At 52.1% G+C, this 281855-nt stretch overlaps 2 protein-coding genes, 3 long non-coding RNA genes, 24 other non-coding genes and 6 pseudogenes across 55 annotated transcripts; 34 read left to right on the plus strand and 1 right to left on the minus strand.

Moving 5' to 3' along the window:
• Window positions 1-3245: 3245 nt before the first annotated feature.
• LOC107497568 (nascent polypeptide-associated complex subunit alpha, muscle-specific form) lies at window positions 3246-45206 on the plus strand. The gene is made up of 9 exons (XM_036239555.1): window positions 3246-3566; window positions 14376-14500; window positions 15360-15472; window positions 18995-19088; window positions 20929-21037; window positions 24744-24929; window positions 25023-25179; window positions 33532-33606; window positions 44710-45206. Exons 1-9 carry the CDS (start codon window positions 3246-3248, stop codon window positions 45189-45191), a joined length of 1662 nt encoding a protein of 553 aa, XP_036095448.1. The 3' UTR covers window positions 45192-45206.
• Window positions 45207-45891: 685 nt separating this feature from the next.
• LOC118600403 lies at window positions 45892-61353 on the plus strand. The gene is made up of 2 exons (XR_004950051.1): window positions 45892-57138; window positions 58988-61353. It is a non-coding gene; the product is annotated as an uncharacterized LOC118600403 (long non-coding RNA).
• Window positions 61354-65881: 4528 nt separating this feature from the next.
• RTL1 (retrotransposon Gag like 1) lies at window positions 65882-70353 on the minus strand. The gene has a single exon (XM_016119516.2). The coding sequence runs from the start codon at window positions 70330-70332 to the stop codon at window positions 66406-66408; it is 3927 nt and encodes a 1308-aa protein (XP_015975002.2). The 5' UTR covers window positions 70333-70353; the 3' UTR covers window positions 65882-66405.
• Window positions 70354-70408: 55 nt separating this feature from the next.
• Window positions 70409-158979, plus strand: LOC107497560. 2 transcript variants are annotated; one of them, XR_004950049.1, is made up of 25 exons: window positions 70409-75099; window positions 78894-79196; window positions 82170-82283; window positions 89003-89069; window positions 89822-89893; window positions 91838-94151; window positions 98648-98731; window positions 112433-112510; window positions 114401-114491; window positions 118983-119081; window positions 119970-120029; window positions 122189-122230; window positions 123923-123997; window positions 124851-124931; window positions 125852-125927; window positions 127741-127827; window positions 129266-129348; window positions 130257-134547; window positions 136041-136106; window positions 137601-142429; window positions 143207-144293; window positions 145173-150664; window positions 153531-154666; window positions 155547-155636; window positions 157794-158979. It is a non-coding gene; the product is annotated as an uncharacterized LOC107497560 (long non-coding RNA). The 2 variants fall into 2 exon arrangements; XR_004950050.1 differs by lacking the exon at window positions 70409-75099 and having other exon boundaries at window positions 75883-78967; window positions 79066-79196.
• On the plus strand, window positions 104278-104349 carry LOC118601135. Its single transcript, XR_004950224.1, has one exon. It is a non-coding gene; the product is annotated as a small nucleolar RNA SNORD113/SNORD114 family (small nucleolar RNA).
• On the plus strand, window positions 113145-113219 carry LOC118601128. Its single transcript, XR_004950219.1, has one exon. It is a non-coding gene; the product is annotated as a small nucleolar RNA SNORD113/SNORD114 family (small nucleolar RNA).
• On the plus strand, window positions 116521-116595 carry LOC118601127. The gene has a single exon (XR_004950218.1). It is a non-coding gene; the product is annotated as a small nucleolar RNA SNORD113/SNORD114 family (small nucleolar RNA).
• LOC118601120 lies at window positions 119665-119738 on the plus strand. The gene has a single exon (XR_004950213.1). It is a non-coding gene; the product is annotated as a small nucleolar RNA SNORD113/SNORD114 family (small nucleolar RNA).
• Window positions 120810-120882, plus strand: LOC118601124. The gene has a single exon (XR_004950215.1). It is a non-coding gene; the product is annotated as a small nucleolar RNA SNORD113/SNORD114 family (small nucleolar RNA).
• LOC118601112 lies at window positions 122810-122884 on the plus strand. The gene has a single exon (XR_004950206.1). It is a non-coding gene; the product is annotated as a small nucleolar RNA SNORD113/SNORD114 family (small nucleolar RNA).
• LOC118601116 lies at window positions 123546-123620 on the plus strand. The gene has a single exon (XR_004950210.1). It is a non-coding gene; the product is annotated as a small nucleolar RNA SNORD113/SNORD114 family (small nucleolar RNA).
• Window positions 124310-124380, plus strand: LOC118601122 (annotated as a pseudogene).
• On the plus strand, window positions 125346-125420 carry LOC118601115. The gene has a single exon (XR_004950209.1). It is a non-coding gene; the product is annotated as a small nucleolar RNA SNORD113/SNORD114 family (small nucleolar RNA).
• Window positions 126628-126702, plus strand: LOC118601125. The gene has a single exon (XR_004950216.1). It is a non-coding gene; the product is annotated as a small nucleolar RNA SNORD113/SNORD114 family (small nucleolar RNA).
• On the plus strand, window positions 129680-129754 carry LOC118601114. Its single transcript, XR_004950208.1, has one exon. It is a non-coding gene; the product is annotated as a small nucleolar RNA SNORD113/SNORD114 family (small nucleolar RNA).
• LOC118601113 lies at window positions 130646-130720 on the plus strand. The gene has a single exon (XR_004950207.1). It is a non-coding gene; the product is annotated as a small nucleolar RNA SNORD113/SNORD114 family (small nucleolar RNA).
• Window positions 131591-131667, plus strand: LOC118601129. The gene has a single exon (XR_004950220.1). It is a non-coding gene; the product is annotated as a small nucleolar RNA SNORD113/SNORD114 family (small nucleolar RNA).
• LOC118601126 lies at window positions 132516-132589 on the plus strand. The gene has a single exon (XR_004950217.1). It is a non-coding gene; the product is annotated as a small nucleolar RNA SNORD113/SNORD114 family (small nucleolar RNA).
• Window positions 133927-133998, plus strand: LOC118601123. Its single transcript, XR_004950214.1, has one exon. It is a non-coding gene; the product is annotated as a small nucleolar RNA SNORD113/SNORD114 family (small nucleolar RNA).
• On the plus strand, window positions 140362-140429 carry LOC118601133 (annotated as a pseudogene).
• On the plus strand, window positions 140901-140975 carry LOC118601119. The gene has a single exon (XR_004950212.1). It is a non-coding gene; the product is annotated as a small nucleolar RNA SNORD113/SNORD114 family (small nucleolar RNA).
• LOC118601137 lies at window positions 141824-141897 on the plus strand. Its single transcript, XR_004950226.1, has one exon. It is a non-coding gene; the product is annotated as a small nucleolar RNA SNORD113/SNORD114 family (small nucleolar RNA).
• On the plus strand, window positions 142743-142814 carry LOC118601118. Its single transcript, XR_004950211.1, has one exon. It is a non-coding gene; the product is annotated as a small nucleolar RNA SNORD113/SNORD114 family (small nucleolar RNA).
• LOC118601134 lies at window positions 143641-143715 on the plus strand. Its single transcript, XR_004950223.1, has one exon. It is a non-coding gene; the product is annotated as a small nucleolar RNA SNORD113/SNORD114 family (small nucleolar RNA).
• Window positions 144616-144685, plus strand: LOC118601117 (annotated as a pseudogene).
• Window positions 145596-145673, plus strand: LOC118601139. The gene has a single exon (XR_004950228.1). It is a non-coding gene; the product is annotated as a small nucleolar RNA SNORD113/SNORD114 family (small nucleolar RNA).
• LOC118601140 lies at window positions 146499-146562 on the plus strand (annotated as a pseudogene).
• Window positions 148451-148527, plus strand: LOC118601131. Its single transcript, XR_004950222.1, has one exon. It is a non-coding gene; the product is annotated as a small nucleolar RNA SNORD113/SNORD114 family (small nucleolar RNA).
• On the plus strand, window positions 149268-149341 carry LOC118601136. Its single transcript, XR_004950225.1, has one exon. It is a non-coding gene; the product is annotated as a small nucleolar RNA SNORD113/SNORD114 family (small nucleolar RNA).
• LOC118601130 lies at window positions 150208-150281 on the plus strand. Its single transcript, XR_004950221.1, has one exon. It is a non-coding gene; the product is annotated as a small nucleolar RNA SNORD113/SNORD114 family (small nucleolar RNA).
• On the plus strand, window positions 151765-151880 carry LOC118600888 (annotated as a pseudogene).
• LOC118601138 lies at window positions 152252-152324 on the plus strand. The gene has a single exon (XR_004950227.1). It is a non-coding gene; the product is annotated as a small nucleolar RNA SNORD113/SNORD114 family (small nucleolar RNA).
• On the plus strand, window positions 155040-155113 carry LOC118601141. Its single transcript, XR_004950229.1, has one exon. It is a non-coding gene; the product is annotated as a small nucleolar RNA SNORD113/SNORD114 family (small nucleolar RNA).
• A 12937-nt stretch (window positions 158980-171916) lies between the features above and the next one.
• On the plus strand, window positions 171917-189047 carry LOC107497561 (annotated as a pseudogene). Its single transcript, XR_004950048.1, has 5 exons — window positions 171917-174135; window positions 176941-177014; window positions 177731-177806; window positions 178324-186906; window positions 187077-189047. The product of XR_004950048.1 is annotated as an uncharacterized LOC107497561 (transcript).
• A 520-nt stretch (window positions 189048-189567) lies between these two features.
• Window positions 189568-216992, plus strand: LOC107497557. Of its 25 annotated transcripts, none has more exons than XR_004956389.1 (7): window positions 193313-197232; window positions 197445-200830; window positions 200930-201332; window positions 201409-210134; window positions 211802-214019; window positions 214112-214151; window positions 215492-216992. It is a non-coding gene; the product is annotated as an uncharacterized LOC107497557 (long non-coding RNA). The 25 variants fall into 25 exon arrangements; XR_004956390.1 differs by having other exon boundaries at window positions 201409-201846; window positions 202444-202529; window positions 205327-210134; window positions 211802-216992; XR_004956388.1 differs by having other exon boundaries at window positions 201409-201725; window positions 201800-201846; window positions 202444-210134; window positions 211802-216992.
• Window positions 216993-281855: the final 64863 nt, after the last annotated feature.

Below are 281855 nucleotides of genomic sequence, written 5' to 3' on the forward strand. Positions count from 1 at the left end.
CTTTGGTAAATTGTACCACTGAGGCAGCCTCTTCAGGGCTGCTGGGGATTCCCTGTTCCTTTAAGAGGAAACTCAAGCCTCTGAGGAAGCGCCGCGCTCCCCTTACTGTTTTGCAAATGACTCTCTGTGCCCGAGGCGGTTCCTCCCTGGGAGTGACACCTTTGAGTCTCGGGGTCCAAGGAATTGACTTTGGGATCTCTGTGGAGTTTTGGTACCTGTAGTTTTCCCCAAGACCTTAAGATATTCCTTTGGCTGCGGGGCTGGGGTTTGCCCATTGCCTGTGGTTCGCCAGTGGCCCGCGGTCAGCGGTACCGTCATCCTGTGGTGTCGTGATTGCGACACCGGGTCTGCCCGAGCCCTGGCTCCCCAACCCTTCTATGCTTGGAGGCACTTCTCTGCCCGCCAGCTCACTGAGACTCACCATCGTGCGCCCTCCTGTGTGACTTCACGGGTCTCCGCGATTCTCAGATCCGTGGGTTCTCACGGCAAGGTACCTGAGCGGTCCTGCTAACCACAGTGGGTCTCGGGCAATTTTGTCACCTCTTGAGGATTCGCTGGAATTCTGCAGAAGAAATGGCTTCAGACCCTTGTCCCAATTTAGGAGATTTGTCTGAGGGGGTGGAGGGTCCCTAAGATCCAGTTCTGTTGAGAGTCCACCTGTAACCCTGATTCTTCCCCCTTATGGTTCGCGATCCTGGCACCCGGGCGCCGAGAGCAGCCATTTTGGGATTCTCCCAAAGTGGAGGACAGAAGACCCATTTCCTAGCATTGTTATGTTGAGTAAGTGAAACAAATGCCATGGGGTAGTTCCTGAAAACACCACGAACTGTAAGAATGTCCCAGAACTAGCCCTCAGGACCCACGAAATCCTCGATCTATAGGCGGGGTGTGGTGATCGCATTGGCTCCTACCCGCATCTGCGGAGGACAGTGTAACCAGAAGGTTTGTACCGGGGCTGCTCCGAAACGTCCTGCGCCTGCTCTGCAGCCCTCCTGTGCAGGGCGAAGGATAGGACAAGATGGACAGCAGCTGGCCTCCTGCTAAGATGCACTCTGTGCATTCCACCCTCAGAGCTGCTCCTCACAGCTGGCCTGGGGAGGACCTGTTCCTTTAAGAGCAAACTGGATAGAGTTGAAAAGACCAGCTCATCTCCCGAACTCTGGGAGGTGGGGGTGGAGGGTGGGGGGTGAGAAGCCCCCCTCCCCACTGCCCCCTAGCCTTACTGTTTTGCAAATGGTTCTCCCGCGGGGGGGCTGGTCTGATCTGTTGTTCTGAAACTGAGGGTCTTTATGACTTTGATTCAATTTAGCTTTAAATCGTAGCTCTAGAAATCCTATCTCTCTCTCTCTCTCACTCTGTCTCTGTCCTCTTCTCTCTCTCTCTCTCTCTCTGTCTTTCTCTGTCTGTACCTCAGAGGCCCAGCCTCTGCCCTGGATAATCAGCAACCCCCGGGGGCCCCAAGGACAGTCGCCTGGACCTGACTGATGGTCACGCGGTCTGGACCTGAAGATAACATCTTGGCTTAAGTTATGTTTCAGCTCCTGAGCCCTAAGGTGGAACGACCCCCTGGCCACTTTCCCATGAGACCAGACAGAGGGACGCCGGAGCAGACCTCAGAACTGTCCTCGAGACCTGCAGGCATGATTTATCATTCTCATCTCACCTCCCACCAGCCAGCTCCCTGCACAACCACGAACCCCTACCCATGGTGACTTCTGATTTTACCCTGTAAAATCTGTTACCTAAATACCCGGGTTATTGGGCTTTTCAGCATCAGCTTCCCATTTTCCTGGGTGGCGCCATTCATAATAAAATAACCCACATTTTTCCATTGCAATTCTCAGTGTTCATTGTTTGGCTCTGCTGGTGCTAGGCGGATGAACTCTTTCTGTTCGACAACCGTTCTAAGAATGAACTGTGCTTTTAGGCCTGGGGTCTGAGCTGTTGAGTTTTGGGGTCTACTGAAATTTGGCACCTGTAGCTCCATCCTTTGAGCAGTGCATAGCCCTGCTGTGCCAAGGGTAGACTGCCAGGCAGCTTGGGAGTGAGGACAATATATTCACGCCCCACACTCAAATCAGGGATGGCCAGGAATGTGCGGGTCTTGGGGAGCAGACTGCAATTGCCAGGCTGGGGTTTGCCAGTTGCCTGCTTACATCGGTTGCCTGCGCGGTCCGCCGGTTGCCCGCGGTCCTCTAGTTGCCCATGGTCGGCTGCGCCGTAATTCTGCAGCCCTGTAGTTGGCCACACTAATCTGCCCTAACCCCCTGGATTCCTGGATGCGTTTCTCTGCGGCACAGTTTACTGCGATTCACCACAATTCGCCATGGTTCATGATTTCACGGGTCTCCATGATTCTCAGTTTCGAGGGTTATCTACGGATCTATGGTCCTCTGGCAACTTTGTGCAAAACTCAAGTATTTGCTGAAAGGCTGCAGCAAAATTGCTCCAGGCCCTTGTCTGGCACCTCCCCCACCTGAATCTCTGCATTTCAGGAGGAATTGATACTTGACTCTTAGTCGACCCTCCCCCAAGGCTCAGGGTTAGCAGTGAATCACCAGCCCGCGGTGGGGGATGGTAGAGTCAGAGGGTGGCTCAGCCTCATCTCCCACTCCCAGGCCGACTTCAGCCTTCCGGGCTGCCTGAGCGGAGGGGGTGGGGTTGTGGGGGTCCTGGCGGTGTCTGGATGTGATGCCAAGCTGGGTGTATTACCCCTGCAAACACGAGCCCGACCCATGTCGTGTGCCACAGCCAGCCTCACTCTCACCCCCACCCACAGGAGCAGACACACGTGTGTGCACAAACACAGACAGGCATGCACACACTCACACGCGTGCACATGCGCGCGTGCGCACACACACACACATTTCTGTTTGGCCCAGCTCCAGCCCCAGGAGCTGGACCTTGACTGTTTCCTGGCCCCAAAGCTGCAGGGACTCAATCCCTGTTCTATTTTTCCCCCCGAGGCCAACCAGAGCCTCACTGGGTCCTGCTTTTCTGGAAGGGAAGGCAGCAAGGTTGCCAGGAGACAGGAGAGCTGGCAAGAGGCAAGGCCAGGGTTCGCCGGGGAGAGGTTCTGTACTCCTCAAAATGCCTGTCTCACTGGGAGGGGGCTCTCACGACAATCTCACGACTTCGGTGCAAAAATCACACCTCGAAGAATTCTCCGTCCCTGACACGCCCATTCACCAGGGCTGGCTGCCACCTCAGTCATGACCCAGCTCAACAAAGCTCTTGTTCCAAGCATGGCGCAAGCACAGGAAGTGCCCCAGTCGGCCCTGAGCGGTGCTGTCTCCTCTGGAAATTCGAGCACTGACATTGACCTATGCTGCCAGGAGAGACCGTTCTGCAGGACCCAGTGCGGTGGGCCCTGGCCCGCCCACGCAGTTCCCAGGCCCCAGCTGCTGGGCTTCTTGTCCCCCCGCATCTCAAGCCAGCAACTTCCCTGGGACAAAGAGGAGAAAGGCCTGGCCGTCCGCAGTCTGGCCCTCATCTCAGTGCTGCCAAGTCGGCGCTGGGAATTGGGGCAAGTCTCTGGGCTCCTGGGAACCCCAGCTGAGGATTCTGTAAGAGTGAAGAATGGGCAGAATTTGGGAGTAAAAACAAGTACACGACACCCTACCGTGATCCCCAAAGTTACGGTAAATTCTAAGAGGAGCCCTGAACCGATTCCTTGGGAACCCCCAAAGAGCCCTCCGCACAGTGGTGTTGATGGGGTGCCAGCCTCTTCCCAGGTGCCAAGAGGCAGCATGGAACCTGCGGGGTCCATGGAATCCGTGGTCTCCCCTCTCGGCCTGCAGCAAGGGCCGGTGGGACTCAGCCCAGGAAGTAAACAGAATGAACTCCCCTGGGGGAGGGGTCTTCGGCCCAGGCTGCTTCCAGCTGGGCTTTCTCTGTTTCTTTAAGAAGGGGAAGAACTCTCCAGCCTGGAGTTTTCAGGTCCCGGCCTGGTCTTGCTAGTTTGTAAATGACTGTGTCTGAGCTGGGGGAGGGGTGAGGATCAAGGCTGCCCATCCCCCTCTCCTGCTCGGCCCTGAGCACGGAGGACTGGGCTTCAGGGTCTGTGAGTCTCAGAGGAGGCGTGGCACCCGCAGGGTTCACCCCGAGACCATCCAAAGCCTCTTGGGTGCTTCTGGTGGCCCATGCTTATCCTTCGAACAAACAGAAAAGGGACTTTGGGGACGTGCAGATAGATGTGTGCCCGGGTTGCTTGGCAGCTTTGAAAATGGGAGAGTTGGAATGGTCTGGGCTCCAAAGAGCACTTTTGAACGATGAGTGGGCCTGTGAGATCCGGGTCCTTGTCTGGGCAGCGCGGCTGGCTGCACTGTGGCTCGGCGGGGCTTGCCGTCACGGCCGCGGCCCACGGTCGGCGGTGCACGGCCACCTCCTGCACTCGGCCTGGGGCTTTGTGTCCGCCGTGGTGACTGCCGCCCAGCTGCAGGGTGGGGGACTGCCCGGATCACAGGGTGGGGGCTCTCTGTGCTTCACGGCGACGCCCTGCGGTGTGACACCCACCTCGTGGCAGTGCGGGCATGTGCCTCCCGTGGGAACTGCCACAGGCCTTTCTCTCAAGTTAGGGAGACGGAGGGCACTCCCTGGAAGGCCGGCTCCAACTGACGTTTGTGTGGGGCTCCCCACCCCACTGTGCCGGCCAGGCATAACCACGTCCCCTCCTGTGTGCCAAATAAGGGGGCCATGTTGGCTTATCGCAGTGCGTGGAGTGGGGGGGGGGGCACAGATCACTCCTCAGCCTCCTCGGGGTTCTCTGTCACCGTGTGGCCAAGAACTCAGTTCAGTACTCCTGAGCCTGCGCACGGTCCCCGCCGTCGCGGTGGGCACGGGGCACAGGTGACTCGTGACTGCAATGCAACAGGGAGAAAGAAAAAAGCCCCGGACCCCGCTTCTCACGCTCTGTAGATTCGTGCCTTAGTTTCCTCAACTGTGAGCGGGCGTGACAAGGCACACGCCGGGGCGAAGGCTCAACGCTCTGGGGACGCGGAGCGCGAAGCCCCCAGCATCCCCGCGTGGCTCGCCCCGTGGCTCGCCGCGCACTCGCGGTCCGCTGTCGCAGTCTGCCGACCGGCGGCCGCCCCGCGCCCTCCCGCCGCACGGCCACCGCTGCAGGAGCCATGTCTGGAGGAAATGGCGGGGCCGGGACTCGTGTGCGTGCAGATGTTGGCTCTGTGCTGCCAGGACGCCCTCCCCAAGCCGCGGCCGCTCGGTCGGCAGTCGCGGCGTAAAGTTGGGACGGCCGGCCCGTGTGTGGTTTGGGGAGGGGGGTGGCGTTTTTATGGTAAGTCTTCCGATAGTTTAGTCAAAGAATGCAGATCTTAAAAGCAAACAAACATCCTGCAGGGAGATTTTGACAGGGTCCAAAGGGAGCATTACTTTTTAAGTTCTGCAGAAAGCTCTGTGTTGGGGGTGGGGAGGGGGGTGCCGGCCCCTGGGACCCAGAGTCCCACTGTCCACTGGCTGCAGGGTGGGGTGCCGGATAGTCATGACACTGAACCCGGCTGAGTGAGGGTCTGAAGCAAAAATAGCCTGAGCACAGTCTTGCTGGGGGCAAGCGAATCTCGGCTTGGAGCAGGACTGTAAGGCCGGGTGGGGGGGGTCGGGGGGGATGGGAGGGCGGGAGGCTGTGGTGGAGGGGTCAGGGGGGGTTCACTTTATTTGGAGAGAATACGGGTTCAAGTGTGAAATACTAATCTAGGGGAACACAGCTCTGCATCTGTGCTCTGCTCAGCAAGGGCTTCCACTTGGGGGGGGGGCACGTGGCCTGACCCCAGGTTCCCGGTTCAGGGACCCTCTGGACTTGACTCGAGGGGCTTCTGGAGCTGATGCCAAAGTCCTCCACCTCTTGCTTCTGCCCCATGTTGCCCGCGCCGGGTTTTGAGATGCAGGCATGGCGTTGCCTTTAACATATGGGAACGTGGCAGTGACTTCTGTGGAGCGCCCAGCCCCCCTCCTCCAGACCCGCCACGAGGCTGGGGCCCGGGCCGGGGCGGCCCCCGAGCGTCCCTGAAAGGCTGCTGTGTGAGTTGCTTCCTGTCTTCTGCTGGAACACAGAGCCTCACAGACTTCTCGAGTGGGAGGGGCGCAGCCTTTTGGGCTGTCTCGCTGGACCCCAAAGCAGGCACTTAATTCACAACAGCCTCATAGAGACGGATAACAGAATGCTGGTTACCAGAGGGGATGGGGGACGAGGGGAGGGCAAATGGAGAAAAGGGGTCACACATGCGGTGGCAGGAAGAGACGAGACTTGAAGCGGTGAGCGCGCAATGGAGTGTGCGCGGAGAGGCCGGATCATAATGTTGTGCGGCTGACATTATTCACCAATGTTCCCTCCAATAAATTAAATAAATAAAATACAAAAAAGAGTGTGCGAGGAGCCCAGGGAGCCCGGCCGTGTCGCCCGCCGAGTGGGCCGTAGCACACGGGGGTCGTGTGTCCCCCAGCGTCCCTGGGCACCTGTCCTTTCTTGTGCTTTGTTCATCTGAAGATTTTTTTTTTTTTTTGAGCCTTTGTGCTCCACCGAGCACTACTTTATGTCCCAAATGAACCCGAGAATGCCATGTTTTGCTGAGGCTGCGGAGACCGGGCCCCCCGTGACGGGAGGAGCTTCTCTCGGGAGTCCGGCTCCGGTGCCTGGCCCCCTTCTTGCGCCCCATGTCTTCATCCGTGGGCCTTCCCAAGGGGCACCGGTCAGCATGTCCTTCGGCCACGGCCCTGACGGGCTGTGGGCGCCTCTCTGTGCCGCGTGGCGCTCTTCCCCGTGCGAGGCCCCCAGAGGGGGCTGGGGGCGAGCTGGCCAGCCCCTCGGCCCCCGTGCCCCCCTCGCTGTGTGTTCCTCTCTCCACCTCCTGCCCCCACCCTCGCCGCTTCCTTTCCAGCCCGGTGGGAGGGGCAGCTTCCATACAGCCCCCGGCCACTTCCTGACCCTCCTCGGCCCAGGTCCACTCAGGTTTCTTCAAATTAGGGTGCTGATTTGGGCTGCGGAAACCATCCGTGGGTCCCAGCCCAGGTCCGCCCCGGCTGCTCGGGGCGTGTGCGAGGGCCCCAGCGAGCCCCCCAGGCGGGGGGCCGGGGTATACACTGAAACCTTTCAGGGGCGGCTCGGGCTGGGCAGCCAGACAGTTTTGCTTGGATCTCTGGGGCTGCCACGTGGCCATACATTCAAACGCTCTGAGAGTTCTGTGTCTTGAGCCAGCCAGAAAGTGACTTACAGCCCAGAGCAGGATCCGCAGGACGTCGGCTGTGGGAGGCCCCCCAGAGTAAACACTGAGATTTCTGGGAAATGTACCTGAGGCCAGACTGCCGGGAAGAGATGGGGCCCAGAATTCCTGATACTCAGAGCTGGGGCGGCGAGAGGCGCCAGCTTCCCAGCCCCCGCGGGGGGCTCTTCTCGTTCAGTGACAGTCCAGGCTTGTCCCTTCCTCCCACAGGCAGGATGGGGGGCATTCCCGTGTTCTCGGGGCCTGAGCCTGAGGTAGGAGCGGAGGCAGCTGGAGACAGCCCCGCGCGCAGTGGGTGTGCAGCTCAGGCCTCTGAAGTGAGACCGGCAGGGTGCTGGTCTGGCCAATGGTCACTTACCCCAGCACCTGAAACAATGCCAGCCCTAGGTGCCCAGTAAGCGTCCCCTGAACTGAATGGACAAATGCATAAGTGAAACTATCAGGAATTCACCGTTTACAGTCGATGGAACTCAGGCAAAGGGTTCAGAACCTCATCTGGTTCTGAGCGTGCCTGGCTCGAGTGTGCTGCAGCCAGGGGACTGGCTCGGACGGTCTCCAGCTCCAGCTGAGCCTGGTGATCCTCAGGGTCCTTCAGAAGAATGTAGGAGGCTGTCTGTTTTTAATAGTCTGTCTGTCTGTCTTCTTCTGTGTTCAGAGCAAATCTGTGGTGTGTGGATCACTTTCACATTTTCGCAGAGGGGGAATGGGGGGCTCTGTGGGGTGAGGAGGGCAGGACCGTCCTCAAAGGGCAGGGAGCCCCAGAGGCCCTCCGAGGCCCTCCGTCCGCCACAGCTCACGAAGGCAGAGGTGTCTAGGTTGCGAGCCAGTGGGAGCAGGCAGGCTTCTGTTTGCTTTTCTTTATCATCAGATGTGCAAGGGCAGCTTCGTTTACCTAAGGGCAGGCGCCTTTAAGCTCATCCCTTCTGCAAACACCTAAAGGGTATGTTGAACATTCGGGCCCGTGTGTCTCGGAGGGCGAAGCTTTGCAGAGCATAAGCCCGAGCGAGTTGGTGGCCGGGGGCGAAGGCCCAAGGCCGACGGTAACCAAGCCTTGCAGTGACCTGTGGCATTCAGAAATGACCCATGGTGACCTCCAGTCACCCCCAGCGACCCAGCTGGTGAAGTTACCCAGAACAGGGGCCAACGAAGCTTTCTGGTGGGCCCAGGATGCAAGAAGGGTCTGTACCCCGGCCCTAGAGAGGGCACGCAGCGAGGGCCACCCTGGAGGCGTGGCTGCCGCCTCGTGGGCCCGAAAACGCGCCGCTCTCCTCTGCCGGGCCCGCAGCAGTTCGTCCTGAGTCAGGGGGCTGTGGCGAGGGCCTCACGCTCTGCGTTCCCGTTAGATCTGCTCTCCCTGGGGACAGCACGGCTGTCTGCTCGGGGCAGAAGGATGATGCCACCTCTGTGACTGGGCATCTCCTGGGTAACCAGGCTCTGCTGTGAGGGCTTCACACGCATTGCTTCATTTAACCTCCTCGACGACTTGGGAGGTGGGGACTATTATTTTCTCTGTTTTACAGAGGAGGAAACGGAGGCACAGAGAGGCCTAAGGGACTTGCCCGAAGTCAAGCCGCTAGCAGGCGGTGGTATCAGAATCTGACCCAGGGCCTGACGTGGCAGCCTGTGCCGTTCCTGCCTCGCCGGCTGCCCCCTCCCCGGGCTGCGGAGCGTTCATGTCCCGCCAGCGACAGGAGGGCCGGAAGGGAGAAGGGAAGAGGCGGGCCTAGTGTTCCCGGACCGTTCTCATCTGGAAGATCTGTTTCCCCACCAAGCTTGCAAACTGCATCTCAGACCCCAGACTCTGAGACGGGAGGTCCTAGCAAGGAGGAGAGAGGTGGCCCTCATCGGCAGCGGGTACGGAGCGTACCAGGGCAGGTAGCTGAGCTGGGGGCATCCCGGTCCCCAGAGCGCCCATGAGGCTCAGCCAGGAGGCTGCACATGGGAGGACTTCTTCTGTTTTCTCTCTGACTGACTGTGGGGAGTGGCAGAGCCTGTCCCCCAAACTGTGGGGTTCAGCAGCCAAACTCTCAGGCATTTTGGAGAGAGCAGTGCTCTCCTCACCCACCCTCCATGTCACGTAGCTGGGGACACATGATTTGTCTCCCTATTTCATCTTCTCACCTGATGAGGCTGTTTACCCCTGTTCTAAAGACCATGACAATAAGGTTCAGAGAGGTTAACCAAATAACCCAAAGCCACACGGGAGCAGATGGCCTTGCTCCTGAGGTCTGACCTCGGGGCCAAAACCCTCAACCGCCAGGCAAAATGGTCACTTCCCCCAAGAGACCGCCAGGAAAGAAAGCCAGCAGTCGCGCTGGACATCGTCACAGGTGTTACCAGCTCAGGGCAGCCAGGCCTCTGCCCAGAGCGGCACCCGCCCGCATGCCGCGCTCCGCGCTCCGCCCTCCGCCGGCTTCTCATCTCCCTTCGTCTCTAAGATGGCACTGGACGAACGGCCCATCTCTCGGAGAAGACGCCCCGCGTCCCCCCAAGCCTCTCGTTTGCAGATAGATGAGCTTCTGGGCTGTCTCTGGGGCAGGAGTCACGTCGGCGTGCTCCCTTCTGGCCTCTCGGTGGGAACCGAGGGGCTGGGGTGCCTACGCGTGCGGGCGTCCTCCCTCCCCCGGGCACCGCCTGTGCCGGGGACTGCGACGACCCAGAGTCAGCGAGGGAGGGGGGCCGATGCGCCTTCCGGAGCCCACCCACAGCCTCTCCCCACACCGGGCCTGCCCCTGCCGGTGTCCCTTAGTGCTCCTGACCCTCTGCTAGCGAGCGGGTGGCTTCTTGGTGAGCACTGCGACACAGCTATCACGAGGCCTGGCCCAGGGCGGCTGAGGGGGGCTCTGGAAGGATCCAGACCTCGAAGGTTTGAACCGAAAGCGCGCTTGGCATTGGCCCCCTGCCCTTTGCCGTTAAGCAGACAGGTGCCTACGGTCATCCTCCCTGAAATCTAGCACAAACGTCTTCTCTTGGAGCCTCTTGGGTGGGGTGGCAGTTTTTCAACTGTCAGCAATCTTTTAGTTAAAAAAAAAAAAAAGCAAACTTTCCAGTCCTGTTCTACCTGGAATACATTTTCTGCTCTGGGGCCCCTCCCCAGGCCTCCGGTTCTCTGTCAACACCGTAAAGCCAGCCCCCTCCCTAGCCGCAGGCGGTTGAATGAAGCAGTTCTTTGCTCCACCGAAGGAAATATTTCCATGGAGTTGGGCCAAGAAAACCCCTTGCTTGAATCTGGGACTGGCCCGCACCCAAAGCCAGAGGGGCCCGATGGGGGCAGGGCGGGGCGATGTGGCCACGTTTCCTAGTATCAGGATATGACTTCTTCTAAAGCCCAACCCATGACCGAGGCCTGCTTCGCCAAGACCCCGTTCTTGGCCTGCCACGTCTCTAGAAAATGGATTTCTCTAAGCCCCTCCTGCAGGAATGAAACCAGCGAAGCTCATTTTCTCGTTGTTGTTTCCAACTAGGAATGTGCTCCCTTCGATGGTAGGTTCAAGAGACCCCTTCCAGGAACCAGCTGCCCCCCCCCCCCGTCCCCGTCATTCCCACCCTGTGCTTGACGCCTCTGAGCTCAAGAGGGGTGGCCTGAGTCTCTTGATTTTTATTTACTTATTAGAAAAATATTTCGTGTTTGAGGTCCCTAAGGAAGAGGCTCAAATAATCAGTCTTCTTGGATTGTTGCATTTTAAAAATATGCACATTATAAAAGCAATATGTGCCAGAAGAGAAATCCATAAAAGTAGAAAGAAGAAAAATTGCCCAGAATCTATTTGCCTAGAACAACAAATGGCTTTTTGGGATTTTGGGGGGGTAATTTGGGGGTTTTACCTTCCAGATCTTTTTCACTAGCTGTAGTTATGACACAGATCCCCAAAGAGCCATGCTCACCCCCTCTCCCACCTCCCAGAGACCCCAGGATCGAACACGTAGGTACGCAAGCTGCCTGGAAGCCCAGCAGCCCCCCGGGGGGCGAGCTTTATCCTTGGCCTTTTGCAAAAGGCTGGATTTTATTTGTCTTTTAATATCTACAAGTTGGCAAACTCCTCTGTATGCAAAGGTTGGGGCTGCATCCAAAAGTCAGGTTTCAGAGGAGCAGAGTGCTACTGACATTGGGGTCCTGGGGAGGAAAACCCCTGAAGTCCACGGGCAGCCACGGCACTCCTTACTGCCCAACGCCAGGGTCACGACACGGCAGGGACCCTCAGACATCCGACCCGAAAAAAGTGTGGATATGAATCATGTTTGGATCAATGACCAGAAATAAAAGGTGAGCCCCTCACACAAGTCCTTAAACACCACACTAAAGAGGTTGGACTTTGTTTCAAAGGCAAAATCAACTTCTCGAAGGGCTGTTAACATGGGACGACAGCTTGGTGTGAATTCTGGAAGAGCCACTGGCCATGCCAGGACCCCAGAAGATGGGACTGTTCTTCGTCTCCCACTCCCCGAAATTTTTGACCGCTTGACGTCCAGCCCCTCACTTTGTAAGGGGCATAGAGGTCATACCCGACGAGGCCAAGCTCTCCCAGCCCCAAATGGCATCATGGGAAGACTCTGTACTCCCTGCTGCTTCTCTGACTTGGGCTGAGGTCTATGGGGGGGGGGGGGCGGGGTGCTCAGGGAGGTGTGATTTTGGGGAATCTGAATTGGTAGAAGGGGGTTGCAATTAGAGATTGGGAAGGCAGAAGCATCGACCTTCATTTTAGCCATTCGCAGGAGGTATAGAAGGGGTCCTGGAGAGATCTCTGGGGAATGCGACCATTTGGGGGAACCTGGAAGATTGGGGAGGCCTGCCTAGAGGGGCAGACACCTAGGGGTGCTGTCTTGTAAAAGCTTGCAGTATGGTTTTGAGAAGAGAGTGCTTTTACCCTCGCCTGGAAGATGGATAGAGGAGGGCCTTGTCCTCATTTCCTGGCTGAATCTTAGGACCCTTGTCCACTTGCCCACAAGTATGTACATGTGGATGGGAGACTGCTCACACGGCTTTTGAGGGTTCCCAAGTAGGAATTAAAAAAAGAAGAAAAATGTGTGCTTTGAATTAGATCTACGCGGAAAAAAAAAAAAAAAAAAAAAAAAAAAACCCAGGCAGCGGACTAAGCCATGTGTCTGGGACACTGGCTGTCCTCCAGGGCTCTTCAGGAGGGTTGGGTTTCAGCATGCACAGAAGAGAACGCGGCCATTTCTCAACCTGGATTTCCTTGTCTGTTTTGCCCTATAGATATGGATCTGAACCCTCCAATGTCCCTTCCGAGCAGGGAAAGTGTGCGGGACACCGCCGAGTCGGAGGAGCAGTTGGGATCCAAACAGTACCAGGGATTGGCTCTTTCAAGTTCTTTTTTCCATCGCTTTGGACCAATAAATATTTAAAAAGTTAAGTTCTGAGCTCCAGAAAAAGCCAATGAAAACATTTAAACATATGGATTTTTTTTTGAATATTGTGGTTAAACCATACTCGGTCGGATTAGTTTACAGCAGTCTTTTCTTTCCTCTCTCCTCTGCCTTTTCTTTTTCTATCGTTTTCTTTCTTCCTTCCTTTTTTTTTTTTTTTTTTTTTTTGTAGGAAGCCAGAAGGATAAACATGTTGCCATGGAGTTCTGTTTAAAATAAAATACAATGGAAAGAAAAGCAGCATGATGAAGTAACCACATGGACTGCAGGATACACCTGATACTAATTACTGTCATGCAGAATGTTCTGGAAGACATTGACTCGCCTGATGTATACATTCAAACCAAGCAAAGCAGGACTGGGCGGCTCCTTGGGGACCATCTTGTCCAACTCTTTCCTCTTTCCAGATGAGGAAATAGGGGCCCAGGGAGAAGGGCTTGGACTTCAGCCTCCCAGCTAGGAGGGGGCAGAGCTGGGATTCAAACCCTCCGCACTTTTGTGAAAAACACATTTCCAAGGTCCTTTCCTTCGGCCTGTCAGTTAGGCCCTGAAAAAGAGGAGTGGGGTTTACTGTTAACCTTTGAGCTGCAGGCTTAAGAGCCAGGAAACCCAGAAAAAAAAACAAGCAGAAAAGCTGACTTGGCGCTGGGAGGCCCAACTTCCCGCGCGGGGCCAGGCCTTGAGGAGAGAGACGCGCAGTGCATGTCTGGAGTCCCTCCTTCCCCGGGCCTCTCAGGGGCACCCCAACCCAAGCCCGGGCTCCTCCCAGAGCCTCAACGCATGTTCTCTGGGGCCTCAGAGCTGATGCCAGCAGGCACTGTCTCTAAGACAGCCTCCAGGGACCCCGAGTGCGTGACTACTGACGCTCTCTGCTGGCTGCCTCGGCTCCCTCGTAGGCCTCCCACGCACGGGGGGCGAGCTGGAGCCCCCGTGACAATGCGCGCCCCTCGCCTCTGCCCCGGGGAGGCTAGCAACCAAGCCTGCCGGTGTCTGATTGGCCGCGCGGGCCTGACGACTGGAGTTCCTGGCCGCTGATTGGTCTCGGCCCTGTTTGGCTGTTTCCTAGCTATTAATACCGTGGCTAATAAACGTTGTCCTGTTGACTGGGATGCTCGGAGCCATGATTTTTTGAAGCTTTCTTGACGTCTACAGTTGGCGCGGGCCTTCTGGCCTTGGGAGTCCTGCTGGGGGACTTTAGTTTCTGGGGCTCTTTGCATGTTCCCCAAGCTGTAAGCGGGGTGTTCTCGTTCTCCCTCACATTACCTGCCCCCCAAAGCCCACTTTATCCTCATCCCCCCAAATGCCCCTGTGTATCCATACACGAGACGCCGGCCGTGGCTCGGGATCTCTCGTGACCCAGTGGTCCATTTTCACCTCCCTGTCACTTGGCGTAGGCTTTACGAATAGCCTTTCCCCTTCATTTCAGCCCTGAAATCGCCCGTCTGTGTCACAACCACCTCGAGGGACTACTGGGCCGGGGCGGGGGGAGGCCCTCTCTCTGAAGCTATTTCCAACAGCCCCTCCCCAAGAAGCATGGGGGAGCTGTTCTAACTTGATACTCCTGTGGGGCCCCTCTGCCTTACCCCTTTGGGACCCATCCCTCATTCTCACCCCTTTTCTGTCACCAGGCGCTTCATCTTTGCCCTCCCGGCTGCCACCCACCTGTCACCCTAAGATAGATCCTTAGTCCCTTTCAACAGCATTGTGACCTTTGCGGGAGGACATTTGATTGACGGCCCTGCCCGCTTTGCCACTCAGTGCCGGGCAGAGCTGCCGAAGGCACCACCTGTTAAGGACCGAATCTCTCGTGCCAAGTCCCCGCGCAAGAGGCCGTGGAGCTACGCTCTGTCGCAACATGTGTCGCTGCCTGTTTCCCCGGGGTGGTGCGCGGGGGGGGGGGGGGGGGGGGAGATTTTCAAAGTGCACGAGTGGGAAAATCACCTTGATTTTGGGGTGTACCCATGCATCTCCAGATGGGACATAGTCCTCCTCGGAAAGTATTTTCCCTAGAGGGATAGGGCTCACGCATAGGTTCCTATTTAGCAAGCTGGGTTAGGGGATACTCCCCTTGTTAACGTGGAGGACACGGACCCCCTGGCAGAGGAAGGGGAACTGCAGGGTTCTGATACACAGGTTGTTAAGGAGAGCCGGGACTCAAAACCCGATTTTTCTGACTCGGAGATGCTATGCCGAGTCCTCCGTGTCAAAGGTAACCAATCAGAAATGGGTGGGTGGGCTAAAAGGGGGCGACAGCCGCCGACTTACACTTGGGTACCGCTTATCTTGCCCGGGGCATTTTATTTTCCCGGACAATGAGCGGGACGGACGCATCATTTTCTTTCCCTAAGGACGCGTCCTTTAACCGAGGTTCCGAAATTGCCAGGTGTGTGATCGGCTGCCCCCTGCACCCCGATTCTGCCCTTGGCCCGCCCGAGAAAAACCACCCCGGGTCCCGTTCCCTCAGAAAATTGTGCACACGGATTGCCCTGCCTGGCGAGCGGAATACGTGGAGGGAAAAGGCCCCCGCGAGCAGAGGGTGTTGGTCATGGCGGCGAGGGCCACTGCGGCAGAATTTTTTCCTCCCTTCTTTGCTGCAATCTGGGTGCGGCTAGAGCAATTTGTCATAGAATCTGGGGGGCTCATTTTTCTGGCCAATCACTTTTGGAGAAATGAGCGCATTGCAGCAGAATGCGCTGACGTCAGAGACCACCCCTTCTGCGCCTCCATATAAACCCCACCCAGCCAGCCCCTAGTGCAGACGGCGGAGAGCTGGGATGGAGCGCGCCTTGGCCCGCCGGCCTCGGCTGCAGCTCCTCCCGAGAACCGGGGCGCCCACGCGAGAATCTCCTCGCCTGGTGAGTGGTTCGCCATCCTTCCCTGAAAGGATGTGCAAAAGGAAGGCAACACCCCCTTTCGGATGGGGCTCTGTCCCGAACACACCGCAGGACAGACGCCGGAGACCTTCTCCTGAAGGTGGCCACCTCGCCTGTTCCCCGAGCGTCGGCAATGAAACGCTGTCAGGAAGGAAAGTCTCGAGGCACATTTTCCCGGGGGGAGTCAGGGCCCCTTTCCCGTTCAGTTCTGGAGAGTAGGCTGGGCGGCGGGGGCATAAAGTGAGAGGAGAGTGGGAGGGATCACGCCAAACCGTGTCGGAATCCAGTAGCTCGCAGTCACCGGGGTCCAAAACCCAGATTTTCTGTGCTCGAAGCCACCTTCAGAATCACGAATGGTGGGAGATATGGCGGCGGATGCCTTCTGCATGCCCCACTAATTAGGGGGGAAAGCGTCCGAAGAGAAGGGTCTCCTGGGCATACCCCCCCCTTCAGGTCCTGGCCAGCTTCTTGGTGGCCCGTAGGCGTGAGGAGTGTAGAGGTTCCTATTCGCGAGGGATTCCCAGGGCGAGCACACGGGTTTAGTAGAGAGCCGCCTCCAGTCAAAAATTAAGAGTAAAATTTCTAACCGATAGCATCTGGTTTCACCCTGACCAACCGCCGTAACTGTGGAGAGAGATGGCGCCCAAGTGCGAACCTGCCAGAAGCCCCTCGTATCGGTTCTGTAGAGGAGGGCGGCTGGGGGGAGGGTCAAGCAATTGGGAGGCACAAGCTGGGGGGTGGGTCGGCGTAGAGAAAGCCGTGTTCTTGGGTCCGGGAAGCGAGCGGGAAGAGAAATACAGAAAAGGGGGTGTGTTTCGGGGGGGTCTGGGCACACTGGGAGCTGGAATCGGGGGTTGGGGGATCTTTTTGGCATTGCGTGATTGTCGCTGGAAGATTCTGACATGTTGCGGGCTCTTGACTTTTGGTAAAGTTGCCTTTTGCCGTTTCCTTTGTCCATGTCAAGCCTCTCCCCCCCCAAGCTGCCCCCTCCCCACTCGGGGCTGGCGGGCTTGGGAAGGGGGGGGCGCGAGCGAGTTGCTACGTGGCAGGTTTCTGGAAGGTTTTCCTGCTGGCCGCTAGAGGGCGCTGGTGGCACTGCGGAATTTTGGGGGGCGGGGTGGGGAGGGGAGGTGGCCTTTGTTCTTCTGCTGGAGGGGGTCAGGCTCGAGATTTACTGGAAAATTCTGGATTCGTTTACCTAAGGGGGAAATGTTTTAAGATCCCGTGGATCACTGCGGAGCGGCTTCAGGGTTCGCGCTGGGCGGACGTGCCGTGATCCCGCACTGGTTGTGTGACTTAGCGGGTCGTGGAAGAACGTGGATGCAGATTAGTTTATTTCAGTTGGTTTTGATTTCGGGGGGCCTTAGGAAAGTATGGCTTGTTTGAGCAGGATAAAGAGACCGTAAAAAATGGTTAATTAGGCGCCGTCATGCGGGGTCTTGAAATTCTTGGTGTGGCGAAGAAGGAAGGCGGCGGGATGGGCGGGGGCGGGCGGGCGACGGTGGTCTGGAGGATTTTAGGTGGTTTTGGCCGCCTTTAAATTTTCTAGCGATACCATATTTTGTACGATGTGTCCACAGACCACAGAAATGAGCGAAAATGTATCGAGAACTGGGTTTTGAAATTGTTAATTAATTTGTTTAATTGGATTTCCTGAAGGTTGAGACCAAGATTTCTGTTTTTACTTATTAAAAGTGGAATCCTGTTCTGGAAAGACCCTTACGGCGAGTGTCTCCCTGATACTCTCATGTCTCTCTGGTGGAGAGTGACTCGCACAGTTTCGGGGTGCAGAAGGCCCCCCTGGGCGTGTATGTGGGGGTGCACTGCTAGATTTCCACAGGTGGATTCTGGCCAGTGATGGCGGGTGTGCGTTTTAGGGGACGTAGCAGCCTTGTGCGAAGAGCTGGCGTGGGCTCTGCCCACCCTCCTAGTCTGAGACCTGTTGGGCACCCCTCCCAGCCCATCCTTTGCCAGCTGTGCCTCTTGCAGCTGCGGGCCAGGCGAGGGCGGGAGTGCTCCTGCTGCGCGCGCGTGTGTGCGCGCGCGCGCGCCGCAGGTGGCTGTGCTCTTGGACTCTGGGTGCTGATCGCGCGCCCCCTAGCGGTGTGTGCCTGCAAATGGCTCTCGGCCTGCCAAACTGGGCTTGAGGTTGCGCATGCGCACACAGCTAACACTTGTGCCCTGTCAATCAACTCCTCCTTACCCCCTCCCACTTCTCTCCCTCCACCCCCTCCCATTCTCCTCCCTCCTCCCCTCCCATTTCTCCTCCCCCCTCCCCCTCCCATTTCTCCTCTTACCCCTCCCACTTTCCTCATCCCTCCTTCCCCCCTCCTCTCTCCCATCCCTCCTCCCTCCCTCCTCCCTCCCCCCTCTCCCCTCCTTCATATCCCTCCCTCCATACCCCTCCCACTTCCCCCCAACCCCTCCCTCCTCCTTCCTCTTCCCACTCCCCCCTCCTTTCCCTGTGACTGCCCAGTCCCTCTGCTGTTCCTGTGCTGGCCGTTAGAGGTCATCATGACGGTTTCTAACCTGGCCCCTCCCATACCATAGGGTCTCTTCAGAGATGACATCACCGATTCACCTCCTCGTCTGCAAGGATCACCTCTCGATGCCCGACTGCAGCCAAGGTACTTGCCTTTCATATCCACCTGGTGGTACTCCACCCCTCCTGTGGCAGCGTTTACGCGGCATGGTGGTGGGTCGGGGGCCCCATCCCTGCCTGCCTCCCTCCCTGCACCACCCCCGGACCCGTTAGCAATTAAAAGACAACTTTAAATTTTAATTAATTAGTTCTAGTTGTTATTAATTCATTTAAATTTTAATTATTACCTAGACTTGGACTTTCCGTTGGATCTTCTAACCTTTGATCAATTGCAGAGGGCAGTAGGAGCTCCGATCCCTGGACCCCACCAGCATACGAAGCAGCCGCTGGTGGAGACCCCCCGGCGCCAGGACCGCGGAGGACGAAGAGGACCAGAACTGCCCAGCCAGCTGTTCCTCTTTATGGCTTAAACCAATGCCCTAGTGAGGGGGCATTGGCCGTTAACCCCTGACCTTCGCTATGCTCGCGCCTGTTGCTATGACTACTTTCCTTTAAGTCTCTGCTTGTGTTAACGTGCCAGCGACCTGGAGTGTTTCCCTTCCCACGAAGGTGTCAGTCTTTCTCGCTGACCCTGTTGTTGCCCGTACGATGTCTTGAATGGAAAGATCCCTTTGGGAACTTCTCAGGAGGGGGACCTGGGCCAAGGGCTCCACCAGCATCTCACTGGCAATTCCAAGGCCCAGGTGGGCTTCTGGAACGAGCATGAGCTCCGACGCCATGCTGCTGAACTGCCAAGGGCACCCTCACCCTTTAGATCTCCCCTACTCTCTGAGCAGTGGGGAGTTAGAGCAACCTCCTAGGGCTGTTGTGAGTATTAAATGAGATAAAGCAGCCTCGGGCAGGGCCGGGCATAGAGGAGGAGGTCCGCAAATGTTTGTTGAAACAAAAGTTTGGTAGGTGAGTCTGTTGCCACCGTATCACTTTTTCTCACGCCTCTCATTTGTTCTCCCACAGCACTCGGAACAGCCCCTGTCCACGGGGCTCTCCTTGCACCAGGTAGGGACCTTACCAAGACGGGTGACTGACGGGCTGACTTGAGTAGGAACATGAATTATGCATGTGGTCATTTCCAGAGCACTTTCTGTGTCCCTTGAATGTTATTTCTGTGCAGACAGACGGCTATGTGAATGAAGCAGCCTCACTTACAGATGAGAATGAGTCCAGCATTGATTTGAGTAATTCAAAAAAAAAGAAAGAAAGAAAGAAAAAAGAAAAAAACACTGGGCGGGAGCTGAGTGCCCCTCCCACAGGGAAGGGTTTATTCACATTTATACCCAGGGCACTGAGGCTGGAGGAATGTAAGTGTTTTGTCACATTGCTGGCAAGGGAAGGGGTCAGAGTTGGACCCCGGGTGCCATTGTAGCTGCCCCTTACCCCCCCACCCCGCCCCAGCCGGCCCAGCCTTAGACTAAGAGGCTTTTGATTTCCAATCAAGCTCTTGACAATGGGATAGCCTGTTTGAGATCCCAGCTGCCCGGGGTGGTCTTGGGGGGTCTGGGTGGCCCCAATGCTGGTACCATGTGCTGGCTCCACCTCTCATGATGGTGTGACCTTAAACAAGTCGTGTGACCTTAAACAAGTCGCTTAACTTCTCCAGGTCTCAGGTCCTTTCATGGTCTAAGTGGGGATTAACACACAGCACACATGCACACAGCACACACACACACAACATACACACAACATACAACATACACACAACATACACACACACTCGCCTTTCTCTGCCCCATGGGGCGCATTTGAAGACTAAATGAGGTAACTTGCCAGCAAAGTGCTTTTTGTAAATTGCTATGGAAAGTGCGAGGTCCTTAACACACGAGGTCGTCTCATTGTTCTCACGCCCAGCCCCAATTTCCTGCAGTAATCACAGGGCTGGCACCCAGTAGGTGCTGTGCGTGTGTGCGTGTGTGCGTGTGTGTGCGTGTGTGTGAGCGTGCGCGCGCGTGCGCGCTCGACAAATTCCAAAGCGAATTAAAGAATAAATTCAACAAACATTTTCTGGAACACCGACAATATGCCCAGCGCACCAGGCCTGGTATGTGCTACACAGATGATGGCTACAGTCTCTCGGAAGCTAATTGGGTTTCCTCATTGGACCAGCACTTTCTTTGGTCTCCTTTTAAGCCAACCAGTTTTGTCCGGACAAGACAAAAACAACTCAGGCCTCTTTAGAGAAGCCCAGCTTGGTGCAGACAATAGCTCCGGGCATCTGAAAGGGCCTGATTGGATTATGTGGCAAATGAAGGTGGAAGGATGACTTGGAAGGTGACAAATGAAGTGGGCGGAGACCCGCTTGGAGTTAATCCAGGCTATTAGGAGGGAACCTTTTGTCTTCCAGAGGCTGGCGGGAGCTTTTACCACTGGTTTTTACATCCTTCATGTAAGGACGCATAATTTATGGTCAGTGCGAATCCAGGCCCCGTGCGATTTGAGTGGGCTGTAAAATTGCGCGTCCCACTACCAGTGAGTAATTACAGTGAAAGCTTCTGTCCCCCCTTTGCGGTTTGGCAAAGGCCTTTTTGCAACTGTCAATTCATTTGAACCTCACAACTCCCTGCCCCTTACTCGGGGGCTGGCCTGTCACCTCCCAGGGGAACAGAGGCTGTCAAGCGGCTCTGCAGATTGGGTCCAGTGACACATTCGCACCCCTCCCGTTGCCTCTTGTGTCGTCAAAGAAAGAGGTGTCCTCTGCCCTGGTCCCTCCTTTCTCAGACCCTGGCCCTCCCTCCTGCCGCCTGGCACACCCTCCGATTTCCTAACTGCCCTCTCGGCAGCCTGAGCCTCCAGGTGCCACCTGTCTCCTCCGGCCGCCACAGTCTCTGTCTTTCCTTCGCAGCTGCGCTTCTCGACAGGCCTGTCCACACTTGCTGTCTTCCTTCCTCACCTCCAATTTCCTCTCCAGCCCCCTGCTGACTCCTCTCCTCCGTCGAACGGCTGTCACTAAGGTAATGGCTTCTGTTTCTGGCTCACGGACACGTGGACACTCGGACACGTGGACGTGCTTCCCGTCTTCCTCACGTGGCTTTTGGCCCTGGTTCACACCTGGTGACACACACTCCTGTAGACTTTGCAGGGGACACCCGGAACCCCTAGACCTGGCACGTGCACGTCTCCCAGCTTCTGGAACTTCATGTCCTCCCGTCTGCGCCTGGCGCGGAGGGCCTGGGGCAGGTCCATCTCTCCAAGCCCCCTTTTTTTCCTCAGTTGTAAAATAGCATTCATAATCTTCACCTGGCAGGTCAGGTGGGCTACCTTGCCAGGAAGAACCAGGCAGTATTTCGGGGTCTTGAAATAAGATCGATCAAGTACTCGTGAGAAAATATAATTAGAGTCACCCTCAGATTTCCTTACAGGTTACGTTCCCACGGGGAAGACCACAAAGAAGAGGGGAGGGGGGAGTGGGAGAGCAGAAAAGAATTAAAGCACTAAGGAAAAAAAGTAGGGAGGGGAGACTTAGAAAATATTAATCTACCAAAAACACCCAGAGAAAGGTTTCCTCTTGTGTCGGGGTTGGGCTAAAATAAACAGGAAAAAGGTTTTAAATTGATTATCCCGGGGACAAATCCCAGGAAGCTTTCAAATCAAATTGCCCCGTTTTGGGGCTTTAAGTCCTTCCAAGTTTAACCTCTTTACCTCCTTCATCCTGGTTAAACCCTCCCCGGCCCCTTTGCTGGTGATTAAATCCCGAAGGTACACGGAGTCTTTCAATGAGTGAATGGCCGCAGAAAGCCCCCTCCCCCCAGCTGCGGTTTTCAGTTTTATTCTACTTTCCGCCCTTTTCCCCTAATGAACACGGGGCTAATCTCGGGCCTTGTCAAGGAAGAGGCTGTTAATGAGGTAGCTGGCTTCCAGGGGTTGTCTCATGAGCCTCCTTTGTCTGCAGAGAAAAAGCGCCCTGATTGTCATGATGAGGTGAACTGGCGTCTGCAGGGCAGGGGCGACGCGGTCTCCAGGCCACGCTAATTTTGGGGCCGGAGCCGGGGTTTCCTTTGCTCTCATTTAAGTTTGGGTCTGGTCCGTTGAGCGGGGTGGGAGGTGGAAGGCCGCTTTGGGGACAGGGCTGCTTTGCAGGAAGTGTCTTTGTTGGCCCCGACACACAGCTGCCTTGGCCAGGCCCGGTCCTCTGGGGCGCAGGGCCCCGGGCACGCGCCTGACGAGTTTCTAAAGCCAGCGGCCATTAAGAAAAGCACTTTTAGGCACCAAAAATGGTAGGCAAAGCACCGAGTCGTAGGCATAGACCCTGTAGGAGTAGCACAGTCTTCATGGGCTCCCCAACCAGGCCAAAAAAGTGGACATTGCAGCCCAGAGTCCCCTCCCCAGTCCGCCCCCTCCACCATGGGAGGCCGTGCTTAGGGCTCACATTCGGGTCCCATGCAGAGGTTCAGAGCGCAGTGAGTCGAATGCAGAGGGGACATTGCGAACTTGGACTCAGGACCAGAGCCTGTGGCACTGCTGCCCTCCCTGGTCCCCCTCCCACGTGGCCTGCGCCTCCTGCCCCCCGAACCTCCTGTCTGGGTCCTCGAATGCCCCTAGCTGGTCATGGTGGCAGGTGTGTCCCTGAGCCTGAAACTTGCTGCTGTGTGTCCTGAGTTTTGGACATTCCTTGACCTGAGGTAGATCCATCAGGTCACTTAGGCTGAACTTCAGGCTCTGGCCAGACCTGCGGCCAAATGGGAAAACCTCGGGCCAGCGAGGTGGTTGAGCAAACAGCTGGGTTAGTGGGAAACCCAGTGGGCCCCCCTTGTCTGCAGGCAGAGGGGTCTTTGTGGGAGACCTTCTGCCCGAGTCAGCAAACCCCCAAATTAAAAGCGTCAGAGGGTGCCCCACCTCTTGGTGGAGGTGGCAGGTTTTTTGAAAATGGGGCTCCCACAAAAACTCCCCCCTCCATCCAGCTCCTGGAGGGAAGTGATAGAGCAGCTCCTGGTGTTTTTTGAGCAAGAGGACACGTTTTAAGTAGGAAAAAGTAATCCGCGGGACCCTTCTTACCTCAAACACGTACCAATTAAGGTGCGAGCTCAGAGGAGTCAGTGTTCTAGCGTGCCAGGGTGGCAGGCGTTAGGATCTTGGGGGTGTCGTGCTCCTCCCTGTAGAGCCCATTGGTCTCGGCATCTGTCGTTACGTGAATCCCGGAGGCTGGGTGACGGGGACGATGTGGTTTCACCTGAACTAGGGGGGGCCAGGAGATGTCACTCCGTCAGTCTTCTGAGTTTCTTTCTGGTTTTCTGCTCGCACCTCCACTGTCCACCCTCCCCTCCCCCCCCAATCTCCCTGCAACCCTCCACCCTGTCTCCTAACCTGGTCCTCTGGGGTGCTCTAGGCCAGCCCACAACTCCCTTGGGTGTCCCAGGACCCGCCTGGCAACACGTGGGGCTCAGTAAGAGTATGTGGGATGTATGTTTGGACAGGTGAGTCAATGAAGGAACTTGACTACCACACTGAGCTGATAGGTGGGACTTGCCGGGGACGCCAAGAGCTGTAGGTCAAAGGGTGGAGGGCGGGTTCCGAGTCGCCTCCAGCCCCATTGGGGGGCCGATCAGTCTCACGCCTTCATTCACTCACGCGCTCACTCCTTCATTCAACAGTTGATCCTTACTGAGCAAGCCCATAGCCCGGCCCTGGACTGGGCTCCCGCCACGCTAGCCTGTCCCTTGATGGCCTCAGCCCCTCGGGACGGTTGGCCGGGGGGTTGCACTCGCTGTGGGCGGCCTCACGGCTGACCCTGCGTTGGATGGTGGATCCGTCCTCTAGAAGTTAGGAAAGTGGGCAGTGTGCGGGGCGGGCGTGGTCGCTTCGGCCGGTCGGCCGTTGACCTTAACAGGCCCCCCAGGAGGCTCGAACATGCCCATCGCCGGGGCGCGGAGCCTCTGGGGGCCAGCCGCCCCGCCGTCTCTGCTCCACTCCCCTCCCTCCCCCCCCTGTAGCTGAGTGCTGAAGGCTGTCCGCTCCTCGCCGTCATGGAGCACATGGACAGCTGTGGCGTGTCTGCTCAGGCACTGGCCGTAGAGGTCTCCCTCTTGAGTTGGGGTCGGCGATCTGGACCCCTCCCTCCATGGTACCTACCTCCCCCCCGCTGGGGCTAAATCCAGCTCTGCTGCCGCCCCCCGTTGTCGGCTGGGGCCTGCGCCGTGCACAGGACACGGCTGGGAACCTCCAGGGAGCTCCGTAGGCTCCGCCTCTGCCTGGCTGCCTACCTGCTCTGTTCTACCTGGCGGCTCCTCCCCCTGGCTCTCCGCTAGCCAGGTTGGTTGCCCACCTGGAGCCTTGCTTGCCACAGTCTCTCGCTCGGCTTGACCGACTGCCCCCTCTCTGTGCCTGAGTCGCCGGTCCATGACCGTCTGGGCCTCAGCCGCCCAGCCCTCTGCCTCACAGGTCGGTTTTCCTGGCTGAGCCCACACCTGTGTGACCCGGCCTTGCCTGCTGCCTAACCCCCCTTCCACCTGTTTACTCTGGCCCTGCCGCTGGGTCCACGTATTCCTCCCCCAGCGCTAGAAGCCACCCCTCAGCGCTGCCCAGGTTGCCCGGCAGGTCCGCAGTGCCCGCAGGGGACAAGCCCCCGCTGGCATGCCACCTCTGACCGCGCTCAGACGCCGCCTCCTGGGGGCTCGGCTCCCCGGGGCTCGAGTGACACGTGTCCCGCTCCTTTCCCCCTAGACCCGTTCTCGTCGCGCCCAGGCGGGTGTCCCCACGGCCCGCTCTGGCCCCGCACGTCCGGGCTCCGTCCCAGGACCTGGGCCGGTTTGGGGGCTGCCGCCCAGGCCTGCGGCTCCGCTTCTCGCACCTTTTCCCGCCTTTGCTCATACCCACGAGCCACCTCCCTCCACCGAAAACCAACTCCAGGTGAGACTGGGCTCAGTGCCTTCTCTTGATGCATGTGAGGCTTTTCTGGGTTGCTCACCTTCCGGTGATTCTGACTTTCTGCCCCTCCCCAAGGACAGCGGCTGCGACCCGGCTGCGTTGGCCGAAGACCCGGACGGAAGAAGCAGGAGCGCCCCCCCCCCCACCCCCCACCCGCCGGAGGACCACCACCTCGGACCCCGCCTTCTCCCTGATGGTCACCTGACGCCTCATGCCTCCTTCCTGGTTTGGGGTGAGTTTCTGTCTTTCTCGGGACACTAAGATTTCATTAGGGCCAGCTCACCTCACTCAGCTCAAGAATGTACACATTTACTCTGGGGGAGGGCCACTGCTTCCAGCTTAACTCGGGGGGCCTGGGGGCCCGGAAGCTGCCTCGCCTCCCCAGCCAGCGTGTGTGGGGGCCACCTGGGTCGCCGGCGTGCTGTGATCCCGTACGGTAGGTAAACTCTGCTCTGGGACCCTGACATCCAGCTCTGGCCAGGCACATAGTAGGTCCACAACCAAGCGTCGCTCAGCACGGTGACGCCATGAACACAGTATATTTGTTCTCCTACGCACTGCGCCCCTCCTCCCGCTGCGTCCCCGTTTGGAGACGTGGAGATATGAATGCTCGTCTACTCTGTAGCTACAGAAACATTTCTCTCCCAAGCCATGGTAACGTCCGCTGCTTAGAGAATGCTGGCTCCTCACACGTGAGGCTTTGACAATGTCCTTTAATCAAATAGTGGTCTTTGAGTGAGTTCTTCTCTTGGCCTCTTTTCCTCACCCCTGAAATCTCAACGAGATGGGAACGTTTTGTTTGTCTAAATAAAATCAGTAATGGAAGGGGAGGAGGAGAAAGCCGAGGATTCCAGCCGCAGACCCACTCCGGGACTCATCGGCCGTTCATCCGTGGGCCACTTGTTCAAGATGCACTAATGGGACCTCGTGGGGTACCTGAGGCCGTTGGAGGGTTAAGGAGGGTCAAGTTGGGGATCTTGGGAGGTCCTACGTGGCAGCTAAGCACGAGGCAGACGGGAGGAGAGGAGGCTTAACCGAGGGTCCCAGTGGGTGAGCCCGTGGGAGGGGCGCAGGTGTTTCCAGAGCCAGCAGCCCACGGGGCTGTGCTGGTGCGGGGCGGGCTCCGTTCCTGGCAGCCTCAGGTCTGCCGTGCCCGGGGCAGCCGCCCGGACAGGTGGGTGAGCGTAGACTGCCCGGTGGTCTGGGTGGGAGAGGCCGGGGGTGAGGTGGGCTCAGTTCTGCAGAAGCCAGCGCGCCCCCAGGACGCTTGCGCACGGGGTCTCTGCAAGGGGCAGAATGGGAGCCAGCTCCGGACCTGAGCCGGCCGCCAGCCCTGCCATGCCTTGCCGTGTGTGCAGCCCGCTGCCCAGCGGGCAGAGCAGCCCGGTGGGCCCCCCGCGGGCCCTTCCCTCAAACAGAGACCTCGGAGACCCTCCCCTGCAGGCCTGCCTCCTCCTCTGAAGTGGAAATGGGGTGCAGACATTGTTTTTAAATAAAATGTGTCGGCGTAGGCAGAGAGGGGCAGAGGGGTCCGGCCTGGGGGCTGTCGATTTGTCTTTCTGTTCCTGGGGGAGCCTGTCAGGCTGGGGAGTGTGTGCCCAGGGCCCAGCTCAGGCAGGGGGCCCCCGGGAGACACCGCCCTGTGATATTTACTCCACAAATGGCATTTGCTAAGCCACCTGCAAACATGGTGACATGGAGGAGAGCTGGGGGCAGGCGCGACTCCTGGGGGCGGTGGGTTGGGGTTCAGACCCCAATTTACCAGAAAGTTCAATGGAGCTAGTCCTAGCCAAACGCTCAGGGCCTCCAGACCCCTCCTTAGGAGCATCTCAGCCTCCCTCTGGGTGGGCTGCGCTGCGGGGCAAGGTCAAGGTCTGCCCCCACCTCCACCTGCTCAGCGGTGTGGGGTGGGCTGTCCTTGGGCCGACCTGTATTTCAGGCGCACTCGTGAATATTCAGTTTCAGGCAAACACATATTTTGTGTTTTGTGTGTCACAAAGACATATTTTCTGTTTTGTGTGTCACCAGCACAAAGTAGATTAAGAAAATAGATCGAGTTCTCAATTAAAGACGTCGAAACATAACGTCATCAATCAGCCTCGTGGCCAGTCACCTCCAATGGTAGCAAGAGCATTAGTAAGTGTCGAAAGATATTTATTTTCAGTAGGATTCTGTCTCTGGCGGGTTGGCCCATCCCCAAGCAATAGGGGTTAGAAATGAGACCCCGACCGGCCACAGAGGCGGAGGACCTTTCCCTGCGGGGGGAGGGGGCCATTTTGTTCATTGTATGAAGCTGTTCCCTGGCGCCCGCCTCTAGCTGGACGCTTCCAGGTGGGCACAGGTGTCGGGGACGCGAGGGCGGCCTCCTGTGGAGGCTGGCCCTGCCGTGCCCCTCCCCCTCCCCCGGGGCGGATGGGAGCTGAGGGGCACCCGGCCTCCCTGCTCCCCAGAGGGGAAAAGTGCCCTGTGCCGTCCGTCACCCCCACCATCTCCCGCCCGCAGGTTGCTCGTGGGGCGGGTTGCCGCTTCCGGGGTCCCTCACCCCGTGCCTCCTGACTGCGGCTCAAACCCCAGGTGTATTTTCCAGTGGATTTCTCCCAGGAATGTCGGAGCCTGGCAAGATGAGGGCGTTTCTTATTCGTTCGCTTACAAGAAGCAACTCAAACATGATTTTTTTTACGAGCAGTGCGACTTCCAGAAAGAACAAAAGCCCTGCCCATCTTTAACGAGCTTGCTAACGAATTCTTCCTTGAAAAGAGGAAGGCGGCTGTGCACAGGAGGGGGTTTTGAGGTCCCACAGGGTTAGAGAGCAGTGGACAGTGGCAACCAGCATCGCGGGCGGCCTTGGGGTGCCGCGGTGGCTTCTTTTTAGCAGACCGGAATTTATAACGAGTGGTAGATGAATCCCAGGGACTAGGCCCCTGCCCCCCCGCGGCTTTCGGCCCCGCCCCCCTCCTCACCGAGGAGTAAGGGTGCAGGGCTCGGTCTCGCACCCCTGGCTTGAGCAGGTGGAACATTCTGGAAAAGAGTTTGTATCTCTCCGAGTGAGGTCTAGCGTAGGGTTCCCACCTGGGAGGAGGGAGACCAGTCTGGGTCCGGCGGGAGCGAAGGCCATCGCTACGGTCCTCCTCTTTGGGGGCCGCGCCGACCCCGTGGGAAGCCGAGGACGGGGGGCTGCAGAGGCGGGTGCGCCTCGGGGCGGAATGAGTCAATGTTTCAGAGCCAGGACAAGTGCGAAGAGGGGGCACCCCAGGGGCTTCACCAGGGGGAGGCCTGTCCCCAACGGTGTCCCCTCCTCGGGAAGGACAGGACAGAGCAGGGAGAGGGAGGGGTGGGAGTCTGGCTGGGTGCCGCAGAGCTGCCCAGCGCCCCAGAGGGATGTCTCCGGGGCGTGCGCCCTGCGCCTTCCAGTGCTTTCTTCGCTGGGAAACTGGTCACTCTCGCCATCTTTCGGGAATTGAGTGTGCTTAGGTCTCCAGAATTATCTGTGATTGTCTCCTCAGCTTCCACCCCCTCCCCCGCCGGAGGCCTTGGTGGTCGGGGGACCAGTGGGCTGAGCAGGTGCTGGGTGGCGGAGACGGGGCGGCCCCCACCTGGGGGATGTGTGTGTGAGAGAGGAGTTAATTAAGGGAGAGGAGGGTGGCAGGGTGTAGTCATGACTCTTAATTGCTCTCCGATTTCTTTGGGCTTAAAAAAAAAAACCCAGATGGAAGCGTCTTAAGTCGCCCACCCCGGGGCCCGGGGGGTGGGGGGGCTGGGGGTCTGCCCACCACCTTCGCAGCTCCTCTCTGTGCGGTGAATAGGAGTTTTGGCAGGGGCTTAAGGAGGAGCCTCTCAGCTGAGGGCCGTGCCTGCGGAGACAAAGGCCGGGCAGGAAGGAATGTGGGCGCCCCGTGGAGCACAGCCACCTGGGGGTAATTGGGAGGGCTGAGTGCACATGAGTTTTCCCAGGTCCCTGAATACATTCTTTCAATAGAAGGTGCCTTTTCTTCAGACGGAAAGAAGAAAACCTCAATTACCTTCTCCCGAGGCCGAGGGTGTGGGAGCGTGTGTGTCCCCACGGGGGAGGGGAGGCGGGGGACGCCCGCCGGGGCCCCCTTGCCCTTGTGTGTGTCTTCAGAGACGCGGACAGGAGGCCGCACAATGGCAGGCCAGCCCCCGCCCCCCACCCTGGCCGCGTGACCCCGGCCACACTCATGCCCCTCGTTCAGGGGCTTTCTTTTCTGCGAGTTTCTCAGGGAGACTCGGAGGGTCTCTGCCTGTAAACAAGCATTTGATGTAACTGGGTCTGGGGCCCGAGGGGCAGCCAGGGGGACAGAATGAGGCTGAGGGACCGAGCTCCGGGATGGGAAGTTGGGGAAGGAGGACAGTCGAGGGTCCGGAGGCTGACCGCTCATCTGCGCCTGTGTCCAGCGGCAGCTCTGCCGCTCCTGTGCCTCTGTGGCCCTTTCTGGGGGTCACCCTGGGGGTTTGTCAGGCTAGGAGCTCGGGGCGGGGGGCCTCGGGTCCCCGGGACTGCAGTGGCGGTCAGGGAGGATGCGGGGAGGGTCAGCACGGCTGGCCGGGCAGGGTCCGGCCTGAGCGAGGGGGCCTCGCGCGGCAGGGAGGACAGTTTGTGTCACCATTGCTCTAAACGGCCGGAGGGGGGCGCTCAGGCCCCCCTGCTGGAACCAGGGCAAGTCTCTGCCTGGAGCGGAAGGACCCCCGGGTCTTGGTCTCGACCGGTGTCTCCATTGCCACCGGCTTTGAGGCCTCAGTTTCCCACGAGACGTCAGTGTCGGGGAGGCAGGCGCCCCGTTTCCCTGGAGGGCGGGGAGGCCCCACGTGTCCAGATCGGGCCCCCACTGGCCCCCTGGCTGGGCACAGGGGTCGAGGCACGCGCCCTGCTATTGGGACCGGTCAGGTGGCCAGAGGACAGATGCTCGGGATGCAGGGTCAGACAGTAGCCCCGAGAGGCCTTCAGGAGACCTGGTTTCAGCCCTGGGGCAGCCCTAACTATGGCTGTGACCTTGGCCCCTGTCTCCGGCCCTCTGCGCCTCAGTTTTCCCATCTGTAAAACGGGGCAGTGTAGAGTCCCCGCCCCCTGAGGGCCCTTGGAACCCTGGGCTCCTTCTGGCGGCCTCGGCGATGATGTCATCTGTGGCCTGCTTAGTCGTGGGTCTTTAGGGTTGAGGGCTGAGATCACTAGTCCACGCCTTCCAACCCCGTCTCCTCTGCGGACGAGGAAGCCATGGCCTGAGGTGGCGGGCCCTGGATGTGAAGCCCACTGCTGGCGGCCAGCGCCCGCCTGACCGGCCAGGCGGTGGGGTTGTGGTCACGAGCGGCCCTCAGGGCCAGCGTCTCGCAGACACGTTCTGCGAGTGCTCAGGCCCCGCGCTAGCTCCGAGGGGCCGCTTGGGGCAGGGCCCGCGTTTCGTGGCGCGTCCTTCCAAACGGGCCGGCCGCCGGCCGGGCCTGGGACCCCGCGCTGGGCTGCGCACGCGTCGCCGTGTGTCGAGACTGGCGCGGGGGCTGCGGGCCCGGGAGGGTGTGGCCGGCGGCACCTTCGCCTGTCCCTTTGGGTCACGAGACCCTCGCCCACACCCGCGCTCGCACCCCAGCCCGCTCGGCCGAGAACTTCCTGAAAAGGCCACGGGGGTGGCAACTTCTGGAAAGGCGCCGGTGCCCGGGCCGGCGCGGGCTCCCGTGTGGGCCCCGGCTCCGCGCGCCTCCCCAGCTAGCCGTCCCCCCGTGCTGCCACACGGGGTGGCACACAGCTCGCAGGGCCAGCCCCGCACGCGGTTATTATCCTCGCGGGCTGCAGCCTTTGTTTCGTGACCTTGGTCGCTACAATACCTGCGAGCTGAAATGAGGGACCGAGAAATTGCCAGCTTCAATTAGACCCGCAGACCGCCTTCGCCGAGGCCGCCTCCGCCCCGTGTCCATTAACGGTACGCGGACGCCAAATAGGCCTAATTCTCTCTAATTGCCCACTCCTGAAGCAAAGAGTAAAATTCCAGGAAGAGGATATGTAAACATCCTTCACAGACCAGCCAACTGGAATTAGAGGCTGTGGGGGCCGGCAAGAGAGGAGACAGGATTTCAAAAGATGTCCCAATTACCTCTCGCATTTTCATAAATGGGCCCCGGTGACGTCCAGGGCCCCAGCCTTGACAAAGGTACAGGAAATTAGCTCTACAAAGGAGAGCGTCGGGGGAGGGTGGTCTTAACAGGTAGGAAGCATGAGCTTTGAGGCGAGGCTGATAATGTGTATAAACTATAGGCTCTATTTCTGGAAACGATCATTTTATTAAAAAATAATCTCTTCATGTCCTCGCCGCTCCAGACATCCACAGTTATTTGTGCCAGACAAGCCAGATTCGTTAGGTCCTGTTTGCCTACAGAGATGAGTGACTTTAAAAACTCAGGATGCAGGGCTAGAGTTTTCTAACCCCGCCGAGCCAGGGGGCGTCGTCACGGGCCCCCCAGCGTGTCCTGCGAGGGTCCCGTGCGGGCAGTTACAAGGCCTCCAGTCCCGTGTTTGTGGCGGTGGTCCCTCTGGCCCCTGCGAGGGGGCCTCGGGTTTTCTTTTGCTTCCAGAAAGTGACTCATCTTTGCACAGACCCCAGTTACTCACGCGGTGGGGCAGGCCCAGGGCCGCGTCTTCACGAAGCAGCCCAGGGTCTGTACAGAAGTCAGCTGGGGATGGTCGGGAGCGCTGAGGGTTCATGGGGCCCCTGGAGCAGAAGCGGGAACAGCCCCACGTACCCCGAGCTGCTTCTGGCTTCCCCAGGCCTCTTAGAACAGCAGAGACCCAAGCCGAACAGGCCCCCCAAGCCCCCTCCCGGCTCTCACGCCTGTAAAAAGTGGCAGAGCCCGTGGTCCTGCTGCGTGTTCAGGTTCCGGGTCCCTCTGTCACCTCAGGACTGGGGTGGTGGTGAGGGCGCCATCCCCGGTGCTCACGGGCTCCTAGGGAGGACCGGGAACATCTGGGCTGGTGTCCGGCACATGACGGAGGTCCCAGAGCCTGAGGTGACCAGTCTGCCATTGTTACCCGCAAGCTGGCAACTGGTTAATCACCTATTTTTAAAAGACTTTTCGCTTTTTTTGGGGTATAAAATCACCTAATTAGGGGAAAACGGTGTTTGGGAAGCTGGGAATGCAGGCGTGCAGGCAGCAGGGGGCGCCCCAAACGGCTCCAGTCAGGGAAAGGGGGTGCTGAGGGGGACTCTCTTCCTCGGGGTTCCCTGGAGGCCTGGGGACCACCTGTGTCCTCTCATTGTCACCCCAGTGTCTGGCTCTGCCCTGAGCCACCTTCCCGTCCCACCGGCCGTCACAGGCCACCTCTCGGCCACACCTCACCGTCACTGGATTCCAATGAACAGGTGTTCAGAATCAGCCAGAATCAGCACCCTTAAATTTTTCTTTTTTTTTTTTTTTAATGCTTAGCTATTTTTTCTCAGCAGTCTTAGCTTTACAGAAAAAGCGAGTCGCGAGTTCAGGGAACCCCCACGTCCCCCCTCACTCATTTCCTCACCCGTGGCATCTCGCGTTAATTAGTGTGGCCCGTTTGTTCCGGGTGACGTGCCCGTGTTCGGTTGGCCCTCTGTGTCCCCGTGACTGCGGCGAAAACAAACGTGGGTTGGAAAATATCTGAAAAAAAAAAGAAATCTCGATTGTTGCCGACACGTCCTGTGTCGTTAGGCCTGCGATGGTTTGGCGTGCGCTGAACACGGACAGATTTTTGTCGTCAGTTCCTAAACCACGCAGCGTCCGAACGATTCCCATAGCGGTCACACCATGCCAGGTACGACGGATAGTCCAGAGTCGGTTTCGGCGTACGGGAGCATGCGTGTAGGTTACGCGCCAGCCCTGTGCCACTCGTGTGCGGGGCTTGGGGCTTGAGCACCCGTGGGTTTAGGTATCCGAGAGGTTCTGGACACCAGTCCCCCATGGACACTGAGGGATGACAGTAGCGATGTGTATTTGTCACTACTCAACTCACTTTTTTAAACTCACAATTTAAGGCAAATGCTTAAAGTCAAAGGCTTGATGAACATGGTCACGGCTTTTCATGGTGCCGATCAAAATTTGTGCCTAATGATGAAAGGGAAGGTGTATGTCCAGGCACCATGACCTTTCGCTCCATGATGCGTGTGCCAGGTCTTAGGGACCCTGCCTGTTAAAGACGACACTTTGTGTGGCCCACAGCCCGCCTCTCTGTCTCGCCCACGGCGCCCTGGGCATATCCCAACTGACGTGTGCCCTTCGAGGCGGAGTGCCCTCTGGGTGACATCTTGTCCACCCTTTGGGTGTCCAGCTCAGCTCCCAGCGCGCCACGGCCCTGTACCTTTGGGTTTCCCACAGCAGCGCGTGGCCCCACAGGCAGCCAGGTCCCGTGCCTGGCCCGCCCCACCCTTCCCGCCTGTGGCCGGAGCTCAGCGAGGCGCCCGGTCAGCGAGGCGCCCGGTGGGTCCGTGAGTGCGTGACCCCGTGTGTTTAAGAGAGATGCTTGGTTTCACCAGTTCCGTGCTTGCTCGAAGTTGGGGAGCCCCAGCTTCGGTTGGGCGAGGTTCTCCAGTGACCCAGTGCTTTCTCGTTCCAGCCGAAGCCATCGTCCGGAATTCTGCGTGGGACAGGACAGCCGACGTGGGACCCCAGCACGCACACCTGCGGAACCGTAAGTTGCTGGACTGTGGGGCACACATCTGTGGCTTTGTCACTGGCTGCCACTCTACACACTGCCAAGCGAGGGAGGGACAGGGAGCACTGGCAGGGGGTCCGCTCACGGGGAAGTGTGTGCCAGCAAGCGGAGGCACGTGCAGACCTGGGGGCCCCTGTTCAGAGGCAGGTCCTCCGGCCGCCTTGTGCCGTCTCTGCGGCGGAGAATTCTATAGGCGGCTTCGAACGCTGGACCCCAAAAGAATTTCTTCTCTTTCACTCCCCGGAATGAATGGTCCTTTCATTACTGAGTGTCCCTTTGGCTCTTGTGCCGCAGGGCAGACTAGGATGGAAGGGCCCTTGTGAGCCGGGGGCCCTTCAAAGGGCCAAGGGAAAAGCTCAGGCCAAGGGACCTGCCTCTCAAATGGGCTCCCAGCTCCAGTGACCTCTGCTCACCCCCTTGAAATGTCTGGAAAACAGAATGGGCAGATTTTCTGTCTTCAAAGTTTCCGGCTAAGCCTCTTCAAGTTCTCTATTGTTTAGGACTGAGACACTCAGCGATGGTAACGGGGAGTTTCTTTTGTATTTGCCTTGAAAGGCCAAAATATTTTTATATTGCTGCAGACAAAGCTGTCTATTTAAAAATGAACTCTGAGTCCGTCTTTTCCCACCGGGAGACCGTGTACAGAGGGCGTTGTCTCTCTGTACTCCGGGGTCTGTCCGCAGCTTTCTCATGGGGATGCTATTTGCAGGGGCCCGGGGTGGGGGGGAGCGCCCGCCCTGCCGGGGGGCCCAGGGCGTCTAGGGCATCTGGCCCTAATTGCTGGTCTGCCCCCGGCTTGTCTCGGATGTGAGCCCCGGGAGCGCCCGGCCGCACCAACCTTTACTGTGCCCGCGCCCGTGCCTGGCACACGCGTGTGTTAGGCGCCGTGGGTTGCACACACTGTGGTGGGTAACTCGGTGGGAGGAAATAGGAAGGTCCAAGAGACCGTGATTGTTCGGTCTCTTTTGCTGGGAGGTCATGTCGCTCTATGACACGGTCCATATAAGTGAATGGGTGAACGAAGGAAGGAAAGTGTGAAGGGGAAAAGAAACGAATACGTGGGTAGAGGAGTGCGCGAGCCGGGACGAGCGCGGACACAGCGGGTCATTACATAAGTCAACAAAATGCTGAATCGATGTGTAAATAGGGCCTCACGCACCGATATCAGGGCGCCGTGGACCAACGACCGTGTGTAATTTGAATATACAGCACCCAAAGGTTGTTCAAAGAATAAAGCCTAAATAAAAGAAAACAATGACTCAGAAGAGGAAACACCTTAACCAATGGTGACGATACCGTATGGTGCGTGCAGACATCTGCTAAGGGAGAGGCCTTCACGGTAATTGTTCTTATCCTAAACGAGGATCGTAATAGACGAGAGGGTGGGAGGAAGCTTCTGGTGGTGATGGATAGGTTCGTGACACAGATCGTGGTGACGGTGTCACGTGTCTGCTTATCTCCGAACGCATGAAGGATGCGCACCTTAATCAGGTGCAGCTTGTCACGTGTCAAAAAAAAAAAAAAGTTCTGAAAATGAAGAGAAAGTAACTGACAAAACCCAACGAGGAGGATGCGGTGAGGAGGCTCGTCAAAGCGGAAAGATGCGGGAGAGGAGGACTAGGCGAGCGGAAGGGAGAGAGCAGACGGCAAGGAACGAGGGTAAATCAAAGGGAGAAAGGGAAGTTTTTAAAGTTAGGAGATGATTACACGTGTGAGGGGGGTTATATCCGGTCATTAGGAGGTGAGCATTGGGATCAGTACACACATGTGCTCCTGGCATAAAAAAATAAGTAAACAGCAGAGAAAGAGTTCAAAGAATACTTAAAAACAAAAGAGGACCCGGGAGACTAAAGACGAGAGTTAACTTTAGCTCTAAATTTTCTAACACTGGGTACGCGTAAGTAAATACACACCAAAATAAACAAAAGCAAAAAAAAAAACAAACAAAAAAACAAACAAAAAAAACCTGAGTACCTGGACCCAGATAGGGTTTTTTTTGGGGACAAGGGGCTTTGAGTCCTCAGTCCTGGGAACTGAGGTCTGGTACATGAAGGGATCAGAGGACGAGAGAACAAGGTAAAACGTCTAAATAAAAAATCAAGAAATGTGGAAGGTAAAGTAGCAGGTGTTACGTACAGAGGTTCACGAATGGTGGGTGTATTAATGACAAGAAGGCGGTGCCGGCCCTCGCGGTAGAAGACTGACGTGGGTCAGAGGTTATGGGAAGTCCGGATCTAGAACCGCCTGTCAATCAGATAAGAAGCATCTAAATAAACGGGCTCAGGAGACTCAGGAGGCGTGGGGGGGGCGGGGGGAGGCGTGGCCCGCGGGCGCTCCGGGGAGGGCCGTAATCAGTGCTCTCTGGGCATCGAAGCTCCCCGAGAATGAAAGCAGGTAAGTGCGGGAAGAGTGAGGACGGGGATACGGAAAGCTGTGATGAAAGGGACAGGTCGGTGAAACGCGACAATGACTACTGAGTGGACAGATGGGGGATCCACAGGAGAGGGGTCCGTGAGCACTGAGGACGAGAGGCCGCCGTGAACCGTGGGCTGTAACCGATCAAACTCCGAGCACGCGGGTTTATCAACAGGGGAGCAATCACCTAATAAAAGAAGGAAACCCAGGAAGGAAGAATGTTTGAATGAATGAATGAATGAGTGAAAGAATTAGCGAATGACTAACATGGAGCTTCAGGAGCCAGGGATGGGTATTTGCAGGTGGCATTAGGGTTCCTCGGTTCGTGGCAGCTGAACTCCAAGGAATGAAAGAATGCAAGAAAGAAAGAGTGAAAGGGAAACGGTGAGAATTGGAAAGAAATGTAAAAATTACCAAAAAGACAAAGTGAAGTAGTAAATATATTAACAAAAAGATAAACGCATGGAAGGGAGAGCCGTTCTAGGAGTAGGGTGAGAGGGAGCGTGAGGTAAGCCCGCTGTGTCTGTGCTCGTGAGATGGGCACCTGCCCACCTGCCCACCTGCCCACCTGCCCACCTGGCCACCCAGGGAACCGCCCAGTGCTGGAGCGCGTGAGGGAGGAGCCAGGGAGGGAGGACCCTCGCACGACAGACGGTCACGTATCCAGTTAGGCGCACCAGCCCTCGAGAAGCGTAGAAGTAATTGTTTAAATAGAAAGGATGGATGGATGGATGCGTGAATGCACAAACGAAGGAAAGAATGAGAAAAAAGATTCGCACCACAGATGTTGCAGAGGGCAATAAGGTTCAGCTAATCTCTAGTTCTTGGTCTTGAGAAGAATGAAAGGCTGGTAGGAAAAAACAATTAAGATGGGGGAAAAAAATCAACACAGATAAAAAGAGGAGAAAAGGTAGTAAGTAAGTAGATCAAGCGATTAAGTGCACGAGAAGGGACAGGCTTAGCGCCAATTATCCACGTTAATTCAAATCTGTGTCCCCAAAATTTATGATTAATAAAAATAATACCACAAAAAAGATCGAGAGAATAAATGCGTATGTCCTGTGAGAAAGCAAGAAAAGGAGTTTGAAAAATTGAAGGGAAGATTGTGAGAAAGATGTAGAAAATGAAATAAAAATAGACATATGGAAGAAAAGGCACTTACTGGATAAGTACTTAAATATAATGAACAGACGTTATTTTTTAAATATAATAAATAGTAAAAAAAAAAAGAGGTTCATCTGTGAAAAACAACCACATGCCTCAAATGAGAGAAAGCATAGAAGGATGGCTGTGTGAACGAATGAATAAGAAGTGATGATTTCAATTAATTTACTTCTGCACCTGAGGCTCAGAAGGATAAAAGAATAGAAAAAAAAGAGAAAGCAAGGAGAGGGGGGAGGCTCGTGAAATTGTGACAAGATGGATGTAAGCAATAAAAACGTAACGAATAAATATACATATACGTAAACATATGCTAGGACGAAAAATGAGAGGGCGTCAAGCCAAAAACGATGACTTATTCAGAGCTGGGCTCTCGAGATAGTTAAATCCTAAAGCAAATCAGCAGTACAAGGAATTAACAAGCAGAAGGGAGCCCAGCGGACTGGGGCCGAGGAGGCTCCGAGAACCACAGGTTGCTATTAATCCAGTTCTGTGCACCTGAGGTCCATAAATAAGAGAATGAACATTGAAATAAAAGAGTGGCAGAAAGAATGACCAGACGCCACGTGAGTGACTGAATGAGACACAGCAATGCGTACCCCAGCCAGGGCAGCGCTGCCCATGGGATCGTCACGCACCTCACGCCAGGCACCTGAGTCTCCAAACGTGAATGCGCGCGAGAAGAAAGCATTGGGGAGTCAAAGAAAGATGAGGGAAGGCAGAATGAAACTCCAATGCAAGAGAAGGGGAAAAAAAAAATACCCCAACCGCCCCATAGAAAGGTTACCAGTGCGGGGGTGTGTCTGCAAGAGAAGGCTCTGTTAGGGTTAGTAATGAGGTGGTTATTAATTGCAAAGATTGATGAGATCATCCAGTCTGTGTTTCTAGGGCGAGGGAAATGGCGAGAATAAACAAAGAGGCAAAAAAGGAGAAAGGAGAGATAATAAACAACCGGAGTGATAAACGGGTAGTTAAGAGAGCGTGTCTGAGCAGGACTGTAATTGCTTTGCGTACATACTTCTCAGAAAGATAAATACATTACACCTTTCAAAGAGTCAATGGAAAGCAGAGGAAGTACGTGGCCCACAGACGCGCCTGCGTCTCCCGGCTCGGTAATGAAGTATATGCAGCCGAAGTCCATAAATAAAAGAATAAATACGAACCGCGAAAGGTGACTAAATGCGGGGAAGAAAGATTGCACATGCATGTGAATGCGTGGGCTAACGATGTTCATTTTGCACATGGGGTTTTGACTAATGTGATTATCTCGCAGGAGACTAATAGGTAGAAGAACATCCAAAATAAGAAAGAAAGGGAAGACAAACGGGTGCCTGAGTGAGTGAAAGAATGGGCGAATGAGCGGATGAGCGAATGAGTGATGAATGGACCAGGGATGAGTACAGCACGCGTAGGGCCCCCGTGCGTCCTCTGTGCACCAGGATTGGTCAGAGTGTGTAACGAAGAGCGAGTGAAATGGAGAAAGATGGAATTCGGGGAAGAAACAAAAAAGAAAGGAATAACGGATAAAGATAATATGTGAATGAATAATTAGGACTCGCGAAGGGCTGTGGTTAACTTAGACCTGTGCTACTGAAATCCAGAAGCAAAAACTCGAGTCCGAGTGAGTGACCTGGACGAGTGTCGGGAAGAAGGGGCGGGAGGGAGGGAGGCGCTTCCTTCCTGTTCCGGGGACCCTGGGAGCCAGCCCGCTGGGTGGAGCGGGTGTCAGGGCGGCTGTCTCTTGGCGAGTTCCGTGCTTGTTGCATGCACTTTACCTGCTGGGGGTCTGGCTTAGGGAGCTTCGGGGAGATGGCCAGTGAGCTGGCTGCGTGGGCCACGGCCCTTTGTCCTCGGTTTCCTTATCTGTAAGCTTGGCGTGGCGTCAGCTCCCCGCGTGGTTCGATCGTGGGGGTGGACGCTCGCCTCCACGTTGGCAGCGCCCTATCTGTGGCCTGGATGGGTGGGAGGGCTCAGCCTTGGGCCCCCGCAGAAGGTTGCGTGAACAAGGGGTGTTGGGCCAGGTGGGTGTCCTGGCCCCTCCCTGGGCGTGGGTCACCTGTGAGGCTGTTCCCGCCAGGGGGCAGCAGAGGGTTAGAGCAGGAGACCCTGACTGACTGGTGAGGGGCCCCTCCTGCCCACTGGCCTGGGTGTGGCACGTCCCACACCTAGGGGCTATGTAAGAGGAAGGCAGGCAGGCAGGTGACCCAGGGGCCCTGAGGTCACCCACCCGCAACCTCGTTCCGGCAGCTCTCGGCTCTGCACCCCGGCGCCGTCCAGCCCAGGCTTCTGCGGGCTGTCAGCTCAGGTGGTCCTGGGGCAGGTGCACCTCAGCCTGGGTTTCCAGAAGTGGCCCTGGGACCCTGGTCTCCTTGACACATGGCATCCTCAGGGTCCAAATGTGGAGGGCAGAAGGGTCACTGGATCTAAGGAATTCCAAGGGTCTCCAGTTCTGTGGTTCTGAGAGGCAGAACAGGGCTCCTGACAGCTGCAGAAGGCAGGGGCAGAACCCCCCCCCCCTCCGGTGGGTGCCCACCCGGTTCCCACCGTGCCCGCCCGCGAGGCCCAGGCGGGTATCAGTGCCCACTCTGACCACGGCCCTTCAGTGTGTGCTGCTTGCTTTTGACTTTTTAAAACAAGGCCAAATTTTGTCTCTTAACTTGACCTTTGCATGTGCAACCCCCGCCCCCTCCAACACATCTCTCCCCCGGTGGATTCCCCTGAGACCACCAGCTCCCTCCTCAGGGCTGGCCTTCCCGAGGGTGAAGGATGGAGGCGGGGCCCCCCAGGGCGGGCCACCAAGGCACGTGACCTGCAGCAGGAAGTCACCATCACCCTGGCATGTCACTCACCTTCAAATTCTTGTCTCTGGGCACAGTTTTTTTCTTAAATCCATTCTTTTGAAACCTAATTGCCATTCTTCACCATGTAAACTTTTCTTTTTTAACATTCTGCTTTTTCTGTTTAACATTCAGTCATCCGCATTTCTCGTTGCTTCATAACCTTCGTCACCTCGCGACACCTGCTTGCTATAGTTACGCACGGCAACTTCTTTAACGTTGTAAATTACGCCACAGCCAAGGGTTAGCACGCCCACTTTGTTTCATTCTTAGGAGTTATTTTCTTACACCCAGAAACGGTCGTGGTTTCATGGCTTGTCATTCTCTCCTGCTAGACTGTGGGCGTCATAAGGGCAAGGAGATCATCGAATTGGTACCTCTAGTGCCCAACGTGCTGTAGGTGCTGAATAGACGCTTGTTAGATGAGGGGATGGGAGGGTGGATGAAGATGGGGGCGTGGCCAGTGGCCGGCGGATGGATGCGGATGTAGAAGGGTACAGGGAAACAAATGGATTGGTGAACGAAGGAATGCATTTCCTAGGGCTGAGCTTCTTGAATGAAAGGCCAGGAAAAAAAAAAAAAAAGGCCAGGGATTCTTGTGTGAATACTGAGGAATTTCGGAGAGCTTTCGGCATTTTATAACGTACGACAGTGTATTAGCATTTTGTTTGTATATTGCTAATTTATCGCTGTTAAAAGGTTTCCTGTCCTTTTAGCTTTCGTTGCTGTGATTACTAATGAAGGTTGAACATTTTCACATATGTTTGTTAACAGATTGGTTTTCATTTTCTGCGCACTGTTTTTCCATGTCCACTGGGTCTTGGCTTTCTGATGAGACTGGCCAGGGATGGAATGGGTGTCCACGGGACATAGTGAGCCCTCCGTCATTGGAGGCATTCAAGAGGCAGGTGAGGCGGACACCTGATGAGCGTGGCTCTCAGGAGATTCACATTGTGGGGTTGGGGTTGGCCCGGATGGCCTTCGGGTCTCTGACTTGTGTGAGGTAGGGACGTCCTTGTCCACTTGGTGCATCCTCTGGGCGGGCTCATGCATTTAAGATTTACAAACTCACTCTCTGCAACTCCTGTGGGACAGAAATATCTCTTTGACCCTCCCAGGTCCAGACGACCATGCCCGGTAGCCACACCTAGTATAGTTAGCTTGGGGACTTCCCGCCAGCTCCGGCACCCGCCCTTGCCTCACCTGGAGGGAGCCAGGCCCCTGGAGCACCATTTTTCACCTCCTAGGGTCACCGGGAGGCGGTGCCAGGTCCTGTGACGGGTGGCCAAATGCGAGGCCTCAGTGGTGGTCTTTGGGATTCCACCGATTAATGGGGACATGTTGGGTCAGGACCAATGGAGAATTCTCCCATTTTTCTCGACTGGAACACTGGATTCTGTGATGCAGGGAGCAGAGTAGACGCCTCGTGTTCGTGGGGCTTCCCTTCATGCTCCACCCCCAAAGGTAGCCAGGGCTCGACGGTCACGGCCGTCCGGGGAGGGCCCGTTGCCCCAGCAGGGCTTGCCCTGTGTTCTAGAGCACCCTCGGCTCCCGGCAGAGGGCCTGTTGCTCCCGCCGGGCCCTCAGCTGTGGCGTGGGGCGCCGTCTGCCTGCATCGGGATTCCTCACCCACCAGTTTGCCCCAGCATCGAGGCGTGGGAGGCGGGCGATGGCTTCCAGCCAAATCTGAGCCGTCCGCCCCTCCATCCGTGCGTTCAGCTGGCACTACTTGGCCCAGGGCTTCGGCCCCTCCCTTTCCCGAATGCTGGCCATGGTTGTGAAGCCGATGTCCTTTTTGTAGCTTTCTCCTCCAGGGTCACTGCTGTGAGCATGTCCCTGTCCCTCATGGGCCACTGTCACCCACACGGCTTCCTCCCCTGTGCGGTTCTCCCATGCTCACACACCACGAAGCGTCCAGGTAGGGGGGCCAAGCACGGCCTCCCCCCGTGAGTGGAGGTGTCCTCCCCGGGCCACCTTGCCTGGCGGCGCATGGTCCCGGCCACGAGCTCGGCCGCCACCTTCCTCCGCCCGACGCAGGGATGTTAACTCGCCCCTTCGCGCCTTCATTCCTCCGCCCACAGTCAACGCACATTTTTAAAAACCAGGGGCTAGAGCTGGCTCGCAAAGACCCGTGAAATCTTTGAAAGGACAGTCAAGGGGCCGCGTGGGTCCATAGCCAGAGGTGAGACCACGGTGCAGCCTGCGCTCACGTCTAAGTTCTGTTGCAAGTTGGATTGCCGTCTCCAACTTCGTTCCTTACAAAACTAGCCTGATTAGTAATCAGTAAACTGTGTCCCCTGGGTGCTCAGAAATCACAGCCCATTCCTCAAGAGGCCTGAGTGAGAGCCGGGGGTCCGCGATGCACGGCTAATGCCTCGGAGAGCAGGCTTTCAAGTCATTAGACGCCGTGGTCTGGCTGGGAGCATGTCGTGGGGCCGTTCCTGCCCCATTCGAGATTAGCTAATGCTCCGCTCTATTTAGAGAAAATTGGGGGAGATGATTGTCAGTGCGGATGGCAAGGATCACGCCCCGTGGGGAGTCCATCCGGAGCAACTCATCAGCAGAGCAGGGCACCTGAGGCACAGGGCACTTCGTAAACCCTGGACGCAGCCCCCAGCAGCCGCGTGGCTTCCAGCCTCGGCGGGACCCCCGTTAGCCCACTGCCGCCTTCGCGGGACGAGGCGTGGGTCGCGGCGCCTCTGCCGAGAATTTGGCATTTTATTTGTCGCATGGGAGAGTGGGCAGAGCCGGGACCATAGAGCCAGACACACGTGTCGTTCAAACATATGGCGGCAGCTTGGGTCTGTCTTGGGGGGTTATGGCACCCACCTCGCAGGGCTGTCGTGAGGAGGATCCGGGGAGACAGGAACTGTGATTGGCAGGGGCGGCGTGTGTGCCCCGGGGGTGTGCTGGGCGCCAGGATAAAGGGCCAGGGCAGGTTAGTGGGAAGTGCTTTTGCCAAACACGCAGGGGGTATTGTGGGATAGAGTGCCTCATTCCTGTGACATTCTAAGATTAGGTAGTAATTTTCGCAGGCACTTTTGTACTGGGGGATGGGAGCCTCTTTGAGCAATGCTCTGAACGCCCCTGGGGTATGCATTTAGGCTCATCCTCTGTAAAAGGATGAGCCCGAAAAAAAAAAAGAAGCGTGAGCCCCCCGTGTCTCGTCCACCGCTGTGTCTGGCCTGTGGGCAGCATTTATGCACACCCCCGAGAGACTTGCCCAGCAGAGTCCTCCCCCCGAAACATCAGGCACCAGCCGCCAAAGACATTGCATGTCCCCTGCTCAGTGCCCCTCTCCCAGATGGCAGCGTTTGGGATCCAACGCCAGCAGCCTGGGTGCCTAACACAGAGCCAGGCCGGGGGTCGGGGTCGGGGGTCGGGGTCGCCTTCCGTTTCTGTTGGATGGACGGGTGGGTGAGTGGTCAAGCGACAACACTGTAACCACACGCGAAGCGGTGGGTGTTTGTGACCCGCACCCAGTGCGCACGTTGCCCCTAACCGACCCGCCGGCAGCCGCGGTGTGGCATCTCGGTGGACTTCTGTGTGACGTGTGTTGGTCGGACACCGGGAGTCGTGTATCCGGTGTCCTGCGATGGAACAGTAGTGTCCGATTTGTGTTTTGTGTTAGAAATTAGACTCCTGCCGACCCGGGACCACCTAGGTCACTGTGTGGTGTGCTGGGCGAGCCACTTGCTCTCCCTGACCCTCGGTCTCCTTTTCTCTAAGTAGGAGGTCACCTGAAAGCTGACCTCACAGGGTCCCTGTGAGGGCAGGGGCTGGGTCAGCTGGAACAGGGGTGGGCTCCGGAGGTCCCGTGTGTGTGTGTGTGGCGGGGGGGCAGGCAAGCTTGCTCACCTGTAACCTGGAAATAATCACACACTACCTGGCACAGTTATTGTGGGCTTCAGAGAGATTGTTTATGTGAAAACAAATGCTTTGTCACCTGGCACACAGGTACCCTTGTCCCTTGCTCTCCTGGGGATCTCTGGGGCTAGCCACACACCCTGCAGTCTGTGGGTGCTGGTCACAGAGCCCAGTGCTCCCTGGGACTCTGTGGCCCAGGGCACCCTTGGGTGGAGTGGAGAGCGCGGGGGCAACACCTGGCGGGTTGTGGGAGGCAGAGGGGGAGGGAAAGGCCTGCTTTTAAATACAGAGAGGAAACGGGTTTGGAGGGAGGGGGTAGAGGCCAAAATGGGAGGGTCAGGGAGAATTTCTAGAAACCCACAGAGGAGGATGAGGCTGATACTTTCGGAAACCCCAAGTTTAATTGGTAATGGGTTGCACAGGAGGCCCGGGGCAGGTTTTAGAAAGGCCAAGAGTTCTGGTTCCCGGTTAGTGAGGCGAGAGGCATCAGAGGCGGAGGATGCAGGAGGGGTCCGGACTGGAAGTCTGTGTAGGTGGAGGACAAGGTGACGTGGGGGACCCCGGAGGTTGAGCGGTGCTGGGTGGACAGGCCGGAGCCGGCGGCTGGGTGCTCCCCCCGCCCCCCAAGGTCGCTGGGAGCCGGGGGCTCTTCCCCTGCGGGCCAGGCTCCCGGGCGCCTCCCCCAGGCAGAGCAGGCCGCCTCTCCCGTCCTCGCTGCTGGCCCGCCTGTCCGCACGACTCGCGTCAGCCGGGGGGACCGGGGGCAGGTGGCCTTCATCTGCGCCTGTGTCTCTCTCAGCCTCCACAGCCACGGCGACGCCCTGCGCACATTCCCACGGGACAGGCTGGACCCACAGACCCCGGACCGCCCCGGGAGGAGGGGCGTGCCCTCCGGTAGCCACTCACCCTCTGACCGATGGACGCCACGGATCCGACGGCCCGACACGCGGGCGCCTGAGACTCGGGGGGGTGGGCGAGCTGGGGACTTTGCATCGGGGGCGGGCTCTGAAACCTACCTCACAGGGTTGTTGTGAGGACCTGTGCTGCGGTTTGAAGATGCCCGACGGGGGCTTGGCACACCCTGTCGCGCTCTCAATAAATGTGTTTTTTGTTTGCGTTAACAAACGTGGTGATGGGTGTGCTGCCGACGAGGGCCGAGCGTCGGTCCCGCCTCGCTGGGGCTTCCCCTCGCTTTCGGCGGTGCGATGGGCGGGGCGGGGCAGGGGCGCCAGCTGCAGGCACGGAGCCCCCTGTGCCCTGCCCATCAGCACCCAGGGGTGAGGGGAGGCCCCTGGCCAGAGCTGGGCCGGTGGGGGCCGGCGGCTGATGGATGAATTATCCCGACTGGCCGCCTGTCTCCTGGGGGTCGTGGGGTGCCGGCTTTCTTTCCAGAAGGGAATGCGCAGAAGCAGGGGAGGAGGCCCTGGCTAGCACTGTCCTATCACTAGGGCCTTGGAGGGGTGCCCTCAGGGCTGGGGCTCCCCCCGCCCGTCCCGCCCACCGCCCATATCCCCAGGGTCACGGCAGGGGCATGGCTGAGCAGTTGTCATTCTTCTACTGACGGTGAGTACACGCCAAGCAGGTCCAGCCTGGCCGTGACCCTGGGCCATCAGCCATCGACAGAGTGGCCACTGAGCATGGCCACCGAGCACACCCCCGCCCAGCCCAGGGGTGTCCGGCCGTCGGCCCGCAGCGTGTGGCCGGGGCTGGGTGAGGGCGGAGGGAGCGAGGGCAAGAGGGATGTGGAGCCGAGTCCACGCGGCGTCCCAGGCTGCACGCCTGGCTCTGCTGGAGCAGACGAGCTGGACTCGTGTTCCACGGGAAGGGACAGGCTGCCGCCACCGCCGCCACCGTCACCGTCACGCCAAAGCCGCCGCCACCACCGTCACCGTCACCGTCACGCCAAAGCCGCCGCCGCCGCCACTGCCACCACCGTCACGGTCACGCCAAAGCCGCCACCGCCACCGTCACGGTCACGCCAAAGCCGCCGCCACCGTCACGGTCACGCCAAAGCCGCCACCACCGTCACCGTCACGCCAAAGCCGCCGCCACCATTGTCACCATCACGCCAAAGCCGCCGCCACTGCCACCAACGCCGCTATCTCCTCTTCCTGCTTCCTCCTCCTCCTCCCCGGTGCCGTCCTTCCCTCCCCACATGGAGGCGCCTCAGGGGACCTGCAGGCCAGTCTAGCCATGAGTGCGGAGTTTCACAGAGAGAAGGAACCACTTGGAGACCATGGCCACGTCCAGCCGAGGAGACCTGAGCCTCGTCCGAGAGGGAGACGCGGGTGGTGCTGAGTGATGGCCCCGCGGTGAGACGAGGGGGAGACGGCCCCACCCAGCTGCGTTCCTGCCCAGCCAAGGGGGCGGCCAGTCCAGGAGAGTCCGGCGTGTGGTGCGTAGAGCCACACTCGCAGTGAGCTCAGGTATCCAGAATGAGGGACCCCTAGTTGTCCTAGGACGAGATCCCAGCTCCAGCCTCCAGTGAACCTTGATGGCCATGATGAGCTGCCATCTCAGTGTACCAGAACTGAGTCCCTAACTCCAGACTCTAATGAATCTCTGATGTCCACATTGGGGTCCTGTCAATGGCCTAGTACTGAGACCTCAGCTCCAGCCTTTGATGAACCTCAGATGTCCACAGTGGGGTCCCCTCGATGGCCCAGAACTGAGACCCCAGCTCCAGCCTCTGATGAAGCTCAGATGTCCACATTGGGGTCCCCTCGATGGCCCAGAACTGAGACTCCAGCTCCAGCCTCCGATGAAGCTCAGATGTCCACATTGGGGTCTCCTTGATGTCTGAGAACTAAGATCGCAGTTCCAACCTCCGATGAACCTCAGATGTCCACACTGGGGTCCCCTTGATGGCCCAGAACTGAGACCCCAGCTCCAGCCTCCGATGAAGCTCAGATGTCCACATTGGGGTCCCTTTGATGGCTCAGAACTGAGACCCAAGTTCCAGCCTCCAATGACACTCAGATGTCCACATTGAGGTTCATTGATGACCCAGAACTGAGACCCAAGCTCCAGCCACTGATGAAGCTCAGATGTCCACATTGGGGTCCCTTTGATGGCTCAGAACTGAGACCCAAGTTCCAGCCTCCAATGACACTCAGATGTCCATGTCGAGGGGTCCCCTTGAAGTCTAAGAAATGAGACTCCAGCTCTAGCCTCCAGTGACACGCAGATGTCCACATTGAGGTCCATTTATGGTCCAGAACTGAGAGCCCAGCTCTAGCCTTCGATGAAGCTCAGATAGCCACATTGGGGTCCCCCTGATGTCTGAGAACTGAGACCCCAGCTCCAGCCTTCGATGAAGCTCAGATGTCCATATTGAGGTCCCTTGATGGCCCGGAACTAAGACCCCAATGCCAGACTCTGATGAAGCTCAGATATCCACATTGGGGTCCCCTCGATGGCCCAGAAGTGAGATTCTACCTCTGACCTCCGATGAAGCTCAGATGTCCACATTGGGGTCCCCTCGATGGCCCAGAACTGAAACCCCAGCTCCAGCCTCTGATGAAGCTCAGATGTCCACATTGGGGTCCCCTTGATGGCCCAGAACTGAAACCCCAGCTCCAGCCTTCGATGAAGTTCAGATGTCCACATTGGGGTCCCCTTGATGGCCCAGAACTGAGACCCTAGCTCCAGCCTCTGATGAAGCTCAGACGTCCACACTGGGGTCCCCTTGATGGCCCAGAACTGAGACCCAAGTTCCAGCCTCCAATGACACTCAGATGTCCACATTGAGGTTCGTTGATGACCCAGAACTGAGACCCAAGCTCCAGCCTCTGATGAAGCTCAGATGTCCACATTGGGGTCCCCTCGATGGCCCAGAACTGAGACCCCAGATCCAGCCTTCGATGAAGCTCAGATGTCCATATTGAGGTCCCTTGATGGCCCAGAACTAAGACCCCAACACCAGACTCTGATGAAGCTCAGATGTCCACAGTGGGGTCCCCTTACTGGCCCAGAATTTGAGACCCCAGCTCCAGCCTCTGATGATGCTTGGATGTCCATATCGGGGTCCCTTGATGACCCAGAACTGAGACCCCAACACCAGACTCTGATGAAGCTCAGATGTCCATGACAAGGGGACCCCTTGATGTTCTAGAGCTGGGATCCTAGCTTCAGCCTCTAATGAAGCTTAGATGTGCAGAGCCTCAAGGTCATGGACTTGCTGGACAGGACTCAATGTGGTTGAGTTTTGACTCGAAACTGTGAATGGCAGAGGGGACCCCGTTCTCCGCCCATGGCCGCACTGCCCGTCAGCAGCGTTGGAGGCAGCATTTGGACTCTGCGGGAAGCTGGGCTCCAGGTGCATGATGAAGGAGGCGGAGCTGGGGGCCCCTGGCAGGAAGAAGGTGTTGGGCAGAGCATGGCGCCAGCGAGCATGGCTCGTGGGTTGGCGCTGCCCACACATCCTGCCCGCGAGTGTGTGTCTCTGCAGCAAACGCTGTCTCATGCCTGTTAGAGGAGCTGGACTCGCGGCTGGCCTCGCACCAGCCTTGACCTGCGGGGCTGCCAAGTTGGCTGGACCCTGGAATGTAACCCAAGCTCGTCTCTGCGGCTTAGCTCCTCTCCCAGGGGAAGGTGCCAGCCCGGCACGCAGCCGCGGCCTCGGGGCTGCCCAGATCTGGTTGCCGCTTTCCAGCAACGGAAGTCCAATCAGGTCGGCACTGGGACACGGCCGGACCATCGTGAGGGGCGTGGACATGGAGTGGACATCTAGGGAGGTCCCCCAAATGCGTGGGCATGAGACGGCAGCTTTCCAGAGGGGGCCACACGTTAGGCCGGGACCCCGCCCCGCAGACCCTGACCACGCCATGGTCCTTCAGACACGTGGTTGACAACGGACCGTCCATGAAGCTGGAGAGAGAGATGGCAGTTAAAAGAATGGGGCCCCACACGCTGACTTGCTCGGAAACCATAAGGACGTCCTGAGTAGACAGAGGTGAGGAGGTGAGGAGCGGCGACTTCGGGAGGAGCGCTGGGTCTTGGTCCGGACACGATGACCCCGAGGCCTCTGGACTTGGCGGTTCTGGGAGTCCAGTATCGTCGGGTCCGCCCTTCAGACGCAGCTACGGCAGCACATCCCGAATCGGACCTCCTCACGCAGGGGCGTCTGCAGGCGGAGGGGGCGGCTGGCGAAGGTTCTTGAGAAAACACATCTGAACGGTGCCAACTTCCTTTCGGTGACATTTCCTGGAAATCCATTAGCATTTGGAACTATGCACATGAACCCTTTTTTTTTCCATGGGTAATTAGAACTCAAGGCCGTGGATGGAACGAAGGAGGAACGTCTCAGAGGACCGCCTCCCCACGCGCTTCTTTCGACCACGGTACCGTGAGGCTGTGAGGCGAGTTCCGACCACGGGCATTCGTTAGACTCGCTCGTTCCCGACGTCTTAGATGTCCCCGCAGCACACTCCGGAGCCGAACGCGACACGGACGCGCCGGACTCGTGACGTCTGCGGAGGACGCGGGGCGTCTGTCGTCAGCTTCAGGGAGTGGAATGGTGGCGGCGGTCACGATGGAACCTCTCGGTCACCAAGCAGAGCCCCTTAAGCACATTAGGTCAGACGTCACCAACGGCCCCCCAGGAAGGTCGCTGTGCTCGGCCGTCGCCGGAGTGGGCTTGGCATTGTGCTGAGACTCCGGGGCGGGGGAGTTGAACTGGATCCCCCTCCAAGTTGGGGAGACCGGATTTCAGGGGGTGCTGCCGTCGCCTCAGCGTGAGGCACTTCGCGGCCCCCCAGTCACCAGACGCGTTTTACGAATGAGGACACTGAGGCTGAGTGAGAGCTTGGTTCCCAGTGGCCGTCAGGACCAGACCTCTCTCTGGAGGCCACGGGACCAGCCCGGCTGCCTCCGACTTTGCCGAGACCCAGGAAGAGCCCGAGAGCTGCGCGGATCGCCTGCCGTCGCCGGCCCCGAGAGCAGAAGCAGGAAGGCCTGGCGCCCGGACACCCGTCTCCCGGGGCAGACTGACCGCGGTGGCGCCCGTTTCCAGCAGCCGGCACCGGAGGCACGAGGACGCCCGGACGGGCGCGGGTGACGCAGCGCGGGGGCAGCCCTCCTGGGAGTCTGGGGAGCCAGGCCGCGCCACACGTTGGCCCCGATACCCTCCCCCCAGTGCCTCGGTTTCCCCGCCACGCACTCCGTCTTCCTCCCGCTTGTTGGAGGGATGTTTGCAGGTGGCAGTCGCCACTCACGCTTTGTGAGTAGCCGCCACCTGGCGAATTCGGTCAGTGGCAGGGCAGCAGGCGGCTACTGAGGCGGAGGAGATCGTGGCCACCGTCCTTCCCACCAAGCCAGGCCCAAACGTCCCTGACGCGCGTAGCTCAGCGCTTAGGAAGCGGGGAGGAGGGAGCCGTTTCCTCCCGGGTGACCGTGCTGCTCCCCGTAGCCCCACTGGTGGCTGCCGTTCCCGAGTTGGGGGCAGGGTGCGGTGCGGGCAGGCTCCCCTCGCACGGGGGCCGTCCTCACGAGCCCCCTGCGGAGACGGTGCACCTAACAGTGCCATCCCCATGCTCCTCGGGGGACGCTTCGGACCCCCCCCCCCCCCGAGCCCCGTGCCCAGCGAGAGCGGCAGAGGCCCTCTGTGGGGCCTGCGCCCACCTGCGGGCGGGGGGAGGTGGGCTGGCGGCACGGCGCGGTGCGGGGCGGCAGGGTAGCGGCCAGCTGGCACAGAGAGTCATGCCAAATTCAAGCGAGGTGTCTGGATCAGTCAGCTAAGGAGCGGGACCCCCACCGCAGGGAGCCGTTTATTCAGCCAGCGTGATGGCTGTGCGTTTCCCAGACAGTCCGCAGCCCCGTGGCTGCCTCCCTGCAGTGAGGGCCCCTGTGGGCAGAGCCCCCGGACCCCAAGTTGCCCTGGGTGGGCTGGGCGGGGGGCGGGTGTTGTGGAATGTTATCTATATACCTGCACTTTGCAAAGCACTTTATCTGTTTGCTTGGTGTGTGACTGACGGGAGAGAGTGGCGGTGTGGCTGTCTGTGCGCCGGGTGCTCGTCGGTCCCGGGCCAGGGACGGGACCCTGGGCGCGGGCAGAGGCGAGGCCGTTCTGGGGGTGCGCAGACATTCGTGGGGTCTTGGGTTTTCCCTTCTGGGGCTGGTGGGGCCTTTCCTGAAACAGCACGGCCGGACCTCAGTGCCCAGGGGTGAGATGGCCACATGGCTGAGGGCAGAGCCCCCTGGTGCACCCCAGACCTGGCCGTTGGGGTCGTTACCTGGGCCGGAACCTGCCTCCCTTTACTTAGAACTGGCCGTGACCCCGAGGCTGGCCAGCATGCTGCTTCCGGAGGGTCCCCACCATTTGGGGCCCCTAGTCCAGGCTGCACCCTGCCACCCCAGCACCAGGGAGGTGCCCATCCCGGTAACTGCCCCAGGTTGGGTTCAGGTGTCACCCCAGCTCAGGGGAGTCTCCGTGTGCAGGGGCCCTGGCCTGGGACCAGGTGAATGTATGCCTGTGTGTGCCTGTGTGTGTGTGCGTGTGCATGTGTGAGTGTGCACGCGTGTGCGTGCAGATCTGTGCTTGTGCGTGATGCGTGTGTGACGGACAGATGTGTGTGGCGTGAGACGGAGTGGCCCTCCCCCTCCCCCTCCCTCTTTCCCAGGCACCCCGAGTGAGTCCCACATCCCCTGCTCCGGGAGACCCGCTGCCCGCAGTCACCATGCCACACGCCCCTTAGCGTGGGCCGCGTGTCCGCTAGCCCATCTGCGTGTCTGGTCCCCTCACAGTGGGCAGCAGAGCGGCGGCCTTGGCCCCGACCCCCTACTCTTCCCCCGCCCCCTCGGCCCGCATTGCCAGAGATGCCGCAAGTGGGGGATCTCGCCCCCGTGAGCTGCCCCATTCTCCACCCCCCAGCTCTGCCCAGTCATTTTCTCTCCCTCCTGTGTCCTAGAGGGGGGTCTTCCTCTCCCACAGCCTCCCAGTTCCTACCCCCTTGGCTGGGGTTCTGACCAGCCCCGCCCCTTAGACCCCGGCTTTTAGGGCACCTCACGATAAGACCCTGAGCCACCTCGTGGGTGCGGCTGGGTCCCGTGCCCGGCTCTGCAGCCTCCCCGGTCTCCCCAGCCGCCACCTGTGGTGTGCGCCAGCCAGTGGCACTGGCCGGGGCCTCGGGACAAGATGGGCCTCCCAGACCCCGGCTGCACGCCGCGCTCAGCAGAACCCCGGACGGGAGGACGTCGGTGCACTCGGCCCAGAGGCTGCGGGATGCAGGTCAGTTCCCACCGTGCTCCACACCCTTCATCGCCCAGGGGCCGCATCGACCTGGGGTTCAGAATCCAGAGGGCGGTGTTCGTCCTCGCGATGCGCAGGCAGGCACCCACCAACGCGGGTGGAGAAGCGCCCACAAGGACATCAGACTTTTCCTGATGAAAGTCTGTTGTCTGATTGGTTTGCCAGTGTGTTTGAGAGTGTACAAATCGAATGAGCTGCATTTGCAGCTCTGAGGTTTTGACAAATATCTGTACAAGTCACGTAGGTACCTGTCACGTGGCATGCGGGAGGTTACATTGTTGCAGCTCTTTAAACTTGGCACAGAAACTTTGTTGCCAATTAAAAGCTGGGCTGTGGGCAGGGAGGTAGGTGGCTTTTCAAAATTCCTTCGTGGGGCAGGCAAGCAAAAATGTTTGCCTGCCCCGTCCTGGGGTGTCCACTGCTCCTCGCTGGCAAGCATCTTGTGGGGGTGGCGACTGTTTTCCAGACTTCGGTACCATGGGTGCTCTGAGAATGCAGGTGGGCGGGGCGGGGTGTGAGCACGTGCTGGGTTGGCCCGTGACTCTAAAGGCTCTTGATTTGAGTCCCACCTGGACCCTTAGGTTTCCTGGCCCAGCTCGTGGGTCCTGGCTTCCTCTCCCGCCCCCTCTAGTCTTTCAGTGGGTCTGCCCCACGCATGTCTGTCACCGTGGGCTCCATCCTCATGGCTCTCATCACCAGCACTGCTCATGGGCACTTGCAAGTGCTGGGTCCCAGGGCCTGGCCCTTCCCTCCCCTGTGGGCGGGTCATCCCAGGCTGCCCTCCCCTCCACCTGGTCTCTGCCATCCTGGGCACAGCATCTCATCTCCATCACTGTGGACCTGGCCATCACCCATCCATCATCTGCCTCACCTCCATCATCCTCGCTTCGGGCTCATCTGGCCTCCAGGGCCTTGTACATGGTAGGCTTTCATTCATTCGTTTGCACATTCGGTGAAGGTCTACTGTGTGCCAGGCCCTGTGCCAGGCATCGAGTAAACGGACGTTGCCCTTGAAAGTGCACGCCTCGGGGAGACGCACAGGAGCCGGCGGATGGCAGAGAGCCTGGGGACTTGGTGCAGAGAAAGGCAAATCTGACCTCGCGGGGCAGGGGGCAGGGGAGGGGAGCTCCGCTGAGGTCCCGTGAGCAGGGCCTGGAAGGAGGGGTTACACGTGCCCGCTGGTGGCTGACATCTCAGAAATGGCGCCAGGAGCCCAGGCCCTCCCAGCTTCCCCGCAGGGTCCCCCCTCCCAGGACCCTGGCGCGATTCCTGCTCCCCCGGGAGCCTTGGCACGCTCTGCACCTCGTCCTCCGGGCCAGCCTCCTCGCTGTCCGCTTTGCTGGCCACCATTCGATCCTACCCAGACCCCTTGGTGTCGGAGTCATCATTCCCTTGTGTAGACGGTGAAACCGACGCTCAGGCAGGCTTCCTGAATGTCGCGCGTCAGAACTCAGATGGAGGGTCGAGGGCCCAGTGCTGTGCTCTGTCCACCAGAGTTGAAATGGATGAATGAATGAGTGAATGAATGAGTGAGTGAATGGCGGGAAGTCGGGGGAGGAGGGCCTTCGCTTCCCATCGCTTGGCCTTGGCTGGTTCCAGGCGGAGTCGGGAGCAGCACGTGCGTTTCGGGAGGGGGAGGGACTTGGGGGTAGGTGAGGGGCGGGGCTTCTGGGGTAACATCGAAAATGGTGGCCAAGGCGGTGACTTCTTTGGAAAGCAAAATTTATTGTAAAATTCTGAGCTATGTCCTTGCTACTTCGGGCTGTTACAATGTATTTTTTGTTCCCAAAAATGATGACAGTCATGATGATGTTTTGTCTATTGATTTTAATGTCTTTGCTCCGCCAGGAGTTGGTCGTCAGGTAACCATTTTGGACATTTCTAGGTCTCGAAGAGCCGGGATCTGGGACCCTCTGGTGTCCATGAAGACTCCGCGGATGTCTGAGGGGAGGGGACGTGGGCTTGTGGGGTGTGGTGGTGGCTCAATGTCTTAGAGATCTCCTTACAGGACTGGGGTGGACCCGTTTTAGGGACCTTAGGGGTCTTCGGAAGTTTCAGGATCGCTAGTTTGGAATTCCGCCTCTGGTGGAGAACCCCTGTGCCTTTTAGGACTGTCGTTGGCGGTTACCATGTGATTCTGAATCAGAATTAGTGTGGTGTGTGCAGATGGCCCAGGGGTCTGTGGGGATGAGGGGGTCCCTGGGTGTCCCACCTTGCCCCAGCTTGCCCAGCACGCCCTGGGGGCGGGGCTGCCCCTCTGGCATGCTCGCACGGGTAAAAAGCACCCCGAGGGGCCTGTCAGTTAAGCTCCTCCCCCACGCAGGTCACACTGAACCTTCCAGCCAAGTGTCCCACCTGCCCCGCCACCCTTGTCTCACTTGAGTCCATGCCACCGTGTGTCACACAGTGCCCGGTCTCTGTGCGTAGCTCTGAGCCCCCCACCCACGCGTCACGTGAGAACCTCTTCACCCAGGTGTCACACTGGGCCCCCTCACTCAGACGTCACGCTCGTGTGCGTACCTTACCCACGGACCATGGGGAGCTGCTTTTCCACACATGTGGCACACTGAGCCCCTCCCACACTCACGTCACACTGAGCCCCTCCCACACACGTCACACTGAGCCCCTCCCACACACGTCACACTGAGCCCCTCCCACACACGTCACACTGAGCCCCTCCCACACTCACGTCACACTGAGCCCCTCCCACACACGTCACACTGAGCCCCTCCCACACTCACGTCACACCGCACTGCGTGTGTCACCGAACTGACCCTCTGCTCATGTCACCTGGAACTCCTTCCCATCGACCTTCACATCACTCTCTCCCAACCACACGTCACGCCGAGACCCTGAGACGCCTGCGTCACACTAGCCCCTCCCCCACCCACGTGTCTCCGAGCCCCTCCTCCACCCACGACCCACGCCAAGTCCGTTTCTCACTGCTGTGGTGCGTGGAGTTCCTTCTACACCCATGTATGTCACACCGAGTCCCCACCTCAGGGTCACACCGAGCTCCCCCATCCACATGTCATTCCGAGCTCCTCCAAATCTGTCTAATGCTGAGCCCCTCCCCCATTTCTTAGTCACGCTGTGCCCCTCCCCACGCAAGCATCCTGTGGAGTCCCTCGCCATGCCTGTCACACAGAGCCCCTTCCTGTTCACCGTGTCACGCTGAGCCCCTGTCACACTCACGTGTCACACTAGGCTCCTGTCACACCCATGTGTCACACTGAGCTCTTGTCACACCCATGTGTCACACTGAGCTCAGGTCACACCCATGTGTCACCCAGAGCCCCTTCCTGATCACTGTGTCACGCTGAGCCCCTGTCACACCCATGTGTCACACAGAGCTCTTATCACACCCACGTGTCACATAGAGCTCTTGTCACACCCATGTGTAACATTGAGCTCAGGTCACACCCACGTGTCACACTAGGCTCCTGTTACACCTATGTGTCACCCAGAGCCCCAGTCACACCCATGTGTCACACTAAGCTCCTGTCACACCCATGTGTCACACTGAGCTCCAGTCACACCCATGTGTCACCCAGAGCCCCTGTCACACCCATGTGTCACACTAGGCTCCTGTTACACCCATGTGTCACTCAGAGCCCCTTCCCGATCACTGTGTCGAACTGAGCCCCTGTCACACCCATGTGTCACTCTGAGCTCAGGTCACACCCATGTGTCACCCAGAGCCCCTGTCACACCCATGTGTCACACGGAGCTTGTCACACCCATGTGTCACACTAGGCTCCTGTCACACCCATGTGTCACCCAGAGCCCCTTCCTGGTCACTGTGTCACACTGAGCCCCTGTCACAACCATGTATCATACTGAGCTGCGGTTACACCCATGTGTCACACTAAGCTCCTGTCACACACATGTGTCACACAGAGCTCAGGTCACACCCATGTGTCACACTAAGCTCCTGTCACACCCATGTGTCACCCAGCGCCCTAGTAACACCCATGTGTCACACTGAGCTCCAGTCACACCCATGTGTCACACTAGGCTCCTGTTACACCCATGTGTCACTCAGAGCCCCTTCCTGATCACTGTGTCGAACTGAGCCCCTGTCACACCCATGTGTCACTCTGAGCTCAGGTCACACCCATGTGTCACCCAGAGCCCCTGTCACACCCATGTGTCACACTAGGCTCCTGTTACACCCATGTGTCACACTAGGCTCCAGTCACACCCATGTGTCACACTAAGCTCCTGTCACACCCATGTGTCACCCAGCGCCCTAGTAACACCCATGTGTCACACTGAGCTCCAGTCACACCCCTGTGTCACACTAGGCTCCTGTTACACCCATGTGTCACACTAAGCTCCTGTTACACCCATGTGTCACTCAGAGCCCCTTCCTGATCACTGTGTCACACTGAGCCCCTGTCATACGCATGTGTCACACGGAGCTTGTCACACCCATGTGTCACACTAGGCTCCTGTCACACCCATGTGTCACCCAGAGCCCCTTCCTGGTCACCGTGTAACACTGAGCTCCAGTCACACCCATGTGTCACACTAGGCTCCTGTTACACCCATGTGTCACCCAGAGCCCCTTCCTGGTCACTGTGTCTGTCACACTGAGCCACTGTCACACCCATGTGTCACACTGAGCTCAGGTCACACCCATGTGTCACCCAGAGCCCCTTCCTGATCACTGTGTAACACTGAGCTCCTGTCACACCCATGTGTCACACTAAGCTCCTGTCAGACCCATGTGTCCCCCAGTGCCCCCCATACTCACTCTTATGTCACACCGAACCCTTGTCCAACTAATGTGTCACACACAGTGAGCTCGTCACCGCCTGTGTCTCAATGATCCTCTGCAACATCCACGTATCACTCAGAGCCCCTCCCCTACACAGGTGTCACAGTGAGTTCCTGTCACACCCATGTGTCACGCCCCTGTGTCGCACCAAGCCCTTGCAACACTCACGTGGCACCCAGAGCCCCTCCCATACACAGGTGTCACGCTGAACCCCTGTAACACCCATGTGTCACTCAGAGCCCCTCCTCCACTCTTGTACCCTGTTGCGTCCCTTTCTCACTACGTCACACTGAGCTCCTGTCACCCATGTGTCACTCAGAGCCCCTGAAGCACCTGGCATCCCCCAGAGCCTCTCCAGCACTCACTCATGTCACACTGAGCCCCTGTCCAAAAGATGCATCACGCTGAGCTCCTGTCACACCCCTGTGTCACACTGAGCAGTCACACCCCTGTGTCACACTGAGCCTTCTTCTAAACAAGTGTCACACTTAGCCCCTGCCACACCCCTGTGTCACACCGAGCCCTCTTCTAAACAAGTGTCACACTGAGCCCCTGCCACACCCCTGTGTCACACCGAGCCCTCTTCTAAACAAGTGTCACACTGAGCCCCTGCCACACCCATGTGTCGCTCCGCCCCTCCACCACTCACTTGTTTCACACCAAGCCCCATCCAACTAATGTGTCACACTGAGCTGTCACACTCACGTGTCACCCAGAGCACCTGCACTGCTCATGTGTCATGCTGAGCTAGTGTCAAACTAATGTGTCACACTGAGCTCCTGTCGCACCCATGTGTCATGCTGAGCCCCTGTCACACCCATGTGCCACACTGAGCCCCTGTCACACCCATGTGTCACGCTGAGCCTCCCCACTCAGGTCACACGGAGTCCTCCCTCCCCTCGTGTGCACGTGGAGCACCTCCCTCGCCCATGGGTCACAGCGAGCCCCTTGTGTCACGCGTGCCCGCACCCTGCCACACCCTTTCTCCCTCCCCGCCCTGTGTCACGCGGAGCCCTTCCCCTGCTCCGGTCACACCGAGCCCCGCACTCATCTGTGTGTCCCCCCGGCTGGTCCCCCACATGGAGCGCCTTCTTCACCTCTTGTCGCGGAGTTCCTGTTCCCCCGCCCCCCCGTGAGTCACGGCGCACTCACCCCGCCCGTGTCACACACAGGCCCTTCCCATCTACCCGCCACGCCCCGCCCCCGTTCCCTGCGCCCCTCCTCCACTCTGCGCCCTGCCGAGTCCCTCACGGTGCCGCGCGGAGCCCCTGTCACACCCACGTGTCGCATTCAGCACTCTCCTCGCTCGTGTGGCTTGTCACGGTGAGTCCCTCGCCCGCGTGTCACACGGAGCCACACCCTCTCTCAGGTGCCACACGGGGCCCCTCCCCGACTTGTCACACGCTGCCCCCTCACCAGTGGGATGCATCGAGTCCCTCCCCCAGCCATGCGCCACATGGAGCACCTTCCTCATGCACGGGACACCCTGAGCCCCTCCTCCACTCTCGCACCCTGCCGAGTGCCTGTCTCACTATGTCACACTGACTCCTGTCACACCCATGTGTCACACTGAGCCCTCTTCTGCACACGTGTCACCCAGAGCCCCTCTCACACACAGGCGTCACACTGACTCCTGTCACACCCACTGAGAGCCCCTTCCCCACTCGCTCGTTTCGCACTGAGCCCATCCAACTAAGGTGTCACACTGAGCTGTCACACTCACGTGTCACCCCGAGCACCTGCACTGCTCACGTGTCAAGCTGAGCCAGTGTCTAACGTGTCACGCTGAGCTCCTGTCACACCCGTGTGTCACACTGAGCTGTCACACCCATGTGTCACACTGAGACCCTCGACCACTCACATGTTGTACTGAACTAGTGTCAAACTCGTGTCACTCAGACCCCCTGCAACACCCATGTGTCACCCAGAGCTCCTCCACTCGACATGTGTCACGTTGAGCCCCTGTCACACCCATGTGTCACGCCCCTGTGTCACACCAAGCCCTTGCAACACTCACGTGGCACCCAGAGCCCCTCCCATACACAGGTGTCACAGTGAACCCCCGTAACACCCATGTGTCACTCAGAGCCCCTGAAGCACCTGGCATCCCCCAGAGCCTCTCCAGCACTCACTCATGTCACACTGAGCCCCTGTGCAAAAGATGCATCACGCTGAGCTCCTGTCGCACCCATGTGTCACACTGAGCTCCTCCACTCTGCATGTGTCACGTTGAGCCCCTGTCACAACCATGTGTCACACTGAGCTGTCACACCCATGTGTCACACTGAGCCCCTTCCCGATCACTGTCACGCTGAGCTGTCACAGCCAAGTGTCACCTAGAGCTCCTCTACTCACTTGTGAGTCACGTGAGCCCCTGTCCAACTAACGTGTTCACTGAGCTGTCACACTCACATGTCACCCAGAGCCCCTCCGCCACTCACGTATCACACTGAGCCTGTGTCAAAGTAATGTGTCACGCTGAGCCCCTGTCACACCCATGTGTCACGCTGAGCCTCCCCCCTCAGGTCACACGGAGCCCTCCCTCCCCTCGTGTGCACGTGGAGCACCTCCCTTGCCCATGGGTCACAGTGAGCCCCTTGCTCGTGTCACACGTGTGCCTGCAGCCCGCCACACCCATTCTCTCTCCCACCCAGGAGTTACACTGAGCCCCTGCCACACCCGCCTGTCACCCAGAGCTTCTCTACTACACACGTGTCACACGGAGTCCGTGTCAAGCTAATGTCTCGTGGTGAGCTCCTGTCACACCCATGTGTCACGCTGAGCCTCCCCACCCCAGCCACGTAGGGCCCTTCCTCACCCATGTACCCCCCCAAGGCTCCCCCTTGTGAGTCACACCGAGTCCCCCACTCGCGTGCCACACAGTAAGCTCCCACGTGTCACACTGAGCCCCCCCCATGTGTCACGCAGAGCCCCTCGGCCCCTCGTGTGTCATACGGTGCCCCCCCACCCACGTGTCGCATGGAGCCCCTCGCTGTGCATGTCCCGCCGAGTCCCCCACTCATGCGGCGCGCCCCTCCCCCACCCGGTGTCAGTTGGGCCCCTTCCCCGCGTGCGCGCCCTCCCCCCTTCCACGCCCGGTTCTCCTCAGGGTGCTTGGTGTCTGCTGGCCACGGGCCGCAGGTGCTGCCGGCGGGTGAGCTGGGGCTGAGGCCAGCGGTGGCGGAGGAGGACGCGGCGGGCAGGCGCGGGTGCAGGCGCAAGCAAGCTCGTCCTAAACGACTGCGTACGACCCACCCAGGGGCGCGGGGCGCTGGCTTGTAGTGTGCGCACAGGTCTGCGTGATCCCCGACACGGCTGAGTTTCGTACATTCCATTCACCCCCAAAAGAAATCCCATGGCCCTTCGCTATCGCCCCGCGCGCCCCGTGCCCCTCCCCGCCGGCCCTAGGCAACCCCTCACCCACTTCTTTCCCGGGGAGACTGCTTGGGCCCCAGAGGTGCCCCCGGATCCCCGTTTCAGATGCACAGGGTGAGGCAGGGAACGTGCGGGGAGCAGAAAGCCGCGCCGGGGCGGGGCCCGACCCCAACGTCCCCTCGCAGCGCTGTGTGGGTGTCGGGCATGCTCCCCCCACCACCGGTGTCCCCCCCTCTGCGGCCTGGCCCCTCCCTCCCCACCGTTTTCCGGACACCTGTCCTGGAGCCCCGCTCAGGGAGCCCCGGGCCCGGGCCGGAGGCGGCGGCAGCAGCAGGGCAGGGCGGGCGGGGAAGGCGGGTCCCCGCAGTGGGCTGTGCTGCCTGGGCTGGCTGTCCCCTGCTGTCGCTGCTCTAACCACTAGCAGCAGGCGCCCCATCCGCCGGTGGGGCCCTTGCTCTGCGCTTCCCGGAGGAGGGTTTCGGCCGTAACAAGTAGGAGGGGGGTGAGAACGGCCTCATCCAGGAGTTGATGCCAGTTACCCAGCGCCTAGATGATGCCTTTCTTCACCCCCTTCAGCCAGCGCAGCCCCGGGCCCTCCTCTGCACCCCTGGCTGCTCGGGGCGCGTCGCCCTGTCCTGCCCGCCTGCCCCTCCCGGCATGCTCCTCCCTCTCTCTCCCGTGCAGCTCCCCGAGGTCCTGGAGGGGCGCCCTGGGGCCGGCCATCTCTGAGACCCCCTCCTCGGAGGGGGCAAGGCCGTGCCCCCAGTGGGACATGCCCCACGGCTGGGCCCAAGGCCACCCTCTGACTTGGTGGCCAGGGGCAGACAGGCCAGAGGTGGCTCATGGTGTGTCCTGGGGCTTCTCCCACCTGGCGGGGCTGTGCTGTGCTCCCATGGGGAGCCCCCTGAGGGGGCCCCGCTCCCAGGACAGCCAGGCAGACATTGCAGAGACTGTGCCCTTTGTCCTTAGGACGGGGGGCGGGGGGCCTGGACCGAGCAAGCTGACCGTGCCCGCCGCCGCCGGAGGGCGGTCTCCTTGAGGGGTCTTAGCCTCTACCCAGGCCTCTGTCGTGACCAGGAGGCTGAGGCCCTTCACAGGCGGCCGCTCCCCCTCTCCTTAAGCCCGATGCGGAGACGCCCCCGCTGCCCCCGGGCTCCTGACTCTGCGTCCTGCCTCCCTCAGCCAGAAGCCGTCGGCAGATGCCCCGATCTTCCCCTTGTTCAGCCCCGCCCAGCCCGATGCCCGAGGAGCTAGACCAGGGTCCCCCTAATGGGCCACGGCCTCTGTCTTCTGTGTCCCCCACTAACTTGGGTGCATGGTGGGAGGTGACCTGTGTCAAGCCCCTGTGCCCGTGGAATCCTTAACCCACTAACCAGCCATGCAGCCAGCCTAGGCGGGTGGGTGGCAGGGGCGGGGGGCCTTGCCCGCAGCGAGAAACGTCAGAGGACCTAAGCGTCCCGCGCCCCGCCCCGTCCCTGCCCGGCTGCCCGCCCTCCGCCCCCGCCCCCGCCTAGCCCGGCTCCCGGTGTCCACCTTCGCACCTCTGGCCCTCCGCGCGTTGGCGGGCAGGGTGCGAGGCGGGCGGGCGTGGCGAGGGCGGGCGGCTTCACGGAGACACGGAGTGTGTCATGTGTCGTGTGTGCACGGCTGTCGGGGGAACGGGCCGGAGCGGGGCGTGCGTGGCGGGGCTGGAGGTCCCGCCACGGAGGGCCTCGGTGCGGGCTGCGGGTGCCCCGCTCGGTGGCACCCCGTGGGCTAGAGGGAGCTCAGGAGCGGACGGCGTGTGACACTCGGGACGGTGGTTCTGCAGACCCCGGGGCTCCAGGGGTGCTTCACCCTGGCCTTCCGCGGAGGCCCGGGTGCGGCTGTCCGGGCGACCGTGTGAGATCTCAGGCGGAAGGCATTTCGGAAACGAATCCCTGTTTGCTCAGGAAGACCCCGTCAGGGGTCAGGGCAGGGGTCGCCGTCGGGGTCCCAGCCCCTTCCTGGCAATGCGCGTTGGTCAGCGGAGGGTCCTGGGCGTGGAGGGGACGTCCCTCTTCTGCAGCTCCCATCGCCCCCTGCACGGACGCTGCCTTAGGAGCCCTGACTGGACCTCTGGCCAGTCCGAGCTGAGCGGCGAGTAGCCGTCAGCTGCGTGCGCTGTCACACATTTCAGAGTCCGGCCCTGGCCTGGAGGCCGGAGCGCTCGAGGCATCTGTGCAGGGGCTGGGAGGCGGGGGTGGGGTTGAACTCAAGGGCCCCCTGGTCCCTTGGATGGTGACAGAGATCAGCGGATGCCAGTGACCTGGGGGGTGGGTCATGGGCACACTCAGGCGTGGCCCGGCGTGGCCTTGCGTGGCTGTGTGCTGGGGGGTGGATCACGGGCACACTCAGGTGTGGCCTGGCGTGGCCCGGCGTGGCCGTGTGCTGTGGGGTGGGACACGGGGACATTCAGGCGTGGCCCGGCGTGGCTGTGTGCTGGGGGGTGGATCACGGGCACACTCAGGCGTGGCCTGGCGTGGCCTTGCGTGGCCGTGTGCTGGGGGGTGGATCACGGGCACACTCAGGCGTGGCCCGGCGTGGCTGTGTGCTGGGGGGTGGATCACGGGCACACTCAGGCGTGGCCCGGCGTGGCCTTGCGTGGCTGTGTGCTGGGGGGTGGATCACGGGCACACTCAGGTGTGGCCTGGCGTCGCTGTGTGCTAGGGGGTGGATCACGGGCACACTCAGGCGTGGCCCGGCGTGGCTGTGTGCCTCTGTGCTGGGCACCTGTTGTTCAGAGTAAACATGCTTGTCTTGAAATTTTACCTTCCTTGTGGTGGCCATGATGTCATAACCCAGCATATCATTTAATACTAACTCATTTTTATCTTTCCAGGAGAAAAAAGGTTGGTGTTGTATTTTTAAACTCTTTTTATAGGAAGGCAGGGACCTCGTCACCCAATGTTTTTGCCTTGTCATTCGTTTTCCTTGGCCTGGGGGCTGCCTCTCTTCTCTGTAAATGGGGATTAAGTCCCCTCTGGCCGGGTGGGAGCAGGGGACCCAGTGAGGCCAGGACATCGCTGTCTGCCAGTGTAAGGAGCAGCGGCCACTGTCATGCTGTCAGCCCGCTGGTCATCCTGTGTGTGTGCGCATGTGTGTGTACATGTGCACGTGTGCACACATGTGTGCACATCACTGTGGAAGATGTCCGCACCCCGGTAGGTGATGGACCCCCCATCGTGGGGGGCTGCGTGCATGACAGTTTCTTTGTTTGGCCTTAGCCTGGAGGTGGCTCCCTTGCCCCTCCAGCTGAGCCGGTGGGGTCTGCAGGGACGTGAGGGGTCACCCGCCCATTCCCCCAGTCACCCAGAGGGGCTCCCACCAAGCAGGCACAGAAGTTTGCCCAGGGGGTGTCCAGCTTCTGGGACCCCAGGGTGGCCTTAGCGAAGGGCCAGTGCTGGGAGTGGCCCCCTCCATCATGACCTCAGGAAGTTCATTCCAGGGGACCAGGGGGCCCTGGAAGAGAGTGTCACCTGGTACCGGAAGGGACTTGGGGAACGAGGGGCCCTCGCAGGGCCCGTGGCCCCTAGAACTCCTGTCAGCTCTCGCCACATCTCCCCTTGATGATGGGGGACACGGGCCTGAGGACTGGACAGCGTTAGCCAGGGTCACCCGGCAAGTCGGCGTTGGGCCACTAAGGGGGGTGCTGGGGTTCTTGCACCTGAGCCCCTGACCTTGGCTCGTGGGACTTGCCCGTGGCCTCTTGGGGCTGCTCTCGGGGTTCAGCAGACAGATGTGGCCCCCAGGGCCACGGCACAACCAGCTGTTTTGAGGGGGTGCCGGGCTGTCCGGCCGTAGGTGCATGGGGTGGGCGTGGTGGGGTGGAGGGGCCGGGGTGAGAGGGCTCGGCCCGGCTGTGTTCCGGACCGCTTGGCCGCCCGCATGTCGGCCTCCCACTGGGCCGTGCGGTTCCCTGAGTTTATCCCGGATGCGGGCATCGAAAGTCCGTGCGTGGATGGCGGTGGAGGTCAGGGAGGCCGCGTGCTGGCCTTGCCCGGCATTCCCTTGGTGGCCCTTTGGGTGGTCACAGGAGCCCTGACAGGTCCCAGTGACAGATGAGAAAACCGAGGCTGGGAGAGGGGGGTGCAGCCAGCCAGCGGGGGTCTGGGTGGGGTGAGGGGAAGCCCGGAGCTGCGGCTGAGCCCATGGGCGGGGTGGGGGGAAGCCCGGAGCTGCGGCTGAGCCCCTGGATCTGAACTTGGGGTCCTGCCCATGGCCCCTCGGTGCTGTCGTCGGGGTTGGACGCCTCCAACCGGTGGCTGGGTGGGCACTGGCTGGTCACCCCTGGGGACCAGTGAAGGCTCAGGGGATGAGACCAGAGTAGGGCCGGGGAGGGCACAGAACTCGGGGTCCTCAGGATGGGGAGCTGTGGGGAGACGGGAAGTCAGGCCCCCATGGCACCCCTGACCGTCCGACCTGAGATCTGCGTGGTGGTCTCACGGTGCCGCTGTCGGGGGCAGATTCGGCAGTCGGGGGGCGCGCCTGGGGCCCGGGGCGCGGACCTGCCCGTCACCGGGCCCTCGTTTCCACCGAGGTTCCGGGTCGCGCTGCGGACGGCTGGCGTCCGTCCTCAGTGCTCAGCGCCCCAGTGCGCAGGGCCGGGGGCAGGGTGCTCTTCGAGATCGGAGGCTGCCACTGGGCGGCTGGGCCCAGGGCCGGGCGGGGCGCCCCGGTAGGTGAGAGCCGGCTGTGGTGTGAGTGAGCCCTGGGTCCCCGAGGGCCACCCTCCTTGCCGTCCTTGCTCCCTTGAGGCCCTCTCTGCCTTCTCAGGGAGTTCGCCTCGGGAGGGACATTCCGCCACCTGAGGACAGTGTGGCTCGGCCGTCCCTGCTGGTGGGGGGTGGCGGGAGAATCGTGGGGAGCCGGGTGGTTCTCACACCCCGAGTGGGCAGGTAGGACGTGGATTACTGGGGTCCTTACTTTGGATCCTCAGGAAGAGGCAGCTCCCAGTGTCTCCCCCATCCCCCGTGCCCCCTGGATGGTGTGTCGGGAGCCAGGTGGGGCCTGTTTTGGGGAGAGCCCAGCCCGCCCCCGACCTACCCATCCTCTCCCGCACCCACCACTTGCCCCCTCTTACTTCCTGCCTGCTCCCCACCCTCTACCTTCGGAACAAACCACGAAGTCAGATAATCATTTATTCTGCTTTATTTTGGGGGCGGGAAACGGTGAGAGGGGAGGCTGAGGAAGGGGCTCCTCCCCATGGCAGAGAGCAGGGGGGTCTGGCAGGGATGCTCAGGGACTCGGCACAGGCCGCCGGGGGCCTCGGACCCTCTCAGTCTCTCTGGGAGTCCGTCCCTCCTTCGTGGGCCTGCGGGCCCCTGCGCCATCAGTCCTGGGAGGGGCGTAGGGAGCCCCTCAGGGTCCCGTGCAGTCACAGGGACTCTCGAGGGTGCAGGTCCGGTAAGTACTGGTACGTGGGGACGTCCCGTGGAGCACGGCACCCAGGTAAGGGGCAGCGCCAGGGTCAGGCAGTCAGTGAGGCGGGGTCTGGGCCGGACGGTGGGGGTGGCTTGCTTTGCAGGGGGTGGCGGGGTGGGGGAGGCACCACGGCACACCACAAGACGCGGGGGTGGGGGCTCGGGGGAGCAGGAGCACCGGTGATGGAGGTAGAAGAAGTCAGTGGAGCACCCAAGGTCAGTGTCCCAGGGTTGCGCGAGGCGGCCGCGCGTCGCTCCGGGGGGCGGGCGCCTGACATCCGCTTGCTTGGCTGCATCCGCGGTGCCTGCTTCACCCAGCCTGGGGTCACGGGGTCCCTTCCCGCTCATCACTGCTCTCTCCTCTCATTGATGTCACTCCCCGGCGGTGCGCCTGGGCCCTGGAGACTTAAGACGGAATGTGTAGCCCTGAGCTGGCTCTGGGTCTCTGGTGACTAGGTAGTCTGTTGGCACTGATGATGTTGCTGGTTGATGAGTTGAAGAAGTCGTTGCCCTTCTCGAGTGGGTTGCCCTTGAGTCGGGAGGGGCACGGGGTCCGAACGAAGCAGGCTGAGGCACGGGGAGGCGGAGGCAGGTCGCACGGGGTGCTGGGGACGGAGGCGAGGAGGGCTGGCGGCGGGCGAGGCGTGTTCAGCGGCCGCCCATGTCGGCGTCCTCGTCGGGGAGCTCCTGCAGCTGGGCGCCCTCACTGGGCCGCCCTTCCCCGCTGGGGCCCGAGGCCTCTGCGCAGATCAGGGCCAGGAAGCGGGCCAGGGCCCTGGCCGCGCGCTCCTGGAGGGGCGGGGCGGGCCGCCCGAGGGCGCCCCGCAGGCGGGCGTGTAGGAGGCCGAGGGCCGCGGGGCCCGCCTGCACGTCGTCGCCCTGCGCGTCCTGCGAGGTGTCTTGCAGGCCGTCATGCAGGCCACTCTGTCGGTAACGTTGCAGGTCGTCTTGCAGGGCGTCTCGCAAGACGGCACCGCCGCCGACGACGTGCAGCTCCAGAGCGCGGCGCCCGCGCGTGGGGGGGCGGGCTCCCCCTCCCAGGGTGACCCTGACGCCCAGCCGCTCGCACAGCCTCATCCAGAGCTGGGGCGTGAGGCGCAGGACGCCCCGCCGCGCCCGCTCGCCGGAGGGGACGACGCGAGCCCCCAGGAGCCGGGGCACGTGGGGCAGCAGCCAGGCGAAGGCCGAGGCAACGCCGCGGCTCGCCAGGAGGGCCGGGTCCAGGACGAGGCGCAGGGAGCGCCCGGCCGGCGGCCGAGCCAGCTCCAGGGCGTGCGCGGGCGGCAGCGGGAGGCGCTGCCTGGCCTTCAGCATCACCAGCAGGGCTGCCACGGCCAGCGCGTTCTTCCAGAACAGCAGGCCGCGGAAGAAGTGCAGGATGACCGCCCTGATCTGGGCCACGCTGAGGTGGGCAAGGAGGCTGCTGAGGATCTGGTCGGCCGGGATGCGAGACAGGAACTCTTGCTGGAGGGTCTGCCCGCGGGGCTCCTCCTGCAGAGGCGCGTCCTCGTTTCCGTCTTCCTCCCCGGACTCCGGGGCCGCACCCCTGGCGGGTCCTCGGGCGGTGCGGAGCAGCAGGGGCCGGGCGGCGTCTCGGGGCCGGAAGGGCCCGCCGCTGGGGTTCCTCACGGGCGGCAGGGGCCGGCCACGGTCTTGCCCGGGCTGCTCCATGACGTCGAAGTGGAAGTGAGAGAAGAAATACACCCAGTGCCCGGGGAGAAGTGCGGTGAGCCTGTCATCATTCAGGGAGGCCAGGTCCTCCTCGTCCAGAAGGATCATGATGGGCTCCTCGGTGTTCTCCAGGTAGCGGCACCACACCATGAAGGCAGCCCGGATCGGAAGGATCTTCATCTCCAGCCGAGAGTACTCGACCTCGATCGGGGAGATGTTTCGCGAGTAGAAGGCGCAGGAGACCCTCTTGCCCGTTTGGTCATCGACTTGCACGAGGGTGGCGTGCAGGGCTGTCTTGGTGACGCCCGTTTCCAAGTAGAAGGGGTTCTGGGGCTTGGGGTGGTGGAGGAGGGGCGCCTTGCGGAAAGCCCGCTTCAGGCACTCGAAGGCCTCCTGCTCCTCATCCGCCCAGAAGAAGGGCTTGCTGGTCAGCAGCTGGCGCACCAGGGGCTCGGTGATGATGGTGAAGCGCTCGACAAAGTGGCGGTAGGGGAAGATGAACTCGATCAGGTGGCGCAGGGACTTCTTGGAGCCGGGGATGGGGTAGCCCGTCACGGTGGTCACGATGCTCTTGTTTAGCTTCACGCCTTTGGGGGTGATGACGAACCCCAGGAACTCGGCCGTGTGCCGGTGGAACTGGCTCCTGTCCAGGGAGCAGTAGACGCTGTGGTGCCGGAAGCGGACCAGGACCTGGCGCACGTGCTGGAGGTGCTCCTCCTGGCTCATGGAGTAGATGAGGACGTCCTGGCCGTAGGACAGCACGGAGTAGCCGAGCATGTCCTTCAGGATGAAGTGCAGCACGCTCTGGGGGATGGTGGGGTCCGCGGAGACGGGGAAGGGCTTGTAGCTTTCCATCTCCTGGAGCTCCAGACCGAACGCCGCCCGCCACACATCCTCTGCCTGGTTTATGTTCATGCTTTCCTCCACCACGGTCCCCCGTAGCTCCAGCTTCGTGAACCATGTCGCTCCGTGTAACTGGTCGAACAGTTCCGGAATCATCTGTATGTAGTCCTGTCTGTCGGTCAGCATGTCCTGCAGCTCCCAGTACTCATCGCGCAGCCTGGCTCCCTCTTGCGTCCCGGCACCCACAGGTTCCCAAGGCGCGGAGGAGGGACACTCATAGAAGGTCTCGCTGTGATCACTGTCTCCAGCCTGCTGAAGCTCAGAGGGCTCTGATTCAGAAAGATCATCGGATCCGTCTGAGCTTGGCTGGTCGGAAGTCTCATCATCTGCTTCCTTCGGGTTAAACACGTCGGCCAGGTCGGAATACTGGGGCGGCAGTCCGGGCAGCAGGCTGATGGCATGCTTCTCCAGCGCGAGGCATGGCGGGGGCGGGCGGAAGCAGTTCTTCAGGCAGTAGGGAGAGTGGAAGGTGCAGCGGCCTTTGACCCAGTCGACTTCGGGGGTGTGGACGCGGAGCCAGTTGATGCCCAGGATCACGGAGAAGTTGGGAGACGGGACGATGTCGAACTCGATGGGCTCCTGGTGGTTCTGGTGGATGCACACCAGGGGCTCGGTGTAGAGCCACACGGGCTCGTTGCCGATCAGCGAGCCGTCCATGGTCTGGATCGGCTGCGGGTAGGGCTTCTCGTACAGCTCGACGTAGTGCTCTTGGGCGAACCGCTCGTCCATGAAGTTGGCGCCCGCCCCTGAGTCCACCAGGGCCTGGACGGCCACGCTGTGGTAAGGGCTCACTCTCACCATGAGCAGCAGGAAGAGGTGGTCCCGGTCGATGGTGGGGTGCACCTCGCAGGGCAGCCAGCTGCTGACCATCCACCTCTCCGGAGCAGGTGAGTCGATCCAGGTCAGGTTGCGCGGGCGGGCCTCGGGGGGCAGCCTGAGCATCGCCCGTCTCTCCGCCAGCTTCTCTTCTATCTGCAGGACCAGCACGATCAGGCTGTCCAGCGAGTCCGGCTGTGGGACGCGGAACAGATAGTGCCTGATCTCCTCTTTGAGCCCCTGGCACAGGTGGGCCTGCAGGACCTCGTCCGGCCAGCCCAGGGTGGGTACCAGGCCCTGGAACTCATTGATGTAGTCAATGGCGGCGCGGTCCCCTTGCCTGATGTTGAACATGGCCTCCTCGGCCACGCGCAGCGCCTGCCGGTACTCGAACACGTCAGACATGGCCTCTAGGAAGGACGGGAAGTCCCCGATCAGGGGGCTGTCTTCCTCTATCAGAGCTCTGGCCCATTCCAAGGCCAGGCCTGTGAGGTGGCAGATGATGTAGCCCACGCGCAGGTGGTCGCTGTAGAACATTCTGGGGTAGCTCTGTAAGATCAGCTGGCAGAGCACGATGAACTCGTGGTATTCTCTGCGGTCCCCGGCGAAGGGTTTCGGGATGGGCAGGTGGCCCGCGCTGACCCCTCTCATCAAGATCTCCTCCGCCACCCTCTGTTGCTCTCTGAGGTCTTGCATGCGGAAGTACAGAGAGATGATGGACCTGACCATGGCCATGAACTCCACGGTGGAGGCGTCAGTCAGCTCTTCGGGACGCGGCCCCGGCCCCGCGGCCTCCAGGTCAGTGCTGTCGTCGTCTTCGTCCGGCCCCCCCCATGCAGAGCCTAACGCTTCTTCCGTTTCGCCAGGTGCCTCGCCGACCGGATCTCCCGTCTCCTGGCGGGAACCACCGTGTGACTCCTCCGGGTCTTGGAGTAGGTCATTGGGTGGATCCGTTATTTCCGTCAGTGGGCCACTGGATGGCCCCTCCATGTCTTGGAGGAGATCAATGGGCAGCGCCTCCGTTTCCCCGGCCGGTCCGCCGGCCGGCCCTGCCTCCGCCTGCGCCCCGCCGCCTGACGACTCCATGGCGGCGCCGGATGAGCCCTCGGAGGACTCCATTTGTTTTGATGATGGATTCTTACGCTCCATCATCGTCTCAAATGAGTCTTCAGAGGGTTCTATCATTTCGTCGGATGGGAGGAGTGTTCTCTGAAGACTGGTAAGGTGGTGACGCGTCTGGCCAGCGACTGCGGGCGCAGAGATCAGACCCTGGTGGGGGGCGGGGCGGGGAGTAAAGGCAGCCGTTTAGGGTCTCGAGAGGTCAGGGTCAGGTTTTCCAAGACAAACAAGAACAGAGAAACTGGGGGGAAACCTCCCTGCGTCCCACTTGGGGTGCCCCCAGGGAGAGGATCGGTCAGCCCCTGTCCATCTTGGCTACCCCGCCTGTTGGGCCGGCCTTCTCCCTCATGGCTATGAGAAAGTCACAGCCCGTAAATTTTCTGGGGTGATGGGCCTAGGGTGCCACTGTGGCCGGCTGGCGGGCACCTCAGGGTGTACTAGCCGCTCATTTCTCCCTGGCACACGTGCCTGGTTGACCCTCCTTCCCTCCTGTGGTCACCCATAAGTCACAGGGGTCACATCTTGTTAGCCCCGGCAGGCGAGGCACCCCGGAGGAAGCTTGGTGGGGAGGGGCTGTCCAGCAGAGACGCCCATGGTTTGACCAGTTCAGGGGAAGAGGGCAAAACGGGCACTTGGCCCCCGACCTGTCACGTTGGGCCAGCACCCCCGAATATCTTTTATTTCCTCCCCCAGATCCAAAGTAGAAACAGGGGAGGCCGGATATAGAGATCTGGATTCCAGGTTGCATTTTTCTCGTAAACGTTTACAGAACTTGCACGATGTGCCCGAGACGTGCGCATCTGTGGCGGGACCTGACCTGGAGTTTTGTGCTGATTTCTATTCCTTCCTCTTGGCGGCTTCCAATGCTGTGTTCTCCACAGCCCTGAGCTGCTAAGGAGACCAGGCCGTCATCTCCCTACCCCTCCTAACATCTACCCTCGCCCAGGATTGTTCTCTCTGTTTGCGGGGAAGGGGCGTTCAGGTTCTACTTCCAGCATTGGGACCTCGGTCCCACGTGTGCAGACATATTGACTGGCCCCAGGTGGGGCTGACCTTGACCCCTTTGCTCTGGTAGACGCCCCTGTCTCTGTTGCTGGTTGGTTTTCTCCCAGCAGAGGGGTGTATCCAGTCTGAGGGGTGGGGATGGGACAGAGCAAGAGGGACCCTTGACACCTGGCCATCCTCGAATGGCTTTCTGAATGTCTAGTTCTGGGTGGTGTAGTGCGCCAAGACCGAGTTTAAAGAGACGTTTTGGTTGGGTTATTTGCACTGTTCTCTGCATGTGGACTTCTGGTTATTCTATAAACGAACTCTATGGTTCCTGCTCTTTATACATTTATTTAACACCTTTCGTTACTTCTGAGTTTTCTGTTTAATCACTGGGCTGATCATTAAAAAAACAAACAAACAAACAAAACAAAAAAAGGAAAAACAAACACACACACGCGCCCTTCTATAAAACCCCTAATGGCCAAAATCCAAACTTTTCAACAAGATTCAGAATTCTGATCTGCTGTTTCTCAAAATTAAGTTCTCGTTAGCGTGACAGTTAAAATTGATCCCGCGGGCCCTCTGATTAAAACCTTTCGCTGTTTATTTACTGTCCACTCTACTAAATCCAAATCTTTTAGCATAAAAATTCCTGACACATAAACTCACCAACATCATTTTCTGGCTAAAATTCTGAGGCCTTAGAATAATAGAAAATTACTATCATGTCTATCCTCAAGGTCGAGAGTACATTTTTTTAGTATGATGTACGAATTATGTAAAGTCCTCCTGGTCATTGGTCACCATCTGTCTTCACAGCGACATAGACAGAGCATGTCACATAACTTAACTCACTTCCTCTTCATAAAAATCCTATAAGGTGTGTATTATTATCATGAAATGCCAAGTCTCTGACATAAAATTCTAACCGAAATGCAAAATTCGGCAACTTCATCGGCAGACTTATCTATTAGAAATAAAAATGTCAGTATGTCTTCTGAAACTCTGAAAACCCTATACTGACGAAAATTTAAAAATTTAAATTGGTTACAATTTAAAATGTAAAATCTCAGTATCTCTCTTAAAACCTTTAAAACCCTTTATTGGGTAATATTTAAAATTTAAAATTTGAACTGGCTAATATTTAAAAATTTAAATTTCAGTATGTCTCTTAAAACCCTTTATTGGCTAATATTTAAAATTAAAACATTTAAATTGGCTAAAATTTAAAATCTCAGTATGTCTCTTAGAGTCCTTAAGACTCTTTATTGGCTAAAATTTAAACTTCTTCGCAAAATTATTTAAAAAATAGATTATTCCCCTTCTTAATAGAAAGTCCACACTTATATGTAACTGATTAAATCCTTCGACGTCCTGTCTTGATACTAAAATGTAACATCCTTGACATGTTATAAACACCTGATCTTCATACTCCTTAACCTTAAAGTTCAAACTTTTAGCAAGATGCATAAAAGTTATCCCATGACTTCGCCATTTAAAGCTTAGAAAAGTTTCTTCTCACTGCTTATATATGAAAGTCCAATCACTTAGCATAAAATCAAAATTTTTACCATGCAATTTATTTGCACACTGATGGATATAGAACCCAAAATCTTACTGGGCTACTTCTTAAACTCTTTATTGGCTTAATTCCAAACCTGTAAGCATGATATAAAAATTCGAGCATGTCATTCCCTCAAAAGGTCACACTTCCTTGCAAGGTACATGAATTTGGTCCTGTAACTTCTGCTTAAAACCCTATAATGTCTCTTAATCACCTCTGAGACAAGCTCTAAACTCCCTGGCATAAAAAATACATCTCACTCTACGATTTCTCTGCACACCGTTCTTAACCAAACACAGCAATGTTGCCATGTCCCTCTCTTAAACTCACTTAATGGCTGAAATCCAAATTCCTTAGCAGGCGCAAAAACGTGATCCTGTCATCCCTCAAAACAGTATCCAAACTTCTCAGCATGCTATGTGCAATCCATTATATGACCTCTGCATAAGACCCGCCCCTCCGTCCCTCCCTCTAAGTGACCCAGTTCCCCTGCATATAGACGGAGTGCTTGTGCCAAGGGTTGCCTCCTTCGAGCTGTCCACACTCGCTCATTATCTGTTTCATCAAATCTAGACACCTTAGCATGAAACGTGTTTTACCAGCTAATTCCCCTGGAGACAAAACTCTCATCAGTCACTCCTTAAAACCTTATACTGGCTAAAGTCCAAATGCCTCCGCGCTGGGGCTCACAAATGAGATCATATCCCTCCCCAAAATGAAACGCCTGAATGCCTTCAACTCTCCCATAAAATTTCATCTCCTTGGCATGTTATAAAAATCTGATTATATTATCTTTACCATAAAAATCCACTTTTGTAGCTCTGCCGAAATGCATAAGTTTGATCATGTAACTCCTCAATTTAAAACTTTTCAAGGTTTCTTCATTGCCTATAACATAAAGTCCCAACTGCTTAACATAATTGCAACGTTTTACCATGTAATCTATCTTCAGACTGGTCTATAAAAAACCCTCAATCTCACCCCGTCATTCTTTTAAACCCCTTTTTGGCTTACCTCCAAACTTATTAGCATGATATAAAAATTTGATCTTGTCATCCCTTAAAATAAAATTCACACTTCCTAGCACAGTATATAAAATTTGATCCTGTAACTCTGTCTTCAAATCTTCCACTGTCTCTCAGTTGTGGAATTCTGGAATAAAAGTCCGAATTCTTAGGGTAAAATGTGAATTTTATTTTGCAGTTTCACTGCAAACTATTTATCAAATACACACACACACACACACAAATCTCACCACGTTCCTCTCTTAGAACTTTTTATTGGCCAAAATAAAATTCCGAGGCATGTGCAAAAATCTAATTGTGTCGGAGCCTGGAAATAAATTCCCAATATCTTCGCGTGTACCCAGCGTTGATCGTTTCGGTTTTGTGATTAAGCTCTCACAACTTTGGTGCCAACGTCAGTCCCATCTCCTCGGCATGCTCTCAGAGTCAGAGTTAGCGTCCCCTCAACCTGGAAAGTCTGAATGTTCTAGCACGATACCGGCATTTGTGCCCGTTCCTTTTCTACTCACAACTCTCACTGTTTCCTCATCGCCTGTAATATGAAGTCCAAAGCCTTCGGCGTTAAAATACACGCTATCATGTGTTTTTCGGCAGATTTAACCTCCCACGAGCAAAAATCTCACCAGCGCATTTCTTAAAACTCTATGGCAAGAACCCAAGTGCCTTACCACGATAGAAAACTTGGATCCTGTCTCTCCTTAAAATCAAGTTCAGATTTCTTTCCCAAAATGTCTACTCGTGAAACCGCCACTTAAAATCACTTAAAATCAGAGTCCTAGCATGGCACCCAAATTTACTCATGCGATTTTTAGTTTAAAACCTTCCGCATTTTATGCTCACGACGTCAGATCCAAAGGCCTGAGCACGGAACGAAAGTCACACCAAGTGTTCGTTAAACCGAAAAATCTTTCCGTCGCTCTTAAATAAAAAGGATAAAAAGCCGAAATTCCTTTGCACGAAACCAAACATTTTCACCATCTCCAATTTCTAGCTTCAGTTTCTCGTTCCTCCTCATACTTTACCGGGCTTCTGTCCCCAAACGCATCTCGATTTGATTGTCCCTGGGTCTTTCTGTTTTGCTTTGTTTTGAATGCTAGCACCTCTGTGGATAATTCATCAATTCATGTCCCGATTGTTTTTTTCCCAGGCCAGGTATGTGCAAAGAATGGTGCCGTCTCGCGTCGCAGAGCCACCACCCGTCGCCAGCAAGAAGGCGAGGACCGCGCCCACGCGCGACATGCCACAATGCCGGAGGTGAGTGGGGGTCCTGCGGGGCAAGGCCGGGTCTCCCCCTAACCCCGGGGAGGGTTCCTGGGCCCAGCTGGCTTCCCCTTGGCGAGGACTTGGCCGTCACCGGGGCCCCCGTTTCAGAAAGCGGAGGCGCCTCCGCCCTCCCACCTACCGCCTCGGACGGCCCGCACGCCCGCGGGCTGCCCTGCCCTTTTCCGGGCCCTCGTCCCTACAAACGCAGCGTGACACATGCCGAGGTCTCGCGCCTCCGGACGATTTCTTAAAGAAATCTGGTTTGGAAATTCTCAACTTATCCCCGCTTCCCCTGCCTAAAATATGTCAGGATTTAATGCGCCTGGTTGGGGTCCTTGAGTCAGACCCTCTCCCCGCCAGCACCCGCAGATAGACACCCCAGCCTCACCACCTGCAGTGACCAGAGCCTTCTCGTCAGTTCTGCTCCCGGCTGGCCTCTGAGCAAGTGGCCCATGGGGTCAGGGCTTGCCAACGTGCGTCTATGAAGGGTTGGGGGGGGGTGGGGGGCCGGGGGGGCCGGGGGGGGCCAATCCCTTGGCGAATACCTCTCCCCGTCAGCTCACTTGTACAGTAAAGGAAATCTGATTTTAAAAATAGAGCTTGGAAGAGGAGATGAGAGGAAGAGGATATTTAGGAGCAGAGTTGGGCCTGGGGCGGGAGGCGGGGGCGGGGGCGGGGGGCCGGAGGGATTAGGGGAGAGGTGAGGACAGGGGAGGAGGGCGGGAGGCCAGGTGGGAGTGGGCAGGCCTGAGGGTGGGGGGGCTAGGGAGGGGGAACGGGGTTCTCCGCCGCATGTCCCCTTCTCTGGCCTCTTTGACACCAGCTCTCATACCTGGAGCCCCTGGCCCTCCGGGCTACCAGGGAGGCCGTCAGGGCCAACATCAGGTACAGACCCCTGCCGGCCACCTGGGTGTGAGGGACATGGCCACCAGGTCTGAGGGACAATGTCACTTCCACTGCCCTGGTCCTGCTGCTGGCATGGACGGGCCTTGGGCATACGGGGACACGGGGTGGGCCCCAGGTTGTCGCAGGTTGTTTTGTTGAACTAACGTGCAGATTAAGGTGTGTCCTTGGCTAGCGAAGGCTGAGACCTTCCTGGTTCCCCTGGGGTGGTCGTTTCTCACTCAGCCTCCCCGTCGAGGTGGCCGAGGAAAGGGACAGGAGTCCTGAGTGGCCTCTGGGGCCCGTGAGGAGGGTCCAGTGAACCGGGGGAGCCGCGGGGGGCTGCTGGCCTGCCGCCTCCCTCCCAGGCCCCTGCCTCGTCCACTCAGCCCCTTGGCTTGCGGCTGGAGACCACTTGGGCCCTGCCCGTGAGAGAGCCTCCGACCTTGAGAGCAGCCAGTCTCACTCCCTCCTCTTCCCCGAGGACATTCAGGCCTCATTGGGGAAACTGAGTCTCTGGAAGGAGGTCACTGTGACTCAGGACAGATAGTGACTCATGGGGCTGTCCCCAGGGTTCCTCCTCTAACCCCAAACCGGCCTGGGCAGGGGGCCTCTCACGGAGGGTCCCCTCAGCCCCGCACCTCCCCAGGCCAGTGTCCCCAACCCAGCAGTGTTCCTGTGGCCGAGCCCCTCCCCACTGCCCTCCCTTGACTGGCAGCTGGGTCAGTCTGCTCAGAATAACCCTGGGAGGGGGAGACGGCCGCCCGGGGGAGGGGCTGGGGGAGGGGGTCACAGGCGACTGTCCTTTGAGCTGCCCAAAGTGGCCCGGCCAATCAGCTGCTCCCGAGGCTGCTCTTGCCTTTCAAGGCGAGCGAGGAGGGGAAGGAACTGCCAGCCACCAGCCGGCACCCACACTGACCTTCAGGGTGCCCTCCTCCTGGGCCCTCAGTTTCCCCGGATCTGCAGGGTGGGCTAGGGAGTGGTCTTCTCGCTTTCCTCCTGTCCCTGGGGGGTCCTGAGAGGTGCTCGGGGCGGGGGGTGACCCAGGGGAGCAGTGGTGAGGGGAGGGGTTTGGCTAAGCGAGTGGCGCTCAGGGACCCCCCACCCTGCCTCAGTTCCATCAACTGCTCTTAAAAATTGGGGGTCCTCCTATTTTATTTAGTTAGAGGTCCCCACTTGGAAGGCCCTATGGGGAGCACAGGCTGGGTGGTCTCTTCTAGCGTTTGCCCAAGATCGACCGCTGGGCTGGGCGGGGTCTCCGTGGAGCCTGTTTGTGTCTTCGGGGGCCCCCTCCGGGCCCAGGGGTCTGCGGCTGTGTGGACGAGCCAGGAGCAGCAGCCCCGGGAGAGTGGGGGCCGGAGTGGGTGGCGGGGGCTGGCCTCAGTATCCCCATTTGCAAGTGGAAGGAGCACGTCCCCCCAGGGCGGGTGGCCTGCCGGGCCCTTAGAAAACTGTGACGGGCTTTGACGGCACTGCGTGTAGAGCCTCTGCGGTAACCGCGGTGGCTGAGCGCGGCACTTTCCCGGCGGGACGTCGACCTTAACGATCTCGCTAACCCCTGAGGTGGCGTCGCCCGCCTCGGAAGAGAGTGAACGGAATTCAGGGGGCGACCTGGCTCGCCCCAGGGCCACGACTGGCGGTGGCGGTGGCACGCGCCTCGGGCCATCGAACCCCCCACGCCGAGCGGCTGAGGGCCGGTGGACGCCCCAGGCTCGTGTCCTCCGGGCGCGGCCCTTGGATTTTATTTACTAAAATGGATGTTGCCTGAGCGTCTGCTTGGTGTCAGGCGGGACCCTTGCCACTTGGCCCCTAATACTGACCGTGTGTCTTTCGGCGGGGTGCAAGGTGCTCCCCATTTCATGGCCATTAGATTTACAAGGTTAGAAGGCCCGGTTCAGGAAGAAAGAGGCAGGGGCAGCATTGAAAGCCAAGTTTTCCTCCCTCCATGGGTGGACATAGAGGTTAGTGGCCATTTGGGGACCATGAGGGATCCCCAGGGCCAGAGAGGCCTGAGGTCCACACAGGGTGCCTGTGGCCCCATGGGAGGCTGGACCAGAGGCCTTGGGGGCTTCAGTGTCTGCCTCCATCTCCCCGAAAAGCTCACATGGTCACTCCCAGCCCCTTTCGGCTAATTTGGTCGTCGACGAAGGGGCTGGACAGCTGGCCTGGGGCCTGCTAATTATAGCTGCTCGCATCCGTGAACGGCGGCGTCGGGTGCCCCCTGTCGCGGTCCTTGCCGGCAGAGCACCCCTTCAGCCTTTCTTCCCAAACGCCGGCCCACCCTGTTAATCACACAGGTCCCCCCGCCTGGGGGGTCAGCGTGAGCCCCCCAAGTCTTACCTTTGCTGCAAGTGTTCGGTGGGTCCGCTCTTGTCCTGGTCGCTGGAACCTCGCTTCTTTCTAAAAAGTTACCGGATAAATTTGTCTTTAATTATTCGAGTTCGGGCTGTGGGACGAGCATGCGTTTTCCGCAGTAGCCATCACAGGACACGTGCGGCCTTAACCCACGCCGCTCGTCACCCCGCTGAGGTCCACACTGGCGCTCGCATGCAGCCTCTACCTGGGACTCCCCAGCTCCCAGCGAGCCCCACCCCCGATCTCACTGGACCCCCACGCTGCTCTCCGGTAAATGTGAGTCAGGGCTGACGTGGGCCGGGGGCTCGGCCCCCCGTGCAACCCCCAGCAAGTCTTGGTTCCCTGAGCTCTGACTCCACAGGTGGCTACAAGTAGCATCTTCCTAGGCGGGCGGACCCTCCCTCATCTGGGACCCCCGCCCCATCTGGGTCCCCGGGTCTGCCCTGGCAGTGCCCTTGGCCTCAGCACACAGTAGGACTGCTGGCAGCAGGTGAGGCTGCGCCTTGGCCAGGGGACCGGGCGAGCACACTCTCTCTCTCCCCTCCCAGGTGGTGGAGAGGTGCTGTGGCAGCCGCTTTCTCCCCCGCAGGGAGCAGATGCCCGGCCCAGGATCGAATCTAAGGTCTGGAAAATGATCTTTTCTCCCCTGATTTATAATTTGGATAATTTGTGAATTTGTGCACCTTCAGAATGGGACTAATTTGAGTTCTTTTTTCACAGCTGAGGCTCGCTGCCCCGCGGTGGGCAGTGAGCTGGTGACCCCCGAGGCCAGGGTGTGGCTCGGCCTTGGCCCCCCAGGATGGCACGCCTGCCCAGAGGGGTGCGGGACCCTCCCAGGCTGAGCTCGCCAGGTATGTACCCTGCTCAGTTATACAGACGGCCTTTTGGGGGTGGTAGGGCCTCCAGGAGTGGGGGGTTGGATGGCCTTAGCTCGGTAAAATGACCGAAAGCTTGGAATGATGCTGTTCACTCTTGCCTGTTACGTGTAATCAGGGGAGGCGGTCACCTCTCTCGCCATCACACAAAGGGGTGCCAACAACTGGGACATGGCGACAAAGCTCAGGGTGCCCTGGGAAGAGGTGGGCGACATTGGCCCAGGGGTTAAGTCCCTCTTCTCTCCTGTAGGGTGGGGACGATTGTCTTCGAGCGTTGCCTTGATGTCGTAAATGAAATAAAATATGAAATGCTCGGCACGCAGTAGGTGCTCGGCGCGTGTATTTTGGGCGGCTCTGCCACCTCACTGTCCCTTGGCATTTTTGTAGAATCTCGAGGGGGAGATGCGGGGAGTAGGGGAGGGGGCCAGAGGGTCTTCCCTGCAGCCAGCTGAGTCGCATCGCCGGGGCCCACGGCCTCCCGGCCAACGCCCCCCGGCCCGCAGCCGGCACAGGCCACTGCGGCCTGGCCGTGCTGCGTTTCGTTTTTATTCATCGTAAATAACGTTTTGTATCTGAAAAACTTGGGGCTGGCTGACCTGCGCTCACGTTTCCCCCCCACAAAGTCTCGGTGGGCGGCGGGTCTTTGCCCAGCAGAGGGGAAGGAAGTTCTAGAAGGTCCCCGTCTGTGTTAGGTTAGTGAGAGGAGGGACTAACCAATCAACCAGTGAGCTGGCGTGTGCAGATGGACGGGGGTTCGGTCTGATTTGGGTTGAAAGTCAGGCTGGTTTTGTGTCCCAGTGGGCGGGGTGATGGTCTCCGTGGCACACTTGGCCCTGTGCTCACGCAGAGACTCTGACGGGGGCCGGGACGCAGGAGGCGGGGAGTTCTGGCCGGAAGCCGGGGTGCAGTGTGACACTAAGTGTGGGGGGGCAGGCAAAGACCTGCCGCCCGACAGCTCCGCGTCCCCCGTAGCCGCACTCCCCTCTGGTTAGAGGGGGAGGGAACGTGGCCGCGGGGGTTCCTCCCGGGAGTGGAGCCGCCGGCCCGGCGTGCCCGGCTCTTGGCCAGCGAGCCACACGGCCGTCGGCACATGTGAGCCAGGGGGCCGCTGCTCCCCGGAGGCTGGCGCGTCCCCTCTCCTGGGCCTGTCTTGTGTCACACTCTCGTTCCACTTAGCTAATCCCTGAGAACACAGGCGTTTGGGCCCCTTAAAGACCGAAAAGGAAAAAGTGCCCCCTCCCGCCAGACAGGCCGGTGCAGACGCCCAGGGGGCGGCTCTGGAGGGATCAGGGGCCGCCGGGCGCACACCTGCTGGGCTCATGTCACTGACATGCCACTCGGAGCCCTGGGGCGCCAGCTTTGGAACACATAAAATTAAAAAGGGAATGGTCTTGGGGATCAAATAACTCCCCGTGTCTGCAGAACTTCTTTGTGGGGGGGGGGGCGGGTGCCACTCACGACCTATAGGCCAAAATGTTCTTCCCTTTGTGTTTGTTAAAAAGAAAACAACCCACGTACCAAATGTGGATTTTAGTCCTGCCAGAAATGCATTGATAATTAGTACACTCATGATTAGAAACCAAACCTTGCTGATAACAGCAAAGGCCAGCTTCAGACTCCCCCCGCCCGCCCCCCATTAACTGCTGTGACAGGTTTCAGGGTTAAGGCTGCAGATGTTTTCTGTGCATTTGCATGTGTATAGAAGTCGATCTTGCTTATTTTTTACATAAAAACCGTGTTCTCGGGTACTATTCCTTTCCGTCAGGTTGTTTATCTTGACTCAGGAGTCAGGATCAATGCCGTTCCTTTATTGCAACACTGTAGCCCCTGTAGTCTGTACACACTAGAGTTTATCGAACCACCTCCCTGCCGCCACAGAGGCGCTCGGCCCTCGCCTCGTGGGGCCGGGTGTGGAGGCAGGTGTAAGTAATCGCTAAGGTCCGGAATTGGGGAGTGGGCTCCCGAGTGTTCACGGCATCGTTGCCGATGAACACGTGAATGCATAAATTAGCAAGTCCACACAGGGACACGCCTGGACCAGCCTCGAGGGAGTGTTGACGAATTTACGATGAGCCCCGTTCTGTGCTAAGTACCGGGGTCCTTGAGAAGGCAGGGCGTCTCAGCTCTCCCAATTTAAGAGCTGTGTAATAATCTGGGGGTGTCTGTGGACCACTGTGGGCCAGCACCCCCTCTCCTGTCAAAACTTCCCCACCCTGCGTGCGCTGGGGGTGGAGGAGGGGTTGCGGTCGGTGTCCCCGTGGTCAGGGTGGGTGACAGCTTTGTGGGTGCTTCTCGTACTATTTAAGAAAATAAACAAGAACGAATGCAGCACGGGAAAGTGCCGGCCCGGACGAGGCGGGCGCGCCACGAGCCAGGGTTTTCATTAGCACAATTCTGCTCAAGCGACACCCGCTGAAGATTTATTTAAGTTGGCCCCGGTTGTCTGCTGTGGCTAGTGACCCTGCGTGAGCGCTGCTGCATCTGAACCCACAAACTGCTCCTGGACCCCAAGTTCTCAGGAATGGCGTATTCCGGTGGCACGGCCGGCAAAGTCTGTTTTCATTGAGCGACCTTTCTAAAGTGCCATTTTGACCTTGTCGCTGTCTCGTACGTCCCCCATCTGACTTCCCGAGCTTCTGGGGTGTGGTCTGTGAGCCTCCGCGTGGCACGAAAGACCCTTCGGGGCCTGGCTGGGAGCTCCCCAGGCTCGTGCCCACCCCCCATTTCCCTCACCTGCTTCTCTCTGGGCCTCTCCCCTCCCTTGCCTTCGAGACCAAATGCGCGGACGCCTAGCCACCCCGACCCACCCAACTCCGCGTTCAAAAGTCCAGCAAGACACAGTCCCCAGATGTGCGATGCCTCGTCGACACCTCTTCCTAGTCTCGGACAACGTGTTGCATCTTTCTAGCATTCACGGGTTAATCGCCCCCCTCCTTTATCCCCTTCCAGCGTCCTCGGCTCCATCTTGCCTGGATCTGCTGTCCCCTGACTGAAAACCGACCGCCTCGTGATCTTCCCTGGCCGACGGGCAGTGTCAGGACTGGGCTGTGAGCTCTGTGACTGGTGAGTCCTCAGATTGCTGTCACACGGCACACACACGCCTGGGGGGGGGCACACTGTGCTGTCCTGCCAGGGGACCTGCGTGCCTGCTGGCAGCCACGTGTGCAGAGCCCCGAACCCAGAGTCGGGGGGCCCACAGGCCGGGGGTGATGGCATCTCAGGGCCCGAGTGCCCGTGGTGGGTTTTGGGGGATCATTACAGCCTGGAAATGGTTGATCGGGTCTCGTGCGGTCTGCTCCGCACCAGAGGGGAATGGGACTGGCTCCAGAACATGAGAAAGAGGAAAGTTCTAGCATGTGACAACAGGGCTACCAGCTGGGACGATGGTGGTGGCTCCGGGGAGCGGGCCAGTCTGAGTGGTGCTTGTGCCTCTGGGACAGTGGCATGTTCTAGAAAGAACGCAGGCAGGGGACGGTTCGGCTGCCGGCAGGAGGGATGAAAGTCACCAGTGTGTCAAGGGTTTGGTCCCTTTCCTTCCCTGGGGTCTGGGGTAAGTAGGAAGTGCCCCGAGAGGCCGGCCATCTTGAGCACAGACCCAGCTACGGACCAGACACAGAGCTGTGTGTCCTGGCAAGCGCCCAAGAATTTCTGTGCCTCAGTTTCCTGATATTAAAACAAGGAATCATCACCTCCCACAGGCGCAGGGAGAAAACACCAGAGATAAGTCAGCCGGCCCGGTAGCCGGCCCGCAGTCCCAGCGAACGCCACAGCCTCCCCAACCTCACCCCTCCCCAGATGCCGAGCCCCCCACCCTGTCCTGAGACGCAGGCAGCTCCTTCTCACACACAGTCCCATCGAGGAAGACAAAAGGGCCAAGCGAGAATGCGAGGCGGTGATAAAGGGCTCTGCTCCCCTCGCCTGTGTGGACCCCCCGCCCCCCCAAGGGGAACGCAGGCCCGTTCTCCACACCTGGGGGCCCCGGACGGGGCCGCCCTGCCCGCTTTCACTGGGTTCTCCTGAAAAGTTTGGCGATAGTTTATTTTATTTCTTTATAAATATATGTGAAACGTCAGACTGCTCTTCAGGCAGATTTTTTAGGCTCATATTTTATAGACTTTGGCAGGGGTGGCTCAGAAGGAACAGTGGTTACAGTCTCCAGAGGTTCATAATTCCTGGAAGAACTTCTGGCTAAACCTGACTTCTAAATTTCACAGAAAACGCTCCTGGGCCGGGCCCAGCCTAAATGAGGTTTTTGTGTCCCGCGCGCCGCCTCGCCTAGTTGGAAGTATGACTTGCATGTGGCCTTTTCACAAAAGTGAACTTCCTCGGCCACTGGGCACAAAGGCCCCTCTCTCTCCTGAGTTTTCGGTTTGTTTCCTCTGGAGCGTGGGCTCGGTCACGCACACGCCTCTCCCGGGCCCGTCGCTCCCGACTGTTTGTGGAGCTGCTTGTGCCTCAGCACACACTGCGCTTCTCGCCGACACCCCCCGCCCTGGCTGCGTCAGCACGGGCTTGGGGGCTGCGTGGTGTCTGGGGCAGAAGGCGCCGTGAGTCGGGGCGGGAGCACAGTGCCCCCTCCCCAGCCAGCCTGCCCGCTGGGGCTAAAAGTCTTGCTGCCCGTGGCCTCTGGCTGGTTAGGGAGAATGGGGAGGTGACTGTTCAAATCTGAGTGCTTTTCTGTGCCACCGAGCGCCCTAACCGGGAAGCCCTTTACTTAGGCGATTTCTGTGCGCGTGACTTGTGCCCCCTGCCCCCTGCAATGCCGCAGCGGCCGGAAACACACGTCGATACCACTTTACCCAACGTTTTCAAACTGACAGCCCCTCGGTAGATTAAAACAACAGCAGCAACGGAAAAGAACAACAGGAAAGACTCTGGGAAAACAAACGGGCTCGCCAGGAGCGCCCAGGCGGGTGCCCGCTGTCCGTCTGTCTGTCTGTCTGTCTGCGGGGAGCCAGTCTGCGCCTTCCACCTGCGACACTATGCTGCCCCCCCTCGGTGGGTCCCAGCAGCTGTCGGACCCCGCCGACAGACAGCACCCTGGCAGAGTGTGGGTCGTCAGGGGCCCGACCATTAGGCAGCAGTGACGAGGGTCTCTGGCCCTGGCCCCTGGCGCCTCTGCCTTCCCCGAATCGTCCTACCTCATGAGGTGCATCTCTGCCCTGAGGTGAGCCAGGGTGGCCTGGTCATTTCACAGACAAGTTGCCAGGGCTGGCTCCTTAGCCGGCCTGTCACACGCACACACACACGCACCCCCACACACGCACGCGGGCACGCTGAGCGCCTGCACCAGGAACAAAGACAAGAAAACTCCTTTAGAAACTGCAGAGCAGAGCCTCGTCTACCCAGGGGCGTCCACCCAGAGTTCCTGGGAACTGAGTCTCCATGAACGGGCCCCCGAAGCCAGCGCCCCACTCCGGCATGGGCCTCATTTGTCAGCCCGCAGGCCCCTGGGCCCTGTCCCAGGGCAGAGCATCCACGTCAGGGTGCAGCAGGCAGCAAGTTGGTGGCCATGGCCAAGCCTCCAGGCGAGGGCCCTGCTTTCCCATGGCCAGGCTGGCCCTCGACTCCCCAGAAGCCCCCTCCTCCCGCCCCCCGCCCCTCGGGAAGGCTGCCCCCGGCCCTCCACGCCAGCCTGTGGCCCCAGGAGGACCCAGGCCAGCCTTCCTGGGCCTGGGAGCCGCGGTGGGCACTTGGCCAGTCCAGGTGGCCGGGCCCTCGGGCTGGGGACTTGGCTGCAGGACAGCCCCCCACCGCCCCCCGCCGGCCGAGCACTCACCCCCACGCTCCGCGGCTCTCCCACGCCGCCTCGCTGTGACGGGCGCGCTCCGCCAGCCTGCTCCGTGCCTTCGCCATTCAGCACAGGGCCCGGCGCCTGGGAGAGTCCGCGCAGCCTTGGCCGGACCCCGGCCGGCGCCCCCGCAGCCCCGCGCGCCCCGGGACCCCGCTCCGGGGGCGCGGCTCAGAGGCCTAGACGTGCGGGCGGCCGGCCCGGGCGGGGTGCCGCGCCGCAGCCTCCCTGCCGCCGGCCTGGCGCTCCGCGCTCGGACGCCCCGCGCTCGGGGCGCCCCGCTCCGGAGCCCCCGCGCGGGGCCCGCGCGCCGAGCCGCCGTGCCCGGCCCGCCCCTGCGTCCTGCGGCTGCCGCCGCGCGAGCGCAGCCCCTCGCCCCTCTGTCCCCGGCGCGGGGCCCCCCCAGGCCCTCTCCTGCCCGAGCGGGAGCGCGAGCCTCCCGACTACCGTGGGGGCAGTTTTGGGGTGCCCGACCGCGGCCGTCGACACCTGTCCGGGGCGCTCTGCCCGGGCGGCTCGGGGCGCTGGGACGGAGCCCTTTGCCCTGCTGTTCTGCAGAGAGCCCAGGGGGGGGGCGCGGGTCTCCCCTCCCGGGGCCGCGGCTCCGGCTCCCTCCGCCGAGCGGCTTCGGAGCCCTCTCAGCCTGTTACGGCCCCTCTGCCAGTTGCCAGGGAGAACACTCTCTATGCGGCCCCCCCGCCTTTCCGCGGGAGCGGCCGGCGGCCCCGGTCAGCCCGCGGCGGCGCCAGCCCCAGCCGGCGGGGCCGGGGGCCCCCGAGCCGGGCGGCCCGGGCTCCGCTCCCGCTCTCTCGCGCTGTGAGGCCACGGCGACCCCCTTTCCTTTCCTGAGCCTCGGTTTTTCCCCCCGAAATGGAGACGAGAGGGGCTGGAAGTAGACTAGAGGAGGCGGGAGTCGCCGCGCACACACCGGACGCTCCACGGATGCGTGCGGGGCGGACGCGGGGACCGGGGAGGGAGGCCCGCGTGTAACAAGTGTCGCGAGCGAGAAACACGCTCTGGCCTTTTCGAGACCGCACTCTGAATACGGACGGGACCCCGGCCTGGCAGAGACCCCTCTGCCGGCTTCACGGCACCAGTGGAGTGAGCCAGAGGCGGCCCTGGGCCTGTGAGCTCGCAGTGGGGGCGCAGGGCGGCGCGGGCGCGCAGAGCCCACATCTGCACTTAATAGAGCAGGAATTTGCATTGTACACAGCAGCACGAGGGCCCCGGGCTCAGGCATAAAGAAACACCTTTCCTCGCTGCTGCTCAGGACGGCCCGCGTAGACAGGGGGGCGGCCGGGGAAGGGAAGCCCAGCAGGGTCCGGGCACCCCGCAGACTGCGGGGTCCGGGCACCCATCCATGCATGTGTTCTCCAAAGCCAGCACGGTGCACCTACCTTTCTGGGCCCAGACCCGAGTGGCAGGCTGGACACGGAGTGCCGGTCCTCTTTCCTGTCCGCGAAGACCAGTCTGGTGGGGGAAAGAGACGGAGTGAGTCACTGTAAATCAGTGATCGAGGGGGAGTGATGGCAGCTGAGATTTATGGAGCCCTATGCAGGGGCCAAGCCCTGAGCTGGGCTGTGTGCCTAGAACTCACCCCGGCAGAAACTCCAAGCGCTCGCCTCAGAGTCCCCATTTGATTGATGGAGAAACTGAGGCAGGGGACGGTGAAGTCCCATACTCACCGTCCGTCAGCTGGTGTGAGGCCGAGCCGGGATGGAACCCCAGTCTGTCCGAGGCTCCCCACCACACCCTGCTGCTGAAGGCTGCTCAGCGAGGCTGTGCCGAGTGCTGGGGGGTGTGGGTGGGCAGGGGATGGATTGATTAGTTATAAGCACCTCCCAGCGGTGCTTGAGATCCCAGCTCCTCTGTGGCCCAATCCGTTTGAAGGGCAGATTCAAAATTAGGTGGTAGCACCTATGGGCAGAGGCTTATGAAAATGGCATTATTAACCTGATGTGGAGAGGGCCTGCCCACCTCCGAGCAGATTGCAGATGGAGGTGGAGGGGGCTGGGGCTTGTTTATGTGGACAGTGAGTTAGAGAGGAAGGAACACGTGGGAGGGGGGACAGGCCCTGGTGGGGACTCGATGGCCGAGAGGCACCAACCAGTGTGCAGGGAGTTGCCCCACGCCGGAGCCCACTTTTGGGGGGAGGGTCCTCAGCCCCTTCTCTGACACAAGCGGGGACTCCGCGCTTCTGCACCTCAGTTTCCCTGTCTGTGAATGGAGGTCAACACCAAGCGTCACTGTAGGGGAGCCCCTGTCCCCACAGCCTTCTCTCCCACCCCCCACCCCCGCTGTCGTTGCTGGACACCTGTCTGCTTGTCAGAGCGAGATTCAACAGGAGAGTTCCAGTGTGGGAGCGGGGGTCGTGGAGAGGAAGCGGGCGGGGGGTGAGGGGACTGGCGCCCCGGACCCGGAGAGGCTGCCGGGCCGAGGTCTGCACTGGGGAGGCCTGGGCCACTCAACATTTGTGCCAACTCACGGTGCAGTGGAGGCAGACGGTCTCCACTCTGCAGACACCAGCCGAGAGTCTGTGGCGCCCCCAAGTGCCGCAAGGGGGCTGCCTGGGCCACCGTTCTGAGCCCAGAAAGTGAGGAGGGGGAGGCCAGCGGTGGGGACAGGCGTTTTTACTTTTGCGGTGGGGCTCCGGCTGGGCTGCGTCGGAGGCGCTGGGGGCCGGCCTGCCGGGCCTGGCGGCTGTGGGCTGTGCCCCTCCCTCGCTGGGGCGGCCCTGCAATGCAGCAGCCGGCTGGGAGGGCCCAGGGAGCTGTCTGGGGGCTAGTTTTCCAAAGTGGGAAAGGAAAGGGAGGGTATTTCCAGGCGGGGCGCAGGGTGGCGGGGCTCCCGGGAAACTGAGGGTGCAGAGAGCCTGGTGGCTGCCAAAGGCCCAGAAAGGGGGGCAGGAGGGGGCGTGGGGCTCTGGGGGTCTGTGGGGACTGCCTTGGACCCGGCGTCCAGTGTGAGTCAGTTTGCAGCCATAGGACTGATGGGAGAGGGGGGGCTGGGGCCTGCACGGGCAGTTTGGCACGACAGTCCAGGATACAAGCCCCAATTCTCGTCCTCCCAAAAAAGCAAAATAAAATAAAATAAAAACGCATTTGAAAGCTACACGGTCGAATCCTTCCCAGCCTGGCCGAACTTGTCCCAGGGAAGGGCTCTCGGGTGGCCTGCTCTGCCTTGGAGAAGGGGGGTACGCTCAGGCCCCCTTAGAGCCAGCAAGGAGACTGTAGCATTCAGAGAGGGGTGGGGGACCTTGAGGTGGGGGGGTTGCAAGGTCTGGGGAGCGTGCGGAAGGCCTGGGGGCCACCCTGGGCGGGAGAAAGATGTCCTGGGCTGGTGGAGGGGGATCTGAGGAGGGAAGGGGGTGCTGGGGCACTTGGTGGTGACTTGATTCGAAGCACCCCGAACCCCTGCAGTGTCTCCTCAATCCCAGCTCAGAGTAGTTGGCTCCCATGGGCCCGGCCTCCTCCCACTCTGTCCCGCAACGGGAGGCGTTTGTCCTAGGACTGAGAGCGAGTCCCTCACTCTGCCCGGTTTGGCTGCGTCCCGGGCCCCTGTCCTGGCACGTCTGCGAGGCTCCCCTTCTCCCCCTCTCTCATCTGTGTTCCCACTGGTTGATTTGCAAACTCTTCAATTACGAGGTAGTCCAGACAACACAAGAGTAGAGAAACAGTACGTGTTTTCATCACACGGTACACCCTTTTCAGCCGGCTGTCCCCCGCCCCCAGCTCGGCCCCGCCCGTCGCACCTAAACCACCTACTGTCCTTCCACCCCCTCTCCCCCCAGCCGGGCTGCTGAGGAGCAAATTCCAGACACCCTCGGAGAGTTGTTCAGCATGTATCTCTAAAACAGAACGCTTTTCTGTGTTAAAAACGTAACCGCGACGCCATCACCGTGGTTAAAACATTAGCCGTGTCTGCTTGGTGCCATCTGGCACTTAACTCAACTTTCAAGCATCTCTGATTGACGCCTGAACTTCTTTTTCAGTTGGCTTCTCTAAGTCAGTGTCCAGACTCTTCCCCACACTCTTAGGGGGCCACGGGGGTTACAGAAGGTAAGTGCAGCTACGAATTCAGGGGTTTGGCTCTCTACCCTAAGTTAGAGACCCGGCCTCAGCAAACAGGGTTTCTCACGGAGAATGGGGCCAGTTCTGGGTCCCTCCCAGCGTCCTTTAGTGAGGATCAGCAGCCATGCACGTGAAGCCCTGCTTGCTGCATCTCATCCATAGCAGACACTCGGCAAGCAGGAGCTGCTAGGATATTTTCCCTGGAAACCTCCAAAGGGGAGTTGGGTGGGGTAGGCGAAAGGGGGCCTGGCTGTGGGCCACAAAACAAAAGGCTCCAGCAGCCCAGCCCCCTTGCTGATCGAGGCCGTAGACGTGAACCACATCCCAACCAGAGCAGCCTGCAGGCTGGCGGCTGGGACCTCCCGGTTGGCTCACAACTCAGCTGCCTCATAGCAGACAGCAGTTGCTGTGTCCCGGGACCCACATGGGACCCCACTTGTTGCCAGTCCACTAGGTGGCACTCTCTGCTGTGAGTCCAGGAGGGACCACCACCCCAAACTGCTCTGGCCACTGCCCAACCCTGGGGTTCTTCAGAGGGTGCGCACTGCTAGAGCATGGCACGTCACTTCTAAAAAGTCTTTCTCAGTCTGCCGTGCAGCCTCTGTGTCCCGGCCGAAATCCCAGCCCGGTGGCGGAAGCCGAGGGAGTGAACATTTAATGCCCATTTGCTCCGGCCAGAGGCTGGGATGTCCACTCTTTAAACCCGGACCTAGTACATCTCACTGCCCTTTATTTTGCAGATGAGAGGACCTGGCATGGTTAGTGACCTGTGCAAGATTAGCCAGGAAGCGGGACCCAGGATTCCGATCCAGGTTCGTCTGATTTCCGTGCCAAATAGAAGCGGGGGAGGTGGGGGCGTAAGGTCCGTGGATGGAGGGACCCCTGAGTCAAGACGCATCAGTACACAGAGCGGTGGCCGGCTGGCCGATACATGCCGGTGAGGCGGGCGAGCGAATTAAAATGCGGAGGGTGGGTGGGTGGGTGGATGATGGATGGATGATGGGTGGAGGAGAGACAGTAGTCGATTTCTCACCGAGTTCAGTGGACGGAGGTCCTCTCTGAGCGCGCTCGCTGGTGCAGCTCCTGCCTTCTGCCTCCGAGCCTTCTGACTGGCTCTGGGACAACAGGTGAGCGGCCAGCAGCTCACAGGGACCAAGTCCCAGCTGTGGTGCGGGAGCCGCTCAGCGCCAGCTCTCAGCCCCAGCTGCCTTCACGGCGCCCCAAGAGACAGCAGGCAGCCCCCCTCCACCGGCGCTCCTGGGTGGATGAGTAAGCCCAGACCCAGCCACATGCTCGGGCCTTTTCTAGTCGCTTGGTGTAATTGCATCTCCTCTCAGTCGTCACGACCACCTTCGTGATGGCTGTTATCATCCTCCATTAACGTAACAGGTATAGAGATGGCGAATGACTCACCCCAAATCATATAGGAAACAAATATCAAACCGGGATTTGACTCATCCAAACCTATACCGGCCTCATTTCCTTTTTTAAAATGATTGTACGTAAATCAATCTGCACTCCTTGGAGTTCGCCCAAGTTAGACTCCCACTCTTGGTCCATCAGGGAGCTGGACTTCTTATCCCCTGGACCCTAAATGTATTTCTCAAGTAACACCTTCTTTAGTTTGTTCTGTCTGTAATGATCACACACGCCGGGGTCAGGCATATCACTGACACCCTGCAGTACGGTTAATCAGGTCTAATTCAAATTCTAGTAGCTCACGTTTTGACTGCAGAAGAGGCGAGAATGACTCTCGAGCCTGAAGGGGTGCCAGGCAGGCCCAGGGCTCACACCCAGGGCGGAGGGCGGAGCAGCAGGCCTCCCCGGAGACCTGGCTTCAGTTCCACAGACATGCCTCGGAAACTCTGCCTCTGCCGCTGGGCCAAGCCCCGCGACACGCATCCCGCCTCCGTCGCTCTGCGCCTTCCCCGCGGCGTGACCGCTCGTGGCGTCACGTCGCGTCCGGGAGGCTCGGTTTTCTCACGTGTAAAATGGGGCTGGTGACCTCTGTTCAGATGTCCCCTCCCAGCGAGCCCTCCTCCCCCTCGTTGTTTCCGTCACCCCCCTTCCCGCTTTATTTCCTTCCGTACACTTGACACTCGGACAACGCAAGGGTTAGAGGCGCCACCAACCCCCCTCCCTCGCGCGGTCGCAAATCTGAGTGTGACTTGACACTCCCTAAAATCTTCACTCCTATGAGCCTGCTGTCGACCGGAAGCCTTGGCGGTCGCGTGATCAGCCCATCGACCCGTGATTTTAGATGTGACGTGTATGGCGCGCTGCAGCCTTACAATAAACTAGAGAGGGGAACGTTATTAAGAAAGTCATAAGGATGAGAAAATACATTTACAGTATTTATTTTAAAAAAATCCGTGTGCGAGTGGACGGACCCGCACAGTTCAAAACTGTGTTTGCTCGTGAGTCCCCTGTAGTCCTCGCCACCTCGGAGCCCACGCACCACGCTCGGGCGTTTAGAATAGTGTCCGTTTGGGGGTCTGCCCCCGAGGATGCTAGTTAGCTCTCATCCTTGCTGTGCCCTTGGCGCCTACGCCAGTGCCTTGCACAAAATACTTGCTCAAAACTTTTTTGGGGGAGAAAAAAAAACCAAAAAAACAAAAGAGAGATGCTGCTAAATTGTACCTATCCCAGAGGACTTTTTTTTTTTCAGGTTTTGCAAAGCAGGCAGCATGGTGCCTGGTAGAGAGTATGCATTCTATAAACATCGGCTAATTATGATTATTATGTCTAATTCGCAGGACGGCTGTCGCGAGGCTCACGCGGGGTAATGTATGCTCGGGCACGCTGTGAGCGCTGCGTGCGGGTCCAGGAGGTGCAGCCTCCGCGGTCCTCTGTTGCTTAGAGGGAACTCGCACTTAAACTTGATGCTTTTCATTTTCATACCACCTGGGAGGGAGGGAAGGCTGGATTGTCGCCCGCCCCCCGAGGCTCCGAGAGGGCACGGCCCCCGCGGGGCCAGGAAGGCGGAGGCAGGGCCGGTCCTGGTTCCGTGCCTAGTGTTCTTCCCACAACTCCCTCAGGAAAGTCCCCAAGTGGATGTGTTTGTGAATATATTACCTGCTAAACGCATGCATAACGTGCACATGTTTTAAATGTGTTTGTTATTTCCAGGTCTCAGAGGTGCTCTGAGGCCAGCGTGTGGGACACCTCCCGGGCCGGCCCGGGAGAGGGGGAAGGAAGCTGGTGTGTATCATCAGGAGGGTCCCAGCAGAGCCCTCTCTGGTTTTGGGGCTCAACCTGGTGTAGACTCCCCTGGGCGCAGCCCCATTCACGCAGTGAACCCTTTCCTTGGGTTTCTACTTTCCAGGGCACTTGTTCAAACTTTGATGCCATGTCCAAAACAGAACAGATCCCATCCATTTCCTGCCTGAGGCCCATCCTTCCCGAAGCCCTTGGCTTGGCCTGAGTGTCATTCTTGGTCCAATTAGACGGGGGCCGTTTGACCGGCGCGGCGGGTGGCGCGGGCCGGGGCGGGGGCCGTGGCAGCTGTGCTACGTCAGTTCAGCCTCAGCTTGGATCCGCGAGGTGTTCCCGTCCTCGGTCGACAAATCGCACAAGTCGGGGCACAAGACAGAGAGGCCAGGTCACGTCTCTGCAGTTACACAGCTCACGAGTGCCTGCTGGGGTGGAACCTGGTCTGTCTGTCTGTCTAGCACCACCGCATGGGCGCTGCTGCAGAGGGGTCAGAGGCCGGGCGAGGTCTGGAGGGGAGGGTCATGTGTGGTTACTGTACTGGTGTTAACAAACGACAGGATAAGGTAGGCTCGCCAGGGAGAGTGAGTGAGAGTGGGTCGTGGACCAAGGATTGTGATTAATTCTCCACAACCGAGGGACGTGAAGAGATCAGAGCGGTTTGTGGTGGTTAATTTTATTCTTAAAAATAATGTAATAAAGGCCTCAAATAGAGCAATTGTGAGAATGTGTTCTGGACAAAAGATTATGATTAATCCAGGTCTGCTAACCTGACCTTAGCAAACGGAAAAGGTCTGGGCTATTTTCCTCCGCTTAATGGGGCTTTGTCTTCCTTAGAATAGACACACACGGTTTGTCCGCCAGAGAAAACCTTGGCCGCGAGAAAGAGACTATAGACAGTATATGGGCGTTGAATGGGTGTTCACCACATAGTTATAGATGAATGCATATGCATAAATAAAATTAAAGAGGTCCGGGGCATGGGCCAATGATGAGAATGTGTTTTTTAACACGATTATGAGTAATCTAGTTCACCCCTCACCAAACCCAGCAAGTTGGGACTGTGGGTAGGACACATAGCAACAGGTCTATGGCGCAGTCATTGGCTCTGGGTTGAAAGGTGGCTTCCAGGGTATTTGCCATGTAGTTAAAAATAAATTTGATGAGTAACAAAATAAACGACAAATTGAAAGAGGGCCAAGAATGACCACCAAAGATGTTTTATGAATTGTGGATTGAGATCAACCTACTTATGTATAATTGCGGACTATTTAAAGCAACAAGACAAACAAATTTCTTACCTCTGTGGATAAGAAGCCTTGGTACGCAAATACTGATATGAGTACTAATCAGTATTTTTCTTTTGGATTAGTACTGAACTCTAATGTGTGTTTGTTGTATTTAAAAAGTAAGTAAGAGCCATAAGAAGGACAAGTAGAAAACAATAGTGAGATTATATCTGGAATCAAAGATTATTATTACTGCAACTCTGCACATTTGAGTCTCTCGGGAGTGAGATCTGGGCTGGTTCTTGGTAAGAAGTGTAGAGACAGATACTTATAATTGTTGTTACTCTTGTTTTTGATTAGGGTGGCGAATTCGTGCGTGTTCACTGTGATAAAATCATTAGATGAAAACATATGTACAATGAGAGCTGCGCTTGGGCCAATGGTGAGACCGCGTCGTGAGCCAGAGATCGTGATGGGCCCTGTGTGGCTCACCCGACAGCCGTTAGGAAGCACCCAGGTTGTCTCTTCCTAAAATACCTGCCTTATGTTCCACAGGACGGACCTGGCGCGGGCCTGATGATAAAGACCTTGGCTGCTGCGTGTCTGGGAAGCGGGCCGCGGACCAGCCAATGTGAGTGATGGTCAGCGTCGTTTTACGGTCGGGTGGCTGGTTGATGGCAGTGTGCATTATTAAACACGGATGGCACCAAAACAATGGCCAAGCCTGGAGCCTTGGGTCTCCATGCCGATGAGACCGTGTCATGAACCAAGGGTGATGAATTTCATTAGCCGTAGCTGTCACCAAACTAAAAAATAATGTGACTGGGCTCTGCCCTGTACAGGGGATGAGTAAATAAAAAGGAACAATTTTACACATGGGTAATTATCTACGTTGTGTATATGTCTAACTGTATTATACATGTGTAATATGTATCTGTTGAGATACATATAATTGTTCCTTTTTCTTATTCTTGGGTTGAGTGGTGGGTTCACATATGTTTATTGATTTATAAAAAAATAAATGGCTATATACATAAATCAAAGAAGGTCAAGCACGAACTAACGAAGGCAATATATCGTGACTTAAGATTTATGATTACACAATTCTGCAATTGTGAGGGGCATTAAAACAAAAATATCTGTGTTATTTCATTTATTTTAATAACACCATACCGTTAATTTGTACACTATGATTTATATAAAGACTTCCCTATTGATGAAGTTTAGGTTATTAACTCAATGAGAGGTACACATAGAGACATAAGGTATTGGTAGTTTTCTGTTTGTTGGATAAGATTCTTAGGTATTCTTTTATGATATTTTTAAAGGGATAAATGAAATTAAAAAGGGCCAAGTGTAGGCCAATGAAGACAATAAACCAAGGTGATTAATTCAGTTCTGCAGAAGTAAGAGCCATTAAAAATGATACAGGGTATTCATTTTTAAAAATATTTTCATTTTTTAAACGTTGTTTTCTGTTGCACAAAAGATACACCATAGATTATTTAATCATGCAATATTAATAAGAATTTTGACCTTTATTCGGGTGAATAAGGTTTGTAAAGAAAATGTAAGTAATAGTCAATTTTCTTAAATGTTAGGCTGGACAGTTGTTTGAGGGCCTTCATAAGTAAGTAAATGAATGAACGAACAAATTAATGAATGAAACAAGAGAGGAGAAGCATGGGTCAATGAAGATAACATCTCGTTATCCCAGAATTAAGGTTATTCTAATTCTGTACAGCTAGGTCCATTTAAAAATTGGTGTTGGTTAAGGACTAAGTAGTCAATATTCTTGTTTTTGCATGGTGATATGTTGGATATTGATTTTTGTACTGAAAATAAATTAACAATTCCATGAATGTATAAAATACAAGAAAAGTCAAAACATAGACTGGTGATGGGAATGGCCCAAACATAAAAGGATTATAGTTAATTCGACTTACAGTACATTCGACTTCCAAAAACTAGCCCGTTCCATTCCTTTCACCGGCTGTTTTGCATGTCATTATGTATTCGTGCATAGTTTATTTAGACATTTCTCCAGGGATAAAGATCTAGGCTATTAACTCTTGGAGCAAGGAGCACAAAAGGACATGAAAGGTAACGTTTGTGTTCTACTTATGGGGTAAGAGGTTGGATTTGTGGTTATTCATTAAAACTCCTTTACAAATAATCAAATCAAACAAAAGTGAATCAGCATGAACGGATGATCAAGAGTAGTGATTGATCCAATTTAGCTTCATTAGAAAAAGTGCTAGACTATTACCAAAGAGTAAAGAGTAAATACTAATGCTGTCCAATAGAACATTCTGCGTCGATGGACGTGTTCTGTAATTTATTCAGTCCAATATGGTAGCCACTGTGAGTATTGAGCACTTGGAATGTGGCTAGTGTGCATGAGGAATTGAATTGTTAATTTTATTTCATTTTTACTAATTAAGTTTAAATAGTCATATGCAGTTGATGTCTACTCTGCCATTTGCATTGAGTGGTTGTTTAATGGGAATTTCTTGAATATTAAATATAAATAATTAAATACAGATATTAATAAAAGAAGGTTAATTACGGGTCAGATGAGAGAATACCATAAAAAAGATTATAATTAATCCAGTTTTGCATAATTGAGATTCACTGGCAAAAAATTTATTTTGGTTCATAAAAAATAGACTGATCTTCTACATTTATTCATCAACTATTTACTGTTATGTTGAAGACGCGCCTGTAGTTTATGTAAACATATCCCTAATGGTGAAGGTCTACGTACCTTGGTGGGAAAGGATCAGAAACTCATCGTCAGAGTTGTAGTTGGTGGGTTGAACAGTGGTTTTTTTGGGTATAGGTTATATTATTATTTTACTTACCTTAGAAAAATGAATAATAAGTATAGAGACTGTTTGCATGGCCCAAGGATGGTAGTGTGGCAAGGACCAAAGCTTGTGGTTAATACAAGTCACCACGACTGTTGTCCCTACATAAAAGCTCTCATATATTTATTGGCGAGGAACGTATAGACAGATATAACTAGTTGTCAATATACAAAAAGAGGACCAAACACGGACCAATGATGAAAGTGTTCCATCGACTACATATTTATATTAATAATTTCTGCACAACTAAAGTCTATTACATAAAGGTCTTTGTTTCTCCATTTATGGGTAAGAATTACGAAGACTATGTCTATCTAATCATATATCTGTAATTTAAATCCATTTATTATTAGTACCTATATTACTTATACTAACATAAATTGGGTTTGATGGTGTAGTCATGGTGATTTCATTGACTATATTATTTAAAAAATCAATAAAGGAATAAATGGCTAGAAGTGAAAGGAATGAAATGTATGAGTTAGTCATTGCTATGATTGTGCTGCGTAACAAAAGCCCCACAATTTCAGCAGCTTATAAAATAATAGCAATAACAATGATATTTTTTTCTTACATATGGTCTGTGGGGACTTGCGGTGGATTAGGTCACATCTTCCTCACTTGCCTTCTTAGTCTCGGTTCCTGGATATAGGAGTCGTGTTGTCTGGGACGTGCTCTTCTTATAGTGAAGACCATTTATTTGAGTCACTTCCACTGACACTCCCTTGGGCGAGGCCAGTCACATGGCCGCCATAACATCAATGGGAAGGATATTCTTCCCGTGGAGGACTAGGAAGGGAGAGGGAATATTTGTTGAAAAATGACATAACTTGCCACATTTCTCCCAGTTGGTGAGAAATATTTACTTCACATCCATACACGAAATAGTAGCATTTTTTCTTCAAAACATCCCAGAATCCATTAAGCCAGTGCTTTGGTTCAAAGTCCATTGTGATCCGCTTCCAATTTGGATGTGACTTCTCTTCATTCAGAGGCTTGTAAGCTAGACAAGCTGTTTGTCCCCACATGGTAGACATACTGTGTTGGGACCATCCCCATGTGCAAAGGGAGAGAAGGGGAGGCACAGAGCAGGCCACACCATTGCGACTCTGGAACCCCTCTGGGCAAGTGAGGCGAGATCTCCCTCCTTGAGACTGTCACCTGTGTGGGAGAGAGAATTAAGACAGATGTTGGTAATGGTCGTCATTTTCGTTCTGATTTTAGGTGAGCGATTCAGTGGAGCTCACTGAAATAATAATTGAGAATTATTAATTGATTAAGTCGCTAAAAAAGACGGGGTCAGTGGTGAAAAGGAGGGCCTCACACGGACCAGTGTGGAGGACAGTCCATTAACACGAGAACGGTTCTCTTTTAATTTATTGTCTTAAATTATTAATGTATATAATATCCTGACAGCTGCTGAATCTACACCCTAATAGAAGCCAAGGATTACGGTTAATCCAGTGTTTTCGCAACTAATATTCATTCAAAAAGTTTAGATCTAATATCGGTTCTTCTCAACCAGTATCATTTCTGAAAAACATATGCTTGTTTTTCTGTGGGTAGTTAGGGGCAGATGTCAGTATAATTTAGGGCTCTTGCCCGGGATATGTAGGTTCACCATGTCGTTAATATTATTATAAGTGAATGAAGAAAGAGATTATCTAAAAGAGGACAAATCATGAGGATACTATGTCAGTAAAAAAAGTTTATTAATCTCACTCTACTCTTCCAATATCCATGTAAATAGAAGGGTTTTGGGGGCTCTGTCCACTTTTGCGTAAAGAGCGTAGAGTCACTTACCTGTAATAGATCATTTTGCATTTGTTTTGGAAAATGAAAATATGTATGTTATTTTATGAATAAACAAATGAAAAGTAAACACAAATGAATACTTTATAGTGTTAAGCATGGATCAGCGGTGAGAATATGTCAAGGAATAAGAATGTAAATTTAATTATAATCGAGGAGGACCCATGGAAAAGATCATCCAGGCTCTTATCTATGTGGGTTCGACAGACAGAACTTGGAATTGCTATAGTTCCTAATTCTTCTACCAGGGTGTTGATTTAGCAGTTGTCAGTATATTATATACATTTATAATTTAAGAAAATAAATTAAAAGAACCATTCTCAGGTTAATGGACTGTGATGACAGCCCAGGTTTTTATGATAAAACAGGTACAATAGAACTAAGGTCTTAAAAAAAAATCTACCCTACTTCTTCAATTTTCTGAAATTTGCCTTTTCCTCCACAGATTCAATATACCCATCTAACATATTCATTATCTAGCGATGAAGGTCTTGAGTGTTAATTCTGTGAATAAGGAGCAAAGGGACTGGTAAGTAACCGAGTTCACGTTCTTGGTTTGGAGTGGGTTCACGTCAGCCATGAAATTGTTTCAGAGGAATGAGCAGCTACCGCAGATGTAAACAGGGCCGCGAATGCCCCGTGTGGACCACTACTGGGGTGTGTAATGAACCACCGAGTAAGATGAATCCATTTTAGTACAACTGAGGTACATTAAAAACAAACTTGGAAGGTTTCGCATTCATTTTCACAGTTGCTTAATATTCCATTTATTTTTGCACCACATTTTAAGAAAATTGCTCTATTGATGATGAGGCCAGTCACCAGATCATTGGGAGAAAGCTCCTGGGATGATAGAAAGTTTCAGTGTTCTAGTTATAGGGTGAGATGGTAAGTCTGTTCTACTAGTTTTTAAAATACGAATAAATTAAAGAAAAGATGAGCAAACAAAGAGTGGTAAAACACGTGGATGGGCACGAAGCAAGGTTTTGATTAATCCATATGTGCAACACTGAGGTCCAGTTAAAAAGAGATCTCATTTATTAGCTCCGTGGGAAAGAAACCTGTAAACAGCTCCCTGCAATATTCAAAGATATTGTTCTTGTTTTTTTGTGATTCGTGGGAATCAATTTTTATCAGTAAAGCCATGAATAAAATAATAAAATAATGTCGATTAAATCCAACACTCTGAGGTCTGTTAGAAAGAGACTTCGTTATTTCCTCTAAGGGATCTGAGCTGAGAGATGAAGTTCAAGTCCATTGGGGATTTGGCTCTTGGGTCTTACTTAGCTCTTCCTGGGTGAGAGTTGCATGGATGTGCATGAATTGGTGACCGCAAGCATGGGTAAATGTGTAAGTGGGTGAAGATGAAAAGGGTCACATGTGGATCATTTATGAGAATGTGTCATGAAACAAGTATTCCTAGTAATATTTTTGTTTACGGAGAGTTCCAATATAACACGTAGCTAAAAATTATTGCTCCCTTTGGAGCACGAAGGGACTCAAGACACATAGGCACATAGTCGGATGCAGCTAAGGGTCCATATTGGGAGGGTGCTGGTTGCTGGCTTTATTGAGAAGAAGGAAAAAATGTTTACGTAAACAAATGGTTGCCTAACTATCTAATTAGAAGGAAGCAAGCGTGGGCCAGTGTTGAGAATGTGTTATGTGACACCAGTTAGGATTCATCTAATTGTGTTCACTGAATTTATTAACAAAACAAAACAAATGAAAAGGGACACATATAGTCAGTTGTTTCTGTGGGTGAGGAGCCTGTGGGCAGTTGGTAGTATTTTTGGAGTTCAAGTATAGGGTCTGTAGATTCTCGAGTAATTATATATTGTTAAAAGTTATCGTGTGACTATGATTATATCTCAAATGATTACTTAAAATAGGGCGAACAGCAGACAGTATAGAGCATGTGATGTGAAATAAGGTTAAGTATTAATCCTGCTATACCATGCTGCTTTCCATTTGAAGAAAATGGGACTAGTCTCTTCGTACTTGGATTAGGTACGTGGAGACACATATATGTAATAGTGGTATTTCGATTCTGAGTTTCAGTTGAAGAGTTTACTATATTATATATAATTTTATTCTATTTTATATTTATATTATGTATTATCACCCATATTTATACATTTTCTATATTTAGTATACAATGTATTTTTAGAAAAATGAATAAATGATCATGTTATTTAATTCATAAATAAAAATAAGTGAAAGAATTGATAAAATCAGAAAGGTAGATAGAGCTGGGGTTATTGGTGAGAACGTGCCATGATGCTAGGTTTAAGTCAGTCCCGTTCTGCACACATAAAGTTCATGAACGTGATTCCTGGGCTAATAACTAAGAGTCAGGAGTCTGCCCATGCGCACATGTGATGGTTACAGTGAGCCTCAATCTAGAGTAGGATGTCGGATTCAGTGATGCTACTACATTGCTTAAAAATAAAAATAAAACAAGCCGATAAATAAAAAGAAGCGCAATTTTTGCGCCAGTAATGCACGTATGGTATGATCCAGTTAATGGTCCACCTGGCAGTGTAAAAGTCACATCCACTTAAAAACATGTAATGGTATTTCCGATTTTAGGGAGTTTATAGAAACACCAACCATTGACCAAGGATGGGAATATGAACCAGAGTTCGTGATTCATAATTTTCAGGGCCTCATAATAGTCCGTTTTAGTGCGGCACCAGAATCTGTTCAGACGTCCCTCTCTTAATCACAGTGGAGGCTGTTTACCTGTTGAGGGCGGTGAACGTAGGAACGTGGGAGAAAGTTGCACTGTTTTCATTGTGAGAAAAGGTGGTGGTTCCTCGTTATTCATTCTGCCATCTTTACAATATGGACACGTTAGAGAGACGAGCAAAAACCTGTCCTCGGTGTGGCACTGAGGCGAAGCACAGCTGTTGATCGGTCCTCGCGTGCAACCCGGAAGGACATTGCAGAAAGACATCATGTGGGACAAGTGTGAATAGACTTAACAGTCATTCATCTTGTTCTTGGCATTTGTGATTATGGGTATTGATTGTATTATAATTTATGCGTGTAAAAATGATTCAGAAAGGAAGATAGTAATGAAGACCAAAAGTGTCAAGTCTAGTTCCATGGTGAGCATCCCAGGTGTTTGAATTAAGGGTTTGGTTCAACTCTGTGGCTCTGAGGTCATCACAAGAAGAGGTCTAGTTACTTCCTCTGTGGTAAATTTCTGGTGGTGTGAGGAAGGAGTATTCAGGATCCTGTTCTCGGGCCCTGTGTTGCTTGGGTATGGGTGTTTAAAATTACAAGTCAAATAATTCATGAGTAAGGAAAGAGACGAAAGAATGAATGAAAACTAGGACAGATACACGTTGTTTAATTATGAACATAGATTTTTAAATTTGTCTGCTGCACTGTGGTCTGGGAAAGCAATAGATCAAGGTTTCACCCCTTTTGGCCGTGAGCAAATAGACAGGTATGCCCATGATTGAATGTGGTTGTTATGGATGGATGGTGGGTGGCTGATTGTTGATTTTATTAAGAAAAGAGCAAAATGTTTGCATAAATAAATAATTTTCTAATTTAAAAAATGATTGTGGACTAATGACGAGATTGTATCCTATGATAAGAGTTAAGATTAATTTAAGATGGTTTACTCTGAGCATATGATCATGTTAATACTATTCAAAGTTTTTGTCCAGAGTTATAATTACACTAATGACATAATTACATATTGTTATAAGCGAATGAATAGATTCATATTTTATTTAAAAGATGTAAAACATACACCAGTGATGCTCTTTATTATGAAATAAGGATAATGACTTTTATTTTATACAACCGATGTTTATATTACGACCACGGGTAATGATGGTTAATTCAACTCCACATGACCGACGACTCTTTCATAGAAAGGCGGACGATGTTTCATGCATTTTCAGAGATGTTTGCTACTCTCTTTTCTTCATGTGACAGTCAATTTCAACATTTTTCTCTCAATGAAGAAAGCCTGTGAGCTCCACTGAGGGCCACGGCAGACAGAGACCTAATGGATAAGTTTTATGGGAAATGAGCATACAGAGAGATCTTAGTGATAATTCAGGGGTCTTATTTTTGAGATTTTGTGATTTATATTCACTGATTAATTATTATTGGATCAGTGAATGGTCAATTAATGAATTGTTACTTTTGTTAACAGTTTGTCAGAAGAATGTAGGGCTTGGCCCAATGATGATTCCTGGAGTGGGGGTTGGGTCTGAATGCAAAACCGTGATTAACCCCTGTCTGGAAATCTGGGGACTGTTGTAAAAAAAGAGATAAGACGAACTCTTTGGGAAGAGACCGCATGAATGGATAAAGAAATGTGTAAATGAATGAAATAAGGAGGGCCACATTTGGACCAATTATGACATTACGAAATAAGACATCGATTATTTTCGGTGCATATTTGAAAGACTGGGCTTCACAGATGAACAGATCCTAGCTGCGGACCCTTCCGTGAGGGCAGTATGGCCAGATATACCGAAGAGGCTATGTTGCTGCTTTAATTGTTCGATGGGGTATTTTAATTAGAAAAAGGACAAAAAAAGTTTACATAAATAAACAATCGCTTAAATAATTGTCTCAATGAAAGAGGGAGCGTAATAGAACCAGAGTTATGATGAGTCTAACTCTGTTCACTGAGTGTTATAAAAACTCCGAGAGGCGTTAATCGGGTGTGTTCGTGGACCATGAGCATGGAGGCAGTGTAAACACTGCTGTGGTTGATACTGAGCTGTTTGTGTCAGGCAGCGAAGGAGTACATTTGCATATTGATTAATTATTCAGAAGGAGGCGGAGCAAGGGCCAGTGAGGAGCACGTGCTGCGAACCAAAGGTGATTGCTCTGGGTGTGCCCAGATGTTGTCCAGATGAAGAAAGAGAACTTTAGTTTCCCTTGGCTAAAGTCCACATAGACACTAGCATAGACAAATTCTCTAGAAAAAAGGGTAGAGAATTAATTTCCTTTATTCTTAATTACATACATGAATAAATGATGAATCACCAGACACATAAATCAGAAAAATTTGTGCACGATTGGTGAGAACATGCCACAAAGCAGATTTATATTGATTCGATCTTGCACGTGAGGGTCACTGACAGCAGTCACTGAGCTGTTAAATCTGTTAGCGGGGAGTACGGGGGTAGTTGTTTCTGACAGATAATGGCTCTTATTCTCATGTTGGGGTTCACTGTATTATTAAATAAGTCAATAAGTAAGGTGTACCATTCTTGGACAATGATGAGATTATGAAAATGACCCAAGTTTATAATTAATCTAATAGTGCAACACTAACTCCCATTAGAAAAAAATCTGAAGATAGGTTCTTTGTTTCCTTTGAGTGTCTGCATTTTTACCAAATGAACAACACACCACAGACGATTTCATCATTCTCTCATGCTAAAGATCTTGGCTTTTACACACTCTGGGTAAGGAGAGAGGAGATTGATGTAACGGTTAGAGTTTATGTTCTTGGATTGGGAGGTTGGTTTCTGGGTGTCAATTGAATTTTTCAAAGTTATAAATGGATATATTAATAAATAAAACCAAGTAAGACCAGCACAGGCCCAAATTGGGATCTATGATTAACCTGATTCTATACAACTAAAATCCCATGAAAAAGACAAAAGGCGTTTCATTCATTTTGGGGGCCGCTTCACGCTGTGCTTTATTTTTGCATTGCAGCTCATTTAAGTGCTTCTCCATTAATAAAGATTTAGCCTAATTTCTTGAGGGAGGAACACATAGCAAGATGGACAAAATTGTTGGTGTTCTAGTTGTGGAGTAAGATTAAGGATCCCTTGGTGACTCATTACATCATCTTTAAATGAGAAAGGGCCAAGCATGGACCAACCAATGGAACTGGTATGAAGCAAGGATGTTGATTAATTTAGATGCGCAAACACACACGCATGGCAAAGACTGTCATCTGTTAGCACTGTGGAAAATGGGCATTGGGACGCTTGTTCTTAGGCTTTTTTTGATTCGTGGGATTTGATTGATTTATTATTAGTAGTAGTAGTAGTAAATGAGGGAATTAAAAGGTGTCCAGTATAGACAAATGATGAGTACTCTGAGGTGTATGAGTCAAAGATTTTGATTAAACCCTCTAACTTTGAGGTCCATTTAGAGAAAAGGCATCTTGTTATTTCCTCGGAGGGGAGAGGAGATACAGCAAAATTAGGAGTCACTGAACGTCAGGTTCTTGACGCTCTTGAGCTCTAGCTCTTAATGTCTGTGAACTGTGAGTGGGGTGATGCGAGCATGAGTAAGGAGTGTGCCCATAACAGTGGCCAGGTGTGTGGCTCTGCAGCGGAGCAGGGATCATCATTAATTCTGGGATTTCCCGAAGCGCTGCGTTCAGCAACCGCAATAGGTCACTCTCTTCCATGAGGGATGTCACGTATCACATGCGAGTCCACATTGTTCTGGGTTGGTGGCGGGGAGCTGGCTGTCTGTTCCATTCAGAAAAGGAGCAAATCATTTACATTAAACGTATTTGTTTAGATAAGTGCCTGATTGAGTAAAGGCCGAGCACAGACCAGTCTTCAGAATATGATAAGTATAATCACACTAATTGTGTTCTGACTTTTGTTTACAAGAGCAGATAGGACGTAGCAGGTTATATCCGTGCACAGTGAGCGTAGGGCCAGATGCTAGAATCAGTCAGTATTCTTGCCCAGTGTCCTGGCTTGCATTCGTTTTGAATGTATTGCTAAAGTGCATGAATGAACAGATGAGTTTATATTTTGGTCAGTTATTCAAAAGAAGGCAGAGAGCATGAGTTAGTGAGAAGTGGGTGTCATAATACAAAGATAATGATTCAGTCATTTCAGATGAAGAAAAAAATCTAGACTCATCTCATTTTAGACAAAGTACATAATGCAGTTGCATGAAATGATCTTTCAATTCTGGGTTATGGTGGGTTTTACTCTTTTTCTCTAAAAAATTGAATAAATGATCAAATTAATCTTTTATGCCTAATTAAATGAAAGACACATCAGTGGGTCAATAGATGTATAAATTAGGGTAAATTTTGGACTGATGCTTCATGGCACGCTCTAAGCAATGCACAAATATGGTCTTTGAAAAAGATTATTGAGGCTGTGAGCTAGGTGGTTAGGGAGTGCATACAGGTGGATAGTGGCACCGGTTACGTTATGACTCTCGTGTCGGGTGCTGCGTCTAACAGTGTTTACTACACTAATGAAAAATTTAGCCCTAAGTAAGTCAATACATTAACACTAGAGTCATTCTCGAGTCGATATTGAGAATGTGATAGGAATCGAGGTTTATGATTAACCTAGTCCCTCGTGATTCCAGCCCACTGAAAAACGCTAGTCTCTGCCGTTCCATTCTGTATAAATGTGCGTTTTACTTTGCAGAACGAAAATGCAGTAGCTGATTTACCTGTTCAATAGTAATAAATATTTTAGCTTTTACCTCTGTGGGTACGGAGCCTAGAGACTGTGGTAGACAGTAGTCAGAGTTCACGGACTTGGTTTAGGTGGTTTGTTCCTTATGACATTGTCAAAGGAATAAATACTGAATGCATAAATAAAATCAAAGGATGCCATGCAGGGACCAGTAACGGAAATTAACCAGAGTTTATGATTAGTCCATTTCGGTGCAGCCGAGGTCCATTAAAAATAACGGAGGGCTTTTATTCATTTTTGGAGTTTTTAATGTAATATTTTATGCCATGGTCAATTTAAACATTGTTTTCAGTGATAAGATCTTGGCCATCGATTCTGCTAGAAGGGGACAGCTAGGAAGAGGGAAGACAGGGTCATCGTAAGACGTGACCATGGTTGGTTGGTCGTTGTATTGTATTGGTTATCTATTGATGCTTAAAACGACAGTGAACGTTTATTAGTCACAGTTTCTCTGGGGCGGGAGTCCAGGACAGTGGGCAGTTTTTCCTATCGTGGGTTTGCAGTCGAGATTTCAGGTGGAAGTGCAGTCATCTGAGGGCTCGACTGGGGCCGGGGACCTGCGTCCGTGGCTCACTCACATGGCCGGCACATCGGAGCGGGTTGGTGGGAGGCCACAGCCCTTCCCTCCTGGACCTCTTCTCAGAACTGCTTGAGTCTCCTCACCACATGACTTCCTCTGCAGCAGCCAGTCCAAGAGAGAGGAAGGCGGAAGCCCAAACGTACGTGTAGTGTAGACTCGGGTCATACACCATCACTTGGACACAGACGCCAGGCGTGCGTTAACGGAGGCGACACAGGGCCAGGACGGCCAGAGCTCAGGGGCAGTGGGAGCCATCTCGGAGGCTGGCTACCACACGTACCATCCTTAAGACGCGAAAAAAAATTGAAAGAAGGGCGAGCATGGACAAAGTGTACATATGAGATTGATGTAAAGCAAGGAAGTTGATAATCTGCATGTATAATGTTCAGATCCATTACAAAAAAGACGTCATCTTTTAGTTTTACGGGAAATAAGCCTGTAGATACAGCTCAGTCATATTCTAGGCTCTTATTTTTAGATTTTTTTTTTATTCACAAGTATTGACTTTGTCATTATTAGTGACTTAATGAGGGAGTCAATAAACAGAGACACGAGTGAATGAAGAGAAGGTGCCAAGTGTGGACCGCTCGTGAACATTCCGGGGTGTCTGAATCGTGATTTTAATTAAACCCTACACCTCTGAGGCCAGAGACCTCCTTCAGCCTACATGGTAAATAAGCTTAGAGCAGATGTTAGTAATATTTAGGGTTTTGTTCTCAGGCTATTAAGTTAATAGGTCAGTATAGTATTACTATAAGTAAATTAATAAACGATGAAATAAATATACAAAGACAAGGAGAGCCGTATGTGCCCTAATTATGAGTGTCTAGCATATTTATTAATATTAATACATTTCTGAGGCACTCAGTTCCAATGTAAATTGATGAAATCTGATATCTGTTTGGGTAAGGAGCACATAGAGATAGAAATTAACACTGTTTTTATTGTTTGGAAGGTACTGATGCTTATTGAAAACAAGAAAATGTGATCTCGTTAGTTCAATCTGAGAGTAATGAGCATATAAACAGCTGTTAGTGCCCTTCAGATTTCTAATCCACTTAGTATGTTCGTGGGTATTGATGATTTTATGAGTCACTAAGATGAGGACATTTCCATTACTTGCAGAGTTGATTACTATTCCATTTTATTTTTTCACCATAGTTAACTTAAATTTCTTCAAGCTACTGAGGTTTTTTGACTCTTTAAAAGAAGCACATAAGCATATGGTTGATATTGTCAATCATATTTTGGGGTAAAATAATGGGTTCATGGTCATTTTTTTGTACCATATTTAAAATATGGGCAAATTAAATAACAAGGAGCAAGCATGGGCCAGCACTAAGAAGCAAGGAGTTTAATTATATGTGTGTGATATTAAGATTCATCTGTTGATCTTAGCAGTTTCAGCATTCTTATTCTTGGGGTTTGGGGATTTTTATGTGTCCATTTTGTTACTGTTAGTCAATGAATGAATCGATAAACGAAGGTGCAAATGAAAAAAGAGAAAGAGTCCGAGCTTAGACCAATGGCGAGCGTCCTGGGATGTCTGAATCAAGAATGACGATTAAGCACTGTACCTCTGATAGCCATCTGAAAAAAGAAAATTAGGCAGTTATCTCTGTGGGAAATGATATAAAGCAGAAGTCTGAAAGTGTCAGACCTTGTTTTGGGTCTGGTGAAGTTCTCGAGTGTAGATTATACTTCTATGAGTAAATCAGTGCGTGAATAAAAGCCCGAAATAAGTAACTGAATGAAGACTAGGATGGTCTTAATTGGGCCTATTATGAGAGTCTGTAATGAAATAAGGAACAGGACTAATACAATTTGGAAGTGTTGAGTTCCAGTAAAATAAACAGATGGAGGCTCTTACAGTTTAGGGAAAGAAACATAAAAAGACAACCACATGTAAGAGTCGGTATTGCTGGTGATGAGCAGCAGACATTTTTTATTTCCGATGTCGCCTCTTTTTAAAAAAGACTTTATTTTTTACAGCAGTTTTAGGTTCACAGCAAAATCGAGCAGGTGGTAGGGATCTCCCATAACCCCTCTGTTCCCCCCCACACTGCCTTCCCCGTTATTAGCATCCCACACGAGTGGTTTGATATAATTTATGAACCTACATTGGCATGCTATCATTTAAAGTCTATAAATTCCAATAGGGTTCACTCTTGGTTGTAAATTCAGTGGCTTTAGACAAATGTATAATGATGCCTATCCACCACTATGGTATCACACAGAACGTTCTACTGCCTTGAAAATCGCTGAGCTCTGCCTCTTCATCACCCCCACCCCTCGAACCTCCGGCAACCTCTCATCCTTTGATCATCACTACGGTTTTGCCTTTTCCAGAATGTCCTATGTTCGGAACCATAGAGTATGCAGTGTTTCCGCATTGTCTTCTTTCACTTAGTAACGCACATTTAAGTGTCTTCCACGTCTTTTCATGGTTTCGGTAGCTCCTTTTATTTCAGCATTGAATAATCTTCTTCGTCTGGATGGCACGTAGTTCATTCTTTTACCTGCTCAAGGGTGTGTTGGTCGGTTCCAAGTTTTGGTAATTATAAATAAAACTGCTATAAACATCCATATTCGGGTTTTTGGGTAGACGTAAGTTTTCAGCTTCTTTGGGAAACGCCAAGGAGTACGATTGTTAGATCGTGTGGTGAGAACGTTTAGGTTTGTCAGAAACTGCAGCACCCGTTCTAATGGGCGCGCCGTGCTGTCTAGTTGTTTTCGTTCGCGTTTCCCCGATGACGTCTGACGTGGAGCATCTTCGCATCCGCTCATTTGTCAGCTGCGCATCTCGTGAGGTGTCTCTTCAGGTCTCAGGCTCATTTTTAATTAGCTCGTTTGTTTTCTTATCGTTGACTTTTAAGTGTTCTTCGTCTGTTTTGGGTAACAGTCAATTATCAGGTGTGTCTTTTGCAAATATTTTTTCTCAGTCTGTGGCTTATCTGATTGTTCTTTTGACAGTTTCTTCGCACAGAAGAAAATTTTCATTTTAATTAAGTTTAGTTTATTAATTATGGTTTTCATGTATCGTATCTTTGGCATTGCATTTAAAAAGTCATCGCCAAACCCAAGGTCGTCTACATTCCCTCCTACGTTACCCGCTAGGAGTTTTATTGTTTCGCCTTTTGCATTTCGGTCTGCAGTCCACTTGGTGAGATGGGTAAGGCCTGTGCTTAGATGCGTTTCTCTGCGTGCAGATACCCAGTCGCTGCAGCACCGTTTGTGGAAGCGGTTGTCTTGTTTCGTTGAGTTGCTCCTTTGTCAGAGATCAGTTGGCTCTCTTTATGTGGGCCTGTATTCTAGGCTCTCTGTTCCGTTCCGTAGATCTGTTTGTCTATTTTGCTGATACCACACTGACTTGATTGCTGTAGCCGTATATGAAGGCTTGCCAGTCCTCCCACTTCGTTCTTCTTCAATATCGTATTGGCTGTTCTGGGCGTATTGCCTGTTCACAAGAACTTTAAGACCATTTTATCTACATCCATTAAATAACTTGCCGGGATTTTGATTGGGACTGCGTTCAACCTATAAATCAGGTTGTAGAGAACTGACATCTTGACAATGAGTTTTCCTGTCCATGAACATGGAATATCTCTTCATTTATTTAGTTCTTTTTTGATTAGTTTCATTAGTTGCACATATTTTGTTAGATTTATACCTAAGTATTTCATTTTTTGGATTCTAATGTAAACAGTATTGTATTCTTAATTTCAAATTATACTTGCTAATTACTGGCATATAGGAAAGTGATTGACTTTTGTATGTATTTTCTACACAGATGAACATGTGTTCGTTAACAAAGGCAGTTTTATTTCTTTGTTCACGAATAGTATACTTTTTATTTCCTTTTCTTGCTTTATTGCATTAGCTCTAACCCCTAGCACAACGTTGAAATGAAGTGTTGAGAGGGAATATCCTGACATTGCTACTGATCTTAGTGGGAGAGCTTCTAATTTTTCATCACTAAATATGATGTTAGCGCTAGGTTCTTTGTCAAGTCGAAGAAATGTCTCTCTATTTGTAGTTAATGAGGGTTTTTATCATGAATGGGTGTTGGATTTTGTCACGTGCTTTTTGCGCATCTATTAATATGATGTGATTTTTCTTCCTTAACCTGTTGATGTGACAGATTTCATTAATTCACTTTTGAAAGTAGAAACAGCATTGCATGTTTTGGGTAAATTCCAGTTGGTCATCGTATATATCTTTTCATACTTTGCTGAGATTCAATTTGCTAATCTTTCGTTGAGGGTTTTTGCATCTTTGTTCATAAGAGATATTGTTCTGTAGTTTCTTTTTTGTTATAATGTCTCTCTTGTTTTGGCACTGCTGGCCTCACAGAACGTGTGAGGAAGTATTTCCTCTGCTTCCATCTGCTGAAAGAGAGTGTAGAGAATTGGGATAATTTCTTCCATAAATATTTGGTAGAATTCACCAGTGAACCCACCTGGGCCTGATGCTTTCTGTTTTGGAAGGTTATTAATTATTGAGTCAATTTCTTTAATGGATATAAGCCTATTCAAATTGTTTCTTCTTGAATGAATTTTAGCAAATTGTGTCTCTTGAGGAATAGGTCCATTTCATTGAATTGTTCGTGGTGTTCTTTGACAATTCTTTTAATATCCATGGGAATTGTGATGATTTCTCCTCTTTCATTTCTGTTATTAGTAATTTGCGTCCTCTCCATTCCCACCCCCCCCCCCCCCCCCCCGTAGTTAGCCTGGGTATAGAGGCTTATTGATTGATCTTTTCAAAGAATCAGATTTTGGCTTCATTGATTTTTCTCCATTAATTTTCTGTTTTAAATTTCTGATTTCATTTTTATCATTTCTCTTATTCTGGATACTTTGGACTTAATTTGTTCTTTTTCTAGTTTACTAAAGTAGAAATTTAGATTACTGATTTGAAATCTCTTCTTTAAATAAAAATTATATATATTTCATGTGTATAATATGATGTTTCAATTAATATACATAGTGAAATAATTACTACAGCCAAACTAATAACATACCTATTGACAAATATCTCCCTGTTTCTTTCCTCTCCCCACTCCTGGTGATTACCATTCTACTGTCTTTGTCTGAATTTTTTTAGATGTTGCACATAAGTGAGAAATGCATCTTATATCACTTAGCGTAGTGTCCTCCAGGGTCATCCATGTTGTTGCAAATGACAGAATCTCCTTTTTTTTTTTTTTTTAATAAGGCTGAATAATATTCTACCGTTTGTGTGTATACCACAATTTCTTTATCCATTCATCCGTCAGTAGACACTTTGTTCTTCTTTTCCGACGTAAGCATTCAATGCTATAAATTTCCCTGCAGGTGCTACTTTTGCTGCATTCATTTTTAAAAGCAACAGGAAACATTTACACAAATGGATATTTGATTGAGTCAATATCTTATAGAATGAAAAGCAATTATGGCCACATCTTGAAAATGTATCATATAGGAAACATTATGATTGATCAGATTGTGTTCACTAAATTTTTATTAACAACCCAAGAATGATTTACTCAGTTTTTTCTGTGACTAACAAGTAGGTAGATATTAGCATCATTTAGGATTTATTTCTAGTGTCTTTGCATTCCCAGATATTGGAGTATTGTTATAATTGAACAAATGGAATACATTCCTTTTTATTTAAAATAAGAGAAAATGCAGGTCAATGGGACAACGATAATTATTAATTTGGGTTTTCCTTAGTGATATTTATGGAAAGAAAAATTCCTAGAGTACTCCCATGTTTGATTAGGGACACGTAGATCATTACATTTAATTGCTATTTTTGTTCTGGATGACTGGCTAGTTTACCAATTTAACTTTTTAATATAATGAACATATGGCTAAATCATCCCATAAATAATTAAATAAATGAATAAGTGAATGAATGAATGAACATATAAAATAGAATAAGCATTGGGAATGGGAAATAAGGTTTTAAAAGATCCCAATTCTACAAAGGTAACATCCATTAAAATGATCTTTTATTCTGTTAAAATATAAAGATATTTTTGATAGTTATTATTCTTATGTGGGGGATTCAAAAGTGGTTATTACATTATTTAAAAGTAAAAGTCAAATACTAGACTAGTGAAAAAGGACCAGGCCTTAGCACTATCTAGTTCCGCATAATTAACATACATTAAAAATCTAGGTTAATTCTACTTTGTCCTCTACAGAATGGCTACAGGACAGTAGACTTATTCATCCCCTAAGAAACAAAATCTTGGCAGCCAGCTCTGCAGATAAAGAGCAGAGTAAGTAAGACCGGAAGTTCCCATTGTTGGTGGGGGCGCTTTGTTTACAAGTGTTCAATGGGTTTTCAAAAGAATCAATGCATATCAAAGAAACAGCCCCCACCTCAAGTATGGACCAGTGATGGGAATATGTTCAGAATCAAAAATCACATTCAATCTAATTTGGCACAACTGAGGTAATTTAAAAAAGATAGTAGTCACTTCATTCATTTTCTGAACTACCGAATATTAGATTTTTTTTTCTTCCACAAATGACTTAAACATTTCCATATTGGTGTGGTCCTGGCTGATGACTGTGCGTGTGTGGCAGTCCATAAGCAAATGGAAGACACCGTTTTTTGAGAAGGGATTAAAGATGGTGGTTTCACCACTTTTCATTGACCCATCTTTGAAACATGGGCTAATTGAATAAAAGAAAGCTGGAGAAGGACCAGTGGTGGATGTAGATTCTGTATGAAGCATGGATGATGATTGATCACACATGTTCCCTGAGGTCCGCTGTGAAAGGGGGTCTGGTCTAGACGTTCTATTGGAAAGCACCACCAAAAACAAGAACATTCCTGGGATTTTATGATTGTATTGTTATTCATTGATCGATGAATAAATAAATGAAGGTATAATGGAAAAGTATACCTGGACCAATGATGAGTACCATGGGGTATCTGAAACAGGAGTTTTGATTAAACCCGTATGCAACTCTGAGGTCCGCGTGGTTACATGTAGTTATTCCCACTGTGGGAGACGAGCCCATGTTATCTTGTGCTTGGGCTTTTGTGGTGCTTGGGCATGGGCTGTATTTTTATTATGTTATTGACCCACCAATAAATAAAATGTATCAATGAATGAAAAAAAAAAGGACAGGTTATACACCTGTTATTAAGGAATGTAATGAAATATGGATCATTATGAAAGTATGACTGAGACTCTTCCTGCCCTGGAAAGGAGTAGCCAGTCCTTTGTGCATTAACAGTCAGGGTTTATATTCTGTGTTGGTGGTGGGTTGCTGACTGATTGTTTCATTAAGGAAATGGAAACACGTTTACTCATAATAAATAGTTGTTTAAATAACCACATAACTGAGTGCCAGGCAAGAATGAGAATGTATTATATGACAACACTCATAATTAACTTGATCTTTTAAAAAAACTGATTGTTATTAAAACAATAAAAAGAAGCAAGTCTGTTATTCTTGACAGCAATGACTGTGGACGGCCGTGTTTCATTCTGTGTTTATGTTTTGGGAATAAGATCACAGATACTGATGTCTTTGTATAAGAGAAAGAAGATATATTTTTATATCTTAATCTCTTCTTAAACAGTCAGCAAACCATGGACCAATTAAGAACATGTTTTGATACTAGGATATTGATTTATCTTGTTTTCCAACAGTACACAGTCTAGGAAATAATCTAGGTTCTTTAATTTTTTGAAAGGTGCACCTAGACCTTTCCAAGTTGTAGTAGTTTGCTTCTGGATTGGAGTTGAACCGTTCCGAGTCTTCTTAAGAAAAATGAGGACATGATGTCGTTATTCCCTGAACAATAAAATAAATCAGTGAGTGAGTGAATCAAATACATGAGGAAGAGGATTGGGGAGACTGTATCATGAAACAAATTAAATATACCCAATTCTGTATAAATAAGTCCAACGGAAAGGTGATCTTAATTCTCCCTATGTAGGTAGAAAGTCAAGTCAGGTGTCTTGAATCGTTATAGTTCTTATTTTGTGCTGGACAATGAATTCAGTGGTGTTCATATTATTTAAAAGTAAAATTTAGGTGAGTAAATAAAAGATCGCCATTCTTGTGATGTAAAGTAGGCTTTATGATTAGTCTTCCTGACAAATTTCAATTTAAGAAGACTAACTCTATCTTCATTGTTTTAAAAACAGGCTATTTTTTCCCTTTGTGGGATGAACCATTACACTGCTCCCTGATTTACTTGTTCTCTACCTTCGGGGACTAAGGAGCATGAAGACCCGTGTAAGTAAGAGAACATCAACAGTGCTGTTCTGAGCTGAGATGGGCTAGTGTGTGGGAGCCCACAAAGTTATTTCAGCAAAATAAGTAGTTAAATAATACATGGAATCGAGGAATGTGAGTCACGAGCCCTGACTCAAATATGTCATGAACTAAAATTTATGATTCGTTCAACTCAACCCAACTAAGGACCATTGCTTTAGCGGTGGTGGGCATTTTATCTGTTTTCAGAGCATTTTAACGTCCCATTTAATGTTCACGTCACATTTATCTAACGCATTCCTCTGTTGATAAAGATCTCAATTGTTAACTCTTTGAGGCTGGAGTACCTTGGAAGATGGCAGATGGCAGTTCTGTCCACTGTGAGTTAAAATGATTGATAGGTCTATGGTTATCGATTACACCAACTTTAATATATAGACAAAGCCAGCGAGAGAGGAGCCAGAGGACACTAACCCTAAGAAAGGAATTGATATGAAAGAAAGGGGCTGAGTCCTCCCTGTGTGTGAAACGGAGGTTCATCACGAAAAGCAATCGAGTCCATTTGCTCTGTACGAACAAGGGCGATGAACAGATCTTGGCTGTGTTTAAGGCTTTTATTCTCAGTTTTGTGTCATTAAAGTTTATTGATTATGTAATTATTATTCGTGAACCCATGAATGAGTGAATCAATTCAAAAAGGCATAAATGAGCGAAGCGGTAGAGAGCCCCGTGTGGATCGATGATGAGTACTGGTTGAGGTACCTGCATCCACACCTCTGAGAAAGGCCTCCGTGTGACCGAGGTCCATTGTGAAAAGAGAACCAGTCAATAGTCCCTGTAGAAATTAGCCGAGAGTACAAGTTAGGAAAATTCAATAAACTTGTTTCTGGGCTTTTGTGGTTCTTGGATATGGATTGTATTATTTCAAGTGGATCGATGCATGAGTAAATAAAGAAATGTATATATGCGAAAGGCTAAGAGGCCTACTCATGGAATGACTAGGAGAGTACAATAAAATAAGCATAATATTAATACGATTCTGAAGTAAAATGAACAGGTTTAGCCCGTAGTTCTCTTTCACATGAAACACGTTAGTATCCGTAGTTCAGAGGCAATGTTTTGAGTTTCTGTAGTTTGCTGGGGTTTTTCTTAATATTAAGAAAAGGGAAAGACTTCGCATCAGTCAATAATCCATTAAATAACCTTCTGCTTAATAGATATCCACATAGATGGGTATTCGAAGTCCTTATAGATCTTATTCTTGGGCTGAGGGTGGACTTCATAGTGTTTATTATAATATTTAAAGCTAAGAATTCAATACTAGATTAATAAAAAATTGCTTTTTGGAGCCAACATTTATTGTTGTCTAGTCCTTCCTAACAGCCATTAAAAAATCTCAATCTAGTCTAATTCTGCTTTTTCCTCTGTAGAGTGAATGTAGGACAGTTGATTGAAAGAAAGGATCGATGTCAAGAGCAAAGAGTGTAAAGGCTAGTATAGTAAGCCCCTCAGTTCACAGTCTTTGTATGGCTAGCTCATTCATGGCTCACGTCTGAAGAATTTCAAAGCAACCTTTCTGTACAACATACATGAAATAAAGGAAAGTATAGGCGAATGATGGGAATGTGTTAGGAACCAAAAATTATGTTTCATCTAAATCAGCACAACTGAGGTCGGTTTAAAAGAAGATAGGAGTCATTTAATTTATTCTCATAGCAGGGTAATATTACTCTTTATTCTCTACGTGGTTGATTTAAGCATTCTCTTATGGGTACAGCTGCCTGGTAACCCTTTGGAAGTGGCTCAGAGGTGACCAAAGATGATAGTCTTTGACATCTGGTTGCCATTAAACAAAAGAGAGCCACACAGGAAGCAACGCTGAATATGCTACGGAGGGATTGTGCCCCCTCCACAGGTGCAGCCGTTACAAAGGAGGTGTGGCTTATTAACTTCACAGGTCGAGAGCCTAAAACGCAAGGATCTTGTTTGGGAATTTTGTGATTGTTTTATTATTTGTGAATCAGAAAGTTAATCAGTAGATTACCAAGCGTGGACCGGTGATGAATGTCATGGGGTTTCTGAAATAAGAATTTTGATTAAACCCATCTGTAACTCTGAGGTCCATTACTATGAGATGCCTCGCGGTCCCCTTTGTGGGAAATGAGCCTATAGCACCTTTTTCTTGGGCTTTTTGCAGTTAGGGATATGAATCACATTATTATAATAAAATTAGACCATGAATAAAGAAATATGTCAATGAATGAAACATGAGAGTTACGCGTGCACTACTTTTTTAAAGCATGCAATGGATAATTATTAAAACAATTTTAAGATTCTCAGTCCCAATAAATTGATAGTCAAGGCTTTCATCACTTTGGTAAGGAGCATATGGTCATTGTAAATAAGAGTGAATGTTTTTGTTCTATGTCGAGGCAGATGGCCAACTGATCATTTTATTAAGGAAAGGGAAATATATTTACAGAAAAAGTTAATTGAATAAACTACGTGAGACAGAGAGTGTGGAGCAGCGACGAGGCCGTTTTATACAGCCACATTAATGATTAATGCGATCTTTTAATGCAATTTTGTGTAAGCAAACATTAAAGAATCCAGTTTGCTATTCTTTAGAGAACTGACATAGAATATAGATAAATATTATTCGAGGCACTTATCCGGTGTGGGCGGGCTCACATATATTGAAGGATAATTATAAGTGAACAAATATAAATATTTCTAGCTCGGCGGGTTAACAGTACATCAATGGAAAGCATGCAACTGGGTATAAAGATCGTGATTCATCATAATTTTACATGAGGGATACCCATAGGAATGCCAAGGGTCCTATATGCTCCTTCAGGAGCATATAGATAGATGAGAACATCAGCGTTTTTTTTTTCTGGTCTGGTAGTGTGTTTCTAGTTGCACATCTCATTTTTAAAAAGGACAAAAAACTTACATAATTGCATAATAATATAACAAGTCATGATAAACACATTGGCATGTATTATATTAACAAATAATATCAATACAAATATAAATGATTAGTTATTGAAACAAGGAAGAAGTCTACACATTGAAAACATGACTATAGTAATTGCTGATCTTGTGTTCACTGGTTATTTAAAAAGAAAAACGTAGATGCATTTTGTGGATGATTTCCTTGGGTCATAAGCCAATGGATAGATTTCATCGTCGCTCAGTGTTACTGTGTAATGTCCTTAGGGTTCACTAGTACTGGTGCTATTATCGTAAGTGAGTGAAAGAAAAATTTTATACCTCAATCCATTATTTAAAATGCCATAAAGCATGGGCCAGTGAGAAGCAGATGTTCTATGAAAGAGCATGATAATTCCTGCTCTACCCTCTTGAAATCCACTTAAATAATAATAATAAAAAAAGAAATCCAGCCTCCTCCTTCTTTAAAGAAAGATCATATAGACCCAGTCTTTTAAATACACTTTGCTATTAACATTTCAATTCAAATGAATTAAAAATAAAAATTCAGTTACTCAGTAACACCAGCCTTATTTCGTCCAGATGTGGCCAGTGGCTACCATATTGGGCGATGCTCGTAGGGATCGCTGCAGACAGTGCTGAGATAGAAGTTGCATGTGATAGTATTTAGTTTTGGGTAGCACTGCGCTCTGCCATTTTGTGTTTTCTTAAAAAAAAAAAAAAAAAGCAGGTAATTAAATTATCCTTAGAGTTATCAAATAAATGGATACATAGGTTATTCAATAAATACATGAGTGAAAGTACAGTATGGCCCAGTGGTCAGACTGTTTCATGAAACAAAAATTTGGTTATTTATTATTTTTTTATTTGCTGTATCAAAATTTATTTTTTCTCTCCATTTTTAAATTAAATGTATTAGGGTAACATTGTTTAACAGGATTATTATATAGGTTTGACGTGTACAATTCAATAGTACGCCATACGTCTGTTGCATTGTGTGTTTACGACCCAAAGCTGAATTTCCTTCCGTCTCCATATATTCGCTTCTTTCATCCTCATCTACCTCCTCCCCTCCCCTCTTCCCTCTGGTCACCACTGCCGTCTGTGTACGTGAGTCTCTGTGTCTTTTAGTTTTATATCCCACGTATGAGCGAAATCATATGACTCTCAACTTTTTCTGTCTGACTTGTTTTGTTTAACACGATAATCTCTGGATCTATCTATGTTGTCACAAATGACAGTATTTCATCTTTTCTTAAATTTATCCCATTTTGCAAAAGATTTCCCCATAAAAATTATCTGTCCTTTTTGTTCTATGGTGTAGGGCTCTATAGATGGGTATTAGCAATGGCTTTAGTTCTTCTTGTGTTGGGCGGTGGATTAAACTATCTTCGTTACGTTATTTCACATTAAAAATGTGAGCCAATAGATGGAAAGGATAATGCTGTTGAATTGACAATGAAAATGTCACACAGGCCAATGTTCATGATTAATCAGTAGTGTAGAGCTGACTTCTATTTAAAAATATAACTTCACGCTCTTTATTCTTTTGAAAAGCTGCTTTCCCTCCTGAATGAACACTCCACTTTGGATTCAGTCATTGTCCGGCGATGACGACCCTGCCTGTGTGAACTTCTGTCCCCGGAAGGGAGCAACGTAAGTGATGGAGTTCCTGTCCTTGGCTTGCATGCTCGGTCGCGTGTGGTCCCTGACATGCTTCAATGGAGTGAAAGGCCATAGACACAAAAATAAAAGCTAAAGACACAGAGTGTGGGCCACGGGAATGTGCTTAGGGTCAAGGAGTGTCACACACCCATTTCAGTGCGACTGAAATGGTAGAAGTTGAATTTTCACAACCGTTTACCTTTCCGTATTTTTGCACCACGGTCGCTTTAAGCATTTCCACATTGGCAGAGATCTAGGTTATTAACTGGTTAGAGGAATCTCGTAGCAGGTGGAACACACCGCCCGTGTACCAGTTGTGGGGCGCCATTGTTGTTTTGGGTCGTGTATGACGCCATGTGTGAAACTGGCCCGATTAAGTGAGCATGGCGCAATCACAGGCCGCCGTTAGTGGCGGTTGATACTGTACGAAGCCGAGCTCTGAGCTCTGGCCTGAAAGCTCCGTAAGAAATCAGTCTCGAGACACATCCTGTTAATCTCCAGGACCTTGTTCTCGGGAGGCGGCGACTCCTGGGAAATGAAAGCGTGAATGAATAAAGAAAAAGAGTGCCAAGCTTGGACCGATGATGAGATTGGAGGGTGTCTGAATCAAAAATTTTGATTAAAGCCATCTGTAACTCTGAGGTCCATTAGTAAAAAGTGGCCTCCTTTCTCCTCTATGGAGAAGAGCGTAGGGCAGAAGTCGAGATCATTCAGGTGTCTTGATCACGGGCATACACACTTTATGGGTATAGATCGAGTTTATCAGTGATAAAGACTTGAATCAAATTCACGATCAGCCTAGCGTCACACAAGTAATGTTTCATAAATCAATGGAAATCTGGACTTTATTTTTTTAAATATTGGCATTTGATTTCACAGAATGAAGATCGTGGCTGATTTAATTAGTCTCTGCCGATGAAGATCTTGGCGGCTACCTTCGTAAGTAAAAAACATTATGACTGAAGTAAATGAGAGTCGAAAGATCTTATCAGTTGGGGTGAATTGTTTTTATTAGTGTTCATTGAATTAGTTAAAGTAAGCCATACATAGATCAATAAAATGAATGTGTTATGAAACAAAAGATTACAGTTAATCCAATTCAATGCAATTGTGGTTAAAAATAAGATGGAAGATATGTTACTAAGTTTCAAAGCTGACTAATAAGAACCCATGTGATTTTTGCACTGCATTTGGTTTAAACATTTATTCAGTAATAAAGTCAGGGCTGCACTGTCCAGTGGGGTCGCCCCTAGCCGAACGTGGCTACTTACATTTAATATGAGTTAAATGATATGAATGTTAAATTCAGTTCCTCAGTTGCATTAGCCACATTTTAAGTCCTTAGCTACATGCGGCCGATGGTGACCGTACCGGGGAGGGCAGTTACAGTACATCCATGTTCTCACGTGGAGTTCTGCGGGGCAGCTTCCCACTCAGGGATGAGTACTAGTACTTACGGGGTTGTGAGGTAGTCGGAACAGGGTGCGTGAGAGCAAAGATGTTATTGACCCGCACACATGTCACTGAGGGCCACTGCAAAAGATCTGGTCGGCTAAGAAAAAATCTAGTTTAGAGGGAAAAGCCTATAACAGATCTTGGTCATATTCGAGGATTTTGTTTTTGGCTTTTTAAAAAAATATGAACATTGATTTTATTACTGTTAGTGGATCAATGAAGGGATCAATAAACAGAAGTATAAAAGAAAAAGACCGCTCGACCTGGATCAATGATGAGTACCCTGGGGTGTCTGAAATCAAGGATTTTGATTAAACCCTGTAACTCTGAGGTCCGTTACCTAAAGATTCCTCTTCGTTTCCTTTATGAGAAATGAGCTTATGCCAGGAGTTAAAAATATGCAGGAGTTTGTTTTTGGGTTTCTGAGTATTGTATTTTCACTAAATCAATGAATGAATAAATTAAGAAACATAAACAAATAGAGACAGGATGAGTTATTCTTGGTTCAAATATGGGAGTATGTAATGTAATATATATAACATAAAAATCATTATTAATACATTTCTGAAACACTGAGTTCCAGTAAAATAAATTTCTTAAAGCAGAGCTTTTTGGGTAAATAGCATTTAGATAAATGGATATAAGAGCCCCTGTTATTTTTCTGGATTGGGTCGTTGATTCTTTGTTTTATTACGAGAATGGCAGAACATTTACTTAAATTGATTACTGATTAAATAACTGCAAAATTGAGAGAGGGCTACACATGGACCTATGTTGAGAATGTGTTCCATGACCAGTTATGATTAATTCAATGACCTTCACTATTTTTTTAATTTGAAAAGAACAAGAAAAGATTATCTGATTTTTTTCTGTGCCTAATGAACATATGGACGGGCATTAATGTTGGCTTGTTTCTATGGAGTCATAAATATTAATGATATTATTATATATAAAAGAATAAGTTAATATTTTAATCAAATATTTGAAAGAAGGCAAAGTACAGACCAATGAGGAGCATATTTTATGAAATAAGAGGGTGATTAATATAGTTCTACACAGTTGCCTTCCAAATAAGAAAGTCGACCTAGCCTCCTACACTTTTGGGATGGTGAATATATTTAGAAAAGATTTTTCATTCTGACTCGTTGGTACAATTTTTTTAAAAAAATGAAAGATAAATGACTCCATGTGTAACTGTACATACATACATACATATATACCGTTTGGACAAATGTAGACAATTGCCGAGAATGTGCTTGAATTTAGAATTCAGATGAACCTAATTTTTTGCAAGCAAGATTCATTTAGAAAGAATATATAGCCCTCATGTGGCTAGAGAGGGGGCATATAAACAGATATGTGTACTAATCATAGTTCTTATTCTTTTGTCTTGTGTTGGTTTCAAAGCTGTTCTTTATATCCCTTAAATTTAACATACGAATTATTTGATAAGCCATTCAGAGTTTTAATACATAATAAGCACTAAGGTTTATTCCTAATCAGTTGTCGTTGACTTGATCAATTTAAAAAAATCTGATTCTCATCTGATCTGTCTCTGTCTATTCATCCATCCATCCATCCATCCATCCATCCATTCGCCTACCTGATTTAATCTCTTTTTATGCTTGTGTTGTATTCTACAGAATGGACCCATAATGATTCAGTTAAGGACCATAGAACCTTATGTAAGTAACAGTCAAAGAAATTGCTTTTGGTTTGGTGGTTTGTCACAGGTGTTAACTCTATTATTGAAAGGAAATAAATAGCTACATATACAAATAAAATGAATGAAGGTCATGCGTGGGCCAGTTCAACACATCTGTGGTCAGTTAAGGAGAAAAAATAAGACCATTTTATTCATTTCACAGTTAATTATTCAATAATTAATGTGTGTGAAATATTATTCAATTTTAATTTTGAGTCATAGTTTACTTAAACCTCGCTCTGCAAAGACATAGTTTAGTCACATTCAAATAGTAAAAGGGAGTTAATATAAAGTATTATATTAATTTCTATAGGAAACATGGTCAATTAATGAAAGATAAATATATATTTCTCTATAGAATTACTTTCTACTGACAATATAGATAGATATATATAGGTTGACATAAATATCTATATCATTGGGGAATAGTAATTCTACAGAGAAATATTACAGATATTCAAGGATTTTGGACAAATTAATTTTATTAGTAGTATTAGTGAATGAATTAAGTAATCAATTAAAATATGTAGATGTGATTGAAGATAATGAAGGCCAATCTTGGACCAATGATGATAACTGGTGGAGTATGAGTCATGGATGATGGATACTATGTGTCTGGAACTCTGAGGTCCAACACAACAAGAAATCTGGTCCGTACCTTCTGTCAGAAGTAATGGTATGGGCAGATGTTGAGAATATTCAAGGAATTTGTTCTCGTGGAATTTGATTCTATTATTATAAATGGGTCAATGAAAAGATCAATAAACACGTATATAAATAAATAAAGAGGGTGAAGCATTGTCCAATTATGAAAATCATGAGACCAGGAATACTACTAATATATATTAAAAACCCTGAAATCCATTAAGACATAAATGTCTTAAGGTTGATACATACAGTGTAACTAAGAGTCCATGTCTTTGTTTGGTCAGTGCCTTGTTTTCTCGAGAAAAAAATATCACAAGTTAATACATACTTAAGTGACTAATAACATGAAAGGAGGAGTGCGGGATACCTGGAGGGAATATTTTACTGTTAAAAGAATCCAAGAAGGCTACCATGGCTGGGTGATAAATACGACATTATCATATTGTATTGATTTAGCAATACTTCCGAAGTTAAGAATAATTAATAAAAATGATGTAATCAAGATGGCGAATGATCTTATAGATAACTACTGAGGGTACTTAAATTCTTGTTCTTAAGTTTTTGTGATTCATGTTTATTTATTAGTAAAATGAGGGATTAATCAATAAAGAAACTTAGAAATTAATGGAGAAGGCGAGGGCTGACCCTGGACCAATGATGACGACTGGTGGCGTATGAGTCACGGATGATGAATACCACGTGTCGGGAACGCTGAGGTCCTACCCAATAAGAAATCTGGTCCATTGCTTCTGTCGGAAATGGCCGCAGTGACAGATGTCAGTAGCACGCAAGGTCATGTTTTTGGTTTTTGTGTTCATGGATATTGATTTTATTAGTATAAGCAGATGAGTGAAAAAATTAAACAAATATAAGTAGATAAATATGAATAAGTGAAGAATTAAAAATTATGAAGATTAACAAATATTTAAGTGACTGAGTAGATTAAATGCAGAAAGCAAAATTAGTGCAGATAAGGTCTCAACTTTTTTTAAAAAATTACCTTCTGTGTTTTTCTATTTCTCAGAGTGCATGTATTGGAGATGAGTTAAAGTCAGGAGATGTCTGGTTGTCTCTCTGTGTTTGGTGCATAGACACAAATGTGAGTTTTCTGGGTATACACTCTGTATTTGAAAAGTGTGCCATATAATCAAAGCAAGCCAACCATGGCCTACTGATAACATGTAGAATTGACACGTAACATTATATCGATTAATCTGAATGTGAAACTATGAGGGTGATTAATAAAAGAGATAGTACGGTGTAGTAGGTGAACCTGTAGACAGAGGTTCACCTGTAGGTCTATTCAAGACTCATGTTCTAGGGTTTGTTGTGTTTCGTAATTACTATCAGATCAGTTGATGAACTAACCAATCAACAGAGGTAGTTGAGAGTGGGAAAATGATGCCGAACCTGGACCAGTGATAACGACTGGGGGCATATGAGCCATGGATGATGGATACGTGTCTGGAACTCCGGGTCCCACACACAAAAAAATCTAGTTTATCACCTTGGTTGGAAATGATTCTATAGATAGATTTAAGATGTTATGAGGATCTTTTTTATAGATTTTGAATCTATGATGATAAATGAATCAATAAAGAATCCATTTAACAATGTAAATAAATAAAGATGAAAAGGGTGAAGCCTTGTCCAGTTATGAAAAAGGCCAGAGATCCTATTCATCAATATTGAAAGACTAAGTCAGTTAAGAAATAAACGGTTCGAGGGCGTTATGCATAGCCAACGATGTTACAGATGATGTAAATAATGGCCCATGTTCTTGTTCGGGGTTGGCAGAAAGTTCAATGTTGTTAGTTTTTCTTAAGAATAAGTAAAATATATACTGCCCCATATTAACATATAACTTGATAACTAAGTAATGAAATATGTCACAAAGATCGATAGAGGAAATATCTTAATCATGGTATCATTTACTCTGCTCTACTTTTTAGAATGGACACACCGAAACTGACCTAAGCTTGATGACCTGGTCAGCGACCTCTGCGTCCTCCTGGAGGAGCATGGGAACCAACGTGAGTGACAGGGTTCTCATCTAACTTCGGTTGGTTGGTTGAGGCTAGTCTCGGTAATATTTTTTAAGAAGTATTCAATATCAGAAGAGACCAATGATTAAATTAAAAGTATACATGTGACGTCTTATTGAATCGTACACTTGAAACCTATGTAATTTTATTAACCATTGTCACCCCAATAAATTAAATTAAAAAAAAATTGGAACTATATGAAACGTTATGGTGACTAATCTATCTTTGGAATAATGCAGATGGTTAATAAAATTCAATTAGGCAATGATTGTAAAAAATGATAAAGATATACTGAAAGCTCTTGTCCTTGAGCTTTCGTGATTCACAGATATAGTTAGTAGTAGTAGATGAGTTAAGGTATAAACAAATGTAGGTGAGAATAAAGAAAGAGAGGCCTGAATGCGGACCAGTGATGACAACTGATGGCGTATGAGTCACACGCGATGAATGCCATGTGTCTGGAAGTCTGAGGTCCAACACAAGACCAAACCTAGTCTCTTTCTTCTCCCGTAAATGATCCTATGGATAGATGTTAGGAATATGCAAGGATATTGTTCTTGTAATTTTGGATTCATGGATTTCTGTATTAGTAAAAACGAATCGATGATAGAACCAATAAACAAATAACTAACTATAAACAAGGACAAAGCCTTATCAGCTATGAATATATGTGGCGAGGCAAGAGCTACTGTTAACATAAACTGAAGAAACTGATACATGTTAAGAAATAAGTAAACCAAGGTTATTACCTCCTTTTTAAGGAAATATCATTACATGTATGCTTATATCTCTGTTTAAGTTATGACAAATAATAAATACCTTTATGGCTGAGTAAATGGAATTAGGAAAAAAACACCAATTTAAAGCAGGTCTCAGTTTTTTTATCATCTCTGTTCCGTACTCCTCAGAATGAACGCGGTCGCGCCGATGTCGGCATCCTCCACGCTCCATGGTCACCTCTGTGCGGAGAGCCTGGAGACCGAGGTTAGTCAGACCTCGAACAAAGTTCATGTCTCTGAGAGCTTTTTCCCTAGTATTCACTGTGTTGTTAAGGGCGTGAAATATGATCTGAGATGCCAACCATTGTGAATGATAAATATGGAGTTTGTCTGAAGCACTATATTTCTTAATCCATATATGAAACACTGATGATAATTAATAAAAGAGATAGATATATCAATGTGGCAAATGATCCTATGGGCGGATGTGTAGAACGTTCATCGCTCTTATCCTTGAGTTTTTGTGAATCATACAGTTTTAAAAATTAATATTAGTGAATCGGTGAATTAATCAATGAGCTTATGCAGATAAGAATGAAGAAAAAGATGAACATTTATTGAAAATATTGGTTCATTAAGTCGTCAATTTAGAATGGGTCATTTGTTGAAAGGTATTCATTAAGTTATTAAAATAATAAACATAATAAAAAAGTTAACTATGGCCCAATGATAAATACGATATGAATGGAACATTATGTTGATTAATCGATAATTTGCAACATTGAGGTCGATTAATGAAAGAGAATCAGTCCATGTGAGGAATGATTCTACAGACTAGTGTTAGAGATATTTAAGGACCTTGTTCTAGGATTTTGTGAATCCCGTGTTTATTTAATTATTATTAATGAATTAATGATTTATTTGACACAAATGTAGAAGTGAATAAAGAAAAAGAGTCCCAGACCTGAACCAGTGATGATGACTGGTGGCGTTTCTGTCATGGTTGGGGAAGGACATGTATCTGGAACTCTGAGGTCCAACACAGAACATAATTGGTCAGATCCATCTTTTAGGAATGATCCCTGTAGATAGATAGTAGAAATACACAGAGATCATTTCCTTACCCTGGATTTATTGATTTATATTTATCATTAATGGATCAATGAGAGAGCCATTAATAGAGTTCAACAGTCCTCCCTTACCCACGATTTCACTTTCTGTGGTTTTGGTACCCACGGTTAACGGCAACCCCCAAATTTAAAATTTCTCCAGCCATCGACATCGTCTGCTCCTGACATCCAACCATGGACATTATCATGGCTGGATGATTCAGAATCACCTGAAGCAGATGATCCACCTTCTGACTTCTTGTCAGAAGGTCAATAGTTGCCTAACCTGTGTCACAATACCTGCGTCATTCACACAGGTATTATATCGACTCACATCATCACTAGAAGGATTAGTATAGTTCAATAAGATGTTTTGAGAGAAAGAGAGACCACATTCACATAACCTTAATGACAGTATATCATTCTATTTGCTCTATTTTTAATTAATTATTATTGTTAATTTCTTATTGTTTTTAATTTTTAAGTGAAACTTTATCATAGTGTGTTTCTATAGGAAAAAAACAGTATATATAGGGTTTGGTACTATGCATGGTTTTGGGCATCCACTGGGGGTTGTGAAATGTATTCCTCTCAGATAAGGGAGGACTGTTGAATAAACAAACACATAAAGAAAAAGAGAGTAAAGCATTGTCTAGCTGTGGATATATATGGTGAGGCAAGAATTATTACTATAAATGGAAACTACTAAATTCAATTACTAAAATATTGGAAACACTGATACTTCTTAAGAAATAAGTGTATTAAGGGTGTCACCCCTCTGGCTAAGGGTCGAATAGACTCTAATAAGTACAAATCAGTTCAAATTTGAGGTTGTTTCTTTTGTTAAGAGACAAAAAAAATCTACATTATGAAATTAATAAAAACCTAAATGGCTTAAATGTAGAAAGGAAGGATCAGTTCAGTCTCCATTTTGTATTTTCCATCGTCAGCTCTGTTTTGGTTCCTCAGAATGGACATACTCAAGCTGACCGAAGGATTCTTCTCTGGTCGCCATCTGTGGGGATGCTGCTGTGTCTCAGGGGAATAGGGACCACCGTAAGTAATAAAGTTCATGTCTTCGTTTGACAGGTTTTTAAAAAAAGTACATGTACTGTATTATCAAAAGTACGAATATAATTCAAAAAGCCAGCAATGGCCAATGATAAATATGAGATTATTACCAGGCATTATATTCATAAATCCATTTATGATAAATTAAGGATAATTAATATAACAATGTGATAAGTGATTCTATAGATAAGATGTAGAATATTCAAGGTTCTTATTCTTTATTTTTTTTGTGTGGATCATATGGTTTTTAAAATTAATACTAGCGGTTTAAGGAGTTAATGAAATAACATGCAGGAGGATAAGGAACACGAGGCTGAAAGACGCGGTGATAACGGCTGGTGACGTGGAGTGGGTCGTAGATGATGAAGATTATGAGTCGGGAACTCTTAGGTCCAAAGCAGAAAAAAACACAGTGCACTGTCTCCGCTCAAAGTGATTCTACATCCTTGATTTTAGGAATATAGAGAAACTTGTTTTAAGATAGTCTTTATGGATTTTGATTATTTTATTATCGATGGACCAATTTAAGAATCATTGTATAAATATTAACAAGCAGAGTTGAAGAGCATGAAGCATATTCATTCTTAATTTATATTGTGAAGCAATACAATCCTTTCAAATTCCATTAAGAAAAATAAATGATTCCAGTACCTTACCTCTCAGAGAAATTCTTATTCTGGTTATGAGCAAGTATAATATTATCCTTTTATTTTATTTTAATTAGTTTCAAGTATATAGTACATTGGTTAGACAGTTGTATAGTTTATAATGTGATCTCCCTACTCGCTCTTTCTCTCCTCTGACTCTCCACCCAGCCATTACCTTCCTGCTGACCGCATCCCCTATGCCGCGCTCCCCACCCCTGTGACTATCAACTACTATTTCGTACTTCTTTAACCCTTCACTCCATTTTCCCAGCCCCCCAAACCCCCGCCCCTCTGGCCATCACCAGGGTGTCCTCTACATTTGTGGGTATGTTTTTGATTAATTTGTTCTTTTTGTTTCTTAGATTCCACATATAAGTGAAATCATATGGTATTTATCTTTCTCTGTCTGACTTATTTCACTCAGCATAGTAACCTCTAGGTCCATCATCCATGTCATTGTGAATGGGAGGATTTCATTTTTATGGCTGAGTAATATTCCATTGTACATATGAACCATAACTTCTTTATCTCGTCTTCTGTTGATGGGCGTTTAGTTCGCTCCATTGTGCTGCCATGAACATAGATCTTTACGAATTACTATTTTGGTTTTCTTTGGATAAATACCCAGAAGTGCAATTGCTGGGTCAAAAGATATATCCATTTTTAATTTTTTGAGAAACTTCCAGACTGTTTTCTTATATTAATATGTTGCTAAATGTTGGACTACGTGTAAGGTGGAGATAACGTCTCAATCTTGTTTTCCTCCATTTTCTCAGAACAAGAACATTTATGCGGAGTTAAGCATCTGTGGCGTTTCTGTGCACCACGCCGGCCTCCCGGGGGGGAACGTGAGGGCAGTGTAAGTCATCATCGAGTTCTTGTCCTGGTTTGGATGGTTCGTTTAGGGTACCGCTGTAATAATTTAAAAAGTAGTAAATAAAAGAAGAAAGACCAACCGAGGCCCAATGATGAAGTTGAGAATGTATGAAACATCGTGTTGATTTTTCTATCTTTGGAATAATGAGGATGATTAATGAGAGATTGATTAGGCATCGATGCTAAAGAATGGTGATAGGAATAGTGAAGGCTCATGTCCTGGAGATTTTGTGATTTGTAGATGCATTTAATTAGTAGTCGTAGATTGACGAATTAGTGTATAAACAAATGAGATGTGAAAAGAGGCCCGAATGTGGACCAGTGATGACGACTGATGGCGTATGAGTCACACACAATGAATGCTATGTGTCTGGAAGTCTGAGGTCCAACACGAGACAAAATCTAGTCTATTTACTGTCATGCAAATGATCCTGTAGATCGATGTTAAGAATATGCAAGGAAATTGTTATTATTATTTTAAATTCATGGACGTCTATATTAATATAAATAGATCAATGGTAGAACAAGTAAATATATAAATAAAAAAGAGAATGAAGGTTTATCAACTAAGAATATACGTGGTGAGGCAAGAAATACTATTAATATAAACTGATGAAACTAATGCTAAGAAACGAATGGACCAAGGACATGACCTTTTTCTAAGGATCATGGAGATACTGACACTGTTATGTAATATTCAGTTTTATGAGCCTGTGTCAGTCTCGAGTTGAGGATGTTAACCTTGTTATATATGTATTTATATTTTCAAGTATATACGTTCTGAAAAATTAACAAATACCTAAGTAGCTGGATAAACGAAGCGAGGAAGACAATGACTAAAGGAAAGAAGGTTTCAGTTATTGATGATCTGCTTTGTCCTGTGCTCCTCAGAATCGATTTGTTTTCCATGGTAACGAGACCTGTGGTTTCCCTGTGTGTTCGGCATGGAGATGAATGTGAGTAAAGGTTAAAGTTCTTGTATTTATTTAAGATAAAAATTTTAAAAGGTACTGTACTGTGAAAAGTGTGAAATAGAATCCAAACGCAAACCATGGAAAATGATAACTATGGGATGCTTTGATGTGTATGTGAAATATTGATAACAATTAATGAAAGTGTATAACGATGTGGCAAATGGTCCGATAGACAGATGTGGAATATTTATTGCTCATATTCTTGGGTTTTTGTGAATCATAGGGTCTCAGAAATTAACATTAGTAAATTAAGGAATTAACTAGCAAATTAACGTATTTAAGAATGAAGAAAAAGAGGCCTAGATGTGGACCAATGATGATAGTTGGTGGAGTATGAGTCATAGATGATGAATATTATGTGTCTGAAACTCTGAGGTCCATAAAAAGAGAAATATCACCTGTCGCCTCATTTTGAAGAGACCCTATAGAAAGATTGTTAGGAAAAGACACAGGACCGTTTTCTTGGTTCATTTTCATGAATTTTGATTCTACTGTAATAAATGGCTCAAAAAAAAAAAACAATGTAAAAGTAGAAATAAGATGAAAAGGGTGACTCATGTCTACTCTTTACATATGTGACGAGACAATAAAAATTAATGAGTCGTGAAAATACCGAAGTTCATCAAGAAACGTAAATGGTTCATGTGTCTTATCTCTTTGGCTAAGAATGATACAGACAATGACTAACAAAGGGTTTATTCTTGATCCTTGTCAAGTTTGACATTGTCTGATTTGTTATGAAAATTAATGAATACGACCTCCATGTCCTTTTAATCTGTACATCCGAGGGGTGTCTCTCAACCTGGTTATCATCTTCTCTGCTTTATGTGCCTCAAGCTGGACACACCTGAGCTGATTAAGCCTTTGGCCGTGATCAGGAGCTCCGTTGGTCATGTGGAGGTACATGCGAGTAACAGTCAAATTATTCTCTTGGTTTGGGTTGTTTGAGTATTCGCTGTAATATTAAAAGTAGTATTAAATATACTCAGAGAATACTAGCTATACTCTGAGCATAAATACAGAATTGACATGAAACTTCATATTGATGAATATAGTCCATCAACGAAGCTGATTACTGGAGGAGGTATATTCATTGAGACAAATGGTTCAATGGATGGATATTAGAGATATTAAAGATCATGTCCTTGAGTATTTATGACTTCACAGACATTTGTTTTATTATTATTAGTGACTATGTGAATTGATCAGTAAATAGAGATAGAGGAGAATGAAGAACAAGAGTCCCACGCCTGGACCAGTGATGCCGACTGGTGGGCATGTGTTCCATATGTGGTGAAGGCTAATGTGTCTAGAATTCTGAAGTCCAACACAAAGAGAGCTAGTCTCTCCCCTCCGTCTGAAACTGTTCCTGTAGACAGATGTCAGGAGTATACAAGGCTCTTGTTCGTGGCCCTCGTGTTCACAAATTTTATAAAATATTGTTAAAGAATAAATGACAATAAATTTTATAAAATATTGTTAAAGAATAAATGACAATAAATACAGATGAAGAGAGTGAAGTATAGTATATATAATGCATAGTAAAGAAAAATAATACTAATGTAGATTGAAATCAATATTAAATGGATCAAGTGTATTACATCTTCGACTAAGGATTATATATAAATCGATAAATAATAGTTACTGCTCTGAGTCAATTATGACTCCGATGTTTAATTTATGAAGAGAAAGACAAATATTACCATTCAATAAATGAGTACATTACATGAATGGTGGGAACGATGGATCAATAGAGAGACTGTCTTACTATTTTGATTTGTCTGTTCAGAACAGGTGGTCCACCGTGATCAAGGTTGTCATGCTTCCTTCGTGTCGGGAGAGAAGCCAGTGTGAGTTATAGACCACATTCTCATCTTGGTTTGGGTCTTTCCTTTAAAGGTATTCATGATATTAATAAAAGTGATAAATATAATTAAACAGTTAACTCTGTCCAAATATAATGTGAAATATTAATGTTGATTAATCAACATCGAAGTGGATCAATCAAAGCGATATGGCCTACATGGGAAATGGACCCTGTTAGATATAGTCAAATATATCGTACTTGCGTTTTGTGAGTCATGCATTCATTGTTTTATTATTTAGAAATCATCTATGAATAAATTATTTGTTCAGTATAAATGTGAAAATAAGTGAAGGAAAGGAGACCCAAACATGGACCCATACTGACCACTGGTGGCGTATGAGTTATGAACAGGAATACAGTGTGTCTGGAACTCTGACGTCTGACACAAAAATAATCAGATGAATTCCTCTGTTGGAAATGATACTATAAACAGAAGTCAGAAATATAAAAAATTAAGATCTTTTTCAGGTTCATAGATTTAGGTTTTATTACTAATGGATCAATGATAGAGCCATTAAACAAAAATAAAAAGAATGTTAACTATTATCTAACTATGAACATTTATGGTGAAGTAAGAGATATTACTAATAAAATTGAGGAAGACAGTGATGCTGCCTAAGAAATAAGCAAATCGAGGTGATCACTCTTTGGCTAAAGATCCTAATAGACTTTGAGAAACAAGAGTCAGTTTTATTTATTAGATCAATCTCAAGTTTGAGGTTATTTTCTCTGTTAAGAGAGAAAAAAAATCTACATTATGAAAATTTGTAAATACCTAAATTACTAAGTAAACGAAATGTTGAAAGCCGAGATCAGTAGAGATAAGGTCTCAATTTTCTATATCATCTACTGTGCTCTGTCCTCTTAGGAAAGGATGCCCCCAAGCCGACCTCAGCATCTCCCAGTTTCACATGAGTATTAAGGGCATGGAGACCAACAGGAATAATGATCAAAGTTCTTGTCTTAGTTCTAGCGTGTTTTTTTTTTTAAGTGTATTCACTGTATCACTAAAAAGTGTGAAATATAATCAAATAAGGCCAACTGTAGCCCAGTGACAAATATGAGGGTTATTATATTTATTAACCTGTATTGATGATGTTGAATAATGCATTAATGAAAAACAGGATCATTCAGAGATATATCGATGTGAGAATAAGTCTAGATACAGTGGGGATTGGGTCTCAGTCTTTTTTTTATCATCTGACCTGCTGTCCTCAGAATGGATGCACTTGAGCCAATTTGTGGGTCCTTCTACCAACCATCACGAGCCCCGGGGTTGCGTCTGGTTGTTCGAGTGTGGAGGCCCGTGTGAGTACACCAATGCTCTTATTTCAATTTAGTGGTTTAAGGGTGTTCACTATATTATTATAACATGTGAAATTCCATCAGTGGGTGGCAACCATGGCCCCCAAATGCAATTAATATGAAACATTATTTTTATTAATTCATATATGAAACATCGAGGTCGATTAATGAAGGGGCGGATTGCTGAGGGAAATAATTCTATAGAATGAAGCAAGTTGACCAATAGTATATTCAACACTGAGGTCGATTAAGAAGAGAAATTTAGAATAGTTGTTCTAAAGAAAATGATTCTATATACAGATGTTTACAGATACTAAAGCTACTTAAAAATTTATTGGTATATATTTATTATTAGTGAATTAATGATTATCTCTAAACAAAACTGTAATTGAATGAAGAACAAGAGGGCGAAGTCTGAATCCATGTTGAGGACTAGTGGCATGTGAGTCAAGGATGAGGGATGCTTATCTAGAACTCTGAGGTCCAACGCAAAACTAAATCTTGTCTGTTGCTTCTGACACAAATTAAAAAAAAAAACAGTTGTTAGGGATACCCAAGGATCTTATATTTGAGCTTTTGAGTTTTACACATATTGATTATTAAAAGTTAATACAATAATAACTACACAAATATATGAATAAATGAAAGAAAAATTTAGTGGAGGAACTATAGCACACATAAGGAAACAAACATCGTTACCAATCCATTTCTAAGGAAGTGGCGTCCATTAAAAATATATAGTGACTCCTATACCTTAGTGTAAGGGACACGTGGACGGATGGTTTATGCTCTGTGCTGTTTGGGTAGCGGGTGTTTTTTTTTAATTAATAAATAGAAAAAATATATAATTTAATCAACTGACCACATTAAAGAGGACTGAGCATGAACCAGTTTCAGTACAATGTTTTAAAAGTTTGAGGATTTTATATTCACTTTTACAGTTACTTATTCTACATGGGTTTGCACTGCAGGTTATAAACATCCTCTGTGGCAGTGATCTAAGCTGTTAATTCAATGAAGAAACCCATAAGAAGATGTAAGTTACCGACAGTGTTTAGATGGTGGGTGGATAGTGAGTTCGTAGTTGTTCTTTCTTTCATCTTTAAGGAATATAAAAGTTAAATGAAAAAGAGCCGAATATATGGTGCCGGAAGGAGATTTGACGTTGGGTGTCAAACACAGGGCAATATACAAATGATGTGTTATTTAATTGTACACTTGAAACCTATATGGTTTTAGTAACCATACATTTAATTTAAAAAATAAATTTAATTTAAAAAAAGGAAAAGGACGCTCGATGGAAGTGGGATGCATTCGGAATGTGTCTTGGAGTGACTTTGTTTTGCATTACTGAAGTCCATTTGAAAATTTGATATATTACACCTGTGGGAATAAGCCTAGAGCTAGTTTCAGTAATTTTCGAGAATCTAATTATGGGGTTTAAGTAGATTCTAGGGATTTATTGCATTATTCTAAGGGAGTAAATGAAAGAAAGTAGATGAATTAGATAGATAGATGGTAGATAGATAAAATAAATTTGGATTAATTAAGAAAAAATGTGAGACAGGAATTTTTGTTATGTGATTCTGGAATGCTATAGTGTATGTATTATAAAGTCGTACACTTGAAACTCATATAATGTTATTAACTGATGTTACAATAAGTTTAACTAAAAAAGAAGAAACTTATAGTTCAAGGGTGTCACCTCTCCAGGTTAGGGTGGTGTAAAGCAGTGGTCCTCAGACTGGAACGGGCATCAGAATCACCTGGAGGGGCTGGTCACACTGCACACCGTCGGCCCCGCCCCCAGCATTTCTGATTAGGCGGGATTGAGGTGGGCTCCAAGGATCTGCATTTCTAATAAGCTCATTAGTTCAGCTGGTACTGCCTAGTGGGAGACAGTGCTTTGAGAATCATTAATAAAGCAAGATATACGTAATAATAGTCAATGCCCTTGCTCTGGCTCAGTGATGAGTTCCAGACTTTATTTTATGAAGGGAAACAAGGTATCAAATGCATTAATTAATAAATAGCTAAAAGTGAAATGAAAGGGAAAAAGCATGGTTTGATGGAGAAAATGTCTAAATCTTTTAACATCATCTTTATACTCCACAAAATGGATGCACCTGAACTGATTTAAGCATTCGAACGGACTGAGATCTCTAGGCAGCCTCTCTGTTTAGAAACATATATTTCTTTTCTTTTCTTTCTTTTTTTTTTTTTAACTAAATTTATTGGGGTAACATTGGTTAATCAAATTATGTAGGTTTCGAGTGTGCAATTCAATAGTACATCATCTGTATATTGCATTGTGTGTTCACCACCCAAAGTCAAATCTCCTCCTATCACCATATATTTAAAATGAGGAAATGTTTGCATTCATGAATAAAATTAAACAAAGACAGGCCAGTACTAATGATAAGGAAGCAAAGTTTATGATTAATTTGATTTGGCATTGCTTACGATGATTTTAAAAACAAGTCACGTCTATGTTGTTCATTTTTATAGCTCTTGAAATTTCTATTTTAGGTTTTCCTAAACATTTTGTAATTGATGTACGCTATTTTCATTCGGAGGAAGGAGCATGTAGGAGATGTAAGTACGAGTCAGCATTTAGTTCTGAGGATGGATTCATTCTCTATACAGAAAAGATATGCAAATGATATGAAAAAGGCCAACCGTGGACCAGTGATGTGAGTGGAATGCATTCTGAACTGTATTTTATGATCAAAACACGTATGACCTACTGAGGTCCATTACAAGAAAGGAATTAGGTGTTTACATCTGTGGGAATGAGCCTTTGGATAGCTGTCGGTAATATTTAAGGAGCATATCTCAGCCTTTGGTGCTTCATGGATGTTGATTTTATCATAAGTGAATAAATGAGAGACTAAACAAGTGCGGCAGTATATAAAGATGAAGGGGCTGAGGCGTACGCAGTGGTCACGCGAGGTTATCAGTAATAAGCTTGGGACCACCGTGGCTCATTGAGCATCAGACGGACCGGGGGGGGGCGTTACATTTTGGGGTAAGAATGGTACAGACGGTGATACAGGGTAGTCTGTATTGTTGTTTTGAATCAGTCGTGAGCTCGAGTGGTTCATTTACTATAGAAAGAAAGAAATAGTCATGCTATAAAACAATAAATACCTAGATGACGAAGACAATAAGAAAACCATGCACTGACAGCAAGAATATCTCGGTATTTTATTATCTATATTGCTTATACTCAGAATGAATGCACGGGCTGATTTAGTCCTTCTGCCACGGCCAAGAGCTTTTGGGTGGTCTTCTTAATAAGGGTAGTCACTGTAGACAGATCTATGAAATGTAATCACCGAAGGCCAACTATAGCCTAATAATGGAACTGGTGTCTGTGTGAAGCATGATGTTGATTAGTCAATATTTTAAACATTGAGGCCACGTAGAGAAAGTGATCTAGTCTCTGTGGGAAGTAATTCTACTGACAGATGTTAGGGAGTTCCAAGAAATTTCTTGAGGGTTTTGATTTATGTGTGTTTATGTCGTTTGTGAATTATTGAATTAATAAAAATAAATGAAGACTAAGAGGGCAAAACCCAGACCAGTAATGACGTCTGGTGCACATGAGTCATGCGCAGTGAACGTGACCATGTATGAGTGAGGTCCAACCCAGGAATCTAGTACATTCGCCCTGTTGGACATGTTCGTATAGACATAGGTCTTTTTCTTGAACTTGTAGCCATGGATTTCAAAAAAAATATTATTCTAAAAGAATCAATGGCAGAAAAATGGACGGATATGTAAATGGATAAAGGTGAAGAGGGTAAAGCATTGTTTATTATTAAAATATATAATAGAAAATTAGAAGGAATAACAAATGGACTAAATACATTACATCTCTGACTAAGTATGATATAGACAGTGATAAGCAGCAGTCGGTTACTGTCAGGAATTTGACACTTGATTTATTAAGAAGAATATAAGTAAATATTACCGTTATTAATTTAAATAAATACCTAAGTGATCATGTATACGGATGGTGAAAACCTTGGATCAGTGGAGAGAATTCTCACTCTTTTTATCACTCCTCTGCTTGGTTTTCTTCAGAATGGATATTGTTGCTGATTTCAGCTTCCACCGTGATCAAGATTGTCACGTGGGCCCCGTGTGAACAAAGAACCTCACGTGAGTGATGGTTCGGATCGTTTGTTTAAGGGTATGCGTGGTATTTTCTTAAAAGGTGTTAAATTAATCAGAAAATTAACTTGTCCAGTAATAAATATGATACGAAATATTGATTAATCAATATTTATAACACTGAGACCAATTAACAGAAGAGATACGGTCGGTGTGGAAAGCGATCGCGTAGACAGATGGTAGGGATGTTCGAGGGTCTCACCCTTGTGTTTTTTGTGTATGAATCATGTATTTTGTCACTATCAGGAAATTTATGATTTAATCAATGCGAATATAGACATGAATTAAATAAAAAAGAAACCTAAACCTGGACCAGTGAGGAGGACAGGTAGCATGAGTCTATTTTTATGGATCATTTCCAAGTTTGAGGTGTTCCCCTTGTTAATCGATAAAAAATACACACACACACACACACACACACACACATAATGAGAAATTAATAAATACCTAAAAACCAGAGTAAGTAAAATGTGGAAAGGAAAGGATCAATTTATTTAGGTCCTAATTTTTTTTCGATCAACTACTTCACTCTGTGCTTCTCGGAATGTAGACATTAAAGGTGATTTCAGCATCTTCCGAGGTCATGAGCTGCTACACGAAGACCAGTGTACTAGCCAATGTTCCTCTTGGCTTAACTTTTTTTAAATTTTTCAAAACAGTTTTCACTGTATTCTTAGAAAGTATTAAATGTGATCAAGGAAGATAAGTCATGTCGGTGTTAAATATCAGATTAATATGAAGCATTACGTTGCTTAATCCATGCAGGAAACACTGAACTTGGTTAATGGAAGAAATTTGGCCTTAGTGGACATGACTGTAGAGGTAGACGTTAGAGATGTTCAAGAATCTTATTCTTGTTTTTTTGTGTGTGCGATTTATGTGTATTTCTTCATTAATGAATTGAACAATGAATAAATGTAGTCATTAATAGCGAATTAAGGCCAATACTGGGCCGACACCAATGACTGTCGCCAGGTGGGGCTTATATGATGTTTAAGTGTCTGGAACTCTGGGGTCCAACGCAAATGGGACCCAGTCCAGTCTCCGTTTATGGATGGATTTAGGCATTGACAAGGATCCTGTTCTTGGTCTCTGAGTTCATGAAGTTTTGAAATATTATTATAAAAGTTTCAGCGGCAGAATCCATGAACAGATGTATACATGAATAAAGAAGTTGAGAGCGAAGCTTTGTTCATTAATAAAATATGTAATAATGAAAACGAATGTCAATATTAATTGGAATGATTCAAAAGGACCAAATGTATTAATGTATTTGACTAAGAGTGACGCAGACAGGTAATAGTTATTGCTCTCAGGTATTAGTTTAACATTTATTTTATTTAAAAAAATGCTACTGTAAATTCATAAATGCCCAAATGACTAAATGAATAGTGGAAAAGACGGTACCGTGGAGAAATTGTCTCAGTCTTTTATTACATCGTCTGCTCATACTTTTCGCAGTGAACGCACTGAGCTGATTTTAGCATCTGCTGTGATTAAGATTGTTATGTTACCTTTGTGTTAGACAAGGGACCAAGGTGAATACTAGCCAAAGATCTTATCTTGGTTTGGTTGATTTTTTAAAAAACAGCATTCACAACATTATTAAGAAACAATAAATGTAATTTTAAAATTAACTATGGCACGGCGACACATGTGATATGAAATATGTTGATTAGCGGATAACGTGCAATGTTGAGGTCGGTTAATGAAAAAGGTATAATCTATGTGGCGCATGATCCTATAGACAAAAGCTAAGTTTATTCAAGGGTCTTTTTCTTGTGATTTTTTTGAATCATATTTTTTTAAATTATCAATGAAGCAATGCTTTAATCGTTACAAATGTAGAAACGAGTGAAGAAAAAAAGACCCAAAAACGCACCAGTGATCATGACTGGTGGCGTAGGAGTGACGTGCCGTGACTACTAAATGTCCGTGACTCTCGAGTCCGCGAAAAACAGATTCTAGTCTGTCTTTACAAAGATAGGACTTTACAAAGATCATATTCTTATTCTAGGTTCATAGGTTTAGATTTATTGTCATTAATGAATCAGTAATTGAAAAATTAAAACTGTAATAAACAGAGAGAAGAGTGAAGCTTCGTCCAACAAGAAGCATGTACGTGAGGCGAGAAACATTTTTAATAAAACTGAATTCATACTTATTGAGCAATAAATGCGACAAGCATTTTGCCTAAGAATCATTTAGACACTGAGAAAGTAAGACTCACTGTTTTCCTGGGTCAGTCTCGAGATGAAGGTTTTCTTTTGTTAAAAGAAAAATACTACATTATGGAAAATTAATACATGTCTAAATGAATACATGAAATGTGGGAAATGCGGGTCAGTGGAGGTGGGCGTGACATGTTTTATCATCTTTTCTGCTCCGCACTCTTTAGAATGGACGAGCTCGAGCTGATTTAAGGATTCTTCCATGTTCACGAGCTCTCTGGTGGCATTCATGTGTCGGGGGCATGGGGACCATGTGAGTAACAGTCCAGTGTCGCTCTTAGTTTTAATACCTTGTTTAAGGCTGTTCACTGTGTTGTTCAGGAATGTAAAATGTAATTAATGAAAGAAAGAGCCCACTCAGAAATACGGAATTACTATGAAGCAGTATTGAATTAGGCAATAAACAATTAGAAATTAATGAAGAAAATTAGGGGCAATATCGGATCGATAATGATTACTGGTAGCGTGTGAGTCACAGACAATGAATACGTGTCTGGAATGTGTCCAACACAATAGCTGTGTGGTCTTTCTCTCCATGCAAAGAGCGTCTCATGTTATATCATCTGCTCTGCTCTGTGCTCTTCAGAATGGATGCACTTGAGCTGATTTAAGCATCTTCCAAGGTCACGAGCTCTGGTTGCACCTGCGTTGTAGGAACATGACACCAATGTCAGTAACGGTTAACGTTGTCTTGGTTTGAGTGCTTTGTTGACGCTAATCGCCGTATTATCCAAAAGCATTAAATATAATCAAAGCCGGCGAAGGATGACAAATTTAATATCAGCTGGACATAAAGCATTATGTTGACTAATCCATAAATGCGACACTGGGGTCGGCTAATGAAAGAGATTTAGTCACTCTGTAATATTGTAGAGACAGATGTTGGCAATGTTGAACTCTTATTTTTTTATTTATATATATTTCTTTATGAACTAATTTATAAGTACACATTTGTGAGAAAATGAAAGAGGGACAGTCATGGACCAGTGATGACGACTGGTGGCTTATGAGACACATACAATGAATATCGTATTTCTGGAACTCTGAGGTGTGATAGAAGAGTCATCTGGTCTTACATGTAAAGGGATCTTAGGTACAGATGTTAGTAACATTTAAGGATTTTGTGTTCATGAATTTTAATAATGAATTTATAAAAGTATTAAAAAGTATTAATGGTAGAAAAATAAACAAATTTATAAGTGCATAAAGGTGAAGAGGTTGAAGTATTGTTCTTTGGTAGAATATAGTAAGGTAAAAGAATATCGTTAAATTTTAAAATGGATAAAGACCATGTGTATTTCACCTTTGACCAAGATTGACATAGACAATGGAATGTAGCAGTCAGTTTTTGCCTGATTCGGATGCATGTTTCAAGTTTATTTTTAAGATAAAAATAATAAAATATTTCTGTTAGTTAATAAATGCTAAATGGTGGCGGAGCATGAGTCCGTGGAGAGAAAGTCTCAACCTCTTTATCTCTTTCCTTGTTTCATACTCTGCAGAACAGATTGGTCTGATTTCATCTATTGTTATCAAGATGGTCACGTTCCCTTTCTCTTAGGAAAGAGATCTAAGTGAGGAGTAGTCAGAATCTTGTGGTTTGGGCCATCAGTTAAGCATATTTGCAATATTATTAAAAAGTGACAGATATAATTAAAGAGTTAACTATGGCCTAGTGATAAATATGACATGAACATTATATTGAGTAACATAATAGGTAACATGGAGATTGATTAAAGAAAGACATAGTCTACGTTGGCAAAGATTCTACAGAAGTTAAAGATATTCAAGCATCTTATTCTTCAGTGTTTTAGAGTCATATATTTATTGTATTATTTTCAACAAACTAATGATTTAACTGATACGAATGTAGAAATAAATGAAGAAAATGTGGGCCTCCAATGCACCCATGATGACGCTGGTGATGGAGAAGTCATGGACGATGAATAATGCATGTCTGGGTGTCTGAGGTCCATAGTAATAAATAGTCTATTCCGTCACTGACTTGGTCCTCTAGATGGGTATTAGAAACACACGAAGATTATATCCTTGTTTTTAGCTTATGAATATAGTTTGTTAGTATTAATAGATCAATAGTGGAATCAGTAAAAACATGTAAATAATAGGTAAAGGAAAAAGGATAAGGTATTATCCAATTATAAACATATGGCCAGGCAAGAAATACTAATAAAATTGAAAATACTGATAATCATTAAGAAATAAATGGAACCAAAGTATTAGATATACTTGGCTATGGATGAATCTTAGGGTCACTCTCAAATTTGAGGTTGCCACTTTGATTAAGAGAAAAATATATTTACATCATGAAAACTTTATAAATATCTAAATTAGTAAGGAAGTGAAATATGGAAAGCAAGGAGCAACGGAGACAAGGTCTTAACTTTTTTCTATCACCCGTGCTTTGTGCTTCTCAGAACAGACACACTCAGCTCCTGTGCGCATCTCAGTGGTGGCCCCGTGACCGCGTCTCTGTGTTGGGAGCACACTGTGAGTAACACTCCAAGTTCTTGTCTTGGTTGCAACAATATTTGTTTTAGGATATTCAATGTATTTTTAAAAAGTGCCATAAAGAGTCGAAATTTGCCAAATATAGCCCAGTAATAACTATTGAATTAAAGAGACATCGATATATTGATTACCATATGTGAAATTTAAGATAATTAATGAAAGAACTATATGGATGTGAGAGTGGTTAGGGATATCATGGCTCTTCTTGGCTTTTTGTGAATAATAATATTTTAAATCATTAGTGAACTAATGAATTAGTCAATAAACAATTAGAAATCAATGAAGAAAACAAGGGATTGATGATGACTACTGGTGGCGTATGAGGCCCATACAATGAATACGTCTCTGGAACTCTGAGGTCCAATATAAAAGAAATCCAGCCTATTTTTATAATTGGATAAACAAAATAATCAATAAACAAGCATAAAATAAACATAAAGGTGGCGAAATATTGTCTAATTATAAAAATATGTGTTTAGGCAAGGAATAATATTAATGTACATTTCGAACTGACATCTCTAAGGGATTACATGATGTGGATTGTTATTCTTTGACTAAGGATGTCATAGTTATTTATAAGTGGTAGTCAATATTTGTGTTACTGTCAGTGGTTAGATCAATATTATTTACTTATGAGAAATTAAAATATGTATTATCCCAATACATTGATGCTGTAAATGACTGACTAAATGAAAGACAGAATGCGGTGACCAATGGCATACTGTCTCAACCTTTTTTTGTCATTGTACTCCTTAGGATGGCCACATTCGGGTGACTTCAGTGTCTTCCACAGACAGGAGCGCCATGGTCGCACCTGTGCATTAAAAGCATGGAGACCAACGTGAGTGATGTCAAAAGTTGTTTTTTTGGTTTCGTGGTTTTTAAAAAAAGATTTCCCTGCATTATGAAAAGTGTCATATAAAATCAAACACGATAACCATGGCTAAGTAGTAAATTTGGGGTTAATATGAAGCATTATATTAATTAATTTATCCAGGATGACTTTGAAGTTAATTAATGAAAGATGTATAGTCAGTAGGAAATAATTCTGTAGAGAAATGTTAGAGATATTTAAAGATCTTGCTTTAATTTTTTGTGATCTCTAGGGATTTATTTTGTTGTTTTTAGTTAACCGATGAGTTAATTAATAAAAACGTAGGAACATTAGCGAATATAATGGATACTGAACCTGAAGCAATGATGACAATTGGTCTTGTCTGAGTCTTGGCTCCTGAACACTATCGATCTGAAAGTCCGAGGTCCAGCACAGAACATAGGTCAAATCCCTCTGCTGGAACTGTTTCAATAGAGAGATATCAAGAATATATGATGATCATATTCTTATACGAATTTCACAAACGTAGATTTGTTATTGTTAATGGTATAATGATGGAACCATTAATGAATATAAATAAGTATTTGAAGAATAAGAGAGGGAAGCATTGTCCAACTATTATAAATGTGTGGCGATGCCCCTTCAGACATTAGTAGCTAAGGCTCTCACTTCTTTAACTGAGGTCATATATACTCTGATAAGGAAGAGTCGATTCTATTCTTCTTGGTACTGAAGATTGCGTTTTTCCTTTTGTACGATAGACAAATAGATGGATAGATGGATGGATGGATGGATAAATAGATAGATATTAAGAAAACTAAATCGATACTGAATATATGAAAAGTGAAAGCAAGGATCAGCAGTGACTAGGTGTTTTTTTTTTTTTTTTTTTTCCAATCACTTGCTTTCCCTGTATTCCTGAGAATGGAAACACTTGAGCCGATGAGAGTGTCTTCCATGGTGACGAGCTCTGTGGTTCTTCTATATAAGGAGAAAGTGAAGGTTAATGTGAGTAATAGTAAAATTCATTTCTTGCTTTCATGGTTTTTTAAAAGATAATTCACTATATTGTTAAGATGTCTGAAATATGATTTAAGAAGACAACTATATCTTAGTGATAAATATGGGATATATGAAACACATTGATTAATTCAGTGGAAAACTGAGGATAATTAATGAAACAGATACAGTGATATGAAAGTATTCTACAGAATAGGATATAAAGGCTCTTTTAGGGATTTTCCTTATCATAGTGATTGGAAATTATTAGTAAATTAATGATTTAGTCAATAGACAACTAGAAATGACTAAAGAAAAAGAGGGACAATATTGGATCGATGATGACTACTGGTGGCGTATGAGTCATATGCGATGAATACGTGTCAAACTCTGAGGTCCAACGTACAATCTAGCCCATCCCCATTGTTTGAAGGGGTCCTGTAGACGCATGTCAGGAATACACAAGGATCTTGGTTTTGGCTTACCGTTCGTGCATTATCATTCTATTATTATAATTGGATATGTATGAAATTCTATAAATACGTAAACAAATAGGGATGAATGTAGCGAAGCGTTGTCCAATTATTACAATAAGTGGCGACGCAAAAATACTATTTCTATGTTATAAAAACCCTGAAGTTCAATTAGAAATAAGTGGCACATGACTGTCACCTGTATGGCTAAGGATGACACAGACAGTGTAAGTCACAGGCAGTATTCAGATTCTGGGTCAGTTTCCAAGATCAACCTTGCTCTTTACCTTAAGGGAAAAAATACGCCTAATTAGTGAGCGCCCTAACTACCGACTAAATGAAATGTGAAAAGCCAGGATCTGTGGAGAGAAGGTCTCAACTATTTTTATCGTCTGCTCTGCTTTACGCTCCTCAGGATGGACACATTGGAGCTGGTTTGAGGAATCTTCCTTGATGGCGAGGAGAGACTCCGGGCTCGCATCTCTGTTTGAGGAGCCACAAGACCAACGTGAGTAATGATCAAAGTTCTTTTCTTGGTTCTGGTGTTTTGTTTTAGGATAGTCACTGTATTAATACAAGGTGTGAAATATAATCAAAGAAAGTTGAACTGTATCCTAGTAACAATTATGAGACTAATAGGAAGCATTATTTTGGACAGAGCATGTGAAAAAACTGAGGATAATGACAGATATTAATGTGGGAATGGTTCTTGGTGCACATTGGAGATCTCGAGATCTTGTTGAGCTTTTGTGAGTCATATTTTTAAAATTATAATTAGTGTTTTGATGAATTAATCAATAAATAATGTGGAAATGAAGGAAGGGAAAGTGGGCTTTTCTGGATTAATGATGATAACTGCCGGTGTGTGAGTCACGGGTGATGAATAGTAATTTGTGCCTGGAACTGTGAAAGGAAATGTCATCTTTCTCTGTATGGATTTTTTATTCTTTATTATAATTGGATCAATGAAATATCAATGAAGAAATTCATATAAAATAAAGCTGAATTATAGAAGCCTTGCCCAACTTAAAAAATATGTGCGGTGGCAATATATTCTCTTAATACACTTTGAAAACAATGAAATCCAAAGAGAAATAAATGATACATAAGTGTAACCCCCGTGACCGAGGATCATCTAGACAGGGCAAATTATAGATGTTGTGTATGTTCTATGTCAGCGGGAAGTCCAACGTTTTCATGAAAGACAGGGAAGTCAACATGCTCCAGTAACTAAGGCCCAAATGCCCGAGGGAAAGGTGTAAAGCGAGGATCGATGGAAGAATGTCTCATTTTTCCATCTGCTCTGCTCTGTGCTCTTCAGAACAGACGCACCCGAGCTGATTTAAGCATCGCCAAGGTCATGAGCTTGGTTGTCGCATCTGTGTTGTAGGAGCATGAGACCAATGTGAGTAGCAGTCAAATTTCTTGTCTTAGTTTGAGTGGTTGTTGAAGGCTATTCACCGTATTCTTCAAAAGTATTAAATATGATCAAAGAAAGTAAAATATGGCCGTTTAAATAGGTTGACATGAAGCATTTTGTTGGCTGATCCAAAATGTAACACAAAGATCAGCTAATGAAAGAGATTTAGTTTCTGTAGAAATGATTCTATACGTGGATGCTTGGGATATTGAAAGATCTTATAGATCTTATTCTTGTTTTTTTTTTTTTTCTTAATTTATTTGTGAATGAATTACTCAATAAATAAATATTTATAAGGATGAAAAGAAAGAAGGACAGTCATGGATCGTGATGCTATCTTAGTCTTATGCAATGAATATTATGTGTTTGGAACCCTGAGGTCCAACACAAAAAGTGTCTAGTCCATTCCCCATGTGTCAAGGGGTCCTATATAGATAGATGTTAAGGATATACATAGATTTCTTTTTGGTATTTGTGTTCACGGTTTTAACAATATTTACAAAACATCAATGGCAGAATAGGTAATAAATGAATAAAGATGAAGGGAGTGAAGCATTATTCTTTGATAAATATCTAGTAAAGTAATAGAATATTAATATACATTACAATGGATAATAAATGGACCAAGTGTATTATGTCTCTGACTAAGGTTGATATAAACAATGAAATGTAATAGTCAGTTATTGCCTGAGTCAGTTGCAGGTTTGAAGTTGTTTTAAATTAAGGTAAAAAGAAATAAGTAAATACCATCATAAATTAATAAATGCATAAGCAAACACATGGTGAAAACTATGAATGAATGGAAAGCGTCTCAATGTTTTTATCAACTTCTCTGCTTGGTCCTCTTCAGAACAGATAACCAAGTTAATTTTGTCTACTGCTTCGATCAAGATTATTATGTTGCCTTCATGTTAAGAAAGACTGAAGTGAGTAAAAGTCAAAAGCCTTATTTTGATTTGAAGCATCAATTAAAGATATTCACGGTACTATTAAAAAGCAATAAACATAATAGAAATGTTACCTATTTCCCAATGATAAATGTAACATAAAACATAACACAATATCTAGCGTGTACTCTCTGTTACATTTGATCCAGTAGATAGGTGTTAGGAATATTTTGTTTCTGAGGTTCAACAGAAATGAGATCAGGTCCTTTTTTCCTGTAGGAAGTAATCATACTATAAACAGAAGTCAGGAATACACAAGAATCTTGTTTTTGGTTTTAATATTCATGCTTTTTTTTTCTGTTTTTATAATTAGATAAATTAAATAATTGATAAATATACAAATGAATAAATATGAAGGGAGTAAATTTTGTCCAATTATAAAAATATTGGGTTAGGGAAAAAAATTCTCATCTTTATAAACAAATTGTTTCCATCGAGAGCTTTTAGGATCAAAACAAATCAATACAAAGATTATATTTCATATCGATTTCACAGACATGGGTATGTTATAATTTAATGGAGTAATAATAGAAGTATTAAATAAATATTTAAAATTGAAAAATGGGTGAAGCAGTGTATAAAACTATGAAAATAAAGTGAGGCATTGTCCAATTATGAATGTATGTAGTGAAGCAAAATATAATATTAATAAAATTGCAAACATTCATTTCCATGAAGAAATTAATGGATCGAGAAGTCACTTTTGTGGCTAAGGATCATATAGATACTGATAAGGAAGAGTCAATTTTATTCCTTTGGGTCAATCTCAAGATTGAGTTTTTCCTTTCGTTAAGATAAAAAACACATTTTAAGAAAAACTAATAAATCCCTGAATACTGAGTTAAAGAAATGGGCAAAGCAAAGATCAATGACAGGTCTCAGTTTTCTGGTTTTTGTTTCAATCATCTGCTCTGCTCTGTAATCAGATGCTCTCGAGCTGAGTTAAGCATCTTCCATGGTCACAAGCTCTATGGTCGCCCGCAAATATTAGGAGCCCAGAGATTAAAATCAGGAACAGTTCAAGTTATTTTTTTGGTTTCCGTGTTGTTTTGAAAGGTAATTAGTTAAACAGTGTAAAATATATTTAAATAATGCAACTCTATTTCAGTGATAAATATGAGATACAGTTAACATATTTATTAAGTAAGGTATATGAGATAACCAGGGTAATTAATGAGAAATATGTTGTGAAAATAATTCTCTGGATAGAGACATAAAAGCTTTTCTTGAGTTTTTGTGAATTATAGCATCAAAAACTATTATTAGTGAAATAATTATTTAATCAATAAACTCATAGAAATGAATGAAGAAAAAGAAGGGCAAGATTGGATCAATGATAAACATATAACTGATGTCACATGTGTCATACGTGATGAATACATGCTGGGAACTCTGAAGTCCGAAATGGAAGAAATCTAGTTCAGTGCCTCTGTTTGAATTGACCCTTTCAACTGATCTCAAGAATGTATAAGGACAAATATTATTTTAATTTGGAATGGAAAATAAATAGACCATGTGTATTTTGTCAAGTGTATGTTGTCCTTGAAGAGAGGATAATAGAACATTGTAAGTAATAGTTATTGCTGTGAGTCAGTTTTCAGTTTGACATTTAACTTATTAAGAAAAAATATATTAATATAATCTAATAAATACCTGAATGATCATGTACATGAGTGGTGTAATTTGTGGTATAATCAATGGACAGAATGTCTCAAAATTTTTTTATCATCTTCTCTGCTCTCCACTCCTTTAATGGACACACTGGAGCTTATTTAAGGATTCTTCATGGTCATGATCTCTTTGTTTGCACCTATGAGGTAGGAGTCTGGAGACGTATGTAATAGTCAATGCTCTCATCTTCATTTGAGTGATTCAGAAAGGCCACCCATGCCAGTGTTTAATATCGGCTTGATACAAAGCATCACATTGATTAATCCCTAAAGAAACAAATACCACTAATATAACTATATATCAACTATATTCAAATAAAGAAAAGGATTTAGTCTCTTTGCAAATGATACTATTTATGAATGTTAGGGAGATTGAAGGATCTTATTTCATGTGTATAATTTATGTGTGTTTTTTATTAATGAATTAATCAATAAAAAATGTAGATGAGAATGGGCAGAAAGATGGCCAATTATGGACTAATGATGATAGCTGATTGTATATGAGTCATGGATGCCGATAACACGAGTGTGGAACTCTGCGGGCCAACCCAAAAGGACTCAAGTCTATTCCCCAGATTTTAAGTAATAACGTAAATAGATTTCAGGATTATGTAATGATATTTTTCTGGTCCTTAGTGTTCATGAATTTTTAAAATAATAAAAGAATCAATGACAATAAATTAGCAAAAGTATACGTGAATAAAGATGAAGAGGGTGAAACACTGTTCGTTACTACAATATGTAGTCAATAAAATGAGTATTAATATGCATTGGAATGGATAATAAATGGACCAAGTATCTTATGTCGTGGCAGAGGACAATGTAGACAGTGATAGGTAGTCTTTTATGGCCCTGAGATAGTTACAAGTTTGAAGTTTATGAAGAGAAAAAATAAATTTTACCATAAATTAATAAATTCCTAAATGATTATGTAAATGAAGTATGGAACTTATAGATTATGGAGACAATGTCTCAATCTTTTCCTCATCTTTTCTGCTTGATAATCTTCAGAAACAAAGCACCGAGTTGACTTAAGCCTTTTTCCATAAGCAAAGCCTCTGTTTTCAGAAAGACACCAAGGTATGTAATAGTCAAGTTTTTGTCTTCGTTTTGGTCATTTGCTTACGGTATCTCTAGTATTATTAAAAAGTATTAAGTATAAGTTCAAAAGTTATCTACTGCCAATTGATTAGTATGATACGAAATTCTGATTCATTGATAATGTGCACCATTGAAATTGCTTAATGAAAAAAATAGACCATACTGGGAAAGCCTTCTATTGATAGATGTTAGGGATATTCAAGGATTTTATCCTTGTGTTTTTGTAAATCATGTATGTTTTACTATTATCAGTGAATTAATGATTTAATTGATACAAATTTAGATACAAATCAAGGAACAGAGGGCCTCACAGAGACCAGTAATGATGGCTGGTGACATGTAAGTCACAATGATGAATAATACGTGTGTGGAACTCTGAGGTTCAACACAAAACATAATCAGTATATTCCCTCTGCTCGAGATGCTCCTGTAGACAGAAGTCAGAAACATACTAAGTAAGATCATGCTCTTCTTTTGGATTCATAGATTCGGATTTACTATTATTAACGAATCAATGATAGAAACATTAAAATATATAAATAGATAAATTGGAGGAGGGTAGAGCATTTTTCAATGGTGAATGTAATGAAGCAAAAAAATGTTACTAATAAAAATTGAAAACACTGATATTCATTAAGAAATAAGTGGATTAAGAATGTTACCTCTTCGATGTATCTTAAGGTGACACCATTCAGTAAGAGTCGTTTTTATTGTTTCATTGTTCACAGGCTCTATAGTTATATCTATGCGTCAAGAGCATAGAGGCAAGGTGAGTAATAGTCAAAGTTCTTGTTGGTTTCAGTGTTTTTTGTTTTTTGTTTTATTAAAAAGGTGGCCACCATATTATATGAAATGTTATCATTGAAGGTCAACCATGGCCCATTCATAAATATGGGCTTAATTTGAAGTGTCGTTTTAATTTGTAGATGCAACATGGAGATCAGGTAATGAAAGAGATGTATTGCCACGAATAATAATTCTATAACAGGCGTTAGAGATATTTAAGTATCTTACCCTCAAGTTTTGTGATTTAGGTATATATCTTATTATTAATGACTTGATTAATAAATAAAAAACATGTAGACATGAATTTAAAAAATTAGGGCCCAGTCTGGATCAGCGATGACCACTGGTGGCATGAGTCGTGGATGACGGCTGCTATGTGTCTGGAGATGTAGGTTGTTCCTCTATTGAAAGAAATCCCATAGGTGGATGTTAGAGATATTTAAAGATCTTGTGCTTCTAATTTATGGCTCATGGATTATGATTATATTAATATAAAAGAATCAACGAAAGAATTAACGAGAATATTTAAACGATTAAAGTAGAAGAGAGTGAGGCATAGTCCCATTATTAAAATGCATAGTAAGGAAACAAATACTGTTACTATAATTTGGAATGGATAAAAAGTGAACCCAAGGGAATTAGCCCTTTGGATAAGGATCACAAAGCCATCAATCAGTAATAATCAGTGTACTGTTTTGTATCAATTATCAGTTTGACGTTTGTCATATTAAGGGAAAGTAAGCAAATATTACCATAAATTAATAAATATCAAGTGACTGAGTAAATGAATGGTGGCATGCAAAGGACCAATGGATAGAACGTGTCGAATTGTATCCTCTGCTCTTTCTTGTGCTCCTCAGAATGGGCACTTCAGCACCCAAATTAACACCTGCCATGCCTCAGACTCAGTGGTTGTCTTAGGAGCACGAGGACCAGTGAGAGTCAAAGTCGAAGTTCTTGTCTTGGTTTTGATAGTTTGAGTTTGGTCAATTATTGGACGTGGTTCCATAGTGTAGCAGTGAGCACGTCTGCTTTACTGCTTTAAGGTCCTGGGTTCACTCTCCAGTGGAGCCACAGTCCATGGTCTGTGTCCACGCCACCCTGAACAAGCCTGATGTCTGATCTCGGAAGCTAAGCAGGGTCAGGCCTGGTGAGTACTTGGATGGGAGACCACCTAGGAAGACCAGGTGCTACAGGCATAAAGGCATAAATAAAAAAATAAAAATAAAAAAAAGATTGGTCAATGATTTTGTTAACCAATGTCACCAAAAAAATTGAAGATTAAAAAGTAAAAAGTAAAAAAAAAAAAAATTGGTCAATGCATTAAGAATAAAGAAATTTAAACAAAGAGGGCTAAACATGGAACCATGTCGAGGCATCTAAATATGAAACACTGAAGCTAATTCTAGAAACAGATCTAACATTTGTGGGAAATAATTTTATAGATGAGCATTAGGGATTTCAAGACTCTTATCCTGGAGTTTCTTATTCATGTATATGTCTTTGTTAGTAAGCAGTAAATTTGTGAATAAATCAGTAGATAATAAAAGAAAAAAAAGAGTCACGTCTTTGGACCATTGATCAAGACTGAGATTCTGAGTTAAGGGTGGTGAATAATACGTGTCTGGATATCTGAGGCCCAACGCAGAAAGAAGTCTAGTCCTTTGCTCCTTTGGACATGGTCCTGTAGGCGGTTGGTAGGGATATTCAGTTAGCCTGGTCTCGAGCTTTTGTGGTTCATGGATAAGGATTGTATTGTTACAAGTGAATTGATGTGTAAAGGGTTTAACAAATAAGAATACTTGAATTAAAACGTGGCCACACCTGAACCAGTTCTAGCATATGTAATGAACAACCGTCAATACCAGTCTGCTTTTGAGGAGCTGGGATTCATGTTTTTTTAATCTCTCAGAATTCAGCACATGTACACAGATGTACGAATTGTCAGTATTCACAGTCCAGGATGTCTTTGGTCGACTGGCTGTTTATTTTATTACTACATAGAAAAAAAAATCTTATAAAATTAAATAAAATATTAGGCACTATGTAAATGAAAGAGGGCCAGTAATAAGAGTTTGTCAAATCGCATGATGAAGTTCCAGTGTCTGTTTTCACTTTGGTAATGAGCAACTCCTGCTCGTGCGTTCCCGTTACTGGAATGTGCTGTCGTGAAGATGCTGACTTTATCTTTAAGTGAATAAGCAAATATGGCCATAACAGTAGCTCAAAGGGACAAAGCATGGGCCAGTTATGAACGCGCCTTGAAATAATGGTGATGATTTTAACCAGTTCCACTCAGGAGATAACCCTCTCAAGATGAAAATTTGGCTTTTGAAACTTTGGGCGATGAGAATGCAGATGCACACACGACAGTCGCGTTTCTTGTCTGCGTTTCTGAGAGTTTAAATATTGTTCCATTTCTTTCAAAAGAATGACTGGTTGTCCAAATTAATTATGAATGCACGACTGAATAAAGTAGAATTATGCACTGTTCACTGGTGTGAAATTGCTTTGAAATACACGTTTAGATGAATCTGATTCTGCACCAGTGAGGCGCGAGAATCTCGGTGCTTGTATGCGCCCATGGAAGCTTCGAGACCATATGTCTCACAGGCAGCTCTTGTTCTTGATTCAGGTGATGGATCCAAAAGCATCCATTTTTTAATGTAAAATTAATCATTCGATTAACCTGATTAAAAAAAAGGGTTTTTATTTTTTATGTTTTGCCAATTGTAGCAGATGCCCAAAGTTTAAGATTAACCAAAACCTGCTCGCCTTGCTTGTGTTAGGATATTAGAGTAAATATGAAATCTGGGATGTTTCATTCTTTTTTATTGTTTGCCTTGTAGTCCCCACAGCGGTCCCCGGGGATGGTGGCTTTGGCTGGTGAGTCTAGGGGGAAGAAGCCCACAGGCCTCTGTCAGCAGCACACAACGGTCCTGTCCTTGGTGCCTGGCTCGCTCATGCATTTGAAGACAAAATTTGAAAAGACCGGGCACGAGAATGTGTTGCACACCAAGAATTAGGTTGTGTCCAGCCAGTACAAGAGTTGAATTATATTATTTTTCATTTAATCCTGGAACACTGAGGTTTATTAATAAATAAACAAGTTATCTCTTTGGTAAAGGTTATTTATACGGAGAACAGTAAGAGTCGGTGTTCTTGGTCTGGGGCAGAGGTGAATTCTAATTTATTTATTTTATTAAGAAAATCGGAAATAAATAATTCCATTAATCAATATGTAAATAGCAAGTAAATCGAGGGGGAAACATGAGTCAATGGAGGAAGTTTCTTATCTCTTTCCCTTTTTTGCAAGAGATACCTTCACATATTTTATTTAAAAATTTTAAAGTTATAAAAGAATGCATATTCATTTTCCTTTTCCCCCCATCTGTTTTCTACTCAGAATGGGTGCACTCGAGCTGTAATATAATGTAGTGTCAATGTATGTAATAATTCAAGTTCCTTTCTTTGTTGGGGCAGCCTGTTTAAGGTAGTCAGTGTGTGATTATAAAAGTGTGAAATACAGTCAAAGGAGGCTGAATTAGGACCAATGATGAGATTCTGTTATAAACCAAAGTTCTCGACGAATCTGATTTAGCACACAGATGCCCTTTTAAAAAGTTCTAACCTCTTAGCTCTGGGCATAAGGGACATAGAGTCGGTTGTCTGCAACACCGATAGTTTTTCTTCTGTTGAGTAGTTCATTGAAGGGTGTTCATTATATTATTTAAATGGGTAACTAGGAGCATTAATAAAATGGAGGTCCATTCAGAAACTAAAGATGAGAATGTGACATAAATGATTTTTTATGATTATCTTCTGTCGTGGTTGCCTCATGTTTACTAAATTCAAACCTAAATCGAGGCCTTTTCATTTGTCAGCATCCTCTTTACATTCCACGGGATGGATGCAGCAGAACTAACATTCTCCAGTCATGAAGATCTTCACTTTGTTCCTTTGGGGGAGGAGCAGATCAGGCCATGTAAGTAATAATTTCTTGTTTTGAGTGGTTAGTTCATGGGTTTCCATGATATCATTAAAAAAGAATCAATGTAATTAAAATTTTAAATGCCACGTACAGACTTTTGATGAGGATATGTTATGAACCAAAGTTTATGATCAATTTAGCATAAAAGATGAACAAGAAAAAAATTAATTTCTCCCATTCATTTCAAAACTTAAATGTTCCATTTCATCTTTGTCTCGCTGATTATTTAAATATCTCCCCTTTGATAAAGATCTAGGGTGTTACTCATTGGGGAGTCCCTATTTTAGTTGTTGAATAGGATGGTGGTTCATGGTTGTTCATTGAAACATCTAAAAATTGTTCATATTAAATGCAGAAGGGCCAACCCTGGACCAATGATGTGACTGGAATGCATCTGAATAAGAATTATGATCAATCACTTTTTGAACCACTGAGGTCCATTGCAAAAAGAAAACTAGTGAATGACATTTTTTGGTAATGATCTCAGAAAGTTTGAGAACCTAAGTGAGAGAGTTCATGGATATTGACTTAATATTATTAGTAGATGAATGAATGGATCAATAAATATATTCATTAGTAAAGAAAATTGACCCACAACATGGATCTATCTTGAGGATATAAAACAGGGACTTATTAATTTATTTCTGAAATTCCTTGGCTCATTAAGAAAAAGGTGAAGTTGTTACCACTTGTGTAAGAAGTAGTTAGGTAGAGGTATTTAATAGTCAGCGTTCTGCATTTAGTTTGCAGTGGGTTCCTAGTGTTAGATCGTGAAGAAAAAACATTAAAATAGTTAACTAAGTGAATCAGTGTAAAACGCAAACCAATGATGAGTGTATTTTATTCTGTTTTCCTATCTGTTTTATACCTGCAGAATGGCTGTCCCTTAGCTGTTTCAGTCATTATTTGATGATGGAGATCTTAGAAACTCTTACCTGTGTGGCCAAGGACAGTATAGATCAGGGTAAGTGACAAATTAAGTTCTTATTCTTGATTTGATCATTTTGTTTATGGATGATGACTACATTATCTAAAAAGAACAAATGGCCTAATGCAATCATAAAATCAAATCAAAGAAGACCATGAATGGACCAATAAGAATTTGTCTTGCCAAAGGTCATAGTTAATTCATTTCACAAAACCCCGAGGTCTGTTAAAAAAAATAGGTTGAGATTACTCCCTCTTCAATTAGGAAGATTTATAGACACATTTTAAGGTCAAAGATCTTGTTCTTGGGTTGGGTTTTTATTATTAAACAAATAAAAGTAAATATACTAGTCAAATTTCATTGTCCACTCATGGTCAATGATGTGATTATTCATGAAACAAGAATTTGTTTAGCTTGGCTCAGCTATTTTACCATTCCTTTTAAGGAGGATGTGGAGAGACTTAAATAAAAGTCAGATTTTCTCCTTTTGTTCAGATGTAGATTCTTTGCTGTTGACTTCATTTTTGAAAGCTAGCACTTGACCAAAATAATAAACAAGGAAAAATCAATTATAAAGAAAATTAGAATTACCAAGAATTTTCCAATGATAAAATTTTATAAAATAAGAATTATGATCAACCCAATTTTGCTTCTCTGAGATCCATTTAACCTAAAAGATTTAATCTGTTACCCCCATGTATACTGAGCACAGAGACGGATGTTAAAATAGTCATTGTTTTTTCTTTCTGATATTTTGGTGGGTTCATGGATGATGTTGTTACCATTATTTGTTTAGTAAATCAATCTATGAAAAACTAAATTATAAAAGGCAAAATCATGGACCAGCGATGAAAACGTGCATTGAAACAAGGATTATGATTAGTATAGTTCTGCACTCTCTACTGACATTTATGATATAAAACATTTATCTTTTTATATCTTTGTTTTGATGGTATATAGTATGTAGCACTACTCCGCATGAGGCACTAAAATAATTCGGATATTATTTTTACATGCTACTTGAATGGACTATTTTTCTATCTCACATGTAAATAATAGTGGCATGATTTATTTGGAGATGGTGGCAGGAGGTCCTTATGCCCCATGTTTTAAAATGTTCCGGCACCTCAGTATTTGAAGGAGTGCCAGAGTAACCGATGCCAAGGTATTAATTTCAGCTCAGCCAGTACTGACCCGCATCCATGTAGGGCACCGTGTTGGTGGTGGATTCATCTCTGAATCCCATTTAGTTCAAGGAGTGCTTTGGGACTAGGTGGAAATGTATTTGTAAATGTCAAAATTTAACATAATGGGGCAAGTAGATGGACTTTCTGGAGCACAGATGGCGGGCCCTTGGCTCAGTCTTAAGTGGTAGATGCTTCATGGAAGAAATAGCACCTGAGCTGATGACAAGCTCACTAGGCTGTAAGCTCCATGAAGCCAGAAACCATATCGGCCTGCTCACTGCGCCTAGCACACAGCACGTGTAGCACATAATCAACACTTGTTGAGTGAGTAGTTAAGTTAGTGATGAATGAGATAAAGAATGAATGAAAGAATGACTCTTTGGGTAGACAAAGGAATGAAAAAAATGAATGAAAATGTGAAGGAGCACACAAGGGAGTGAACAGAGAGACAATGAGTTAAGTAAATCGATGAGTCCATAGGTGCTTGATGGATTAATGAGTGGATCGTTAATCTGTACATAAAAATGCCAAAACAATGAATGAAAATAGGTCAGTGAGTCAATAAGTGACACATGAGTATACAAAAGGCTGAGTGAATAAATAAGCAAATCTCTGAATGAGTTTCCGAATTAACTTGTCCATTAATTTATGGACACATTTAGGTTAATTAGTAATAAATGAATGAATCAACGAATGAATTGGTGAATAACCAAATAACTTAATTGATTAATAAGTAAAAGAGTGAGTGAGTGAATATATGAATAAATCAATGAAAGAGGAAAAAGCCGACTAATTTAACTAATGAGTAAATAAGTCAAAGAATCAAACACATTAATAAGGGGAAGAACGGGTAGATGGGCGGAGTAGCGAACACGTTAGGGAGTGAGTGAGTGGCCGGCCGGCCCACTGCCCCACTGGCCTCGGCGAGCGGCCACTGGCTCTGGGCAGGGGGGCTCTGCCGTCTCTCCTCCTCTTTTGACTTCCTTCTCTTTCTCTTTTCTGCCAGGAGAGACAGCAGTTCGTGCCTTCGGAGAAGTCGCCGGAGCCCTCCCAGTGCCCTGCCCCTCGTTTGTCACAGGGAAGTAGATTTCATTCGTTCATTCTGCGGGGACCTCCGGGCACGTGCCCTGAGCCGCGGCCCAGGTGCAGGCGCAGGTCCAGCTCGGGGAGCCAGGGTCCCCCGGCAGGCCGTGGTTGCGGTGTGGGAGTCCACACCCCGAGCTTCATGCTCTGAACGCACGCCACTGCCCCGCCCCCACAGCGGGTGCTGTCCCCATCACTCTGCTTGTCTTCTTGTCCCCACATCTTCCCTCCGCTGGCCTCCCCAGGCTCACCCGGGACCTCGGTGTCCCCTGGGGACCTTCACGAAGGGTGACTTTCCTACTTCTCTCCATTGGAGCCTTGAGCTGGAGCCAATGACTGCCCAGCGTAGCCTCAGTTTCCCCAACTGCAAAAATGGAAAAAGGATGAGGACATGAATCTCTGCCATCGCCGTTGGGGCTGCTGGGGAGAGAGGATTTCTGTTGTCGAGCTCTTGTCCCGAGCCTCCTCCTCTCTGTCCCATCCAGGCCCCTGATCCTCGCTCATAATTTTGGGGCCAGTTTGTCATATTTTCTTCCCCTTCAGAGCTGAGGCTTCTCCTACCAACACGTGCTTTCTCAACACAGTCAAGTAAAACCTGGGCCACTAGCCTGGCGGGGCGGGACCCCACCCAGCAGGTGATCCTGGTGTCAGGCGCTGCTGGGCTCCCGGCCTCATTTTCTGACAGGCCCTCCCGCGGGGCTTTCTGGGGAGCCCCGGCCTGGAGTTCAGACTTCTCCAAGGGCTGTTTGTCCTCTCCCCTGCGCTGGGGTCCCTCTGCTGCTGCCTTTCAACTCTAAACCCCCGCCCTCTCTCCTCCGTGCCCATCTCTCCTGTGTGCACCCTTTGCACGGTCCCTCTTCTCCCCCCTCCCCCAGATCCCGCTGCTCTGCAAGCCACGTATCCAGTTATTTAGTCCCCTGGAGAGCCGCGGGCCCGAGTTCTTGGTTCAGCTGTTCATACAGCTGGCGGGTGGCTTGCAGAAGCCACACCTGAGCTGCGGGGGAGGTCACTGAAGACAGTCCCTGAGCTGCTCCTCCCAGTGCTCTTTCTCTTGGCCACCCCTCCTCGGGGACTGAGGCCGCCTGCCAGGAGGAAGAGCAGGCCGGGGGGCGGGGGGGGAGGGGTGGGTAGCGGGGGGAGATGGGTTGGCTGGAAGACGAGGCCACACTACATGGTGGCCATTATCTGGGGTGCAACCGGGCGTGAAGCGAAGGGGTTTTACAAGCTGGAAAGTGCAGGGCAGATGTTGGAGAAACAAGGTGTGGGGAGACCCTCTTGGGCCCCGGCCCGCCTCTGCGTGGCCCCGGGGCGCCACCCCTCCCCCTGTCGCAGGCCCCTCAGTGGGCGCTGCTGCATGTGCCACCTCCCGGCAGGGCCAGCGCCGCGGGGGCCCGGGCGCTGAGAGCGCCGAAGCTCGTGTGTACAGTTTGCTTATCGGGAGGCGAGAACGTAAACTCTCCTGGCCAAGGCTGCCGTTCAGTGACGTTTCATAGAAGCCCTGCAGAGAAGCTTCTGGAAAACTCCCTTCCTGCTTCCAACCGTTGCCCCAAAAGGCATGTTTCAAAATGCGCAGAATACGTGGGCCACGGAGCTCAGAGCTCGCTCTGGCCCGGCCGGCAGGGCGGCGGGCGCGCGGCTCTAGGCTCGTCCCTGCTCACTTGTCCCCAGACTCCTACTTCCGTGACCTTGGGGAGAGCCTTAAATGGGTCTCATCTGTCTGTAGTTGAGACCAGCCCATTGCACAGCAGAGAGCCTGGTCGAGCTGAGCTCCTGGGCCAGAGCGGGGTGGCGGGGACCACGCCGAGCGGAGCAGGGAGCGCACGGCCGGAGTACGGCCCTGCGATCCAGAGTCGGCCGTGTGGCCGGCGTGGTCTCAGCCTCCATTGTCAAGTGGTCCCCAGCTCAGGGAGGTCCCCAAAGCTCTGGCTTGGCTCTGTGATAGGTTTATAGATGGGCATTAAATCCTTAAAAAGTCGATCAAAGATGTTATAAAAAGAGACTTCATGGACCAGTGAAGCCTGGCGTCACAGAATAAGGACTGTGATCGGTCTACTCTGTGTTCACCTGGGGTCGCAGACAATAGCACTGACACTCACGACAGCAGGGATGCACGAGCCGAAATCTGAGAGCCCGAGCCTGCCAGGCCGGCCCCACGGGGCCCCCCTGCTCCCAGTCCGCGCGGGCTCCCAGCGAGACCCGACACCGAGGTGGTCAGCCTCTCCTCTATCTCCTCCGCCCCGCCCCAGCCTGAGTGCCTCGTAACCCCCCGTTCACACCACCCAGCAGCTCTGTCACACTGGGAAGGTGTCCCTGACACCCCAGCCCCACCTGGAGCACAAGACCTGCCCCAGACAGAACTCCCGTGCTTAATCCCAAAGAACCCATACCGCCTGGGGTGACGAGTACCCCGTGGGCAGGAGCGGACCCTGCTCTAGCTCCTGTCCCCATGACGGGCCTCCCGCTCTCACAGCGCCCTTGTCCAGGAGTGCCGACACATGCCCCGAGCCCTGTAGGTGAGGCACGTGCGCAAACAGCTGGGTTTCGTTTTGTGACTCGAGCCTCTTGTCTCGAAAGGTCGTCCCCACTGAGCCCCGGAGGTGTGGGTGCCCGAGCGCAAGGCTGCTGCAGAGGATGCCTCTGAGGGTGGAGCTGTCACTTCCTGGGTGAGTCTCTTATTTCCTGGTGACATTCTACAAAGTACATGTGTCGGTGAGCAAGGGCCAGAGTGGACTAGACCGTGTAAAGACAGTAGGTGACCGGAGATGGGCCTCACCCCCCGGAGCACGGCAGGCAGAGGCTGGCATCGTTCTGGCAGCCGCTTCTTTGAGTGGAGGGCAGGGCAAGCCGGAGAAGCTGCTCGCAAGTTGCCCTAGGTACCCCTCAGGGAGAGGGCAAGCAAAGAGGAGGCCGGCAGGGCTTGACCCGTCAGCTGTCCCTTGATCTACCCAAGTGGTGGGGCCATGTTCGTGTCCCAGCTGACCAGACCCTAAAGCTGTTATTGGCAGCTCGAGTTGGGCACAGGGTACCTTCACACTCCTGCTTTGAGAGAAAAGTGAGTCTCCCCAAAATGATGCTGATCGCTGCATTTTGTGAGCTCATTACTGTAATGGAGAATGCAGTTCGTGGGAGGCCATGTGAGTTTTCCCAATAAAGTACTCTTAGCCAATAACTAAAATCTGTTGAACGTAATAATTCTAAAAAATATTTTTTTTTCTCCTTAAAAAAAAGAAACAGAAAACAAATACATCTCTATTGGAAAAGCTCGTAAAATGCTCAAAAGAACAATCTAGTCCCATCACTCAAAGATGACCGCTGCCAACATGGCGGTGACCAGCCTCTCGCCTTACGTTTGCTCCTATAAATTGCATAAATGTGTGTGTGTGTACATGTGTACGTGTGTCTATTTTTAATTGGGCTCATCATCGTCATCTTAATTTTTTCGCCTAACTCTATATCCTGAATGTTTTCCCATGCCATTAAGTAATTTCCTAGTTCATGATTTTTTTAATGGTTATAGGGTATCCTAGCAAGTGACTCTATCGTAATTGGTTTAATTTGCCCACTCCTATCAGATATTTAGATGAGTTGAAAAGTTGGATCGTGTAAGGTCAGGGCGAGTCTCTGTTCCTTCATCTTCACATTTATCTCTGATTCGTTCCCTGCAGTTCGTTTGGAAAGCGGGATGGCCATGTCAAAAGGCGTGGTTGCCTCCTTAAAATTTGTACCAACCTACATTCTCAGAATTAGTTTAAGAGGTGCCCATTTCTCTGAGAGTTATCAAGGTTTTGAACATTTGCCAGTTTGTCAAAACATGGTGTTTCATTCTATTCATTTTCAGTTCTTTTATTGCACTAAGAGCATTTCCCCCACTCCCATCTTTATTGGTTCTTTGTATCTGAATTACCACTTCTGGTTCTTGCATTTTTTCATTTTTAATTTAGTTTATTCGATTTAGTTTATGTTAGCTGAAGTCACGCGTATGCATCATTTTAAGAGTTAAATAGTTCTTCGAGATTATTTTAGAAGTATTAGTCCTCCAGCTCGCCCAATTCCTTCCAATACCCTGCTCTACCGAAGCAACAGCTTTTAACTTTTTAAACTCATTCTCTTGACATTTATATCCATATTTCCAAGTGACATTATTATTTTTCTTCATCTTGACTTTTTAACCGTTGAAGTTGAGTATTTAAATCTTTCACAAATGCCCTCACACACACACACAAGCTTCAGCACACACAAGCATATCTCTGTGCCTCTTTTTCTCAAGATATTTAATTCACAGTTTTGGTTTAATCAATATTCAGTGTTTACATTATTATAATAGTGTAAACACCCTTGACAGCTGTATAATTATTTACCTCTTCAGAACTTTGTTTTTTCTGGAGTTAATAACTGCTTTTTTTCTTGTTTCTTTCACTTCTTTCTTTGATTGTTTTTTTAATGAGCTTATCATGAATTTGTCCTAAGCTTCTCAATACATTCAAACACATTAGTATTTGTTTCTTTTTAATGTCTTATCATTTGAAGAAGTCTTTTCATGGAGGCCTTCTTTCATGTTCTGTCTTGCATTGGTTGATTTTGGGCTTTCTGCTCTTAATTTGGTGTCTCCCCCTCATCCTCTTCTCAGGGATTCATTTGAGCCTCTCTTTGGTTGGAGTGCTCGTGCTCTCTCTCTCCCTCTCTCTCTCCCTCCTCTCCTGTTTTGCTAGAGTGCATCTTCTAGCAGTTTCCTGAGAAAATGGTACATGGGAAGTAAGTTTTTGGAGACCCTTCATATCTGAAAAGGAAAATGTGTAGTTCACATTGACATTGATAGTTTGGCTGGGTATTGAATTCTGGTTGGCAATCTTTTTCCCCCTCAGATTTTGAAAGCATAAGTAATTTTCTAACTTCTAGTGCTGTTGATGAGAAGTCATAAGACTTTGTGATTCATCATCCCTTGTGTGTGATCATTTTCCTCCTTTTCTGGAACTTGCGGGGTTTTCTCATTGTCTTCTAGTGTTTTTAAATGTCATGTGTTTGTAACTTGATGCGGACCTACGTTTATCCATTTTGCTGGGCCCTTTAGATCTGAAAACTTGTGTTCCTCAGTTGTGGAAATTTTTCTCAAACAATTTCTTGGATAATGACCTCCCATCTGTTTTCTTTTTCTGGACCTCATATTGCTTGGATGTTGGATCTCTTTAATTGGTTCTTTAATATTTTCATATTTTTCCTCCAATTGTCAACTCTTAATTTCTTTGTTTTCTTCTTGAGGGATTTCTCTGTCTTCATTGTTTAATCTATTTTCATTTCAGTATTTTTTATTATACCCTAAATGTTTTATAACATTTTGTTTCATGGATGCAATTGTTTCTTCGATATCCCTGGTAATATTATTAATAGGTTTTCTGAAATTTTCTTCTCCCTATAGAGTTTCCAGGCCTTTTTTTTCTTTTAAATGTTAGATGCTTTTCTCGACTCTCTGGCAGTATAGATAAATAGATGTAGATGATAAAGATATAATGATATAGATATAAATGATATAGATGACAAAAATATAGATTATATGAAACACACACATACAGAAACACTAATGAGCTATTTGGAAGCTCTTGGCATGTCGCTGGGCCTTGTGATGAGTTGTGGGCTTTACTGTAGAGTGAACTTGCTGGTCTTTGTCATGGAGAACCTCAGGTTTTAGCATTTTTAAAGTCTCTTTCTTTTGGACTTCTCAGATGCTTCAAGGAAGATTTTTTGTTTTTGTTTTTAGCCTACGCATTTCTAGTGCTAGTGCTCTGGGAGGTTTGTGGAGGAAGATTGGCAGGGGGAGGCGTCCTCAGCATCTAGCTTTTGTAATACTTTGCCTTCTTCTTTTTAGAACTCTTGCCCCCCATGTGCTTGCTGTCTCTGTTTAAATCATTTCTGCTTCATTTTCTCCATATTGTACATTTTCAGTCTTCTCTTAGAGTTAGGGAAGGCTCTGCACAGTGAGTGAGGATTTAGGGAGCTGCCTTCTTAAACAGACTTTCAGCCAATTTTCCTTATCGAGGCCTAGATTTTCTTGCCGCCATTGGGTACTCAAGTCTCAATTCCTGAGATTTCCATGGGTTCCCAGAATATACTGGGCTTTATTTCAGCTTTCCTCACTGCCACTTTACAGTTCTCAGTTCTGAGTAATTTACAATTCTTATCTTCATGTTGTTGTTTCTGTGTACTGATACTCGAAAGAAAAATCTCTTTACTCTCCTTTAGCAGTTTCAACAAGGGGGTGGGATTAGGCAAACATCTCTACTCTATTTAATTCACCTTACTGGACTGGAAATCATTTACCTATTTTTCTCTATTGGTGTGTTCATCTTTTATTTTTATTTTGTAAGACCTTTTTAAATTAAAATAGAAATTGTTTTTCTATCATATATTACCAATTTTTCTTCCCTATTTTCACTTGCCATTCCATTTTGTTCATAGAGTTTTAATTTTTTATTTAAAAAATTATGTTCTAAAAATCTATCTCTAATTTTTTCTTAGTTTCTTATTGCTTAGAAAGACCTTTCTCACCTTGAGTTCATATAGTCACTTTTATTTTTTCTCATTCTTTAGTGATTTCATCTTTTATATTTCGATCTTCAATCCATTAATTTAATTATCGTGAGAAATAATGATATGTCCCATTCCTGTATTTACCACCTGCTAGATATTTTTATAGTTTTTGTTTCTTGTTGTGGCTTTCTATTATTCTATTAATCTGTCTATTCTTGCACCAGCATTGCTTTGTTTTAATATATTGTATTGTTGTAATGTGTGTTATTATTTGGTAGCAATAGTCTTCTTTCATTCTTATTTTTCAAGATTTTCTTGTTTAGTCTCACTTGTTGGTACTTCAAGATGAATTTTAGTGATATTGTGAAGTTAAAATTTGTTATAGATTTTTCTGTGGAATTTTATAAAATTGTAAATTAAAGAGGATTGATATTTTTTATTCTTGAGCTTTGCATGATATTTTGCATTTTAATATCTACACTCACAATTTGTCAAATTTGACAGAATGACCATTTGTCATTAACTTTATTTCAAGGAATTAAGTATTGCTTCTATTGTGAATTTGTTCCCTTATATTTTCTAGCTGGCTATTACTGACATGTAGGGAAGAGATTACACATTTATTGTTATTGGCTGTCTCATTGAATTCTCTTATTTGTTCCACAAGTTTTTAGTCGAATGTTTTGGAATTTCTAGGTAGAGAGTAATTCATATCTATATAATGCAACTCTTGCCTCTTTTTTTCAATATCTCTCCTCTATTTTCTTTCTTGTCTTATAGCATTGGCTAGATCTTCCAAAACATTGAATTTTTGATAATAGAAGTCTTTGTCTTATTTCTGGTTCACTGTTAAGTATGATAATAAATAACTTTTGGCTATATATTTTTTATAATGCTAATGAAGTATTTCTAGTTCATATATGACTTTAAAACAGGAGTGAATTTTGAATTTTATGAAATGCTTTTTTGATTTCTGTAGAGATATTTGTGTTGTTTTTCTGTTGAGTTGTTGATCCAATGAATTATACCAATGTTTCAAAACTGAAACATTTTTGGATCAAATTCTACCTGGTTATGGTGTATTGTTCTTTTAATATACTACATGATTTGCTTTGCTAGTATTTTATTTAGGACTTTGCCTATTTGTTTTTGTTGATTTGGGGATCAAAGTTGTTGGCTTTGTAAAATGAATTAGGAACATACCATCTTTTTCTATATTCTGTACCATATATATATATATATATCATTTAAATGATCTATTCCATGAAAGCTTGAAAGAACTCACCCAAGTAACTTTCCTGGGATAATTCTTTGACAACTTTTTCTATTTCTTCTGTATTTATGGCATTCTTTTGATTTTCTACATTGTTAGAATTTTTGCTTCTTTTTCTAATATATACCTCAGTGTTTAAATGTACAGGCACTGGACTCAGACAACTTCGGTTTAAATTCTTGTTCTGTCATTCCATGTGACCTCAGGAAAACTATGTCTTCTCCCTAGTTCTTAGTTTCTTTATTTGTTAAATTGTTAAAAATGAGAGTGTATAGCTAAGAAGGCCACTGTGAGGATTAAAGAGATAAAGTACCTTACACCGTGTCTGGCACAGTAAGTGCTTAATGATTTTTTTTAACCTATTATTAATCCTAAAAAATAATCCATTTTCTGAGATTTAAAAATTATTAGCGTGAAGTTATAAATAATAATTTTATAATGAAATTCTAAAATCAATTTCTATGATTATATCATTTTTGTTCTTAATTTTGTGTATGGGTATTTTATCTCTTTTTATTAGATGAGCTAAAAGTTTCTGTTTTAGAGGTTTTTTCAAAGAATCTGTTCTTGGAATAATTTATCGATTCAACTGTTTTTGTGCGTGTCTGTTCAAATTCAACAGTATCTGCCTTTTTCTTTATAGATTCTTTCCTTCTGCTTTCCTTAAGCTTGTTTTATGGATCTGTCCATATAGCCCTTATATTATTGTTCTTTAATATTGAAAGCATTTCATGCTATGAATTTGCCTCTGGTTGCAATTTTGACTGCATGTCCTAAGCTTTAATATGTAGTCTTCTCAATATTTTAAAATATTTGTAATTTCCTTTTCATTTCTTCTTATTCTTAGAAGAAATGATTTTCCTAATTAAATGTGCAAAAGTAGAGCTTATTTTAAATTAATTTCTAAATCACTCGGGTAATGTGTTGTTGCTTATACTTTTTATTCAATTGTGATTATATTTCATTGTGGCTAGAGAATGTGGACATGCAAATTCTGCTTTGGGGAATTTATTGATGTCTTCTTTGTGTCTTATATAATCCATTTTGTAAATGTTTCATGGGTTTTTGAAATAAGGTGTACATCCTACTGATAGGGAACAGATTTTGATGTGAAGACATTTAGTTTTACTAGCTTTTAGTTGATTCTTTTGGATTTTCTTAGTAAAGAATTAAGTATTCTATAAATAATCATAATTTTAATCTCATTCTTATAGTTTCTAACATTTATCTATTTTTGTTTTATTATATTAGTTAGAGCTTTTTGGAAGTACAACCTAATACTGATGACATTAGCATCTTTACTTTTCATTTTCTGTTAAGTATGCTATGGCTCGCCTCTAAATTTGAGATACGTTTGTCATTTACTTTTTGCCTATTTGACATCTTTAGGACTGAGAGGATTCTGGAAACTGTGTTTTGATCTGTCTCCCTCATTTTTGGATGCTATTTTATTCTTAAAGTCAATGTTTGTGAATATTACATGGTTGTTGTGGTTGTACCTTTCTCTGAGAGGTGGTTTTCCTCAACTTGTTTAATGGTTTTGTTCTTGGGTACTTGAAATTGCAGAAGCACCTCTGCTTTATGAGTCAGGTAACCCTACTTTCTCATATGGTTGTTTCTGGAAGCCTGTTTTCACGGCAGAGTGTTGTTTGAAAGTTGAACCTGAGACTTGCATGTTCCAAAGAATTCTGCTCCTCGAGAGCTCAATATTCTGCACATTTCCAGACAATTTCTAGCATTCCATGGATGTTCTTGAATTTCTTTCTTTCTAAACACATAGTTGACTGCCTTAAATTCAATTACTGAGGCTAAAGATTGGCCACATTGGGGCTGCCTAATGGTTTCCATCTTCGTTTTAATTTCCTAAGTATATATGAGATCTACACTCTTACCACAGGTATCAGCAATTTTATTTTTCCATTTTCCACTTATTTTTCTAAAACAATACAAGAAAAATGTAATTAAATACTGTTATTCATATGTAGCCAAGCCCTTTATTCAGACCAAAAATTACCCAGAAGCCCAATAAATAAAAGAGATCAAATCAAACTGCCCTATTTGGAGCTCGGTGGTGACCTTGAGCTGTGGGCATCATTCTGCCAGGGACAGGGGAGGCCCCAAATGCTCCTCAGAACACCCTGTGAAAGCCTCTGTAATGAGATATTTAAGAAATCGCACAGACAATTGAACAAATTGCTGTATATGCAAAACTGAGGTGCCATTGATAGGGAGCTGATTGCTGGCAGTGTGCCTGTGTATGAATTCCGTGGCTTTTGAGATGTCAGTGCATGGTCGTGTGGTTGCCTGAAAGTCACGTGCATGAAAACTAAGGCCTTATTTATCTGCGTCCATCCCTAATAGTTGAACTTTTGGAGTTAGTTTATTTAAAGTGTGTCTCAAAGAGACAACATGTAGTTTGGATTTCAGGCTTTTGACTTAAATTGAAAAATTCCCCCTTTTAAAGGTATAGAACCCATTTACATTTTTTTTTTCTTGATTATCTGGTTCGGACTTAAAAAATTGCACTTAATACGTATTTTTTTTATTCTTTTTTTTCCCTGCCGTCTCATATAGACTACAGTTTTCTTTTTAAAAATTTCACTCTGGTGATTTAGAAAGTACATAACCAGCTTCATAGTGTGTTAGTGCTTATGTTTCAGTTTTTTGGGGTTTTTTTAAACCATGCTTACATCTATATTTCTTAATGGTAAGAAAATGAAATAGCAGTCTCTTGATTTTGCCCGATGTGTAATGGTTCAGTCGAGTACGTATCTGTTTTTTCTCATTCCTCCTGTTCGCACTCTTCCTAAATGATAAGGTGTGAGTTGGTCTTACCAGCGTCTCCTCTGCTCACCTCCCTGCTCTGTCCCCACCCCCCATCTCGGGAGGTGAGAACTGCTTCTTTTCACTTTCTCTGGTCCGATCCCATCTGTAGCAGCTGAAACTTCTTACCATTTCTGGACTAGAGATTATAAACCTGAAATCTTAAGACATTGCATACTTCTATGATCTCCTATCGACATGTGGGTCAAGTGTCCATCTTCCTCCATATAAACCATGAGCTCTGGGAGGCAGGAACATGGAGTCAGGGCAGCCTCGGTCTCTGCATGGGGGAAATGTGCTTTCGTGGCTGAATCCGTGGGAGGATATGTGGGTGAGTCTGTCTATGCAAGGACAGGTCGTAAATGAGTGCATGAAGGAGTCGCTTTGTGAGGGATCCGGTGCGCGAGTAGGTGAACCGGTGTGCTGTCGAAGGAATGACTGAGCAGACGGACAGGCGAGGAAGTGGGCAATGACAGGGCCTGAGGAGGCGAGAGGCCACCCGCCACCAGCCGCCCCTTCAACCTGTCCAGGTGTCTGAGTGTTGGGTGGTCAGGTGGGAACAGTGGGCTCGCCTACCTCTCTAGAGATCCAGAAAGCAACTGGGGACACATGTCACTTATGTTACTTATCTAGGAGGACGAAGACACTTTCAGGGTCCATCTCTGCTCTTTGGAGCTAGCTGTCCATTCTTTCATTCCTCATTATTCTAAAGAATGCCTCGTTTTGGGCATTGGGGATACAAAGCTGAGGCCATGGTGACCCCTTCCTGCCCAGACAGTTCCCAACCCAAGGGGAGGCATGAGCGACTTCCTCTCCAGTCATGGAACAGAGAAAATGACAGCTGTCAGTATGAACTCCCCAGCTCCCACCATTAGCCTCGCCCTATTGCTTCTCTTTCCTTGGCGGCCAGTGGAGGGAGCAGCCTGCCGCTGGCCCCCTGGCACGCTGCCACCAGACCCTTGGGCGCCATCCTCCAGCTCTCAGGGGTCTTACACTGACTGCCATTTTGACTGCATGTTTAAGAACCTCCCGTCCCCCCTCTTCTAGAGCCTTCCTACAGGTTCTCATCATGTTGTGGTCTGTTTAATTTGAAAACCTCAGAAATCCACCTCCTCCCTCGAGCTCCGACCCTCTCGGGTCATTTCTCTGCATCTCACTTTTATTCGGCTTGATTCCGCTACGCCACTAAAAGAGCTGTCACTGAGATCACCTATGGCCTCTGTCAGGTTGTGGGCGTGGCGTCTCCACAAGGATTTCTCATCGGCATGTCGAACTCTGTGTGCCCCGAACGAAATTCCCACCTCCCCACCAACCATCGTGTCTCGTTCGGTGCCGCCCAGCCCAGAGCGTGACCCACTCTTTCCCAGCTTCCATGCCAGACATCGACAAAGATCCTTGACATTTTCTCACCGGGGTCACCAAGCCTCACCCGCACCTGGGCCATGCCCACGTCTCATGCTCGTCTTCCTGACAAACACGCTCACCTCTCCCCATTCCCATGACTCCCACCCTACCCAGGGTGCCAGTCTCCGTGCCTTGGACTCCTGTTCGCCCCGTCCCGTGTCCGCAGCAGCACTCTCTTTACACATCTGCAAGAAATACCTTATGGAAACAAGAAACTCCTGTCTTTTATCAGCTAGGCAGGACTTTGGCTTGGATGAGGATACACCTGTGATCTCCAGCCTTTGTTATACAACTCCAAATGACCTACTTCCCGCCTAGCTCTTACCTCTCTTTATTAGCACTCTCTTAACTTCCCATCCATGGGGATGCTCCTTTGGTTAGCATCCTTCATTCAGACTGTGCTCCACCTACCTGGTTCATGAGCATCCTTGCGGTCCACGAGCCATCTACCTGATCCGCGCTCCTTCTGGTCATTGTCCATCCAGTCCACTCTTCGTCGATTCTGTGCCCGGTCCAGCCCATGCTCCGTTTGCGTAGTCTCCATCCCGTCCTCCGCCTCCCCTCCGTGCCGCCCACGCTTGTCCCCTCTCTCTGTGGCTTAGTCTCCTCATCCTTCATCTTTTATTCTAAACTTCTTCTGAGAAGCCCCACCTCCCCCATTGGTCAGATTTTCTTATTAAATGCTCCCTGCTCCTTCACAACCCTTGGGCCTTTTTTAATTTTGAGAGCAATGCTCTGCAGTAATCGTTTCGACGTGGCTGTCCCCTGCTAGGCTGGAAGCTGCAGGAGGGCAGGCACCACGTTTCAGTCAGAGTTCTAGCTCCAGCGCCTCATGAGTGGCTAATAAACATGAGCTTATTTCTACGACTCACCACATGGAAACTGACTGGGCTCGGAGGCAAGGCGCAGGCAGGGTGCTGCGGGGGGGTCCGGGGGTGCAAAGGCCTCAGGTGGTGTCAGGGCTCGGGGAGCAGGGCAGAGGATGGGGGTGAAGGCTGAAGACACGATGCCGTTCTGAGGAATTTGGTCTTTAACACGTGCATCGTGAGCAGGAGGATGACACGCTCTGCACTGGGCCGAGACTTTGGAGGACAGCCGTGCCCTCCCACCAGCAGGAACCTGTCCTTCCCCTTGCCTGGGACACCAGCCAATCTCTTGGCTGCGTGTCTCATTCATGTGACGTGGTGGCATTGATAGTTGGGCTACGACGGGGGATGGGGAGACCCAAGGAGGGCCTCTTGGAGGAGGGGGGATGGCGGGATGGAGCTGCCAGGGCTCACTGCCCGCTCGGTCCTATGGTCTGAGTGTCAAAGGTGGTGCGGTGTATGGCGAGAACTGTCATAGCTTCCACGAGCTTGGGTGGGTCGTCATCTAGAAGTTGAGCGACCTGCTTTCACATACGAGCTCTGCCATGAGGGCTTCTAGTCCTGCCATGCAGAGCAAACCACTGCCCTGCACTTTGATTAAGAGATGGCTGACCGCGTGATGGCCGAAGCATGGTCCACGTTACGTGGTTCACCTCGTCTCCATCTTTACGAGTTGGCGCGGCCTTCCTGGCGGGGGGCGGGGGGAAGGGCGGGACGCCGCTTCAGGGTAGGGGCGCCTCTTCCCCATCAGCGCTGCTCCCCCACGCTTGAGGAGGGGGTTGTCTGTGTTCACCACGTGCCTGCTTCCGTGCCAGTCAGGCCTCAGGAAGCTTTCTGGACGTGACACCAACTTCAGGGACAAGCCCTGGTTCTGGGGTCAGCACCACTCCATGGTTCCTGAAGAGATGGTAGACTATGGAACGTAGGCTTTGTGATTTTTGACCTATGTAACATGGTCCACTAACTCTCAGTATCCAATCCATCCTCGGAGGGCACCCCGGAGGTGTTGCCAACGTGAGGGAAGAGAACGCTGGGTTTAGCTCCGCGCGGCTCCGTGGTAAATCCCATGGCCTATGTTTGACGCCCGAACTGTGCGACAAGGCCTATTAGCTGCATCCTCGGGGGCGGCGGGGGCGGCGGGGGCGGGGGGGGGGGGCTTCTGGAAGCGATGCAAGTTGGGGGCAAAGACTTCGGTTCCAGCCTCAGCCATGGTGCTCGAAGACGCGATTTGCCCTGGCGTATGCACAAGGAGAGTTTTCTGTGACACGGTCCGCCACGTCCCAGTAGCCCGGCCAGCTTTGGAGGGCCTCGCGGAAATGATGCCACCTCCAGGGGAACCCGCCAGTCAGCCTCCGTCACGCTGTGTGCTGTTGAAGAGATACCTCCCTGTGTTGAAGTCCACTTGTTTGTACCAGTGTCCACCTCTGGTCAATATTAAGTTCCGTCTCTGAGGGTTTTCTGGAGGCGGTGCCAACACTGGGATGAGATGGAGGTCTTGGCCTTAGGGAGTCCATTGACCAAAAAAAAGGTCTACTTAGTTTACGCCGATGGCCTGGTGGTTACTGCGCAAATCCAGGCCAGCCTGAGAGGACCTCCTGGAAACGCCCCTGCCTTTGAGGCCGAGATGGCCGTCAGTCTTTCCTGTGGCGTAATTTTTTATGCTCCAAACTAGAGCTCACATCCTGGGCTTCACAGGCCCTGAGACCATTTGCTTGGCCTGCTTGGTGTAACTAGATGTAGATGATTGTTCTTCTTGGTTGCACACAGGCCGTCTCATATTTCTCATTTTGCTCACCGCCTCTCACACAGTTCTGTTAGGCACATGCCATGCCCACCCTCCCTCTATGCCCACCCCTCCATTCCCTCAGACCCAGCGTGGTGCCTGGCACATAGTAGGCACTTAATCAGTATTTCTGGAATGATGAAATCCATAACATCGTCCACTTCTGCTCAGTGGGACATACAGCCTTGGAGGGCTTCCTGGAGGAGTTGCCAACTTGGGGGATAAACCGCCAGTTTCAGCATCAGCATCGGCTCCCGACAGTGGAAACAAGACTCCTACCTGTGTGTGCTTGTCGCATGATGCATGTGTTGTGCTCGACCTGCCCTCTGATCTCCTCAGCTCTGGAAGTGTTTCTGGACGCGTCCTCAACCTCTGTCCTCGGCGTCCCTGTGTGGTACTTGGAGAGATAGTAGACCGTATAGCGTACGCTTTATCTGTGACGTATGTAACACGGTCCACTAACCCTCAGTATCAAATCCATCCTCGAGGCTCCTGGAAACGACGCCATCTTCAGGGAGGTGCCACTGGACCCAACGGCAGGCCTCTCCATGACACTCGAAGAGATGGCTTTCTGTGGGGCATGTTCTTTTCTGCATGACGCGAAATGACGTACTCTCACCCTTCTTATACCAAGTTCTGCCTCGGAAAGTCTCGCCATCTCTGGGGAGGAGATCTTGCTTCTTTCTGGGATCGGTGCTGCTCTGTGGCATTCAAGGACATGGTTGACTTCACGGCTCTTGTCTAGTATCCATCATGACCTGCTTCTTCTCAGCATCAAATGCAGCCTTGAAGAGGTCCCCAGAGGCAGCTTCGTGGACGCGAGCCTTCTTCTGGTCATCACTGCCTTCGTGCGGTACTTGAAGAAATGGTTTACCGTCCCACATACATTTTGAGTATGTATGTGGGACGGTAAACCGCTTCTTGGTATCCAGCCCAGCCATCCAAACCACCCCAGAGAGAGCCCGAAGCAGAGAAGCGACACCGGCCTCGGCACCCCTTCTCCATGGTACTTGGCAGAATGGTAGACTGTTTGATGTGTGCTTAATCTGTTAATGCTTGCGACACAGTCTTCTCCTCAGTGTCAAACGCAGCCTCCGAGGGCTTCCTTGGGACAATGGCAACCTCTAGGAAGGTGTCCTGCTTCCACGTTGGCACGTCACCCTTGAAGAAACGGCGGTCAGTGTCGCCATGTTTATGAAGGAGAGATGTCACATGTTCTGCCTCTCGTCAGCCTCCAAGCTGTCCTCAGATGGCTTCAGGACCAAGTGCCCATGCAGAGGCAGATCTGCGTGTGCGTGAGATGAGGCCACTCCAGGTACTGAAGACACTGACTCGTTGTTTTCATTGACGATACATGTACAGTCTATTCTTTTCCCATATCGAGTCTAGTCATCTCGGGAACATGCCCTGGGTCTGGACTTGACCTTGACCCTACGCGAAGGTCTGACTGGCCCCGCGCATACGCTTACAGACGAAACATGTTGCGTGGCCCCCTTCCTCCCCACCTCCATCCAGCCTCAGAGGACTTACCGAAGATGCCGCCAGCCTCAGAGTCAAGTCGGAGCACGGTTCTGACGTCAGCACCAACCTCACGGTACCTGGAGAGGGTTGGACCGCACTGCATGTATCTTATTAACAGCGTATGTGACATGGTCCGCTTCTTTCCAGTATCAGATTCAGCTGTGAAGGTCTCCAGGGAGGTCACGCCAGCCTCCAGAGACGAGGTACCGGTTCTGGCACCAGTACCGCTTTGGGGTACTTAGTAGAAGTCGACCATGCTTCATATGTTTTACTTACAACGCATGCTCCCTGGGCCACCTTTTCATAACAGCAAACGCACCCGGGGGGCCGCTGTAGGCGATACTAAGTCTCAGGCATTGCGTCCGTCCTGGCGTCATCTCCACTCCGGGTCCTCCAGGGGTTTCTCTGTGCTGCGTCCACTGCATTTCTAGCAGCCTTTGCATGGTGGCCTCTTCTCAATACTGCATCTAGCCTCAGAGGGCTTCCTGAAGGTGATGCTAACGAGAGGAAAGAGACGCCGGTTCTGACGTCAGCCCCCTCCACGGTACCTGAAAAGATGGTTGACCATAGGACATGCGCTGTCTCTGTGTCGTATGTAATATGGTCCACGTCTTCTCAATATCAAATTCAGTCGCAGAGGGCTTCCCAGAGGCAAAGCCACCTTCGCGGGAGACACACTGGTCTGGCTTCGGCACCACTCCGCAGTATGTGAGGAGATGGTAGACCAGAGAGCACACGTCCTATTGACGACGTATGTAACGTGGTCCACTAATTCTCGGCATCGGTCACCTTTAAGGGTCTTCCCTGGAGGCCATGCCAACTCGAGAGCAGGGCCTGTGTGATTGGCGCTATCTGGCAGTGGTCACCAGGTGACTGGCTGGAAACCACGTGCTTTATTTATGACACTGGCCGTTTTGGTCCCGCAACCAATACTTAGCACCCGATCTTGGCCTTACATGGCATTTCTGGAGGTGGTAGTGGCATCGGACGTGGGTTCATGGTCGTTGTCACGTTTGCTGATTGCCGATCATTTCTGGGGCACATTGCTAGGGCTTCCTGGAGGTGATGCCAAATTAAGGGAAGAGAGTCAGGGTGAGCATCACTTCACGGTATTTGGAGATGCGGTTGACCGTGGTGTGTACGCTTTATTTATGACGTAGGACACATGGTCTACTTCTTCTCGATATCACATCTCGCCTTGGAAGACTTCCAGCAGGCGCTGTCAGCTTTGAGGAAGAGCCACTGTCCTCGTATCAGTACTGCTGCTGCTTGGTACTTGGAGAGAGGTGGTCCGTGGCGCGTTCGCTTTATTTATGGCGCACATTACACGGTCGACCTCTTTGCGGTATCTAATCCCGCCTCGCAAGCTTTCCTGGAGCTAACACCAGCTGCGGGGTGGGGACCTAGCTCTGCTCTCAGTGCACCTCAGCAGGGGTCGTGATGTGTTTGTCTCGTGTGAGGATAACTCACGAGTAGCAGCCTTTTCAGCGAAACCACTCTGGCGTGGCGGCTTCGAGCGCAGGGGTAACTTGTGGACGAGGAGAGTGGCATCAGCCCATGCGTGGATACATGAGATGGTTGACCAGAGAGCACACGCTTTATTTGTGCCGTTTGTGACCTGGTCCACTAACCCTCAGTATCTAATTCCCCCCTTGGAGATCTTCTGGAAGAAGTGCCAGCTTTGGGGAAGGAGACAGGAAACCCGGGCCAGCCGTGCTCAGCTGGACTGGAAGAAGGAGCATCTGCAAGGCGTTCACTGCACTTGTGCCAGATGTGACAAACTTGAACTTATTTGCTGTAGGATCTCTTTCCTTGGAGGGCTTCCCAGGTGCGAGGCCACCCAAGTTTGTGGAAGGGGCATGCTGTCTGCACCACCCCAAAGTACTCGAGTGGTCAGCTGACCAGAGTGCGTGCACTCTATTTACGACGCAGGTCGCTGGGCCATCGCACTTCAGTACCTAGGGAGTCCCGGGGAGGGCCTTTGGGGTAGCCAGCCTTTACTTGGGCCATCCGTGTCTCTCTATGGCAATTGAGAAAAGTTTGTCCTGATGGGTTTAACCATAAGTGTGATAGCTCTTGTGACCAGCCTTCTGTCGTATCACCACCCTCTGTCCTTGATGGTGACTTCGGGAAGTGCAAGAGGCCATTGGGGTCTGCTCCACTGGGTACTTGGATGGATGGTTGATGGACAGCATGCGTGCAACTAACAGCTTATGCCAGCAAAGCGACTAATGCGCAGTATCTGATTCCCTGTTAACGAGATGACTAGGACTAGGACTGAGTGGCGAATCTAGGAAAGAATCGGCGGTGGTCTTGCAGTGTTAATCAGTGGTACCTGAAGAGAGGTTTTCTGGGTTTCTGTTTCTTTAATGAGGATGAAATACCTGGTTAACCTCTTTTCCAGTATCAGATCTCATCTTGTAGGCCCTCTGGTCCAGGTCCTAGCTTCAGGCAGGGAAGGATGTCACTGTTACTGTCAGCTCCCATCCAGTGGACAGAAAAGAGTGGTTGACCACAGGGCCTATGCCTTAGGTGTATGACTAACATTACCTATTCTACTAACGTCAGTGTTCAGCCCATATTAACAGGACATCTAGGACTGAATGTCAGGTCTGGGGAAGAATTTAGTGGTATTCATGTCCGTGTTAATCAGTGGTACCTGGAGGGAAGTTTTCTAGGTGTGTTTCTTTAATGAGGATGAAACACACCTAGCTAACCCCCTTTCCAGTATCAGATCCCCCTTGGAGGCCCTGTGGTCCAGACCCCAGCTTCAGGGAAGGGGACCGTGGGTGTGAATAAATTGCTTACCACTAAGCCCATCTCAGTACTGGCCTTTACCACCTATTCTATTAACCTTCGCTCTCTGATCCATTCTCAGGAGGACTTCCCAAGTTGTTGCCCACCTGGAGGAAGATGGCGGTCCCACGACAGCTTTGTGCCCAGACTGTGCAGGTAGGTTACCTGTAGCTGCATTTTTCTTGCTTCTGAGGAATGACACGTGGCCTGCCTAGTTCAGTATCCAGCCTCACTTTGGAAAGATGGATGGTCTTTGCCACCATCAGTGATGGGTGTGGAGGATATGCCCTGGACAGACAGCATTGGTGGCCTCAAGCACTGCCCTTCAGCTTCCAGTTTTTTCTGAAAGGATGTTCTGGACATCATGACATCTTTGGGAAGAAACGCTAGTTCTGAGATCCAGATGAGACATTGGGGGTCCCTGGTCGGACCTCTTTATTTCTAACCAGAATTCTGGAGTATATTTATTTGAAATCTGAAGGAATGCTTGATGTTGCGCAAAGTTGGGGAAAAGGCTTTGTCATCAACCCTGGTCAAGGAGCAGTGAGCACATAGCTAACTGGAAGCCACGTGCTTTATGCCTGGTCCATTCTCCCACTCATTCTTAGGAGGCGATGCCGATGTCAGGGAGGAGGTTGTGTTGCCATCGATGGTCCCTCTCCCTGGCCCTTAAAGACAGCTGTCCTTAGGCATGTTCATTTCTTTTACAACAAATTATTCCTGCTGACCCCTGCAGTATCAAAAACTGGCTGGGAACACTTCCTGCACAAGACAGAACTTGTTGCCCCCATCCCGGGTGAGTGAGCCAAGAGGTATGCTTCCTTGCTCTGCGTGTTGTGTCTGACCCTAACGCTCCTGCCATTCTTTTTCAGGAGAACTTCGTGGAGGTGACACTGAGCTCCAGGAAAGGAAGTGGCTCCTGGACAGCTCTAAAGCCAAGGCACAGAGGTAGGATACAGATGTACATCTGTTTTGATGGCAATAGGCCATGACTCTGGGCTCTTGCGTGTGGCATTTAGGAAGTGGCATTGAGTCCTCAAAAAGGGCCAGGTTTTTCCATTCCAACCCCACTTTGATGAGAGCCGGAACAGGTGCGGTGGCACGGATGCCTGGCACAGCCTGCTTTTTGTATCAGGCGAGGCCCAAACATAGTTTCTTCTACTTAAAAAGAGCCTTGAGAGCAAGGGAGAGAAAGACAAGGAAACGGGACCATGGCGGTTGCGCCATTGCCTCTGTCGTCTTCAGGGCAGGTGGCCGCTGAGTTCTGAAAGACTGGGAGCTCCGGTGGTTAAGCAGAAATCAGAGGAGAGACTGCAAGAGTGTAGGGACGCAGCACGCGCAGTCATTCTTTGTCCTCTACCCTAGCGGCCAGCTTGGGGGTGGGGGGCTAGGGCACAAATGCATAACTCTGCAAGAGGAAACCTGGAACTTTTTTCCTCTTGATTTTGGGCTCCTATGTTCCCAGTGCTGTCAGGGTTGACTGACCTCCCTTCTGAAATGAAAAAAAGTCTGTGGATAGCAGTATTTCCCCTACAATGAAAAAACTATGATTAAAGGTGTTTTATAGCAAAACAGAAAAGCTGACTCAGAGCTGGTGCAAACATTTGGCGAACTGACTTCAGGAAAAGAAATTTGTTTATTCCGTGGTGGCACTCACTTTACTTACAACTAACCCGATCCCTGACATCTGTTTTTAGAACCACACTGTGCCTGGAAGATTGTCTGGGCTCCCAGGCACTTCCACGCTGGGCCTGGGTGTCAGCCACAGCAGACCACGTCACCTGCCTCCTGACCACAAAATGTCCGACTTACTCACTGACCTTGAGATACAAACCATTGCTGGGGGCTTTTACAGAAAGAAACTTGTTCCACCATCAGGAAAACTCTGATACCTGGAGAGAGGTTGCACGTAAATGCTCTCTGTGTTGGTGGAAGATATTTCATGGGTGGCCTGTATCCAGTCAGGACCAAGTCTTAAAGGATGTGTTGGCCAACCCCCAGAAAGCACTGCGGGACACTTGACTGAGACTCTCTGCTATATGTGCCACATGACATCTGGTCTACCCAGGGCAGTATAGACTCAGGAAAACCTAGAGCTGATACCATCATTTGGGAACATTTGGCAGTTTTATTTTTGGTTTTTGTGTTTTGTTTATTTTTTGTTTTCGATCAGTGCTAACTTTCGATACTTGAAGGAGAGGTTGTCTGTGTTGTATTCTCTTTATTTATGATGAAACATACACGGGAAACCTCTTTTTTAGTATCAAATCCCACCCTGGAGGCACTTCCTCTTCCTGATGCGGTCTTCAGGGAATGGACGTTGCCAGCTCTTGAGTAGATGCAAGGAAGGAAAACTATGTGACATATGTCATGGTGCAGGGATCAGGGTAGTGCATGGTCCTGAGGACCCAGGCCTCCCATGGACAGGAAGCCGGGTTGGGAAGGGCTCGTGTCCCTGTGGTGAAGGGAGGCTACTCGCGGGTGTTGATTTACTTATGACTCCTTGTGGGCAGTGGCTCTTTGTTGCGAGGTCCTGCTCAGATGGCTTTCTGGACAAGCAGCAGTGTCACTGAAGGGACAGTAGTGCCAGCCGCTCTCCAGGGTACCTGAGGGGATGGTAGACTGGTGACGTGCACTTCATTTGTGATGTAGGTCACCTGTTTGACTATCCATCAGCACCCAGTCCATCTGTGGCATGACATCTTGATGCACATGACAACTTTGGAGAAGATGTAGGAGGATTTGGGGCCAGTATGAATCTACACTATTTAAAGAAGAGTTGCCCTTCGGGGGGCTCTTGCATTTTTAAAATAAATATAAACAATTATCAGTAAAAGATATTTTAGTGTCAGCTCCTGCCCAGGAAGCCAGAAAGTGTCAGGGAAGAGGCCTTGGTACCAGTATCCTCACCCAGGAAAGAGGCCACCCCACAGAATGGCCCAGTTCAGGGGTCCAGTCTACCCTCCAGAGGGTTTGGGTGTGTGTGTGGGGGGAGAGAGCATCTTTTGTTGCGATATCACTATATTCTGTGATACCTCCCGTTTGATGAGAGGCTGATGATGAACGTCACATGGCCCATCTCTTTTCAGTAGTAAATATTGCTCTGGAGGATTTTCTAGATATGAAATGGGCCATTGATGTGTGCACCACTATCAGTGGGTGGTTGAATGGGGGACCGAGGATGTCACAATGTGGTTTTGATGTGCCCCTTCTGGGTCACTATTACTTAGGACCCAGCCTCTCCCTGGGTGGATTTTAAGTTCATGATCATTACTTGGTGAAAGAGGCTTTGTCGTCACCTCTGTATCTATTGTCCAGCTTTGCTTGACTTATAAATCAAAAACTCAAACAGATTGGATGCTTTTCAGTGTCAGATCCTGCCTAAGACACATTCTGGATATGACACCAACTTCAGAAAAGGGATGTCGGAGCTATCGTCAGTGAAGGTATGTTCCTCCTGATAGCAGGTGTTCTGTTTAGTGTGTATGTGTCTGCTGGTCCGCTGGTCTCAGATGTCCCTTCCATAGCCAGGATGACTTCTGGGGATGAAGCCTACTTTGAGGGGTGAAGGTAGGACTCAACCTCTGTCACCCTCCTCTAGAGCTGGCTGGCACATTGTTCTCATGGCGATGGCAGAGGAACGAGAAAGTAAGTGAAAACCCAGGGGTACTTAAGAGTGAAACTTAGAACTGGCACATTTCTGCCCACTTACCTTTGGCCAAAGAAAATCACATGGCCAAGGCCAAGGGGTGGGAGGTATACTCTACCTGTGAGGAGGCCATGGCGAGGGTGTGAGTGTGGGGATGGCTGAAGATGTGGAGCCGCTGGGTCCGTCGTCCGCACGGGCCACTGGGAACGCGGCTTCCGTTCATCACTCATTCATAACTCATTGGCCTGCGGCGTCCTGTCTGCCACGGGCACACTTCCTGGAGCCGAGGCTGGCCAGCAAAGGTGACATTGTCAGGGCCCAAGGCCATTCCGTTTCATTCGAGGCGGCATTGTCCATGAGGCATCTTCTGTGTTTCTGACAAACATTAAACCTTTCTCTGGCCCCCATTCCGTGAAGGCTTGTTGCCCCGAGCACTGGTAGGACCCATTTGCTCTCAGGAAGTCCGCCGGAAGTGACGCCCGCCTCGGAGAAGCAGCGCCGCCCAGCAGTTCTGACGTGCGGTACTTAGTGAGAAGTTGCCCGCGTCTTTTTCGCTTTATTTGTGACGAAACATTCGCGGTGCACTTCTTTTTCAGTATCCAATGCTGCCTTGAAGACTTCTTAGTTCGGGCGCCAATTTCAGGGAGGGCACGTTAGCACTTGTAGATTTCGGTCAAGATTTTTGCCAAATCTTTTCTCTCTGCCTCAAGTTCCCCAGATTTCTCTCACGATCACTCCCTTCTTCCCGCCGAGTGGCTTGGTTTGGCTTTAACCCCGCCCCTACACGTACGCATGCGCACGCACACACGCACGCGTTCACGCACTAGCCCAAGGTTGAGTGACCTCCTTTTTCCCCACCCCCTTTTGCTGCTGTGATTGGTTCAAAGGTGGGCCTCTAACGCCTCTGAGCCAATGAAATCCAAGGAGTTGTTTGCTGAGGCTTCTGGGAAAGGAAGTATTTCTTTTACTTCCGTGAGCGCCGCCTGAGTTCCGTTTATGTTCCCGCAGCCACGTGGCCTGATAGTGTGAGCTCTGATGCGTCAGCAGACTAGGGGGAGCAAGCCTGGGAGCCTGCACGAGGGAGCTGTGCAGACCCAGAGAAGGAGGCTGTACCATGCTGGGGAGTCAGTAGAGGACCCAGACCTAGCGGACTTTGTTTGAACCCCTGGATCAAACCCTGCTTGAAGCTTGCCATGTCTTTGTACTTTTCAGTTGTGCTAGCCTATCAGTAATAGAAAGCCTGTAAAGCACTTTATTGTTCAAGCCAGTTTGAGTTGCGCTCTCTTACTTGGGATATAAACAGATGACCCCACAGCACTGTGGTGACTGGAAAACCTGCATTTTTTTTTTCAGTGATGTGTGTCTTTGCATCAGCTGTCCTCAATGTGCTGTGTAAGGTGTTCTTAGCAAAAAAAAAAATGACTTTTTCTGGTGTTCTTACTTTGTGTGTACTTCTAAAGTATTGTCTTAGTGGCCTAATTTATAAATGATAAGTAATGCATTATTAATGTGTTTTGTGTCCAGGGAAGGGCCGCTGGCATGGGCCCCCCTCCCGGAGACCTGAAGGATGGTGGACTCCAGGGCACATCCCCTGACCCATTCACACAGAGTCCCTCCCTCTTTGGGAGGGCTTCCTGGAAGTGGTGCTGACTTGAGGGAAGGTAGAATTTCTTTGTCCCTGCTGTTCTTTGGCATTCTGTGATGGGTTTGCTGATTTGTCACAGGTCATGTGAACTGCTGGTGTTTTAGAATCAAATTGTGCCTCAGAGGAACCAGGAGCACCGTTAAGGAGGGACACAGGAATCAGGAGCATGCAAGACACACAAATGGGTTCACAGTGAGCTGATACTGTGTCAGTGGCTTGTTACACCTAATTCGATATCCTTGGTTTCCCACCTGTCAAGAAGGAGCCTTACCGGAACCACTGACTCATGGAGGAGACTTCATTTCAGGGTCTGGGACCGCCCCCCTTTCCCCGAAATGATGCTCTCAACGAGCAATTTGTGGAGTTGATACTAAACATTGCGGAGCCCGTCAGCCTTGATTATTGAATCCTGCCCAAGAAGACTTCCTGGGATCCTGAAGCAGAGGGGGTCTGGGATTGCTTTGCTTTATCCACGATGACGTCCGCACAATGCCCCTGGGCTTAGGTTCAGCCTGTTCTGCAAGGGCTCCCCAGATGCATGGCCCTGCTGGCAAGGGTAAGCATGTAACCATCACTTCCGAGCACATGTTTGGTGGGCAGTGTTTGCCCCGCCACCACGCCTAACCCTCTGTGTCTCTTCACACCCAGGTACACTGCCGGAGGTGAGCCGGGGCAGACGGCATCCATCAGAACTGACCTCTGGTACCTGAAAAGAAGTTGCCCATGTTATTTTCGCTTGATATGTGACGAAACAAACATGGTGCACTTCTTTTTCGGTATCAAATATCGCCCTGAAGAGCATCCTGGCCCCGGTGGAACCTTGGGTAAGGGGTTTTGGTCACTGCCTCTCTTGGTATGTACATGGAAGATTCACCCCTCGTCCACTGTGTGTTGGCGGGTTCAGGGACACTCAGTGTCTGGCCGTCCTCAGTCCCACGCAGGTACAGTTGGTGAGGCCTCAGTCACATGCCAGCTCCCCACTGCACCATGTCTCCGGGTTCCCTGGTGAAGAATGCCCCCAGCACTTGAAAGAACCAAGCAGTCAGTGAAAGCTGTCCACCGCATCTCTCCAGAGATGGATTTGGGTGGTTGCCAGGTGTGCATTTTAACTGTGACACCTCGCCTGGTGGACTGTCACCCACTCATCCACAGTAGAATTGTTTGGGGACGCCGGGTGTGGTGGGAGGCAATGGTCGCCGTGGGTCTGGGAGAGAGGTTTTCATAGAGCGGCTGTTTCGGTGGGACTGACCCTCCCCAGCCTGATGTCTTCCAGGTTCATCTTGCCTCAGAGGGATGTGCTCCTCGATGCCATCAACGCAGAAGTGATGTTGGTGTCGGCCCAACACGGGATCAGCGAATGGCTGTGAGTGCAGAAGGTGCCTCATGAAAGATGCCGCCACCCTTGTCTCAGCCGCCACGTTCAGTCCGTGCCAAGGCCATCCTCCTGGAGGAGCCGCCACAGGGACCCATGCGTGGTTCTGCTCTGTGCTCCCGGAAGAGAGGTTTCCCCAGGTGAATTTGTTTTGTTTGCGACAAATCGTTCTTGGCCAACCTCTTTTCAGTATCAAAGGAGACTTAGAGGGGAGGCCTCTTGAGCTCTGGGACTCTTGTGACGTCAGCACTCTCTCAGGTAAGTGAAGATTCATTGTCCAGAGTGTGTAAGTGCCAGTCACGGATTCCTGGATGTCTGCCAACCCTCGACATCTCTCTTCCCCAGGAGGCGTCCCTGGGCCTGTGCCGGCCAGGACAGGAGGCCGCGGGGTTACGCTTGGAGCTGCACTTCGGTGCTAGAAAGGAGGCGCTCCGTGTTTCTTTGCTTTAGTTATGAAGAAAAATACGGGTGCCCTTCTGTTGGAGTGTCATGTCCCGTCGCCGAAGCCCACCACCAACTTCCAGGAAGAGATGCTGATGATGGCCCCTCTTGTGGCACTTGGGCCTCGCTGGCCGCCCAGGTGGCCACATCGTGGTTGGCTCCTGCTCCCCCCTTCAGAGATCTCCTCAGAGGTGAAAGCAGCTTTGGAGAGAAGCAGCTGTCTTCACATCATGTTCGCCCGCAGTCTGTCAGGAAAGCCTGGCCAGGACGTATCACCACAGTTAACCTGTCTTACTAGGTAACACCTTTGCAGATGACAGGGTGCCAGCCTCAGGAGAGGCGCAACTGTGGGAGCACCTCCCAGGATTCCCGAGCTGCAGAGAGAAAGCAGGCTGAGTGTTCTCTGTAGGACACGCGCCACCCAGTCCATGGACCTTCAGAAACTCTCTCCAGCTCAGAGGACCTCCTGGAAGGGACCCTGATTTTGAGTCACCTGTGTAGAGACCAGTCGTCCCCTGGTGTCTTCGTTTTTCGGCCTGAGGAGACAGGAAAGGTACAGTTCCCTTTCAGAAGCGAGCCCCGTCAGAGGGCTCCTGAACCGTGCCGGTAAGCTCAGGGAGGACCACGGTGCCCTGCACCGCCCAGGTGCGTCCCAGGCAGGCCCCGAGGGCGCGCGATGTCTTCGGTGGCATCTGTTCTCTGCATCTCACCTTTGCCTTCGCTTTCCCTTGCAGAAGGATGCCCTAGCAGCGGAGGAGCCGCCGGTCGCAGAAGCTGGTCTGAGATGTTCGAAAGGAGGTTGTCCGTGATGTATTTGCTTTGTTTATGGCAGATATTGCACGGTTGATCTCTTTTCATCATCAAATGCCTTCTCGAAGGATGCGCTGCACGCGGTGTCAGGTTCAGGAGCAGGAGGGAATGGTAGCCTCTAAGGGTGTGGGAACGGATGGTTGACCAGATGGCAAGTGTTTTGTTTGATTTTTCTGTTCTGAGAATTAATAATTTACTTAATGAATCACCATAGAATTTTGTTGTTAGGGTAAATCTGTAAATGTGAAAACTTAGGTTCTATGAAACCAATTAATTTTTTTTAAATGATAAAGAAATGTGAACAAAAATATGTTTAACACAGTTTTCCAATTTTTAAAAGAATCCAGAAATATACACTAATCGCTTCCTTGGTGTTTCAAAGTTTAACCCATTTCCCGTTGAGAAAGAAAAAAGTACAGCTCGCCGCCAGTGTTAATTTAACATCACGCGTAGGAAGGCTATGTTTTGGAGGATTTAACATTTTCAGTGATCGAGAATTACTATATTTTGTAAATGGAAATACTACCATTAAAAACAGAACGCTAGAAACGGAATGATGTCGTTTGATTCCAAAGACTATAGATGTACTAGAGTGATGTGAAAATGATAATAAAAGTGGGCTGTTTCGTGGCAGACTTTGGGGGCGAGGCTAGGGCTGTCACCCGCGAGTCACCTCGGTAAACGCTGTAGCCACGAGCGCCGCTGCAGCGAATATTCTCAGGGCCAACGGGACATGGGTTAAGCTCTGAAGAAACAGATGAGACAAAGATGTGCACTGGAAGAATTAAAATGACAAATGCTAGATGATCACGGGAATTTTTGTGAATGTGTCGCAGGCGTATGATGTTTTTGTACATAACTTAATGTGACTTTATTTTAATCACTTTTTTTTAAGAGGGAAAATACCAGTTTGCTTGGGAAAGTTGTAATTTCTAGGTGCCTAAGAGAAAGAGAGACGTTAGGGTCTTTACATTCACTTCAAATGCCCCCTCGTCCTCTCTCACCTGATTGTGGGGATACCCCAGCTCCCCAAGACATAGTCTGTAATTTTACTTTCTATAGTCTCCAAGCCACTGTTTTTAACACATACTTTTTTTGTAAACTTGGAGGGGGTTCGTTGACATTTGTGGGCAAGTGATGTATTCAAGAAGTGTTCTCAGAGACCGTTCCAGGAGAAAGTGGGGGGTAGCGGGAGAGGGAAGGGGATGAAGCCAACACAGTGAGCGGACACGGTTCTCAGCCCGCTGGCCCTTAGGACCCTAGCCGGCATTTTCACCCTCCCAGGACACTCAATGGAGTGATGCTGACTTCGTGGAAAAGACAACAGGTGGGTTGACATTGCTCTCCCGGGATACCTGAGGAGGTGTGTGCCTTGGCTGGTCACTACATCTGTGCCAGATCTTGCCTGGCTGCCTGCATTTCCGCTTAAAAAAAAATCATAACCCACCATTCCTTGGTGGCCTGTGCTCCAATTCGGGGCTGTGCTTGCAAGAGCCACCCCTGGGGACATGAATCATGGCCACGGAGGAGAGCCATTTTATTGCTTAGACCATCTGATCCCCTAACCAGCAATGTCTCGTGTTTTTTTGACAGGGCTGCGCGGAGGCGGTACCGGCCTGGGGCACATGGCGTTGCTCTCAATGGTATGTGAAGAATACTTGGCCCTGTGTGTTAGCTTTATTTATGACAAATTGTGCTTGGGGACGCCGGGAGAGCAGGGTTGCTTCCTCAACAAGCTGCAAGTGCCAGGGAGGGACTCTGCTCCTTGCAGGTGATGGATGCTGCCTGGACCACTTACCCTCAGGTTCCGTGCGTCCTTAGGAAGACCGCCTGCCTCCTGCATCGTGAGTTTTCGGGCACGAGGCTTTTTCTTTGCACTGATCCCAACGTTAGAAAAGCAGCACTGGTGTTGGTGGTTCTTTGTGGACTAGGAATGGAGGGTGGACCTGGAGTGTGCGCTTCGTTTATGCCGGATGCCAGCCAGCCCGTTCGTCTTCTCTGTCGCATCTGTGTTCAGGAGTCTCCTGGAGTCGATGGAAGCCTTGACGAGCCGGGACTGTCTGGGGTTCACGGTGCTTTAGTTTCTGCTTTTGGAGGCGTGCTTTGCCAAGGATTCACAGCACCTATTTCGGTAAGTCTCTCTACCCAATCCACCTGGAAAATAATTTTTCTGGAAGCTGCGCAATATTTTGAGGTGGAGGAGGGCAGTAGCGGTGGCTGGCGGGCATCATGCTTCGCTGCCTCTCGGTTGCGTTTTATCGATATTGTTTGTGATCGATTTGTCTAACCTACCCCTGACAGCCTATCACACCGACTCATAGAATCCTGCCTATTGGGACTTCTGGACATAAGTCTCACTTTCTGGAAGGTTCTTTGATGTCCTCCACCCTCCAAGGTATGTGAAAGGATGCTCATCTATCCAGTACACTTTTATGTGACCTTTGTCATAGAATGCCTTAGTAGGGTCTTGTGGAGATCACACTGACCTTAGGAACTCTGGAGGGTTTTTTTTTTTTTTCCTATGATATTTTTGAAACAGAGAGAATAGTTGTCCCTACTGCGTTTACTTTATTTATCGTGAGTTTTTGACCTACACCCACTTTTTTAGAATCAGATCCTGCTTTAGAATAGAAACACTCCTGGCCGTGGTCTCCCCACTGGGGAAGACACATTAGGGTCCCCTTCATCAGGAGAGTGACAGTAGGGTAGACCCCAGGTCACGTGTCTTTTAAGCAGGTCCATCGTCTGTAGGTGGAGATGCGAGGGTCCGACGTCATGGTTCCTTCACGGAACTTAAAAAGCGCACGACTGCCCTTGGTGGCGCTCATTTTTGGTGCGCTGTGTTCAGGGCTGCTCAATTTTTGACTTTCCAAAGGTGGATTTTCCTTCTATGTTTACAGGGTTTATGGTTAAACATAGAGGAAAATCCACATTTTCAGCATCTGAAGTTCTCTTCAAACATTTTGAACACAAAATCCCCCTCAGGGAAGAGAGAGAAAGGTTAACGCCCCACCTCAGGGGCATAAGGAAGGGGGATCCTAAATGTACGTTTCTGTTAGTGATGGGACATGTCCTCCTTCGGAGCTCAGTGTCCCCACTGTCCCCCAGGAGGCCCACTCCCAGAGCACTTTCTGTCACCTTTATTTTTGACGGATTGTGCTTCCAGGACTAAACCCTTTTTTGGTATTTAAAAGGTGGATATTCCTTCTATGTTTATGTTGTTTATGGTTAAACATAGAGGAAATTCTACATTTTCAGTATCAAACTTCTTGGAAGCTTTTCCGCACCGAAAGTACCATCAGGGAGGCCAGGTGTGGCTAAGCCCCTTGGGGTAAGTGAGAAGGCGGGGGGTCCCAGCATGTGTGTCTGTGGGCCACCCACCACTCTTGAGGGAGAGGCTGGGGTCTGTCGTCACGGTGTCGCAGCTCTTCATGGCGCCAAACGGTCTTTTCCATGTAGCTTCGCTTTCTTTTCTGACGGATTGTGCATAGGATCGCTTCCCAGGATGGACCTCTTTTGGTATTTAAAAGGTAGATTTTCCTTCTATGATTACGTGGTTGATGGTTGATCGTAGAGGAAAATCCACGTTTTCAGTATCAAATGCTACTTTGGGACGTTTCCTGGACCGAAGGCAGGTGGCCAGGGGGGAGGCGACGCCCCTCCGGGGTAAGTGAGAAGGTGGCGGGCCTCGGAGCGTGTGCTTTCGTTCGTGACGTGTGCCTGCCGACTCATCATCCGTAGGAGCCCTTGTCACCGAGGAGCCGGCATCCTTCGTGAGCGAAGAGGCTGCGGCGTGTCCCCGCGGCCGAGTCGGGACCGGACAGCTGGCTTTGCTGTCTGGCTTCCGGTTTTGGCAAGCAGCGCACAGACTTGTCCTTTCCAGAACTCAATCTCTCTTTGGTATTTAAAAGGTGGATATTCCTTCTATGTTTACGTGATTCATAGATAATCATAGAGGAAAATCCATGTTTTCAGTATCAAATGCTGCTTTGGACACACTTCTGGGAGGGACTGTAAGGCCAGCCCTCCGGCCGGAGAGGGGGCAGGATGGGGGAGCCACACGCCGTGTCGCGATTGAGGACGTACGCCTAGAATCGTCCATGTTTACGAGACTTTTTTCTTGCCAAGAATCCAACTTGGTGAAGATTATGTTATGGGTCTGTCATTCCAATTACCTGGGGAACCTTGTCTGCCCTATGTGACTTAATTTTTGATGACTCGAGCACAGGTGCGCGGATCTCCTGGAAAGAATCCTTCTTTGGTATTTAAAAGGTAGATTCTCCTTCTATGAGTACATTATTTATGATTAATCATAGAGGAAAATCCACGTTTTCAGTATCAAATGCTGCTTGGAAGCCTCCGCGGATGTGACGTCACCATCAAAGAAGAGATGGGGTGGGCGCCCCCCGTGGGCCCGGCAGGGGCCTGCGATGGGCTCTGAGCGTCGTATCAGGTCGCCCGGCCGGCTGTACCCTGCTGTGTACTGTGTTGTTAAGGGGGCTGTGCTGTCACTGTTGTTTCAATGACCTGGAATGAATTTTGTTTTCTGTATGTTTACCAAGTTTGTAATGTGTTTTCTGAAATCAGCCTCAGAGAATACCTAGGTTGGCTGTCAATTGTCAGAAACGGGCGCTGGTGGGGGCTCGCTCTGGGAAAGCGTGGGGGGGGGGGCCGCTCTGGGAAAGCGTGGTGGGGGGGCCCGCTCTGGGAAAGTATGGTGGGGGGCCCGCTCTGGGAAAGTATGGTGGGGGGGCCGCTCTGGGAAAGTGTGGGGGAGGCGCTCTGGGAAAGCGTGGGGGGGCCCGCTCTGGGAAAGAGTGGGGAACGTGTGCCCACCCACAGGCGCGTACTCCGCACACGGCTCGCGTCGCCTGCCCACTAACCCTGCGTATCCGATCTGTTTATCTTAGGCGCACTCCTGGAACTGATGCCAGCTTTGCCACTTGAGAGTGGCTTTCCTACCAGTGATATCGTTTGCTACTTGCAAAGAGGTTATCCTTCCTGTGTATGCATTACTGATAATGAATATGTAAGGGCAAGCTCTCTCCTGGAGCAAATCCTGCCGGGAGGCTTCTCGGAAGGAAGCAAAGCCGACTTCAGGGTCCCATCAGGGGGCCGGGACTCCCCCCGGGTATGCACGTGCATGGCTGGCCACAGGGCGTGTGCTCCGTCTTGCCGTGTGTGTGGCCCGGTCCTCCCCCCATCCTCATCCCATGCATCCTCCAGACATCCTTCCTGGAAGGGTGGTCAGCAGCGAAGGCAGTATCTCATTTAAGTTTGGGCCGTTTGGCCCACCCAGCCCCCACTCGCAGCCCGTCCTCGGGCTGACCTTTGGGCTTTAAAATCCAAAAGGGGATGGGGTTGGTGCCAGAGTAAGGGAATGGGTGGCCCCAGAGCACCATGTTTTTATGGCACTTTCCACTAGGACCATCAGGCCTCAGCACCATCTTGTCCGTGGACATTTTCCATTGTTGTCAATTGTGACAGAGAGACCCTGGGGTTACTGATGTCATTGTTTAATTAGAGTTGGCCCGTGGGAATTTCATTTCCCTTTGGTGAATCTTGCACTAGGCGAGCGCCTTTGAGTAATGGCTTGGATGGCTTTCCGGCCACAACGCCAAGTTCAGGAGAAGGGACGCTAGTCTCAGCACTGCTGTGCCGTCTGTGGGTGGGTGGTCGTTCGTGCAGCGTGTCGGGTTTCTTTCTTTTTTTTCCTTAATGATGCATGCTTTTGTGTCTTCTAACCCCAGCCCCCAATGTTTCATCAGGTGGGCTTCCTGGAAGCAGTGGCTTTGGGAAGAGGCAGTGGTTCTGTCCCCAGGGGGCGGTTTTGCAGGCCCCAAAGGAATGTCAGTCGTTTACATCCGTTCTCCATCGAGTCACACAGGTTCTCCCCGTCGTTGGGGAGGCAGTCCTGTTTTGGAGAGATGCTGGGAAGCACAGCCCAGCTCAGGGCTGAGTCACAGCGTGTAGGGTGCAGGGTTGTCACCAGCCCCTTCCCCCGGGTCTCAGGCCCCACAGGAGCCCTGCTCTGGGAAGGCGCGGTGTGGTCCTCACCGGAGCTGCTCTTTGGTACTTGAAGAGAGGATACCCTTTGTATGTTCACTTTATTAATGGCGAATATACAGGGGGAGACTCTTATTTGCGTATCAAACTCTGACCGGGAAGGCGCTCGGACCCAGCTCCATCTCCAGGACAGAGGCACTGTTGTCCGCCCCGCTCAGGTACGTCCCGCCTTCCCGGGCCTACTCGGGGGGGCTTCACCTGTGATGATGGCCCCAGGGCCTCCCTGGAGGCCGTGCCATGCCGGCAGGGGACAGGGCTGGGCCTTCTGTGCATGCCGTCTGTTCTGCACTGAGTCTAACAGTGGTTTGCTTTTTTAAAGATGAGCCATGCGTGGACCCGGCCTTTGTCAGTGCCAAGTCATATCCGGGAGGTTTTCTACGTCAAGCTCAGAAGAGAGACGTTGATGTCAGATGCTTTCAAGGATAGCGTATGAGTGACAGTGGACCACGGAGCGCCGGCTTTATTTCTGATGGTTTCAAGCGCGATTGACTATCTCCTGTGAGTCCACCTGGAGGGCTCCCTGGAGGTGTCGTCAGCCTTTGGGAAGAGGCTTAGCTTTGCTTGTCGGTGCTCCTCCTCCGCGTTCGGCACACGTTCTTTTGCTCGTGGTCCCTGAGATGAACCTGTAAGAGCTATTTCTGTTTGTGATGTGTGATTGAAGTCCTTCCTGGGAACAATGTCCTCCACCGGAGCTGCCCGCTCCGGGGACGAGCCGGCGAGCCTCCTCCCGCGCCAGGTACCTGGACGTTGGAAGGTCAGAGGGGAGTGCTTCCGTTTCGGTGTTTGTCCTCTGGCCCTCTGACCTCCTGTCTTCCGCTCACCTCTAGGACGCAGCCAGGTGTGTTCGTGCAGACAGTTCTCGGGCCCCGTGACGGTCGCTTTCCACACCCTGATTGGCACCCGGGAGCTGTCCGGCCCTGAGGCCCACGTCCGGGGAAGGGCGTCGCAGCAGCCCTCATCGAGAAGAGTGACTGTCGTCTGAGAGAGGTGAGCACTGCGCCCGAGCCTTCCTTTTCTGCTCCTTGTCTAGGGCGGGGGCCCTTTCACGGGCGAGGCCAGTGTAGGGAGCTGGTCACGGGTCTGCTGTCCCCATGCTCTGTGGTGCGTGGGGCTCAAGTCCTTTTCAGTATCAAGTCTTTCTTAGCATGGCTTCTTGGACATAGTACCAGCTTCCAGAGGGGTAATGGGGAGGGAGCTGGCACTGGGGAGCGGCCCTGATTTCCACGCCTCCATGGAAGGCACGCGCGGGTGCTGACCACAGGGCCTCTGCTGAAGTACTAAGTAAATCAAGCCGGCCCTGTGCCCATGGTACCCAGCACACATCAGGAGACCCCCCTGGAGGAGGCTCCCTGCTGGTTTCACCCCTAGACCCTGGGGCAGAAATTGGAAGCTGAGCTCTGGGTGTGCATCCCCAGGCCGTGGGGTTGAGCTCCTAGAAATGATGCCTATTTCGGTGAAGGGGCGCTGGCATCGGCTCCTCCTTGTGCTCGGAAGGGTGGAGAGCTGACCCATGGGCACAAACCTGGCAGGAGGCGTGTGCCCCCTGGTCTACTGACCCCACATCTCCCACCTCCTCCCTAGGACCAGTCCCGGGAGCCGAGGCCAGCCCCCTGATTTGTAGTGATGCACCTGCCCAATGCCATTGTTTGGTACTTAAAGCGAGGTTGCCCTTTGTATATTCGGTTTATTAACATAGAATATACAAGGGCAAGCTCTCTGTGAGTATCAAACCCTATCTGGGAGTCTTCTTGGACCCAGTGCACACTCAGCGAGGGATGCGGTATGTGTGTGCATGACCGTGTGTGTCCATTTGGCGTGTGGCAGATCGCTCGCGGGTCACCACTTTGCAGAGGTGACTCCATGGGCACACGGCTGACTTTAGGGAAGGCGGCGGTCCGAGGACCGTCACTCCTCCCGGTCGTGCACGGGGGTCAGCAGGCATGCGCTGCGCGTGCGGTCCGGGTCGCGGGGCGGCGGTGTCTTCGTGCGTCGTGTTCTGAGCCTGCATGCTTGTTGTGCTCGGTGTGCGTGACCCAGTCCACTAACCCTCAGCGTCTAATTCATCCCCAGGACTGCGCCTTGAAGACATGCCAAGTCCTCCCAAGGCAGTGGCTTTCTTTTCCGTGCTAACCTTTGGTACTTGGAGAGTGGTTATCCCTGTCCTGTTCGTTTTACTCATGTCGAATCGTACAGGGTCATCCACTTTTTCAGTATCAAGAGCGCAGACTGTAGAGTTCGATGTCCTGTGTTTGGATCCCGCCTCTGACACTTACTAACCGTGCGAGGACTCCGCCGCGCTGTGCCTGCTGTCTCGTGTCACGTGGGCCTCGGAGGGCTGCTGGGGGCGGACGAGTGCAGACACGCGCAGAGCTTAGGCAGAGCCTGGCGCTCGCCGCTGCGTCACTAGTGGCCGCGACACTGTGTGCTGTGCAGCGTGGCGGTGGCGGGGCGGGGTGGCGGTCGCGGGTGGTGGTTGGGGGTGGCGGTGGTGGTAAATTCTCTCCTTGCTGTTGTGGAAGTCAGACCCTCGCCTGGGTACGTGAGTGGGTCATCGAGCCCAGGGTGATGCCATGTTTACGATGGGGGCCACCAGGGCTCTTGATAGGCAGCAGCTAAGCCCCTCTCATGGGGGCATTTGGAAAACCAGGAACATTTGCCCCACGTAAGGACAGTCCTTGGCTGCTTGACCTCGGCCACTGTGCACTCTCCGAAGGGGTTCCGTGGCGGCTCACCCCCTGCCCCCCCGGTGCTGACGGGCCGTTTGCAGTGCGTGCATTGTGTGCGTGCGCGTGCATGCATTGTGTGTGTGCGTGCGTGTGCGTGCGTGCCCCCGCACGCACGCGGGCTTGCCGAGTTCCAGCCACTGTCCACACGTGAGCCAGACCTGGAGGTGCCGGTGTTTCCGTCCGCGCCACTGTTTCATACTTGAGGAGAAGTTATCCTTGGTGTGTTCGCTTTATTTGTGAGGAATCATACAAGGACAATTTCTTTTTGAGTGTCAAATCCTGCCTCGGCGCACTTCCTGGGCTCCACGACGAGTTCTGTAGAGAGATGTGAGCATCAACCCCTCCCCGGGTCTGTGGTGGGGGTCTCGGATGCTGACATTCGGGACCTCAGAGGCAGGGCCAGGCTTGGCAAGGGGCCAGCGCGCCCCTCGGTGCCGCCACTGACCTTCGTTGGTCACGGGTGTGTGTTTCGGGTGACACGGCCCTCATGGCTCATCAGTTCTGCTTCTCACACGTGAAGCCAGCTGTAGGGACAGGTTATTGTTGTCAGTCCTCCACCCCCTTCCCGAGGATGTGACTGACCCTCAAGCATGCGCCCGACTCTCAGTGTGCGAAGGGGACCTCCAGCCCTCATTGTCCAGAGCACCTGAGGAAGAACGTTCTGGAAGGGACACAGAAAGAAGACGCCGAGCCGCTCTGGATGGCGCAGATCTTTGGTGCTTAAAGAATGGCTGTCCGTAGTATGGTCTCTATATTTACAGTGATTAATATCGGACAACCATTGTTTTAGTATCCGAATTTGCTTCAAAAGCAAACTTCAGTGCCAACTTCGGCAAAAGGACGTCGGTACCCACCCCGCTACGCGGCACGCCTTCGTTGAAGATCTGTAATAACTAATGCAGTGACCCAAAAATGCAAGCCATCAGTATGCTTTCCTGGAACTAATACCAGCTTTGGGGCGGAGATACAAATTAGGAATTCGGGGGCCATTTGGATCATGTTGATAATTATTCATCCTTGTTTTCTCGTTATTAAATCTTAGCAATGAGGAATTCCTCGGAGAGATGCTGTGTCAGGCATCTCTGTAGGCAGCTACACGGTGGAGCAGGGCGTCTGGCCCCCACCCCTGGCCTTTGTCATACATTCTGAGCAGGGAAGACTTGCTGGAGGAGAGGCAAACATTACCGAAACAGTCATTTCCTGTCGCTCCTGCTCAGTGCTTCTGAGCAGCTGTCCATCAAATGTTCTGTTTATTCTTGATGGACATCCTGGCCACGTGTCTTCTTTGTGACTCACTTTATCTTAGAGACTCTCTCTCACGTGGAACACAAACTTTAATAATGAGACATTGTGGCCAACGGCACCTCTGGGTGTGTGTGTGTGTGTGTGTGTGTGTGTGTGTGTGTGTGTGTGTGAGAGAGAGAGAGAGAGAGAGAGAGAATTTTTGGCTAGAGCAGTTTTTTCAAACTCTAAAATGCCTCTATGATTTTCATCACCTAGGGATCTTGTTAAAAGGCAGATTCTGATTCAGGGACCAAGATTCTGCATTTTTAGCAAGTTTCCAAGTGATGCTATTGCTGCTGGTCGGTGGACGACACTCGGAATGGTTTGGGTCTAGAGATGGGCGCCTTATTTGTGATGTGTGTCCCCTGATCCCCCAGTGTCCCTGTGCCACCCATCAGGAGAGAATTTGCCAGAATCAACATGCTTCGTGAACAGTAGTTGTCTATAATGGGCTCACTTTGTGCATAGATGCCACGAGATTGTCATTCTCTAGAATTAGATTGTGTCTCAAAGGCCTTCCCAGATACAAGACCCACTGCGGGGTGAGGCTGCTCATGTCAGCCCCGTGCGGGCCTTGTCAGGTGTCGGGTCAGCTGCGTGACTGGTGCTTGGGCCATCTAATTCTGTGACCCTCCATTTCCAGCCAATCCGGAGACGTTCCTGGCACAGAGGCCACGTGGCAGCAGAGACCCTGTCCAGGCATCCACGACGCTCCATTTTCTCAGAAGAGATGTTACCCGCGGTGGCTTCGATTCTCGGTGACACCTTCGTCTGCTGGTTTCTTCTCGTCATCAAATCCCATCTCTCAGAAATCCACGAAGGACGCTCTTATTGTTTATTTTGATTTTTAGGTTCGAACCTGCTTCGGAGGGCTCTCTGAGCATGGTTCTCATTTGGGGGTTTGGACGTTGGTGTCAGGGCCAAGTCTAGGCCCTGAGACCAAGATGTGGGAGTGGTACTAGGTGCCCACACGTGTGCTGTCTTTACAGGATACGAGACCCTGGCTCTGGGACCCGTAGGACTGAGCTGATGCTGAGACGAATCTTCCAGAGGCCAACGCAACGGTGGGGAGGAGGCCTGGCTTTTGTTTCAGAATGCTCAGAGACATTTGAGGAGAGGTTAGCCATGTTGTGTTCGCTCTAGTCATCATGAATAATACGGGGTTAAGCTCTTTTTGAATATCAAACTCTACCTCGGAGGGCCACCCACATGAGAGACGTGAGACCGTGTGCCTTGTGTGAGATGTGTCCCCGGGGTGAAGGCCAGCTTCCGGGAAGGGAGGCCGGCGTGGGCCTGACCTGACTGCTTTGCAGTGTTTTTGCAGTGAACTTGGTGTGTTTTTACAGTTTGTGTGTTTTTACAGTTTGTACAAAGTCACCCCCTTCAGGGGCCAGTCAGTGGTCGTCAGACCAGTGAGCCTGCCTCCGGGGCACAGCTCCCCTGGCACCGATTCTCAGGCCCGTCCCTTGCAGGGTGGCTTCCTGGAGGCTCTGCTGCCCCCGCCGGAGAGGATGTGGTTGCCATCCCACCAGGACACTCAAGGAGAGGGTATTTCCGCCACTGAGACTTCTCTGAGGGCGCTCTGTTTTTGAGGGTCAAGACCCGCCTAGGACGGACCCCTGGGTGCGGAGCCGCCACTTCCCCAGGTGTGTGAAAGGCAGGCCCACTCCGCCCTCCCGCCTGTGCCTGTTGAGGTCACTGCCCTGTGTCCTCTTCCTCTTCAGGTGGACGCCCGTGAGCCCTAGCAGCAGGGCCAGCGGGGTTTCCTGTCCCACTGCGTGGCACTGGAAGAGACTGGCTCCAAGTGTGTCCTCTGCACCCCGTCACCCGTCTGTGATGAAGGTGACGCAGCCATCGCCCCTTCGTGCCTGTGGCTCCGTGGCGCTCGGTCTGAACCAGAATTCCAGCCTCAGACCCCCACCCCTGTCGTAGGGAAGGGCAGCTGGCCCAGACTCCCAGCCGGGCGGAAGGTGGGTGTCGCCGTCCTCACCAGTGGCCTGCTGGATCTCATCCTTGTTGAGGGCGACATCCCGCAGCCGCTGCAGAGCCCCACTGCGTCCTGTCCTGATGGCTGGACCAGCGCGGGGCCAAATCCGCACTCGGAATGGGCGCCGGTGGGGACACCAGCTTCACAGTAAGAAAACTGCCACCCTGTCCCTAAGGTACGTAAATGCGGAGTCGACCCCGGGTGTGCACGCTGTCCACAAACTGGGCCACCCACTGACCCAGAATTCATTCCCCTCCAGGAGAAGCCCTGGGGTGACTGGAGCCTTGGACATGGCGCCCATGTTCCTGTCAATGCCAGCACGCGGGGCTCGCTGGGGACCATCCGGTGCCCTTTCACTGCTCGTGATGGACAGCACACAGCCGGCCTCGCTCTGGTACCGTGGAGGTGGTGTGGGGGTGTCCCGCCCACTGGGAGGGTGTCGCGCGGTGCATGGGGGCGGGGCAGCACGCGGGGGTCCGCGGGCCCGCAGAACGCGGTCCATCTTGTGGGGACAGCAGGGAGCCAGGCCATTTCGGTGGCACCCTGGCTCCCTCAGAGGGGGTTCGCGTCTGCGTTCCCGGCTTACCACGCACAATCATCTTGCAGCCCTCGGCGTCCTGCCCACGAGAACCTGCTGCCACCTCTCACCCGGGGGAAGGTTGTTGCCGTCAGTGCCAATCCAGGGTCTACGGAGAGACGCAGTGGCCCTTGGGCCTCCGTGTCCCATCTACCTCCAGAGGAGGCGAGGCCGCCTGCCTCGCCACGCCTGAGCGGTGCCGGCCGCACGGGCTCTCGCTGCCTTGCTGTCTCTGTTATTGGTGTGATACAGTATTATGTCCTTCCTGGGTGTAATCCAACTGTGGGGAGAACTGCCGCCCCCAGTACTGGAAAGGGGGGTCCACTGCAGAGTCCAGCGCTGCAGTGCGGCCGCCTTGGACGTTCCACCCAGGACTGAGCGGGGATGGGGTCGCCGTTGGGCCGCACCGCGTTTATGGCTGCCGTGTTCAGGACAAAGTCCCGCCTGGAGCCGTGCCCGACGCACTCCCGCCCGAGGACGGGGCCTGGGCCATGATAGGGGAATGGATGGTTGATCAGAGAACATACATTTTATCAATGATGTATGTCAACTGATCCACAGTCCCTACCTATCCAGCGACTTCTGAGGACAGACTCCAGGAGAAGAGGAAGACCTTCTCCTAGCCGGCTCGGCTCCTTCCCAGGCGCAGGGCCGCGTGGTTGGCCAGGGAGCACGGCCTCTGTCTACGACGTGCAATGCCCAGCGTCCTAACTGTCAGCCCCACTTGGCCCATAGGAGGCCGAGCCGGGGGCAAGGCTGGCCCTGCGAGGCGCGGCCCGTCGGCGGTGGCCTTCGGTACTTGAAGAGTGGTTATCCCTGCTGTGTTCGCTGTATTTGTGACGAATCATACAGGGACATCCAGTTTTTCAGTATCAAATACTGCTGTGGAGGGCTTCTCGGACAGTGTCGCGCCTTTGGGGAGGCGGTCCTGGCTGCCGTGCGCGCCCGAGGTATGTACGTGGGTGCCGGAGCACGGCGCACAGGCTTCCTTTGTGACACGTGTCCCTCGCGCGCCCGAGGCCAGAGTCCAATCGACGCAGGAGGCGGCTGCCTGGGAAGGCCGTGATCTTCTGGAAGGCGCCCTGGTATCAGCACCGAGCAGTCACAGGAGGTCGGCCAGTGAGAATCCATTCGCACACAACGTCTGTGCCTGTTCCGCATGAACGCAGTCCTCCGTGAGACGAGTCCCTGGAGACCACGTCGCCGTGAGAGCGTGGCAGCAATGCCATCTGATCCCTGCGAGGTAGTCGTTCTCACTGCCTTCGCTTCAGGGAAGACGCTTCTCACATGTCCGACCTTACCCAGGGAGGTTTCCAGAAAGCATTGTCGACCTCGGGGAGGTACGTCGGCCTCGCCTCTTCCTGGCGTACGCCGAGAGGTCGTCCAGCAGAGCGGCTCTGCGTTCCGTGTGGGTCTTACCTGGTCGCTCTCCCGCGGCCCTGGCCCGATCTGATGCTTGCTCTGGGGAAGGGCTCCCCGCCTGGGCCGTGATGCTTTTCAGCAGCTCTTCCTCGTTATGATCAGCGTCTCCCATTGTTACCATAGCCGTGTGGCCCATCAATCGGTTAATCAACGAGGAATGATTCAGTCATTCTACAGAGTCCGTATCGTATTCTAGACGATTCTAGACCTTAGCGGTTTCCTCTAAGCTAGAAGTAGAGCGGCGATCAAGATAGAATCCTGTCTCGTGTGGTTTCACAAGGTGGACAAATAAACGTGACCCATGAAACGTCGTTTTGTCCATAGCAGGTTTTATGGAGAAAAGGAAACAGATAAGGTGCCAGAAAGAGGGAAAGTAAGCCAGACTTTTATGTTAAAAGTAGGGGTCTGGGTCTCCATGCGGAGTGGAAATGGGAGTGCCGAGGGGGCAGGACGGGCGATCTGGGGCAGGAGCATTCGGGGCCGGGCCTGGTGCATGGGGCAAGCGCTCCGGAAGGGCAGTGGGCCGGACTGAGCTATGGCGGAGTCGCTGGGGCTGAGGGGGCAGGTGGCCTCCGGGATGCAGGCACATTGGGATTTTACTCTGAGCCAGGCAGAGTCTGGGAGGGATCCCAGCAGGGAGGGAGGCATGCTTTCTGCTGCAAAGATCACTATGACCACGACAATGGCACTAGACAGGCCACCTCGGGGCCTGTTGTGTAGATCAGGGGAGAGCTGACGGAAGCGTGGACAGGGGTGGGAGGCCCCACGGAGGCGGGAGATGTGGACACCATGGGCTGGCTGTCCTAGGGGTGGAGCCAGCAGGTCTGCAGAAGGATCAGACGAGCCCAGCCAGGGTCTGGAGTGGGAAGGTGGGGGAGGGCACCGCCCAGAGCTTCTGAACATGCGATCGTGGTCGAGTAGGTTCTAGAGCAAACCGGTGGGTAGCCAGGGAACTTTAGAGGAGGTGCCGTCCCCAGCACTGCCAAGATTCTGGCTGGAGGGCCAGGCGGGGTGGAGGCAGAGGTAACCGGAAGCAGGAGGTCACCAGGCGACGCAGGGGAGCTGTGCGCAGCGCCAGCGGGTCGCTCCCAGGAAGGAAGCCAGAAGGCGTTCGAGGAGGAGGAGGGCGGGGACTCGGAAGCTGCCGAGGAGGGCCCGAGGTGGTTTGGGAGAAGGTGGGTGGGGGCCTTCGGTGGCGTCCTTCTTGGAATTGCTTTCTTGGGTGCTTTATCAGGGCGAGATAGGGAGCAGAGGGGTCGGGCAGGGCGTGGGAGTCCCCTGGGACGGCGAAGGGCTTGGCAATCCTCCCTCAGCACTTTCTGCAGCTGCCCCGGGCCCTAGCTGAGCAGACCCTATTGGAGCACCCTGCAGTGCTCTCTCTGGAACTCCACCTGGGCAGTGGACCCCACATGTCGCCGAGGCGCTTGCCTAGTACCCCAGTGCGCTTGGTGGATACCTCAAGTGTGCTCTGTTGAGAAGTCCAAGGTCCCTGTTCAGAAACCCTTGGGTCCACACACACGTGGAGAAGTCCTGTGACAAGTGGCCTTCCTCTTCTTGTTTCTAAACCCTGCCCCTGAGGGCTCAGGAACACGATTTCAGTTCCAGCGAAGGGGTCGGTCAGCTCCACTCTGGGAGAGGTGAGTGAACAGCCCCCAAACTCCTGTGTGTTCTCAGGACGCAACTGACTATGTCACTAACACTGTCTAATCTGCCCACAGGACCGTGGCCGGAGGCCACACCCTCCAGAGAAGCGGAAGGGGACCCCTGTCTGTCTTGTCTCTGCTTTTCTGTGGTACTTGAAGAGAAGTTGTTCGTGGTGGATTCGCTTTACTTATGACGAATCATTCACGGACAACACTTTTTTCAGTACCAAATGCTACCTCTAAGGACACTGGACACGGTTGCAGCTTCACGGAGGACATTTTCATGTTGTCAGCCATGTGGAGAAGACGAGATTGGATGGTCGGCCAGGGACACCAGGCTTGACCTAGCTGTAAGTCATCCGGTCCACTGAGCCGAGCACCCGACCCGCCTGTAGAAGGCGCTCCCCGGGCCATGCCAACTCGGGAAATGGCTGTGGTTCTGTCAACAGAGTCACCTCACAAGACTTTGAAGAGAGGCGTCCCGGGCCCAAGGCCAGCTGCAAGAAGAGATGCTGGTGTCAGCACCGTGCAGGGTGTGTGACTGGTTGACCAGAGGCGCAAGCACTCTGTTCCCCCCGTGGGCCACCTAGTCAGCACCCCTCAGCACCCACCCCACCCAGCCAGGAAGATTCTGTGGAGGTCCCGCCACCTTGGGGCAAGCGACAGTGGACTTGGTGGACCGGGATGACAGTGGTCGGGAGGGTGTGTTTACTTGAAATGTGATGAGTCACCCCTGGTAGCCCCTTCATCACTGTTGCCGTCACAGCCTCCTCGAAGCGTCCCCGGGACACGACATTGCCTTCCGACGACGGACCCGAAGACCCGAAGCGAGCGAGCCGGCTCCTCTCCAGGGTGTGTGACTCTTCACAGGGCTTTATCTGCCAGGTGTGGCGCCTTGTCCCCTAACCCATGTGCCCTCTCTCCACAGGAGGCCCCCAGAGGCGGTGCCTGCTTTGGGAAGTGACTGTGGCTCTCCGGCCAGCACCGCTCCATCCCGCGAGCGGGGAGGGGCTGCCACGACAGCCGACTTGGACAGTCAGCTGTCGAGTGGTGCCCCCCTGGCCAGGAAGCCTCGCCGGACCCACCCTGCCGAGGGTAAGTGCGTCTCGGGTGAGCATGCGATTAAAGTGGTAGTATGTCACTCGGCCCACTACCCAATATTGTCCCACCCATTCTTCACAGGGCTCCTGCGAGGGGCAGCCGCCTGTGGGAGCGACGATGGATTCTCAGCAGCTCTCACTTATGGTACTTGGAGAGAGGCTGGCCGTGATGAATTCGATTCATCAAAGCGAGTCATACACGGCTCTCCTCTCTTTTAGTGTCAAATTCTGCCTCGGAGGGCTGGCTGAGCTGTGCTGTTCCCGAGGTAGGTGCCCAGCCAGCTGGGCCCTCAGCAAGCGCTTTCCTGAGGATGCACGCTACTGCCGCACTAACCAGTGGCCAAGCTCGGGCGACCCCCTGGGGCACAACTAACCTCAGGACAAGCTGAAGGGGTGGCGGGGTGCCCTGGCTTCTAAAAAGTTAGCAGCAAAATGCACATGGCTGACTTCTTCTGCTATCCAGCCCAACCTTGAAGAGGCATCTAGGGGCATCTTCTTACATTCCGCTCTCAGGGTATAGGGCAAAACAGGGGACAGGCCCCGCGTGACCCCTGGTTTACTAGCCTGCCGCAGCCCCACGCCCTCCAGGGCACTCTCAGGGGCTTTACCAAGGAGGCCGCCATTAACCTGGCCTTGCACATGTGTGGTCTTTCAAGAGCTCTTGGCTTCATCTTTATGACTCACACGCGCTGACTTCTTTGCATTGCTGGGTGTTGCTTGCATGGCTGGCCAAGTGCAGGAGGTGGCATTGCTGGCCGCTCTCACCCCAGGTTGGTGAACCAGGGGTTGGCCGGAGAGCATGGGTTTGACTTGGGGATGGAGCCAGTTGGTCCCCTCAGCCTCAGTGTCCCGTCCGCCCTCAGAGGCCACTCCCAGGCTGCCCAGACCGCGTGGATACGGGATGCCGCGAACACTGTCACCTCACGGTGCCGGAGGGAGGTTGTCCGTGGTGAGTTCGCATTGTTTAATGATGCCCAATACACGGTCGATCTCTTTTCGGTATCGCATCTCGCCAGGCGTCATCTTGGAGCTGATGCCATTTTGGGGGGAGGCCCCTCATGTTGGTCCCACGGCAGTGTGTTGGAACTTATAGTTGGCCCTGGAACCAGTGGGCCGGTGTCACTAGCGCCCCTTGTCCCCATTCAGTCTACTTATAGGGGCATTGCCTGCTGCAGGGAAGAAGCATAGGATGTAGGCTGAGAGCCCAGCCAGGCGGGGAAGTAAGCCTATCCGCCATGCCTCTGGGAATCTTTTAAAGGAAAATGGTAGAGAGTCCTCTTCTCTTTTTGTATTAAATCTGTCTTGGAGGGAGGACTTCTTAGGCGTGTTGGCAAAGGCAGGGAAGGGGCATGGTTTCAGCATTTTTTTCTGGGTGAAGTACATGAACAGATTCACCTCTGTTGGCCCGGAAGACATAGCAAACTCGAGGCCAGAGATTGGTTAGTTTTGTTTTTATAATTTTGTAGACAAAATTATGTTTCTTGTTTTTCTTTTCGAAAAGAATAATGATTTTGCTTATTCTCATATTTTTCGAAATGAAAAATGCTTATAATAAAAATTCAAGCCAATGCAGAAAAATGTAAATAAAAAGAGAGAAAATGACCTAGTTCTTTGTGTACCCAGGAATAACCATGAGGGTTTTACAAATTTCAAATACCAGTCTGAATATATATGCAAATAGAGAGGTAGACAGAGAAAAATATTTTACAAATATGGGATCACTTTGTATCGAAACTTATTGAAAATGTCAACTATGATTTTACTTGAATTTAACATAAAGAATGAGCTGAAGGCGATGACGAGAACTGATGAACGTTCTTGCTCAGCCGTCAGTATCAATTCCTAAAAGATCCCTATAACGTTAAGAAATGTTACGTAAAGCATTAAGTGGGTGGGATCATGTTTGTTTTTTTTTAATTGTTCCATTTCACTGTTCATTCTGAAATATAAGAAAATCAGCAGACTCACTGCTTTATTTTTACTCGCACAATTTAATTCTTCCATTATAGATATTTGCATTTTTTCCATAACCACGATTCTTGCAGGTGTTTAATCATAGTTCTGTATTTAAATGAAGTCATTACTCACCACCAGTTGTTGTTTTTTTTCCATTAAACTAAGCCTTCTCTACTCCTGAGTTTTTTATTTTAATTCATCTCTCCGTGGACGGGTTTTATCACTGTTTCTTTGAGAGCGGCTCACAGACGCTACTACCTCAGGCCCCGCACGTTTGAGAATACCTGTCTCTTAACTTTTATACACGAGGGACAGCTTAGCTGGGTACATAGTTCTCGGCCTGTTGTTGTTTTTTTTCCCTTAGAACCTTGTAAATACCGCTCCGCTGCCTTCCACATTTAGTATTTCACTAGCTTTTTTGCTGCAGCTTCTCCACATGGCTCTTCCTTTTCTGGACTGTGTTATCCAGCAGATCTTTAGAGTCTTCGTTTGAAGGACTTTGGGGCATGTTCTGTGAGGTGTTTCATCTCCGAGAATGTCTGACTGTTGCTTGTACTCCCTTACTCATCTCTTTTTTTATACTATTCTATTCAACCCTATGATTTCTAGTTCTTTTAAATCTTTTCAGTCACTTTAAAGACGCTTATTGTATCCTTTGTCAGGATGAGGGGTGCAACCGTTTCTCTTCTTGAGTCTGCTGACTCGTTAGTGCTTTCATTGAGGGTTTTGTGACTTCATGGTGGGTCACTGTCAGTGGGGACCAGACGTTTCTGTTCTGTCCCCCGTGCAAAAGAGTTCGACATTATGGCTCTGCTTTGGGTTCTCCCCGGCACCCAGGGGCTTTTACCAGGTGGGACCAGTTTTCATAGTCATTCATCGGCTCACGGATTCCCCACCTCGTGGCTGGTATGAAGCCTTCCACGTCACTGTCCTGGAGTGGCGTTCCCTCCAGGAGAACTTATCCTGCCCGAAGCCAAGGCTGAGGGGAACGGATACCCTCGTCATTTCCATGGGCCCATAGAATGTGGTGGCTCCCTTTCCATTCCAGGTCCCCACATCCCTTGGGCCCAAGGCCACATCTCCAGTCACATTGTGACTTCAGAGCCTCTGAGCCTCCAATGAGGAGTCCCTTAGGTCTCTTGGTGACAGGTCGCAAACTTGTTGCTCTGATTTAAACTCTCTCTTCATCAGCAGCCGAGGGTCCCCCCGCCCTTTTTTTTTCTGGCTGTGCATTTATTGACCAATTGGTTTTGGCTTTTATCCATCATTTCTCTGCATTTTTAGATGAGAAGGTTCTCTGCTAGCTCTTGGCCAGGATCTAACTCAGTCACTACTTTTTTTTATCAATTCTTCTAAATCATAACATGCCTTCTTGATTAGTAGACTTGGTCATTGCTTTATTTCAAGGCTGTCTTCTGTTCTTTCGATGAGTACTTTTCTATTCCACATGTTGGTCTTTTCTTGGGTTAAATGATCATTTATTATTCCATTATATACTGGAAGAGGAAAAAAAAATCCGTGATCTGGCCCCACGCTGCCATCTTTCGGCGGAAGTCTCTCTTTTGTCATTTGGCATCTGCACTTGTCTACTTAAAATGCTTCCTGCCCGGAGGCCCCCTTCTCAACGACACCCCACCTCAGCAGATGCCTCTTTGCCTTGCCAACCTCTGGGTTGGGCATGGAGTCAGGACCTTCTTCTTGGTACATGAATTTACCTTCAGCAATGGGGATTTATCTGCTGACCAGGGGTCGGTCAGAATGTTAACCCCAAGTGTGCAATTTATCCTCAGGGAGACTTCCTGGAGGCCGTGCCACCTTCGGAGATAAGGCTGCAGTTCCGAGGTCAGTACCACGCCATGGGATAATAAGCTTTGCGTTTGACACTGTCATTTTCTTTATAATCAGTATTTGCAGAGTCAACCTCTGTAGAACGAACTCCACCTTTGGAGGGCTTCCTGGACACAGGAAGAAAAGTCACTGCTGTCGGCTTTGATGCTAATGTGAAATGAGGGAATGTTCCCTGCTGTGATCAGAATAACGCGTTCTTATGCATGTGACCTCTCCGCGTTAAACACCCCGGAAGCGCGTCTTAGATACCCTGCCAAGCATGGCGAAGGTATTGACGCCTGGGCTGCTGCAGGGTCTGTGATGGGACAGTTGAACATGAGTTTGTCTCAGTGTCTCCGCTGAATCCTGGCGTTCACTCTGTCCTTAAGAGAACTTCCCAGAGGAGGCCAGCCTTGGAGAAGAGGCGCTGTCGCCGGGGCTGTGCTACCCTGTGGTACCTCGTTGTGTTGCCTTCATTTGATTTGTGATGAATCATACGCAGTGTGCTTATTTTTCAGTACCAAATCCTGTCTTGGTGGCTTCTTGGGGCCACGTCCCACTTCAGGGCGGGGCCTTGGTGTCAGCTTCTCTCCAGGGTAAGTGGAGGGACCGTTCGCCACAGCTGAGCACAAAGCACGTGCTTTTCTGGTGCTGTGTGCCCGGCCCTAACCCTCTGTGTGTGACCCGTCCAGGGGTCGGTCCGTTCCCGGAGGTAGCACCAGCGTCGGGCAAGAAGTGGAGCTTCGCTCACCGGGCTGCTTGCTGGTATTTGAAGAGAGGTCTCCCATGATGCGTTCACTTTGTTTTTTGATGAATCATACATGGTTGACCTTTTTTTAAGTATCAAATCTGGCCTTAAAGTATCACGGGGCGACGGCAGCTGCAGGAACTCGAGCTGGCAGCCGCACACGCGGGCGGACGGTCGAGCCGCGCGTGCGCACATCCTCCCATGCATGTGTCGCCGGTGCTCCGTCGCCTCAGTGTGCAGCCTCCCTGTAGGGGAGCCGGTGACATGGCCGACAGGGAGGTCGTCCCCGCCTCTCTTTTCATGTGGAACAGAGAACACTCTGCACGCATTCGTCGAGGCGTGACCCTCCCCGAATGGCGTCCTGGAAAGGGTGCTGATTTTGAGGGACACTGGGGTCCGCCCCTCACGGGGGAACGCCCCTGAACGGGGCTGGACCACAGGGCCTGTGTTTGACTGACGGTGTGCGTTGCCAGCATCCTCACTCTCCATATCCCGTCATCCTTAGGCCTGCTGCCTGGGTCACGCCGGAAGCCAGCACCCTAGTCCGGTACTCGAATGGAGGTTGTCCATGGTGTGTTCATTTTATTTATGATGAGTATTACATGGCCAATCTCCTTTCGGTACTAAATTCTTCTTGGGAACACATCACCGGGGGCGTTTCCGCCGGCGCCTGTCCATGGTAAGGAATCAGACCGCGTACCCCGCAATAAGGGTTTCCTGGGGGACGGGTGTCACCCCGCCCAGGATTCCTGGGAAGGATGCAGGCTTTTTAGGTGAGTCTGTGGTTTTCTAGTCACAGTTACCTTCCCTTCCTTGCAGACTCCTTAGTGAATGAAGCATGTTTGGTAAACTTCTTTTTAGGAGAAATCATCTCGGAGGACATGTTAGGGAAAGGGGCTTTCGTGCCATGCCAGTGGCCTGGAATGGAAGGCACACACTATATTTGTGCAGTGAGTTACTGCCCCTCAAGTGTCCTCCTCAGGGTGACTTCGGGGAAGCGTAGCCACCTCTGGGGAGGTGGGGCTGGTTGGGGGTCCTTGGCGATGAAACTGGAAGGTGTCCTAAGACAGGTTTCCTTGGTATGATTCGTTTGTTCCTGGTGCAATGTAAGAATCAATAACAGCTTTCATTGCTGCCTCACGTTCGCTAGCTGTGTGACCCCGGGCGAGCTACTTAATCTGCCACCTCTCTGTGCCTCCGTTTATTCATCTGTAAAATGGGGTTGGAACCCACTCATAAGAGAAACATGAAAACTCGGTGTATATGCGAAGTGTTCAGATACGGCCTAGCACGTGATGAAGTTCACTGAGCATCGGCCCTAATGGTGGTCATTATTTTGCTATTGTCATTGTATCAGGTCTTCCTTTAGTGTCCCCTTGCCTGCTAAGGATGTAAGCTCCCTGAGAGCAGAGTCTTGGTCTGTTTTGTCTGCTGGATAGTAGCTGTGCTGTTGAATGAATGAATGAATGAATGAATGAATGACAGGTTGACACGTCTTCGTCATTGAACACCCTCCTTGAGGCCTCCCAGAAGGAAGAGTGAGTGGAGGATGGTGGGGACCCCGTGCTTTCCCGATGACACGGTCCATTGGCCCTCATGGCCCCGCCCACCCCAACAAGGAATCGCCGGTCTTCACGTCAGGAGCCTCACGGGTTTGGAGCTGGACGGACCCTCTGTGGTGACGGCATTTAAGGAGAACGGTTAACAGCCCGTCCCTTCTCTGTGTCAAATCCCAGCGCAAGGTCTGCCTGGAACAGAACCCAGCCTCGGGGTAGGACCTTGGTGTCGGTGCCTCTCTAGGGTAAGTGACCAGACGCTGGCCCGAGCATGGACCTGACTCGTGACACTGCTCATGGGCTCACCCACTACCCACACCTGGCCCAAGCCAGCTCAAGGGACGAGCCCCAGTGCCATTCGAGTCGGAGCATAGGACCCTCTCTTCCGATAGATGGTGTTGCACTCGCATGCAGGGCGTCCCCAAGATGCAGCGCCAGCCTCTCCAGAGCTGGGGGCGTGGGGGCGACACAGAGGGAGAGAGTGGGAGGGGCGGGTGTCGGCACCGACCCAGGGACGTGCACAGCCAGACCCTGGAGGCAGTGCCGCCTTCGATGAAGAGGCACCTCGGTGTTCTCGCCCGTGCCGATGTTTGATCCTGGAGCAGAGGTCGCCCTTGGTGAATTCGCTTTATTCATGTTGAATCACACAAAGGCAACTTTTGTTTGAGTATCAAATTTTGCTGGGATGGCTTCCGGGACCCAGTGGCAAGCTCAGGGTCTTGACACTCCCATGACGAGACCGGACGGTGTCGGTGTGGGTGTCTGGCCTCTCTGATGGACAAGAACAGCAGTCGGTCAGAGACACAAGCTTGATTCACGATGCGGGTCACCTGGGGACATGAGGAGAGCCTCGACGCTGAGCCTGCTTTTTACCTGGGAGCCTCTTGATGTCACCACTTTGAACTTTGATCCCAAAGACATTCTGCCTCTACCACTTTCTCTCTGAAGGTATTTTGACCTTGTGAATAAGGATTTGCACTTAACAGTTTTAAAGGGTACAGTTTCTCGTTCTCTCCTGTTTCTCCCTGTCTCAAAATCCCTCGTGTATTGTGTCTCTACGATTTTTCCCTCTGTCTCTGTCTATCCATCCATCTATATACCATTTATCTATCGATCTATCATCTTCCTATCCCCTGCCAAACACTACCTCCATTTTTCTATGGGTTATGAAATGAATAGAAGCTATCAGTATTTCATCCCATTTGTATTAAATTATAGTGATAAAAATAATCAACACAAAATAAAACTAAAAACAACTGAAATGCACAGTGCAAAACATGTTCAAATTTACTACAAATTGGCAGAAGAATCCAATTTTCTTGACAGCATTTCAGCTGCCACATCCAACCTGGGAAATAGAAAGTCGTAGACATGGCGGCCGCAGGAGGGACGGATGGTGGCAGCAGCCCTGAACGGTGACGTTCGATGTAGACGAAACCACGTGGAGGAATCAAATTTGCATTCAAATTCTTAAATGGAAAAGAAATGATCCTAATGAAAATGATTTGGGGGAAAATAACAAGGGAAATAAAAGAAATGAAAACAGCTCAGCAGCACAGTCAGGAAAGCTAAGCAGGGAACTGGGTTAGTTTAATGGAATTCACTCTGAAAAACACATTTTTATGAAAATCGATGTTGGCACAGTTTTCATTAAGATGGTGGAAGTCATATGTGTTTGGAGGGTTGTCAGTGGGTCAACAGGAACGTGGGGTCAGAGCACAGTGTCCTTTATGCAGCTGACTTTTCTTTCTGCCCAGAATCTTCAGGGAGAGCTTCGGGGTGGGCGTGCTGACCTCAGGGGTGACACACTGGTAAAGTGGGCACATGTCGAGCCAGAGCATACGCCCTCTTGGAGGCATGTGTGACTTGTCTGCTCCCTCTTAGTGTCCCCCCATCCCCTTGTGGGGTTCTGGGTGACATGCTGACTGCAGGGTGAGACAGTGTCTTGGTAAGTGGGATCTGGGCATCCGGGACAGCTGTCTCCAGTGCTGCTGCTGAACACACAGGAAGGCTGGGACAGTCCCAGCTGTCGCCCTTCCTTGGGCCCCAGTGTTGGCACTTCTCAGGAATCATGCCGACCCCAAGGACATGCTCCTCACTGGTGCCGAATGTCACCTGGTCATAGAGGCTGAGCCTTGTTTGGGAGGTGGCCCCAGAGGTGATGCTTCTGGTATGAGAACCAGTGGGTGGGACGTGAAAAGAGCTTGTCTTTTGCTGGCATGAACATCGCATGGCAGATCTCTTCCCAGACCCACCCCTGCCTCCGGGACTTCAGAAGCCATCCACCTCCAGGAGGTAGGCAGCAGGCGGAGCCTCCCCAGGGCAGGTGCATGGGGGCCACCCCCAGGACACACCCTGAGTGTGGTGATGGTGTATGTCATCTGGTCCACTAGCTTGCGCTGTCCAGCCCGTCGTCGGGAGCGCGTCCGGAGGCAATTCCAGCTTGGGGAGAGAGCCCGCGCTGCAGGTCAGTGTCTGAGGTTCCCGGCAAGGGGGGTGGAGGGATGGGGAGGAGGGGGAGGAGAGTGGTGGGAGGGGGGGTGGGGGGGATGCGGCCGTTTTCTTTCTGGAACCTCGACCGGAGGAGGCTGGCCTCGTGCTGCAGCTGCGGTGACACGGAAGACCTGGAGAGCTTCCTGAGCTCACGCCCACGTCAGGGAAGGGGTTCTGCCGTCGGTCCCACTGCAAAGTTAGCAGAGTGGGAGGTGGGCGCAGAATCCCGACTCTGCTTGTGGCACACATCGTCTGCTCGTCGACCCTCGCCGGCCACTCCGTTATTTGGGGCACGTGTCGCTCGCGCCGCCAACTGTGGGGAACGCTGGGCTTCTGATGTCTCGGCCGCTATGCCGTTATTCGGAGGGAGGGTCGTCCGAAGTTCCTTCGCTCTTTTGCTTTCTCTTTTCTCTCGCTTTGTTTATGAAGCTAGTCAAAGGGTCAACCAATTTTTGTGTTAAATCACCCTTTGAACGATTCTGGGGTGGCGACGCCTGTGGGACTGAAAGCGCGCGGGCGGGCGGGACGCCGCAGAGCGCAGCTCGCGACGTTAGTAGCGTCCCGGGCGGGGTTCTGTGCCCGGCGGGGCCTTGGAGTGGCCCCTGACGAGCCGGGCGCGAGCAGGGTTTTGCGTCTGTCGACGCTGCCGCAAGGGCCGCCCCCCTCGCTCGCCCTTGGGGAAGAGTTGGGCAGAGAAGCCCAGTCCGTCCCGCGGGCGTCCGTCCAGGCACCGCTTTTCAGCAAGAGTCCCGCCGGGTCACTTCCGGGTCCCGCCGGGGTCACTTCCGGTCCCGCCCGGGTCTCCTGGGTCACATCCGGTCCCGCCGGGGTCTCCCGGGTCACTTCCGGGTCCCGCCGGGGTCTCCTGGGTCACTTCCGGGTTCCGCCTGAGCCTGTACGTCACTTCCGGGAAGGGCCTCTAGCTTCGCCTCATTTCGAGGAGACGATAGAGTGTCGGCTTTGGCTTTGGGGGTCCTTGCCGGGGGCGGGGTTCCCGTCCGCGAATGCCCAGTGCTCGAGCTACCCTTGGGAGAGGGGGAGAATCTTCTGGAAGCACAGCCACTTTGAAGCATCCGCCTTAGTCCAAGCGTCCGAGCCTCTCCATGGTACTCGGGGAGAGGTTACCCGAGCAACTTTGCATCTGGACGACGAATGTTGCTCGGTGAACCCCTTTTCGGTATCAAATTGCACCAGAGAGGCGTCTTCGGGGAAGAACGTCGGTCGGTGTCGGCGCCGCTCTGGGGTACAGGATGGGTGGTCGACCAGTTGGAAAGTAATTGTTTCTAATGTACTTCACCTGGTCCACTAGCCGTCCGTATCCACTGCAGCCTGCGGGCCGCGGGCCGGGCAGAGCCGCTGCCCCTCCGCTCAGCACCTGTCCTGGTACTTGAAGGGAGATCGACCGTGTTATATTCGCTTTATTGACTTCGAATAATACATGGTTGATCTTTTCTCAGTATCACATCTCACCTTGGACGACCTCTTGGAGATGAAGGCCTTGTGGGGGGCGGGAGAGGGGTGGGGCCTTCCGTGTCACTGCCCCAGCAGGCACCGAGGGGGCGTGGCACCGAGGCTGGGTGGGGCAGGGCCTTCGCTGCCTGTCCGCTGTCCTCTCACCTGTGCTGTCTGATCCGCCCTCAGGACCGTTCCGGGAGGTGACCGTCGTTGCTGCAGCGGCCACAGTCCCTGAGTCGGCGTCACTTTGGGTACTTGAGGAGAGGTTGTCTGTGATGAGTTCGCTTTATTAATGACGAATATAACACAGATGGCCTGTTTTCAGTACCGCCCACGACTCACATGCTGGGCCGGGCCTGAGGCTGGCCACCTCCAGGGTATGTGAGTGCATGGGCTCGGAGTATGACATCCATCATCCTCTCCACTGACTCTCAGCACCTAAACCATCCTGGCAGAGCTTCCTGGACCTTGGGGAAGGGGGCGGGTGTTGCGTTCGTGAGGCTGATCGCGAAGCATTCGCTTGATGTGTGCCTAACCATGCGTGCGCAGTCTGTTTTCCATGCCCAGTGCCATTAGTTACGGGGCTCCCCGGGGGCCTCCCCGTTGGAGCAGGCACCTGCCCCTTGCCAGGGCGTCTCCCAAGGGGACCACGTGCATGGCCTGCACCTGGGAGGGGTGTCCCGGCTGCTTCCCCTCTCACCCCAGTGCCTCGGAGACCCCACGGCAGGGGAACCCCGAGGGCTGTTTGCTGTGCGTGCTGCTCTGTGTGGTACCTGAGGAGAGGTTGCCCGTGGGCGTTCGCATCCATTATGACGCACAATACACGGTCGACCTCTCTTCAGTACCAGATCCCGCCTCGCATGCGTCCTGCACGCCCGCCGGCCCGCGGAGGGCCCAGCATGTGCGACTGTATCCCATGGCCCCGGGGTGGGTGGGTCGCAGGCTGTCTGTGAGGAAGAAGCCTCCTTCTGGAGTCCGCCCTGCTCCGTGGTACCCGAAACAGGTTGCCTGCGAGGTGTTCGCTTTCTATATGTTGAATATCATACAGTCAGCCTCTTCCCGGTATCCAATCCCGCCGTGGCCGCCCTCTGCTGCAGGTGCTGACTGCCGGCGACAGAAGCCTGCGTTGGCTGACCCGTGGACTTGGTGCGGGACCTGGGCCACCCGGCCTATTCGTTTTCCAGCTCCGTGCGTCCCAGAGGGCCTCCGAAGCAGCGCGGAGTGGCCTCCCCGGTTGCAGTCAGCGGTCCCCAACATCCGTGCTCCCGGCCATTCCCTCAGAGTGGGACACCTGCCCTCTCCCGGCCCTGCCTAGACCACGCGGGGCTGCCTGGGAAGGGTCTGGGACCACTGGGAAGGTGAAGTCCAAGAGCACCTCCAAGGGACGACCGAGGCTGTTTGACATTCGCTCATGGTCTCCGGGAAGCCCCTTCTGGGCGGGGCTGGCACTCCCCGTGGGCTTCCCCCATGGGACTCTTCCTTGAGCCTGGGCTCCCTCAGTGCCCAGAGGGGTGGGGGTGGGGGCTGCATCAGGTTGCCCAGCAGAGCCCGATCCCTCCAGGCTGCCACCGTCCCCCGCCCACTGGGACCCCAGGTGCCACAGACATACCTTGTCCTGCTATCCGTCTCCCCCTTTTTCCCCGCCCCCCAGCTGTGGGCTACAGCCCTGCCAGAGGGGCCACCCTCTCTGGCCCAGCACGGTGCACAGGCCCCACTGTGGTAACCCCAGCCCCACACTCAGTTCCCAAACAGTAACGTGTCCCAAGGCCCCCGCCTGGCCAGCCCCGTTCCCTGCGACCCTCTGATGGTTCACGGTGTGTCTTCCGTTCAGGTCTGTCCATCTCCTTCAGGACCCGAGTCCTGGGCAGCGGCCTCTGCAGCCTGTCCTCAGCCTCCTCCTGTCCAGGGGCTGGGTGTCCCTGCCTTCGCCTACCCACTCCCTGCAATGCCCTTCCTTCCCCCTTGGGGCTCTCGGCACCGTCCTTGCTCACTTTCCTGTCCCCCACAAGTGCCGCCGTTCTAGAGCAAGGGTCGCAGGTTCTGGCAGGGATGAGCTGTCTGTTGCTCCGCAGGGCTGTTCCTGATCCCCCAGCCTCACCCGCCTCTCCCCAGTTACCCTTTGCCGGCCGCCCATTGCCATCTCCTTCCTAGCTTATTGCTACCCAAAAGTCCCCGCCATAAATGTCTACTTTCTTCCCCTCCCCCTGCCCAACAAGACTGTAAGATGTCTCAGGGCAGGGTTTTCTTCTGGCTTGTTTCCTGCTCTGTCCCCAGCCCTAGGACATAGGCCGGGCCCACAGTGGAGGAACTGTGAATGTTTATTGACTGACTAGCAGACGCAGGGACCTTATGAAGTTAATCCCCAGGAAAGAGCCGGCGCAGAGGAGGCACTCCAGAAGATGCGGTGAGCAGCATATGAATATGGTAATTGGTTTTTAGAAATTCTTCATGTTTGTTGAACACTATTTGATTTTCCGCTTTTTCTGCCCCTTCTAGGATGTCATTTGAGAGTCTGAGACTTACTGCAACAGGGCAGGTCAGCTGGGTCTGGGCTCCTCTCTCCACTTCCCGGGGGTCCCCTAAGGCTGCAAAAGGAGTGACAAGCCCCAATATAACTCTGGAGACAACCCACTGAACCCCCAACTCCACCCCAGCCTTCTAGTAAATTCTCTAGCACTCAGAGCTCTGTGCTCTGGGGAACTCCATCTGCAACAGGCTGGAGCGTGGTGTCACAGCTGATATTTTATGCATGGAGCTAACTAAATGGGGACATTTGGAGATGAAAATTGCTGTTAATGCAGCCACACATCTTTGGAATATATTAAATGTGTGTGTGTTGGGGGGGGCAACATTAGCCTTACTTAATAGCTCCAATGTAATCATCCCCACACCACGGCGTGAACAGGCACAGCGCTCCCCTCCCTCCCCAAGTCTCCCAGGTCGCTGCTCCTAGACGCAAGAAGCATTAGGCACATTAGCGGCCACTTGAGAATTATGCAGGAGACATGGTGTCAGCCCAGGGCGCCAGGCACTCAGCAGCATGCATGTTCCAAACTCATTTTACACCCAGAGAGGGTGACCCTGGACTGCTCCGCGCAGAGTTTCATTAAAAGGCAAATTACTAGTTTATCTATTGTTTGAGGAGAGGAGAAAATAAACAAAGGGCCTTTCCCATAGGACGAGCCAAACAAAAATGTCTGTCCTCACAGTGGCCGGGATGAAAGTCTCTGGGCCCTTGAGTCAGAGGGCCGGTGCCCGGGGCCGGCTCCGAGGCGCTGTGTCCACTTTCACTCGGTGACCGCCAGTGCCCGGTGCCTTCCCCACCCCCACCCCCCATGTGTTTCCTAGCAAAAGTTTTGTTTTCTTTTTGATTGGGAAGTTATTGGACAAATTGGATCTCTGTCTCCTGCACCCGCCTGGCGTCTCCGCTTTGGTGCCGTCGTCACCTGCGAAATGGGTGCATTCCGTTAGCAGCGGCCCCCACGGCCCCTGGCGCAGGGAGGGTGCCGCCTGCTCTGTCAGAAGGCCCAGGGCTCAGTGGGGGTCCGAGCACCCGAGCCCCGGGCTGTTTTCGTACCTATGCCATTCCTGTGCTCAAGCTGCACCCCTACCTGGGATGCCCACCCCCCAGCCTCCGAGGCCCTGCTGCTTCTGTGCCGCCTCCTACAGGAAGCCCGTCCTGATCCCACCCCAGGCACACTCACAGCCTCGCTGTGCAGGCAGACGCCAGTCCTCTGACCCTTCAATCCCCAGGTTTCCATCTCCCTGCCCAGCCGCTGGTTCTCCGGGGTCAGGGGCTGCTGCCGGGCACCTGGCACAGAGCCTAGCCCAGGGAGGCGCCATGGCATGCTTCCTGAACTCGTCTTCCCTTCGTAGGTGTACTCGACCCTGGACCAGCACTTGGCAGGTGCCCAGCATGTGACATCCTCGGTTGATCCTGGCCACGAGCCAAGGGCCGGGCTAGAGGTGGCCACACCAGACCCGTCCTGCCTGGAGAGACGCGGACTGGAGAGCCTGGCCTGACTCTGGAGTCGTCCTTGGGTCTGGTAGGTACGCGTCAGGACAGCCGGTTGCCTCCCATGGGGTCTGGAGCAGAGGCGGGGTCTGCCCGGGGCGCACGGCTCTGGGGAGAGCCAAGCCTGCCACGGGGTCAACGCCGCCGGACTCAGTGTCGCTCCCGTAGGCTCCACGCGGCATCTGTCGAGTGAACGAGTGAAACGGGGCCTCCCGACCCCTGCGCAGAGCCCCCCGCACACCCCGCGTGGGCCGTGCTGCGGTTAGGGGGCTCGGTCCACTGCAGCCCTGTCCCCAGCGCGCCCCGACCCCCCGGGGGCAGGACACTGCTGAGAAGGTGCGCAGAGCCCGGGCGTGGGAAACCGTCCAGAATGCGGCTTCCACCATCTGCGACATCTTCGTTTTTGCTAACATTCAAAAATAGATGTTTCTGTGACGCTCTGCTGCTGGCAGGGGAGCGGCGGGGCCTGCCAAGGCCTGGGGGAGCCCGCCAGCCTGCGGAGTTTCGCTGTACGGACAGTTGGGGGGGTGTCTGTTAACTTGAAATCCCCGATCAGTAAACATGCCAATTTAAAGTGTAATTAAATCAGGCCGGAAAAATTTCAGATTTGGACTGCTTTTCACAGTTGAGGTTGTTTTTCTTTTATTTATTTATCTCTTTCCGGGTGTGGTGGTGTCTGTGGCAGGTTTTAGCCAGGAAAAATAGAAGGGGGGCCCGAGCGGGGAGGGGGCTGGTGGGGAGGAGCCGGAGGAGGCGGGGGAGGGGAGGGCGGCCTGCCACCCACGGGACCGGTGCCTCTGTCCACTTTCTGCCCGGGGTGGTGGGTGCCAGGGAGGAAGCTGAGGCAGAGGGAAGTGGGGGGCATGCCCACGTCACTCAGGGCGGGGCCCGTGGTGGTGAGCATGGGGCACTGTTGTGGGACCCCCCGCTGGCTGAGCAGGCTCTGGGTCCTGGCTCCTGACGCTGCCCTGTCTCGTGTCTGCTTTAGGGACCCGCCTGCCCGTCGTCCTTGGCCCTCGCCCTGCGCAGCCGCAGAATGGCCCCCGTCCTCAGAGGAGGCTGCAGGCACCCCGGCCCCAGCACATGGACACGCGGCGCCCCGCCAGACCTGCGCCCGGAGGCCCCGCGCCCCACCACCTGGAGGACCCGGATGGAGCCCCAGGAGGCCAGCGCGGGTCGGGGAGCTTCCGGGGGAGAGGAACTCGAGTAGAGGAGCGTGTGACCAGTGCCGCCCGCCCGCCTGGCGCGGCTGGGGCCACACGCGCCCGTCAGAAGGACTTTGCGACCTCCCGTCCCTGCTCTCCCTTTGAAACACTTTGAGTGTTGTCAGACCATTTGAATAATAAATCCACATTAGAAAGAGCTAAATCTGTTTGTGTGTCTCTGTTCAGAGATGACATTCATTAAGTGGGAGCTTAAAGACAAAGGCCACCTGCCTTCTGGCTGATTCTCACACAGCGCCACCAGCCCTTGCCCAAGGAGCACTTTACAGGGAGCATCTTCCTAGAGCAGGGCTCCCTGGGGCGCCCCCCTCTGCCTGGGAGCCCACATTTGCAGGTGGGAGCAGGGCGGGAAAGTCACGCGCTTCTCCAGCCGAGGTCTGAGATGGCTCTGCAGCCCTGCCGCGGGCCCCCTCCCGGGGCAGAGGCCAGGGCTCAGGGGCAGAGCCAGTGCCCACGCCCGGCTCTGCCAGCCTCCGCCTGGTCACGACGCAGCCGGGCTGACTCAGCCCAGGCCCCGAGCGGGAGCCTCGTAAATCACGTAATTACCTACGAAACCGGCAGCCACAGCTCAGCCGGGGGGAAGGACGTGCTCGGCCGGGCCGGCGTGACTCACCACTGTTTTCTCCTGAGCCTCCAGCCTGGATCTGTGCTCGCCCCCACCTGGATCTGGGCTGGCTGGCAGGGGAGGGGTCCCGGCGAGGTCTCCCCACTAGCTCTGTAACAAACAAAAAGGCAGGCAGCCCCCACCTTCCCCCGGCCCACTACTCCCACTTGACAGGAGGAAACAGGCACGGGGAAGCCTCGTCCCTTGGTCCCATGCATCCACGGCTCGTGCGAGCAGCCCTCTCGCAGACCCTCAAAGCCCCTTCCCTCAGCATCGCCATCCCTTCCTGAGTCACTCGGTGTGGGCAAACTCTGCTCTGGGAAAAACACTTCTACTCTTGAAAATGACTTTGGGTCTGGGAAAAAGGCATAAGCCTGCCTCTCCAACCCGAGCCGGGTCTTCACGCCTGGTGGGGGACATTGTAGGGGAATGCTTTTTTAAAAAAATTAAAAACCTAGTAGCGTAGGGTCTGGTGGGTGCGGGTTCCAGATGAGGTTCTGGGTTCAAGGCCAGCCGTTGTCACACACTGGCAACTAAGCCTCAGTTCCCTCATCTACGAAATGGGCACACTGCCACCAACCTGGTACGCGGGGCAAGGTGCACTGGGTTGCTTCTCGTTAAATTGGGGGCTCCCTCAGGAAGGTCCATAGATGGTGAAGGTCCCCACAGGTCCTGAAGTCACAGCACACATGCACCCCGACTTACCCCAACCCGGGAGCACCCCTTGCTGCTGACCCCAGTTTTCAGAGGCTGTGCCCTCCCTACCTGCCCCCTAGCTTCTGAAGGCACCCCAAAACAGCACTGGGAGGGACAGAGCCCGTTGCGCTCAGAGCTGCACCCAGGTCCCAAGCAAAGCTCTGTCGCAGGTCACAGGGTGCTGAGGGTCCCCTGACCTGGGCGCTCCGCTCCCTGGCTGGGAGAAAGCTGCACTGTGAGCAGCTCTGTGGTGTGGGGTCTGTGGCTGCTCTAGTCACCTCTTGGGGGTTGTAGGGGTGTGAGCAGTGCGTCCTCCCGGCTGTCTCGGCTCCCCCAAGGCCCACCGACTAGATCTCACTCCCGCCCCCGCTGTGCAGACCCAAACGGACGCGCCGAGGGGCTGGCTTCCTGGGAGGGCCTTGGGGTCGGTCCTTGCCCTACCCGGGCCCCGGCCTGTCCTCCGTCACAGGCCCCCAGGAGCTGGTCCACCATGTAATGACGACGTGACAGCAGCCACCCTCTCACTGTGCTCCCCCTGCATGCCAGGCAGGCGCTGGGGGCTGCGTTCAAGCCCAGGGGAGAGGGTCCTGGTGCGGAGCACAAAGTGGGGAAAAGACCTCGCCAGGGTCCTGGCTCCTGGCTCCTTAGCCCTGAAGGCACGCACCTGCCCTGGAACTCAGTCTTCCCACCTGTAAAATGGGTGTGACTGGATCAGACTGCGTGACACTGGAGTCCCAAGCCCCTTCCTGTCCTACCACCCCATGTGACCCTGCCCTCCAGGATCCTGGGCCACCCTGCCCTCTGCTGGCGAAACACCCTGCCGGGGGCTCTGCTCCCTCCCACCCCCAAGCCCGACTTCCAGAGCTGCTGGGAGGTGGGGCAGGGCCGGCTCGCCCCTCTCCTGGGATTCCTCACCCCGCCCCGACACTCAGCCCTCCACGCCTCCCCCCCCCTCTGCTTTCTGCCCCTTTCTCTTTTCCCAATGCACCATCAAGCCATAACTGCCCACAGAAGTTTCTAGATGTCACCCAGGGAGTCGCAGCTCCCTAGAGGAAATAGCTAGACCGAGCATCAGACCTCAGCGCACTGAAGCTTCTACCTTGCCACGGGGTGCAGAACTGGGGCCGGGCCTCCCCGCGCCCCCGCTGCGGGCAGCCTTCCTGCAGCCCCGTCTGCACATGCCGCCCCTGCATGGGACGTGTCCTCACGGTGGCTCTGGGGGTCCCTAGGAGCCCAGGGCTCTGAAACACAGCCGTTCCCCGTCCCACTCCAAAGGCAGTACAGCAAGCCCTTGGGGTGCAGGTCCCTGCCCCCCCCCCCGCCCGCCGCTCAGCCTCTCTCCCCCCGAAACGCAGTGGGTGGAACTCCAGGTGGGCCTCGGGCTTCCTGTCCATCGGACGGAGCTGGGCCGAGGATTAGATGACTCAGTCCGAGCGAGCGGGTGAAAGTTAGCTGTGAGATGATTCACTGCCTGTCACCTCGGAACCCTCAAACTGGGGTGTGGGATCTATGAGGTATCTGAGGTGTCCCCGTTATTTTTGTGGTTAAGATGCTGATGCTCCCACTAGTTATTTGTTCCCTTGCCACAATCATTGACGTCTTCGGTCCCTGGAGTAAGGGGTCACCCTTCCACCTTTGCAGAGGTCAACTCCTCAGCAGCCCCCAGCCCTGCCTCTGTCCTCTGTCCAGCCTCTGGGCTGTGGGGGCCGGAAGGACGATGGCCCGATGGAGCAGGGCTGGGGTTCCACACTGTCCAAGAGTAAAATTGAGTTTTGTGCACAGAAAACAAGTTTATTTTCTGGAAGACAACTGGCTCCCAGCCTCAGGAAGAGGCAGCGGGCTGACAGGTTGATGCTGCACCTGCTTCACACCCACCTGGGCTCTAACTCCACAGGTGAGACGAAGACACAGGTGTCACAGGTGTACGAGCCACACACTCAGCTCTGCCACGGACTTGCCGTGTGACCTCGGGGACGTCGCCCAGACCCTCTGAGCTTCAGTTTCCTCACTGTGTGACCTGGGTTCCTGGGTGAGAGACCGGAGGGTTGTAGGGTCCAGTGGAGAGCTGGCGCCCTGGCACTCCGAGCCTCCCTGCCGGCCTTCTCTGCCGCCCCTGCCCCAGCCCCGCACCTGGACCAGACGTTTGGGGATGCCCGGTGCACAGACCAGACCACCTGGGCGTGGGGCGTGGCTGCCGTGCTCAGTCCCTGGCTCCCCCCTTCCCCCCCACACACACAGAGGGAGGAAGCCGTGAGTGAGCGGAACGCTCAGGGGCCGTGGGCAATCGCGGGGCGCAGAGGCGCTCTCAGGCCCGCCGGAAGTGCAGGCTCGAGGCCCCTTTTCTTCAGAGCCCTGGCTGCGTCTGTCCAGTGGGGCTGCTGTTGGTCTCCTGTCATCTCCCACTGGGGGTCCCCTCCCCTGCACTGACATTTCCCAGAGGCCAGTCCAGGAGGAAGGGAGCCGGCAGGAGGGGCGGGGTGGGGCAAGTCGGGCCTCCACTAAGGCCGCCTCTTCCTGGGGCTGGGGGCACAGGTGGTGCGGACCCCGCCCTCCTGGGGCATCTCTTTGTCGGGCCTCCCCAAACCCCAACAGCGGTGGCGTCCAGCTTCCCTGCCTCAAGCGTGTACAGCACAGCCACGGTCCCCCAGGGAGCTCCCGGCCCGAGCTAGGGCAGCCGTCCAGCCCCCCACCCCCGGAGCGCCTCAGGAGTCTCTGAGAGCTCGTGATTGCCGCAGCGGGCACCCCACCCCCCCACCCCGTGAGGGGCTCCCTGGCCTGTCCTGGCTCCCCAGCACTTCAAATGACCTCTAACAGGGCAGCGGCCGGCACCGTGTATTAACAGTCACCCATTCGGCTTCCACCTAACCAGCAACTTCTGGGCGCCCTGTGCTCTGGACGGAGGCCCAGCAGCGCCCAGTCTCTCCCCAGCAGCACGTGAGGCCACGACACAAAGGAGCGGGACCCTCACGAGGCCTGGGTCAGTTAACAGCAACTGGGGGCCCACCGCAGGGTCGGGGAGAAGCCGGGAGGGTCACGACCTGATCGCAGAGTGCCTTCCTGCACCAACGCCCCGCAGCGCCCCAGGCGGAGTCTAATGCGGTCAGCTCAGGCGGGAAAGTCACCTGCAGCAGGGGGAGGAGTGCCCCTGCAACTCAGGGTCCCCCCTGGGACGCAGGAGGGGTGGACCTTAGGTTAACGCGGGTGGCGGAGGGCGGCAAACCACGCAGAAAGGAAGGTGCTGGATGGCCGGCGGCCCGGGCTCTGGGCGCCCGTGCAAGAAGTCCTTCGGGACCCATGGAGGTGGCTTGGGAGGGGGTGCTGGGAGTGAACGGAGGGGTTAGCCCCCCAAAAGCAGACAACAGGGCAGAACGGCCGAGCGGCAGAGGGCGGGGGCTGGGCCCGGCGGGAGGCCGGCCGCTTCCCCGGCTTCACAAAGGAGAGACGCGGGCGCCTTTCTGAGGGCAGGTGGAGGCGGCAGCTGAGCGCGCCCCCTCCCCGCCGCCGGCCCGGGGCGGTTCAGAATTGCGGAGAGTGAAGCCGCGGGCTGCTAATGGGCTTGGGGAAAATGGGATGCAATTTAGCGGCTGTTTTTCAGGCCCAGAGCTATTGAATGAATGAAGTGCGATCGGCCCGGGCGCTGACGCACCTGCCGGGCTCCCGGCCCGCGGCGGAGCTGCGGGGGAGGGGGCTGCGGGGCCCGGCTCGGCCCAGCACGGGGGCGGGACCGGAAGCAGGGTGCGGGCGGGGCGGGGGTGTTCAGAGGGAGGGACGCAGAGCCTTCCTTGGCTGCTCTGGGGTCCACAGGCAGGACCGGGGTGGGGGGAGAAGGAGCGGGAGGGAAGGGGGCCCTTAGGGCCAGCAGGAGATCTTGCTCTCGCCCTAGGCAGGGACAGCCCCTGGGACACAATGTACCTCTGTCACTCACAATTGGGGGCCTACCCCAGGTGTGGAGACTTCTGGAAACGCCGGCAGCAAGCAGCCCACAGCTGCCTGGCGGAGTAGGGAGGGATCACTCTGTGTGAGCCTTGAGCATCTCTCCCTGGACCCCAGTCCTGGCTCCCTCCCACCGTGGGGGGAGGGCTGCACTGGGGACTCTGCTGGGGTGTCCAGGAGCAGGGGTCTTGGGGCTGCAGTTCCCGCCTGCAGCGGAGCCCCCGACTCAGCAGAGTCTGCAGCCTCTGCTGAGTCGGGGGCTCCGCTGCAGGCGGGAACTGCAGCCCCAAGACCCCTGCTCCACGGGGAAGAGGTAGAACCCACCCTGGGCACTGTGGTGTCAGGCTGGGGACCGCCAGTCCCCACAGAGGTGGGCTACGGGCCTGGGGCAGGGCGAGGGGCTGCAAGGGGAGCTCCAGAGCTCCCACACCTCCAGAAAGCCCTTGGGTGGCATGGAAGACCTGCCTTCCTTAGTCCCTCCCAGGGTCTGAGGTGTGACCCTGGGAGACTCATGACCCCTGGCCTCCCCTGGCCCTCGGTTTCTAGATGGTAAAACACAAGATGCAAACAGTGGTAGTTCTGGGGAGTCCTCACACCCCAGCTCACACAAACATGCACTCTGCTCCCCCGCCTGTGACTCCCCCAGCCCCCAGGGCCCAGTGTGCACCCTATCCCACCCCCAGCTGCTGGGTTCTTCTCATGCTTTCTAGAACACGCAGTCGGGCCAAGAAGGGGGCAGACATCCCCTCCCAGCCTCAGCGAGGTTCCATGCGGGGACCTTCCTCCCTCCCTCCTGCTCCCCCTCCTTGGCCAGGGCACCCACAGAACCCAACCCTCCTTCCAAAGCCCCGCCCAGAGCCCTCCCCAAAGCCCGCCGGACCACACATGGCGGCTGTGAGCCTGGATCAGTACAGGGGCCGGGGGAGTGGTGGCAACATTCAGGCCTTTGGGTCCAGGGGTCTGCAACGAAACCTCTACAAAAAGCTGACAGTGGCAGCTTGGCACGGCCACCCTGGAATGGAGGGCTGTCCCCAGTAGCCACTAAGCCCACCCGCCTGCCCCAAGTTCCCAAGTATCTCTAGAGGGCCCTCTATTCCCCGATCCCAGCACCTGTGAACTCTGAGGTCCCTGCGGAAGGAGCGTCAGAAAATCAGCTTCCACACCTGGCAAATGGGGATAAAGGTGGGCAAGGGGCCGAGCTTGGGGTCTCTGGTGGGCGGGTCCACTGCCAGGGTTTCTGGGGTCTGCTTCTGAGAGCAGGTGGGAAGGTTGGGAGGCCCCTCCACCAGGGATAGCCAAGGGGGGCCCACTGGTGATGGAGAGCCAGGGAGGGAGGGTGGCTTCTGCTCGCCAAGGGCTCCACAGGGTCACTTAACGCTCCTTCATCTCCTCTAACTTCCAGATGGGCCCGAGGGGTCAGCCCTGTGTCGCAGAGCCTCCAGCTGGAATGCCTGCGCCCTAGCCGGAGGCCACCAAGAGCACACTTGCAGGTCGACTTGTCTGACTTCGGAGCTGCAGTGAGAGGAAAGGACCCTGGGGTGAGGGCATCTCAGGGAGTTAGACTGCCACATGTGCTTGGGGGCGGGGGAGGGGCTAACGAAGCAGGGTTTGCTGTGGCTCAGACGCCTCAGAAGCGTCGGAACAGTAAACCTCATCTGCAGACCCGAATGAAGAAGCTGCAGTTGGTGAAGAAGCAGCTGTTACTCACTTGAGCCCAGAGAAGGGCTGTTCCGTATTCTGCGGGTGGCACAGTGACCTTGTTTTTGTCTGTGCTTACACAAAGCTTTGAAGTGGCCTTGTCTGAGCTTGGTGTCTGTGAGGTGGTTTATGTCTGACCAGAGAGTGACTGGCCCAGCTGGGGGTGCCCAGCCAGTTTCTGGAGGGCGGGGCGAGGCCAGCCCACCCGGGGAGCGCTGTTAGAGACGGCTACCTGCATGTCTTCTTTCTAGGTTAGGATTTCTTCCTTTTGGGCCCAGCTTGACTGAGTTAAAATTGACAAATAAAATGGTATATATTTAAGGTGCACGATGCGATGACTTGATATACCTATAAGTTATGAAGCGATTGCTGTAATCACGTTAATTAACACATCCATCACCTCGTGAGCTCCCTTTCACGCGCGCGTGATGAGAATGCTTAAGATCGGCTCTCGCTGCATCTTTCAAGCGCCCGATGCAGAATCGGCAACTGCAGTCACCATGCTGTGCACTAGGTCCCCAGGACGTATTCGTCTTATAACTGACGTTTGTCCTGTTTAAGCAACATCTCCCCATTGTCACACCCCGGGGCCCTGGCATTCACCTCTCTCTTTCTCTGAAATGAGCTTTAAAAAAAAAAATACATACACGTGATATGATGCGACTTTTGTCCTTCTTTGTCCTACTTCTTTCACTGACGTTCTCCAGATTCATCTACGTCATCGTCCCAAAAGGCAGGAGTCCCTTCTTTTTCATGGGCGAGTAATATTCCATTGCACGGGCCACGTTCCCTCTATGCATTCACCCGCCACCAAACGGGTAGGTCGTTTCCACGTCTCCGTGTGGTGAACAAGCCCGCTGTGAACATGGGGTGCAGAGACCTCCTGGAGATAGTGGGGTTGCAGGGTCCCACGGGGGTTCAATTTTCGACTTCTTGAGGAACCGCCATGCTGTTCTCCGCGGGGTCCGCACCAGCCTACGTTCCCACCGACAGAGCGCGTGGGCTCCCCGCCCCCACGGCCTCGCCAGCACGTGTTAGCTCTGGTCCCTCAAACGGCCATGGAACAGGCGTGAGGCGGCGCTCGCTGGGGCTCGATCTGCACCTCCCTGATGATCAGTGGCGCAGGGCGCCTTTTCACGCACCTGGCGGCCATTCGCGTGTCCTCTTGGGGAAAGTGTCTGCCAGGTCGTCTGCCGCCTGTCACTCGTTAGCGCGTCCTGGCCGTCGCGCTGCAAGAGGCCCCGCGCGGTCCAGGCGTCGCCCCTGGTCAGACACGCACTTTGCGGCCGTTTCCTCCCGGCCGGAGGCTGCGCGTTCGTCTCGCTGGTCGTTTCCCTGCTGCGCAGAAGCGTTTTGGTTCGACCTCGTCCCACACGTTTGTTTTCGCTTTCCCCGCCCACGCTCGCGGCCTCACTGCCAGGAAACCGCCTCCCAGACCGGCGCCCGGGGCTGTTTCCCGCTGTCGCCCTCCAGGGGTTTTACGGTCGCACGTCTTGCATGTAAATCTTCGACCCACGTTGAATTAACCTGTGCAGCTGGCATAAGACGAGGATCCCGTTTCATTCTCTGGCACGCAAATGTCCAGTTTCCCCAGTGCCTGTTCCCGAGGAGACGGCCCTTTCCCCGTCGTGCGTCTCTGTCCTTGTCACAGGCGGGCTGGCCGTCCGGGCGCGGGCTTGCTCCCGGCGCCCCGAGCCGCTCCATCGGGCCACGTGTCCTTCTGCCGGTACCGTGCCATTTCGATCAGCGCCGCTTAGCAGTTAGTGTGGGACCGGGAAGCGTGACGTCTCCAGCTTTGTCCTTCCCTCTCAAGATCGCTTTGGCTATTTGGGGGTCTTTTGTGGTTTCAAGAAAATGATAGGATTTTTTTTTTAAATTTCTGTGAAAAATGCTGTTGGACTTTTGATAGGGATTGCATTTAATTAATAGATAGTGCACTTGGGTAGTATGGACATTTAACAGTGGTAATTCATCCAATCCAAGACCACAGGATATCTTTCCATTTATTTTGTCTTTTTCAGTTTCTTTCATCAATCTTAAAGTTTTCAGTGCAGGGATCTTCCACCTTCTTGTTAAATTTATTTTTTAGTGTTTCATTGTTTTTGTGGTAGTTAAATGAGATTGGTTTATTAATTTTTAATTCCAGTTTGTTTTGTATATAAAAACACAACTCACTTTTGTGAGTTGATTTTGTATTCTGTAACTTTACTGAATTTATTTATTACTTATAGCAGTTTTGGGTGGAGTCTTTAGAATGTTCTATACATAAGCTTACGTCATCAGCAAAGGCAATTTTACTTCTTTTCTTCTTATTTGGTTTCTTTATTTTGCTTTTCCTTGCCTAATTGCTCTGGCTCAAAATTCCAGTGCTATATTCACTAGAAGTGATAGGGATGAGCATTATTTTCTTGTTCCTGATCTTGAGGGAAAACTTTTAACTTTTCACCACGGAGTACAATGTTAGCTGTGGGCATGCCACACATGGCTTTTTCTTTTTTTTTTATGTTGAAGTACATTCCTTCTTCACCTAATTTGTTGAGAGTTGCTATCATGAAAGGATGTTAAATTTTGTCAGATTTTTTTCCCTGCATCTAGCGAGATAATCATATGATTTTGTCATCCTTCATTAACATTTATTGATTTGCATACGTTGACTCATCCTCGCATGCTAGGAACGACTCTAACTTGATAATAATGGTCTATGGTCTTTTCGATGTGCTGTCGCATCCTGTTTGCTGGCATTTTGTTGAGCACTTTTGCATCTATTTTCATCAGGTATATTGGCCTGTAATTTTATTTTATTTTTTGTATTACCCCTATCTGGCTTTGGTATCAGGGTAATGCTGGTCTCATAGGATGACTTTAGGAATATTCCCTCTTCTTCAATTTTTGGAAGAGTTTGGAAAGGATTGGCATTAATTTTTATTTGCATGTTTGGTCGAAGTCACCAAAAGCCCATCTGGTCCTGGGCTTTTATCGTTGGAAGGTTTTTGATGACTGATTGACTCTCCATACTGGTTATAGGTCTATTCAGATTTTTCCATTCCTTTAGATTCGGATGTGGTAGGTTGTATGTTTCCAGAAATTTATCCATTTCTTTGAGGTTATGTAATTTGTTGGTGTATGTTTTTTATAGGAGTCTTTTATGATCCTTTGTATTTCTCTGGTATCAATTACAATGTCTTCTCTTTTGTTTCTGATTTTGGGACTTTTCTCTTTTTTTATTTAGTCTAGTAAAGTTTTGTAAATTTTTGTTTATTTTTTTTTAAATCAGCTCTTAGTTTTGTTGATCTTTTTCTATTGTTTTTGAGTCTCCATTTTATTCATTTTTTCCTGATCTTGATTGTTTCCTTCCTTCAGTTAACTTTGGGCTTAGTTTGTCTTTTTTTCCCTAATTACTTGAGGTGTCAATTTAGGCTGTTTACTTGAGATCCATCTTTTTTCTTAATTTAGGCATTTATCTCTATAAACTTCCCATATTAAAACCGCTTTTTTGCAGTCGTAAACTTTGGTATGTTGTGTTTCTATTTTAATTTTTCTCAAGATTTTAAAATTTTTTCCTTTTGATTTCTTCTTTGACCCATTGATTGTTCAGGAGTGTGTTTAATTTCCACATATTTGTGAATTTTCCAATTTTTCTTCTTATGGATTTATTTTATAACATTGTAGTCAGAAAAGATACTTTACATGATTTCTATCTTCATACATTTGTTAAGACTTGTCGTGTGACCTAACATACGATCTATCCTAGAGAAGCTCCACGTGCACTTGAGAAGAATGTGTATTATGCCACTGTTGGGTGGAATGTTCTGTGTGTGTCTGTGAGATTCATTGTTATGAAGTGAAGTTTAAATCCAATATTTCCTTACTGGTTTTCTATCTGGATGATTGTTGAAAGTGGAGTTGAAATCACCTACCGTTTTTGCACTGCTGTCTATTTTTGCCTTGAAGTCAGTTAATATTTGCTTAATGTATTTATATACTATGATGTCCTGTACATATATATTTGTAATTACTATATCCTCTGCATTAATTAACACTATCATTACGTAATGAGCTTCTTTGTGTCTTATTACAGCTTTTGACGTGAGTTCTATTTTGTCTGAGGCATGTATAGCTACTCCTGGTTGATTTTGGTCTTCATTTACATTGAATATATTTTTCCATCCCTTTACCTGCAGCCTAGTTGTGCACTTAAAGCTGAAGTGAGTCTCCCATAGTTGGTATATAGTCGAGTTTCACCTTTTTATTCATTTTGTCCTGCTATGTATTTCGCCTGGAGAATTTAACTCACCTACATGTAAAGTAATGGTTGATAAGTCAGAACCGACTGGCGCTACCTTCTTGTTTGCTGGGGGTTCGGTAGTTCCTTTCTTCCTCTCTTGCCGTTGTCCTTTATGATTTGATGATACGCCATATTCGTATGCTTTGATTCCTTTCTCTTTTTCTTTTGTGTCTGTACCACAGGTATTGTCCTGTGATTACTACGAGGCTTTCATAAAACATCTTATAGTAATAACAGTCTACGTTAGGCTGATAACAACTCAATTTTGATTGCATACAAAAACTCTGCTCTTTTAATGATCTCTACATTTTGTGTTTGTTGTCACGATTTACATTTTTTATATTCTTCACATATTGACCTATTTCTAGCTGTAATACTTTTTATCTTTTAACCCTGACACTTGAGTGAAGTGATTTACACAGTATCATTACAGTATTATTCTGAATTTGACGACATACTTACCTTGACCAGTGAGTTTTACACATTCGTATGTTTTCATGTTACTAATTAGTGTCCTTTTATTTCAGCTTGAAAAACTCTCTTTAAAATTTCTTATAAGGCGGGTCCAGGGTGACAAACTCCCGTAGTTTTTGTTCGTCTCAGATGTCTTATTCATTCCTTCATTTCTGAACGGCTTCTCCAGGTCAAGTATGATCGGTTAGCAGGTTTTTTCCTTTGGCACCTTGAATATGCCCTCCCATTCTTTTCCGCCCTGCAAGGTTTCTGCAAAGAAATTCAGTGATAGCCTGACGGCAGAGTTCCTATGTACAAAGTGAGTTTCATTTATCTTTTCAAAATAATTTCTTTGGAATTGAAGAAGACACAAATAAATGGAAAGATAATCTGTGGTCTTGGATTGGATGAATTACCACTGTTAAATGTCCATACTACCCAAGTGCACTATCTACTAATTAAATGCAATCCCTATCAAAAGTCCAATAGCATTTTTCACAGAAATTTTAAAAAAAAACTCCTATCATTTGCTTGAAACCACAAAAGACCCCCAAATAGCCAAAGCGATCTTGAGAGGGAAGGACAAAGCCGGAGACGTCACGCTGCCCGGTCCCACACTAACTGCTAAGCGGCGCTGATCGAAACGGCACTTTCCCCAAGAGGACACGTGAATGGCCGCCAGGTGCGTGAAAAGGCGCCCTGCGCCACTGATCATCAGGGAGGTGCAGATCGAGCCCCAGCGAGCGCCGCCTCACGCCTGTTCCATGGCCGTTTGAGGGACCAGAGCTAACACGTGCTAGCGAGGCCGTGGGGGCGGGGAGCCCACGCGCTCTGTCGGTGGGAACGTCGGCTGGTGCGGACCCCACGGAGAACAGCATGGCGGTTCCTCAGGAAATCGAAAATCGAACCCCCGCAGGACCCAGCAACCCCACTATCTCCAGGAGGTCTCTGCACCCCATGTTCACAGCGGGCTTGTTCACGACACCGAGACGTGGAAACGACCTACCTGTTTGGTGGCGGGTGAATGCATAGAGGGAACATGGCCCATGCAATGGAATATTACTCAGCCATGAAAAAGAAGGGCCTCCTGCCATTTGGGACAACACGGATAGCTCTGTAGGACATTATGCTAAGATTCCCAGTATTAGATCAATGTGGCCTCACTGAGCCCTGGCCACAGCTCCACTGGGCTGGTGTTATTTTCAAATCCTCTTTACTGATGTGCAAACTGAGCCCAGAGAATTTGAGTCACTTGCCCAGGTCACACAGCCACTAATTGGCAAGCTGGGATTTGAACCCAGGCCTTTCGCCTCCAGGGTCTATGCTCCCTCTTAGGGATGCAGCCTCTCAGCCCACTGAGCGGGTGAGAGAGACCTGGCCGAGTGACAGGCGTCCCAGCTCAGTCCAGCCCCAGAGCTGACGAGCACAGGGCGGGGCGGGACCATGACAGCCCCGACAGATGTCTGTGCTAATCCCTGAGCACGTGAAGACGTTACTTCACGTGGCAGAAGAGGTTTTGCAGACGTGATTGAGTTAAGGACCTGGTGACGGGGAGATGATCCTGGATTGTCCTCGTGGGCCCAGTGTCCTTACAAAGTGGAGGCGGGAGGGTCAGAGACGGCGGAGCGGGAGTCGGAGACTGGAGGCCGCACGCTGCTGGCTTGGCGGACGGAGGCAGGGCCCGCGGGCCGACGAGCGTGGCTGGCCTCGGAGCTGGAAAAGGCCCGGATGCAGGTTCCGCCCTGGAGCCTCCAGAAGGAGCACGGTCCTGCCGACACCTCGAGTTTAACCGGCGAGGACCGTTTCGAACTTCTGATCTCTAGAACTGTGGGATGAGGAAGGTGTATTGTTTTAAGGCGCTAAGTTCATGGGCATTTGTGGCAGCGACAGGACACTCACCCATCGGGGTCCAGTCCGCGGGGCTGAGTGTCACTCAGGGCTCCTTCTTCCTGAGCAAACGGCAGGGTTGGGAGACCCTCCTGCCCGCCACCCTGCTGGGGCCACCAGGACTATGGGATCGGGGGCCGCACACACATGCCGTGGGTCCTGGGGGCGATCACAGTAACGGGGGTACTGGCGGCGGCTGCCCTTTACAGGCGCTGTCTTCTCATGCTTCTCGCCCCGTGGGACAGGGCCTTCCCCGGCATGGCCGAGCCGGCAGGGTGGGCGACTGGCGACCGGCGGGGGCTGCCTGATGGGTGCTCCTGAGCGCAGCTCCACACGGCGCGCACGGCTCAGGCTGGCGCGGGGGGAGGGGCCCTTACCAACACATCACTGTCCCTCACTTTCCTCCTCACAAAGGGTTGCCAGCCCTGCCCCTGCCCCGGCCCCGGCCCCAGCCCCGGCCCCGGCCCCTCCCCTACGGGCCTGGCCCTGGGCACAGGAATGTGGTGGAGGAGGGGACGGGCAATCTCAGCATGCTGCGTGGTGCCAGAAAGGGGGGAGCCAGGGAGGGGGAAAGGGAAGGCCCCCGGGAAGATGTGGGGGTTGGGGGTTGCACCCCGGCACCCCAGGCAGGAGGAGGACCCTGCAAAGGGCTGAGCCGGGAGGTCACCCATGCCGGTGAGGCTCTGGGCCGCACCTGGAAGCGGGGGAGCTCGGGCCTCAGGGAGGGGAGGTGCACGGTGGCCGTGAAGCCCAGGGCCGTGTGTCGCAGGTGTTTGCAGGCTGCTGCTGGGCCCAGACACTGGTGAGGATGCCTCACTGCCCCGGGGACCTCTGACCCGGGGGAGCCCCTCAGGTGGAGACTGAGGCCCAAGGTGGGGACCAGGAGGGAGCGCCTCACGCTGCCCAGGTGACTGTCCCAGCCCCCATGTTCCAGGGCCTCCCCGTCCCAGATGGGGGCGTAAGGGGCGAGCGCCCCTGTTCCCAGGGACAGACCCGAGCTATGGCAGCCGGACTCAGGCAGCCCCACCCCTGCGCAGGGCCCTGGCTGGGGCTGTCCCCACGCTCAGGAAGGCCGGCCCGGCCAGCGGGTCAGCACGGGCTGGGTGTGGTTGCTGCCTGGCCTGGCCTGGTGGCCTCCCAGCAGGAGCCGAGGGGGCTCTCAGGTGACCCAGCACTGTTCCACGGGCCTGGATCAAGGAGCATCCTTGGTTCAGGGCCTGGGGCATTTCAGGATGAGGGAATTTTACTCCTGCAGAGGCGGCTGGAGAGGCAGGCGGGGCCCAGGGGCCCTGGGAGCCTCGGGAAGCCACGCTCTGCTTTTCCCTGCTGGATCCCGCCCGCCCTGGATGCAGTTGGTGCTTGTGTATGTGAGGAGCAGGAGGATGAGCAGCGGGCAGCAGGGAGACCCGGCAGAGGCTGCTGCCCTGGTCCAGGGCGCGGAGAGAAGCTGGCAGGAGGAGCTGGCACCGTGGGGTGGAGCCTGGGCTCCCCGCTCAGGCCCTCAGTGCTCTCTGAGGCTCCTGGTGAGAGGAGGGAGCAAGGAGGGTCAGGAGGGGGTGGGGGAGGTGGCAGTTTGACCAGAAGTCCACAGCAGGGTTGGCCCGGCCCCTGGGCTTAGGCCCCAGTGGTGCCCTGGCCGGGGGACAGAGGGGACAGCCTGGCCAGACAGAGCAGGGAGCCATGAAATGCCACTGCATGTGGCTTTGGCCTCTGAGTGACGCCCTAGGTGGGGCATGGACACCAAGTCCTGCCTGCCAGCCCCGAAGTGGGGAGGCCCAGGCCTGGCACCCTGGCGGTTTGCAGAGCCGCGATCTTCCAAGACCTGTTTGGCGCCCGGCAGAAACCTTGAGCAAATTGCCAGTGGTGAAACATCACAAAAATGTCGTTTCTTGCAAAATACTGGAAATAGCCATGGCGGCATTGCCCAGCGGTGACGCAGGGAGCTGGGGCACCGGACGGCGTGTCCCGCCAGGCCCGTAGCACCCGCCTCTGCGGCCGCATTCCTCAACGGCCACTTGGAAACAGAGGCCGGGCCTTGCCCCCCACCTTGCCCTCCATGCCGCCCCATACCCCGCTCCCGCCTCTCCCCCACCTCGCCCCTACCTCAACCCCTCACCTCACCCCCCCCAACCCCTACCTTGCTCCCCCCTCCCCCCACCCCACCCCTCCACTGCAGCCCGGGCTGCCAGGCCACCAGGCATGGCCTGTCTTCTTTGAATCCTTGTGTGATTCCAGTACTTTCTCCCTGAGCTCGTTTTCGAAGCAGGTGCCTTCCCGCCCACGGCCCCGCGGTGGTTCAGACGGCCGCTGCGCTGAGAAAGCAGAGGACGCTTTCGGTGGCCATGGCCCGCACCGCGGAGGCGCTGCCCCGCAGCCTGGCGCTGGCCCTGCCCTCTCAGGTCCCAGGCCTCGGGGGCCCAGCTGGCCTCCTGGGGGGTGGAGAGGCTGTGAGGATGGGGGGTGGCGACCCCAAGGCGCATTGCCTGAATCCCGGGAGCCCAGAGGTCCACGACACACGTGCCGGGTGCTCCGGTTGAGACACAGGCTCCGGCGGGACTTTCTCTCCAGCGACTTCCTTCGGCGCCCGCCTGCTTTGCTGAGACCCGAAGGTCCAGGTGGGGGGCGGGGGCGGGGACCGTGCCGGGCTCCTGCTCGTGCTGGGCGACTCGCACAGTCCTTGCCAACTAGGAGGCGGGTGGACACTGGGGCCACCTCACAGATGGCAAACTGAGCCTCGGAGACGGGGCGGCAGGTCTCAGCTGGCGTGAGAAGTGGCTTAGGGCGTCTGTGGGGTCCCTGGGGCTGGGGAGCCCCGAGGGACCTCCGACGATGGTGAACTCGATGCCCCCCTCTGCCCTCCGCACGCCTTGCTCTCAGGGGAGGGCCATCTTGAGCAAAGGTGTGGAGGTGGGAAATGACCCCTTACGTTTTGGGATTTGAGGCTGGCTGGATTGGGGAGGACCCTGGGGGCCCCGTGGCCCCGTGGGAGCCACACGGAGCCGTGAGGGGTCAGGCTGTTTCCGAAGGCCACCTGGCTGCTTGGTGGAGACGGTGGAGAAGAGAGAGGGAGGTGAGAACGCGGCCAGAGTGGGCGGCAGGTGCGGAGGCCGCAGCAGGACGAGGCAGGCGCCTGGTCGGGCCAAGCGGAGGAACGGCTTCCGGAAGGAGGGAGATGGGCCAGCGCGTCGGGGCCACCAGACCCGCCAGAGGAGGCCTGAGGGGACACGGCTGGGAGCCGCCGTGCAGGTGCTGTTGGAGGAGGTGGCAGGGGCCCCCGGGCGGGGAGGGGACCAAAGGCATTGGCACACCTCCGGGGGCGGCGGGAGCCGTACCAGGGGCCGGCTTCGGGGTCGGGCCAAGTGCTCGGCCGCGAGGGAGTCCAGTCCAGGGCCTCTCTGCTCAGAGGAAGACAGGCCTCGGCGTGAAGAGATGCTCCGGGAGTGTCACCCACGGGTCCGCCAGGGCCTGGGACAAGGCCGTGCGCTGGAGGGCAGCCCGAGGCTGCCCAGGCTCTCAGGCCGTTCTCGGGAGCGGTGGGGCTGCCGCTTGCCCCCTCCCCCCCACCACACACACACTGCTTGAGCGTTTCCAAGGGGCTCCAGGTGCTGCTGGTGGCACTGGAGCCAGAGCCACTTTGGGAGCCAGCGACACAGAGAGAGAGGCAGAGGGAGCCTCAGTCAACACTGACCCAGCCGGGACTCCGCGGCTCTGGAGAGAAGCGGCCGGGAACAGCCGGGAGGCCGGGGTCACCAGGGGACAGCCACGTCAGGGCCCGGGACTGTGTGGAGAGCAGGCACCCCGAGGGCCACGGCCAGGGCCGCCCTTCCTGACCCAGGACCGTCGGGTGCAGGTGCTGGCGCCCAGGCCTGCCACGGCCGCAGGACACGAGCTGGCAGGGGGAGAGGCCATGACGTTCTGTGCCACCTGCGGCCCTTGGGCCAGCTGCTGGGTGGCCAGGGACGTGCTCTTGGCAGGCCCCGAAAGAGCCCTTTGTGGCGGCTGGCCCCGCTGGCATCGTCGGAGGCGGCTGGGCTTAGCGGCCTCGGGGCCACCAGCTGCGGCGGCCTGCCCGGAGGGGCCCGCCCCACCGCTCCGGCCGGGCTGGTGGCTCCCGGGGGATGTGTCCCCAACCAAAGCCGGGCCCGCGCTGCCCCTTTTCCTGGCGGGGGCTTCTGGCCCTCAGCCTGGAGCCACTTTCCCAGGCTGACCCCGGCGGCCCGGCCCCGTGGGAGGGCAGCGGTGACCCCAGCTCACCCCAGGCAGGGGGGCAGTCACGTCCCCTGTCTGGCCCAGTGGCCCCCTCGGTGCCTGTAATTGGCAGGGCCACAAGGAGGGTTTTGTTGACCCCTCGGCAGCGAGGGCAGGCTGGGGGGGTGTGGGGGAGCTGGCCCCTTCCATCTCTCGGCCCCCAATTAGCCCTTTCTCTGGCCTGGATCAAGACGTTTTTAAATAGCAACAGTCAAGGGGCCGCGGGGGGCCGGGGGGAGCGGGGCCTCGGGCTGCTCTCAGGGGGTGAGATCGCTCTGGAGACGGGAAGAAAGGCCCCGCTTGGGTTTAAAACTGGATGCCCGGTCCACGGAGGTCTGGCCCCATCGCCCTTCGCGGCCTCGGGACATGGGGCCCCCACGGGTGCGAAGCCCCCTCCTCCCCACACCCCCAAACAAGGAGAGTGCTGCCCAAGGGCATTCTGGGTGGTGGCAGCCGCGTGGGGGGGGGTGGCCTGCAGAGGGCCCCGTCCGTGCCGTTTCCATATCCCCCGTCAGCACCCCGCCCTGGTGCGCTGCGCACCTGTCCAGAACCAGGTCGAATGCCACCCCCTAGCCCCCCAGACCCCCTAGCCCCTCGTCCCTCCACCGCCGGGCCCAGCCCCGCCATGGCCGCTCGCTGCACCGGCTTTCACACTGTCTCCCGCTGGCCTGGGCACTCCCGGACGGCAGGGCTGTCCTCCTTGAGCCTCTGGGCCTAATGGTGCGGACACCCAGAGGAGGGGGGAGAGGACTTAAGTCCACCCCCCGCCTCTCCTGTCCTCGTCTTTCCTGGGGACACCCCAGCCCTGTCCCCTCATCCCCTGGCCCTGCCTGCACCCTCCTCCAGATGCACTCTGCCGTCCTGCGCCTCTGGGGCAAGGACACTTTTCCATGGCCCGTGGGGGCCCGTTGAGAGCCTAGCATGGGCCCCCGCTGTGGCTGTGACGAGTGGCCTCACGGAGGAACCCACCGCCCACAACGCTCCAGCAGAGACCACACGTGCTGGGGGTCAGCGGCCAAGCTGCCCGAGGGCGTCCAGGCCCACACGTGGGTAGAGGTGGGATATGGAGTGGCCCTGAGGACTGACCAGCCCAGGCTCGGGGGACCCCGCCAGCCCGGGGGCTGACCAGACAGAGGTCACAGCTCCCCAAAGCCACCAGCTGGCTCACGGGCTCCACCTTTGGTCCCCAAAGATGCCCACGCCCTAATCCCCAGAACCCGTGACGATGTCCCCTTCCATGTTAAACAAACTTTGCTGACGTGATGAAGGTGAATCACCCTGAAACAAGGGGATGGTCCTGGGCGACTAGGGACCGGGGTGGGGGCAGTGTCCCCTCAAGGTCCTTAGCGGAGGGAGGCGGCAGGATCGGAGGTGGAGGTAAGGAGACACTGTGATGGAAGCAGAGGTTGGAATGAGGAGCGCGGAAGCCTCTAGAAGCTGAACGGGCAGGAAGTAGTTACCCCTGGAGCCTCCGGAAGGAAACCAGCCCAGCCGACACCCTGCTTTCAGTCCTGTGGCCGCCATTCTGCCCTCTGACCCCCAGATCTGCAAGCTCGTGCTGTTTTAAGTCGCGGGGTTTGTGGTTCCAGTTGAGGCCCATCCCTAGGCTGGAGCCTGGGGGGTGACATGCAAGTCACCCGTGGTTTCTCTGACACATGGCCAGAGTACCGATACTCAGGAAGGCCGTGGGGATGGGGGGCTTTGGGGAGAAGAGTTGGTGAGTGGGCTGCAATGGAGCCCCCAGGCTAGAGACCCCCCCTGAAAACACCTCTGAGGAGAGTCGCAGCCTGGCCTCAGCTTGCAGGCAACCTGGGTCTTTGCACAAGCTCAAATAATTTACTGGATTAGCTCCGAAGACCTGTGCTGCTGAGAGCCAGAGATGTGGGCAATTTCGTGTGAACGTGGAAGAAGCAGGCTGTGGTCCTGGATGAGCAACCGCCACTCTCCGAGCAAAGGCTGTGCCTGCCCCCCCTCCGGGGCGTCCCGGTGCCCGGGCTCCGGGGCTCGCGCTGGTGCTGTCCCTCTGGGTCCCTGACCCTAGGAGTCCCTGAGCTGAGGTGCGGCCAGTGGACTCGAAGATCTGTTGAAGGAATTTTCGGGTTGCCTCCTCTGATGGTAAAGGTTTTGGAAGTTCAAGGGCACAGAGGCTTCTGACGTGCAGAGACCCCGTGGGCAAACCTCGGGCCCCGCTGCCTCTCGGGAGCTGGCCCAAGGAGTCCGCGGACCCGGCGAAGAACTGCGCATGCCCTGCAGACTCGCCCTCTGCGACCCTGGGGCGCAGACTCAAGCCCGAGAGGCTGAGCTCACTCGCCTCGCCAACACTCTTGACAGTCTCTGGCTCCACCTTCTCCCCATGAAGCTGCAGAAATTAAAGCTGAGCTGTGTGCCGCCTCCCACCTGGCCCCCAGCTGCAGGTCCTGAGCGCCAGACCGCGGCTGGGGGCGGGGCCCTGAAGGCTGGACTCCCCAGGGTGGAGTTCTCGCTGGCTGTCTCCGTCTGGCCTTGGGCAAGCCCCTTTTGTGACTCTCGGTTTCCTTGCCTGTGAAATGGGACCGCGCTCACCTCCTGGCGGCCGGCCATGAGGAAGAAACCAGCTCGCGGATACGCGTGCGCATCGGGGCGGCCTGTGAAACGGTTATTTGCTCGTCCTTCTCATAGGTGACTGGTTCCCATGACATGGGAAGGCTGAAAAAAGGTCCTAACTGGAAGGGTTTTCAGAGATTATTAAGCCTGGGCTAAAGCCTCAAAAGGTCGTGATCCTACAATCGCCAGCCAGTGGGAGTCCGACTCTCCCTCCTGCCCTCTCCCTTCCTTCCTCTTCCTCCTTACTCCCCTCCATCCTTCCGACCCTCCCTCCCTCCATTCAGCTGTTTCTCCATCTACCTGTCCATCCTCCATCCTCCATCATCCTTCCTTCCGCATCTTCTAACCATTCACCCAACCGTCTTTCCTTTCAGCATCATTTCTGCATCTGTCTCTCTCCATCCGCCCATCCCTCATCCATCCATCCATCTGCCCATCCCTCATCCATCCATCCTTTCATCTGCCACCCATTCATTCATCTATCATTCACCTCTCTTCCAACTATCCACAAACACTTCCTCCATGTTGGGCACGGGGAACTCAAATGGAGAAACACCTGGGCTGCAGTAGAGACCTCAGGTGAACAGAATCCCAGAATGGAGAGTGGGGTGGAGGATTACGTAGGGGCCTGAAGGGGAGCTTCAGAAACAGCTGGGGGAGGGGCATGGTCCTGCAGGAGCCCTCCTGGGGGGTGGGGAGGTGGTCCACGCTGTTCCTGCCCAGAGGGCTGGAGAATCTGAGCCGATCCCTGTCCCCAAGCTGCCGGCCTCCTTCACGCTGCAATTCACTCCTGGTTCCAGCAGTGCCAGAAGTTTCCTAGACCCGAAGACAAAGATAAAAACATCACAATAACTGCAGCGAGACAAAAAATAATAACAACCGCCAGCGCTGAAAAAAAAAAATGAGATGCTGTCGCTCACATCTCGATACATTGTAAACTTTATCTTCTCGCGCCGATCCGCCCCTTCTCTATTTCATTTACAGTGGATTTTTAATAATAATAAAAAAAGTTGATAAAAATCAAAGCAACATAATCAAAATAGAAAAGTTTGACATTTATAGATGTTGTTTATTACTTTAGTGTTTTAAAGTATTAAAAAGGCGCACCAAAATTAGTTTCTTATCAAATGTCAAATTTTCATCAAGTTCTCGCCTACAAACTATTTAAACTTCGTGCTTTGGAACACAGTAGCCGGTCTCCGCGGGAGTGTGGGGGAGGGCGCGCGCAGCCTTCCGCGTTGTTTTCCTCTGCGTCGCCGCTCCGAAATAATTACCATGTCACGTTGTGTCTTCCTAACGGGCTTCGAGAGGGGGCCGCTTCTCTCGTGCTATTTTTTTTCCTCTTTACAGGAACGTCTGTTGCTGTTTTTGTGCATCTGTAAAACCTGTCCCAGGTGGAGACCGCGGTGGTGGAAAGGTCTTCTGGCCTTGGCCCTGAACGAGCCGACCCCGCTGGGCGCACGGCTCCCCGGGTGGTCGCGGCAGCCCTGGGGGGGTCAGAGAGGCGGGTTTCAGGTTGAGAGTGTGACCGACTGGTGCGGAGAGACCAAGTCAAACCAGCGTAAGCGAGAAGGGAGAACAGACCGGGGGTGGGGGCGGCGTGAGCGCAGGGCACGGGGAGAGCCCGCAGCATGCAGGAAGGGGGGGGCCTGCACCCGCTAGGGCCGGGTCCCGTCTCAGAGATGGGGACCGGGACCCCATGAACGTGTCTGTGGAGGAGGCAGGGGACGTGGTGTCCGTTCTGTAGCACGTGACGCGTGTCCCCAAGCGTCACTTTCCCGATGATTCGACCTCCTTCAGCCTCATCTGTAACATAAGCAGAACGACCCCCCAGCCCAGAGGGGCGCGGGAACCGAGTATTCTTCCTCCTCGCTTCTGAGGCGTCCACCCTCATTCTGCAAATCTGTGTTCGTAGCTGGCCGGCTGGAGGATGGAGGGCAGGGAGGACGGCGGTGCCTGGAGCCGCAGCCCTTGCAGAAGACTCGAGGGGCGGGAGCGGATGCTGCTGCCCGTCTCGGGAAATCTGTGCAAACAGCTGTCAGGGAAATTTCTTCCCATGAAAGTCGCAAGAATAAGTAAACAAGGGAGAGGGGGGTCCGCTGGGACCGAAGCACGGCAAAGACGAGCGGGGTCCGTTGGGGGCGGGGCACCACCGCGGGGCAGCCTGAGCCTGGCCCCGGCCTCCGCCTGGACTGGGACCCTCCAGCGCCGTCAGGGAAGCCAGTGCGCAAACACCAGGTGGTGGGCCCCTGCGGATGAGCCACACGCTGGGGAGAGTCCGAGAAGGCGGGAATGAACTCCCGCTCGGGTTTAGAAAGCACACTAAAGAAACAGCGAGAGGTGAGTTGCTTACGCCACGCCGTGGTAGGGAAATCAATACATCGGAATAAGCAAAACCTCCACATTTCAGCGGCTCTAATATAACACTATCGCGCCTTGCTTCCGGAAGAGTTTAATGGGAGTGCTTCCTCCACGGGTGACGCGGGGACCCAGGCCCCTTCCATCTTGTGGCTCCGCCACCACGGGGGGCATCCGAGTGCGCTGTGTGCGGCTGGCGGCGGGGGAGGTGCGGGCCCGGCCTGGGAGCCCAGCCTGCAGCTCCTCCACGCCGCGCCCACCCACAGCCCTTTCGAGGAGGGTCCGGTGCCCACCCCCGGCAGCGGGAGGGAGAAGGGCTGGACGTGGGGGCAGCTTAGAAATGTCAGACGGAGCAGGAGGGTCTCCCAGGAGAGCAGGGCCAAGGCAGAGCACAGGGTCTGCGGCGACGGGGGCTGGGGACGGGGGCCTGGGGACGGCCTGGGCTCCAGAGGCGTGTCCCAGAGGACCCAAGACGGCTCCCTGCCTTTGTTCCTGTGTTGCGCCCCGTTCTCACCGTTCTCACCGCTGCTAAAGGCTCTCGAGGAAGTCTCTGGCCGATGTCGATGTCGCTGGGGGAGCCAAGAATGCAATCAGCCCCAGGGACAGTGACTCCCAGAACCTGGTGCGGGGGATGGACAGCAGGACCAAAGGGAGCGACCGCCTTCTGCCAGTGACAAGGGGCCCTCCTGACCGGATTGCGGTCAGGCTCGTCTGAGCCCTCTTGTCGCAGCTGCCGAGGCGCCTGGACCTCCCCTGCGCCCCGCCCCGCGCCCCGCCCCCGGCCAGCGCCCGGCCCCCCGGCCAGCGCCCCGCCCTCGGCCTGCCAAGCCCGGTGTTGGCAGCGTCCTGCTGGGTCAGTTTAGTGCCGCATCTGATCAGGCTCCTCTCAGTAATTTCCCACCCACTGACCCCTCACTCTACCCCTTGGCTGTGAACCCCTAGCTGTCTTTGCCACACTCGGGGCTCACTCTCTCGCCTCTATTGCACCAGCCCTGAATAAAATCTTCCTTGCCGTTTTTAACCAATCTGGTGCAAAAATCTTTCTTTAATGCCACCGAGAGTCCAAGACAATCTCTTTCACTTAGGACGTTCCTTCCGGAACCAGTCCTGCTGCCCAGGGTTAGGGGCTCCCAAAGGGGGCTTTTCCCACATAGAGCTAGGGAGGCCGTGGCCAGCCAGGTGGGATGGGGGGTGGGGGGTGTGGGGTGGAGGCTCCTGCAGGGGAGGGGTGATATCGGAGGTCACTCTCGCTCTGTGGCCCCAGCAGGGCTGGAAATTCTCGTGGGGAGACTCTGGCTGAGCGTGGGACCTCCCGCCGTCCCGGGAGGGGCTTGGCCAGGCGGGTGCTCACCTGAGGCTCCATCCGCAGCCCCAGGAGCAGGTCCACCTGGCTGCACCCTCGCGGACCTGAGGGCTCAGAGGATCTCCCTGGGGAACGGGTCCCAGGGCAACGGCATGAGAATGCTTCAGGCTGGACTGGGCATCCTTCTCTGAAGGCTGTTTTTATTTTTAAACTTCTCCTGCCCAAGTGCCAGCCCAGGCTATTTTTTGAGCTCAGCCATTCACCCCAGGGCCGTGTGGCCTTTCTGAAAACCCTCATTAAATTGTTCGTGGGCAGAAACCAAATCCTGGGCCCTGGGGCGTCCAGGCTCTTTGAGAACCCTAGATGCCCCCAACTGTGTGGCCTGCTTATTCAAGGCCTGGCTCGAGAGGCCAGCGAGGGGCCTTGGCCAGCCACGAGGTCTCGTTAGTGTGTTCTCCTTCAGAATCCAGATCTGCCTCTAAAACCACAGTCCCCAAAGTTCATGAACGTTCCCTCTGTTGACCCGAATGCACTCACCACAGGCCACCTGCAACCCCGAGGAAGGCACCGTTCCGGCAGCTCCGTAATCAGCATGATGCCCCCAGGGCACGACCTTGACCGGGGTGCGGAGGCCTTCCTGTGGGTGAGCGCAGCCAGGGGCGGGGGCTCCAAGGGCGAGAGAGCTGGGTGGCCTCCCAGAGTGGCCTGCCCCCCTGCAGTCCCCCAGCCCTTTGTTGGGGTTCTCAGGAGAAGGGGCCATGTCTTAGCTCCTGGGACCGGGGAGGAATTAGGATAGTTGGGAGCACTGAATTTGAACTCAAAATTGTTTTTATTTGCAGTGTGATAACTGGGTCAATTATTTCTACTTTCCCTAGAATTGGGGGGAAAGAAGTAGAGAGCAAAATATTGCCGGGGAGGTCCTGTAGAGAAGAAATATGCTCCTCCGAGGGAAATTCAGGAAGGATCACACACGGAGCTCTCACGGGGCGCCCTGTGCCAAGCCCTTTAAATCAGCATGTTGTTTAAGTTGTCACCAGAACCATACCCATTTTTCAGGTAGAGAAACTGAGATTCAGGGAGGAAGAGCTTGCCCTTGGCCCCTAAGTGGGACGCAAGCTGTGACCATGAGTTCCGGCTCATGGAGCTGGGCCCTGGACACAAAGCACTTCCCTCCCTCTCCAGGGACAGGTGCGTAGGGCGCGTTAAATCCTGCAGGTCCCGAGTCTTCCTTGAAGAATGACTGTCATCTTCCTACCACGAAGAACAGCTGCTCCTGTCAGCCAGCACTGAGGGAGGACAATCGTGCCACAGAGGAGTGACACGGAGGACTCGCGGAGCTGGGGCTGTGGCAGGCCGTCCCTCCCCGGCCTGGGGACCCCGTCCTGGGACAAGGACCATGTCTCACGTGTGGACACCACGCCCTTGTCGTTACGTCACGTCCTCCTCTGAAGCTTCTCAGGCTGGGGCCCTGAGCCTCTCAGGAGCCGCAGGGCTGGTCAGCTTCCAGGCTTGGACATGGCCTCGGTGCGGACAGCAGCCCTGTGACTATGGATTTGAGGTTATGCCTGCCACGTGTGCCCCAAGCCCTGTGCAGGCCCTGCTCAGGCTGGGCGGGCAGCATCCTGGCTGGCATGTAGGTGGAACAAGGCAGCAGGGGTCACCGGCGGAGCGGTGGGAGGCTGTGTGTCACTGTCACGCTCTGCTCTGCTCCTCTGTTCACCACGAAAACCACATCCCGACCCTGGGATCGGCGCCTGCACACACCCTTCCCAGATCCTCTACCGGGGCGAATGCTGGAGCCCAGCAGCTGCTCTGGGGGCGGAAGGGGCCGCGGCCCGCTGCCCTGGTCCGCGGCCAGCACGAGGCAGCCTTTCCCTGACCCTGCAGGCTGTCCCTCTCCCGCGAGGTGGGTTCCAACAGGAATGAAGGCTCGGGGAGTGTGGTGGTTGACGCGTTCTTGTCCCAACTTCCAGACCTGTGAACGAATGTGACCTTATTTGTAAATAGAGTCCTTGCTGATGCAACAAAAAGTCCTGAGATGCGGGTCCCCACTCAGTCCAGTGACACATGTCCCTGTAAGGTGCGGACGAGGAGACACAGACAGAGGAGGCAACCACGCGAAGACCCAGGCAGAGGCCAGAGCGATGTGGCCACAACCCCAGGCATGCTGGCGTCCCAGGGGCCGGAAGAGGCAGCAGGCCACGTCCCCGAGAGCCCCTGCGGACTCCCTGATTTCTGACCTCCCGCCTCCAGAACCGCAGTGCGCGATAATTCCTGCGAGAGCCGGGGACTCTGACGCTGGAGGCAGGCAGACCTCGGTTCAGGCCCAGGGCTCCACGACGACTCCTGTGTGACCCTGGGGACCTCGCTTTGCCCCATGAGTCCCTGCCTCCTCGCCTGGAGGCCCCCTCCTCCGCCCGCCCGCACCGTGAGGAGGGTGTGAGACGTGTTCTCCGCTGTCCCTCGCTGGCCTCTGTGGGGTGCCCTGCGGAGAAGAGGGGGACGGGGGGCCGCGGGGAGCGCTCCGCTAGGAGAGGGACCTGCTTCGGCCGAATGCAGAACTTGCTCCTGGCGCTCGGCCGGGGCCACTGCGGCGATGGACAGCCCGGCCGGAGCACTGAAGTTGTGTTTACTGCGCCTGCGCCGTAGACACCATCCTGCAGGGGGCGGAACAGAGCGAGGCGAGGGCCGCCTGCGGGTCCGGCGTGGCCCCGCGCCCCGGGTGTTTGCTCGGGGGAGCACAGGCCAGCCTGCTCTCCAGTCCGCGTCCAGCACGTGCATGGCCGGGGCTGGCAGACGCAGCCAGAGCCACGCGTCCACGGGATCCCTCGCGGCTCAGTTCCCATGACCGACAATGTCCCAAGCTCGTCCTTGAGCACTGTGCACGTATCAGCCCCATCGCTCTGTGGAACTTGAGCATAAGAGAGTCTCAAGGGGTCTTGGGGGCCACCTCGCTTCCTCCCCATACTTCTGCATAAAGGGAAACGGAGGCCCAGGAGTGGGAGGGGCTTTGTTGGACTACACACACGTGTGAGGGCAAGCCGGAACATTGCCGCTGGCCCTGGCTGTCCCCAGATACCCGCACCCTGGATTCTCATCCAAGGCCAGGCGCCCCGGGATCACGATCTTGCTTCATTCACACTCTGAGACGGGGAGCTCACTACCTGTCCGGGCTGCCCGAGTCCATTTCTTAGGGAACAGCCAAGTGACAGGAAGTCCTTCAATGTACCAGAGGAGGTCCCATTCCGTGAGACCCCCTTTCCTGCCCAGCTCTACAGAGCAAAATACTCTTTCGATCCCCCCACCCCCCGCCACCTACAAAAGAGGCGGGAGACAGTGGTCTCGGCCCCCCTGGCCCACTTCGCCAGCACTCCTGAGTCCCGGCGTCTGGCCATCGCACGTGGACCCGCTGCCAAGCCCAGGTGGGGACAGACCACGTGCAGGTGGCGGTGTGCAGTAAGGCGGGCTCCTGTAAGCTGAGGTCATCTCCAATCAAACGAGAGGATAGCCGGGGAAACACTTGGTGAACTTTAAAGGGGTTCTGGATTCTTCTCAGATAATACGTGTCCTGCCAAGGGTCCACAGAACCCTTCGCTGTCACACCTTACGCAACTCATCACGTCAGGAGACCCCACCGGTCCCACGTGTCAGGTGTGCTCACGTCGGTCACGAGAGCGGACGCGTGGGGAGCCCTCATAACCCCACAGCATCCCAGGAAGCTGTCGCCGGGGTTCCCGTTCCGTGACGGTGAACACGGAGGCGTGGAGACGTTGCCACTCTCTGTGCGCGCACACACACACTACACAGTTACGTCACGCAAACTGCTGGCGGCAGGTCACAAGGCACAGAGGAGTTGGACGTAGATACATTTGCGTATGAACTTGCTAATTCATTTCCTTATCACAGACAAGGATTTCAGAAAGGGTGTGAAGGAGGCCGCCCAAAACACAAAGGCGGTGGCAGAGCCTGCAAGGTGCCTGCCGACGCCTCTGCCCTCCCCTCTCCCCGGCTCCAGCCCCCCAGGCCTCCTTGCCCTTTGGGGAAGACATCTGAGGTCCTTCTGGCTGGAGGCTTGGGCACCCCCGTGCCCCAGCTGGCTCCTCTCGCTAATCAGCACTCAGCTGAAATGTCACCTCCTCAGAGAGCCCTTCCCCGTGCCCCTTCCCCGTGCTGCCCGAGCGGGTCCCCCTCCACATTGCTGTCCTGTTCTAGTCCCAGCACTCATCGTGAATTTGAAACGATCTTGCTTGTCATTGACTTCTAAACGCCATGAGATTACAAACCCCCTGAGCGCTGCTCGCCGGGCCTAGCGCCTTGCTCAGGGACTGGCGTGAGGTCGTGCTCAGTTAAGGGCATGAATGAATGAATGAATGAATGAAATGAGAAGTAGGTGAAGGAGGAGAGGCAAAGGCAAGACGTTGTCAGGGGCTGCAGATGGAGCAGGCCTGAGGCTGGGCTCGCCAAATGCCTGCCCCGAAGTCCTATGTGCCGAGCCTCTAAGCAGCCAAGAGGAGGAGAGAAACATGATCACTCTCCGTGAGTGAGATGACCATGACATGGGCCGACCCAGCAGGCGGGGTGGGGGGGCATGGTTGTTTCTGGTCCTGGGAGCAGATGGATATTTTCTCCAAGGGTCCTTCTGAAGGGATCACCTTGCGAGGTCCCCCCCGACGTGCTCACCGATCTCCATGTGGGGGGCATGGTGATGCTTTTGGTGCACCCGATTTTCAACGCAGACTGATGGTTCGTCTTGCAAAACGGTGGAGACAAGGGCGGGCCGAAGGAAGCCACTTTCGTGCCGGGGACATCACGGGTGGCTGTGAGAGCATCGCAGAGGGTGGCCAGGAGGGCTGTGGGTGCCCCCGCGCGCCCTCGGGATGAGAAGGGGACCGCGGGGTTTGGTAGGAGCCGGGTCGCAGCTCCTGAGTGGCATCCTGTGGGCTCCGACACAGACGCAACAGGTGGAAAACGCTCCCGTTCCGTCTGCAGTCGGAATCGCCGTGTTTGAGACTGCGGTCCCCCCCCCCCACACACACACCCGCCGCCCCCAGGCAGGATCACGGGGTTCAGGCGGTAACTGATCCCTCCGTGGAGAGGCAGAGGCGCGGCGGTCGATACCTGCTGGAAACCGGAACGTTTCTGACAGATTTCTCCTCCAGGTGGTAGGAAGCGGAGCAAGTCTGCGCGAGGGGGTCTCGGCTGTGTCTAAGGCCGCGGCCGGACGCAAGGCCCCGGGCGCAGGTCTGACGGCGCGGAGTCTCCCCGGCACCTGCCATGTCCCCCGCCTCCGCCGGTCGCTCCCGCTTCCGCCACCGCCCCCACCGAGCCCACCTTCTGGCCCTGGCCCTGGTGGAGAGAAGCAGCCAGACGAAGCCTCCTCCTAGTCGCGCGAGTGAAATCGCCCTGGCCCAGATTCGCGGAGGTCGTGGTGTGGGGGAGGTGCGTCCGCGCGTGGAATCCTGAAAGTTAAAATAGCATCCGAAGCAGGAGACGTGTTAATTCACACTTTTAACCAACAGGACCGGAGTCAGGAGAGTGGATAGAATGGAGAGTAATTATAAGGGAGAACAGAGTCTCGCCTCCGCGAAGGGGGCACGGGGAACATTGACATTGCGAGATAATGAGAGCTCGTCTTGTGTCTAACCCCGGCGCTCATCCCTGAGCTGATCATGTGGCATAAAAAATAGAAATTGACGGTGGGTCTAAAATTGCTTATCGATGAAACCATGGAATTATGTGATAGAAAAAAATCAATTAAGTGCTAAGAGGTGAGGCCCTCGCCAAAAGCAGAGGCTTGGAAATTAACAAAGGAAATTGACATGGGCGGCGAGAAAAGGGCTTGGAATGATCTTGCCAAAGGAAAAGTAAAAATAGAAGGCTACTCTGAAAGACTAGATCATTAAAAAAAAAATGTATAATGGAAGGGAGAAACTCGAAAATTGCATTCACCAGGCAAAGAAGGCCTCTCAAACCAGAAAGCAGACGGGGAGGGGGCAATTTGCTGACGGAGCTCAAAAGCAGAGCGAATAATAAAATGCGTGTGGAATGACAGCCTGAAGCAGGACTGGGTCTGCACCGGTGGCTTTCAGATGGGGAAAGTGAGGCCCCAGTGGGGGCAGGTCCTGTTGAGGACATCCTTCTCTGTCTTCCCTGCCGCCTTACTTTTGGTCAGGGCGAGAGAGAGAGAGAGAGAGAGAGAGAGGAGACTCAAGCCCGCCTTCCAGGGTTCGGAGGGGGACTGTCCAGTGTCTGACTCCAGCGCACACACTCATGGAGGTGGCATCGAGGCACCAAACCCCCAGAACTCGTGTCCCAGACTCAACAGGGCAAAACCGGAAAACTCCTCCTTCGCCAGCCCCCTAAAACCCGGTTGCTCCCTGGTTTTCCCATTGCAGCGAATGGCTCCACCACAGTTGCTCGCTGAGACCACACGTGCAGGCGGTGTTCCAGAAGCTGCCAGCCACCTGCATCCCACCACCTGGAGTCCTGCTGGCCTTGGCTCCTGAGCACTGCCCATGGCCCGTGGGGGGACGGCTGTGTGGGGCTCCAGGGTTTGGGGCTCCAGCCAGCATTCGTCCTGCCAGACCACCCTACCTGCAGGAGCGTCCTGTTTTTCTTCATCCCATGATGTGTCTGACATTTCCTTGTTCGTTTGTGCCCACTAGAATGTCAGCTCCAGGAAGCCAGGGACCTTGTTCAGTGCTGTCTCTTGCCTAGGAAGCTTGGCACATAGAAGGTACTCAATATGTGTTCGTTGAATGAATAAGTGACAGCCTCTGGCCTAGGCCGGATGCCCCTTCTCAGAACTTCAGAGCTCCCACTGCAGCCTGCACTTCCTCAGCCCCCCACCACCCTTATGACTCATGTCTCACACTCATCATCCAACTTTGTGTCTGGCATGGAGCAGGTGCCCCAGGACCCAGGAGGTTTGCCGAGTGGCTGAATGTTCTAAGCTCCAAGCAGGCTGGTGTGAGTGAGGGTGGGGGGCGGTCTCAGAGCAAGTTTCCAGGGCTTGGAGGGTCCACACAGCCCTTCGTTTCTCTGGCATGAAAACCAAGAGCCACAGAGGGTGCAGTGTGTGCAGCCCGGGGACCTCTGGGGCCAGCCGAGCCAGCCTGGGCAGGCTCCCCGCTCTCCCTGCCGACACCCTTGCCGCTCAGCGGTGGCTTCTGGCCTTTGAGACACGACTGGGGCAGGAGCAGGGGGTGTATGACAACTCACTAGGCAGCATCACTCCTCTGACTTTTTTCCCAGGTGAAAATTAGATCTTCCCACCAGGAGCCTCAACCAATTTCGAGCCCCTGCAGGGGCTGCTCCCCTAATAACACTTGATAGGATGATGAGCCAGCGGCATGGCTGTCACCCTCTGGGCTGGGGTGACGGTGGCCCCCACATGCCGTGTCCAGAGCCCCCCAGTGAATGGACAGTGAGAACTTCCTGTGCTAGAAGGATCCACCTGCCCCGGGGTCAGGGTGTTGCTGAAGGTCAGGACCTGCTGGGATGTCCAGAGCCCAGCTTAACCTCCAGGGGTTGGTCACCCCCGAGCCCGGCACTTACCGCCACTTTCTTGGCCAGGCTGGGCACCGGGGAGGTGAACAAATGAGGGAGTGGCTATCTATGCTGGACGCCTGTCCTGGACCAGACGTGATGCCCATGTCTACGTGACTGGTGACTTTGCATTCTAGCGCTGCGTGCCAGGCTCAGGGCGGGTCCTGCGTCCTGGCTGGCTTCTCCATTCAAAACTGCAGACAGGTCTGTGAGGCCAAAATGGGATCACTGGAGAGGGAGTTGGGGTCCTCTGAACCTTGGTCCTCCTACCTGAGGGATGGGCATCAGCCTTCAGACGATGACGCCTGCAGGCTGTGACTATCGCGTGGTCTCGGGCACCCCCATCTCTGAGAAGCTCAGCCTCCCTCCCCTCAGGACGTCACTCTCTGAGGAGGACAGACCTGCCAGAGTCTCCCCTGCTCCCAGCACAGCCAGTCCAGGGCACACGGCAGTGACAGGCTGGCCCAGGACCCTCCAGCACGTTTGTCCCCTCACCTCCCTCGAGACAGACGTGGGCAGCCCCCCACTCCTGCTCAGCCAGACGCTCACCCAGCACCACGTCTCCAAGGCCCGCAGTGGGGCAAAGGCCTCCTGAGTCACCCCTCCGACCCTGTCCACCCACCAAAGAGAACCCAGTGGGGTGGGTGGACCCAGTCATGTGGAATGGATAAAGTAAATAGATAAAACAGAAGGGAAAGGGGTACGTCCTGCCCAGTGGGGACCCCGAAGCAGGATGGAACAAACAGATCAAAGTTATTTTATGTCACGGAAACGACCATATTTTACGTGATCGATAAGAGTGCCACACGATCAGACAGCCCCATGGCACTTACGAGACACAGGTTAATTCTTCTTTGTCATTCAGCGAACACCACCTGGGATAGATGTATCTGCCCCATTTTAGAGGAAAAAAACCCAAAGCTCTGAGGAGATGGATTCCTCAAGTCTCAGGCCCTCGGGTGTGACCCCGACTCTCCCGGGACCTCAGGCCAGGTCTGGTGGGGCCGGCATCAGCCACAGTCACAGCGAGAGCCCTGCTAGAAGCCTCTGGAGTCTGTGTCTGATCAGCAGGCCCCAAAGGGGCCTCAGGAGGTGAGCCCTGGGTGGAAGGGATGAACTTTCGCCCCTGATGACCGTTTGGATACACCGAGTTCCTCCACCTGGGCAGGCCCTTGAAATTTGCAAGTCTCTGGCCTGACGCAGCCATCCGCTTGGTCCAAGGCATGAAGTCATGCCCTGTCCAGAGAGATTTTGTTTGGTGTCGCTTTTTTTTAAATGTTGAGAAACCACGTGATCAAATTCATTTTACAATGATCACCCTACCTAGAAAAAGGAGGATTGATTCAAAGGATGAATTGAAGGGTGGTTTGGTGATACGTAACGCATTTTAAAAAACGCATATTCCTTAACGGAGCAGGAGTCACAGAAATGTGCACAAAAGGGTATGTTTACGTGGATGTTTCCCAGAACGCGATTTGTCAGAGAAAAAAAAATCTTCAACAGAGAAACTATTCAACAAAAGAATACTTCTGTTCAATGGAATACTATACAGTCAGTTAAAAACGTGGTAGAGATCTATGCGCAACAATGTGAAAATGTGCCTGGGAGTGAGAACAAGTCAGGGCAGGACAGTCCTGGTTAAAAACCTCCCTAGACATTTGCGCGTGCAAAGCAAAAGGTGGCGAGCGCAAACTGACCCCGGTTTCACAGAGGGGCTGTTGGTGCAAGGAGAGAACAGCGCAAGGCGACAGGGCGTCCTTCGGCGGGACCCCGGGCGCCCCACCGTCCCGAGGGAGCTGGTGCGGAGCTGGGGGACCGGGGAGGGGTGAGGGGAGCTGGTGCAGAGCTGGGGGACCGGGGAGGGGCTCTGCTTCCCGCGGTGGGCCCGGAGCCGCCTGTGCGCGTGCGCGCTTCCCAGGCGGTTAACAATGTGGCCGCGGGGGAGGCGCTCGGCAGGTAGGAAGAGAGAAGATCAAGCTGCTGTCCAAAGACCGAAGACCGCTCTCTCTGAGGAGGAGTCGAGATGCAGGCCGAGCCCCTAGAGCCCTCCACGCCGCGACTGCAGCTCGGTGGCTTTACGGTCACCGAATGGCCCTCCCGAGACAGCGGGCAGCAGGAACGCTCGCGGCTGCAACCTACGGACACCTCCGAGCGCGGGCGGCTGATCGCAAATGGATCTGGGAACCGTCAGATGAAAGACAAGCTTCACTTTGCTTGTTGACTGAAAAAAAAAAAAAAAGAGCCCGACCACAAGACATGAGCTCATGTGGGCATTTGTGGGCGGGCAGCGAGCGGGCCCCGGGGCGCGGGGGCTCAGAACGCGTGTGTCCACCGGCCCCGCCGGCCCCTCCACACGAATGCAGGGGAACCTCAAGCCGGGCTTCGTGCAGGGGGCGAAGTAGAGCGCAGAGGGACCGAGCGGACCAAGTAGGATGGAATGAGTAAAATAAATAAAGCGGAAGGGAATGGAATGTGTGTTCTAAGGCGGAAACCATAACACGGGATGGAATGAATGGGTAAAATACAGTTAGCCCGGGTCGATAAACCGCGGCGGGCTGGAATAGGAAGGAGAAGGAGCGGATAGAACAGACGAAGGAAATAAACAAGATAAATCAGGCTGCACTCGAAGAGCCAGAGGAACATGGAATGGAGAGGGAGGGCGGGGCTGCCTCCCAACAGCAGGAGGGGGCTTGGGGTGCTCCACGGTGAGGACACCGAGGCCCGGGCCTCAGGACAGGTCAGCCTCCCCCCTCCCATCTTCCCTGCCAGGAACGTGGGTGGGGCCCGCCGCTGAGGTTTGTGAGATTCGGATGTGGGGAGCCCCTGGGGACAGGGATGGTCTCCTCAGAGGGAAGGCGATTCACGTGTAGGCCCAGAGTGAGCCCTGGGCGAGGCTGGCCCTGCTGCCAGCTCCGGCCCTGCCCGTGACTTTGGCCAACCCTGGCCCCTCTGGGCCTGTTTCCTTCACTGTTCAAGAGCAGGTCTGTTAGGGTGACACTGAAGCGTCTTCCATGTCCCCCAAACTCCATCGTTTCACAGTTATCAAACCCAGCCGTGGGTGGCAGACACGGAAAACGGACAAGAGAGATGCACAGGACCCCCGACCTGTGCCGGATCTGTGTCAAACAGCATCCGGGCCACCGTAGGCCAGATCTCCATGGCGACACAGTGCGCTCCCGCCCCAGGTACCCAGGAGTGCCCACTTCCTGGTGTGGGCAGCACCATGCCAAGTGTCTTGGAGCCTGGGGCCAAAATAAACAAACAAACAAACAAACCAAAAAAAAAAAAACCCAAAAAACAAAAAACTGAGAGACTAGTCCTGTCTTTATTTACAATTTTCATATTTTGTTCATCCTGGATACATTGCATTAATTTTGACTTTAGTGCATTGTGCTGGCGCATTCTTTACATTCGTCATTGCGTTTCCTGGCGTCCCCTTTGAACGGTGCACCCCAGGCGAGCGCCTCACTCCTGTCGCCCGAGTCCCGGCCCTGTTGGTAGGCGCCACAAGGATCCCACTCCACAGAGGAAGAAATGGGCTCCGAGGGTCTCCCTGACTGTAAGGACGCAGGACACCGCGGGAGGGGCCCCTCTCTGTGCCGGAAGCACAGTGACCATGACTGAGCTAGGGGGGCTCCCACGTGTGGCCGTCTCCCGGGGGCCAGGTCGTCCTGCTGCGAGGCTGGTCTCGGCAGAAGGACCCGCTCACACGACGGCGGGCGCTGAGCGCGGGGCGATGGGAGGTCAGGGCTGGAGCTCCCGCCGATCCCAGCCCCCACCTGCCGCCTGGCTGACCCACGCCCGGGGGTCCCGGTCCCCTGCACGTGTGCCCGGGTGAAATGCCCGCGGGCGAGGAGGGTGGAGCAAGAAGCCGCCGTCAGGAAGCTCCTGGCGGGGGTTCACGCCACAGGCCTGGACGGCGTGGGGACACCTGGGGGACCGCTTTCTGTGCATCCCAGCTCCCCGGCCGCGGCACTCGGGGCTGTCAGCACCGAGGAGAAATTGCCATCCCAGCCCCAGCCCGAGACAGGTTATGACTGGGAATACATGAGCTTTGCTGAAACCCTCACTGAGCCTGAAGCTCGTCAGGAGGCGAGCCCCGTGCTCTCCGGCCTGATTCGAGAAGAGACTGGGAGCCGCGCTGAGGCCATTGCTGCTCTCCGGCCTCCAGCAGCTCCCCGCCTTCCAGGCACGGCCCGGTCCCAGCGCCCTCCTGCCCCCTCTCGCCCCGAATCCCCAGGAATCAGGCAAAGCCGGGGAGATTTCTGAGAGCAGCCGCTGGCCGGGGTCTGCCTGGTGCCCGGGGACACAGAGCTGGGCGTGTGTCCTTAGGGAGTTTGCTGGGCCCGAGGCCTGGCCCCTGTCCTGAGGGAAACGATGCTCCTAAGAGGACCGAGAGGCACATAGTGGCCTTCTGGGAGGAGGCGACAGCCCTGCGGCCGGGGCCCCACCGGGGGTGTCCCACTGCTCTGGGCCCGCGTCCTCTCTGCGGAATGCACGGCTTTGCAGCTCCGCCCTCTCCCCAGCAAGAGCATGGCACTGAACGCTTGAGTCCCAAGGGAGCCTGTGACTTGTCCTAAGGGACCTCAAACCCTGACCATGGCCCTGTCTTCGGGAGGAGCACGGTCCTGAAGGCTTGGTCTTGTGCTGATGGATGACGTAGCCAGGGAGACGTGACTCTGGGAGATGAACATTCGAAGGGACAGTGACCAGAGCAGACAGGACAACAGAACTCGGGCCCACCGCCCGAGCCCTGCCCAGGAGGCCAGCTCCTTGCCTACGGTAACCAGGCTGGAAGCCCGCCCGCTGGGAGCGGCACTCGCAGGGGCCAGGGCCAGCCCAGGGACAGTCCAGGAAGCTAACGGTGACTCTGCAGCCCCCAGTCCCCTGTGGCCAAGCTCGGTCAATGGCCCACAGCGGCCCTAGTTTCTGTTCCCGCTTCCAACTTGGGACCAACCAGAGAAAGCAAACTACGCCCTCATGAACCACAGAGCCCACCCGCGTCCAGTGGGCAGCCCCGGCCAGCGCAGCCCCCCACCCGCGCCGTCTGCATCCCATTCCCTCCATGAGGCCAGCCGCCCGCGGGGTCCTCCAGGGGCCGGTGGTGGCCCCCCCAACGCGGGCGGCTCCGGCTCCGCCGAGCCGGGCCTGACGCTTCTCCATCACCGGGGGTGCGTTTACTTCCGCCCTCGCCACAGGATTCGGGGCCCACGGGGACGATCCAGGGCGATCTCGTCTCCGGAGCCTTTTCCCAAACACGGGCTCCCTCACGGTCCTGGGGGGAAGCCAAGGACACGCCTCGTGGGGGCCACCACTCCCCCCGGCACGGCAGGTAGCTCTGCCGCCCTCGGCCTCCGCTGCCCTGGCCGTGAGTGGGAGATGCCGAGGGGACCCGCCCCGCCTGGCAGCCGTGACAGGCACGTGAGTGCGTCTGTGGAAAGCCTCGGAACGGGCCCCGGCAGGGGACAAAGTGCTCCCCGTGAGTCTGCGCGACTTGCAGGGCGGGGAGAGCAGCCTTCGCTTCTCTCTCTGGTTGGTCTTCGTGTATTTCCACCACCACGTGACCCTGTCCTGTGGGAACTGTAGCCCTAAGTTACGTCCTACCCCAAGGCGACTCTTGTCCTGAGGGATGCACTAGCCCTAAAGCCATGCTGCCTTCCCGAGAGAGCGGAGCCTGTGGGAGCTCACAGCCAGAAGGCCGCTGCCCGTTTTCAGGGGGCACATCTGCCTGGGCTATGTCCCAGGGGAGTTTTGCATCCCAGGGGAGTTTCACGTCTCAGAGGGCGGGCCCCCCTCACATTCCTCTTCATCCACTGCAAGTACCAGCTGACGCCCTCCTCCTCCCGACCCCACAGCTCACCTGTCAACTGGTGTAATCTCTCCAAGGAGCCCTCTTCATTCCTGTCACCTGGTCAGGGCCCAGGTGCTCAGCCTGGCCCCCTCGAACCTGCACGACCACCCTGCTCACCTCTGCTCCTCCTCTCCACCCAGCGGTACCCTGAAATGAGGCCAGATTTGAGGTTCTGCTTCTGCTCAGGATGCAGAAAGCTGCAGAGAATGTTGTTTCTACCTGAATAATGAGAAAAAGCCAGAAAAAATCAAACCCGTCAGTCACAACCTAGTAAGCTGGATTCTAAAGGTGGATGAGCTGCTCCAGACGGGGCTGGAAGCTGGCCTCGCTGTGGCAGAGCATGGCGGCCCGTGGTGGCCACCACACAACCAGGTGAGAAGAAAGCAGCTAACATCTGAACGAGGCCAGGTGCAGGCTCGAGCGTTAGCCTGGGACAGCCGGAGGGCAGTTCGCGCTCACGCTCGCTCACGAGCTCTTCTCGCAGGACTCCGCAGCCGTTGGGGGAAGACCGGGCTCGGCACGGGGGGCTGGAGAGAGACGCCCCCCTGGCACAGGCGCGAGGGTGACTGCCGGCGACTTCCTGCGGGCTGGGTGTTCAGTCCCACCCACTCGTCCAGGCCTTTCTCTCCTGAGCAGCAAAAGCCGTACATTGCTAGTGGAGGATAGCAGAATCTAACCCTCCCCCCCCCCCCACCGGATGTGGGCAAAAACCCATCGTGCCAGAAGGGCGAAAGAAGAGCCTCTACCTGCAGCAGGGCGGGCACCCGCCTTAGGCTTGGGACCCACACTGATATGACACCGAACGGAAGTCTGCTCTTGCTAGAGAAGGGCAGGACCCCCCAGCAAGACCTACTGTAGACTCAGGTCCAGAAGGCAGCTAAGGGCCCACACCTGAGCCCCCATCTTAATTATTTTTTCACTGTTTGTGAAAATTCACCAGTGAGGCCAGCTGGTCCTTGGCTTTTCTTTGCAGAAAGTGTTGCGATTACTAACTCAACCTCATTTCTTGCTATGGACATATTCCGATTTTCTATTGTTTTCCATTTTGGTAGTTCGCATCTTTCTAGGAAATAATTTCAGCTAGGTTATCTAATTCGTTGACATGCAATTGTTCATAGTATTTCCTTTTAATACTCTTTATTTTTATAATTTGAGTAGCAATGTGACCTTTTTCACTCCTGAGTTTACTGATTTGTATTCTTTTTTTTATCTTGGTCGGTCTAGCTAAAGGTTTGCAATTTCTTCAAAGAACCAACTTTTGGTTTCACTGGCTTTCTCTATTGTTTTTATATTCTCTTTCATTAATTTTCACACTAGTGTTTATTATTTCTTTTCTTGTACCTGGTTTGGGTTTAGTTTGCTCTTATTTTCTAGTTTCTTAAGGTGGAAGGTTATGGATCTGAAACATTTCCTATCTTTTAATTCAGACCTTTACAGCTATAAATTTTCCTCCGAGCACAGCTTTCCCTGCATCCTGTAAGTTTGAGAGTGTCGCGATTTTATTCTCATTCATCTCAACATAGATTCTAATTTCCCTTATGATTTACCTTCTGATCCATTGTTATTTAGGAGTGTGTTGTTCAATTCCGCATGTGTGTAAATTTCCCAAACTTCCTCCTGACATTGATTTCTATTTCCACTCCACTGTCCTCAGAGAACATCCTTTGTATGCTCTCAGTCCTTCTAAAGTTATTGAGACTTTTTAATGGCATCACGTATGGTCTATTCTGGAAAATGTCTTATGCATACTTGAATAGAGCGTATTCCGCTCTTGTTGAGTGGCATGTTCCACAGATTTCTGTTAGGTTTAGTTGGTTCGCAAGTCTCTGTTTCTTTGTTATATCTAGTTGCTCCATTCATTGTTGCAAGTGGGGTATTGAAATCTCCGACTTTTCTTGTCAAATTTTTGACTTCCATCATCAATTTTCATTTTTTTCCTTTGCGTATTTTAGGACTATGTTGTTAGGTGCATATGTGTTTATCACCGTTATATCTTCTTGATGGATTGACTCTTTTATCATTACAAAATGTTGTTTCTCTCTCTAGTAAAGTTTTTATCTTAAGTGCATTTGCTCTTGGGTCCTGCAAGCTTATTGAACTCATTTATAAGTTCGAATCATTTTTTAAGTGAGTTGGTTCATTAGGGATTTTCTACATATAAGATCATGTCAGCTACAAATAGAAATAGTTTTGCTCCTTTCTTTATAATATGGATGCCTTTTATTCCTTTGTGGATTCCTTGGATAGCACCTCCAGCACAATGCTGAGTAGAAATGGTGAGGACGAATGGTGAGGCGTTCTCGACTTGGTCCTGATCTTATGGAGAAGGCACCCAGGATTTCACCAATGAATGCAGTATTAGCTGTGGATTTTTCACAGATGCCCTTTGTCAGTTTGAGGATGTTCCCATTTCTTTATAGATTTTCCGATATTTTCATCATAAAGGGTCTTGGATTTAGTCATATGCTTTTTCTGCGTATATTGAGATGATCACATGGTATTTGTTTTTTATCTTATTGATGTGTATTACATTAGTTGATTTGGATATTAAATCAACTTTTCATTTGTGGGATAAACACTGCTTGGTCATGGTGTAGCATTTTTTTTTTCCATATTGCTGGATTTGGTTTGCTAGTGTACTGTTATAGATTTTAGCATCTATATTTATAAGAGACATTGATGTGTAGTTTTCTTGTGATGTCTTTTTCTGGTTTTGGCATCAGGGTGATGTTGGCCTCATAGAATGATCTGGGGAGTACTTCCTCCTCTTCTGTTTTCCGGGGAGTGTTTGTAAAGAACTGGTATTAATTCCTTTAAAATGTTTGATCCTTGATTCTTTCTTCTGTGAGCTCAGATTCGCTGTTCAGCTTCTCTAGTGGACTTTTTCCGCTTCAGGTATTGTGCTTTTGAACTCCAGATTTCTACTTGGTTCTTTTTTCCCCCTCTTTTTTCTAATTTTGTCTATCCCTTTAGGATATTCTCTATTTTGGTGAGATACAGTTGTCATAATTTCCTTTAATTCTTTAAACATGGGTTTAAACATTCTTTGAACCTATTTATACTGATTTAAGTTATTTGTCTTCTAAATCCAAGATGTAGGTCACCTCGGGGACATTTCCTGTTGGCTGTTCCCTTCCCACTCTCCCTCTGCCCCCCTCCCCCTGCATATGGACTACATTTTCCTATTTCATCGCATGTGTCATAATTTTTTGTTAAAACTGAACATTTTAAATAACATATTGTAACAATTCTGTCATCAGCTCCTCTCCCTCCAGGGACGAGTGGTGTTGCTGTGTGTTTTTTGCTTCTGTTTTTTGCTGCCTGTTGGTTTAGCGGCTTTCCTGGGCTAGCTCTCTGTAGTGTGCATCCACCGAGTTCTCTGATCGCTTTTTCTTTAGTTATCCTTTATACCTTCAAGCCTGGCTTCCCAGGGTTCAGCCCTGTGTCAATACTGTGTAATGCGTGGCCTCAGATTTCCTTAATTGCCTCGAACACACAGTTTCCATCCTTGGTGAAGTCGCCCCGTGAGTGAAGCTACACTTTCAAGGTTCAGGTGGTTTAAAAATCCTCCCGAGTTTTCACTTCCTGCTCCTGCAGGGGCTCAGAGTAAGCGGGAGGTGAGCGGCAGGGTTGTCTCCTTTCCCGGGTCTTTCCTGGATGTGTATACAGCCCCGCGCAAGCACACAGCCTTTTAGATTCTCAGGAATACGTCGGAGCTCTTCAAAGTTCCCTTCAGTTCTCTACTTATCCGGGTCTTCCTTTTAAGTGTTTGGCTAGGTTTTTGCTTCCTCACCTGAAATCACAGCCTCAGGCAACAGGGATGTTACAAGCAGATTTCTTTCTTTCTTTCTTTTTTTTTTTTTTTCAGTAACACCCTGAGCATAGGACTTCATTCACAGAGCCCAGATCATAGTCATATCAAAGAGCAGCAGAACTCTGGGATAGAGATTTTCCTGCTGATTCTAGTTCAAGGTCAACCTACTGACTGCGTCTAGGTATGAGCCTTTAAACAGAAGGGAGCCACTGAGCTGGGGAGCCAGGGCACATGAGCACAGCCCCAAGTTTAAAATGCCACAGACTCACTGTCGTTACTGAGGTTCAGGAGTTTTTCTTGAATAGATGCTTTGCAGTTTGTTCTCTATTTGTAGTTAATTTTCAGAGTTCCCATGTGGTTGTAATTTTTTGTTTTGCAAGAATTTTTGTTGCTTTGGCAGCGGGCGGGTCCATTGAGGTCCCAGCTCTGCCATTCTTAGCATAATGCTCTCAAGTCTCATCGTGCTGTTCCACGTACCAGTGGTTCATTTCTGTTTTGGGGGTAACAATCAATCTTATAAATGTGCCTCAGTTAGTCTGTGCATTCACTGACTGAACAACACTTTGTCATTTCCAATTCTGGGGGGTCGTGAATGAAGCCGTCACGAACCTTCATATACGGGTTTTTATGTGACCGTACATTCTCATTTCCCCTGGATAAATACCTGGATTTTCATTTCCCCTGGATGAGTACCTGGAAGTTGGATCCCCAGGATGTGTGGTAAGCACAGGTTTAAGGTTGTAAGAAACTGCAGACTGTTTTTGCAAAGTCGTAAGCAATGTTTTGCATTCCGACCAGCAAAGACGAGGGTTCCAGCTGTTTCACAGACTCTCCGTCACCATGGTGTTGGGGTGGGATCTTTTATCCTTTTAAAAATTGTAGCCATTCTAATGAGTACAGAGGGCATTAGACTGTGGCTGTCATTTGCATTTACCTTATGCTCAATGATACCAAGTATCTTTGGCTGTGTTTACTTGCCGTCCACATGTCTTTTCTGGTGAAACGTATCTGTTCAAATCTTTTTCACATTTAAAAAAAATTTTTGAGTTTCGAGAAGTTTTGTCTATTTGAGATACAAATTCTTTACCCAAAATGCGTTTATCGAATATTTTCTCCTGTCCATTGCTTTCTTTTTTAAATATTAGTAACAGTCTTTTAAAGACAAGAATGATTAATTTTGATGCAGTCCAATTTATTAATTTTATTCTTTTATGAATTGTGCTTTTGGTGTCATTTATACGAAATCTTTGACTAACTCAAGGAAGACCACAAAGATTTTCTATGTTTTTTTTTTTTTTAGAAGTTCTATGGTTTTAAGTTTTATATTTAAGTCTATGATCCCTCTCGAGTTCATTTTTTTGTAGGGCCCAGGTGTGAGGCAAGGTTCATTGTTTTCATCTGGCTGTCCGGTCATTCCGTCACCATTTGTTTAAAAGGCAATTCTTTCTCCATTGAATTACTTCTACACCTGTCTCAAAATTGGCCATACATGTGGGCTTATTTCTGGAATCTCTGTTCTTTTCCATTGGATTATATATCCAGACAATGCAGTATTAGAGGCCTTTCCCCAATACCACACTGACTTGATCACTGCAGCTTTACAGCAAATCTTGAGATCAGGTTGTGGATGTCCTCCGACTTTGTTCTTCTTTTTCAAAATTATTTTGGCTCTTTTGATTTCTTGGCTTTTCCGTATAAATTTTAGAATAAGCATATGAATGTCTAGAAAATATGCTTTTGGTAATCTATAGATCAATTTGGGTAGATTTGAAGTCTTAACGATAATTGGTCTTCTAATCAATAGATAATGTTTCACTTATGTAGGTCTGTATTCCTTTCATCAATGTTTTGGAGTTTTTGCCTACAGGTCTTGCACATATTTCGGTAAATTTAAGTGTATTTTATTTCGGGGTACTATTGTTAATTATGCCATTTTAAAATTTTCTCACTTTCCACATACTAGTATACAGAAATGCTATCGATTTTTATATATTGACCTCAGAGCCTGCCACCTTAGTGAATTCACTTTGTCCGGGGAGCTTGGCTGTAGATTCTTTGGGATTCTCTACACAGATAAATATGTTGTCTGCAAATATATACTATTATATTTTTACTTAATCTGCATGCCTTATTTATTTACTTATTTATTTACCTTATTGCCTTTTTGTATTAGGTAAAACTTCTAATTCATGCTGACTAGAAATGATGAGGTAGATATCCTTGCTTCCTTCTTGATTTTAGCGAGAGGACATTCAGTCTTTCTCACAGTTATGTGTGATTTTAACTGTAGACAACTAATCCTCTGTTATACTTACCCAGTTAATATTTCAGGTTATAGACTTATATTTTCCGGTCCTAGAATCCCCATTTTATTCTTTTTTGAATCACTTTCTTTTCTCTATTGAGATTTTGTATTTGTTTCCTCATTTTATACATTTCTTTCTTTAAATCTAAGATTACGTTCCCAACAACGGATTTATTAAATCCATAGTTTGGTATCTATTTTTACTAATGGTTTTACAAGTCATAATTTTCCTCTTTTTTTTTTTTTAAGATTCTGGACACGATACTGATAATGCCATTTTTCTAAAATGCCTGGTGTTGTCTTCTTCATTTAAAATGATAAGTTGTTGTTTCAGTAGGCATTTTATTTTCTCGTGAATAAGCTTGTTCTTTCCGAGACATGACAAATCCTGGCGTCTACTTTTAAAGTGCGGCCTCCCCAGTCGCTCCTCTCTGGAGCGCAAACATCTCCCAGCCCGGCGTGAGGTCTGGGACTGTCTGGCCCATGGCGCCCCAGGGCGGCCCTTCACCTGGCCTCGTGGGGTCCCACCCCGCACGCACACAGCGCAGTATTCAGACCGAGGGGACCGCTCTGGGGGCTCCCTGAGCTTTGCTGCGCGGATCACACACTTCCCTTTTGCACCTGATCCCGTGGATTCCAGGTGTCTCTTAGCCGGTCCCCGACTGCCAGCTGCCCCCTGAGGGCTGGTTTATGAGCTCCCAGAGCTCTGGTCCCTGGGGAGGACACTCAGCTTCCAGGCGGGGCCCTGCTGTGTGCCCACTGTGCGGCCCTTGACCGCACCTTCCCCTGCACCCGGGGCCTCAGCCCCCTGAGCGCGAGTGGGTGGGCTGGCCCAGACGCTCAGGCCGGGACACCCAAGGGCAGTGTCCTGCCTGGCAGCCGGCCCTTCGTCTCTCTTCTCTTAGAGAGAAAGCCTGAGCGTGAAATCCCTCGCATCATAATCAGTTCAGAATCCTTGGTTCGCTGCCTCCTTGAGCCTCCATTCCCACCTGTGGAATAGAAAACTCCTCGCACCAAAGATGGCGGCCGGCCGTCTCTCCTCCCCTCCCTCCCTCCTTTCTCGTTCCCTCTCTCTCTCCCCCTCCCCACCCCCTTTCTTCTTCGAGGAGATAACATGGGTGTTTAATTGGGGTGATCTGACTTTAAAGTAGGGGGCATCAGCAATGGCCTTCCACCCCCGCCATGTCCCGCCTCGGTTCTCTGTCTCCCCTGATGGCACCGGAGCACCTGTGCGGGGTCGAGCCGTCCTGTCCGGGGGGGACAGGAGAACTGCGTCCCGTGTTGCCCGGGCTTCGACGCCACCATCAGATGGAAGAGCTGCCGGCGTGGACAGGTCCCCAGGACGCAGAGCAGCACAGGCCTCGCCCGGAGCGCCCGCGGGCTTCTGGCGGCCTGGGCCCGGGCCCGCGAGTCTTCCCGGAGGAAGTGGCCGCCCCCCAGGGGCGAGCGGGCCGAGCGGGGGGCAGTCGGGACCAGGACGGGTCGTGCCCTCGTGACAGCTCGGCGCTCGCTGCTTTCCGTCTCAGACTCGGTCAGGGGGAGCAGGGGGTGCGGGCTTGGCCACGCTGCCTCCTCTGAGTCCTTGGCAAAGAATTCTGATGGAGGGGAGGCCAGAATCGGGCTGCAGGGGGAGAGTGAGTCATGGGAAGGGAGCCTGTGGGAGCGCGGCCGCCACCGCCAAGCACGGTGGGGACCCTGGTTGGACACCCACGGGCTCCTGCCTGAATGTGGCCCTGGGCTCACTGCCCGGGCTCCCAGGGGTAGAGGGAAAGGGGCCCGGGACCCGCTCCCACTAGGAGCTCCCCGCGCTGCTCCCTGGCTGCTTCTCCCCCTCTCCCCTCCCCCCACGCCTCTGCTGAGCTCACCCAGAGGCATAAATCACGGGGCTGGGGAGATGGAGCAGCAGCCTGCAGCCGGGCTGGCTCTGGGGTGCCTGCCCCCGCCCCCGGGGACCCCAACGCTGTCCGCACCGGGGCTGTGGGATGGAAGGCTTCGGCCTGCCTGCCAGGGCGGAGGACTTTCGAAGAAACAGCAAATAAATTGCCAGCGGCACTGGGGCCCCAGCGTGACCACGCTGCCACACTGGCCACCACGCACCCGCCTGGCCTCCGCCAGCCCGAAGGAAAATCCGCATTTTTCCTCTTTTGAAAGCTGTTTGGAAAGTGAAACCCCGACTCCTCCGTGTTCTCCCTTCTCAGCCCAAACTCCTGGGCGCACACTCATGCGTTTGGAAACTTGGTGGCACTGCTATTTTTGATAGCTCAGAGCCAGTGACAGTGTGCGAGGCCAAGCGCTTTCGGCCTTAAGTGACCCTGGTGTTCGAGGCTCCTTGTCTTGCTGTCGGAGGGAAAGCTGTGGGTCTTGGGCTGGGCCCCGAAGCAGGGCGCATTGCTGTCATTTGTAAAGATGCCATCCTATAGGTGTGACCTCAGGGACCAGCGTTCAGAATGTCCTGGGCGTCCCCACTGGGAGAAGATGGGGAAACACTGGGCCCAGGAGGTGGCACTCACTGCAGACCCAGCTTCAAGGGCTGGGCTCGTAGGACGGTCACAGCCACACACTTGAATGTTTCTATGGCCACCCCAGGAAAACTGGGGGACAGGTGTCCTGGGCACGTGCCCCAGGACCGGAGCCCCCTCTGCCCTCTGGACAACATAGCGGTGAGCAGTGACGGGGAGCTGCCACCAAGGATAGCCAAGCTGGCATTTGGGTTCGCCAAGGCCCAGGCAGGGGCCGGCTCCATTCCTGGGGCCTAAGAGAGCCCGTGAGGGTGGGTCACACCTCCAGAGTCTCACCTTCTGCCCCAACACTCAGACGATGTGTCAACTCAACAAGACTTGGATACTTTTAAATTTGATTTGATTTGATTTAATATATGATTTCACGTGCGAGTCCTAGGTCCTTTTTAAAAACAAGTTTTGAGAATCGAAGTACAACCAACATACAGTAAAAAAGGTACGTGAACAGCCCGACGAGTTTCGAGAAATGCGTACAGCCCCAGGACCCGCACGTGTGGTTACCCACGGGGTGACACATAGAACGTTCGGTCACCCTGGAAAGTCCCCTCATCGATTGCCAGCCGGAGCACCTCTCCCCTGCAGAAGTGATGGCTGCCGACCGCCACCGCCGCGGGCTGGTTCTGTCGTGTGGAGTCCACGGAAATGCCCTGCATTTGTCTGCGTCTGACCCTGCTCACTTGGCACACCATTTGGGGCTTCGTTCATGCTGTTATGTGGATATCATTATTCTCATTATTGTTCAATGGTGTTTCATTGTGTGAATAGACCACGGTCGTTCTGTTGATGGACATTTGGGTTGTTTCCAGTTTGGGGCTCTCATGAACGAACACGCAGCGATGAACCTTGGCGTAGAAATCTTTTGGGATGAATACCCACAATTGGAACTGCCGGGGCACAGGGCCGCCGTACGGGCCGTTAGCAGAGACCGCCAGGCAGCTTCCCGAAGCGGCTCTGCTACGTCCTCCTCCTGCGGCAGGGCGAGGAGTGCCAGGTGCTCCTTCACCTCGCACATGCTCGCTGCTCGCCGAGGTCTTGTTGGGGTTCATCGTTCTGCAGGGCGTGTAGTGCTATCTCATTGTGGTTTTCATTTGTATTTCCCTGGAGACCGGTCAAATGCACCTTTTCATTGTGCTAACTGGCCATTTGAAAATCTTTTTATTATTGGGTTGTTGAAATTGGTCATATATTCTGGATATGTGCCCTTTTCCATGCATATTGCAAATACTGCAAACATTTCCTCCCCGTTTGTGACTTTCTTTTTCATTTTTTAGAACGTTTTCTTCTTTTTTATAACCCTCTAATTGTGATGGACGGTTGGGAGACTCGTGCAAGGGATTCCTGTAGAGCCTTCAATCAGATTCACGCATTATTTACATTTTATCATATTTGCCTGATTTTTCTTGCCTTTCTCCTTCTATTCCTCACAATTACGTGTGAGTGTGCGCACACACACCCCCATATGAGTACTGACATGTATATACACGTATGTTTATTGTCTATACAAATGTGGATAGATATGGAAACATATATAACATACAAACATATGAACACGCGAGTATAGCCGTATGTCTGTGCATGTGCGTGTGTGTGTGTTTATTTCCCCTGAGCCATTCGTGGGGAAGCGGGGGACATCGCCGTCCCCTCGCCACACAGAGTGTGTCTCAAGGGTAAGGCATTATTTTCCACGCCTACAAAACAAATATCAAAACCAGAAAATTGGACACCAGGACCATCCTCTTATCCAAGCCACAGCCTATGTTCCCATCCTATTAGCTGTTCAAATGGTGTCCATTGCCCCTACTTTGCTGCAAGCCCAGAACCCACTTTCTTACTTTCCAGCACCGCAAGACACCCCAGGCTCACCTCGTGCTTTTCTGCCCAGTCCCACGATCGGTCACTTTTCCAAGCAGCACTTGTCCATTTTATTGGATCGTGGTACCAGGAGCCACCCCCTGGGTACTAGGTGGCTGCCGGCGTATCGTTGCTTCCTGGCCCCGAAGCCTGCAGAGCAAAGAGATACGTTTGCTAACACTCACCCGGGCATATGCACATCCATGCGTGTTTCTGTATGTAACCATCTGTGTTTACATTATGCTAAACACGAGTTCATGCTGATGTCTCCAGCTCCGACGCATCACCACATGGATCGTTCTAGACTTCTCTCCCGGCTTGTCTGAAATCTCTCACCCCACAGTGAGGCGCCTGACTCCTATCTTCTGCCGTCCATTCACTTAATTATTCGGTTCTAGCGCACGCATGCGGTGGGTTCAGAACTGTTCACCTGTGCCCCGTACGGGCAGCCGCTTCTGAGCGAGAACACGATGCCCACGTACAGTTCTCCGAGCCGTTAGTCTCACAGGCCACGCTATGCTCAAAGCCGCCTGGAGCGGCACCTTCTTCCCCATTCATACGTCTGTAATATACTCAGATTAGTTTGTCACAGAATGCACTCTGTTCTTGGGTGCCCCGGCCTCCTAAGCACTTTGTTTAAATTTGCATACATTACAGTTTACTCTTGGCACTATAAAGTTTTATGGGTTTTAACAAATGCAGGGTGTCGCGTGTCCACCATCACGATACAACACAAAATAATGTTGCTGCCTGATGATACTCCTTGCGCTTCGTCTCCTCGCTCCTTCCCCCCAACTTCCTAGCAACCATAGACTTTTTTAAGGTCTCTCTCGTTTTGCATTTCCCCGGAATATCATCTAATTAGAACCGTACAATACGCGGCCTTTTCAGACTGGCTTCTTTCAGTTAGCACGATGCTAAATGGATCACCTTCTTTCACTTAGCGATAGGCGCTGAACGTTCACCCGTGACTCAGGAGATATTTTTCTCGTTACCGCCGAGTAACATTCCATGGTGTGCGTAAGCCACGGTTTACCCATCCTCTCATGAAGCGCATCTTAGTTGCTTCCAGTTTGGGGCAATTACGAATAGAGTTTCTATCCACATTCATAGGCAAGTTTTTTGCGTGGACGTAAGTTTTCGACTCAGTTCGGTGAACGCTGAGGAGTTCGATGGATCACGTGGTGAGACTACGTCTAATTCTGTGAGGAGCCACCAAACTGTCCCCGGAGTGGCTGCGCCCTTTCGCGTTCTGACCAGCAACGAGCGAGTGGGCGTTCGAGACGCCCTGTGCCCCCGGCAGCTGACACCGATCGACACCGAGCTTTCTCCACCCCGATCGGTGTGTGTCGGTGTCTCGGGGTCGTTCGCACTTGCGCGTTGCCAGTGACACATGATGTTGAGCACCTTCCACGTGCTTGTTGACTCCGTGTCCATCTTCTTCGATGAGGAGTCTGTTCGGGTCTTTTCCCGATTTTCTAATTACGTTGTTTATTTTCCTGATGTCGAATTTTGAGAGTTATTTGTTCATGTTGGATACAAGTCCTTTGGCAGCTGTGCGTTGTGCAAATATTTCTTCCTAATGCATGGATTGTATTTTCCTGCTCTTAATAGTGTCTTTTGTAGGACGGAAGTTTTTAATTTTAATAATATCCAGGTTCCCCCCTTTCTCTTTCACAGACCATGCCGTCGATGTTGTGTTTAGAAGTCTGTCGCCTTTTTGCTATTGAGCTGTAAGAGTTCTTTAGTAAAAAACGAACTGAGGATCTGAATAGGCATTTTTTAAAGATGACATACAGATGGCCAACAGGTGCATGAAAAGATGCTCAGCATCACCGATCGCCAGGGAAATGCAAATCGAAACCGCAACGCAACGTCGCCTCACACCTGCTGAATGGCCAGTGTAAAGAAGACAAGAGGTAACAAGGGCTGGTGAGGCCGTGGAGCAGAGGGGACCTTCCTGCACTGCTGGCAGGAGCAGGAACGGCGCAGCCGCCGCGGAAAACAGTGCAGCGGGTTCTCCAAACCTTAAAAATAGAACTATCACGCGATACAGCCATTCTACTTCCGAAGAGGTATCTGAAGAGAACTATGCGCCCCTGTGTTCACCGAGGCATTATTTACAACGGCCGAGATGTGGGAACAAGCTAAGTGCCCATCGATGGGTGAATGGATGGGGATCGTGTGGTGCATAGGTGCGGCCAACCATTACTCGGCTGTGAAAAACGGAGGAAATCTCGCCCTTCGTGACCGCGGGGAGGGGCCTGGAGGGCATTAAGCCAAGTGAAGAAAGTCAGACGAAGACAAATATCATGTGATTTCACTTATATGTGGACTCTGAAAAGCAGAACCAGTGAACAGACCACAAAACACAGACACAGGGAACGGACTGGCGGTGTCCAGAGGGGAGGGTGAAACGGGTGGAGGGGTCGAGCGGCGCCACCTTTCAGGTATAAGATAAGTCGTGAGGATGTGAAGTACAGCGTGGGGACTGTGGTCGGTAATATTGTATTGTGTATTTAAAAGGTGCTAAGCAAGTGAATCTTAAGTGTTTACATCGTAAGAAAAGGTGTGTAACTTCGGACAGCGACGGATGGTAACTAGAATTATCTTAGCGAATGATCACAGTGAATACAAACATATCATTATGCTGTACACCTAAAACTCAGGTAATATCAGGTGTCAATTATACCTCAAGAAATACCAATAAAAATACATTTTTAAATAATTAAAAAATAAAAATAAAAAAAATAAATGCAAAGTAAATAAATAAAAACTCATCATCAAACTCAAGGTCAAACAGAATTCTTTCTACGTTTTCTTCCAGGAGTTTTCTAGTTTCATATTTTTAAATTCAGTTTATGATCTATTTCCCTTTGTGCCTGAAGAATGTGTTTCCTGCATGCAGAATTTGGGGTTGATGGTGTTTTTTTTTTTAGAACTTGAAAAGCGTCGCACCTCCTCTTCCTTGCTCGCACAGTTTTGGGTGACAGATCTGCCTTCATTTGCATTGGGGAGCCCCAAAACGCGACGTGTTATTTCTCTCTGGCTACTCCCAGGATTTTTTATCTGTCTTTAGTTTTGACAAGTCTGATCGTGGCATTTCTTGGCCCGGATTTTGGGGAGGGGGGCGGTTCATTCTGTCTGGAATTCGCTCGGCTTCCGGGATCTGTCGGTACACACCTTTCGACAAATGTGGGACATTTTCAGCCATCATTCTTTAGTCTTTTTCTTCAGCTCCCCCCTCGTTCTCCTTCCGGGACTGCAATGGCGTTAAGTGTAAGAACCTTTCTTCATCATCTCGCGGGGCCTCGAGTTTCTGTTCATTTCTGTTTTCAGCCCATTTTCCCTCCGCGGCCCGCAGCGCTCGGCCTCTCAGGGCTATCAGAGTCCACCGCTTCCCTCCCGGGCCAGCTCCAAAATGCTATCGAGCCCGTCCAGTGGGGTGGGATTTTTTTTTTTTTTTTAATCTTATTTTGAATTTTATTGTATTCCTTTCAGTTCTAAAATTTCCCTTTGGCGTAATCTTATATCTCTTCTTTCTTTGCCGAGATTTTTCCTGTTTTCTCGTGTGTGTCAAGCACGTGCGTGATTGCTGTTGAGGCATTTCTGTGATTGCTGCTTTATAATCCTCATCAGACGATTCCAGCGTCCGATCCGTCTCGGCGTTTGTTGATTGTTGTTTCTCGTGCACGCCGTGATTGCCCCAGTTCTTGGCGTGATGAGCGGGGTTTTTTATTGTATCCTGAATATTCGAGGTATTGCGTGATGACACTCTGAGCCTGTTTAATCTCCCTTTTTCCAGGCAGGCGTTCTGTTTAGGTGTGGCGTGGGGGCCTGGGTGACTGTGCGGCGTCCAGCCTGACAAGCGCCTCGGGCGTGGACCCGTGACTCTGCTGGGGTCTCCAGGGACCTGAGGTGGAGACGCCCCGAGGGCCTCGGCCTCGCTTGCACCGGCTGTTGGAAATGGTGCCCGGAGCGCTTTCTCTAACCGAGTCCTCACCAGCCACCGAGCTTTTATGGGCTGTGATGACTCCAGGCCAGTGAATTACTGAGCAAGGTTACAAGTTTTCTGTCGCTGTAAAATTTAACAAGTTAGCATTCTCTCACAAAAAAAAAAGAGCACTCCGGCCTGAGCCAGGCTGAGCCAGGCTGAGCGGGGACCATGCATCCGGGGGCTGTGGCCCCCCGTCCCCTCCTGTTCTTCTGGGACCTGGGCTCGGTGTTTCCCGGCTGAGGTCGGGAGGGGAAGGGGCGTCCTGAGCACCTGGTTGGCAGACCCCGCTCTGCCCGTACCTCCCTGGACACCGTTTGAGTTCACTTTTTCCAGAATGTGGGTCGGCCGTGCCGAGGCAGGAGACCAGCCCCGTCCAGGGCCGGCGGACAAGCTTTGGAAAAGGTCAGTTAAAAATATGACCATGTGGCTGGCGTCACGAGTCTCTAGGTCGAGGATAGTGAGGTGCTGGTCAGCGCGTGTGCTGGCGACGTGTGTCTGGGCCAGCGCTCCCTGGGGACGCGAGTGGCTGGGCGTGGGGCGGCATTGGTCCCCGTCGGCTTGCAGCACGCTGCCCACGGCTCCCCTTGGGCTGGACGGGCTCTGATTTCTGCGGTCCCCACGACAATGGGCGGTGTCCCGTGTGGTCCCCCAGCCCCGCGCTCACATTGCCCCCAGGCCCTCTCCCAGGCCCCGCTCACCTCTGCAAGGCGGGCACTCACTAAAGAAAGAGGGAAATGCATTTTTCAGCAAAACAGCACAAGCCTTGGGAGGGAGAGGAAAGGCCAGCTCTGAGCCCCTTCCTGTCCTTCCCTCCGATTCCCCGGCCGCCATGTGCCAACCCTGTCACCACTGGGGTCTCAGAGACAGTCCCGTCTTGGCGTGTGGTGCCACACTGAGCTGTGGGGCGTCAGGCAGGGGGAAGCCACGGGCCCGCCTGGACCGCGGCCCGCAGGCGTTTCGAGCCTGTACACAGCAGGCGCGTAGGAAACACGGGCAGCCGAAGGCGAGCCGGGTGACGGCCGTGGGTGTGCAGTCCCAGAGCCCCGGCCCTTCCCCGTCCGCGAAACGGGGGTCCTCTGGCCATCCAGCACTTGGGAGCACCGCCTCTGCGCGTGACAGCGCGTGGACACTTGCGGCGGGAGCACGTGGACGTGGCCGGAGCAGACGCGCCGGCCTGCACCCCCGTGACCTGGCCCTTCGGAGCCAGCCAGGCGGCCCGAGGGCTTCCTGTGAAGCCGCGAGCATCTCCTCACCCACGCACGGCTGGCCCAGGATGCTGGGGACCGGGTAACACCCCCGGGCGCAGCGTGAGCTGTGAGGGACGCTGTCTCCTGACGCGCCTCTCAGAGTCCCCGGGGAGACTGGGCCCCAGCTGCCCCAGAGGGAATGTGCCTGGAAATGCGTCCTGTCCCCCTTCTTGTTGTTTCTGGGGTCACCTTCCAAATGAGCTGGCATGTGGACACCTTGTCTCAGGGTCGGCTTCTGAGACCACGCCTGCGAGCCGTCCCCGGGGGGAAGCGGCCGGCAGTCACCACGGGACCCCAGGGCCGGGGGAAGCACCTGAGCTGCCCGCCCGGGGCCCGGTGTCCGGCACTGCGACCCGCGTCCCAGGCCGACGCCGTTAGGCGACATGGAATGGAGAAGAGTGGCGTTTCCTGGAAGCCGGGCCGGCCTGCCAGAGCGCTAATCACGGGGAGATGACAGCCATCCCGGCCGGCCTGCGACCGCCGATCAGGGTAAACAGCGGGATTAAAGAAACCACCAGAATTCCAGCTCGTTAGAGCCGAAACGTTGCTGAGCTTGGCACGTCCTCTCGTCGAGTCCCCCGAGACCAAGGCAGCCGGTGGAAAATCCGGCGAATTCAAAACGAGCGTGGGAGTCCACCCCGTCCCAGGCCCTGCGGGTCACGCGTCTGGCCGGGGGGACGGAGGGCTCGGGGCCGCATGACGGCCACGGTCTCGCCGAGCCTTCCCCACTCCCTGTGAGAGAGGGTGAGCACCCCACGAGAGACGTGTGTGGGTTCCCCAGAGCGGGCCAGGGGCTTGCCCTGGTCACATGGTGATGGACCTGCAGTCCCCAGGCGAGCCGGCTCCAGCCCCCGTCCTGCCCGCTCCGGGCTGGTACCAGCCGGACAGTCTCACCTGCAGCCTGTCCGGAAAGGCCCCGAGAGCAGACGACTTAGGTCTGGCGAGCGGCACGTGGCCTCGCGTATTCCTCTTGACTTGTTGTCCCTACAAGCCTTCGGGAATGCGAAACCATCCTGGCTCGCAGGTCGTAGGAAATGAGTCTCGGGCAGAATTCGGCCGCCGGACGGTGGAGCGCGGACCATGGGTGCACGGGGAGACGATGTGCGCGTGGCCCTGGCTCCCCGCCCCCCAGAGACTCGTCGTGGCACGGTTCACCACCCAGCCCAACGCCCCCTGCGGCGTGAAGCCGATGCCCGCTTCCCCCTCCAGGCGCCTGTGGCCCCGGCCTGCCCCCCGCGCGGCAGGGCTCCGGGCTGCGGCACCTACGCTGGCCGCGGGCCCTCGTCTTGGTCCCCCCACCTCTCTCGCAGGCACCAGGCAAACGAGCAGACTCAGGGGCGACACCGCTTCACCTCAAAACCTCCAGTTTCCAAAGTGACCCCGTTCAGGGAAGCTGAGGGCCTGCCGCCCGGGCCCGAGTGTGGGTCCCTGTGTTGGAGGCACAGACCGGGGGCCTGGGCACCAAGGACAGCATGGGGGAACTGTGGTGCTGGGGAGGAACCAGGCGGTGTCTGGAAAGACTCAGGGAGGAAGGGCCGAGGCCGGGCGGGGCCCGGAGGGGCCCGGAGGCTGGAGCTGGAGGCGGCGGGTCCTTGGAGGTGGGGGTGGGGTGGGGTGAGGGGTGGGAGACTCGCAGCGCAGTTCGGGGCGCAGTGAACGGTGGGGTCTGGATGGCGCTGCTGGTGCAGGTCGGTCCCTCAGGGTCAGGCTGGCTGTGGTACCCCTGTCCCCAGCATAGGCCCGGGCCGCGTGGAGCTCAGGACACCGGGCGGGGGGCTCAGGGCTGGGGAGAAGGTGGGCGGCGCTGTGCCCGGCCACAGACGGCAGGCGGGGGTGCGCTGCTGGGCCCCGAGCTCACTGCTGCAGGGGGCGCTTTGGGCCGGTGGGTGAGAAGGCCGGACGGGCCGAGGGCGAAGGGCAGTGTGGAGGCCGGGCAGGTGGTGCGGCGGGGGCTGGGCCAGGGCTGGGAGGCAGACGTAGGGCGGAGAGAAGGGTCTGGAACCAGGCTGGAGACGGGTGGGGAACAGCAACTGTCCCCCTAGGCCGGAGTCCAGGCCCCACCGCGGTCGAGGGCCTTGATGAAGCCTCCTGAGGCCAGAGAACCTGTTGGAGCCTGAGCATCTGGTGTCTGATTTGGACACATTGGCCCTTGGCCGACCCCTCTGAAGAAAGGCGAGGGCCGGAGACTTCCTGAGGCAAAGGACCAGGCACACATGGACAGGAGGGGCCGGGGCCCCGGACACGGGCTAAGCCCGGAACCATCCACCGCGCCGAGTCTGAGAATCCCACCGTCCCGCCTCCGCAGTGACCTTGGCGGGACATTCCCCGCTAGCATGGCGCATGGCAGAGCCCTCCGATGGGGTCCACGGTGAGCGCTGAGCTCCGTGGGAAGCCGACCTGCCTGAGGCACCCGCGGCCTGGGTAGCTGGGAACAGGGTGCCGTTACGCATGGCCTCAGGTCTCCAGCACGGCCGCCCCAAGGCCATTCGCGGCAGCGTCCCTCGTGGGCCAGGCCGGGATGGGAACCATACTTTTAGCGCCTTAATGTACGGCACGACGCATTCCCAGCGAGCGGGGACGGTGGCCGAGGAGCCGGCCAGTGACCCCCAGCCCTGGCCCAGTTGCTCCAGGGTGCAGAGTCACCGCCTTTGCCGGCCAAGCTTGGTCACAGGAGCTCGGGCTGCCCCCCCCCCCCCCCCCCCCCACACACACCCCCCTGGCCAGCAGGGCCTGAGGCTGGCTCCTGAGGTCAGGCCCAGGGCCCTGGGGAGGCTGTGGCTGAAGACGCACCGGTGCCGGTGGCTGCCCCGGGCTGCAGGGGAAGCCCTAGCCCCTGAGACGGCTCGGGGTTGTCTCCGATGAGCCTCTCACAGCCTTTCTTGGAAAAGCCACAGGCCTCTGTGGTTGGCAGAATAACAGCCCTCTGAAGATGCCCACGGCCTTGTCCTTGGAACCTGCGAAAATGTCACCCTACATAGCAAGGGGACTTAGTAGATGTGATTAGGGACCTCGAGCCGGGGAGGTGATCCCGGCCGGTCCACAGGGACCACACGGGAAGGGGGAGCGAGGCAGGGGTGTCAGTCAGTGCACACGTCACGCGCAGGTGTGAGCCGCGTGGCATGGTGTGAGCCAGGGAGCGCAGGCGGCCACTGGACGCTGGAGGAAGCCAGGGCGGGTCCCCCCAGGGTCCCAGAGGCGTCAGCTGCGCTGGCACCTTGCATCCGGCCCCACCCAGCCTTCCGGCCGCCAGAACGCGAGACGATAAACCTGTGCCATTTCCAGCGGCTGAGCTTGTGGCCATCCGTTGCAGCAGGAGCAGGGGACTCACGTACCCTCCCCTCACGATGTCCCCGGCTGTCCCGCACAGGCCCCCCAGCTCCTGCAGAACCTGCCCCTCTGAGCTGGGTGCCCAGTGCTCCCAGTCAGCTCCCACGGGCCCCGCGGCAGGCGAGGCCCTGGCGGCTCCCCTCCAGCCTCGCCGGGGAGCTGGCTGGCTTCTGCATGCATCCCTTCTCCTGTGGGCACGTTCTCAGTTCTGCCCAACACCCCTGCGGGGTGCCAGGACTGGCACACCCCCCGCGACAGGGAGCTCATCACCGCTCGAGACAGCCCAATCCACCCGTCTTCACAGGCCCCTGCGGCTTGCTGACAGGCAGGGCTGAAGAGGACACTGGGTTGACATGCAGCTCGAGATGGCCTTGGGGGAGGTGCGTAGGGGGTGGGGCAACTGTCAGGCTCTGGTCCTCCCTAGCTAAGTCCCGAGCTAAGAAACAACAGCGTGACACGGCCCTGAGCCAGAGGCTCACACCTTCCCTTGGAGAGCCCACTGCCCTGGTCATAGGGTCTCCAGACTTAGTAAAAGGACATCACGCTAAGTTTGAATTTTAGATACTTTTTCCATACGGCAGTCCCCCCTTATCCACGGGGCACACGGTCCAAGACCTGGTGAGGCCTGAGACAGCGGATGGTACTGACTCCTCCACATGCACACCTGTGGTCGAGGTTAACACCTGTGGTCGAGGTTAGCTTATAAACAGGCAGGGTCAGAGACGAGCCCTGCAGTAATAAAACGGAGCGATTGTCACAGCATGCTGTGGTAAGTCACGTGAACGTGCGTTCTCGCTTTCTCTCTCGGAGCATCTTGCTGCACCGTGCTCCCCTTTCTTCTCCTCGTGACGCCAGGAGACGTTCGGGCCTCCGTGACAGGCGAGGTGAAGCGAGGTGGAGAGGCTGCACGTGGGCCAGTTCACGTCTCGGGCTGGATGGAGCAGGACCGCGCGCGATTCCGACACGCCACTCGGGGCGGCGTGCGACGTAGAACTCAGGAACCGTTTATTTCTGGAATTTTCCATGTAATATTTTCAGACCGAAGTCGACCACGGGCGACTGAAACCGTGGGAAGCGAAGCCTCGGAGCGGGGGGCGGGGGGTGGGGGCACTGCTGTACGAGTGTGTCCCAAACGGGACGCGGACGTCCCGCTGCTGAGAACCACTTGCCGAGTCCCCGATGCGCGCACCTTAATCGGTGTCCCGCATCTTTCGCCAGGAAGCCGTGCTCGGAGTGCTGCCCGCCACAGCCCAGAACTGGGGCCCAAAGCGGACGAGTAAGGAAGTGGGGAGACCCGCCGACCTCAGACGTGGGGTGTGGATGTGGGCGCGTCTGCCTCCCTGACCCCCTGTCCTTTTGGGGGGGGCCTGGGAGCTTCTCACGAGCAGCTCTGATCTCCAGGTTCGGTGAGGGGTTATGGGGTCAGAACACCTGGTTTTGGGGCGCCGGCTCCAGCCTGCTCAGCACGCAGCAGAGATTCTGCCATGGGCTCCAGTCCCTTCTGTCCCTTTGGGGCCCGCCCTCCTCACTTCAAGACAGAAGTCTTAGTTTTCAGAAACAGAATTCTAGGAATAGCACCTCATCCCTTCAAGCTGTTTTCTGTTCACGAGAAGCGAGTCAATCAGGCGAGCTCACACTCGAGGCGGGAGGACCACCTGGGTGTGGACGCCTGGGGGAGGGGTCACCGGGGACCCTCAGAGGCCGCTCCCCACACCTCCAACGAGCATGAGAGGCGAGCAGGGGCACGGGGGCAGGGAGGGGCCTGGCGGGCAAACGCTTTCACGGATGAGAAAAACGCCGCTCTAGAGAGCAGGGGGGCTGGTGTCCAAGGCACCGGGTGGTGGGGGGCACGCATGGGGGGTCCCCAGAATCCCGCCCGGTGTCCCCCGCTGCCCCCTCCCCTCTGCTGCCTTCTCTCTCCTTCCTCCCCCCTCTTTCTGCCTTTCTCTCTTCCTCTCTCCCTCTCCATTATTTTTTTTTTTTTGGAGGGGTGTTTATTAAAGAGTCGTTGACGTACGACATGGTGGTTCGACGTTTATGTCCTTTATGAAGCGATCACTACAACCGGTCCAGTGCCTGCCTGTCACCACGCGAAGTTATTACGCCATTACTGGCTGTGTCTGTGAGCTATGCGTTACGTCCCCATGACATTTATTCTACGACCAGAGTTTATAAAGTAACCTCTACTCCTCTTGACCTTTGTCACCCACCCCCCCCCCCGCCCCGTCCCCGGTGACTGTCAGTTTGTTCTCCACATTTATGGGTCTGTTTCTGTTTTGTTTATTCATCTTTTTGGGTAGATTCTACATACGAGCGAAGTCATATGGCATTTTGCTCTGTCCGACTTGCCTCACTGACCATGACACCCTCTGGGCTCATCCACGTTGTGACGCATGGTGAGATTTCATTCTTAGTGGCCAAGTGACAGTCCCCGTGTCTGTATGCCACCCCCTCTTGGTCTAATCACCCGCTGATGGACAGCTCGTTTACGCTCGCGTCCTGGTTATTCTGAATGGTGCTGCGGTGAACCCGGGTGCACGTACATTTTCGAATGAGTGTTATCGTTTTCTTTGGATCAATACGGAGAAGCGGAATTGCTGGTCGTATGTTACCAGTTATAAAAACAGTCACAGGGTTGTAAAGTACAGCACAGGGAACAGAGTCGGTAAAATGATACTATCTGCATATGGTGTCGGATGGGTACTAATTGGGGGGATCGCTTCGTAAGATACATCAATGTCTAATTACTATGTCATTCACTTGAAACTAATAGAATATCGTGTGCCAACTGTAATTTTAAAATACATTTAAAAAACTAGAACTAACATGCCCCTCCTCTTTATTTAGTTCTTCTGGTTCCTTCCTTCCCTCTTCCCAGCAATCATCCCCTCCTTCAGGCCCTTGACTAGCGCCCTGGGCCAGTCCCAGCCCCGCCCCCAGCAGGAGCTGTCCCCGCCCCCAGACGCACCTGGGAGGAGCCTTGAGCAGGGAGCGAGCAGCCAGGACCCGCCACAGGGCTGCCACCCAGAGAAGCTGGGGCTGCCGGCAGCTAAGGCCCCCGGCCAGGTGGGAACGGCCGGGAAGGGAGGTGACCGGCTGCCGGTGGGCAGGAGGGGTGGGGCGAGCCAGGCCTGCGTTTGGAGAGGGAGGTGCCAGGAGGTCTCTGGGGCTCCATCCTGAAGCCCAGGCGGAGTGTCTGTGGAGAGGGTTTTGTCCCCCCCCCCCGCCCCGACGTCCCCGGCAGGCCTGGCGTCCAACATGGTGGGCTTCCAGGAAGCGGGGCGACCTTGCTGAAGACACCACCTGTTGTGGGGGTCCCGCCGCCACGTGCAGTGGTCTGCTCCCCTGAGTGCGCCTCGCCCCCACCTACCAGGTTCCAGGCCCGGGGCGGTGAGGCGCTGAGCGCCCGCACCCTGCCCTGCGGCCATAGCCCTTGCCATGGCTGGCGACAAGCCTGGCCCCTGGGGGCCATGGCGAGCTGCAGAGCGAGCAGCTTCCTCCCGCCCGCATGGGCTTGGACAGTCCCTGGGAGCGAGCACGGCTCCTTCTCTCGGCCCCGCAGCCGGGCAGTGTAGCCGGCAGCATGACCTTCACGCCAGGCCCACGTGCAGGGCACCCGCAACCTCGCGGCCCCAGGCTCCCAGGCCGGCACACGTGGGCGGTTGGTGGCGCAAAGGCCACCGGCCAGGAAGGACTGTGGGGTCTCTCCCAGGTGGCTAAGGAGGCTACGACCAGCTGGATAGGGACACAGGGCCAGCACGGTGAGACCCTCCCACCCCAGTCCTGAAAACTCAGCCACCTGTGGCAGACCCCGTGTGGAAGCCCCATGCGCAGGACGGCCTGCTGGGCGGAGGGCCCCAAGCCCCCAGACCCAGTGGCTGCCACCGAAACTGCATTTCCGGAACATTCTCTGCAAGCTGCAGCTGCACCCAGGCACAGGCACACAGATGCCGCCTGCGGCCTGAGGGGCAGGGGTCACAGAGCACCTGCAGCCCTACGCCCCACCCAGGGCCTGGCGAGGGGGTCTGCTCAGGAGCGAGGTGGGTTTCAGAGGCCAGGTGGCCTGTGGGAGGAGGGGGTGGAGCTTTAGTCCTAGACAGGTGGGGGCATGGCGGGGAGGCCATCGGGGGAGGACAGAGCGGGAGCACGGGCCTGGAGGCCGCGCCTCGCCCCCTGCACAGGGTGGGGGGCGGTGTTATCCATCTTTATGGGGTCCAGGTGAGTGCTTTACAGGTGGATGAGGAGTGAGCGGGCGCGGAGAGGAAGACAGCACGTCAGTCACACCAGAGTCTCACGAGCAGCATCTCTGTGTCGGACGGTCCGCTCTTCACACCACGGCCTCCAGGCCGAGACCCTCCCCGAGGCCCGTCCAGGGCCCACGGCCAGAAACGCGAACACGTGCTCACTCCTGGCACCCAGGACGTTGGGGCCCTGTCCAGGCCCCCCAGGAGGCTCGCTCCGGCTCGTGGTTTATTCTCCCTGGCTGAGCGGCTCTTCAGACGTTTATGATGATTTTGCTCCTCTTCTGCGAATCACCTCCTCAGAGTCTCTGTCCATTTTCCCGTGGAGAGCGATTCCTAATGAAGTCGTAGGTGCCTTTGGCTTCTGAGGGGTGTGTCCCCTTCGTCTACCGGAAGTGCCACACACACACGTGGTCCCGTCTGCCGCACCTGTCCATCGGTGTGCGGGTGAGTCTTTCCGCCTCCGCGGGTCCTCCGGTTTCCCTTTATGGCTTCCGGGGTTTGCGGCTGGCTTGGGCAGCCCCCCCACCCCCAGCATCTAGCATCTTCCGTCCTTTCTGACATTCTAATTATTTGTGTTTGTAACGTCTTCAGTGCGTTCAGGACATTTCTGGGTGTGAAGTCAGGGGCTGGCTTCCATGGGTTCTGCTGGGTGACCAGGGCTCGCTGGCTTCTCCCCTGGTGAGCAGGCGCAGGTGTCCTCATGGGGGGGGGCTGCAAGGGGTCCTGGGGGACTGCGGGGGTCCTGGGGGGCTGCAGGGCCCGTGCTGGGGGGAGGGCCGACATGCGAGAGGTAGACGGGGCTCAGGGAGCTCTCAGCCTGACGCCTCAGTGCGGGTGCGTGTGGGGCGGGAAGGCTCCTTCTGAACTCGGAGCCACCGTGGCCTTCTTCTCCCCCACGCTGGGCGGAGCCTGAAGAAAGTGGGTGGCCCTGCTCAGGTGCCGTGGCTCCCGGGAGTCTCAGTGGTGTTTTGTGTGCAGGGGCCGCCAGGCGAGAAACAGTTATTCTCCAGGAAACTGAGTGGCACTGGGGTGGCGAAGACCCGATCCGCCCCTTCCGAGCCTCTTCCCAGGGCGGGAAGGGCCTTCTGCCCCTCCGGTCCTCCACGGCCAGGTGCGGACAAGGCGCGGAGATGGCGACCACAGCCGGGATCTGGTGGGAGCTGCCGCAGCCGCAGCCGCAGCCGGGCCGGCCCTCTGCCTGTCTCCACAAGCACCTTGCAGGGTGAACGCCGCGATCCCTACTTCGGAGGAGAGAACAGAGGCCCAGAGAGGTTAATGCCCTGCAGAGAGACGCGCAGCGTGCAGGGACGTGGAAGTCACCTGAGGGGGAGTCGACATGGCCGAGCTGGAGAACGGCAGCGAGACGCCCACGGGGTCGCCCGTGGCGGGGTCGCCCATGGCGGGGTCGCCTGTGGCAGGCGCGCAGAGGGCTGAGCTGCCCCCTGGCCCCCTCTCTCCCTTCTCCATGTTGCTTCTCCTCTCCCTCGGGAGACTTCCTCCCAGCTCGACGTCCATGATGACCACGCAGGCAAACTGCCACCTTGAGACGGAAACTCAGCCCCTGAGTGGCAAGCGCCGCTCGACTGCCCCCTGCGTAGCAGGTCCCTAGCCAGGCGCCCCCACGGTCGCCACCCCTGGGCAGCTCCCCGTGCGACAGGAAGTTCGCAGCGCCCGCCCTGGAGAGGCTGGGGCCGAGAATCCTGAGGGGCTCCCTGGAGGAGGGGGTCTGGGCCTGTGTGCCGAGGACTCGCGCGATTGGCCCTGCGCGGGAGGGGGCGGGCGTGGTTTTGTTCCCCCTGCGAGCAGAACGCAGGACGTGACATTTTCAAAGCTTGTTGAACAGAACACAGAAAAGCGCACAACATGGTGCACGATTTCATGCCACAGTAACCAGTAAAAAAAAAAAAAAAAAAAAAATGTGGGGCTTGTGAAAATCAGCGTCCCGGTCACCCCCCGGGGCGGGGGTGCTGCAAACCCGCAGGGCGGTGGGGTGGGGGGTTTGGGGCGCTGGCGAGATTGCGTCTCCATCGGAAGTGGGCGGGCGGAAGGGGCTGAGCCCCCCGCTTTCTGCGAACGGAGTGTCGCCCCCGTGATGGGTGGACTGCGCCGCCTGTGTGTTAGGCTCCAATAAAAAGTTAAAATTTGTTGGAACGGGAGCTCAGGGGACGGGCGGTTGGAGCACGATTCCGGCGGCAGCGGCAAGCCCGGGAGGCCGCCGGGCCGTGGCGGTTCGTGACCAGAGCCGCGCTGTCGGGTGACGGATCCGGCGGAGCGCGCGAGACGGATGAGCGGGGGCCGCGGGCGCGGGGGGCGCGGGGGGCGCGGGGGGCGGGGGCGCGCGGCGATTGCTCAGAGACCGTCGCCGGCGCAGGTGACAGGTAATTCTCGGCTGCCCCGGGGAGGAGGCGGCGTGCACGGGCTGTCTGGGGCTTCATTAAACGCCGGGAAGAGAAATGAAGCGCCTGGCGCCCCGGCCGCGCCTCCTCCCAGGACGCGGAGTCACAGGCGCAGCGCGCAGGTCCCGCGGCGGCGCGATTAATTCCCCGGGATCCAGCCTTGACCTAACACATAACAGCAAATGCTTGTTTTTCCATTAAAAACAATACCTCAGCCCCGACGTCAGCTGCCAGGGCCTTAATGAGAACCCTTTCCCACCCGCGAGGCTGAATCGGACCTTTGTTCCTCCCAGCACGGGGCTCGGCGGCTGCGAGCTCGGCGGCGGGGCGGCCGGGGGCGTCGGCCGCGGCGGGGAGCGGCGGGCTGCGTGTCCCACGGGCAGCGCGGCGTTCTCGCGACCTCGGCTGAACCGAAAGCTGGCCTCGCTCCTCGGAAGCATGTGTGGGGCGGTTCTCCCCGGCCAGGCCTGGGCGTGGGGTGGGACGGAGAAAGCCCGGGACTGGAAGGTCAGAGGCCTGGGGACTGTCCTGTCCCCATCACATCACTAGCTTGCTGCGTGACCCTGCACAAGGTCGGCCCCACTCTGGCTTCTGTCTCTCCCCATGTCAGATAAGACAGTCGGCCTCTTGGGAGGGCCAGTTACCCAGGGGACCGGGCCCCGGGCACCACCCCTGGTGCGCAGGACGGAGCCCGAACGTGGCCGGTAATGGGAGGAGGTGGGAGGGCGCGTCCTGAGCTCGGAAGCACCTGAGGGACACTCGGTGGTGTCGCACAGGAAGTGCTCCGGTCCGTGCCCCCGCACCAGGGTGGCCGGGAGACCTGTTCGACTTGGACCAAAGGAGGCGACAGAAACACTGCCCGGCCCCCAGGACAGGGTGCCTGCTCGGCCCGGTGTGCCCTGACCAGGCGTCAGCTCTGAAGGCCCCACATCCCAGAAACCCCGCGGTCCCAGGCACGCTGGGAGGGTGGGTCGCCTGCTCGTGGCCCCCCATAAGAGCTGGGCACCGGACGCGAACCTGGAGCAATTGCGCCTGCGAAACTGGTCCCTGGGCCAGCGGTGCCCAGGAGGCCGACTCAGAGCAGGCACCGGCCTCCTACCGGTCCTGGCCACCATGTCCCTTTCCGCCATCCTTGGGGGCAGGGGGCGGGGCCAGAAGTTTCTGTCAGAATCCAGCCAAAGTTAGATCCTCGAACAGCATGGAACTTGCCCAGACTCTGCCTGTTGTTGGGGTGTTTGCTGCGGGGGATTGGCTGGGCCGGCGCCCTTACTCTTCGTGGGTCCCATCACCCCCGTCAAAGCCCTTTCTTGTCTCCAGAGAGCTCTGAGTTAAGACGATGGCTTCCAGGAGGAGCCAAGGAGGGACGACCTGGTCTCGCAGCCCCACCTGACTTCCGCGGACAGAGGGCCAAACCAGGTGAGTGGCCCCTCCAGGGCTCAGCTTGGCTCGACCAAGCTTCATCCCAACTGGACATGTGCCAGTCAAGGCCTCAGGGCCTGGCCCACCTCGCAGGGCTCCCCAAGCGCCAGCTGCCTCTGCTTCCAAGAAAGACCAAGGCCCGAGGTCACCGGGCAGCCACCAAGCCAGGTCGGGGGGTCTCGGACCCGAGAAATCACTTCGGCAGAGTGTCATGGTAGCTTTCTGCCCAGTCATAATATCTGGGGCTGGAAGTCTCACCTCTGTTAATGAGGTCACCGAAGAGGTGTCCAGGGCAGGCCTGGATGCAGACGCAGCTCCCAAACCGATTCGGTGCACACTGTTGGGTGTGCATCCAGCCGGGAGGCCCCCCTGCTCAACGCCCGGCAGATGGAAGAGACGGCCCCCGGGACACCCCAGCGAGCCCTGACCTCTGAAA

The sequence above is a fragment of the Rousettus aegyptiacus genome, unplaced genomic scaffold, assembly GCF_014176215.1.
Source record: "Rousettus aegyptiacus isolate mRouAeg1 unplaced genomic scaffold, mRouAeg1.p scaffold_m13_p_3, whole genome shotgun sequence".
Taxonomy (NCBI): Eukaryota; Metazoa; Chordata; class Mammalia; order Chiroptera; family Pteropodidae; genus Rousettus; species Rousettus aegyptiacus.

What these genes read in the sequence shown, in the direction of transcription:
- LOC107497568 (XM_036239555.1), top strand. Translation starts at nt 3,246, where the DNA reads ATGGCGCAAGCACAGGAAGTGCCCCAGTCGGCCCTGAGCGGTGCTGTC. An exon ending in CGCGAGAATCTCCTCGCCTG is followed by an intron (nt 15,473 to 18,994) that starts GTGAGTGGTTCG and finishes TTGGTAGGTGAG; the next exon opens with TCTGTTGCCACCGTATCACT. An exon ending in CCACCGAAAACCAACTCCAG is followed by an intron (nt 24,930 to 25,022) that starts GTGAGACTGGGC and finishes CCCCTCCCCAAG; the next exon opens with GACAGCGGCTGCGACCCGGC.
- RTL1 (XM_016119516.2), bottom strand. Translation starts at nt 70,332, where the DNA reads ATGATAGAACCCTCTGAAGACTCATTTGAGACGATGATGGAGCGTAAG.